At 43.2% G+C, this 278,063-nt stretch overlaps 9 protein-coding genes and 1 long non-coding RNA gene across 20 annotated transcripts; 6 read left to right on the top strand and 4 right to left on the bottom strand.

Annotated features, from left to right (window-relative positions):
* Window positions 1–1,990: 1,990 nt before the first annotated feature.
* Window positions 1,991–23,975, bottom strand: zranb1a (zinc finger, RAN-binding domain containing 1a). Its single transcript, XM_035405212.1, has 10 exons — window positions 23,640–23,975; window positions 19,966–20,828; window positions 13,484–13,671; window positions 11,628–11,781; window positions 10,397–10,468; window positions 9,720–9,918; window positions 8,777–8,897; window positions 8,081–8,210; window positions 5,983–6,212; window positions 1,991–4,224 (listed from the first exon to the last, which is right to left on the bottom strand). The coding sequence occupies exons 2-10, from the start codon at window positions 20,786–20,788 to the stop codon at window positions 4,006–4,008; spliced, it is 2,136 nt and encodes a 711-aa protein (XP_035261103.1). The 5' UTR covers window positions 20,789–20,828; window positions 23,640–23,975; the 3' UTR covers window positions 1,991–4,005.
* A 2,773-nt stretch (window positions 23,976–26,748) lies between these two features.
* On the top strand, window positions 26,749–30,994 carry LOC118221237 (4-hydroxyphenylpyruvate dioxygenase-like protein). The gene is made up of 5 exons (XM_035406114.1): window positions 26,749–27,588; window positions 27,758–27,921; window positions 28,196–28,347; window positions 29,502–29,638; window positions 30,103–30,994. The coding sequence occupies exons 1-5, from the start codon at window positions 26,876–26,878 to the stop codon at window positions 30,329–30,331; spliced, it is 1,395 nt and encodes a 464-aa protein (XP_035262005.1). The 5' UTR covers window positions 26,749–26,875; the 3' UTR covers window positions 30,332–30,994.
* Window positions 30,995–31,255: 261 nt separating this feature from the next.
* Window positions 31,256–41,192, bottom strand: LOC118221238 (BRISC complex subunit Abraxas 2-like). Of its 3 annotated transcripts, none has more exons than XM_035406116.1 (9): window positions 40,964–41,192; window positions 39,737–39,827; window positions 37,470–37,506; window positions 37,145–37,211; window positions 36,829–37,019; window positions 35,101–35,220; window positions 34,294–34,378; window positions 33,847–33,964; window positions 31,256–33,668 (listed from the first exon to the last, which is right to left on the bottom strand). In XM_035406116.1, the coding sequence occupies exons 1-9, from the start codon at window positions 41,036–41,038 to the stop codon at window positions 33,139–33,141; spliced, it is 1,314 nt and encodes a 437-aa protein (XP_035262007.1). In that variant the 5' UTR covers window positions 41,039–41,192; the 3' UTR covers window positions 31,256–33,138. The 3 variants fall into 3 exon arrangements, with proteins under 3 accessions (XP_035262007.1, XP_035262006.1, XP_035262009.1); XM_035406115.1 differs by having other exon boundaries at window positions 35,101–35,223; window positions 40,964–41,190; XM_035406118.1 differs by having other exon boundaries at window positions 35,101–35,223; window positions 37,145–37,194; window positions 40,964–41,014.
* A 7,117-nt stretch (window positions 41,193–48,309) lies between these two features.
* On the top strand, window positions 48,310–72,967 carry fam53b (family with sequence similarity 53 member B). Of its 2 annotated transcripts, none has more exons than XM_035406671.1 (5): window positions 48,310–48,576; window positions 60,120–60,363; window positions 61,763–61,820; window positions 64,060–64,814; window positions 71,929–72,967. In XM_035406671.1, the coding sequence occupies exons 2-5, from the start codon at window positions 60,283–60,285 to the stop codon at window positions 72,268–72,270; spliced, it is 1,236 nt and encodes a 411-aa protein (XP_035262562.1). In that variant the 5' UTR covers window positions 48,310–48,576; window positions 60,120–60,282; the 3' UTR covers window positions 72,271–72,967. The 2 variants fall into 2 exon arrangements, with proteins under 2 accessions (XP_035262562.1, XP_035262561.1); XM_035406670.1 differs by lacking the exon at window positions 48,310–48,576 and adding an exon at window positions 56,364–56,713.
* Window positions 72,968–81,517: 8,550 nt separating this feature from the next.
* On the bottom strand, window positions 81,518–111,743 carry lhpp (phospholysine phosphohistidine inorganic pyrophosphate phosphatase). 4 transcript variants are annotated; one of them, XM_035406857.1, is made up of 8 exons: window positions 111,579–111,743; window positions 108,080–108,267; window positions 107,163–107,316; window positions 104,845–104,908; window positions 104,361–104,453; window positions 101,305–101,396; window positions 93,149–93,323; window positions 81,518–82,449 (listed from the first exon to the last, which is right to left on the bottom strand). In XM_035406857.1, the coding sequence occupies exons 1-8, from the start codon at window positions 111,707–111,709 to the stop codon at window positions 82,345–82,347; spliced, it is 1,002 nt and encodes a 333-aa protein (XP_035262748.1). In that variant the 5' UTR covers window positions 111,710–111,743; the 3' UTR covers window positions 81,518–82,344. The 4 variants fall into 4 exon arrangements, with proteins under 4 accessions (XP_035262748.1, XP_035262750.1, XP_035262751.1 ...); XM_035406858.1 differs by lacking the exon at window positions 81,518–82,449 and adding an exon at window positions 90,087–91,606; XM_035406859.1 differs by lacking the exon at window positions 93,149–93,323.
* Window positions 111,744–112,825: 1,082 nt separating this feature from the next.
* LOC118221797 (NK1 transcription factor-related protein 2-like) lies at window positions 112,826–115,319 on the top strand. Its single transcript, XM_035407183.1, has 2 exons — window positions 112,826–113,194; window positions 114,584–115,319. The coding sequence occupies exons 1-2, from the start codon at window positions 112,954–112,956 to the stop codon at window positions 115,177–115,179; spliced, it is 837 nt and encodes a 278-aa protein (XP_035263074.1). The 5' UTR covers window positions 112,826–112,953; the 3' UTR covers window positions 115,180–115,319.
* Window positions 115,320–117,196: 1,877 nt separating this feature from the next.
* LOC118221776 (ornithine aminotransferase, mitochondrial-like) lies at window positions 117,197–126,919 on the top strand. Of its 3 annotated transcripts, XM_035407150.1 has the most exons (11): window positions 117,295–117,449; window positions 119,757–119,825; window positions 119,964–120,201; window positions 120,585–120,809; window positions 120,911–121,006; window positions 122,019–122,146; window positions 122,734–122,856; window positions 123,108–123,236; window positions 124,198–124,311; window positions 124,875–125,019; window positions 125,383–126,919. In XM_035407150.1, the coding sequence occupies exons 3-11, from the start codon at window positions 119,994–119,996 to the stop codon at window positions 125,541–125,543; spliced, it is 1,329 nt and encodes a 442-aa protein (XP_035263041.1). In that variant the 5' UTR covers window positions 117,295–117,449; window positions 119,757–119,825; window positions 119,964–119,993; the 3' UTR covers window positions 125,544–126,919. The 3 variants fall into 3 exon arrangements, with proteins under 3 accessions (XP_035263040.1, XP_035263039.1, XP_035263041.1); XM_035407149.1 differs by lacking the exon at window positions 119,757–119,825 and having other exon boundaries at window positions 117,197–117,352; XM_035407148.1 differs by lacking the exon at window positions 119,757–119,825 and having other exon boundaries at window positions 117,292–117,449.
* Window positions 126,920–150,079: 23,160 nt separating this feature from the next.
* On the top strand, window positions 150,080–216,067 carry LOC118221821 (carbohydrate sulfotransferase 15-like). Of its 3 annotated transcripts, none has more exons than XM_035407216.1 (8): window positions 150,080–150,884; window positions 200,162–200,745; window positions 201,542–201,881; window positions 207,324–207,467; window positions 211,575–211,731; window positions 212,530–212,686; window positions 214,710–214,857; window positions 215,596–216,067. In XM_035407216.1, the coding sequence occupies exons 2-8, from the start codon at window positions 200,329–200,331 to the stop codon at window positions 215,796–215,798; spliced, it is 1,566 nt and encodes a 521-aa protein (XP_035263107.1). In that variant the 5' UTR covers window positions 150,080–150,884; window positions 200,162–200,328; the 3' UTR covers window positions 215,799–216,067. The 3 variants fall into 3 exon arrangements, with proteins under 3 accessions (XP_035263107.1, XP_035263106.1, XP_035263108.1); XM_035407215.1 differs by lacking the exon at window positions 150,080–150,884 and adding an exon at window positions 174,003–174,309; XM_035407217.1 differs by lacking the exon at window positions 150,080–150,884 and adding an exon at window positions 199,772–199,841.
* Window positions 172,675–173,950, bottom strand: LOC118221822. The gene is made up of 3 exons (XR_004764184.1): window positions 173,868–173,950; window positions 173,661–173,733; window positions 172,675–172,732 (listed from the first exon to the last, which is right to left on the bottom strand). It is a non-coding gene; the product is annotated as an uncharacterized LOC118221822 (long non-coding RNA).
* Window positions 216,068–234,783: 18,716 nt separating the features above from the next.
* LOC118221540 (inactive carboxypeptidase-like protein X2) lies at window positions 234,784–277,260 on the top strand. Its single transcript, XM_035406694.1, has 14 exons — window positions 234,784–235,306; window positions 240,278–240,379; window positions 247,275–247,384; window positions 252,473–252,612; window positions 259,724–259,808; window positions 260,821–260,971; window positions 261,259–261,347; window positions 266,345–266,468; window positions 266,721–266,917; window positions 267,285–267,464; window positions 269,259–269,556; window positions 270,269–270,408; window positions 272,922–273,021; window positions 275,939–277,260. Exons 1-14 carry the CDS (start codon window positions 235,000–235,002, stop codon window positions 276,190–276,192), a joined length of 2,277 nt encoding a protein of 758 aa, XP_035262585.1. The 5' UTR covers window positions 234,784–234,999; the 3' UTR covers window positions 276,193–277,260.
* Window positions 277,261–278,063: the final 803 nt, after the last annotated feature.

Here is a 278,063-nt window from a genome sequence, read left to right as displayed (position 1 = left end):
AACTGTTGGAAAGGGGTGTTTCACAGTCCTCTACAGTGGTTTTATGTGGACTATATGGTTGTTTTCTATTGTTCAGCTCACCAGTGCGTTCTTGCTCTTTCAATGCACCAAACTTTAGATTTTTACACACCAAATGTTCTGGCTACATCTCTGAATGATTTATTCCATGATGGTTTGCTTTGCTGGCATTGTCACTTCTTTGGTCCTTGTGTTAAGAGACAGCTGCGACAGACTCCAAATGCAAATGCACAGCTTTCTTTTGCATGAACTAATAATGCAACTACACACAGTTGGCCAAGTCACAGCTGAGCAGCCAATTGTCCGATTTCTTTTTGGTCCCCCAAAATGGGGGGGGATGTGCATTAAAAGGGCTGGAATTCCTACATTACTCACCTGATATGGATGTAAATGCCCACAAATTAAAACTGACAGTCTGCACTTTAACCTCATATTCATTGTTTCAGTAATCCATGTGCTGAAGTAGAGCCAAAACAAAAAATGTGTCACTGTCCAAATACTTAGACTAAACAGCACACACACTCACACCCATATATACATACACACCCATATGTACAGATGTTTTGACACAGATTAGTGACAGTCAAATGTGCCCCAGGGTTATTTTGCATTTGTATCATGTTTGCTCATCCTCACATTTTCTGATGCTACATTATTACGCATGAACCTGGATGATATTCCCTTGCTTCAGTATTGCGACATTCCATGTCACCATTTTTTCATAGAAAACCCCTTTGGTGTCATGGCAAAAACAAATTTGTCGTTTAACGCAGATCTTACATGTAATGGCACACAGTAAGTCCTCCATCTTATACTTCAAAGCCAGGTGAAAGCAATGCTGGAGAATCAGATTTTCAGTGACTGGTTAAATGCAAAGGAAACTTCTATGGTCCAGTTCCTGCATCTCAACTAAGCAGCTGGCTAGTTATGTGATTTTGTGGATAGAGCTTTAAATGTACAGATTACCTTCTACATTAAAAGCTTTTATTAAAGTGTATTTTTATTCACGTTGGTTTCACCATATAGAAATAACAGCGCTGTTTATACATAGTCCCCCCCATAATGTTTTGGACAAATTGCTTCACTGGCATTCCTGATGGGTCAGGCGTTCAGTTGCATCCTTGGTGCAGGTATAAGACTGCTTTCATCATTATCTACTCTTGATTCTAGGCTTTTGCTTGCCTTTAGAATCTGTTACTGCAGTTTGTAAAAATAAGGACGAGAGTTCTGCCAATGAAAGTGAAGGAAGCTATTATGAGACAGAGAAGTAAGAAAAACAAGACCAGGTCGAAACCTAGTATATGGCTGGACCTAACACACGGCCGACCAATGGTGTAACTTCATCACTCAGTCACAGACAATCGCGTTTGCAGGGCTGGCCCCGCTGTTGCGGTCCAGCCAAAAAAAGTCAGAGGCATAGGCCAAGCCTTAGGCTTACCGAAATCAACTGATTGGAACATCATTAAAGAGAGCACTGGTGAACTTGGTAATTGCAAAGAGCCTGGTAGGCCATGGAAGATCACCGCAGCCCCTGAAACAAGCAGGAGCTGAAAATGGCCGCAGTACAGGCCTGGCAGAGCACAACCAGAGAACACACTCAGCATCTGGTGATGTCTATGGGTCACAGACTTGAAGCAGCCATTGCACGCAATGTGACACGTGACAAAATACTAAACAGGACTAATTTAATTTATATAACATTGATATGCCCCAAACATTATGGTGTCCTGAAATGGGTGACTACATATAAAAAGTGCTCAAATTCCTACATGGTGAAACTAAAGTGTATAAAAATATCCTTAAATAAAAGCAGAGAATATGCGATTAACCACATGAATTATTGATAACACATTTGATTACAAATTGTGGACTACACAGCCAATTCAAGAAAAACAAATGTTTATCCCAAGGGTTATGATCTCACTGTATACAGGGTTATACTACATTTCAATAAAAGGCAACAAAATATTCCTAATGTATAGCAGTTTTAATATTTTAATGTTAATTTAAAAATAACACTCCAAACGTAGTCATACTTAACTTTATTTCTCCTCACATAATCCATCCTGCACAAGCATTCACTCAAAACCCAAGTATTGATGTTACTTATGTGTCCCATTTTGTCAGATTTGCATCCACTTAATAAACACAGAGTGACAATTAGGTAGTGTTGAAACTATGTGTCCGTTTTAACTAAAGAATCCCATGGAAACAGTGCATGAACAGTACTTTCATCTATGGTATTAACACCAATGCACGCTATTCAAATCTCATTATATATATATATATATATATATATATATATATATATATATATATATATATATAATCCCACCCCACCATTGCTTTGGTTTTGGACTTTCCTCTTTAATAACTATGAATAAACATTGGTGAATGTTCAGACCTGTCAAACAGCAAAAACAAGATAAAACAACAGGTGTCCAAGAAAAGCTTGATAACCCACATAGATATTTTTTGTGAAAGAACAAGATGATCTGACTGGTCTGGTGTAGGTCTGTCACCCACACCTCAGTGATGGAATGGGAACCGGTGTAATGATTTCAAAACATTTGCTGATTAAACAACAAAAATAATAAGAGTCTTCTAGACTTTTCTAGAAGTATAGATCTCATGCTCATATCAGAAGATGGGTTAAATGGATTAATCTGACCACTAGAAAGAAATCAAAAGGACCAAAAAAAGAAACAGAAATATGAGAACAGGACAAGACGTGGGTGATTCTAATTTAATATTAATGCATTATTTTTGTCATGTCGACATGAATTGGTGACTTCTCTTTTGTCCCACAAAATAAGCACCTAAGTTGTAACATCAAAATGAGGTACTAAATCACACATGAATAAGTAAACTTTTACAGATTTTTTTTTTCCTCACAGCAAGAGTATGTATTTTTTGTGCAACATAAAATTCTTCAAGATTGAATTAACAATCAACAAAACCACAAAAAGAAAAAACAAAAGTCCAAAAACAGGAGAGAATAGAGATCAGAACCTCTGCCCGCTAGCCCTCCCAGACAAATAAATAATCTGAAATTCTTTTTCTCAAAAAAAAGTTCTTTTCAGAAGGCTTGCAAAAGGGTAAACAAGGGACAGAAAACTAATTCAGATGATCCCCCATCCCTAAAGAGAAAAACAAACTACCTTAAATCTGAAATGGGATATTCCTTTCCTTACCTTACCTTTGCACATTTGCTTTCAAAACTGGGCAGGTATACCTATATACAAATACATTTGCGTGTATATATGTATATATAATTTATATACATACACTAATTTGCTTTAATTTAACTAAGTGTGCAGTGTTTGCTCTCCAATATACAATTTCCTAAATATATTTTTCTCCTTTTAGGAAGAATGTGACCAGGGGCTATGACATTGGCTAGCGCCCACCCCCCCCGATAACAAGTGAGCCAATCAGAACTCTTCGACTCCAAAGGGGGGTGGGGGAAAAAAAAGAAAACAATCTCTTAAGGAAAACATCATTTGAAAATGTGCTTTTGTAAGTGCCCATAATAAATTGATATAAAGTTTCCTTTCTTTATGCTGGTATTTTTCCTATTACATAATTTCTTAAACAACCACATGCATTACATTTACGGTTGGAAATTTACACCTGGGGAGAAAAAAAAAAAGGAAAAAAGAAAGAAAATATTTCGGATAACATCTCCGTAAACTACAATCCTTTATTTCAATTCATCCCAGTTCTATTATGCAGCAAAGTAGAGGTCTGTCAGTCTTCCATTCGTCCGCTTGCGTGTTTTCGCTTGCGTTCGTGCTCCAAGGTTGTTTTTCGTCTGCGCGGTAACAGTAACAGCTGTCGTCTTGGGTGCTTCTGAAATGGCGGGCCGACCGTCCCTCTACGAGGGGGATTCCGAGTTTCGTGGCGGGCGGTTACGGGTGCGCGGGGGGGGGGGGGGGGGGGGGAGGGGTGGAGGGCGTCCCTCGGCCCTCGCTCCGCCCCCTGGCCTCACTCGTCCTCGTCGTCCTCGTCCTCCTCGCCGTCGGACAGCGAGGCGCAGGGCCGGATCTGCCGGTAGCCGTCCAGCCACTTCTCCACCATCTGGGTGACCAGGGGGTGGTTCCTCCGGCGGGAGCTCTTCTGCAGGGCCACCAGCATGCCGCCGTCCGTCACGCAGCAGTCCAGCCACTCCCGCAGCAGCTTCTCCTGCTGCTCCTCGTTCCCCATCTGAGGGCGGGGGACAGGGCCTCAGTTACCACGACTGCCAGGGACCCGCACACACACACCAGGACTGCGCCTCAAATGATCCACTGTTACCCTACAGAGAACTAGCTAGGGTGACAGTCATTTGCTGGACACTAGCTGACATCCTATTTGCTCTGCTATATAGGGTCGTGGTTATCAAACCTGGTATCACCCTGTCTATGTTGGTTTTTGTTCCAACCACAACTGCAATCCCAGAATTTGAACAAGCTGTTAATTTTTCTTAATTGGTTGTATTTCATGCTTTAGAGGGATTATTTACTCTCTTCAACCACATTATGCCAGAAATAGCCATGCGTGCCACGAAGAACAAAATTCTCATGCTCATACTGTGTTATATCGAGCTATACTGCAAACAATTAACAAAGGAAAAATTAACAGCTTGTTCAAATTCTGGGATTGCAATTGTGGTTGGAACTAAAACCGGCACACACAGGGGCTTCCAGGACCGAGTTTGAGAAACACTGATATAGGGAACTAGTGGAGAAAGCCTGGGTGTGCCGCAGGGTGCGAGCCAAGGGTACTCTGCATGCAGTCTCCATGCATGTCACTCAAACGCCAGCACGCGCATCCCCTGCTACTGGGAATCTTCACTCATATCCATCAAGGGCTAATGCAAGCACATCACTTCCGCTACAGCGGATCTTCAGTCCTGTCCATCAACGGGCTAACGAACGAACGCACGTGACCTACTGCTAAAGGGAGTCTTCACGCGCGTCTATCAAAGGCTAGCACACGCACATACAGTACCTTACCGACGCAAGGAATCTTTACTCAAATCACTCAAGTACACCCTTAGTGCTAAAGTTCTGAGCAAAGAACATCACACATGGAAATAATGGATACTGCCTGTGCATTCTTGGCTCTAATAAATCTGTGTTCACAGAAAGCTGATGACATACAGTAAATGGTAAATGATAAATGGTAAAGCGCTTTACAATTGATGCCTCTCATTCGCCAGAGCAGTTAGGGGTTAGGGGTTAGGTGTCTTGCTCAAGGACACTTCGACATGCCCAGGGCGGGGTTTGAACCGGCAACCCTCCGACTGCCAGACAATCGGTCTTACCTCCTGAGCTATGTCGCCCCTAAACACTGGTGTAAACACTGGTGTATATCACTTAACCCGTTTTATGTGCTGTGATAGATCTCTTATTGCATTTCTGCTGCATTACATTCTACCACTGCTTTACACCAGGACGGCCAGTGGAGGATGGGCTCCCCCTCTATAGCCAGGTTCCACCCGAGATTTCTTTCAATAGGGGAGTTTTTTTTCTCGCCACCGTTTGACGGTCTCGCCCCACTGGGAGTTTTTTTTTTTTGTGTGCGCTTGCTATTTGGGGGTTCAGGCCTGGCATTTGCTCCATTTCTTGCCCTTTATTTTTTTGCTACTCTGTAAAGCATCTTTTCTGCGACAGTTCTCTGTGATAAGTGCTATACAAATAAAACCGAACTGAATTTAATTGGATTGAATGGGCATGCATGCAAACGTTCTCACTTGTACGTGTGTACATAGTTCCTCTGAAGGACTCAGGACAAGTAATGCGCACAGGGAAACAGGAGCACGTTTCCATGGACACCACCATTCATGAATCCTACGGGGAGACGGCTACGGCCCTGCACGCCAGCAGGCGCGAACACGCGTGTGATGTCACACCTACGGGGCCCGCACGGGCGGGCGTGGCCTCGGCCCCTGGACGCTGGCGTTCCGGGGAGGGAACTGACCTCTTGTGCGGATAAAAAGTGTATGTGCAGCAGCTTCCGGTCGCTGTCCACTAGTGGCAGGAAGGTGACGGTGACGTCGTCGTCAGTGTTGAGGTTGGCGCCCGCGCCTCGATTGTCGTAGCCGTCGTTCTCCATGGCCACCAGTGCGGAGAAGTGGCCCCTGGTGTAGCCAAGGGCGATGGGGCTTTTCCAGCAAAAGCTCTGTTCCCACAGTAAAGGCAAATACACGCCTGGAGGGGACAGGACAAGCAGTCAAAGCCGAGCACACAGCTACGGTAACGAAAAGGTTTCATCAAAATGACTTATTATCCAATGCCTCTGCTAATTCCCAATACCTGTAAGTAGATGGATCTTTTTTTATGATCAAAAAAGTCACATAAAAAAAATTTAATAAAACATCCATAACCCCCCACCCCATAACCTGCCCCCAAATGTTAAACTGCAACACTTCAAAATATGAGAACTAAACTAATTATTTCCACAATAAATTGCCCTGTTGAAAAATATTTATTTCATATTATATGACTTCATTTTCCTTTTTCGTGAGGGTAATAGCAAGAGGTCTGCCACGGACCCTTCAAGGAAACAGGTGGCAAAAGAACAGCCATTTAATTACACCGGATCCTTCGGGGACTACAGTTTCATTGGGCTAAAGTGACCCCCAGTGCGTTGACTGAAGTGGAAATATCCACCTTGCGACCGGGTATAAACTGCATAGTGGTGGGTGGGTGGTTGGGACGTGGGGGGGTCAGATAATGGAGGACGCGATGCCGCTGAGCCATTAGGAACAGTCCCGCGTCGCGCCCTCCGGACTCCCCCCCTCCTTTAAACGAGCGCTCCCCCCGCGGAGCCCCGCCTCCCCGCCCCCTCCTCCGGCAGCGCTCGCTCGCGCGCCCCGCTAATCGCTCCTCCATTAGCCTGACATTAGCGACGGGCGGGATCGTTACGGCGAGCATTCATCAGGCCGCCGCCGCCGCCGCCGCCGCTCCCTGCCCCAAATGAAAAACAGCGGGTCGCCGTGGCGCCCGGCGGACTCGATGAAAAGCCCGGTTTTCGCCGGCGCGTTCCTGGGGACGGCGAGCCGGCCTTCGCCTGCTCAGCGGGGCTGTGTTTCATGGCCGCCGAACGAGAACACTTAAAACGGCTGAACCCCGCTTGGCTTCTTTGTAACATTTTTCAAATCTATTTAACCTCATTCATTTTTATTTATGCGTTACGGTTAACTGATAGCTGTGCGAGGACGCTTTGCTACAGGGATGAAAATGGCGGTGTTGAGGTCACAGGTGAGCTTCAACTTGCCTTCTTTGTCGATTGTTCTGGCGGAGTAGGTCTCCTTCAGATCAGACCTGGGTCAAATACGTATTTGTTTTGGATTCAAATACTTTTGTTCGCTTTACTGATCTTGTCTGGTCTACTGGAACCAATGAAATACTCTCAAAAAGTGCAAACCCCGCCTTCTGGTCATATTGGCAGGCTCAATTACACCGGGCAAGATCAACAGAGCACAGAAAAGAATCTGAATCCAAAACAAATGTGTATTTGACTCGGGTCTGCTTCAGACACGTTAAAAAAACTGGTCAGACCGCTCTGATGCGAGCCGAGCCACAATGGCGACAGTGTACGTGTGCGCCCTGCCTCGCTCACTGGCCTCCATCTTAGCTCAGGGACTGAGGCAGTAACTGTTTTCACACAGGCTATAATTTGTGGCCAGTGGGTTTCAAACCTCCGACTGCAGGCTCCAGTTAATAGGCTCCGCTCCTGCGACGGCCAGGTGCTTCTAGTTAAACCATCAAGGGAAACGCTAAAGCCGGGCTAAATCCGCCTCAGAGTCCACCAACTGATCGCTTATGCAGGTCTGAACCCACGCCGCATGTCGCAACTACTCGGGCCTGTTCGTTTTTTATTTTTATTTTAATTACACTTGGAAACAAGAAGGAGCATTATGATCTGAAAACCAAATTCGAATGATACTCCCAGGTCAAAATAAAACAGATACACATACAGCCAGTTTAGCACATATGGCAAATATGCAACACCACACCCTGGAGACTTGGGGGGTGGGGAGGGGGGGGGGGGGGGTGGGGTTAGGGCTGCTCACCTTGAAAACGAGTGAACCCTAATGTTTCACCACGGAAACTCTTGTAATACTTCACTCCGTAAACTATGATTGGTCTACGAAGAATGTGTGCAAGAACAAAAATGTGAGTCTGCTCCAAACTGGCACCAGGCTGCAAGAGGAAGAGAAGAGAAATTCACGTTACCATGCCGCTCACTCAAACTTCCATACAAGGCCGTCTCCAGACTCCACTCGGACAACTCGCCCTAAAAGCCAATGAAGACGCCCACACTACAAAGTACCCCACTTTAAAAGCTATGTCTGAATTTAATCTTAAAGTGGCCTCGCCTACATGTGAGAAACCATCAATAAAAATACAGACTGAAAAAAAGGCCCATTTAGTGCTAGTAATGGAGTGGGCCTCTACGGCTGTCCCAATATTTTAAATTCAACTGTCATTCAGCTTCTAAAAAGAATTTCCCCATGCACAAAACCGCATCTCTTTATACTTAGAAGTTTTTCCAATTTGTTCTTCATTTCTTTTCAAATCATCAGAGAGCTACTGACAGAAAATTTGTTTTCATCGAGGACGGCTGGATTCATCTAGACTCACAGGGCGTGGCTTAATGAGTATTTAAGGTATGTGGTAGAACACGGACAGCTGGCACACCTGACCGAGCAGGACGAGACAGCGCCTCCTTAAAAAGCACGGAGAGGCTCTTGATTGGCCGGTCGTACCTGACTGGCCAGGGAGAGGATGAAGGCCCAGTCCTCCTGCCACTGCTCCTCCCTCAGGGAGAAGTGCAGTCCGAAGCTCTGCGAGTACCACGACTCCCACTCCTTCCAGCGCGTGTAGAACCTGAAAACCGGGCCGCACACACACCCTTCAGAAACCGCACGCCCCGCCCGGCCGCGGCAGCCGGCGCCAAGCCTTTCATCGGAGCGGCACGCAAGGAGACGACGCAGCGTGCATGACCGGGCCTGCTCTCAAATCCTGCCCCTCAGCCGCCTATTCCTCCCCATGCCCAGTGAACACATCAAAACACACACTTAAAGAGCCCATTTAAAAACTCTCACATTCACAATCTTAAAATCCATTTTTTTGCATTTGAGGTGATCATTAATGCACACACTCATATAATAACACAGCATTGGTTTTCTTTCAATCTTTACATATAACTACTCAAAAATTAATCTAGTTCATTTCACTTTCACCTTGTCTTTAATCAGGACAGGTAACCCTTAAAAAGTTTCACATTATCCATCTTGTAAAACACAATTTACACATGACGCATCCTGTAACACACAAATACACAACACATCCTGTACTGCAGCGATACACCACACATATCGCAGTGCAAAGATCACACGTATCACAATGCACAGGCACGCATTACCAGAGGTGGGTAACCCGGCTTCAAAGAGTAAAAAGACTGACCATGTATTTGCTCCACCACCATGCACTAAACCAGCTGACTCTAATTAGCATAACTCTTCACCATGGTAGGAGAATTAATTATTGTAATCAGCTGGTTTAGTGCATGTTGGTGGCGCAAATACATGGTCAGTCTTTTTACTCTTTGAAGCCGGGTTACCCACCTCTGTGCATTGCACATCCTGTTTTGCTCTTGCGAAGGTGCGACAGCCTTTACGCCCAGCAGACGGCCGCCCACATGCTCACCAGTGTGAGCAGTCGTGCAGGCTGTCGTGCAGGGTCTTGCGCAGGACCGAGTCCTTGTCGTAGATGCCCCAGGTGGCCTGCAGCACCGAGTCCAGCAGGCAGTCCCCGGCGGTGCGGTTCCACAGCGCGTACAGCCTGCTGTCCAATCGCGTGCCCAGCTCCAGAGACCAGTTAATGATGGGGGACTCCTCCTCCAGCTCTGAAAGGGGGGGGAGAAAGGGGCGTTCCCCAATCACGAACCTCCGCCCTCCTGCCGACCTCTCCGTTTCACACTCACGGTTACATTTTCGGCTCTTTAAATGTTTTTATTCGCCGCGAAGCGCTTTGTAGCCTCTGTTCGGATAAGCGCTATATAAATAAAGATTTGTCATTTTTGTTAAGTCTCTCCGGGACCCAAACAAAGCAGCTAAACGGGACGCGGGACACCCAGCGAACCCGGCAGGGCCGTGGTGCGCCTCATTCAATCCTAAAACTCACACAGGGCCCTAAAGCCCAATGACAACATCAGCAGCGGGAGGTTGCACGGAAACAGAATGTACAGTGGAGCACATTTGCTCTGAAAAAATACTAAAATAAATCACATTTGGTTGCTGCTGAGGCACAGCTGCAGATAGCCTGTTCATTTTAATATAAAGGGTGTTGCTGAACAGAGAAAATTTAAGGAGATGATGCTTCACCTTTCTGCACGTCACGGTCCAGGACCTCATCGAACAGCTTCTCCTGAACAGTTGGAGGCAAGTCCTCAATATCTGAAACCATGAAAAGAGTTAATAAATGTGAAAATGCAAAAAACACATTAATAAAATACTGGTACTCATTTTCAAAAACAGCTTCAATGAATCTAACCAATGTCCCAATCTGTTCTTCAGAGTCAAGGAATTAACACCTATAGGGTGGTCTTTTGTTAAAGGGCACTGTCTTTCCAACAAAAGATTCATGGTTAGCACTGACATTTAAAAATGTGCACACTCACGCAAATGCACATAAGTGCACACATACACACAGCCACATACACACACACGCACACCCGCCCGCACACGCACGCACACACACGCACGCACCCGCAGACACGCACCCACACACACACACACATGCTCACACACACACAAAACCCAGGTGGCCGTTCTCTGGCACAAAAACAAAAGAACGAAAGCACTGCCTCTGTTCGACAGAGCGCTCAAAAAGCAGCCTTCAGCTACTTCCTACATGCAAAGAAATACTTGGCATAACAGAAAAAAGATTCAGATATTCCAAGGAAGCCCAGATAATCTTGTCTCTAATGGCGGCGCTGCCAAAAGAAACATACTCCTGCGAACTCTTAACCCGACTGCTTTTTAAAAGTAATTCGTTGTACAAACAAGCCAAGGGGCACCACGCAGCATTTTAAGGTCACGCGCTGCCAACTCCGCCGCCTTCCCGTCCCAAATGCCAACATAAAAAACGCAGAAGAACAGCCTGAGGAACACATTATGAATTCAGCATTAAACAATACGCCTTACAATCTCAATCATTCCACAGCAATCTTAAAGTATAAATGCAGGCACAGTTATTGAATGCATTCTAAAATATGCAATTTTACAATTTAAGCCACAATATATGCAGGCTAGCAAGCTATTAGCTATACATTAAAACGGCCCCTAAAATATTAAATATCTTCCATATATGGAGTTTCAAATGGTTACATATTACTTTGTGTAAGGGTGCACTACATACGTCAGTGAAATGTCTATTCCCTATATGTGGGCTAGCAGACAGTGCACTTCATAATAAAAATAAAAGCGGTTTGGGGAGGTAATCCCAGAGCAGTCGTGACGAGCGTGATGGAACCGAAATTCATTACGCACGCGGCGAGGGTGTCTTTCCGGGGGGGTTGGGGGCAATAAGGCGGGGCGCGGGCGGCGTGCGTACCCGCGGGCAGCGTGAACGTGACCAGGTCCGTGAGGAAGTAGCAGGCGAAGTCGCCCTTGCGCTGGTGCAGGGAGGCGGCGATCTCCCGCCGGATCTGCTCCGTCAGCTCGGGGCACACCATGGCCGGGATGCACTTGGTCGCCTGCTGGGACACCTGGAGGCCGCAGGGACGAGGGGGCGGTTAGTCGAAACGGGACTCTCTCTGACCCCATCACTGCACATGGAGCTCTGTGTCATCTCCCACACTGTTATTACAGATGGGATTCAACCTCATATGGAGTCTCTTGAAAATACTACTACTACCAATACATTAGTACTAATGGGATTCAACCTCATATGGTCTCTCTTGAAAATACTACTACCACTACCAATACTACTACTACTACAACTACTAATACTATTTCAACTACTATTACTAATACTACTGCTACTACTAATACTATTAATACTACTACTAGTGCTACTACTACAATAATACAATTATTAATATAATTATTATTTTAGTACGTATTATTATTAGTACTAAAATAATAATAATAATAATAATAACAATGCAAACATATGAAACATTATTGGAGAAATCATTCAACCCTAATAGTATTATTTAAATAATACATTACTGGTATTATGTTGGTTATATTTAAAGAGTCAGGCATGTACCCCTCCAGGGGCTCCAGTGCTCGGCTGGCAGGGCTGCAGATGGCCCACAGGCTGCAGACAGAGCCACAGCTCTAATACAAAGCCTGTAAGGTCATCCAGCTCACAGTGACCTCCAATCAAGGTCAGGCGGCAGCAGCGCAATCTGGCAGCGCTAATCTCATCCCATTAAAACTGACATCCGCGCCAGGATGAAATACATACAGCAGGAATCATTACCACGAGTGAGGAGAACAAAATTAGCATTTTCTGCATTTGAAATAAATAAAAAAGCAAAGAAAAAGTGAACGGATGTGTTGTCTTTCCTGCGCTTTCCTAACTCATTAGCTCTGTGACATCACCTCCAGCACAGACCAATGGCTGAGCTGCACTACGCGTAATCCTTTATTTAATCCCAAACCCGGAGCGAAGCCCATTCTGGCATAAAGGCCGGCGCCTCATTACCCAGCAGCGCCGGCAGTAAAACAGTCTCGCAAATCATCTGGACTGCACTTGCTTTTAAAGGACAGCCCTGCACGGCCGCCTCTCCACTTTACAATAGCGCCTTTCCCCTCCCGGGCGCCCCGAGACTTTACAGGGGAATAAAGACGAGATTTATCCCTTTGTAATCCTTAAAGCGTATGGGGTCCTTTGTTCTCTGCAGGAGAGCAGATTTAAAAGGTTGCTGCAGCGCTTGTCCTCGCATTTACTTCCTGCGTCGGGTTCAAGCTGGGAGCCTTTACTTCCCCTATACCCGATAAGGAGGAGAACTCGGCCCGAATCGATCCGCAGCCGTATACAAACGCAACGTTCCTGCAGTGACACTCCACGCCAGTGGGGGGCGCAGATTCAGATTCTGCCGTTGATAACCATGGGAAACGTAGAAGCGACAGCATTTGCCACGCCAAATGCAGAAAAGAACATGGGCTGCAGTAATGGAGCAGAACGGATGTCGATCGTTTCGTTTTAGCTTATTTAGCGCTGCAGAAAAAAGAAAAGAAGAAAGAGAAGACGGTATGCTCACCCGCTCAATCAGAAAAGGAGATGCAGCCACCCAAGTGGACCAATCGCAGGCAACCTCCGCATTGAGGTCGACAGGCGAACGTAGCGGCTAGTTCGGGCAGCAGTGATGAGCACACCGTGGTGGCCAAAGTCAAAGTGCGGTTTCCTTTTCTCAAACTAGCCAATTATGAACTACAGCCCCCACGCACCCCCATTACCTCAGTTAGCAGAATGGCCAGCATGTCCTGCCTCTGGAAGCGAATGGCCAGGTGCACCAGGGTGAAGCCGTCGTCGAAGGCCGAGGGGCGGTTCAAGAGGCGCACCTCGTCGGCCGTCATCTGTCGGGCGATGTCCCCCCCGGACGACTTGTACGCCTCCACCGCCGCCAGGTCCCCCTCCACCACACCTGCAACGAGAGCCGTTCGTCAGCTAGCCTGTCAGTCAGGGCGCCCGCCTCCATGCAAAGGCTCCAGTGATCTATATCCATTCACATTTAGGTATGCGACACACTTTCTTTTTTCTTCCTTAGGCCAAAAAAATAAAATTTCTGAACAGTAAGCACAGGAACAAATAAACGTACACAGAGCACTACAGTGCTCCCCTTTTAGGGGCATTTGCTGCCGAAATCTCATGCATCAACTGGAAAAAATTATTTAGGAGCAATAATCTACTAACTGAAAAATAATTAACTAATTGTGATGCATTAGTGTTCTCCTAAATTTTTCAACTTAGGAGCACATGTGCCCCTTAGAAAAAATGTTAGCATAGAGCCCCGCATACATATACACACAGGCATATAAAAGGGTACATATATTTTTATGAGTTTAGCATTTCTAACGGCTGTTTGCTTTATCTTCAGAGCAGGGAAAGCTCTGCTAAATTACTGGACTAATAGTCATGTTTCTCTTTAAATAAAAGCCTCATCTCCAGTGAGACCAGCAGCTTATCATCTTAAGCCTCCACGGTCACTAGACAACGCACTCATTATCCAGTAATTCAGAAACACCACCACCACCACTGCATCCCAGTCATTTGGAGGACTGCTCTAGCCTTCTGGCTAAGTTAAAGACTACAGTGAACGTTCTATCTATGGTATCAACAATATTACAACAGAGCATATTATATTAAGCAGCCGGGTTGTATTACAGGACTGTTGCACCATTATGTCTATTTCTGGAAGCTCAACACGCAGGTCTACCATTTTACTAATGAATTTTGCCAAGTCATAGCAGAAGCGTAATTATTTGCATTTGAACAGGCACCGGGCCTGGTTCCCAGGCTCAGTGAGAATCTGTTATGACGGAGACAGGAAGGACGGGACGGCAGAGAGCGGGTCCCGTACGATGGCCGCGTCCGCCTTGCCCCTGTTCCATTTGTATTACTGCAGCGGAATCGAATTACCGCCCACGGTATCCTGAAGATACTCGCTGCACACGCTCCTGGGGGCTCTGTCTAATGAACACAGGCGGTGTGAAGATGTGTTCCTCTGTGATACCGACCCTCGGCAAAGCAGCGTCCTGTAGCCAAGGGCAGCCATGCACTGGCAGTGAACGGCTGAGGTGGTGATGCAACGACGGCCATCTGTGAACGACGGTGTGTTCTCGCGCAGACGAAACGTTCGCGTTTCATTTAAAGAGCACGCTTGAGGCAAACTCGGCACGACTGCTCCGGACAGAAGCGCGGACGTCGAGGGGTCAGAATGCAGGAGGCGTCCGGCCACGTGCTCTGAGCGGGTTAGCGCTGGGAACGGCTCCAAGCAAACATCTCTGTTTTGAACCCGATACTCCAGGCAGCCCAGTACTTCATTTCAATTCTGGAACAGGCGTACAAGTACATGGTGAACCTCGAAATACAAAATACAGTAATTGAGACGCAGTACTTTATTTGCGTTTCAAAATAGTATTTTTCCCCTTCACCGTCATCAACTACATAATATGTAGTGGAAAGATTCAGAACATTGGGTACATACAATGCTCAGGCTTGAATGACCCTTACACTTGTGCCTACAGACCTTGGGATCCCCAGGGCAACACTGATTTACACTCACACCGTCAAAATATTATTCTAACTAGGCCTACATGGAAAGCTAGCACAAAAAAGAAAACAAAGCATACTGTGAAATAAGACAAGCCCCCTCAGACACTGTATAGCTTTGCCAAAGTCACAAATGTGAAAAGTTGAGAATGAAAAACATTTCTTTTTTTAAAACTTTGCACAGTTTGTATAAATGGGTTTTACCAAGTAGTGGGACCAAAAATGCAGTGACACTGTTCTCCTTTTCTGTCATACAAACTGTTGTGTTTTAGGTGGCTACTTTGCTACCAGCAAGGTCAGCTGAACAGATCTAGAATGGCAGGGCGGTGAGCTTCCTCGGTCAAACACAAATAAGACTGATGTCAGTCGCTGTGATGGCTGCGCATTAGCCGCAGCAGCGGCTAGCTTGCGACGGAAGAAAAAACCATGGATGACGAAGCCTTTCACTTAGGCTTCCTGTATCTTCCGCTAGTTAGTTAGCAAGATGTTTACCGTCATGTGGCCAAATATAGTCATACGGTTCCAAATACAGGGAAGTACAAAATGCAAATACCCTCAAAGCGGTCAGGCTAAAATGTGGTGAATCTGTTTAAGGAGAGACCAAAGTAACTAGCGCTCTCTGAACAACCTTGGTCCGATACAGCATAGCCTACATTTTTCATTATGGGCATTTTAAATATATTCAATATTTTACAGTGCAGCTTAATTTTAACATTTCATTTTCTGATTTAGCTTAGTCCAAAATATATTTTGGTGTTCAGTTCAATTCTATGTAGGCCTAGTCCACGTAAGGAAATTCTTACTAGAATTTCCGTAATAGAGTTCTTAATTTCTAATTTGTTGTAAGTTATGTAATTTAGGAATCTCTACAATCTCTATACATCTGGTATTTTATTTCTTAATGTAATTAATGTAAATTGTTTATTGAATTTCTTGTATGCTGGCTAATTCATCCGAAGTTCCCCCAGGGGAAAAAAAAGTTATTCAATTCCACTTTATTCGAGTTGTTCTAAAACACAGTAAATTACATTCACTTAGTAGACATTCGTATCCAGAGCGGCCTAAAGTGTAAGAGAACTAACACAGCGATCATGCATGTATAACATAGCCTATATGTATATGTATGAATGTCAATGCATATATTCTTTTCATATTTATCAGGAGCACAGCTTTTCCCAATGGCATCATCAGTAAAACTTTGACCAAGTAATTGGCACTTTATCAATAAGGGCATAACACTTTTGTTTTGGGTGAATTTCTTTTAATTAATTAGCGTGGTCACATTATTATAAAAGACCTGTGGCATTTCTGATATTACTATTACATTTCGTTCATTTTTCTGGGCTGGCAGAACAGCTAGATTTTGCGTCGAAAACCATGTAACTTCTGCGTTCTCTCAACTACCGTATGAAATCAAGAGCGATTTCTAAAATTTTACACCTGGAATGCTGTTGGGACACAGAACCCAATGTCACAGCGAATGTGTCAGTGGAGGAATTCAGCCGAAATAACCCGGTAACTGCACAGCCCCCAATCTGTTCTGCCAACCTAAACAGGGTCCCCCACCGGCCTGTCATACAGCTCATAGAACAAAAATCACATTTATCCAGACATTCTAAAGCTGGACTGTTACCAAGACTGGCCCCCCCACCCCCTTTTTACATGCTGACAGGTGATGCACGTAAACCGATCCAGGACCACCCCCACGCCCGTTTCCCTGGCAACCCCCCCCTCAGCCTCCCCATCTCATTTTCGCTTGCGTGACAGATGTTGAGGTCGCAGGACTCCTCCGGAAGCGCTGGCTAATTTTAACGGGCACCGAGTGTAAGCAAGTCCTGTTGCCAGAGAGTAACGGGTTACCCTGATACGTCCCAGCTCAGGATCTGTCAGAGGGTCCAAAACATGTCTTTCAGGCTAATGCGCCGCGACAGTTTATAAACAGGGGTTCAAGACACGGGGATCGCTTCAGTGTTCAGTTACTGTTACTCATGGCACCAACAACAGTACAGCACCAGTCAAATACTACACAACACAGGCTTCTGGCTTTATACGCTGGTTTCCAAAATAAAGCTTATTTAGTTTGAACAGAATTATGTTCAACAAACTGCAGACACCAGTCTTATTTCATGTGTCACACAGTGAATGCTTTGGAAGCAAGTGGACCGTAGCCACTGCCCTCCACACTTTTAACTTTTAGCCCGCAGAGATGGGAACAATTGTACACAAACATCGTCTTTCCTTCCACTGCAAAAAAAACGAAACAAAACAAAACTGGCAAGATCTCGTCAATTGCGTGGGAATGACCAAACTGGGTGTAAAAACAATCGACACAATTTATGGCTTCCTGCTGAAGAAAGCACACCACACCAATAACGTCAGAGTAAAGGAGTGTATGTGCGTGCATGTGTGTGTGTGCATGCATGTAGAATCTCTTATATGGTTTCCGAGTCAGCTTTTTGTAAGAGTCAAAAAAAAAAAATCGGAGGCATTCCCTACACACCAGATCAACCCTGTGGTACAATCCACCCACTGGATATTCAACACAATACAGCCTCTCACACACCCCTACTCTCTTTGTTTTTTATTTTAAAATTTCAGGAAATAGAACATTTTATATTATAGCTAATTATGTAAATATATAGTTTAACCTTTGCTATATGCACATTTTGATGAATCATGAACGGTAATTACTAACCTTTAGATTAATGGCACCGTCTCTGGCATTATAAAAGGACTACAGTATCCTGTCCAGTTGAAAGCATCCTATTTAATATCAATATCAACGCATCAGGTTCTTCCTGTGAATCAGGACTTTCCTTATTCAACCAGCCTCCCCATTGTACCATTTTCCCTCTAGGCAAACATATCCAATTATCCCAGGCATCATACGCATTTCCATAGCCACACATCCTGGTGTCACACCATTGTTGCTGGAAGCCCTTGAGGAAATCTCGCTCGGAGTGAAAATGAGAGAATTAATTGCTTCCTCCAATACAGGCACACGGCCGGGTCACATGATACCCTGCCCTCCCCTTCGGAGTTCAGAGGAGCCCCCCGATACATGAGCTTCGCAGGAAATGTATATTCCTGGCGCCTGGCGTTCGATGCGACCGACGGCCCAGCCACACGGCAGTTGTGAAATGTGCCTTAGCATAACAGAACACTAATAGAAACCCGGAGGTATGGACGCAGTTTGGATGGATTGATGCGCCTTGGAATGACTGACAGTTTGAAAGCGGGAGGGGGGAAGGGGGGGGGGGGGGTAACACACTGAGCGGTAACACACTGTCCCTCGCAGAGAGTGGGGCCAAGGTCGGGACAGTGTACACGGCTGTTTATTTTTGCTCGCCGCACAAGCTGGGGGTTATTTTGCTCCGCAGAATGCCTGTCTCAGCACACGAGCACCGCTGTTTACAAGCTCCCTTGACCGGGGAGTCAGCCTCCACGAGCGCCCCCCCTCCCCCACCCCCTGGCGACGCCCCCTGCCGACCTCTCGGGCCCGTCCGGGCGGCGGGGAGAGGGCGCCGGCCGGACCTTGGCCCCCGTCGTTCCGTCCCGCCCGGTCGCACGCTCGTAACGCGTTAGCGTTAGCACTAACGTTAGCCCGCGCGGTTCTCGCCGGGTTGATGCTCTCGGCCCCTCGAGGTGCTAGCGCAGCGCACGCGAGCGCCGACATCGAGCCGGTTCACCGTCTAGCACGTCGCCTAGTCACACGCACTCCTTCACTCGCTCAGTCCGTCCTTCGTCTCATTGGCCACAGTTTTGTGATGTAATCGGTTTCCACTCCACATTACAACTGCTCCAGTTGTGCTCTTGCACTCAAAATCAGATGTAAAAAAAAGGACTCAAGACACCATTATTCGTAAAGATTTTTAACAGTTATGAAGCAAAATTCCATCAAAAACTGGGTCCTCCTTTCCATTATATATAAAAAACTGTTTTTCCTCCTTAGTATTCCCTAATGAGTAACAGCACTGGGCAGGACATGCTGGGTTATGGGTTAAATCAACACAGTCTACTCCAAGACAAAGGTCAGCTTCTTACTAAACGTGGAATCGAAACTACCGTCTGGAAGCCGATTGGCTACGCTCTGTCTAAACACACGCGCGCACACAAATAAAAATCCATCTTCAGAACATCTCCATTTACAGACAGTGAGATCATCTGCACGGAAAGGAAACCGAATCCCCCCGTTTCGATGCAAACACAATAAAACGATTGCCTCTGGAGCATCACCGTAGGCCATTGCAGGGCATGACATCACAGAAGCAGCCTGAGGTCGCACAATGGCCGGTTTTGTCAGCAGGAGAAACAGTGGAGCAGGACAGAGTACTCTCTGAGCACTGTAAACCAATTGTCCTTCAGGCACAGGGGTTATGGAATACCAGCCCACAAACGGCCACTGAATTTGTCGTATTCTCTCTTTTTAAAACCCACCCTTAATTCAATCAATTAAATTTTATTTATATAGTGTATTTCACAGCTATTGTCACAATACGCTTCACAGACAACCCTGGCCTAAACCCCCACAGGAGCAAGCCTAAAGAAATTCAACTGGTTAAAAGGGCACATGTACACAAATTTTCAACCAATGGAAATTTGGCATTAACGACGGCAACTTCGACCGGACGTGAACTCGGACAGCATTTCCCACAACCCCACTCACCTGCGCACGCGTTCAGGAACAGCCAGTCCGTCTTCCTCATCCTGTTCTTGATCTGTTTGAGCTTTTTGAAGTCCACCTCCTGCTCCTCCTTGCTCCCGACCGCTCCGGCCGCCAGCTCGATCCTCTGGAAGTCCATCTTGACCTCGGACTCCCTCTTGGAGGTGGGGGGCGAGCGCCGCTGGCCCCCGCTGCAGCTGCTCCTCCAGCGGGCGCGGTCCTCCTCGTTGATGACGGCGGACGGGTCCCCCGGCTCGGCCAGCTCGATGGCCTCCGGGGCGTTGGGCCTGGGGTGGTCGCACACCACGCACTTCCTGGTCTTGGGCCAGTTCTCGTACGTGCAGGCGGCGCAAGTCCAGTGCTGGGCCCGCGTGTTGAGCCGGTTGCGGTCGTTGTACTCCTCGCAGGGGTCCTGAGGGGGCGGGCCGGGCCGGGACCCGGACCCGGAGGTCTGGGGGGAGGAGTCCGTGGGGCTGCGGGCGCGCTGGCGCTGGCACAGGCACTGGGTGCAGCGGATGGCCCGGGGCCAGTTCAGGTAGGTGCACATGTGGCAGGACCACTTGCTGCTGGGCTCGGAGGTGCCCGGCGGCCGGACGCGGGGCCGGGCGCTGGAGTCCGGGCAGATGAGCAGGGGGGCGCTCCCGCCCTCGGTGCACGGCGGGTCCCACTCGCGCCCGCCGTCCAGGCCGGGCCCGCTCTTGAAGGGCTCCTCGGTGATGATGGTGCCGCTGGGCCTCTGGGCGCGGCACATGGTGCACTTGATGGCCGACGGCCAGTTCTCGTACGTGCAGTACTCGCAGGCCCACTTCACCCCCAGCTCGGTCATCGTCCGGCGTTTGCTTGGTGGAGGTAGGGCAGGAGTCAGGCTGCAGGAAACACAGACGCACGCGTGTGCGCGTTCACTGAGCTGTGTCACACTCCGCTCAAAGCCAAACAACAAACAAAAAAATACAAACTGTCCACAACAAATACGCATCTATCCTAATGGAGAGGCCGAGCACTGGGCAGCACACCAATGGGACAAACTCCAGAACACCAAACCTGCAGCCGCAAAGAGATCATGAAAAACAATCCACTCTGAGATTTTTTAATTTTCCATATTCATAAAAGGCCTACAATGTATAGGGCACTATGTTGGTGAGATTTCCACGTATAAAATAAAATTTATACTGGCCAGCTGCTTGAAGTCCCATTTTGTTTTAACCAGACTAAATATTTTGTGCAAATTCTACCATGAAAGTTGAGAAAGCCAAAAGAGAATATTATAATGGTATGAACATGCAAACAAAATACATGCAAATGGCCTTCCATCCAGACCCTTGCATGGCATAAACCTATATGCAAATCTGCACAAAAAGGACAAGGTCAAGAGCAAATGAACCATAGACGGCTGCTTTGATTGTCAAATACTGCTTTAACCACCTGGACCTCTGGCGGCAATTTCTGTATCTGGCAAAGCACTAAATCCAGCACTTTCACGTTCACCCATTCACAATGGAAAAGCAAAATACTCACCTCTCCGTACAGAGAGGACTGCATTTCCAGTTAATATACAACCAAGCCCCGGTAAAAAACCGAATCAGCTCCACAAGCACAGCTGCTGCCTTTGCTTCTTTAATCTGGGGGTGGACTAAAAGTGTAATTCTGGCTAAAGCTGAGCTCTGTGTCAGAGAGCCAAGACTGAAACTCCATATTCCACCCGTGAGTGAGCATGACAGACACAATAAACACAGCCAGCTCTGTGCACAGAACCTATCCATAACAGAGCTGCATAGCCTAGTAGCTGGGGCCCACTGGAATCAAATTCCAGGGCTAAATCACTTGGGGTGGCCAAGATTTCATACATTGAAACTCAGCTATTGGTAAATGTACACACAACTCCAGTTAAACAAACTAAATAGCCCATACAAATCAGACCAATAGTTTTGAATTATTTCACGTAATACTGCAGCTGGAAAGTATCTAGGCCAATACTCCCAGATCAGTAGTTTACTTAGGCTTAAAGTCTAAAGATGGGAACAGAGGATATTTTTTAATATGTTAAGGCATTCTTCTTCTTATTATTATTATTATTATTATTATCATTTTTGTACTGTTACTATTTTAATTATTATTATTATTATCATTGTTATTATTATGCATACCTGTATATTATGTTTTCTAGCTTAGAACTGGTAGAGTTTTAAAAATACATTTCACGTGATTTTCAAAAGTTATTTCACTGGAATCAACAGAGAATGTAGGCCTATTTGCTGGTGTGACACGAGGTATTGTCCAATACAATATGAGAATGTGAGAGAAAGTGAGAGAATGGAGCACAGTGTGACAAATGCTCATTTTAACTGCCTGAAATGGCCAACCTTGAAAATGACAGGCAATAGTGTCACATTTTTCCCCCGAACGTGTTTCTTTCTTTAACTTTCACCATCCCGAAGCACCCACTGCACTTTAAGTAAAATACGCACTGCACGCATTACAAGAATAACCTTGATGAAACAAATTTAACAAGGTCACAGAAAATATTTTGTTATTGTTTTTCGTAAAATGTGCCAAGAATATTGCAAGACATTGAGTCCCGTGACATCAAACACCTGCTGAACACTTGCACAACCGCATAACAAGTACTCATTAAATATTCTATACATAAATTATTTTTAAAAGGCAAACGTGTAATTGGAATCACGTCCAGACTACAGTTTTTATCCGGAGTAACGATGGGTAAACAAAGGCTATCAGAGTATATAGCCAGGTAACGGCAAGCTTGTAAAAGGAGCCAGTTCAATACTCACGTTTGAAGTGTAATCCTAATTACAACAACACCGCAAGGTTCTATCTCGTAGCAAGCTAAGTCTATATGTGTCAAGCTACCGTATTCAGGCGTTGTTGATGTAGCTTACAACAACGAACAACGGAAATATTGTTCGCTACTTCCTCAAAGCTAAAGGCAAAGCTAACAATTGAAGTAACGTTGGCAAACTAACGTGTGCAACTTAACAAAAATTCCTTTTTAATTTCATTATTTCCAACGCATAATACAACACGGAATGCAATAAAAGTCTATGAATTATGATGTTCAGACGATCCATCTCATCTCTGCAATTCGTTCCATTGTGGGCTAGTTAGCTGGCTAGTTAAATGACTACTGTATAGCTAACGTTAGTGACCTTCTTCAATGGCCAATATTATCAGGTTCAAGTTTTGTAATTTTATGTAGCTAGCTACATAGCAACTTGTCTTAGATTCAATGCGTGCTTTGACCTGGATGTAAAGTTAATTTGATTCACCAGGAAATTATTTCGCCCGTCCTCCCGATTTTAGAAAATTGGTCCCTTGTCATCTAGTAGCAAGTTACTCGGGGCGAAATTCAATACGGTGCTACCATGAGACACAAACAGTGTTACTGAAGAAGCGTCCAGTTAGCTTGCTGTGTCTGGCTTGCTAGATAGTAAAATACCTGTAATCGAGCAGGACAAGAGCACCAGTTTAGCAAGATAGCTACTCACGTTATTGATAGAAGCTTTGGTAGCAACACTGACGTTGCCCCAACTACGTCAGTGGGGACACTGCAAGATCATTTTTAATCCCATTGATTCTAAATTTGCACGTAGTTGAATATAACGATTCAACCTTTAAATTGTGTAATACAATAATGTTTCGCAGCGGACGTCAGGCCATACCTTTTCCTGTGTTTACACTCCTCTCCCTGGTGCTCAACCACAACAAACCTTCCCCGAGCTGGCCAGTCCCAGTCCTCACGAGCTTTCCCAGATCCGTATTTACTCCGTTAATTCCGAAACCCTTCTTTAATTGCGTTTGCCATTCCACACCCTGACCTCATTATCGTGTGGAAACCCCTCAATAAAAACAAAAATTATCGGCTTTCCGCCCGCTCCTTTTCAGATTTTTAAACCATTTTAATCCCCATTATCCACTGTGCTACTCTTCCTGTGTCACTAATGGCGGAGACTGGGAAACAGGAGAAGCCAAAATAAACCTTCTTCACTAAAGGCAGGGGGCTACAACGTCACACACCACCGGGCTCCGTCCACAAAATAGATTGGCTATCTATGACTGCTCTTGTTATAGGCCTATCAGAGGCTACGTCTTTCGTTGCTATTAGAGAACGCTGTCCGCAGAGGAAAAGTGAAGCTGAAGCCGTTTATTCCCATTTTGGCTCTGACGGAGAATTCACACTTCCCATTGCCGTGTCCATTCCAGAGCCAGAATGGCGATAGTTTCATAACCCCCAGTACTGGCTCTTCTGAATGTTTTCAGTAGTGACAGGATGATGTCACCGCCAAAAACTGCTGCAGTAGTGAATCTGCGGTAAAACAATGTTATAAATTAGCTGTCATACTATTAGCATGTCATACTATTAGCTGATTTATTTATTTCTCAAAATCATCATCAAAATATAATTGGTTGCTATTTTTATATGCATAGTAGCTTGCTAGAAGTGTTCATTTGGAAAAATACTTAACTGGATATAAATTGTGATCTACTGGATTCAAGTCAAAATTGGATGTGTAGGCTAATTAAATGGCAGGCTAAGATCTCGATCGATCAAAATTTTGGCTTCAGCTCATACTGAGGAAAAGAATCCCTTTTTTATTCTATTCCATGACATGCAACTGATGGCTTCTTTACAGGCAATTTAGTGCGCAATGTGGTGGGCTAATGCTTTTGATGCACATATGTCAAAATGCTGTAAGGATGTGATGATGATGATAATGATAATAATATATTAAATACCTTGCATTCGATTAATGTCTTAATTATGAATGAAGTAGTCTTGAAGGTATTTGTCTGTGCACAACAGTGAACGGTTGTCTTTCTTGGCACAATATTTCCCTCAGGATTATTTTGTGTCTGCAAGGCGTGTTTGCAGCCTACTTGATGAGCTTTTGTGGCAACATCAATTTTTATCTGTAGAGCACATTTTATAGAGAACTGTTACAAAGACGCTTGACAGAATTGCAAGGCAAGAAGTAGAGCAAAAAAAAAAAAAAAAGTAAACAGCAAACACCAGGCCCGAACATCTAAATAGCAAGCACATGAGGTAAAAAAAATAAATAAATAAATAAATAAATAATAATAATAATAATAAACTCCCAGTGGGGAGAAATCCCTCAAACGGTTGCAAGAAACAACTCCCCGATGAGAAGAAATCTCGGGGAGAACCCAGCTATAGAGGAGGAGCCCATCCTCCACTGGCCGGCCTGGTGTAAAGTAGCGGTAGAATGGAATGTAGCAGAAATGCTATAAGAGATCTATTACAGCAAATAAAACAGGTTAAGCAGATATGAGCTGCACAAAATTTTAGACTGGATTTGACGTGTTATACATATACTGTCAAATATACATAACCAGCCAGATACACTTGTCAGGTATATACTATGATGTTCAGATAATAATTAGCCACAGTTGAGTTGTCAATACCCATGCAGAAAAAATATGGACAAAGTCACTGTGACGCAACCTGTTGGCTTTCCCTGGGCCTCAGAAGTCGTGTCATCATTCCCTTCAGATTTGTTTTTGAGACTTCCGGATCAAAAAAATTGAGCGAAACTCAGTTTTGCAGTCCGTGTGCACTATTTGGCACCCTTGGTGAAAAAAAATCTCAATGTGGAAATCCGTATTCTTGGTAATCTATACATTCGGTTTGGTATGGAAGCCCGTTTCTGCCACAGAAAAAAAAAAAAAAACTGGCTGAATTGCAACTTCATGTCTCAATTGTGCAACCATATTCTGCATTTGGTCAGTCTCATAAGGTCAGAAAAATAATGTGACCAAGTCGTATAAACTAGGTGTTTGCGTTCGGGTGGTCATTGGCAACTGGTAAGTTTATCACGTGAACAATAGCCTACATACAAACGGGTGACAAATCAAAGGAAAAACCAACATAAAGTGTCTTAGTAAGGTGTTGGGCCACCACGAGCCGCCAGAACAGCTTCAATGCGCCTGGGCATAGATTCTACATGTCTCTGGAACTCTACTTGAGGGATGGAATACCATTCTTCCAAAAGATATTCCATTTGGTGTTTTGATGGCGGGACTGGTGAGCGCTGTCTAACACGCTGGTCCAAAATCTCCTATCTCCCTTAAGTGTTCAACTGGGTTGAGATCTGGTGATTGCAAAGGTCATAGCATATGATTCACATAATTTTCATACTCAACCAGTTGTCATTTGGATGTATTGCCCCCTTTACTGGATACAAGGTTAAGCATGTGTAACTATGTGCTTATTCATGTAGGATCTGTGTTGGACATTATTAGGCCTACTCATCATTGGCCTGCTGGCTAAAGCACGGTAAGCTGAGTAGTTAGCTAAAGCAAGTGGACGGTAGAAAGGCCTGTAGCTTAGCGCAAAAAAAGAAGCTGGCAGTGCATCAATACAGTGGGGGTTATGACTAATGTTAGATAGGAAACTGCAATTACTGTGACAACAGATAATATCAATAGCCCAACATTTGAACAGCTACTCACCTAGCTTTAAAGCTATTTCGTGAGGAGAAATACATTTAGCAACAAAGTGTGGCTAGCTGCTAACTGTCTAGATGATGAAGAAAACCACAGAGCCTTCATAGCTAAGAAAGCTATATACGATACCAGTAAGTTACGTGGACATGTGCAAAACTGACAATTTGGTCACAATCATGTGATAGCAGTATCCAATAAGGGACGTCCAAAGGACATCTGCAATGAAACAAATTAATGCAGGTTTTGCAGATCCAACGTTTTTGCAATTACACGAGGAAGTGAGTGGTTTTGGCCATAGACATATATACATGGTTTTTGCCGCTTGAAATGACCTGAAGAAGTCTACTGGCTGCGCACTGGTCTTATGTAGCTCACGGCTGCTTGTACGTAAATTCCGCATTCATAGACCGCCTACACTTTTACGTCACAAAAAATGGCAGCTATATGCCGGTTACACCATATTGCCCTCCACGTTAGAAACGTGGATAAAATAGCGTATGACCTTGTCTCCAAGTTCAAATTTAATTTATTCGCTGCGAGGCTAAATGAGAAATCAAGCCAGTTCGCCTTCAGGAATGGATCAGCAGTTTTCATCGTGAATGAAAGATTAAGTAATCCTTTTCTCGGTTTTGAAGATGTGGTCGCGCGTAAGGGACATCACACTTCAAGTCAAGGATTGAATGAGATATGCTGTCCCCCTTTTAGATTTGGCGACCGGAAAAATACGAATACTGAATGCAATTTCCTTTACGATGTTCATCCTAATTACTCCGTGGATACTGTAAGTAACGTTTGTTTTGAAGTGGAGGATGTGGAGAAGACGTTTAATGCTCTCCGCAACCAAGGGTGCGATTTCCTGGTGCCCCCGACAACTGTGCGGGATGAGAAAGGAATTGTTTCATATTCGATATTGAAATCAATTGTGGGGAATGTATGTCACACGCTAATTGACAAGACTCAGTACCAGGGGACATTCTTGCCTGGGTTTGAAAATGTGACAAAGAACGGCGCACGTGTCGATGAATTGGCACCGAGTGAGATTACTCACTTTGATCACATAACATATGCCTGTCCCAGGAGAGGTACGCCTGATGTCATGGGGTGGTACGAGAAGTACTTTGGCTTTCAAAGGTTTTTCATTGACAGGTAAGAATTCCTTGTATTTATACTGTCATAGTGAAGTCTGCAACAGTGTATTAATAATGAAGTGGTTGAATGGTAAATGTATAATAATAATATCATATTTATCATTTACTCGGGTTATGCATAGATGAATGTGTGTTTTCAAGTTCTTAGTGTTCTGGTCTCTGAACAGGGACGAGGATGTAAATGAAGGGTTTGTTCTCAACGAGAATAGCATTGGTCTGCGACTGACAGCCATGGAATACTGGAAGTGCAGTGAATTGGGGGTGATGCTCCCCTTTAAAGGCAAGGAGCCAGACTGCAAGTTTGTTATTGCAGAATCACTGCCTGAGCAAGGTAATCCACACACAGGTGTTTTGTGTTATATTTTGATAAAGTACAGTTTGATAAAGTACTGTTGCATATCATTTCCTTTGGGTAAAGATTAGAGTATTAAGTCAGGAACAATGATTGCTTGAATATCACAATACCTTCTTTCAGTAAATCATAACAAAACATGCTGCTAAATCAACACAGACCAGTGTCTCCAGGTTTTTGTTTTTGGGATCACAGTTTTCCCTGAGATGATGCTCCATTGACATGATATGTGGCACCATGTGTGGTTATTTAGGAAGAAACCAGGTGGACAGCTTCTTGGAGAACCACAAGGGGGCTGGGATTCAGCACATTGGCCTGTACACCCAGGACATTATCTCCACAGCACACAGTCTGGCACAGGCTGGAGTGGAGTTCTTCAGTCCTCCTCCTGCCTACTACACTGAGGTCAGCTTTACACTCTTCTTTTTAAATTTTCATTATTAAATAAAGAAGAAAGGATGCATTGTCAAGAGTTAGCCTATAAATGGATAATATATAATTTTCCTATTAATTTCTGGCAAATATAAGTATGGGTGAAAATGCTGTCATCTGTGTAAGATTTCTGAGGACTAAAATATCTGAAATGTAATGTTGCTTATTGAAAACTAACAATCAGCTCATGAGTAGTCTGTATGAACAGTGACACCTACACAAACTGTACAATGAGCTCCATAATATTTTGGACAAAGACATATTTTTTTTTCTTGATTTTGCTCTGTACCCCACAATTTTTCATTTATAATCAAACAATTCACAAGCTCGCTAGTGCCCTCTTTCTTCTTAATGATATTCCAAACAGTTGATTTTGGCTAGCCTAAGGTTTGGCCTATGTATCTGATAGTTCTTTTCTTATTTCTCAGCCTCAGAATGGCTTCCTTGAAATTCATTGGCACAACTGTGGTCCTCATGTTGACACATGCCAACAACAGACTCCAAAGGCAATCAAAATGTTGAAATCGCAGCTAGATACTGAAGGCTCTCTTATACTTGCACTAAGGAAGCAATTGAACATACCTGACTTATCAAAAACACCTGTTACACCATTTCTCCCAAACGTTATGATGCCCTGAAATGGGGGCACTATTGATAAAAAGTGCTGTAATTTCTTCATGTTGAACCCGAAATGTATTAAAAAAAAATGTTTAAATAAAAGCAGAGAATGTGCACTTTAACCACATGTGTTTAATTACAAATTTTAAATTGCGGATTACAGAGCCAAACCAAAAACATATGTCTTTGCTCCAAACATTATGGAGCTTACTGTATATCTATGCAATTCTATAGATGTTGCTGTGCCCACCACAATACAATTGGATCTTTAGCATAACGAAACGGGTGTGTCCTATACTCTTGAGTGGAAACTGCTGATTGATTAATGTCTCTGTGTAATGTATGAGGTGTTGGTCAGAAGTTAAGGCCGTGAAAGGCTGAATATTTTCGCTGTCAGTATACGCATCCATCCAACCATCAGCTGTCTACAGTATCATTCCTACAACAGATATGAATAAGCAGATATCCATTTTGACTCCCTGTTGCCTTGTCCCATTTTATGGTTTCAGGTGGGAAAGCAGCAGGAGATAGTGGATGCTGGTCATGACCCTGAGGAGTTGTCTCAGTATGGGATCCTCCTGGATGCTGACCTACACCAGGACTCTTCAGGCCCCCCCTGTGGTCTTGCGTCTGCTAAAAAGAATAGGTGTGTCTTTCGCTGCTGTATACATTCTCTATTGAACATGACCACCCTCTACTTCATGCTTATTGGTTGCCAGGTTACAATACAAGAGCTATGATACTGTAATAATTTTGTGGACTCCACCCAAAATTTTAACCATTACTCCTGAATTTTAAGTGCCAATGCATATTTCATGCTATTGCCTTCGTACAAAATGGCCCCAAAAGCTACTTTGTGCAAATGAGTAGTCATGTTGCTATAAGCTCCTGTGATGTGCACTTTTACCATGTTTGATGACTCCGCAAACTGCTCTGTGTACTGTATCAAAAACTGATATTGCTGCACCGAGCAATAACAAGATCTGCAGTACCGTGGCTAGGCTACATGCATGTCCATATTCACAGAATCAGACATTTGTATTTTTGCCTGCCCTGAATACGGGATTTCGTTATGCGCCTCACACCTCTTATTCTCACTCCTTTTCACAGGCACCTGCTCCAGATATTCACCAAGCCCATCTTTGCGGAGGATACTTTTTTCTTGGAGCTCATCGAGCGAAGAGGGGCATCTGGGTTTGGGGAGGGGAACATCCGAGCTCTGTGGAGATCCGTGCAGGATTATATGAAGAGCCAGACAGAAAAATCGAGGGACACAACTCTGAGAGCGTTGCAACACAAACTCGGCAACACTGACTCTGAAGAAGAAAACTGTTTGTAGAATTTTATGTTTAAGACTGCTGCCATGTGAAGAAAGAGCAGATTGTGTGTGTATGTGCATCACAAACTTGAATTTTGAAGAGAAAAAATTTTACTTCAGAAATAACCTTAAAAACAACTTCCCTCAAAATAGTCTCTTTTGGCTTTAATTACAATTAAACAAATTATTGGAAGTCTATCCAATCAAAGTTGGAAATGGAGGGGTAATTAAATTGAGTAAAATATGAAAGAAATATGGCAAAGGAGTTAAGCTTCAATGTGTGGTAAAAATAATTGTGGCATGAAGGTTATTCCCAGTGATGAATTGCAAAAAAAGCTTAAGATTTCCAGGGGCAGTGTTCAGTACACACTACAGCTGATGGGCAACTGCCCATTTCACTTACACTACAGGCCGATGGTATTGGGCTACCTGTGCTTTTAAAAAGAAAACTTATGGTAGATAAGATTTTGGTCAGTTTAACTATCCCTCCACCTCCCTCCCATCCTGCCATGTCCCACTTCGCAAAATGATTGGATATACTTTCAATAATTTGTTTAATTGCCAGAGGAGGCTATTTTGAGAAGTCACATCTAAGATTGTTTTAAGTAAAACTCATCTCTTTGTTATTGCAGGGAGAACTGGAAATAGTTTTGTTATTCAATAAATACTCATAAATTAACTGAATTCTTCTCTACCAATTTTTTTTAAACAACAAGTGGCTAATACTTTTAGCTTGTACTGTATATATATAAATTATAGCTTATTCTTTAACTGGCTATACAGATGATTTCTAATTTAATTAATATTCAGCTTAAAGGCACACCAGTATATGCTTTTAACAAAATTGGGGTGTATCACAAAGAGACAATGATTCAAAAGCCTTCACAGATCATCAAATATTGTCAGGACATTTTATAAAAACAGTGGGAAATGAACACAGGTGACTGCAAACCAAATAAACATTTCCTTTATTACCTTTTATATACAAATCCGTCTTAAGTGAACGTCTATAAAGTATTCCCGCACCAATTCTTCCAGCATCTGACCCATCTCGAGCTGTTGTTGCGGATGTTCAGAGTAAATGGTTGACTGCATTTTCACTGGATTTGTGCTTGACAGTAAAGCAGGTTCTCTAACCACACTGAGTACCTGCTCACACCTCTTGTTGTGCCTTCTACTGCTGTTCTGAATTTTAAAAGGTTTTACCGAAACGATTATCACAGCCAAGATCAAGTTTATGCACGGCCTGTGTGAAAGTATTCACGATGCATTGTAGAATTAATATGCATTTAGGAGCAAAACTTGAACAGCATACTTTTTCCGAGTATCCAAACTCTTCAGTGCTGCAGTACCGAAAACCCCAAGGATTAGTCACATAATTGGGCCATAATACCCTGGCTTCATAATACTGGCCTTAACAGAACAGCATTAAGGGAGGCATTCTGCACTAAACAGGAAAAAATGAACCAAAGCTACTGTTTTTCACCTATGCTAGCACCCCTGCTGAATTCAGGCCCACAGCAGCAGGCACAACATTTCTCTCTTTGTGCATTGTGCATATAGCCTCTTCACTATGGCTGTATTCTGTGTGTCTGACCTCGTCCATGCTTAATGGTCCTGCTGCACACAGAAGGCACAGAATCGGGGGGTCAGTGCAAGTCTGAGCACTGACTGGAGTCTATGAGGTCTGTTGATTACAATACCATAGCACAGCAGCCTATCTGTAAAGAGTTTCTCTTCTGTGCTTACAAAGCAGAACTCCCCATCCTATGTAACCACTAATGCAGTATCAGTAGTTGCAGTTCACAGTTGAAGTGGCAATTATACAATCTGGGGAGATATGCATTTTCTATGTGCTCTCGCGTTTATCACACATTTAACGATTTAACTTCAGAAAGCATCTTCTTGCTAGTACAGTTCTTGTTTTGTAAGCCCTGAAGGTTGCACAAGAGTGAAAGCTGTGTTGGTCCAAAAGCCCGTGGCACAACTAACCTTGGGGGGAATTTCAGTTTAAGTGCACTGAAGGGTATACAATGTTAGTGGTATTAAAGCATAAGAAATTGACACTGTCATAATATTATGTTACACTGATCTGAGAGGAAAGAAAGCACCCCTTATTGTAGCATTATGTAGTTATGCTCAAAGTCACAGGCAACCTCTGGAGTAAGAAAACTTGACAATTAAAAGGTAAAAAGGTGTGGTAGACAAACGTGCAAGCTAAAGCAATTATAATCTTTGCTTACCACGGTCAGGTTGGAAACAAACACAAAGCTAACCACTAAATTGGCTCAAAGAAAACTCTGAAGGCCACATAAAACATAATTTACCCTTTCCTTTAGATGGATATGATAACAAGGCAAAACAGTGCAAGAGGTAATGGAACAAGTCGACTATCCAAACCATTTAGATATCTGACAGACTGAACCAGAAACGATGAGCGGGAGTCCAGGCGCTTCTCGTTGCTATGACCTGACCAAAGCAAATCGTGGCACCAAACGCCCCCACTTACTCATCCAGTAATCCATAACATATGTGCATTATAGATTATGGAAAGTATGTTCTCCTCTGAACAGGGAACAGAAATCTCCATTCCAAAGGGAAGCACCGAACAGGTTCCCCTGGGAAGAGTCCTCCGTATTTGAACCCCATCGTGTCTGGTTAAAATCAAGACCCAAAAAAAAAAAAAAAACCCCCAAGAAAACTGCAGAACCATCTGTGTAGGAGTTTTACTGTCAGGGCTTACACTGATAAAGAGCCACCCTTCCCTCCTTGCTTTTATGATGTTCAGATTTTTCAGGCTCAGTTTGAGGCAGACCCCTCAGCAGTGCTCAGCTCTGGGAGGCCTGGGAGCTGCGGGCGTCGGCCTCTGGTCTCAGGCCCTGGGGCAGCGATAGCGCCCTGCTGTCGGGCAGCTCCGAGGGCTCCACGACCAGGTTCTCGTACTCGCTGCTGTCCCCTTCTTCGTCGTCATCGTCCTCGTCGTCCTCCTCCTCTTCGTCGTCCTCCTGCCCGGCGGCCTGCCTGTCCAGGAAGTCGTTCCTGGACCCGTCTCCGTTCCCGGGGTGTCCCACGCCGCCGAAGGCGTGGCCGGGGGCGGGGTACCCGGAGGAACCCACCGCCTGGGGCCGAGGCAAGAGCGCCGCGCCGGGCTCGGGGGACGGCGCTACCAGGGGGTCCCGGGGGGCCAGGTCCGAGTACGGGGGAGGAGTGTCCGAGGTGCTGGGCCTCTGCGGGCCGGGCCGCTCCGGGGCGGGGCCGTGGAAGACCACCCTAGAGAGGAGGGCGGGGTCCGAGTCCTCTGACGAAATCGGGTTCGCCCCCGTGGCTGTGACTGCTGCTGCAACTGCTTCCTGTAGCCCTGAACAAGCAACGGCAAGAGGACAAGGTCAGCCCTGAGCACTGAGCAGGAAAAAAAAAAAAAAGGGTCGGGTGAAGAGGTTCAAGAGCCAGCGGACTCAACCGTTTCATCTTGATAACGTCACGCTGGTGAAAAAAACCTGTAGAGCGAGAAGGAACGGTGAGGTATGGACACTTACTCCTGTCCTCTTCCGCACTCTTGTGTTTCCTGAGAGAAATCTGCTGTTTCAGTCTGTTCACTTCTTCCTGGACTTTCTCCTTCACTCGTTCACTCTGTTCAACCTCTCCGCACACAGCCTGCAACGGGAGAGATTTACCGAAAGGTCATTCTCAAGATTGTGACAGTGTGGTTTTTGAACCATGTAGCAAACAGAACAGGGAAATGGCCAACATAAATGGAAAATTTACACGGTAACATGACAAGGTTACATTCCGCCACATCTTGACAAAACAGAATATCATGGAAATCAAGAAATCATTTTAAACAAATCCAATATTTGCTTCTTACTCATCTGTGTAAATGACACAGAATAACAAAAATGTATTTACTGCTATGCAAATTGTGGTCTGAGAAAGAATTCACATCATCATGTACTTGACAGTTATGCTAATAATGCATAACTTACTTGAACCTTCTCTTGTAGCGCATTGTAGACCTGGAAGATTGTCCTAATACTCTTAATCACTCCATCCCTGTCGAAGAACTCAGCCCTGCAACATTCACAGTCATTTCTGAATGAGGACACTTACTTCACTTAGTGACAGTGATGCAACACTGTAGAAGAGTCCCCATTGTCAGCTCTCCAATGGTATGAAACATAGCTAGATAACTGTGCAACCTACTACTATAAGCTCAGTTTTTAAATAAATCTACCCCTTGCGTCCTTCGCTTATATAGTAGTCATCATCAGTGTAACAGTCTAGGTAAGTGGGAGCAGACACAATAGGGAAATCAACAGTTAATTAACAGATAGACATCAAACACACAGATATACTGTTAATTAGAAGAAACAAAAGACTTTGTGCGACACGCTCTCCTTAAACTGAAATTGACCCAGGAGCAAGCTCATTCATTTCCTGTCCAAGCAGGAGCAAGTGATCTTCACTAAGCCTCTCGTGGGCATAAATCCCTCTGAGACATGGCTGCATATGGCACGAGGCCAGGCAGCTTGGCCGGGGTGGGGGGCTGCAGCACATGAGGTGGAGGGGGGGGGGGCACCTCCACAGCACTCGTGGACGCTGGCCACCTGCCTCTGCCAGACACGGACACATTTCTCCGCACTTCACCTCCTGCAGTGGCCATCTCTACCCTCCATTTTAAAAGCGGACGTCCTGTTGAGACTCCATGGAGAAGACACTGTTCTCCACAGGAACAACAGGCTGCTGTTTTTTGTTTTGTTGTTATGTTTTTATTCCTAATTATTTTGGCTCACCCTTGTTCCTTGATGACCGTGGCATAGTTCTGAGAGGTATTTGGGACAGACGACACCTTGTACTCCTGCTGGCTGGTGTTCCCCAGGTTAGGGATGGTAAGAGATATCCGCTGGTTATGCCTGCTGGTGAGGGACAATGATCAGGCACCACTAAAGATTCACATAGCGAGTGGCTTAACAAGATGTTCATGAAAATGAGCAATACTTCACCGATCTTTTAACAGTTATCGTATGAACTGTTTCCTTTGTCACTAATCCGGGTGTGCTATATATAACAGCACTAGGTATGTGTACATTATTCTGAAATGTTTTGTCTATTGTTTCTGCACAATAAATCCTTCTTTTACATTTTGCATTAATATTTTCAAACACCTTTTAAAGCCAATTTTTTCAGTGATATCTGTAGGCCTGTACCATCTCTCCAACAACCCTGTGTCCTGCTGACATTGGCAGTCTGCAAGCCCTCAATATTACACATTGAATCTATATTTAAACAATTGTCTGAAAAGACTGCAATTTCAAGACAGCAACAATCTCAGGCATAATAAAGGATCTTGTGCAAATCTGGTAAACGTGTACTAAACGTGCAGGCAACCAACAAATCACCGATTAACAAATCTACAAGCATCTGAACATTGTTAAAATGACCCTTCAAGCAGCTACTCTGGAAACTGGGTGCAAAAGAAAACACCTGCTGTGAGGACAAGTTTCACAGCCTGATACGGGCCATACGGCCTGCATATCCAAACTTAGCAGCACGGTCTCTTTTACAATCAGATGCTGCATAGAGTAGCAGGGGGCAGATCAGTTTCCAGTACCGCCGGCCTCTCGCACTTGCCTTGAGGTCCCGGGTCTGGTTAGCTCCTGCCCTAGCCTGTCTGTCACATCGTTCAGCCCCTCCCATCGCAAGCCGGATACTTGGGGACACTCGGTCAGCAGTGCAAGCAATGCACCCAAGCCTTTAATCCCTACAGTTAAACTTCCAACAGCTTCCCCCTGCTCTCCCTCTCTCGCACCCTTGCTCCCTCCCACCATGCTACCATTTCAGTTTCTGAGAGACAGAGTCAAAGGCAAAGGCCTCCCTGCTGGGCACCTGTTATTGACAGTCACAGTTGTGCCACGAGGAATGCAGGCAAACCGAAAGGTTTATTGGTAAAGCTACACTGCCAGAGAGGTGCGGGGAAGCGGTGACAAGTGGGAGGCTGCTTGTAAGTGGATCCAGGGCTTAACCATGGAAACGCTGGGCTCAACTAGCACGGACTAAGCCTGACCGGAGACACAGATAATGGAATGTCTGGTAGTGGTGGAGATGCTGACTTAGCAGGCCTGTGGTTGGGAGGGGACAGGGTGTTGATAGCTACTGACAGAGGATGCTAATCTGATCTGCCTACGGATCAGCTACCCCCCATAATACACTCCTAAAATACATCAGTACACTTCTTCGACAGACGAAATGGTGAGATTCCATGGCCTTTCACAGCCAATTTAAATTCAGCCTTTAGAAGCTGAATGAATATTCGCCTCAGTCTCTGACATGGAATACCAAGGACATTCAGCCCGGAAATCAGATGATGGTCAAACTGGCCCCACACAGCTTGTGTGACAGCTTGAATAAACACATAATTTAACTGACCGTGCGGGGGGGGAAAGAACACCCCCCCACCACGGTGAGCAGTGAATGGGGGGGGGGGGGGGGGGGGGGGGGGGGGTTTGGACGTCACGCCTAACCTCCTGTTTGGCCTGAAGAGCACGTACTCCAGCGCGTGCGTGGAGCTGTTGGCGGTGGAGATGAAGCCGAAGAGGAGGAAGACGAGGTCGGGCATGCCCAGGACGTGGCTCAGCTGCTTGTGGATAATCTGCTCCCTGAAGGACATCTGCTGCTGCGTGTTTCGTCTGCAGCGGTACCAGCCGATGACGTTCTGCGGCAACGAGCGCATTCACTCAGAACAGGCGCCGCGGGGCTAGCGACATGCTAGCAGGCTCCGACACCAAACAGGAGAAAAACGAGCCATCGACCTCTAGCCCGGGGGAAAAAGGGACTTACTTTTCTCCTTTCTTTGAGAATTCTGCTAAGGTTATCCTCGTTGACTTTGCCTGCGAAGTCGTAAAAACTGAAACAAAAGATTTCGAAAGGAAAGTGGGACTAGCATTTTCTTTCCCGTGACTACAGAAGTTTTAAGAGATTTTCAAGCACAAACTAAGCCAAATATAAAACGGACTAAAACGCAACAAAATTAATATAAACAGACTCCATACCTGAATTTGTGGTGAAACCCTTTTCAACCACCAATCCAATACTTGATTAATTGGTATGATAAAATGAACATGGCCAATGAATTAATGCCTCCACAGAAGAAAAGGATTCTTACCTAAACAGTTGTGCACAAGGTTCATGATTATGGACGTCTATAGGGAAAGAGTTACAAAAGTAAATTCATTACACATCCTACACTTCTGGTTCTATACACGTCACAACTTCCCTATATTAAAAGTTCTTGTCTAATGCTGTTTTAAACATGGGAAATTATATTCTTTTACAATACACTTCCTCTTTAAATTAATGCTAAATGTCACCCATCAGGGATGGAGGGAAATTTACTGGTATTAAAGGCACCGTTATGTAAAAAAGGTCTGGTTTATTCTCATTACGACTTTAACCTTTGCATTATCAGCTCAAATACTGAATATGTATTAGTGGAAGACTGCCAAGGGAAGCAGTATTTCTGCAGAGTTGCCAGGTACAAAAACCACCCAAACTGAACTTTCAACACCAATGGGGAATAAAATATGCCTCATTAACTCTGACTCAATGCATGCTGTTTAAATAGCTAATTAATTAATATTTTTCATTTGGGACACAAATCTGCTGTGCTCAAGAGTTTCTTTTTGGAACACCAAAACATTAAAATATCAACAGTGTCTTACAAAAACAAATTATAAGAGCTCCATATATTTGGATTCCCTTTTATGGAAGATACACTGCAGATTGTTGACATTTATCGCACTCTTCATTCAAGGAGAGTGACAGCTACAAGCGATTTCAGTGTAGTTAAGTGTCTGATGGGGACTGTAAGCCTATTTAAAAACAGGCATGCTGCCAGCATTCATGGCATGACAGGTTTTAAAAATACATCTTTCTGCACATCAGCAACAACAGGGCCTCTACGGGACAAAATATCCCATCAAATCAATCAACAGCCCAGAACATGCCTCTTTTCCAGATGTGGCTGAAATGAGAAACTAGCCTAAATCTACGGATACACAATAACATTGTGGCTATCCCAGTTTTGGCTGACAAATGCTTAAAGTCACTCAGTATCACTCAGTTAAAATGGACTGACAATGTCATGTCAATATTTCGCAGAGGTGGAAAATCCAGGTTCAGAAAGTAAAAGTCTTCCCCAGTATTTTGTTCCAATCACCTGGCTTTACCAATTAGAACTATTCTTGAGCCAGGAGGTAAAACTAATTAGTGAAACCAGTTGGCCGAGTTGATGGGTGGAAGAAAAACATGGCAGGACTTTTTACTTTCTGACCCCTGGACTTTCCACCTCTAACATTCAACAGTAATGTTGATAATACAAACACTGCCCCCAAAAAATTAGGCGTTTGATTATGCCAGGATTCTTATGGTTGCAAGCTTCTTTTGCAATTTGGTAAAATCAATAAGTATAACTGGGAGACAAATATTACACCACAAAAGAATGTTTGTCTTTCAGTGTTTTCAGAAAAACACAAAATGTGAAACACAACACTTTTGCAGAGAAGAAAAGCACATAAAGCACATACAAATCACCAACATATAAAATTCCATGCTAGCAAAATGACTTTGTGAATGCGCAAATCATCAGTTGTCTTTGCCCGACTAGCTTTAACTTCTAAGGCTACTTCACAAATCAAATAAGAGAAAATGAACACATGTTCAGACAGAAACATGACTGGAACACACCAGAAACAAAGACTATTCAATTTTCTAATACTGCATTTATGCAATTATGTAATTGTGCAACTGCAGTGCAGTTGTAAACTCACTTCAGTCTCAGCTGCACTTACCTGGAACTTGGCTCTGGACATAACATTCACAGACATCTTTCAGATTGCAGTATTAACCTACTGTCCCAAAACCGCAACGTAATATTCAGCAGAGCTGCTGTTCCTTCTAGCAAGCCAGCCAACATTTTCCCTCAAAAATTCTTTGCAACGCATAAATCATGAACCCTAGCCTCAGTCGGTTGTTGTACAACACGAAAAAAAAAAAAAGGTAATAATGAGCTCAGGTCTGTCAAAAATGACCATCTTCTGGATAACTGCCCACAAGTGAGTGCATTTTTACAGAATAAATTCAATGTAATTCTATCAAATTTACTTGACTGACATGGAAAAATCAAATCAGCAGCTTTTACTACGGACATTATCAAATTAGCGCTTATGTAACACATATCATTTTTCATTATGTATTAAAAATAACTCTGTACAATGTCTAGTGCATGTCTGAAAAGATAAAACACAACTGGACAGAAAAAAAGTAGACAATGCCTGGCCTGCTCCTCTTAGGCTTGGATAGTCTAATAGGATTTGCTATATCATCTGTGCAGATTTTTTTCACACAAATGGAGGTCTGAGTGCAAGATCTTACCTACTACGTGCAGAAACTCAGTACTGCTAATCTGAGAATCACTAATGCTGAAACTCTCCTCTTGCCTTACTTCTCCAAAAAGAAAACCTTCCTATAAAAAAGAAAAAGAAACATAATTTGGTTAATGACATCAGTCTGTGATTCAGATGCACCAATCTTGTATGAGACATCAATCTGGCGCAGTAACACGAGAGAAAATAAATAAATAAATAAATAAATAAATAAATAAATAAACAAATAATGCAAGTTTATCATAGCAAAATGTTTAATTATATTTATCATGTAACTATATTTGATTACATAAGAATTAGAATGAATGGATAAATAACAATCTGTATTTGTGTGTGCATTGATTTGAACATAACATAGAAAAAAGCATAAAACACACAGAACGCATCATTTATGTTAACAATCACAGGTTTAGGCAACATCTTGTTTTACAACACAAATACTAGCTCGCTAGTTAACGTTAACGTTAAATGGGTGCACTTAAAGTTACAAGCCAACTTTCAGCAACTAGTTACCTAAAAAAGTCCGAAACAGCAGGAAAATGATTACAGGTCATTGCATAGTAAAATCAACAAGCTAGCCTACCAGCTAATGGTAGTTAGCCGATTGTCAAAATGTCAACAGAACTATGCAAAGAATGCAGACCATACAAATCATGACAAGAACAACCAGATAAACACGATCGACAAATTTGAAGTTAGCCAACAATCTGTGTGCAATTTCAAACGCACATGCAAATACTTTTGCAGTAAATATAATGGTGTGTATCTGTAAACCAGCGAGATAGCAACAGCCATCATTAGCGAAGTATCTGGAAACCAGCTAACGTTAGCAGTAATAAGCATGAACTACTCAGTACACTAGACTTGGCTGTCTGAATTCAACCCAAGGTAGCAAGCCAGCTAGCGCTGAGGCTGGTCATTTTGTCACCCGACACAATACAATGGTTGCTTGATCTTGATGCCAAGCTAGAATCCTTCACCCCACTACCTATGCGTAACTAACAACCTGACCATGGACATCGTGGGTTTTATCCTAAAGTCTGAGAATAATAGAATGACTATGAACCCGATACAGGAAAATGACCCTAAGTAGCTAGCTAGCCTGAGGAAACTTGATACTCGTCGGACCATGACAGGCAATGACATGCTGAAACTAGAGAAAACCTATTGTGCTGATAGACTGCACTGTTTCTGCTGACCGTTTTAGCATACTTACGTGATCAGAATTGCTGTTGGCGCTGTGATAACACACAGAACTGAAAGTGTAACCCGAAATGGAAGCAGCCATCATTGATATATCTCCACTTGTCCCACAATACACAGCGGTCGCATAGCTGGGTTGCCAGTGTGCACGAAAATTCCAAGCCGAAGTGATGTATTCCCTGTACAACAGAACAGAAGCCAAAACCCTGTCTTTGCCAAAACCTCAGCAAAATGTATCCATAATAAAGGAAAACGATGTCAACAACACGAGTTTTGGGGGAAAACAGGCGTCTTGCTATAAAGTAATGTAAATAAGGCTATCAGGAAGAATTTTATTTCTTTAGAAGAAAACGTTTTTTTATTTAACTGTGGCTTATCAAACCATCAAATCGGTGTAATTTCAATGGAAAATGTTACAATTTAGCCAACAGACTCGTTAAAGCCACAGCTGGTAATGCTATCGCACAGACGCACAAACATCCAGCGCCTTTCTCAAATATTATGGGAAATGAAGGCACGTTGTTACGGACTGTTACTACATAAAACTATTGATCATCTGGGGCCAGTTTCACAGACACAGATTAAGCCTAGTCCTAAACTAAATTACGTTTTTAACGGATATTCTCCATACAAAACTCAAGTTTACTCCAGGACTAAGCTTAATTTGTGTTTGTGTAAAAGTGGCTCTTAGTGTAATAGTTTTCAAACATGGTCTTAGTTACTGCTGGCTTTCATTCCAACTATTGCAATGAGGAAATACAGGCCCCTTAAAGAGGTGAAGTGACACATGGAAGCTGTAGTCCTAAATCAATGACCTATGATGCAGCTTGTTACTGTGGTCAATTGTTGTCTCCTCTATAAACAGGTATAAGTTAAAATACATGATTATGAAGAAAAAGAGCTTTATCAAAGGGTGGCAAACCAAACCAAATGTGAAAGAGTCAAAAGCAGGGTCAGAATAGTCTGTTTCACAGGCAATAACATGACTTTTAGACCAGAATTTAATGTAAATCTATCATGTGTCCATAGGTGGCAGCATTGCATTTTATTGATAGTGCATTTGTGCCAGAATTCATTACACCAAGGGGTTCTGTAATTTTGCCATCCTGCCAGGCTTCTCAGATGTCTGACTTTGCATTTACCACTTATTTTTTGCTCCCAGTAGTCCCAAGCTTCTTCATCCCACAAATAAGGCAAATATGGCATGTTCTGATTGAAATAAACATTCATTTAAATTGTGTATTGCTTGTCCATGATTGTTCTGTTTAATGCATATATTTAGTATAAATCATCGGAACTGAGCATGTATAGTGATACAAATGTAGTACAGGGTAAATAATGTACATTTGCTGAAGCTGAAAGAAGACAAAGGTTTTGCTGATCACAGCTTCCTTTGAAATGTTTTGGGACCTAATGTACCAACCTTTGTTTTTACACACTTCTTAAACCCAGGTGATGTTAGCGTAGCCCTTTGTGGTCTTCTGCAAACAGGCTGTCACCGACTGTCTGGTTTGTGTGAAGAGCTCTGAGCCGGTGCCATGGGCCAGCTTTCAGCAGTCAACACACACTGGCTCCTGGTCAGAAGCCAGAAGGAAACTGAGTCTTATTTGCACTAAAGGGGGAAGTAGATAATAGACAGACACTTGTTGTAATGGAGGTCAGCCCTATGTGTATATATACTAAATATTTACATATGTACATACTGTGTGTATGCCTACGTACTGCAAAACCAAGTTTAAATTACTTGTACAATTGTATTATTTTTTGCTAACACTTTTTTTTAAAAACCAACACTGACCATTTGTTTGAGTGTGTAAAGGCTCCATATGTGAATTTGCTGAGGTAGATGCTCATGACAGTGGGAAGCACGGACTCTGCTAAATGGTTGGCATAGGAGCTACCCAGTGCAGATCTGCATACTGCTGCAATGTTTTCTGATGTCTTTAGGGGTAGAATGTAAACAGATTTGATCAGCACATGACAGCAAATTACTTCGCTGGAGTCCAGCAGTCTGCTTGACAGTTTCACGTCTCCGCACCTTTAAACAAATGTCCACATGAACCCAGCCTATCAAATTCAAGGGCGCAGAGCATTCTGTTCAGATACACAGTACATATGTTTCCCCCTCTTCATGGAATCAATACCAAACCTCCTAAAAAAATGCAAATATCTGTTTTTAGTGTTCTGAGTACATGTTTACTTTTGGTAATAGTCCCAAGTCCCTCTTAAACAGCTGTTGTTTCATGCTTTAGCAGAAAAAATAAGCTCATTCATTGAATATATGTTTTAGCTGCTACAACGTTTTGGTAGGATCAGAGAAGAACATGCACATCTACCATTCTGGTCACTGTTTGTGTTTCCCAATGTATTAACTGTCAGTGTCTATACCAACACTCCTTTTTGTTGGAACAGGTGTTTGTGAAAGGGTTGTTTGAAATTCAATCCATGCAAATCCAATACAATATGAAAAACGACTCAGACCACATTTTAATAATATTAGCACCTTAGAAAGGTCGACCAATAGAAACATGGAGGGATTATAACATAGTCATTATGATATCTTTACCCATCCTCTGTTTCCTCAGAATAGTATATTTATTCATCCTCTGAGGCTTTCTATGTTTTTTCAGTACATGATCTCCTTTAACAGCTTTGGGCCATATTATTCTAAGGATTTAATATCAAAGCCTGACTATATCAAGAAGCTCCTCCAGGGGGCGTTGTGAGAAGGCTCATTCTTTGTATCCTTGACATCAAACAGAACTAACACACCATACAACTGCTAAAAAATAATTATTTACTGTGAGCAGCTTCATAGAAAACTTTAAATATGACATTTTATCATCATAGAAAAGGTTAAATATAACATTTTATCAATTGATCTAGTTTTCTTGATCAATGATTGGGACTGTTTCCTTGTGGCCTAAGTTGTTTCTAATTATGACTTTTAGAGTTGCTGATCACTGGGTCCTGCTTTGCCAGTGAGCTGGGCCACAAAACTGGTGCTGCGTCTACCATAGGTGCTGCTGAGGCAATTGCGTCCCCCTAGCCGGAGACTGAGAACAACAAAGCTCAACAAAAGACCCTTTTCTCCTGCAGAGAAGCCTTGTGGGGGGCAAACTCACGGCTGCGGTCATCTTCAAAAAAATCTCCCAGGATTCCACCGGGAGTGGACCCATAACACAAGGCAAAAGATCATCCAGACACATCCTCCTGTCTGTGCATTGCGAGGTCGGGCCAGTAAAGACTCATGGCAGGGGCGAAAAAGTGTTTTCACTGAATCGCTGTTGGAATTGAGCTGTTTGTTCACACAAATAAAATAGTCCATTAATAATACTTGTTCGAGATATCAACAGTTGGATTGAACACCAGTAAAACTGTAGCATAACTGGACTCAATCAGGGACATGATGTGTTGTTAATCATTCCCAGACTGTTCCCAAACTCTTTGAGGGTGTTTAAAAAAAGAGATATACTCCAGTTTTAAAAAATATATGTTTCCGGCTTCATTTTGAGAGTGTGAATATACCAAAATGCATAGCACTGTAATAAATCAAGTCCTAAAATCAAATTTTTTTTCTGGGAGAGGACTTGGACCTTATATTCCCAAGGTTATGAAACACTTGATTGAAATTTATATTAAGTGAGCACAATATAAAGTTACGCTATATTTCGTTGTAATTTTGGGGGCTATTCCACTACATTCTGTATTCAAACTAAACTACTGACTTAGGGTATACTTTGATGTTCTCATTCACAGAAATGACATAAATTACCCTGTTACATTACACCTTCTCCCAACATAACGTTATTAAACAATTCATGTTGAAAGATTGATTTCAACTAGCTCCTAAAATACTCTATATTTTTTAAAATGTTTTTATTCCAAGCAATAGCCATGTGCTGTGTTGGGTAACAGCAATCTGTCACCCGAAAGAAGTAATCAAGACAGTTATTCCCAAAGTCAACCAAAAATCAGAACATGGTATCTGTCTGGACTTGAAATGGCCATTGCCCTCAAAGGCATTTCTCATTATGCAATTATGTAGGTGGGTGAAAGAGAACATCAGAGACTGTAACTGTATCTCTCCCAAGTATTGCTATGAACAACCTGAGCCATATCACTAGAAACATGAGAGCCACTCTATGGCAGGTAAAGAAGATCCCTACCCGTCAGCTCAGTTGTGTCACTCAGTCTACAGCACATCAGATTCAATGTCTTCACAATATACAGTATATGCATTTATGACTTATAGGCATATCAAGAAGTATTGGTAATGTGAGCTATTCTGTAACATGCTAAAATCTTACTCATGGTAGTACATATATCTATGTCAGTATCCCTTCTGTAAGCACATAGGCTCCAGAATGAATGAGTGGAAAAATGAAGGAGAAGGTGTCCCTGTGATTCCCTTGTGACTTTACTGTAAGCACAGTGTCACAGTATATCTTCAAAGAATCAATAACCCACAAGAAAGTATCCTATGTTCAGTTATTTATGGAGACAAAGTCAGCATTTAACAGCAGTGTGGGTCATGTAACTCATCATGTAATTGCCCATCCTTGCATAAGCATGGAAAGCTATGTGAAAGGAAAGCTGTGAAAACAAAAGGCCAGACAATTCACACTAATGTTTCTGCAGACATAACTGCCACAATCATCAAAGTATATGGAGGGAAAACCAGAATCTGATTTCTACCAAAATACCGCCCCCCCTCCCCATAAACATTATTTAGCATGAATAAGAGGTAATTGCATTATATGTATATTCTTTGCTTGTAATCCATAGTTCACAGCCTCTACCCTGAAGTGGAATGTGGGCTGATGGCCTAGTGGGTGTAGCCTTGGCTACAGCCTGAGAATGAAAATGTAGGGCACCACAGGTAAAGACATCCAGTATTTAACTGACTTACATTTGACTAAATGTATTCATGTTGCAAGAAGAGATTGACAGTATCCTCAGGCCTTCGCAATGAGTTCATGTCAGACTCCCTCGCCTGTACTGTTTCTACATATGCATACCGGGAGCTGCTTGGTTCTACCGTATGTCCAGTGGTTCGGCTTTATGCTGACACAAAGGTGCCATCCATGAAGAAACCTACACTGAAAACCATTCAGACAGCTGCTGTTGAGGAAGTTGCTAAGAAACGGTGCAACAAATATGGAACAAAAGACAGATACTGTAATCCTATCAGATACACCATGACGCATTAGTCTGGTCAAGTCAGTTTTTCCAGATAACACTCTTGCCAGGCTTTATTTTTCGAAAGCTAGTTTCATTCGAAAGTAACTTCTCAGTTATTCCACTTTGCTCATTTGACTTGAAATGTTCATTAAAAGTATAAGATATATATTAGAATTCCAGCTAGGCTGTTGATGATGTGAGCTACCATTGGACACACAGGGTTTTGTTTACCAAAATCCAATTTCAGTTTATGGATGGTGAATGGGCCAGATTTTTCCCAATGTGAATGAGCCGTTCGAGCCATTGTGTATCGCATGGCCCCAGAGTGTTTAATGTTACAAAAATACTTTCACATAGAAAGGGGAATTTCAGTGGTGGGTCAATGTGATGCTGATTCAGACCACAGGTACACCTGAAGCTTGGTGTCGCAGACATACAAGGCATCAACAGAAATACTGAGGCATCAGAGAAAGGACCCTGTCTGAGCTAGATCAACCATATGCATTTCTAAGACCCAGAGCATTCTCCCGTGCAACTGAAATAAACAACCATGTATATTTAACAAAGTCAAAAATATGGACAGGCGTGCCTGTTTTGTGTGAGGCTGCTAATGCTAGTGAGCTCTGGTGTTGAAAGCACATGTCAAAAAGCAGTGAAAATAGCTGTGAAATGTATAGATTTTCACTTTGTTTCAGGATGGATGTGATTTGTTTGAACAAATTCAGAGGCCGCTCTCTGTGCTGACACTTGGATGAAGACACTGCTCATAATGATAATTGAGATTTGACAGCTGCTTTTTCAGGTTCTGTGCTGTGAATGCAGCTCTCTCTCTCTCTCTTCAGTGTGATACAGCAAATATTTGTGCTTTCTTACTCTGTAACCAGGGAAACTGTTTGAAACGTCTTAATATGATTTTCAAGTGCTGATGAAATTAGTTGTGCAAGAAGCTGTGCTATTTTCCAGACCAGGGAAACCACACGTATGTGAAAATGATTCTTCCCGGCCCTATTGCAACCACTCATAATATGTTGAATGTAACTATCTCAGTGTTACTGTATATTTACATGGTTTAACATTATCATTGCAGCAGTGTAGTACAATGGACAGGCTACAGGCTACTATTCCAGAGAGGTGGCTGCTGCTGTACCCCTGTTCAAGACCATCATATTGAATTTGATGAGTTTACATCTGCTGTATAAATGGAGAGTAGTATGTTAAAACAGGTAACATCTGGATGTTATTCTGAATAATGTGTCTGCTAAGCAAATAAGTAACTGAAATTATGTTGTTAAATTACATATAATGTTATATTGCTGATTGTTTTGCCTTGCGAGTGTAACTTTTGTTTGTCTGATATAAATATAATACAGATTTTTGGAGGGATGGTCAATGTAAAAATGTGCATTTCTCTTTATGTTAAGGATGTGCTTGTTGTGTTTTTACTGCACAGATCTTCCATACATTTTTGCAGGGTTTTCAAAAGGAAAAAAATAAAGTAGCATTCCACCTACAGCCTATGCACAATGATACTGGATACACAATGTCATACACTGTCTATATGTACATAATTTACAAACACCCCTGACCCCTTTAACTTTAAGTTTGTTATTTTGGCATGTTTGATAAGTTTATTTTTTTTACACACATAAAGTGCAGTCGAAAAAAACACAGGACAGAGAATATCATTATCTCTCCAGAAATTTATCTGGCAAGGAAACTTTTGTGAACTGAAATACTATGCAGAGAGGACGCACAAAGACTCATCAGCTAATTCAGAGTACAATGCAGGGCTTCAGATGCATTTAATGAATACGAAGACCAAAATGCCAAGCAGATTTAATCATCAATATGTTTTCCTGCCAGCATTTCTACGCTCAACTCCTGAAACATCACACCGGCATTTCGCTTGCTAGTTACCTCCTTATACTATTGTTTTCGATAACTCCAGAGTAGACGATGCCAAGCACAAAAGGTAAAACTGTTTTAAAGAATTGTTTAATCTAAGGGAAATGTCACAGTTGGCGAAAGATAATTTGCTTGTTTAATTAAAATTTATATTAAAGTATTTTAAGAACAAAAGTTACTGAAGCAATGTATTATTTTTTCGGCTACTTGTACGACTACATACACGCTCCCCCCTCTAGTAAATGAATGGTTCGACTGTGTGCGGATACTGTTACAATGTGTACAGCGAAGGAACTGGCGTAATGTTTATAGAGTAGGTCAGTCTAGTGTTGCTGTAACGTGAAGTAGGGTGTATGCAAGTGCTTTCTGCAGAGCTAGTCTTTTGTTGCAGCAGATGAAGATGACTTAGTTTGCTTTCCAGCTATATAGTTAACTCCAACAGGTTTACAGCTACAGTTGGCGAGTTCAACATTGATCCCTTAGAGATTAGACTATTTCATCTCATTGAGAAATCTGACAGTATGCTGCCCGATTCTTGTAAGTATACAGTTTGCTGAAGTTAACTAATGTTGGTTAACTTAAATGACTAACAGCCGGCTCTTTGTTATTACGTTACACTAACTAGCTACACAGCTAGCGGTAGTAGCTAACAAGCTGAGTCAGGTCTGCTGTATTTTTGGCATGTTGCTAGATAGCGTCTAAGTTTTGTGTGTAACGCTAGCTAGCTAGCTATCTGGCTAGCTACTATTAAAGGAACAACTAGACTAGGTAACTATGTAGATGCATTGTTTTAGCCAGCCAGACAAGTCTGGCACATACAATATAGTTTACGGTATGACAGTTCAGCATCAACACCTTGAAGTGGAACAATGACATGTTTACCTTTGGTCCTGGAAATGTCATGCTTACCACGAGAACCTCTCTTCATTGTTTGCAGTTGGCTAATTGGTACTAGTGAAGTAAACGATGGACATGGGTAGGATGGCCTACAAATTGAATGACATTTTGGCAACATAAACGCGTCGAAATACGGAGCTGCATCTGACTTAAGACAGCCAACTAAGTTAACTAGATCGTACTTGGGGAACTCTGAGTCAACATGTGATTTGTTATTTTGATTGTGTAGTGAACTAGCTAACTTTATCCAGCCAGTTATGACAATATCGAAGTCTCAAGGGCGTTGAAACACAAATGTTTTCGTTGGTGTGGTTGTTTCTCGGTAATTGAGTTGTTGACTTCCTTCCTAGATTACAATGCTGCACTCAAGAACAATGCTCGTTAAAATGGAGCGAAAAGTATGGCTGAACTGCCATGTTCCAGGTTACTGCAGTATAGCGCGTGGTCACAGCTGTTGCATAAATCAGACTCCAAGTATGAAGTAGTGAAGAGTTGCTTGAGAGATCATTCGCTTTGTAGCGGGGCTGTGCAGGGCAGACGGGACAAAAGCTTTGCTGTGTGCAAGCTCCTGCCATGGGCCCCGCTCTGCTCTGTGAACAAGGCAATTCAGGCTGAAAACCTGACTCTGCTGCTTCATAGTTTTATGGTGCTACGCTGCAGACACGCACGCAATTGTATAGAATAAGCCATCACTGCATTAGAGTATTTTACAAGAGCTCTGTTTGTTTATTTCCTTGTAAAAGGTGTAGCTAGGTTTCTGTAGGGCTTGTATGTCAACTCAGTGTGGATTTATGTCTTGATATAGCCTATATGTAGCCTATTTTGAATGGAGATGCCGTAATCTTGCCTCTCCCAGAAGCACATTCCTGTTTTGCCTACTTCTGTGTTATCCACAAAACTGGCAGGTTGTAGTGCAGGTTGATTTAGATTTGTTCAGACTCATATCCTTCATTAAACATGTAATTATCAATGGTTTGCCTCTATTGTCTCTCTTTGTTGCCTCTGAAACACAAAAATGTCATAGTCTTTGCCAAATTAAATAGGCCTACTCATTGCAGTATTGTCTCATGAGATTGTTTGTGTTTTTTGCGCTAAAAGCATTTATTTGTCTTTTCCCAGAGCATGCATGTTCACCTTTTCCAGATGTCTGAGAAAGGCCCAGTGCTAATTCAGGGTTGTCAGATGGGGAATTTCCCTAAAAATGAAAGAAAAGAAAAAAACTGCAGGAGTAAATATGTGTGGGAGTCAATGATAGATGAGGGATTTTAAAAGAGGAAGTCGTATGAGATTCACTTGTGTGGGGGATTAGAGGAATATATTTGGGGATAAAAATCACAGGCATCTGGCAAAATATTGTAAGTATCTGCTCTCGGTGGAATTCAAATTCCCCCCACAAGAAGCTTGTGTTACGATGGCTGCTGACCTTGTTTGTGCTGAAACAAGAAGGCAAATGAGCTCATTGCACAAAGTGAAATGCACACGACATGATGCAAATGTTTTGAATGAAATGTCTTATGCTTTAGTCTTGCTGAGAGGATGTGACGGCCATCGTGGGTGGATCATCCTGTGGTCGCCAGTTGCGCCGGGGCAGATTTCCCTGCGGGCTCCCGGCTTATGTGTCTGTGGTCACATTTTCCTCCATTTTTTTGAACTACCTTTTCAGCTGAGAGCTCGAGGCGAAGCAGGGCCGGCTTCCAAGTTCCCAGCATTCAGAGCCTGCTTGTCGTCTGAAATTGTTTCCTATCGAGGGGTTGAGCCAGCGAAAGCTTTAACAGTGGGGTAGACGTGAAAGCAGCTGTTCGTAGAAATTATTGCGTGTTTCTCAGTTGTTTTATGAGAGCCATGTTGCTTAATGTTTTGTTGTCTATGGACCAGAAAACCCCAAAAAAACTTTCAAGCAACTTTGTTATCAGGCAATTCTCTGTAGCCTTCGTGTAATATTCTGTTTCGCTTGTGCAACCCTAATCTGCTTGCTAAACTCGTTTCCTTTTTGCTGAGTTTAGAGATATATATTTTTGAGAGGATGTTTGTGTTGGTAAGTTGGGCATACTGGGGCAAAGAGCTCTTCAGAAGAGAGAAATGAAAGTCCAGAGAGAACTGGTTTTGCACCGAGTAGGCCTGTCTGAAATGGCATGGAACTGGCATGGCAGCAGTGTGAACTCTTTGATTGTTATCTCACCGTGACAGACCGAAAGGCCCAGGCCATCTGCGTTTTCAATGAGGTCTGTTGTCCCTCTCATCCTGTCTAATGTTTTGCCCTGTCTTGAGGAGCCTTATAAAGTAAGGAAGGGGGTGTTTGTTTAGGCTTACTTCCTTCTTTAGCTGCTGTGTTCTCAATGTGTGTCGCTTAAATCATTTGATTCCATTTTCTACAAATAGGGCCTGTAGCTAGTTTCTTCTCAGCTAAATAGGATACACGATTATTGTCTGTTAAATGTATATCACTCACTTATGTGTAAGGTAGTGGTGTTGATGGTGTTTCACTTAGAAATAACATGCTTTTGACAGCAAAGGGAAGTTCATGCTTTTTCCCTCTTGGTTTCTAAAAATATTGCATTCCTTGATAGCCAGTGTTATCTTCTACACCACCCCTACTGTCTGATTACAGGCTTGGTGCAATATCTGTGTCACTTGGTAAAAATCCCCTTATGCAATTGGGAGTATATTGAACTGAAATATATTATCAAGATGTCGCAGCACTTTGCAAAATATATGGGAAATATGTTTATTGTTATATTTTCAAAAAAGTCCACAAGGTTCCTATTCTACCTTGGTAGGAATTGGCCTTTGTCCAACTAAAAGGAGCTTTCTGAAATTGTGTAGACTACCTAAATGTGGCATCTGGAAAAACACAGTACAGCAATTGAAGCTATTGTAATTAAATGGATGATTCTGAAGTTTGGTTCATGACAAAAACATGCGTGTGTAATTGCAATGTGCGGATGGGCTGAAGCTGATTTTAACCCGGTTCTTGGGCCTAGGGGATCATAATGCTAACAGCTCATTCCCTGCCCCACGCCCTCTTGTCAGGGAAATCTGCCGTTTATTGCAGTAGGTTCACCGTCAGCTGGTGTATTATGGTGTTGCGTTTTTCCTCATTGTTTAGAGTGAATGTCATAAATCAAACATGGCGGTACGTATTGTGTAATAATTGTGTACACATCACATCTCTATTTATTACTCACTGTGTTGTGGTCTCTGTGAGTGTAATTGGAACACTTGTGAAACACGATGTGCAAAAAATGATCCCCAGTAACGGACAGTTGAAAGAAATTCGGTTTTAAAACACTGTCTACAAGGAGGCGATGCATTCTTTTCCGCCGGCAGAGCACTGCCCCTCTTCCTTGAGAGGGTGGAAACATGGCGGGGGAAATTTTTACGAGCCCATCAAACGAGAACGACTGTGAAGAGTTGAAAGATTTGCTGTTGCGTTCACAGCAAGTCTCCCGGGAAGATTTAGGCTAATGAATTATCTCTGCCAGCGTTTTTATGAGTGAGCGGATTCAGATTGTGACAGGTTTTACAGTGTGCGGGCCTGTTGTTGTTGTTGTGGGGCGGGCGGCGTTATTACGAACCAGGTGTTTTCGGGTTCGGGCGAAGGCAGGTGCAGTCTTTGAGGGAGGATTGAGGCCACGCTAAGGATGTGTGAAACTGACACCGAATGAACAGGCCTAGACTTCTTTGTATCAGGTATTCAGAGCTCTGGTGTGGGGTGGTGGTGGGGGAGCGGGGGGTTGGGGTTTAAATGCAGCACTCTACATTGTGAAGGACCTTTCATGCCATTGCTTCGCCGGGTAACTACTTGACCATGCACAGTCCGGCGCAAGTTTAGACTTTAACTATTTACTGAAAATAGCACGGGCTACAAGAATAAAGCACACAAACCACGCGGCACTATAATTCTAATAAAGGGACTGAGTGGACAGCATTGATATGTAAATTTTTGTATTACCCTGACAAGTAGGCCTGTGGTTTTTTTTAGAGGCCTGTATCTACAGACCGCTACAGACCTCTTCTTCTTTTCTGAGCGCAGGTATACAAGGACTGCCTGAAGTAATTAAGCAGAGTTGTTTTTTAAAAAAAGCAGGCCCCGTTTGGCTCCTGCATGGTTAAGACACACAGATTTGCAGGGCCTTTGTGTTTATGGTAAATGGCTCTATTGGGTCCCGGTTTGTGTGGGCAGCTGTGGGCTTGTGAAATCGTGGTTGTGCCCCCCCAACCCCCCCCCCCCCCCCCGCCACCTACAGCTCAGGCCTTCAGCTCCTTACCGCTTTGCAAGGCTACAAAACTTGTTAGCCATGCTTGTCATTGCCTGTATACCCACACATTTCATTTTAACTACGCCCTCTTGCTCGCTCGCTCACCCTGTGTCCTAATTGTTTGTATTGAATTCTGGTTGAAAGTGAAAAAGCAGGGCAAAGAACTCTGAATTCTGGACAAAGGGTGAGAGTTGATCACTTTATGTGTGTGTGTGTGTGTGTGTGTGTGTGATTGCATGAATATTACATGCACACGCACACACACACACACAATGCACAATAATACGTAGGCTATACAGTTTATATATTTGCTTATATGCTTTTTTGTGTCTCCTTATTACCATTTAGCATTTTTTTTTAAACTGGCATCTGTAATGGCCACAAAGTTTATTGACTTATGCAAAGCCCGTGACACTGAATCTCCTCTGTTATTTGGTTTGGTTTGGCTTTAAACATTTGAGGGCCTGGAGCCAATGGAAGAGGCGTATGGTTTGCTAATTGATTGACTGCATTCTCAAGGGCACCGTAACCCTTGCCACAAAGCAGCCAGCTTTCCCAGAATGCCTCAGTGAGCCGGAGGCCTGCGGACCGGCGGGCTGTGCGTTCCGGAAGATTTATCGTCGCCCGTGAGTGACACCCATCGGGAGAGCGCCGGCGGACCGCTGGAGGCTGTTCTGTAATTACCCTCCCCCCCCCCTCTGTGCGGCGAACGGGTCCGTGCTGCCTGGGTGTGTACTGCTGGTTGGGGGAAAAAAAAAAAAGAGAGACCCTGTACTTGGTTTGTGGAAGAGTAATACAAACTGAAAGAATTACACTGTGTGGATTGAACCCAAGGAAAAATAAACTAGAAAAGGCACGAAATTGCTTCCTGGTTTCGCTCTGTTTTAATAGCCCGGGTGAGTCACACGCTTTTTAAGTAGCCGATTCTGTCCGATGATTGTGCCGTAAATTGTGGGTGGCTCCGCGATGGCGTGTGAGACTTGGGTGGGACCGCGGGTGAGGGTCAGAGAACAGGCCCCTCCTGGCACAGAGGACTGCACGGGGACTCCAGGGGCCCCTTTGGGGGGGGGGGGGGGGGGTCAACGCCCGCCTCACCTCATCCACCACCCTGGAAACGACCCTGGATGATGATTACAGAAGTCACGCCTCATTGCATTTTCCTTTCTCTCCGTCATGAAAACTTTGTTTGGAATTGGAAACCATTCTTCTGCTTATTTTCCATGGCTTCCATTCCACCCTCCAGTGCTCGTCAGTACCACAGAATGACTACACATACCACCTGCCCAAGTCATCGCAAGTCTTCCTCCGTTCCCGATTTCACTCAAGTTCAAAGAGCTGTTCCTTTCCTCTCTCTCCTCTGACGCACGTCCTGTGCTGCTGCCATTGAAAGTGAAACCGCTTTGCAGGGTCGGTCTGCACTCTGGACTCCGTCACATCCTCCCTGTCCTCCAACTGTCATTTTTTTCGTTGTACACTTTCAGTTCAGACAATCCTCCCTTCAGCGAGCAACGATTTGACCTGCACAAAGCCAGAGAGGGATCGTTTGTCCACAGAAAAAGGAAAGAAAGTCACAGCGAAATCTGCGATGGCTCCAGCAAGGCCAGTGAGTCGGTATGTGAGGCGTTTAATGGGAACCTTTGTGCGGCCGCAGATTTGTTTGCATCCTTTCCTTTCAGTCTGGAGGTCGGGTTTCGGCCCCGCGGCGGGTCTCGGGTGCCTGAACGAAGGGGCAGCGATCTGCAGGCCGTTGAGTAGAGGCGGAGGCCCTGCGCGGACCGCAGTTCTGACCCGGCTTGGGCGCACGCGCTCTCCGGCGCAGAGAAGGGGAAGGGACCGGGTAAGAATTCACTTTGCGCTTCACGGAGCTCCGCTCGGCGAGCTCGGGTGAGGACCCGCGGGTGCGGCCGCCCCGGGTGCGGAGTCTTAAGCGTCCGAGCGGCCCCGGGGCGCATACCTCCACGCGTCTCATACCTCCACGCGTCCCCCTCCGCGGGAACGGGGTCACGAGAGACCGGGCGACGGCGAGAATTTACACATCCCAGCGAGCCCTGGATCGAGCAAGACGGATTACCGCGGTTGTCGGACCGAGAGTCACTGGGCTCTGAGGTAATGCGTCCGTGCAGATTAGGACCCCGGCAGTGGCCGCGGAGCAGACGCCGCAGGTAAGGGGAGAGGCCGCTGCTGAGGCCGGGTGATTAGCCGGCCTGTCTGATGCGCGGAGAGGCCAGGGACGGGTCCCGACGGGGTCCGGAGCACCAGGCCGGGCCTCGTGCACCACCGAGACATCTCAAAATGGGTCGTGGTAGTAGTGGACAAATGAGACGGTGTTTGTCAAGGAGCAGTGAGATGTCTGCACTTAATCTTCCGTAGGCATATAAGGTCACGGTCCGCCCTCTTCTGTACCCCACAGCGGGGATTAGTCCAAAAAATTTGATTATTTGACTATGAGAACACAAATAAATCATGTAGATTAGGATTCTTAAGTAATTTGATGGGTGTAAACAAATCAGAGATTTATAAACTGTGTTTACATCATGTGGAGTGCAGTTCTGTTTGTCATTACATAAAAATGTCTACTGAAAGACCGAATAGTAAATTGTGAATTGTTTGAATGAAGCAGGATTTATGTTGTGATATTCATATCCATGTTATTAAGCATAAAACCCCCTGCTGATAGTAATTTAATGATTTATTTTCTGCATCCGAAGTAGGAGTAAACCTATATTTCTTTCTGGGAATAATTTGTATCAGTTATTAAATATATGCACCATTATCTCCTACAGCAGTGTCTTGATTAGTACCGCATACCTCTCTAACAGATGTTTGCTTGGCATCATATTCTCTGTTAACCCACTGTACTGAGGCATGGGGGGCGGGGGGGCTGTCATAAGGATTAGCTATATAGTGAATTGCATGTGGACCATAGCAAGTGTAGCCACCAAGTTCGATCACTCATGGAACTCATGCAGACAAAATGACACTCATTTTGTCCCTGTTCCTGCTGGCTTGCAGTGGAGCCAGAGTGAAGGAATCAAAAGAAAGTCATCAGTTTCATCCGGCCCAATGTGCCCCCTCTGGGTTTTTCATACAGTTTGGTTGTTTTGGTTTATTTTTACAACCCAAATTCGTTGGAAGTCGCGATGAGACCGTGGGAGAAAAGTGTAGGCTGAGAAGTCTCACCAAATGGAGGGGAGGCCATTGCCACTGCTGACCAACCACGGCCCGAGGGGAAGTTCCTCAGAAAAGGTGCAGCTTTTATCTTTGTGCCGCGCCCCGTGTCGTCACGGCGACAGCCGCTCTTCGGCAGATAAAGAAGCTGTCAGTCTCCGGAAGGTTTCTCGAGCGGGTTCACTGCGGGGAAACGGAGCTGGGGGTTTTTTTGCGCCCGGTGAGAAAGCAAAACCACGCGCGCGGAATCCAGTTGGCCCGCATTTTTCCTGCTGCGCTTACGGCGCGAAGCGCGAGGCGGGACGGGCGCAGGACTCGACGGAGCCGCAGCCGCGCTGGAGCGCGTCCGGGTATGCTTCGCTCGTCCTTTCTGCGGCCGGCGTCGCTACGCGCGACGGCGAGATTTTCCTTTCATGCTCCGTGTTGCCCTTGAAGATACATCCTTTAAAAACATTGCACTGAATCACCGGAGTTGACCTGAAATGCCGGCGCTTCCCTACCCTTTATTATTTGCTGGCATAGCAGTCCACCTCTAGATACTGTGTGTGCATAAATGCTTAGCAGCGGGAGCTGATACTTTGGACCTATCAAAGAGGAAATGGGCTTAAATTTGCTTGCTGCTGCGACTCTAAATATAATGATGATTAATTATATGTATTTGGTGCCAGTAAAGAATCTTGAATGGCAGAAACCTTGCAGCAGAATGCTCACCGCACATCAGGGAGAGCCAGGTTGAGAATGTGGGCCGCATGCGGGGAACACCCTGTGGGGAAAACGATAAGTGTGATAAGCGTAGCTGGGAGTCCCTCTGCAACTTGGCAGCTCTGTGGGGGAAATAAAAACCCAGTGAAAGCGTTTGGTTGGGCATACCATTTAAAAATCAACATGGATAGGAGAACTCACTTGGTGTATGCTTAGTTTCTTGGCTTGATTTTCAAATCAACTACCAATGGAAAACTACCATTTGACCATTTGACCTACCATTGACCACTGCCAACTACCATTTCAAAGTCTTGAAGAATAACATTATAATTTGCCTGAACGCAGACATGGCTGCAATTTGAACTAGAGCCCACAAAGTAAGACCAAGTTCTGAATTTAAAAGGCTGTTGGAGTGATATTGTGTTCCCATCGGTGCTGTTTCCATTCAAAGTTATTGGGCACAGCTTTGAGCTTTCAGGATCACAGCAGTGCGCATGGACTGGAAAAGGGCATCGCTGAACACCCGGTTTCCCCTGAATGCTCCCCTGAAGTCCCCTACTGAAGACACCTTAAACCTGAGCCTACCACACCACCTCAGACAAGCCAGGCCAACCGGGGCCTGCTCTTCCCTCCGGGGGTTAAAGAGCTGTGGTCGCGGCGGGGTGGGATCCTCAGATAATTTGTGAACGTTTGTGTTGACGGTGCCACTGGAGGCGGTCCAGGGCCTGGCGTGACGGACGGCTCGGTCTCCTGGCACCAGCGGGGTGCTGATCAAAGTTTAACTGTTCGCAAGTATGCGGCAACCCGACCCACGACGTTCGCGGGGGAAACCAGATACCGGGGCGAAATCCGAGAGGGTCCTGTTCATTTCACTGAAGTGATTTCACAGTGGGTGAGACGCTCCTGAAATGCATGCCCTGCGGAGCTATTGAGAATCGTGTAGCCTAATACGATGCCACAAAGCGATGAGTAGAACCTCATTAGCATTCTCTGCGGTGGCCTGGATGAAAAAGTTGACATAGTTTCTTAAATGAATAATATCTATCTATTAGAGTTGAGTGTCTGGTCAAATTCATCGACAGTGCAAACTTGAAACTGTTTAATGGTATCATTTTCAGGCAGGCTTAATATAGGATTTGTAATAACCTCTCATTCCTCTCAAAATATTCTGTTTTTTTATTACTCCATGGCTGTTTTTATAGGCTGCATTTCTAAAATCTAAACTGTAGTCATGTTAGATTTAAAGAGGTTCTTCTAACCCTTTGAAGTGCATCTTTCTTGGATAGATCGTGGCATTCGTACAGATCAAAAGTCCACAATCAGCTCGAGTAATCAGTTCTGTTAGCGTACTGAAGGGTAAAAATGTTCTACTCAGTACCACAGTGCTCCTGATGTTCCATAACTGGAGATGGGATTATCAGTGTCCTCATTGCCCCAATACATCCAGTGGCCCTGTCACTTGTGGAGTGCCTTCTCAAATATAGATGCTGCCTGGTTGCCCCCCCCTCCTCGCCCCCCACCCCCGGAGATAGATAGCCGTGTCTTGCTGCCTTTGATTCCATTAGTCATCTCCAGGCAGTGAAGCAACCTCAGTAACCGCGAACAAAAACTAGCCTCTGGAGCCCTGCCTCGTGTTGTTTACGTAGAGTGATAAATGTAAGTAATGGAAATCATATGCTGCTGGGAGTCAGCTGTGACAGGACGGAGATGAAACGCCAGCGAGCGGCGCGGCTCCGAGCGGCCCGACCCCGTCCCGTGACGACGGCCGCCGGGGGCTCGTGATCCGGCCGTGATGTCACCTCATTGTTTCCCACGGTATTTCATCATCGGCACAACGGCCTTTTGTCTCGCAGGCACCCGCAGAACCAGGGCTAGGTCAGCTCTCCTCTTCCTCCTCCTCCTCCTCCTCCTCCTCCCCCTCTCCCTCCTTCCCTCCCTCCCTGACCGATCTCTCTCCTTCTCCTGATCTCCTATTACTCCTTCCCTCCCTTTAGTCTCTTCTTCTCCTTCTGCCCTCGGCCTGGCTACTTCTTTATCTCTCTGCAGAACTCTTATCTCCCTCTTTTCTTACCCATCCGGTGTTTAGAAAGCCGTCGCCTTACCCGATCGCGGCTTTAATTAAAAGCGTCGATTTAAAAACGGCGAGCTTTACATCTGTCTCTAATAAGACAGTTTACAGCGTATGGACCGGCGCTAATGGAAGTCTGCTGTTTGGATAACCGCAAGGTCACAGCTATTCCAAGCTCGCCTCCGAGGATTCTGTTACACCACTTTGAGTTCCCTCCGTGTCGTGTGCTGAAAGTCGAATATCCCAAGCAAACATGCCCGCTCTTAGATATCCGATAGGCCTCTCTGGGTGAGAGAAATGTACGCTAGATTTGAAATGCTGCATTACAGGGTCCCTGCTGTAGGCACGGAATGGCACCGAATTGTGTAAGTTTGCTTATTTCCTTTTTTTTAGTGGACAAGCCAGGGCTGTTCCCTATTAGTAGTTTCTCACATCATTAAGCATTTACAGAATTTAGTTCTTTGAAAAGTGAAAATGCTTTGACATGAAGTTAATGGCTTAGGTTGGTGGGTGGCAGTCTAGAATAATGGTTAGGTAACAGGGTTTATAACACTGAGGTTTGTAGGGCTGAATTCCAAGTTGGGCTATTGCTGTTCCACACCCCACATTAAAAAGGCACAGTCCACTTCATGGTGGAAGACAGTCAGTCCACTTTAAGAGGGCTTTGATAGCTAAGTTCAGCTGCATTTCAATGCTCAAGCCACAGGAGAAACCAATCTGCCAGTCCCTACACTGTGTCTTGGCTGGCCTTTGCATACAAACCTGAAATAGTGAATGGGTCCAGTGTTTGAGCCCACCTGGCTGACAGACCACACCAGTAAAACCCAGTCCCCCCCCCCCCTACCCCTGTCACCCCGGGAGATGGCGCCGCCCCTCGGCCGCATCAAGGCCCTTGGTTACCGTGTCCACGCAACCCAGTTTGTGACGCGGGAAAATAGAGGTCCTGGACCTGCTTGTGATTGGTGCGTCTCTTTGTGTTTGTCCAGGGATCAGAGGAGGCCCGTGAGACGTTTGAGGAGGGCGCGAAAGCGTTCTGCCAATGGGAATCCGGACGCGCGTCCAGCCTGCTCACGCCGCGACACCAGCAAAGATGCCTTCCATTGGCCTTTGCCTGCACTGGAGTGGACTGGGGCAAAGACATGTGTTACCATGGTGATCATTCATACTAAAACACTGGAAAAGAAGAAGGGAGTCGATGATGTAACTTCCATAGAGTCAGACTTGGAGCTGGTAAGATGTGTTTGAAAAGTTCCAGTAACCAGTTGCATAATACCAATGTGTATGTTATGTATATGTTGCTTCAGAAAGTAAGTTGTGAGTGCAAGGTATAAGTCAGAATTTCTGAAATATCAGGAAAAAAGGCATTGGCTACATTTTGGGAAGATCAAAGTGTGTAGGTCGGTGGTTCCCAGGGCTCTCCCAACCCTGTTCCTGGAGATCTACCGTCCTGTAGGTTTTGTCTTCGCTCCAGCCGTAACAAAGCACACCTCATTCAACAGCTAGATATTTAGTAGACAATTAGTAGAATCGGGTGTGCCAAATTATGGTTGAAATGAACACCTACGAGGACGTAGATCTCCAGGAACAGGTTTGGGTGCCACTGGTGCTGGTTTTCATTTGTTGCGACCTCAAGATAATAATGTGCATAGAAATTACATTCTTCATTGAGTGAAAAGATTGTAATTAGTGACAGGCAAATCATGCACTTTGATCAAAAAGCATTTTCTTTCATAATGACAAGGTCTAGAATAGCCTGCAAGGTCATATCGTTAAGGTAGAGTTCATGTTCAGGTTTGATGCTTTGCTGGATACTCTCTAGAGACATGATGAAAACGATGAGCCTTGGTAGGCTAAATGTATATTCTTAACATTATTATTACTATGTTCTAATTTTCTAAATGCGTAAATATGAATGTTCAGGAAGGAGGCTGAGAGCATGCTCAAAAATATCTTTTCAGTCGACCCACACACGATTGACGTGACTTTCTATGAAAAGAATCGATGCAGAGAACCTGAAAATATCAAAGGGAAGGATGTTAAACTTTGCGCTAGTTATTATGCATTATGAGCTCAATGGAAGGATGTTATTACTTTTTTTACCATGGCTACCATCTCAACAGAACCAATTGTTGTGATAAGGGTGTGTCAGATGTGTTTGCTCAGCCCTTGGTTTCCATTCCCACGTGAAGCCGAGGTTTAGCAGTGCAGGGTGAGTCTTGCCTCCTTTGCCATTCAGAGGCTTATTGCGGCGAGGCGGAGCGAGGTCTCCCGGTAACGAATGGCGGACTTCGCCCCGCAAACGGTGCCGTCCCGTGAGGACCCCACGGGGCTCAGTTGGAGGCGCTCAAACGCGGTCCGAAATCAGAGTCCACCACCGACACGCCTCTCTGTTTTTAGCGCTTAATCATTTTTTTTTTTTGTGGTTTACGACATCTCGCTGACAGCCCCGTTGCCAGTAATGAAGGAGCGTTGCACTTCCTGTTTTTGCTCTGTGAATCATTTCTGCTAGTGCCCTTCACAGGACGCAGTCTGGCGTGAGAGGCACGAGGGTAGCAGAGAGTCCCCAATGTGGGGTGTCTGGCGCGGCGCCCTTCTCACCCCCTCTCGCCCCCCTCTGTCTCATTCACAGCGAGGGCGGCCGACCATGATGAGCCAGGGGACGGCCCTCTTCTCCTGCGGAGTTATGGGTAAGTCCCCTCTCCCCCCCAACACATACACATATCGCTCGCTCCACTCCCTGCTCCCTTGTTTTTGTCTTGAGTGAAGCTCTGGGGTATGAACTGTAATTAACCAAGTTAATTACTATAATTAAGCGCTCTTGTCAGTCGCTTTGATTGTGCTGAATGTCAGGTGTGGCTTACGCTGGTGGTGTGACAGTCGTTGTCACATAGCTGAAAGGTGATTGAGATTAGCAAAGATTCTTTTCTACCACCCTCCTCCATGTGGTCTCCACTCAGAGAGAAGACCACACATCACCGTCACAAAATTCTGGTAGTCAGACTCATCCAGCGCTTCCTGTGTAGACTCGTGCAAAGCTGGCTGAACGTGGAGACCTGTGTGAAGTTTGCCTACCTCTGCTCTCAAATGAACTCTGCCGCTTGTTCGTTGTATTCGCGCGACTGAACTAGCTTTTGAGGTTTTGAGGTTTTTCAAATGCATCTGCTGTGCACACAAACCCTTTTGTCAGGTCCTGCCTTGGCCTACTTTTTTTTTCCCCTAAGCCTAAAGACCGGCGAAATTAACTTTTTCAGAAAATCTTCAGCTGTTCACAGAAAAACGGAGTGAAGAAAGTACTGGTGAAAAAGAGGAAAGTCTTTTGAAAGGGCTGGATGGTAATGAAGATGTGCACATACAGGGTCCACAGGGAATCAGTAATACCAAGGCTAGCGAGAGGTCCTTGGTGGCTTTATTGGCTGGTTGCACCAGTTTCCCAGCGGTAGTTGTCGTTCTTGTTGCGTATGTAGAAGGCCTTGCCGGGACTTCGCCTCAGATTTCAGAAAGTCTTTCTCCGCACGGGTGCGCGTGGGGGCGGGGCCTCGCCGTCGCGGCGTGCCGCCTGCCGCGCGCTCTCGCGGGGGTCCTGGCCCGTAATTGAAGCCAGGCTCACCTCCGGGAACGCGCAAGCGTGGTTCAGTTCTCCCGGACAAGGCTCCATTCAGGGGAGGCGAACTCCGCTCCTCCCCGGAGGGGGGGCTCAGCGCTGCACAGACGGCGGGGTTGCCAGATTCGGGCCGGGCCCGGGGAACCCGTCTGGCGCTCCGCGCGGCGCTCACGGGACGCAGCGCGCCTCTTAGCCGGCCCGGGCTTCGGTTGCTCGAAGCGGAAGGAGGAAACGGTGTCAAAACAAACAGCGCGGAGACAATTTCAGGTCTTCAGCCAGAGGGAATTTGAACGGGGTCGGATCTTTCCAGAAGCTCGGGAATCCTGGACGGGCCCGTGACGTTTGTGCTGTTGAGCCAGACGCTGAATTGTTTGAGTAAATAATCAGTTGTGCTGGGTGAAGTGCAGTAACTCTGCTTAACCCACGCACGTTGCTGCGGGCAGGCGTGTCTGGTATGCAAAAAAAGTTGTTTGAAGCGCAGTCTGAAGACCGTAGCGTCGTTAGCTGAGCCACGCTCCTGGTGCTGTTAGCCTGCCGCTGAGCTTTTAGCCTGCGCTGCCGCTGGTGTTTTAGCCTGCGCTGCCGCTGAGGTTTTAGCCTGCGCTGCCGCTGGTGTTTTAGCCTGCGCTGCCGCTGAGGTTTTAGCCTGCGCTGCCGCTGGTGTTTTAGCCTGCGCTGCCGCTGGTGTTTTAGCCTGCGCTGCCGCTGGTGTTTTAGCCTGCGCTGCCGCTGAGCTTTTAGCCTGCGCTGCCCGTGGTGTTTTAGCCTGCGCTGCTGATGAGGTTTCAGCCTGCGCTGCCGCTGGTGTTTTAGCCTGCGCTGCCGCTGAGGTTTTAGCCTGCGCTGCCGCTGGTGTTTTAGCCTGCGCTGCCGCTGGTGTTTTAGCCCGCGCTGCCCGTGGTGTTTTAGCCTGCGCGGCGGGGGCTGTCCGGTCATGGCCGCCTGCCACTGACCAGGAGCTGCTATTTCTGGCTCCTTTTGTCCGTCTGGCCTCAGCTCCACTCTGCATTGTTATGAAGGAAAAGTGCCAGGCCCTCACAGCTCCGCCCCCTTTCCTCTCTCTCACTTGTTTTTCTTGGCTGTTATTTAAAAAAAGAGCTGAAGTGGATTCACTTCTATATAATTGCAGAGGTGTACGGGCTAGCAGGAAACAACAATCTAAATTTGCAGTGAACTGGGATTAAGGTTAATTTGTTTATGCACGTGGGTGAAAATGAATTGCGTCTGCTGGGGTTGGAAGGTCTGTGCGTAACAGGGCCTGGTTTGTGTGTGTTTGTGTGTGTGTGTATGTGTGTGTGTGTGTGTGTGCGTGCACGCTCACGCAGGGGCAGATCGATGGCGGGACCTGGGGAGGAGCTGTGCCATCCAGCGGGCACCGGTTGGCACCAGCCTGGAGAGCCTGTGGGACGGGGTGGCAGAGGCATGCCCAGGGGGCGGGGACTGGGCCAGGGAGACGACGGGCACTCCCGGCGCCGTCTCCATCACCAGCCTGATTCGGGACCTGAGCCTGAGCGAGGTCAAGGCCGGCCCCTCGGCCTCCACGGCCCCGCCCAGCAAGCGGCAGTGCCGCTCCCTCTCCTGCTCGGAAGAGCCGGGGGGCTGCCGGTCGTCGTGGCGACCGCAGAGCTCGCGCGTGTGGATGTCGGTGGAGAAGCGCCGCTGTCACAGCGGGGGCAGCGTGCAGCGTGGGGGCGGGGGCGGATCCGGGGGCGGGGCCGGCGGCACGGGGGCGTTCCCCGCCATGCAGCGCAGCTCCAGCTTCAGCCTGCCGGCCCGCTCCAACGCCCTCCCCCTGGGCTTCGAGCTGCCCTGCTTCACCTTCACCAGCCTCCAGCCCTCCCCGCCCCGCCCCCTCTACCTCTCCCACGAACAGATCTGCCTCCCCGAGGAGTGGGGCCCGTCCGGGGCCAGCTCGCCGGACTCCACCCCCGAGCTGGGCCGCCGCGCGGGCCCCGGGGGCCTGGCCCGGAGCCGCTCGCAGCCCTGCGTCCTCAACGACAAGAAGATCGGGATGAAGCGCAGGCGGCCCGACGACTCCCAGCAGGCCCGGCCCTCCCTGGACCTGGCCAAGATGACCCAGGTCAGCCGCTGCCACTGCTCCTGCCCGATAGCCGAAATGCTGTAGGACCCCATCGCTTCTGCCCGATAACCGAAATGCTGTAGGACCCCATCGCTTCTGCCCGATAACCGAAATGCTGTAGGACCCCATCGCTTCTGCCCGATAGCCGAAATGCTGTAGGACCCCACATAAACCCCGAAGGCGTATGGAAGGACGTTTGCACTTTGCACGTTATCGAGGATAACCCAATAAAGCCGTAAAACTTACTGCCACTGTGGCAGGCAGCCCTGAGACCTACCTAAACTGATTAGCTTAGCACGTCGCTAGGAGTCTTTAGCATTAGCCGCAGACCCACAGTCATTACTCAGGAGCCTGCATCTTCTTTTAACATTGTCATTTATATATGAGTGTATGAGAATTTATTTAAATCCAAGGTGTACAGGGGCCAGTCTGTTTCTGGATTTTGTGCAAGTTCTACTCCTGATTATTTAATTACCTCAGTTATATCTTGATCTAACTTTTGTATGAGCACTAGCTACAAGTACAACCGCTAACTGCAAGTTTGTCCTAAAGACGTTCCAGTACTCAAGTAGAGGAGTGAACCAATATAGTTTAGAGCTGTCAGAAAACTAAAACTACAGTAACTGGTTTGAACAAAAACCAATGCACCGACCAGCTCTCCAGGACCTGAGTTGTGCACCCCTGATTTATACCTCAAGCATACTATTTTATACTTCATAAAACTTTAAGTATATTAGAAGCTTATATGAAATATGCTTAGTATGAGTAACTGTGTGAGTGTAAAGTAAACAGCATTAGAGAGAAAGAGGCAAACTTCCTAACTGGCAAGTGCTGTGGAAATGCACTGCTTGGCGAAATGATTTTATTTATAGCTCCCCATGTAAACCATCAGAATTTAGGGACCATTTTACAGTTTTCCTAAACATTTAGATATTTTCCAGATAACACGGAATAATGACTTGACAGATCGAGTCCGACCGCGGCCAATTTTAAACGCACTCTCTCGACCCTTCCCGCTTTACTCCTTCCCCACTTTAAAGAGAGCGCAGTCTGCAGGAGCTAATGCAGCAGCGACCGAGGAGCCCGGGCTGAATTCGAACCAGCCCTGTTGGGACGTACTCCGCTATCTTGCAGTCACAGACACCTCATCGTTTTTGGATATGAGGACATATAAACCTTCGATGTCGAGGCAGCGGTGTCTGGCCTGTGCTCTTGGCGAGCTGCTTTACCGAGAAGCTCCTCGAATTTAGACCCGCACGAAGCTAGCTTCTCGCGCTAGCTACATGTAACAGTGCTTGCATGTCTGTGGCGGAGACTTAGACTTAGTTAGCGGCTGTAGCATGCGAAGCACAGCGCGAGAACTGGTATTGCACGTAGAATGTAAGAAAGTAATAAATAACGGTTGGTTTTTATAAGAACTGTACTTTCGCTAGCAGAATAATATTTATGTGGTTTTTTAAAAAAAACCCTACTTGCCGTTGGTGCAGAAGAAAGAGATGGTGCATATAAACCACAGACTGGCGGGGGTGGGGGCGGGTGGGGGCGACGGGGCTTTTCGGATCAGATGAGCCTCTCCCCCCGAGGGTCTGGCCCGGGCCCCCTCTCAGAGCCCCTTCTCCGGCTCTCCCTAAACCCCAGAGAATTCCTCCAGGGGCGTTGCTCAGCAGGCTGGCGTCGGCCTGCGCCCCCAGCTCATCACTCCTGATTAAGATCCGCGGGCTCGCGGGGTCAGATCACAAGAATCCGTCCCCGTCTCCCCCCCCCCCCCCCCCCCCCCCCCCCCCACCTTCTCCCCAGTCCCCGGCCCCTCAGCCTCCTGTTAATTGACTTTCAGAAAGTCTACAGGCGCAGATTCGTCCAATAGTAATCAAATAGAGAAGCGCTTTCGGCCTGTTAGCGTGCAGAGTTACCCCGGACCCTGGCAGCGCTCGCGCCGTCAGGAATGCTACTCTGCACCTCGGACTCCCGGTCGTCTGTGTGTGGGAGCTTTCAGAAACAGGAAGCGGGCGCTTTTCGTTCCCCTGCCTGGGGTCGGGTTGTGAGTGGCACGCGCGGGTTTTCGGTTCTGCAGAGAGACCTGGGGCGGTGCGTTCGGAGGCGCTGGGAAACGCGCCGTCGGCGCACGTGGCTGGGTGGGCCCGGGCTCAGACCGAGAAACCGCGCGCACGCACACGCACACGCATACCACGCGCAGTCATGCGTGAAGCCCGCCGCGGGGGTGGCCGTCATGTGCTGCGGATGAACCCGAGGCCGTTCGTCAGGAAGGCTGGCATGCGTGCTACGCGCTCCCTCGAGGGGAATTTCAGCCACCGTGGAACCTGCTCAGGGCTTGAGAGTTCCAGTCGGTAGGAAACCCTGTGTCATCAGAGCGAAGAACGCGGAGTCGGTTATCTTGCAGCATAGGGGATCTTTGTGGGGGAGCTGTGGGCGGGGTCCCAGGGCCAGGGGCGGGCGGGGAGGAGTGGGGAACCCGTGACGGGAGAGAAGCCACCGGTGAGGGGGGGGGGGGGGGGGGGGGTCTCTCGATTTTAAACGCGGAGCGTCCGAGTCACGGCGGGTTTCGAGCGTTAAACGTGAAATTATCCCCGAAACCGATGACGTTGAGGACAGCCTCGCTCAGCTGTCCCTCTGAGTTGTGGACTCGGCTGGACATTCGCAGCGAATTGTCAGCTGTGTGGCCCGCTCCACATTTTTTCTCTCTCTTTTTCTAAGAAACTGCATTCTTCCAAAGTGCTCAAGCCCGCTTGATGATCTTGAGCAGGCACTGTGAGTAATCTCACGGGCACTTATTAGGAAGCAGCGCGGTTAGATCAGATTACTCATTTTCCCCCTGCAGCTGGCTGTGGCTTTGGCCAGTGGCTGCAGTGTTCTCGTTTCTCCAAGACGCGAGAGATGCTCCACCTGCGCTGACTGGGGCAAAGGTCTCTGTGCTGCAACCTGTGCATTCGGGAGCCTTCTGGGCATGCTCCCCTTAGGCCAGAATGACAGGCATGTTCTCTGCAGCCTTTATCAGCTGTTTTTAAAGCATACAGACTGGAGACACGCACACACACGCACGCACACACACACACACACACTCACACACACATGCACCCTCTCGCACACAGTACATACTTACACACACACGCTGGACTGCGTGTGCACACATGGCTTCTAGTGAAATGCACACGTGCGCAAACACTCAGATATATGACACACTGTAAACACGTGCAAACATGCATACAGCTCACACAAAAAAAACCCATGCAAACTTGCACACACAGAGCTAATGTTAAAACACGTACGCACGCACACATGCATGCACACACACAAGCTCAGAGGCGCGCACACACTACTCACACACCTGCAGAGGCACGCACGCACGTGCACACACTCCTCACACACACGCGGGGGCACACACGCACACACACACCTGCGGAAGCACGCACGCACAGTCATAAACAGGCACGCCTCGGGCTACCCGAAGGGAAACGGCGGGAAGCGTGCAACTGCTGAGCGACATCAGCGACAGAGCACTGCGACCAGCCAATAACGCGCACCCCTGAGTGATTGGCGGTCTCGGCAGCCATACCGTACTCCGGGACTGCCGGAGGGGGTGTTCCGCAGCGAACTGACCACCGCCCACAGTTAACGAACCCCAGTCCGAGAGGCCCCGTGCTTGACCGCGCTAGAATGCGAATACCGCAGCCAGGAAGAGCCTTCCGCAGCGCTCGCCCCTAAACGCGCCGCGCGGTCGCGTCTCCGTATCTAACGATCGTTCGCCGGCGAAAACGAACGCCCTTTCTCCCATGCCGGGTGCCAGATCTGCGCATAATCAGCAGAGCCCGCCACACATCATTTAAGGCGGGAGGGTTTTTGTGAAAACATTCCAAGGGCAGGCAAAATATTTTTACTGAGGGCCTTATCACGTTCCAGCCTAAGATGGCTCGTTATTTCCTGCCTTTTGTCCTCTGCTTGCAATTTTTTTTTTCTTTTTTTTTTCACTTTTCATTCCTTTTAAGATAATGGCTACACCTGCACACGGGCTGGCAGGAATGGTGAGTCACAGGTTTCCACCGTGAAAGCGTAGTTCGGAGTACTTTGGGCGCATGAAGTGTGCTTTTGTGTTTTCTTTTTTCCTGGTACTGGGTGTGTTAGCATCGGTCTTTATTCTTTCCCACTGACCTTAAAAAAGCACTGAGTGTACCGTGGTGACAGCAACACGGACCCATTCGGTCTGTCCTGGACTGCGTGTCTGTGGAACGGCGAACGCAACGGACAGACTGCAGGCGCGTGGTCGTCTGCGTCCACGCGGCTGTTTGCCGGAAACTTCTCAAGCGGCAGCTAAGCACGAACCTTGTGTTTGTCGGCAGCCGTTTCACAAACGTCATTTGAATTTGATGAGGTCGCTTGTGACAGCCAAATGGAGAACTGTCCTCTGAAGTGGACAATGAAGTCTTTTGTGCGTCGCTCTAGATGAAAGCGCGGGCTAAAGCGTCAGGTTCTGCGCGCGTGTGTACTGGCGAGGGGTGGAGGGGCCGCACAGCCGGGCAGCGGCGGCAGCGGGTGAGGTCGGCGTGCGTGGCGTCTGGCCTGTGCGCGCCAGCGAATGTGGCGCGGTGGCGAGGGCAGCGAGGGGTAGACCGGGCGGCGCGGGGCACTCGCCCAGGCCACCGGACGCCAGCTTTTTACGCCTTCGGGATTCCTGGAATACCACCGCTCCGGCCAACACGGCCGCTCCCTCCGCCTCTGACGCTCTGCGAACGCCGTCGGCTGGACTGCGGGAGGAAGAGCTTCAGCGGGATCCTTCCTTCTCTGCGGTCCGACCCGCCGACCCGTCTCTGCTGCGCCGGACAGCGCTGAGCGCATGTGAGGGCGTGGTGTCAGGAAAGGGTGGGCGTGTCCAAACCTTGTAGGGTCCGCTGAGATGATGATGATGATGAGGATGATGTGGAGTTTTAAGGAACTTGGCTGGTAGATCGCTGGCGCTGCCACTTCCTCTGAGCTAATTATACCTCCTCGCTGGCTAGCGCTAAAAGTTGTAAAAGATGGACAGCTTCCCTGATCTCCACACTCGGGATGGCAGGAAGTTTGCGCATAGCGGGGTTAGGGATCCGCCGAGGATGCGTTGCGATATATACATCAAGCGGAGCGGGACTCAACCCTGCGCCACCCTGGTTAATATCAAGGGGACGGAACAGAATCTCCCATCCTCTCCTTCACTCGCTTTATTTTTTCAGCTTTCCAAGCAGCAGAGCAGCCGGCTTTAAAGGCTGTTATGCATCGTTTGTCTCATTACCCTTGAATGAGTGCCCTTGTAGTACTGCTCAAACTCAACTAATTTCAAGCTCACACTTCAATTAATAGCACAACTTAATGAGGAACCGAGATATTTTTTCTTCCCAGATGAGGTACTGGGGTTTTAGGTTATTAATATAGACTCCACCAGCATGCTAAATAGAGCTGCAGCTAGCGTGAGTGTGGGGAGAGTGTGAATAGAAGGAGAGTTAATGTTGGTGATGCAGCGTGCTTCCCTTCGCTGCCTGGTTGCAACAAACTCACAATTACACACAGAGAGGGGAGCAGGGGTGCGCAGACAAGAAGTCAGGCAAACAAGATGAAAAGCCTGGTAATCTACCGGGAATTAGGAGCAGAATTCCCCCCCTAATCCTGTTGCGTTTGGGCTGCAGAGCTGTAATCCCAGGGACGTTTTACAGGGCAGATCTGACAGACGGCTGGGAACTGAAGGCCTCTTGTGCAAGGGCTTGAGAGAGCCAACGTCCTCCTGTGTGGACAGAGGTTAAGGCCACGTACGCGCACTGCACATACAGAGTACTGCACGCGTGATCACGCACGCACTCGTACGCCGTCTCTCTCTCTCTGGGGGTACGTCACACGCGTGGCTTTCACTCCCGAAGTGAGTGTGCCTCACGCGCAAATAAAATGGCTGCTTCTGGGTCAGCACCACAGCACTGAGGGGTGTGTGTGTGTGCACGTGTGTTTGCGTCTGTGTGTGTCTGCGTGCGTGTGCGTCTGTGTGCGTGTGTCTGTGTGTGCACGTGTACATGTGCGTGTGTGCTTGTACATGCGTCTGTGTGTGTGTGTGTGCATGCAGGCTCAGTGCTGGCCCATTCATCAGGCCCCTGGTTTATGAATGGCCTTGTCACCCTTCCACAAGGGAGAGAGTGTGCAGAGTTTGGTCAGGAGAGGAGGAGCGCGGGGGGAGCGAGGTGGGGGGGCGAGCGGGAGGTGCAGGAGAGCGGGCTGGGGGACGGGTGCCAAGGAAAACGGTGGGGGATCCTGTGATCTCCCTCTTCACTCAGGCCGTCCCATTGCGGGAGGGGTGGGGCGGGGGGGCCGGGGGGTGGCGGGGGCAGGTGGGCGATCACATGCTCAAAGCTCCGCACCAGGGAGGATCGTCCTGGGCTACGCCCCCTCAGCCGGCCCCCCGGAGGGCCGACGCCGGGCGCCCCGCACACACACGCGTCCTCCAGGGCTGCGCTCTGAACGAGACCCTCCGTCAGACGCCGTCAGCGATCACATGACCGCGGCGCACGCGTTCGCGGGTCGGGCACGGCTGCGTAAATCGAACCCTACGTCCGCGTGGCGCGCGAACTAAAGCGGGGGAGGGTGTGGGGGGGGGGTGGGTTTGCGGGATCGGGATCCACGTGTTGGAAAAAGCCCGTCGATTTTACAACGCAAATACGCCCGTTGCCATGGAGAAGCAAGCACAGCAAACACGTGGCGTGCGTTGGAAGCCGGGAGGTGGTTTTGGTTAAAAGGCGCTCGGGGTAGCTCTGTGAGGGAGGGAACCGCGGCGGTAACGTCTGGCAGGAATGCGAGCGTGTTCGAATTCGCCTTTTAAGGGTTACTGACAAGGGCGTGTCCGGCTCAGCCGTTTCCCTGGTGGTCATTTTGTAATGCTTGTGCAAGGGATGCTTCTGCCTGCATGTGCCTTATTTTTAGAGGACAGGGTACAGAGAGCCACTGTAGGTGCTCTTTACGTTCACTGAGAATGTTCAGGCAAAATGTTGCTCTATGTTTTTGGCTTGCTGAAGTTGTATGATTGAGGAAGTGAATCCCAAACAGCCGTTTCACCGATCCCTCTGTTTTTTTCTCCTTTTTTTCTCTTTAGAAACTCCGGAATTTCCACAGCCTCAGCTGTCCCGGAATCACTGGGGGGGACTCCTGCCAATCAAGCCATACCCCTGCCTCTTTCAGTAGCACCGGCCAATGCCTGAGCGGCTTCGCTTCGGCGTGCGACCCGGAGCCGCCGCGGCGGTGCAGCGGAGCGGGCGGGGTCGGCGGGGAGGACCCGCCCGGCGAGGAGCTGGACAGCGACTCGGCGGCCAGCGGGGACTCGGCCCCGGGGAGCGCAGAGGAGACAGAGACTCACTGGGGAGGGACGCACAGGAACGGGAAGGACGTCTACCAGCTGGGGGGCGAACTGGACATTGAGCAGATCGAGAGGAACTGAGCGGGGGCGGGGGGAAAAATAAGGAAGAGAGACGAGCGCAGGGGAGGACGGCGGAAGCGCGGAGGAGGCGCCAGCGCGCGAAAGGAGGACCAAGCATGTGGAATTGTGGGAAAGCGGACGCGGGAGTCGGAGGAGCGGCTCGGGGGTGGGCGGGGGGGTGGTGCGCGGTGGGGCGGCGGACGCGTGTGGTCTTCCGTCCCGGGACGCGCGTGAACGGCGGGGGGGGGGGGTCAGGGGGGCGGGTCACTCGCTCTGAAGCTCTCTCTCTCTCACAACCTCTCTCCCTCTCTCGGCCTGAATACCTCGGCGCATCTGGAACAGAGAGGGGAGCCCGGGGGCTCGTGCAAATCCCCCCCCCCCCCCGCCCCGAGGCTCTTTGTGGCGTCTCTTCCGTGTGCGCGTGGGTATATGAAGACCTGGGAGAAAGGCTGCTGAGAACAGAGCTCAGAGATGTGCCCCCCCTCCCCCTCCCCCCCCCCACATCCAGCCCCGCCCCTTCTCCCGGGTACCCGTACAGACGTCTGCGCTCACACAAACTCTGCTAAATAAATAAAAAAAGCCTTTCACAAAAATAACAGGGAAGTTGGTCTGTTGAATTGTATTTCCCTCTCTCTCGCTCTGAAACAGATTTATGCTAATAGCGTTAATTTCTTCCTTTATTTCTTTTTTTTTTTAAACTATAAAGCAATGTAAAACAAAAAAAAAATCTATATGAATAAACACTGAATTTTAAATGTGCTGTGTCTGTAATTTAAATGTTGTGCGGATTATGTTTGGTCATTAAGGGTGTTACTGATGGATTTGACAGATTGAGCTTTATTGAAGGATTGTTCTCGAAGTCAGAGAAGCACTTAAACTCCCCCATCTTCAGCCACGTGTTTGCTGAAGTAGAGGAAACGAGAATTGTATTTTCAACAGTTGTTGGGGGGAAAAAAAAGGCACTTTAAACTGCTGACAGTATGACATTGGTTTACATTCCATGTGATGCTTTTAAAAGTTAAGACCGATGATGAGAGAGTGAAGTTTCATTAACCCCGTAACAGATGGAGCCACCGCACTGAGCACTCCCTCTCAGCCCTGCGTAGCAAAGAGCTAAGAATGTTCATACAACTGAGTCAGCAGCCGAACATTTCTCTGTGTGTTTTAGGCTCTCCGACACCTTGTAGGTCGGAGTACCTATGAGTAATGATCACATGGTGCAGCACATTAGAAAGAAGAGAAAGTAGATAGTAGTTTAAAGGGGAGGGAGGGCACAAAAGAGCTGGTGGGTGTTGGGGGGGGGGGGCATGGCCAGGAAATGGCGTCTGTGTTTTGTCGTTCAGGTTGAGGAAATACGCAGCCCTTCTGCACCTGGGAGATCCTGTTGTGGGGGCCCGAAGGTGGCAGCGTACGCCAGAGACCTCCAGTCTCAACGTAACAGAGTCCGGGGAGGGGGGGGAGGGGTGTGTCTCAGGCAGTGCTGAGCGTGTGGCACCAGCGGAAGAGGATTCCATCGCCGCGACCCCTGGCCTCTGACCGCAGTGAATGGGAGGCCACGAGCTTCAGTTTTATTTTACAGCGGCAGTGTCATAAGGGATTTTCACTGATCGGGGCTCTTTTGCATAAAGCATCACAGAGTGGGAGAGCTGGGGGGGTATTTCACAAAGTATCATTATAGAGTTTGCCGGATAAATGTGCCAAGTAAAACCTGGAACAGCTGTTTTTACTGCAGTCCATGTTCAAGGTTTTGGAGGATTCTGGGTTTTACTCAGTGCAGTTATCCGGCTAACTCTGTAATCCTATTTCGTGAAACAGGGTTCAGGTCTATGACTGTCCTGTCCATTTCCTAAACTCCATAATGAGGGAAAAAAAAAACGATCAAGATCAGCATTTTTACTCTAAGACACTTTATGAATATGGGCCCTGAACTGTGAATTCAGGGCCAGACTTAATTTGACTGCTTTGGAGCTTGGAACTCTTTTGACTAACAAGTTAATGTTTGTTAAAGTACTGAATACCACCGAAGTCTGAGGGTCATCAAAATAAATCTAAATTTCTGTATAGAACAAGAAAATGCTACACTTGTTAGATGTCATTACACAAAGGTCAGACAAAGGAATAAGGTAGAATCACGTGAAATGACTACGGTGCAGTGTGAAATCTCCTCAAGATTTACATTTAAGCATTATTTGACATGCTACACCCAAGCCTCAAAAGCTGAATAAAGTGCAGTCTTTATTGATATGTTCAGACTGATATGAGTTGTGTTTTTCTGGATTCAGTTGCACATCAGTACGGGACCATCTGTGTTGACTTAGCTGTGTTTAAACCCACACACTCGAGCTTGTAAGGCTTCTGTCGAACAAACGGCCAGGTCTGAGTCTTGCCATCCGTGCAACGGACCTCTCCTTGGCTAACTTGGTTTGTATAATGAGGGCCTTAGGAAACGTGCAAGCAGAGCGTGGCTCGTAAAAAGAGCGCTGTAAGGTGAGACCGCCCTCTCTGCCGCGTGCGTGGGCCCGGCCGGAGATGAGAAGCGGCTGTGTGGAGCACCGAGGAACGGGCAGGAAATGGGAAAGAGTTCGGCATATTTCTGCGCCGTACATGAGCAGGAATCCTGTCCCCTTTTTTTTTTGCCAGTGTTTATGCATTCCTTTCTCCGCATTCAGTGAAAATGGCCCCGTCTGTCTTGGGTTTGTCTCTGCGCTACGATCTGCCCCCACAAGTGCCCTCGACGTAACCCCCCCCCCCCCACCGCCCCCAGTCTGAGTGGGCAGCTGATTTATCTCTGATGCCTTTATCCGGCCAGTCGCGGGCCTTGCCAAGCTCAGTGGAGGCTTAAGTGGCGCACACTTGTAGCTAGACTACAATGCCACGGAGTTTAATGCCGTTGGGTGTATTCCATGAAATTTGACCTCCCCCCCCCCCCCCCCCCACCCCCACCCACCAAGGTCTTCTGTCTTTGTTAGCCGTTTCCCGGGCAACCGTACCACCTCAGGCGCAGCTGCGGGGCGAGCCGTGACCGCCGCTGACGGCAGCGACGCGTCCAGATGTGGTCGAACCGCCGAAATTCCCCCCCTGCTGCGGGAGGACCTGTCTTCCGCCTCCCCGGTGGTCCGCGGAGGAACGCTGCATGGCAGAGGGTGCCATCTTAGCACAGGCTCGTCCATTTCACCGCCCAGAGCAGGCCGTGGCGGGGGACTTTTGTTTAAGCCGCGCCGCGGCGAAACACGGCCGGTGGTGGAAGTGAGGCGACGTGGCATTTAGATGCATGAATGACATCCTTTCAGCCCCTGGGAAGTGACCAGGCTTTAGTGCAACCTCCTCCGCATGGGGAATGCACCACAAGACCCTCTCCGAACCTCAGGCAAGAAGCTGTACGAAGCCCAAATGAGGTACACGGTTTAGTTTTACCAACAAAAAAAAAAAGGAGTTTTGGTTCTTTCCTGGAGGTGTCTTCCCACGCGTCACGGTCACAGGACTGAGGGCGTGAACGCTGAACCTGAAAGGCTCTTCTTTTACCTTGGGAAACGGGATATTTCGTCCAAAGTAGCCGATCACTAAGTGCGTGGGCCAGCACTGTACTGTGAGCCCCTTGTTCTGCTCCACTGTACTGTAATACTTCCTCAGGAAAGGCGCTCTAACCCCGCCCCCTTTTGGGGTTGCCAGACAACACACAGAGGGATGATAATAGCATGGCGTGCAAGTGTCAAGCCCTGAGGGCCCATAACCTGCACTGACATCTCTGTGTTTCTTTTCCCACTGTGAGAGACCCCCACTGAAGTTCAAACAAGCCAAATGGGGAGTCCTCCTCTAATAACCATCTGAGCTGCCATTCCAGCCCAGGCACATAGCCTTCGGTGCCAGACAGCACAGACGTTTCGAGAAAGCCCTCCCACTCTATAGAGAGCAGTCCAAACACTGCTCCCACAACTGCCCACAGGGGAACGAATGCAGTGAATGGAAGAAAAAGCTGTTTAGCTGCTGAAAGGAAGAAAACTTCTCACAGACATTTCTCACAAAACACAAAGTGAAAAATAGATTGAGGTTATTTTTTGAAATAAAGCTTCAATGTTGCGGGTTGTGGAAGCAGAACTGGAATAAAGTGAGGCCCAGTCAGCTGACCCACCATTTCCTGCTCAGCAGGAAGTGAGGAGTGGGGCAGAGAAAGGACAAAAGGCCAAGGTAATGCATGGCTAGATAGGTCAGAAGATCCTGCTGTTCTTTAAGTAGAGGTCTGTGGCAGAGAGAGGTGAAAGTAGAGATGTGTGTTTTTAGCTGAAGTGTGATTGTACGAATGTCATTGTGAATGCACCTTGGATGGCCAAAAACAATCTGTTGTACTTGGGCGTAAAAATCACGAGACAGATTTTAATAATTACTTTCAGGAAACTTCTGAATTGAGTTTAGTTCAGGAATGACTGGTTCTGGGATATGTAGTTCCATCCAGTTCATAAGTGGCATGCCTGCTACCAGCTGCTTCTTTGCCAGTATTGCTTGGTCTCATGCCATCACACAGGGCTGTTTTATTGCATGCTATTATTCAGCCTTCCTTTCATTGGATCAGATGGTGGTGAATCTTGAAGCCTTGGAAAACCTGATAACATGGATCTCAAGGCTTATAACCCTCAGAATGTTAGAATGTAATAAATCATAATGACCAGAGCGGGGGAGCAAGCACACTGAAGTACCAGGCTGAATTTCAGGTGGACCAACACTTGGCCCCAGCGATGAAACACTACACTTGCTTACCAATCTCGCCACTCCCTGACATTCATTTTTCTTTTCTTTTTTTTTTACTGTGAACTCTAAGCTTATCTACAAGTGTCAAATCCAGCCAAATTGAAACAGACGTGGCGAACAGAATTGAATGTAATTACTGGACTGATCAATATCAACCAGCAATTGCACAGTTCACTGATTGGGCCCTTCACACTGTTCTTTGTAAGCATGAGAGACAGTATAGTGGGGCAGGGGATGGTGGTGTCTGTGGGGAGTTGTTATTGCAGAACCCTCTATACCCAAATAAGCTTTCATAATTGCTCCTTGATATGATGGCCTCATATGTGCACACCACCTCAACAGACAGAAAGTTAAACTGAAGTCATTTAAAAAGAACAATGAGGATTTCTGTTTGATTTGAATCAAGGCCTTTTCTAAAACGAATTAAATGTTGAAATAAATTATGAAAGTGAATAGGTAAAAATACACAGCAAAGTCCAACCTGATAAATAAGTATATAGTATATTGTACACAGATAATAAAGATTTGAATGTTGTATTTAATATTCTTTTACCACTAAAGTTAACATTTGCCGTGAGATTAAACTTTGGCGCTTGGCTGGTGGCCTACGAACATGGCAGACAGCGAACACATCTGCTCATATGCATGATCACCCTGAATCTCCTTTTGGCAGTTTTGCACAATTAAAGACGATGACCATGCACTTAAGCACCGCCCACAGCCAGCTGTTTCCTCACAGACAGCCACTGGCGAATGAGGAATCCAGGAACGAAGCGAAGAGATAGGGCTTAGGCCAAGCTGCAGGAAAAGGCCTGCGCTCCTTTGATTCTACACGGCCCATAAACAGGCCTGCCGTCTAACACGATTGGACGCATGTTTTTGAAATGGAAGCAAAAACCAATGAAAAGTAGACGTAAGGCCACCTGCAGCTAATATTTCACGTTTACAGCACAAATATACCACTGATGTCCAGCTACGGTTTCGGCCGGTCCCCTTGCAGTCTGGACATGCCCTCTCAAAAGGAGGTGGTTTGTATTTATTTTAACGGAAATCCAAACAGGCTGGTAAGGTCTGCTGGGTAAGTGATCTGTTATGATAACTGGGATACGAGGAAATGCCAGGACGGGTAAAGGCCTCCAGATACGCAGCTGCAAGCTGTCTTGACCTTTGCCCCTGGGGTCCTCGCCCGGGGCATTTGTGCTACTCTCCGTTTCAGAGAGCAGGATCACTGTGCAATTTACCATCATTACACCACAGGAACTGGCACTGGTAATTGATACAGATAGATCTGTTCTCATCTCTATTATCTCAAATTTGCATTGTGCAACAGGCATGTGTTTATACTCCTTATTTTCCTCAGACTGAGGTCTGACAATTAAGATATAATTTATGGAAATCCACATGAACTTTCACCGCTGTAATGCTTTGCACCGTGTTTTAAACCTGTGCTGTATGGCATTTAGATGACCCCCTTTATCCAGTGCTAGATGCTACCCCTCCAGAAATATTTCACAACAGATTTTGGGTTAGTACCCAGGTCAGTCGTTAATAATAGTCGGCTGTGCTTTTATTGCATCTAATTGCCCAATACAATTCACGGTGGAGTCAGCAAATGGTAACACGAAGTGAAGCAACCACCGGTTCATCATTTTCATAATGGCCTTTTGTTTTCTACAAACCCCACAGAGCAACGAAATCAGGGAACCAAGTCCGTTTATTTCGGTTGTGTTTCCTCCACCACTCTGAAAACACAATAGAATGAAAAGCCGGGGGTGTGTAGGAAGGGCATGAAAAACGGCTTTTTATAAGCAAGTGCTTTCCCCCGCAGATAAACACAGTAAATCGCGTATAAACCGAAGGCACAGAGCTTTGCTTTTTAACAAAGACGTGTGGAAAAGGGAAAGGGTCCCCTCCAAGCAGAAGTGAGCAGTCAGATGGAGTGAGAACTGAACTCTTGCGGTTTCCTTGCATGATCGTCGGTGTTCAAAAAGAGTTTGTCCCACTCTGAGTTTGTCAGCAGAAACAATGGGAATTAGAAATGCACATCCTCAGAGAAGACCGCATTTTAATTTTAAACGATCGCTATTTACCGCTCGTCGAAAAAAAAGTTCTGTTTGTCACAGCACAAGAGGTCAGAGGACCGTACCCTCTGCCATGGGAGGATAGAAAAAGAGGAAGAGGAAATGGACTCCCCCTGTGTGTTTCGCAGTGAAATAAAAACGACAGTCTCCGTTGGGTGTAAAGCAGTAATTGTGCGTTCGCGATATTTCGGGATGCAGTGCTCAGAACGTTTTGGGGAAGATGAAGGGCGGTCACGTCAGCCGCCTGATAGGGGGAAGGAAGCAGGTTTTCAGATGATGTCATTCAGAACCTGTGTGAGAACTGCGTTTGAGTCTGTTTTTGAGTCAATGGTCATATTAAAGGAGCTGAGCATTAATGTTCAACCTTGATTCACTCAGTCATGCACATTTTGGTTCAGATATGAACTGGATAGCTGTGCACATATTTTGTTGAGTGTCATAGATTCATGTTTATTCTCCTCTCTCTCAACACATACTGTCTCTTTGGTCTGATAGAATCCCTCAATTTTGTGTCCCTATGCTGATATTTTGATGCAAGGCAGTTTAGCTACCTTATATATTCAAAACTTGTGTGCATTGTAACTTATCTAATATAATTTACCTATCTATAAAAAAATTGAAAGATAAGAGAAAAAAATCAATTAAAAAATATTTTTTAATTAAATTTAAAAATGTTTTCTAGTCATAGGTAAATTGTTTCTTTTTTGGCAGTGAAATAATGGCTTTTATGAGAAGATTTTTCAAATACTGACCGAATCAAGTCATTTGGGTGAGTACTGTATATACTATGTATGCCCATGTGTCCAGTTGCACAATGCTTGACTGTGTTCCTGTTTAAAACAAAACACCAGAAAACATTTCCTTGATGTCGACTCCCTCCTACATTTGGGCTCAAGGCAATCTGTATAAATCACACATCAGCAGAGGCCTTGATAGCTCTTTCAAAAGTTTCCATTGCTCTGGCTCATTCAGAACGGCACAATACATTGACTTGACTGAACGGCTAAAAGAAGAAAAATGTTTTCAGCATTTCATGGCCTGTTAACAACACATTCTTCCATTGTATTGAGAACTCCTTGAAATTTCTAAAAAGGATTGATCAAAGGTCTGACAGGCTGTGTTTCTTTTTTTTTTTTTGTCCTTGTTTCAAGTAGATTCCTAGTCATAACTCGTCCTGCGGTTTGTGTCCGTGGGTGTGTTAGTGTGTGTAAACAAGATTAGCAGCGCTAGCGAACACTATTGACACACATCCCCGGTTTCCATGGCGCAGGACACAGCAGAGTCCTCGCAAGTGTCAGACCAGGGGTTTGTGTGTGTGTGTGTGTGTGTGTGTCTGTGTGTGTCTGTGTGCTGGGTGCGCCGTGAAAAACGAAGCGTGTCCGCGGTGAGTCAATTTACAGGCGTCTGGACCTGTGTGTGCTTGTGTGTGTATGTGTGGTTAGACAGGCAGGATTCTTTGTCATCTAGACAAAGGCACACTAGGACTTGCATGCCATGCTCCAACTAGAGCCCAGGGAGCGTCCCCATAAGAGTTAGCACTCAGTGTTACCCAGCGGGAGGGACAGAGGATCACGCACGCATCCCATCTTTACCTGCAGATACACCTCTGGTCTTTGTCCAAATGCTCCACATTTGCCTCCAACCATACAATCCGGAGCTCAGTCAGATGGTGAGAGACAGACATTAAACTTAACCTAGAAACTTTTTAATGCTCCCTTAAAAACTGTACATCCACCACCTCCCCCACCTCCCCAGACAAACCCCTTTACACACACCTACTGTACCCAGCTGCCAATAAGGGGCAGTCTTGTGAGGATTGTGTCCCTCGCTATATTTTGTATGCATCTCGTGTGTGTCTTGTGTGCAATGATGGTGAGTCTGTCTGGAGATGGGTGTACACAGGCACGTACACACTTGCGTCCATGCTTGCACAGACACACACACATACACACACACACACACAGAGGTCCATCTGGTCCTCATCTACAGTTCTCCCCAGTAGCGCTGAGAGCCTAGTAAAATCTCAGAAATACAGCTCTCTCCCCCCCCTACACATAGCAGTCTCTTTCAAAGAACTCTCCCACTGACAGTGACCCACACTAACCGAATGCACTTGAAAAAAAGCTATGTATGGCCTTGATTCAATCGTACTCAACTCTGACTTGCAATTTAAGTGTTTTTCTCCCTGTGGAGCGAGGTCATTCTAATGATAGCTTAACAGGCTAAACTTTTAGCAAAAAAAATTATACACATATTGCATTTAATCGTGGGTCAAAGTCAGGACAAATGTTGACAGAATCCTAGCCTACGTCCCGCAGTTAGGGCAGCATTAAGCCAAAGGTTAAAACATGCACGCACATTTAGGCTTCAGTGCTCTCCATCAAACCCATTGAAGAAATCCTTTCAGAACAGACAACGGAAAAAAAACCACACACACCCACGGCTGCACGAAGAAAACAATGAAACAGTTTTGCTACTTTTATTTCTCCAAAGGCGAAATGAGACAGAGGCGCTACATTGTTCGCAGCTGTCGTGAGCGTTTCAAGTTTCTCTGCGCAACGAAGCGGCGAAAGTTGCACAGACGACATTTTGACGCGCCAGGCGCGAAGAACAGAATGTTTCATTATGCCACCGATACACTTTCCTCAAAAGCCCTTGTGCATTCATGACAGTGACACAAAGACATCCCTTAATCTGGTTTGTATGACATTACTGAATCACACAGAACTAGCAGCTATACCTGTATGAACCTTCTCAGTAGTGCTATGTATGGCAGAACTGATACTTGTTCAAACTACAAAAAAATGGGTGTCCCCATGTAATTATCATGCTTTGCACATCAAAGGAATACACATAATCCGGTCAAACCTATCTGTACCTTTTTTTCATCACTAAAATTAAGGCAACATGCACCTTCCAGTTAAGACTGAGTAGATAGGCCCTGCACTGGAAATGACATCCATACGAAGCTCATTACTAAGACTTGATCCTCAGAGAATGACTCAATCAGTGTACGTTATGGCTTGCGCAACCTATTTCTTTGTTAAATTTATGGCTGACATCAACAAAAAATTTTTTTTAACAAGTATTGAGAAAAGTGACTTCCTTAAATTTGCTTTTAAAAATTATGAGCCAAATGGAACAGAGTGAGGGTGGAGACCTCTCCTAAATCCAACTGGCAAGACTGTATGAATTCAGCAGACATTTTGCATTCAATAACTGTGGCTATCGGGTGTTCTCTAAGATGGACGCCCAGGTCTGGTGTCAGTTTTCAGGGCCTCACTGGCCCCTGTACTTCAGGATGATGTCCACCGCCTCGGCCAGGTTGTCCACGTACCCGTCGGCCGTCACTGCAGGGTGCTTCTCGTCGCCGGGCCTGCGGGGGGGGGGGGGAATCAGGGGAGACAAACAGGAAGTGGCTGAACGCACGTCCCTCACGTGGAGTCAAACGTGAACGCTGACGCATGGAAGGGCCCGAAAACACGGTGGCCTACCTCCTCACAGCCAGGGAGGACTCCTTAAATCACACGGAGAGGAAACGGAGCCCAGCGTTTGGTTTCAATTCTCGGGTGTCAGAAAGAAACCTATTTGGGAACACCTGGGTGTGATTGGGTCTGCCCTAGCCCTGTTTGTGTATTCTGCAATCTCTTAAAAGGTACACGGCTGTTTTAGATTTTTGACATGTAAATCTTCTGAGGTATCAGTGCCAAAAAACAGTTTTCTCAGTGTGCCTCTTTTCTGTCTCGTTCGTGGTGGTTCCAGGCTCTGTTTTTGGGACAGTGTTTTTACCTGTGTGGGAGAGATGGTGCAGTTGACCCCTGTGGCAGACTGCTATAGAAACCCCCTGGGGCAGGTGCTTTTAATAGGAACAGAAATCAGCAGAAGAGTTCTCACTGCTCAAGATTCGCTCTTAAAAGGCTAAGCTTAGCCCAGTTTAATAAAAAAAAAAAAAAAAGAAAAAAAAAAACCTGTTACCTTCCACAAGTCTCAAAATAATTAATCAAAGTGTAAAAACACAGTTAGAAGTGATATCTTATCAGGGGTGAGAATTAAGTGCTGGTAGGATATTAACAAGTGTTATGGTTTTCTTGTCCTGATTTTTGGACCTGTATTGATGTACGGTAGCAGATACAGGTGACTGTTTAACTGTTAGGGCCTGGTCGTGAAAATGCTTCACACTGAGCAGAACTGAATAAGGGGCTTGAGTCACAAACCCCTTCCAGTCAAAACTGAGCATTCACAGACCCATCTATCCCTCCTTTGCTCATTAACATGTCTGTCCTGCTGAGCACTGATCCCCCATAATGCATGCACACACACACACGCACACCACACATGCACACACACAAACACACGCATAATGACACACACACACACATACACACACACATGCATGCACAGACAGACAGACATACACATACACACACACACACACACACACATACACACACACATGCATGCACAGACAGACAGACATACACATACACACACATACACACACACACACCAGCACACTTACTCCTCAGGTACCACCAGGCATCAGTCAGCGTTTCAGGACAGGCCCAGATGGCTGTTCCTTTTGTCCGATGGGCGGGGGCGGGGACTCCAGAGCCCCCCCCCCCGAATCGCGCCCTCGCCGCAGCTGCGCCATCTCAAATATTTGCGAGCGAAAGCGAAGAGAAAAGGGGCTCTTTGAGGCGCCGAACGCCGGCGGCGCACTGAGAGCCGGGCGGGGGGGGGGAGCCCGGCCGTGTTTACCCACGTCCGTCAGCTGCTCCGGCCCGCGGCAGCGTTAGCGCCCCGCTAACGAGCGGGGCGTCGCGCCTCCGCCACCGTAACCTCCCCCTCTCCCCCCTCTCCCGGGGTCGGGTCTATTGCTTTACCGAAGCGGCCGAGGGGGTCGGTCTGGCCTCCTATCCGCCGCCTCTTCCACCCCTCCGCTCCCGCTCTCCATCCGAGGCGCCCCCGCTCGTGGTTCGTTTTTTTCGCGGCTTCTCTCCCACGCCGGTGAATAATGCAGAGCGCGACCGGGTCAGTCCGCCCATGCAAAATTAACGGCGGCGCGGGCTTCGTTACCGCCGAGGCTACGCGTTAGCACGCGGAGGTCGCAGCAGCGCCGATACACATGAAACGGACAGGCCGAGACCCCGCTTAGCGCCCCTTAATCTACGGCGATACAGGACGGATAGCGTCATCACGGTAAAGGACAACGCGTTATTCAAACGCGACAGCGCGTGCGTCAGTGTGTATGACTACAGGAATCTGGAATCCTGTTTTTACAGCATTTGTTCATAGGAAGCCTAAAATGAGGTCTCGGGATAATAATAATAATAATAATAATGGGGAAAACACTCTCTAAACTGACTTTGTACAGCCATTTTTATAAATGAGTAAAATGTCTGTCAATGTCTATACCCGTATGTCTAATGTATGTCTGGATAAGGGTGCTTACTTAATGCAGAGGACTACATGGAATTATGGTGTTGTGATATGATGTATGTATGTCTCTTAAACTCCGGCCAGTGATAATGTGCGCTGATGTATCCGCTGTTTCCACTATTTATGTAACAGGCTCATAAATGTCAGAGACGGCCACCAGACTTAATCCCCCATAAACCCGGCCAATGGCGAGATACAGCGCTGTGTCTGAAACGCAGGTTAGGAGGATGTGGGTTTTGATGTATTCCCTGGACAGACCAAGGCCAGGTTAATGGCTGAGCTGTCTTTATAGGAGTGTGTGCTTACACGATGTGCGCTGTTCTGTCTGAGCGATTATGTGCCTGCGTGCTTGCCTGTGCACATGTGTGTGAGAGAGAAATGGAGGGAGGGGGAGAGAGGGCAGGGAGGGAGAGGTGAGGGAAGAGCGAGAGGACAGAGAGAGGTAGAGGGACAGAGAGGGGGGAAAGAGAGAGAGAGAGAGGGAGAGAGAGAGGCTTTTGCAGCCTGTTCTGTGGCAGATGCCCTCCCATTTGTTTTCAGAGGGTGTGATATATGCACTTAATCAGTGAGGTGACAGACAGTGGGGGTGAATGACACTGCGGCCTTCACCTCGCTTATCATCCGCGCTCTCATTTTCTGTTTCACACACACACACACACACACACACAAACACACACACTCACGCACACACACACGTGCACACACAAACACACACACACACACACACGTGCATACGTACAAACACACGGACACACACGCGCGCACGGATACGTACACACAGACACACACACACACGGACACACACACACCTTCCCAAGTCAAGAGCGTGCTCATCCCAGAAAGAAGGAAGTCCCACTGTCAGTGGGCACACATATATCACCCCCTCCTTTACCTTTTCACCTTGCACAAGAGGAATTTGCAGAGTGAGTTATTAACGCATGTACACAGTAACTAACGCCCGATAAGGCCTTCTTCAGGAAGGCCTCCTTTCCCTGCCCCGTCCCCCGTACCCGGGTAACGCAGGCCCAGCGACTCGCTCGCTGCGGCGCGCTGAACTCTCCCTGAAGCGGACGAGCGTGGAAACTTGGAAAGCCCCGCCCCACGCCGTTTCCATTCAAACGCACCCACCCCACCCACCTGTTTGGCTGGACCCTCCAGGGCGGGAGGCAGGGGAGAACCTACTCCCTCGCTCCGCTCCGTTCCTCCCCGAGTTAAAAAAAACACCTCTGTGTGAAATGAAGAGAGAGGGGTTGCCAAAAAGCTGCCTTCTCTAGCATGCGCCAGTGGATCTTGGCAGGAGGCGTGAGACCCACACCAGCAAGTTACCAAACTCTGGTGCACACTGCAGCCAATCCCCATGAAATACCGCAGATACAAATGTGAAATGACTTCTGACTTTGCCTGTTCAATGTCACTGTGACTGCTCAATGTTCAAAGCCATTGTATGAAGGAGGCTTAATTCCTTAATTTAGTCAAATTTTTTATGATTATGCAAAGAAAAAAATCTGCTGAGCAGTACTGGTACCAAACTGCACAACGAGAAAAAGTTCCTGAGGGTAAGTTGCTAGTGCTGGGCTCTGGATGAATATTTTCACCAGTCTTTGGTAATGAATCAAAGTAAATATACAGACATAGCAATTATACTGTGTGTATTCAATGCAGTAACCAGCGGCTGAATCCGTTTAAAAAGAATTAAAAAAGGACGCATTAAAATTAAAAAGTAGTAGTATCGTGCTGAAAACAAATCATCTTTGCATCTTTATGTTGTACATCGTGTTCCCTACCAAGAGCCTTCCCTGCTGTGAACGCCATGAAGAGAGCCAATGATAAGGTCACCCCAGACAGAATGCTACAATCAGATCACCTGGATTATCATGCAGGTTCATTCAATGCACCGGCTGACCTCGCTGTTGTAAACAGATCTGCGCACAGCCTGACGCAAGAAGGCCTTCAATTACGAGCGGGGAAAAAACAAGCCTGTAAAAGCCCAGTATTTATAGAACCTTAGGGCAACCATTCACCGTATCCTTACGTTACAGTGATACTGTAATTACAATAAATTGCTAACTTGTACTTTTCAACAGTCTTGCGCATTTCAGTCCGAACAGGCCACGCCCACGTTCTAGACCATGAGAGTGAATCGCTGAGGTAAAGTGAAAATTCTGTCTGGACTACCCGTACAAACATCACCCGATCTGCTGAATTACTTTGTCTCGGAAGTCCTAAAACCTATTGTGCTCCATTGAATCACTCTCCACTGAATCACTGTCCAGAGCCTGATGACTGATTGTCTGTTAGAAGCAAGAAAACATCAGGGTCTGACCGTCAACTTTAACACATGTAGCAGAGCCCCTTTCTCCTGTCACACGGGATGAGTCGTCCCCCTCCCCCCCCCCCCCCCCTCCCCCTCCCCCTCCCCCTCCCCCTCCCCCTCCCGATCCGGGTCTTCCATGCTGTCCCAGAAAGCCCAGCTGGGCCTCGGGAGCGGGAACAGAATCCGTCCGTCTGTCTGGCGGCTCTTCTGGGGTAAATGAAGCCTTTGTGAGGGTGACTGATGGCGTATCGCGGTCCTCGGGGGAAGGTGCGTGCGGAATCACAGAATCGCCACTTTAGCTGCCGTTCCTGCTCTCCTCATCATCCGCCCCTTCCCTCCCTCCCCGAGGGGAGAGGCCCTCGCCCAAACGAGGAAGCAATAAAGTCAAAAAAGGCCGCCACGAAATAAATAAAACGCTCAAGAAACACAGCAGCTGCGGCGAGACAATGACGGCCATTTTGAAAACCTCAGAGGAACTGGAGCGCTCGTTCCCACAGCCGACCGGCCCTCTCGGCTTGACATGATGTGACTGGGGGTTTCTGAGACGCAGGGCTGGCGTTTTGTGCTGACACTTTAAAAATGTAGCATCCTGCGTGAAGCACCGCGCGGCGCTGCGTCGCGGCCTCGTAACCCCGGGTTGACACAAAATGGACGCCGGGGTGGAAAGAGAGCCAGCCATTTGGATTTCAGAGGAGAAAGGGCGGCGCGGTCGTGACCCTCGTAGATACCGCCGTCAGGAGCGTGAAGCTGGAGGCGCGGAGACAGCGCCGCTATAAATCGCGGCGACCGGCCGGCGTGCCGAGCGGTCACGGGAGGGTCGTTTCCTCACAAGGAACGTCCGGTTCAAGATGGAGGACAGACTCATCCTCACCTGTTCCTGGGGCCTCTTTTAGTAACACGAATCCCATTAAAAAAAGTCACGGGATCACCGTACCACGTAGCGTGTGATGAATCGATTTGAAAACAAATAAAAATTTAAAAAACGCTCCATGAGAAAACGTTCTAGCTGAACACACGTTTCTGACCGAGCGTAGGTGCATTCCTCCGTCACCGAACCACAGGAGGACCAGGAGGAAAAACAACAGAGGCTATAAACAATACTTTTTATTTCTAATTGCTAACGAAACACCAGCAGTAACAAACTTGGTGGAAAGTAGGCAGAGCAGTACATGGATACTGTGTTAGGGTGTAAATCAACTTTACAGCCAAGCAGCTAGAATGGCACAGTAGGGACTAGAGAACCCGAAGGTTTCAGGTTCAAATCTTGGGCACAGCACATCTGTGATGCCCTCAAAACAACTTCACTTCACTACTTTCAGCGCATATCCTGCAATACAAATGGATACCACGCTACACTTTAGAAGTTACCCTGGTCAGCAGCGTATGCTAATGAAATAACCAGGTTAATAATGCTTGCACGCTTCTTCGCTGCTGCACATGACCCAGTGTCATGGGATAATCTCTGTGCACTGTACAGAGATGAAAGCCAGAGACCCACTCTGTACGAGTGAGGAAGGCTTAGAGCTGAACTTTCCTCTCGCAGAATGAAACGAGCTCAGTGTTTCTCAAGCTTTTTTTTTTCCCTCCCTGCATACCCTGTGAAAGCAAGCTGTGTCTCCATATGCCAACCCCCCCACACACCCCCCCGCGGCCCCCCAGCCCAGATTGCTCGAAGGCATCTCTCTTTTCATTACATCTCTTCCACAAATCCAGTCAGAGCGAAGAAAAAAAACTTTATTCATTTATCGTTTATTTATACAGGTGTGCCATTGACATAAATATCAATTTTTCAAGGAAGCCCTGGCCTCACATAAAATCCATACGGCACCACAGAACAGAACACAGACAACCATGAGACAGAAAAAGGATCTTGGAGGTCAATAGCACATCTGTCATGGCAAGACCATATGTCGGCTATCATCGCTGCAGCCAACTCTTAAAATCAATGGGGTGAAATGTATATAGATACGAAAGGCGGCGCAGGCACAACTGAGACGTCAGTCCGTTTTCGCTAGCAATGCTACGGTAAGTGGTCTCACGAAACTAGGTCCCTTCAGGGCCATGTAATTCTTTAACATAGCTGAAGTGGACCGCTGTCATGCGCTAGGTGGCCAGGCACGCACTGCAGCTAATGACCTCACGGTTCAGCGGCCATCTTGTTCAGGGCCTCCGCATGATCCTGCTGATTTTACACATCACATGAGGTGACCTCTCTGAATGTTACAGATGCACTAACCAATGGGACTGAAGTTCTATCGGACAGGCCTTTTTTACTTGCTTCTCTTATAGTGTGTGACCTGCGAAGGCATCCTCATATAGTCAATTTTGTTTACATTTCCACATTTAAAAAATCACATATTTAAACAAACAATGTGAAAATACAGAACAAAAAAAAACATAGTCTGGTTTGCGTTCTTGGCAATGTTGCAGCCATTGTAAATATTAAATATACCCTCCCCCGACACACACACATCTCTGTGGACTTCCTATGCAACACTGGAAAATCATTGGCCCTCTTTTCTTCTCTTTTGCCTCAGACGCTATATATAGCTCGTCTGCATTGAGGAAATGACCTGTCTTGCCAACAACAGATCAGTCCTTCCATGCTCCAGAACTTCCTCCAGTACACCCCTCTGCAACTGGGGAGAGAGCGCCTCTCGTTTTTCACCAGCTTGCTGTTACCCACCGCCCCTGGGAACTGCACCTACAGTGTTGTTTTGTTTAGAATTACCAGAGTGCTGCTTGACTTCATTTTGAGCATGTGTATGTATGTGTGTGTGTATAGGTGTGTGTGTGTGTATACATGTGTGTGTTGAGTGTGTGTGCATGTGTGTTGAGTGTGTGTGCATGTGTGTGTGTGTGTGAATGTGTGTGTGTGTATACATGTGTGTGTTGAGTGTGTGTGTATGTGTGTGTGTGTGTGTGTGTGTGTACATGTATATGTGTGTGTGTGTGTGTGTATACGTGTGTGTGTTGAGTGTGTGTGCATGTGTGTGTGTGTGTATGTGTGTGTATGTGTGTGTGTGTCTGTGTGTGCATGAGTGTGTGTGTGTGTGTGTGTGTGTATAGGAGTGTGTGTGTGAGTCCGCGTGTCTGTGTATACATGTGTGTGTTGAGTGTGTGTGTATGTGTGTGTGTGTGTGTGTGTGTGTACATGTATATGTGTGTGTGTGTGTGTGTATACGTGTGTGTGTTGAGTGTGTGTGCATGTGTGTGTGTATGTGTATGTGTGTCTGTGTGTGCATGAGTGTGTGTGTGTGTGTGTGTGTATAGGAGTGTGTGTGCGAGTCCGCGTGTCTGTGTGTGCATGAGTGTGTGCGTGTGTTTGCTTCTGATACAGACCATGTGGCCAGGGGGGGAGGCAGTCAGAGAAAAGGCCCTATTGTGAGCCGGGCTAATGCTTGTGTCTGCGCCTCTGTTTAAAAACCTGGCCCCTGCTTTCGGGAAAGAGGCTGGAGCCTGGCTCTGGGCTTTACGCATGTGTGTTTAAGGGTAAGAGGGACGTTACAGCCTGCCATCTGCGAACCAGGGCAAGTCACACACCCACACACACACACGCACACACACAGCTCCCTGGAGTGGAAAAGTACCATACCAGGGGCTTGGGTAAGGCAGGATAAAGCCGGCTCATTGTCACACTGTAAGGCTCTTTGTCCTCCCCGGCTAAAAGGACGCGTAAATAATTAACGTTATAAAGTTGATAAAGAGCAGCCTGCTTTCGGAGAAGGCCCTGTCGGGGCTCTGGGTACCCTGGGGTGGTGAGAGGTGCCAGTGTTCTGCCAAAAACGGAGCGGGCACACCTGCAAGAGCTCTGCACACCAGCAGGGCCTCGTCTACACCTTCTACAGATGTGCCTCCTCTGCTCCACAAACGACAGCAGCCTAACAGGTGCCAAAGTGGGTCAGTGAAAATAACAAAAGGAGCGTTCGGACGAATGTTCTAGAAAATGCCTCGTAAATAAAGGCTTGAAACTAGTGGTGCATTGAGCACGGCAATTCAACCCTTACAAATTCAGTTTGGCAGGTTTATTTTAGCGATCGTTGAACTCGCCAAACGATGCGAAGAAAAGCAAATACTTCTTGAATTTGATTGTTAGTCGAAGGGCAAAAGTCGATTGAATCCCAGCCAGGGTCGTCAGCTGACCTACCAAGTTAAACAAAGGTAAATTTAAAAACCAAAAAATAAAACCAAATGATTAGATATGGTTTTCATTTTTTAAAGCAGAGTCCTTTTTTTCCATGTGTCTTAGATAAAATGACACCACTGTAAACGCATATTTCTGACGGTCTCACAGATACAGGTCACAGTGTGATTCTTGGCCTTCTAAAGGGCTGACAACTGAGGTTTTGTTTTTTTAATATCAAAACGAAATGGCCCGAGTCATCTTTGGAAGGATGTCATCATTGTTCTCTCAGTCAGTGACTCACTTCACGGAACATTCCAGCGGAGAGCAGGCAGAGGTGAGAGACAGGCCTGGGCTTCCATCTGCCATTCTGCGACGGCTGTTCGGGAATGTCCGTGGCCTGTTTACCCGGGAATCCTTCCCGTGTCTTTAAAGCGGGAAGATCCAATCCCGTCGCGGCGGGCGACGCTAACCCAGCATGCCCGGAGCGAGCGCCACAATGCGCCGGGGCCGGGGGGGTCGATTCCTGACCTGATTAAATTGATTTTCGGGGGCAGGGACTGTCAATGCCAATTCCGCGAGACCGAAATAGGCCTTTTGGCAGCTGGATAAATCGATCTGACCGCGTAGCCAAAATGCCTACTCCCGCTCGACCCCCTGGGGTTCGCGACAATGGCGGCGGCAATGGGGAAACACAAAAGAGCATTGTTGTCAATTTTAATATGGATGTCGCATGCACCTCCATCCACCACCCTCTGTCAATGTCAGTTTAGTCTAGGAACAGGGCAAAAGTTAATGCGTGCATGATTTTCATTGTCTAAAGCAGTGATTCAGAAAAATTCGGCCAAAAACCCCCCCATGTAGCTGAGAATCCCTATCTCAGTAAAATGGTTTACCCCTTTTATATAACACTCACAACAGGCTGCTGTGCCACTACACTACATTTGTGTATGGAAGCATGTATAAATCACATATTATAGATCAATACTACCATACTACTAGTTGTTTAAAATGTAATATTGCATTACCGAGAATGTATAAACACTGGGAAAAGTGTCTTAAGTGTCAGTCTTGCAATGAGACTTCTTTCTCTGAAGTGGAAAATATTAACTTGTTTTCAGTTACTGTTTGCTTGACATTTTCTCACCCTATTGAGAAATGAGTCAAACTGTCTCATCTCACTGACGACATTTTGTCTTATTTAGCAAAAAAGCAATAGAAATACTTGCTGAGATTGGCACATTTTTGTGAACCAGACAAAGTAACAAATATGGGAACATAAACAGTGATATTAAAAGGGAAAGCTTTGTTCCCATTTTGCTTATGACACCATGTGCATAAGCCACCTATTAAATTTACTTTATCACACATTTTATTTTACGTGATATTTATATAAACAATACAGTATAAAAGTGTGACTTCCTAAGTGTGATGCCTTCAGGAGCTTCTCCTAATCAAATTCACACAAACATGCTGCAGGAAACAAGAGCAGTGTAACACCAACTGGAGGAACTAAACTGAGCGTTTCCTCGTCTATCCGTCATCAGGGGACTTAGTGAGGAGGGGCACAGAACAATGGTAAGACTGCATTACGCAAGTCGCAGGTCCCACGATGGTGCATGTTTAGTGCATGTGTCCTGTCTGCTCCAGTCTGGGGGGGGGGGGGGGTGAGACGGGATGGCATGAGCCCAAAATATACCCCCCCCCCCCCCCTTGGCAGACTGCCTGCCAAGCTACGCGAGCCACACATCCACCGCCACCTCCTCCTACGCAATCGCACCAGCATGTTTACGTTATCTGTCTGTTCGCCGCGGCCCAGACAAAAGATGACCTTACCGTACATTGTTCCCCGCTCTTATTTTTGGTCCTTTTGGATTTCGCGAGGGGGTGGGGGGTCGGGGGCGGGGAAGGGGTGTGCGGCGGCGGAGGAAAGCGAGCGGTTCCTGTCCCGGTTCAAAGGGAACCTGTTTTGAACAACACGCGCCGGGCCCTGGTCCACGCGCCATAGCGCTCGTGTGACTTTTAGGACTCATGACCCGCCCCACTGCCCGGTTACACGTCGACTCTCCTCGACAGCCCCCGTACCTTCCTCTTGTGACAAACAAAGCCGAGTTATCCAAGCCAGTTTTTTTTTTGTTAGCGTGAGACGTGACACGTTCCTGAATGCGCTCATTTCCTTCTCATTACGTCCAGTCCTACCTTGAACCCCCTGAACCCGGGCTCTGGGACAGGCCGGGGGGCCGCGGCACGTCTTCGACCTCGCCAGCAGAAACGCTCCTTTCGCCCGCGGCGGCAGAAGAGGGCGGGACCCAGTTCAGCTCGCCAGGACGACGCAGCCCTCAGGACGAGTGAGTTACGAGCGTTTGCTCGCCGTCTGCTTGTTAAAAAAAAAAGAAGAAAGAACATCTCCCCGACAGAACAGCAGGCGTTACAAAAAATCCAGTTCCACAACTGTCTGCTCCCAGGCGCTCGGGGTATAGTCTCCACAGGCACAAGTTTCATAATTGTCTGGAGATGACGGGGACAACAAAAAAAAGCCCACACTTAAAATGAGGTTTCCTCCTGAACAAAGGGAGAGGCCTGAAAACCCGAGTTCACCACAATAGCGAGGCCAAACGACAGCGACTGCAGTTAGCCTGGAACGCTAGCCGGACGTGAAACCCGGTACGCACAGTACGGCTCGCGAAGGGCTCCGGTCGCCACGGCGTCCCGCGGAATGTCGCCGCTCGGCGTTCCGTGAATCAGACGCGCGGATCTGCAGATCCACACCCCCGGCGGCGGGACGCGGGAAACGGGTCGGAGGAATAACGCGGCCTGAAATGCGAAATGGTGCGCCTGGCGGTTTGAAGGGGAAAAAAAAAGAAAAGAAAACGGCGTCGTTTCATCGCAGGTCTGTGCGCGGAACTGTGGGGAGAGGGGTTTTCCCCCCGTCTTTCCTCATCTTTCCCGTGATGAAAGGGGTTTAACGGCCTAAGACATCTGAGTGCTGCCAAAATACACGTTAAGTGCGGGGAGGCGGCGGGTGGGGTGGGGTGGGGGGCAGAGGGGGGGGAAGAGGACCGCTGCGCCCCAATCTCGTCCCGGCGGCGGGGTATGTTTACCTTCATGGCCTTTGAGATTTCTTTCCCTAATGACTTTCTTCCTTTCTAGCGCGCATTAGCGATAATCGCCGCGGTTAGCTCGACTCTGCCGCTCCAGCGGGCACGACGGCGCAGGAAATCCCCGTTAGCCGCGGCCGCGCCGCGAACAGGGCGCCGCCACCGGGCTGATCGCGGGGCTCTCATCATCCCTTCGCCTCATCGTTTCCCCAAAAGCTTTTCGCTTCTTTATTTTGTACGGTACAGGACTGCAGTGACGCACGGCCCAGTGCTTCTTACACGACAGTGAAACTTAATTCCATTGCTGCGCATTAATGGAACGTTCCAGCAACTTTCCTGATGGACAGGAAACCGGTATGTTACTCAGTGCCTAGTGGAGGGCTTGGGGTTGGTAACACTTTACCTTGTATTCCAGAGCAGATGACCCTGGGCAGTGTTACTGTGCGCTAGCAAAGGTGCTAACATTTGCTTTGCTTTGTAGCGTGGCAGACTTCACCAATCACTTCACAGCAAACGACACAGCACCTCGCAGCGTCACGGTACAGCGACAGTCACGCGAATGTTAACCTGACGCCGCAGTGTGAGTGCGACAAACTCGCATGACCCCTCCGGGGCGGTCAGAGGGCGGCTCAGAGGAGGGACGGCAATCTGGTCGCGGGATCGGCTGGCCGGTGACCCCGCGACTGGGGCGTTTCGATCGCCGCTTCCTGGGGAGTCCCCGGGCAGGCCGGCCTTGTGTTTGTCTCGCCGCGATGTTCCGCACAGAAGCGTTTACGCTGGAACGTTCCAGAATCCAAGTGTGACAGCTTCTGCCATTACCGATGGCTGCTGGGAGAACACGAGGGGAGAGCAGAATGGTAAACACTCTGGAGAAGCCCGGCGCTGGTTTGGCAGTGCTCTAGCGTACGGGGGGGAGACCGATTCCTCTCGCTGACACTGGCCAGCGCCGAGCCCGCTCTGACGACCCGGAGCGCGAGACTGTCAGCCTCAGCACAAACAGTCCCAGCGCCCGCGTTTCCCCAGAGTCTCTACGGTTACTGTTTAAAGCACAGCGTACGAGAGAACAATAACAAGAACAGCCTGCTGAGCTGGTCCGCTGTCTTCTGAGGCCTGGGCCCGTATTTATGAAACACCTCAGAGCAGGAGAGCCTCATGCATGTCAGCAGCCCAGGAGTGACAGATTCTATTTCATTTGGGGGGGGGGGGGGTATTCCATTTTTTTTGGTGGGTAATTTTTCTTCAGGATTCAGGGTCTATACACTGTAGCGTAAGCATATTCTGCATGGGACTGGGGGGTGGAGTCAGATGGGCACCATTCCTGAAACACTCTCTTGGTGAGAAATAAGAGCAATAAAACAGAACTAGCCTTCCGCAGAGAATGGGAGCTGGTGAGTGCAGTTAACATGGAGATCGAACTGGACACATACTCAAAGACACTTACAGTACAGCTGCCCCATAAAGAAGAAGAAATTACCTAACAATATCACTTAAATGTGGTTCTAATTGGAGCTAGGATTTCAAGCTTCAAGCTTTGAGAACAGAAGCCAACAAGTGCTTAATAATAAATTCTGGGGAGTGTGTCTCGTCGGACGCATTAAGCACACGGCAAGTCACCGAACCTCACACAGATAATTTGTAAACGTCTGGAACGTCCTACTAAAACCTTTCCCTCGAATTCACCTTCTCATAAATCTCCCAGAGGATGCCTTTTTACAGGACTTATATAAGGCAGGAAACCCAACACGCGCGATCCTGCGAAGATATAATCGACAGAGTGAGCACAAATGACACGCTGATGCGTACACCAGTCACACGCGCTGGAAACCCGGTTATTAGATCGCATTTGAAATTGCAGCTTGCAGTCGAAGCTCGCTCGGAAAAAACCTCGGCACAGCCGGTTCCCCCACGCGCGCTAACGACACCGGCGCTCAGAAGCACCTCGGCGTTCTTGCACCGCCGCGCGGCTCCGGGGGAAAAACCTGTTCCGCATTACGGAGTTCCCAAGCGCGGCTATTTCGGGCCCGTTCATTCATTTCGGCATGGGAAAAGGCAGGCACAATCAGCCGCTCGCCGCACGCAGACCCCCCCCCCCCCCCCCCCGAAACGCAATCTGAGGGGGCAATCAGCGGAGTCCGCGGGCAGCCACCGCGGCTAGGCCTCCCCTGTAATGATGGTAATCTCTGCGTGTCACATAAACACATAAGCGAGCGCACCCGGGCAATGCACAGCACGGTATATCAATCAGCATAATCCGCGGCTGGTATGCGCCAGATGACCTGTAGATACGGAGAGGACCGACATGACTAAAGTCTGAACGTGTCACGTTAAGAGTTTTTCCCTCAAGCAGAAACTAACTTTTTTTCTTAAAAGTTTCTTTTAAGTGCTAAGCTGAGCACATATGGCAATATTTAGTGAAAATTAAGCTCTTTGCATTAGGGATTTTAGGTAAACTACCGTGTAATAAATCAATAAGCTTGGTTTTTTTCTCTGCCATTAAGTTCTGCACGCACACAAAGCTTTTAAACTTTCAAATCATGGCCACGGTATTACATGTTCCACACTATTCAAATGACATGAAAAACACAGACATTAGGAGTAATACAAGTAATAAAAAAGCAAAAGAGGAGATTTCCAAGAGAAAACTCAACAGTGAATTGTACTGCAGATGAATAATGTTCATGGCAACAAAAAAAAAACATTTCCATAGATAGCCATGTGAACAAGTCACTTGTATTTATACGATGTGCTCCCAGCCCCCGAGCGAACAGGAAGCAGTCAGCGTCCGCACCAGGGCTGCACCTCTCACTTCACACAACAGCGCAACGGCAACAGCAACAGCAGCGAGAAACGAGTTCTGCGAAAACAAACTCGGAAGAACAGAGGGCTCGCATCCCGACCGCAACTGAAGTACATATCAAGCCGGCGAATCTCCGAGCGGCTATTTTAGCTCACTCGCGTGATGCCGCCGTTTGAAGCCGCGGCCGACGGGGGGGGGGGGGGGGGGGGGGGGTTTGAGGTAGGGGGGGGCCCCCGTGAGACGCGTGGGGCCTGCGCAACATCTGCTCCGCTTGGAAGCAGCTGCGTTTCCAAAAAAATGAAATAAATAAATAAATAAATAAATAAATAAATAGCCCGCGTGCTTTACCGCCGCGCCGGCGGGCTCCAGCCGAGGCCGGGTCTGAAGAGTTAAACAGTGTTAAATCTCCCCGGGTCTCGCGTGTTTATGGGCCCAGCGAGCGGAACCGCAAACAATTAACAGTGTTTGGGCAAACGCTTAGGGGTCCACCAAAAGGGCTGCAGTCAAACGCGCTTCTGCTGAATTACTCAGCGGGAACGAGGGAGCGGAGCAGCAGCGAATGAGAGGGGCTGGTGCTGAGGCCAGACCAGCGGGGGTGCGTGAGCGCACGCACACACACACACACACACATACATATGTACACACACACACACGCACACACACACACACATACATATGTACACACACACACACACACACATACATACATATGTACACACACACACACGCATACATACACATACACACACACACGCACACACACACACGCACACCCAAAACACACGTTTTTAAATCATTAAGCACCAAAGTATGTAACACAAAACTGCTCTGCTGAACATCTACGTGACATTCGGGAAAATCAAAGCCTTTCTTCAGTGTTCCTCCCTGAAGGAGACTGAACAGGAAGTTAAATCGGAATGAACATAAAACGACTTTTCCACGACACCAGAGACACACAAATTAAAGGAGTTAAGCACTGGGGCTGATAGTTCTCATGAAATAAAAACTGTACAGATTTCAAACCAAAACACAGCCATAAAAAGAGTATATGCACACGTTCATTCATGCCTTCTTAGACACACAGCCCTGACGGAATCAGTGCAGCCTGCATCCGCATGAGCGTGTCTATACGCGTGAGCGAGCATGTGTGTGTGCAATGTACGTGTGTGTGTGCAGTGCGGCCAAAGACGGGCGTTCACTGCCCATGTCCCCATCAAAGCAAGCCCAGCCAAATCTGACGTAACCCAAAGATGGCGGCCATTCCACATAGCGCTGTTCCCTCACTTGGACAAACCACCAAACGCTCATAAATTAAATATACCAACGCTGTTACAATTGAAGAAAACAATCCAAAATATATCTGTTAACACGTGACACTGCAGTATACTGCCCTGTTCACCGGTTCAGGAGAGCCCGATGAGAGAAGCAATTACATAACTTTTCTCAAATTTCCTTTCCCCCCATTTCTGCAGCTGTGTGTTTAATGAGGTGGTTCAGGTTAAGGTACTTCCTCATGGGTACCATAGCAGTGCCTCACAAAGGACTGAGAGCAGTAACTCCCCGGTTAGCACATACTGCGTTTCCTTTTTAGCATTAGCTCATTACCATGTGAAACGCACTGTTGTAGGTAGCCTGGGCTGAACGTGTTAGCCAAATGACTAACTTGTAAATGTAAATGACAGCCTGTGATGCAACAGCCATAAAGCTTCTGGCAGCTCCGCCAGGTGAGAAACAGCCCCGAGCAAAGACCAGCATCACGCATCACAATGGAACCCGACAAACACCAGAGAGAACTAAACAGGGACCTGCGCCAGGAACGCACACACACACATGCACACACACGCACGCACATTCACATACACACATACGCACCCACCCACGCACGCACACACACACATACACACCCAACCACGCACACCCATACATACACATGCACACACGCGCGCACACACACACACATACACACACCAGTTAATACACAACCTCCGCAAGCATGCATACACGCACAACAAAAACATACATGTGAATATACACACACACACACACATACCCCCACACACACACACACACACACACACACAGGCACACAAACAAGCTCTATCAGATGTAGGCCAAGTGTCCCACGGAGTAATGCGAATTGCAGCTGGGTGGCATTCAAAGTGATTGCTGAGCACTTGGTGTTCACATGATTGTGATTTATACCGGGAGGCAGCGGAACAAGCGGCTCGGGGGTCAAACTCACAATCTGTCGGCACAGCGCGGCCCACAATGCCGCACCTGCAGATATCCCCACCACGTCGCCCGGCCATCTCTCATTTATAATTTCTCGCTGTTGCACAACTCCTTTCTGTGGCTCCGTAGAACACAGAGTCCTGCCAACAGCCGCAGTGTACAGACTGCTGACATCCAGTACCCTTTATGCTCTCTCCACCTTACTGACAGCTTCTCTCTCTCTGTCTCTCTCACACACACACACAAATACATACACACACACACACACGCTCGTGTGCAAACATGCTCATTATATCGGTCCTTAAACGAGCGGCCATATGTTTCTGTAATCAGCTTCACGCTAAACTGGGGCCAATTCATCTCAATTAGACTGGGAAAGCTGAGGCCTCATATTATTCTAGGTGTATAACTACCTAGGATTACGGGCATGGGTAATAGGTCTGGATAATAATAAGTAATAATAATAAAAAAGAAAACAAAAAAGTTGTGAGCAGTGCAGCTGACATTCACGAAGGAAACCGTTTTTTCCATAATTGCAGGAGACTGCATTACGCTATCCGTTTCACAGGAAAACACACTTTTGACTTGACGCAGCTGGCATTTTTACATATTATTCAGATTGCGGGATGTTTCACAGAAGCAATTTAGGTGCACCACCTTGCTCATGGGTGTGACAGCAGCACCCCACCCACAGACCCAACCTGATCCAAGAGCAGTCCTGAATACTGTATCGCCTTGCTGCCCGAGCAAGTTCCCACTGGTGCCTTCACCTCCAAACTGACGGTATGGCGGGGGTGTCCATTCTTATCTGAGGAGTGCTGGTGTGGGTGCCGGCTTCTGTCCTAGCCCAGCACTATGATACCCACGGGCCCTGCCTATTTTCAACTTCTCTACCAATCATAGTCTTCAATCAAAACCTTTATAAGCTTTACAATCAGGAATTTTACTGCAGGGCTTGAACAAAATCCCACGCCCATACTAGATGCAGGCCTCTTGGATAAGACTGCAAGGGTGCTGCAGAGTGTTATGTGGCAAGGTGGACTCTCTCCATTTTGTATTTCTACTCAGGGCAGCAGTGCAGTGTTGGGCACAGGGAACTGGAGCCCAGAGGTTCCAGGTTCAAATGCCAGATGGGGCACTGCCAAGGCATCCTTTTAGCAGTTTGTCAGGTCAGTGGTGATCTCAATGCGATTGCTGGTACACAAACATTTCATTTTTTAACCATATCATTTCCTAGTTTATTACTCCAGTTAGTGGCTCTAGTTCTTTCTTTGACCACATCTGGTTTACTATAAAATGCATAAAAGAGTACAACTTTTTAAATGCAAAATAGAAAAGAAATGGTCCCGTAGAAAATGGAATGCCTGAAAACTTTACTTTCTCAGAACCAGGAAAAGCTCTGCTAGTGGTAATGCTGGAGTTGCAGCACACTCTAGTGGCAAAACCATTAATGTTCAGGTCACATGACAGGGTCTAAGATTGACTTTAAATCAAGAACATCAAACTGAATTCCCCTGGTGGACTCAGCACTCACAAGCGCTTATACTGCACTATTAATGCTAAAGTAAAATGAGGGGTATCTCATTTACCACAGTGAAATCTTCTTTGGTACTGGCAACCCCGGGTTCTGACTGGAGCAGAGCTATATATTGAATTAATCAGTGCTCCTGAGTGAATGCATTGACTTATAATCAAAGAGATATTTACCAGTCCTGAACCATTGCAGAGCACTGCATAAAACACTATTTATTTGGTTATATTTAGTACAATATGAAAATTTTGGGGCCAATATAAATAACCAATATTTGAGTGGAGATATTGGCTGATACCAATGCTGATACCTCCCTGCTTTACATTATTACACAAATGCAAACTGCAACCAACTTTCCACATTCATTGAAAAAGTGGATGAGCATGGACACTTACTCACAAAGGAAAAATATAACAGGTTTTAAATAAAATATTTCAACTTGCTTAGTAAATTAATAAAAAACATATTAAATGATAAATAAAATAGGCATAGACGACTGTGGTTAGACTCCTTTTTGAGCTTAACATCTTCACTTAAGTTACACCATCAGCAGATAACATCCCAATATAAAGAGAATTATAAGAGCAAATTATGTGTTCATAATCACAAACAGGCAGACATTGAGTTGAGTGGCTGGAGTAGTAGAGTATTAATTAGAGAAAAGCACAGAGACACAAACACACACACAGGCACTGACCTGTACTTCCCCGTCCTCACTTGAAGCCCTCTCATCCCGCAGTTCTGGGCCCCGCCCACATCATTGATCAGATCGTCTCCGATCATCAGCGCCTGCGAGCGGGGCGAGAGACGGTCGAGTGGACCGTCAAACAGAGCTGAAGCATGGCGACCGCTGTGGTCGTGCAATGAGAAACGTCCCTGCTTTAACACAAGTCAGCATCACCCATCCTCCCAATACTCCAGCTACCGTGGTGGAGAACAGCGCAGTTTAGGCAGCCGATACAGGTAAGTCACAGCTTGCGGGCGCCAATCAGAGACAGCCCCATGAATGAGTTAGAGCAATACCTGCTGACTGAGGCCCACCTTCGCTGACTTACACAACAGCTTATGATGCGACACTGCGACTCAGACACACAGCTGCCATTTAATCCAGTCAGTTTAATTCCAGGCTGTAAACTGCACTATGGACTAAGTGGCTAAACTGTAAAAACCAGAGTCACTTTTAAGTGACTCATCTGCATATACAGTAGATTCAGTAGTTAATTAAATCTACCAGGTATGCAAATCGGGGAGTTAATTCCCTGGGGAAATTAGTTTCTTGTTTCAATTGGATGACAAGATATTGAGAACAGATATGAGTGAAAAACTATTGTCCAAAAATATTCTCTATAGGAAGGGAAATGTTTCATTTTTTATTTTTTTGCATTATCGTATAGCACTACCCCATGAATTTAGGCCGTGACCGTTAGCCAATTGAGAGCCAGTGTTCGGTCAGGCCTATGCAGCGGAGAGGGAAGAAAATTGTTTTACAGGTAAGCTGGCAGGTCGCGTGCACAAAACGTCATAAATCTCTCTCCCCCAACTCACAGTGGAATTTAAGACCGGTTCAAGTACGCATTTCGAACCACTCACATAAAGCCCTAAATGTTTTAGTGCCAATATGTGTGACACGATAACCCTCTTCACCTTGGTGGAAATAATCCCCAGCAACGTCCTATGGCAGGCAGAGAAATATGGGACTATTACAGCATGCGATAGAGAGAATGACTGAGAGAGAAAGAGAGATAGTAAGAGAGAGAGAGACTGAGAAAGACAGAGAGAAAGAGAGACAGTAAGAGAGAGAGACTGAAAGAGACAGAGAGAGAAAGAGAGAGGTAAACTGAGAGACAGAGAGAGAGAGAGAGACAGAGAAAGAGACTGAGAGACTGAGAGAGAGTAAGAAAGAGAGAGACTGAGAGCGACAGAGAGAAAGACACAGAGAGAAAGAGAGAGAGATAAAAGAGTAAGAGAGTGTAAGAGAGAGCGAGAGAGAGAGACAGAGAGAGAGAGATATGAAAGAGTAAGAGTGTAAGAGAGAGCGAGAGAGAGAGAGAGAGAGAGAGAGAGAGCGATAGAGATGAAAGCGTAAGAGTGAGTGTGAGTGATGGAGAGAGAGAAGCCGCCCCTCCCCTCTGTAAAAGAAGTTGACCTTTGGGGATGTTCTGTGCAGCGGTGAGGATGAAGCGCCGGGGCGGGGGCCGTGTGTTCTGATTTGGCCAGACAGGCGAGCGGGGGCCCCGGGGCGCCGGGCTGCACATGGGTAGTGATGCCTGCAGAAGCCATCTTGCAGCCGAGGCATATGGAGGCGGCGGCGGGTCCCCGGGGACCGCCCTGATTTACTATCAGTGAAGGGCACTAATCACTGAAGGAGGGGCAATTATTCCCCAATCACTTCCCATTCAGGGGCGGGGTGAGGGGGGCGGTGGGGGGGGGGCTGTTTGGAAGATGAAGGTCAGGGGTTGACTTATCCACGGGAATAAGAATGTTAGCCAAATTGCTATCCCCCCCCACCCTAAAATAAAACAGCTCGAGGAGAGCAGAGACAGGGTTTGAATCTGCACTGACCACAGGCGTCAGAGAAGAGAAATATGAATTCATCGTAGTTTATCATAAAACTACTTCTGATAGGTGAAAGACACAAACAATCTTTCATTCAAAAATAAAATACAAAAAATACATGTCTCTGGAAGATTAAGTCTTCAAGTATTTAAAAAATAAATTAATAAAAAACTTGCGAAGCCCCCACCCCAAACTCCCATGGCAATTCCATAACCATAATCCCCATTACAAATCTGTACACCTGACGTTAAACCCCATCATAAACCTGCAACCCTAACCCCCATCACAAATACGTACACCTAGCCCTAATCCCTATCCCAAATCTGCGAACCTTGACCCTAGCCCCCCCATCTCAAATCGGTAACCCTGACCCTGACCCCAAAATCCATAACCGTAACCCGAACGCTAATCCTCGCACACGGGACTGCGACCAGAACGACGGCGGTTGTCGGGGGTCACCCTCGGCCGGGTCTGGGGAGGGCTCCTCCGGCAGCCGAGCGTGACGTCGGTGATCCGCCATTCGGGGGACCCGCCGAGGAATGGAGGCTGGAATGGAACGCGACGCGCGCGGGGGGCCCCTGGGAGTGGCCCCCTGCCCTGTGCTCGTAGCGGGGCTCTTGTTCAATGGAAGGGGGCAATTAGGGGGGGGGGGGGACGAGAGCCGCTGGGGGGGACGGGGGGACGGCTGATGAGGGCTTTATTGATTAGCGCTGGCTCGTCGCTCCGACGCCTGCTAAAGCGATTACGCCAGCGTCACCGGCGCTGCCTCCGCTCAGGGCCTCGGCGTGGAACGCTGCGGAAAACACTCCAGCGGCGGGATGACTGCAATTACCCCCACTTACATCAGTCGAATGCCTGCGCAGCATTTTAACATGCGACGCCAAACAGCACATTTCAATGTGAACACACATCGCTGCACCACACCGTGCATCCATAAAATCACACATGGAAGTGCTGTTAACAGACACGCATGAAAAGTGCACGTAGTATGACTATCAGTAAGTGTAATTATCAATATGTAAACAGTAGGCACAAAGAGTACATTTATTAAATATATTCGGACCTGTTTTCTGAGGTTTTCCAGAGTCAGGAAGAAGATCGATGTGTGAATGAACGGTGTACATGAGTCTTTAAGACCACATGCTGTCGTGTTTTCTCAGTGATACTCCTGCTCTGGTGTAATTCTGCAGACCTCACCTCCTGCGGCTGGATGCCCATGTCCGTCAGAACGCTCTGGAAAAACATTGGGGCTGGCTTCCCCACTACCTCCGCCTCCACGTCACAGGCATACTGAAAAACACACATACACACACGCACACACACGTATACAGTCAAACACATTAACACAAGTACATAGATAAAACAAAACATATACACAAATACACACATATAAAACATAAATACACGGCATGCAGTATATACATAAACACACACAAACACACAAACAAACAAGTGCGCACACACACAGACACACACAAGCATACATAAACACACATAAACAAGTAGAGGTCAAGTAGCTGCCAGACTCAATTCCGTGCTATGCATGTGCATTTGCGTATTCATGTTCCCAGGCTGGGCAGAAGCACACTAAAGAAATCTAAACAAAAGATCCCAAAAGGGCCTAATCCTGGCTGCAGCCCCAGTCCAGTGAAGCTGAAGCTGAAGAAGGGTCAGAATGTACCTCCAGGGCCTTCATGTACACCCCAACGTCCAGCTTCAGTCCATCCGTCTCTTTGTAGTAGCGCCTGTAGAAATGAGCCAAACGAAGACAGTCAGGCCCAGCAGGAGCTACAGTAAGGGGGCACAGAACCAGTAGCTGCCCTTAAGCACAATCAAATAAGATGCTTGAGGGCAACAACTCACTAACTTGCTGTGTAAGCCCTTATTTGTACAGACATTCCCAATAGATCACTGATAGATGACCGGGTCAGTATTCAAATTGAATTCCTCATGCATTATCGCTGCAATCAGATTAATTTTCCTGTCTGAAAGAGAGGGAATACTGATTTCTCTACAGTGAGTCTTTCTACAACAGGAAGAACTGAAATTTCACATCATATAAAAACTGATCAATTATTTATCGGCTTAATGAAAACAAATGTACCGCCATTTTTACAGATTTTTGAATCGCCAATTTTGCCTGTGCCAATAGCTACAACCCCCTCTGTAAACACATGAGAAGGCAGACAAGTAGGTGCTCTCCTCGAAAAACGCACAATGTCAAACCCGCTAATTCTATTCACCCTTCTGTCCACCAGTGAAGCTCGCACTGGAGCTCACACAGACATTGAGCTGGAGAAGGACACCTCACGGGCTGCTTCTGTAGTCAGGCAGAAGCTAGGCTACTGCAGTATACTGACACACGGATGTCCTACCAACTGAAACCCCCGGCCTCCCAGGTGCCGTTACAGCCACTTAAGCTCCATCCTACGGGGCTGCCGGCCACAGTAAGCACCGGCATAGTCAATACCTGATACCAGACCGTAGGCCCATCCACAGTCAAATAACAGTGCCATAACAGTATGACTTACCCTGCAACCTGATTTATTTGATCTGGGGAATCATTTAATATTTGAATATTAATTTATTTTGAAGTCCAGCCACCTAATCACTCTTAAGGTCTCTTCAAGACGGAATTCTGAAGAGAAAAATCTGTGAATTTTACAGTTCCTCTGAACTGAAGAAGCGGGAGATAAGCAAACTGAGAGCCATGATGTGGGGTCCACATGCATGAGCATGTCAATACACGCATGTGAGACAGTCGCTCCATTACCATTTTAAATACCCAATACGAACGTGACCCCCCCTGCCTGACATCTCAATGTCACAGACCCCTACGGCCCTGAGAGAGAGCAGCGGGTTCCCCCTGACATCCCCGCCGCGTCTTCCCGGATCAGACGTCTCCCTCCAGGCGAAGGCCGCCCGAGGCCGGTGTGGGGGGGGGTGGAGAGGGGAGGCGGTGTCTCTCTCGTTTAACGGTTTATCTTTCGCCGTCGTTCTCCATCGCCCGGTCGCGGGCCGCAGCCCGCTCCCCTACGCCTGACCTGACCTCCGCGGGAAGAGCCAATAACCCTCCTCCGCCAGAGGCAAACAGCCTCGCTCTCTCGCACGGCGACGTGACGGAGGACATTAAGCAGCGCGTTCCGCCACCCCGTCTCCGCCTCCCGTTGAATTTAAATCACGTCGCTGTCTGTACGCCGCTTCCCCATCAACGTGAAAGGAAGAGCGAAAGACCGAAAGGCTTAATGCCTGGCCTAAGGAGCTGCGGCAGTTCTTTTAGCCCAGAGGTATGCTGGACCTGATAAACCTCCCGACCGCAAGGTATTCAGCTTCCAGTAAGAGTCATTTGGCCCACTTTGCCAAAGAACCAGGGTCTCCAGGACTGGGGACTCAATGAATAGCTATAAACTCACCAGAAGGCTTCCTGAACTACCTGACTTGGTGACCCAGCCAAGACACAAAACAAATGCACTTCCAAGATATCTAAAATGGATACGTCGATATTATTTATTTTTTAAACAATATTTATTAATTTATTTATTCACAACATTATTGGACACATCCAGGAGGACACATGCAAGGTACAACTAGAGTTTCTTTTAAATCAGGAATACAAAATATAGCCTGAATGATCTCTCTCACTTATCTAAATGTTGGGTATTTTAAATGCAATGATTCTACAAGAAATTATAAAATTCCACCGAGTGAACATGATTTTGCAAAAAGATAATTTCACTCCCAGATACAGAAAAACTAATTTAAAAAAGAATTTTTGGCTTTGTCAATTAAAATTTTGCAAAATGTACACTGTCAAGCTTCCTCTAGTGTCACGCTGGAATGCTCTGTTGCATTTAAAAAACGTTGTGTCTGCTTTGTTAAATATTTCCCCAAGCTCCTCTGATGAAAAATGACTGTGTAAGAAATACAAGGCACAGGTAAGAGTATTTAATGCCAAACTGAATTAATCTTTGTACTGTACTTCCAGCAGCTCAAACCTACCCCCTGCCCAGAGAAAAGAGCACAGGCTTCTCCAGCTGAATGAGGACCCGGAAGGCATCGTTCAGGTTCTGATAGGAAAACTTGTCCGCTGCGTCTCCAATGACCACACAGTTCGGGTTCGTATTATCAATGTCCTTGAACTCTGGCAACAAATCTGCAGGGAAGACATTGAACATGATCACGGGCACCATCATCACTGGCCAGACCCATCACCCAATGTGAAAGAAAGAATGGATAAACCAGGAGCGTCCAGTCTTATCCGAAAAGGGCCGTTGTGGGTGCAGGTTTTTGTTCTATTTAATGATTTCTTGATTGAAGACCATGATTACTTTATCAGGTGTCATACTGCTGGGCTTGCAAAAACCTGCACCCCTGGAATAAACTAATGAATTTTAAATCATAATTAGTTCATCCAAATGAATTAATATCAATCAATAAAATCAGTAACAGAATGCCATGCAACACAGTAACACAAAGCAATTTAGAGAAATATAATGCATGAACACAAAAATAAAGTTGCAAAAGTAAAAAAAAAACGAATACAAAACATTTTCATAAGAAGAAACAAACATGCCAAACATTATCTAATATTAAGTACACCGCAGTACACTTCTTTATCTTTAGCTGAAACCTTGTTGCTTGGCTCCTTGGCCTTCTCCATGCCCTCAATTCTCTAAGAGCGAAGTTAAAAGATAAAGATAAAGGCCAAGATTCAGTTAACATTTGCCCTTAACTCTGGCCCACATATTAATGAAAATGCTATGTTTTCCATTGCCAACACAGATTGGACAGCCCACCAATAATCACCACTTGTAAAACTATGTTCATGAGGAAAACATAATGCTGGCAATCATTTTTAAGTTGAGGACAGCGATGATGGAAGCTGTGGAAAAGCAGCGGTTAAGCGACCGGCGTACCGTTGTGCACCAGCAGGTGAGGCCGAAGGTTCCTCTCCTTAAGCACGGCCAGGGCGGCGGGCGCAGGGGAGAACACCTCGCTGACCTGGATGTCGAAGCCCATCCTCTTCAGCTTGGCCACAAACTTCTCCCGCGTGGCCTGGGTCTCGTTGGTGCAGAACCGAAGCTGCAGGTCCGAAGCCTTGATCCTTGGGGAGAGCACATAGGGTGATAGAAAAATACTGAACTGACTAACATAAAAAAAAAACGGACAACCATGATGGTACCCGCCCTCAAGACCGGAATTGTATCTACTGAAGACCATTTGAAGTGATGATACAACTCCTCTCATAATTTCAGAGCATGGAAGTGTATTTTTAAATGGAGAATACTGTGTAGTGGCAAAAAATGCAGTGCCATAAAAAAGTATTTGCCCCCATTCTGATTTCCTTTATTATTATGGTGAAGACTTAAAGCACACTAATGCTTTCATTAAAGATTAGGAATCCACAGGATAAGTGCACAAATGCCTAATGCTCAGAAAAACAACGCCCAACAGAAATGCCGCAGGAAGCAAAGAATAGGTGTTTATGGACCGAAATTGAGATGGATCCCACACAACTGTTTCACACCCAGCCTCCTTTGCCCATTCCACCGACGACTCTCTCACTCAGCCACAGTCATGATGACTTCCTTTCCCACTATTTATATTTCCTAATTGTAATGAGTATGAATGATCAATTAGAGCCAGTGCTTAATTGCCCTTCATAAAGACAGCTCTCCTGGTTTAAATGAGACCATTTAAATAATGTAACGAATAGCTCTCGCCTTTACACTACAAATACATCTTCATTGTTTGGAGCGGTGGACGTGATAGTCCCTCGTAATTTAATGGGGCAATTGAGTGAAGAAGTGCAGGTGGTGTCGGGGGAGTAATTATTGTTAATGAATTATGATGTGACCTTCTCAGAACAATGAGCAATCAGTGCCGCGATTGAGTGACAGTGGGTCGCATCTGCCACGGCAAAACTGAAGACCTCGCCGCCGGTAAAGACTGCTGAACTTTGCACCGGCTCTCTGCAGCCACCCTCGCTTTTGCTACGGCTGCTGATGCCACAACGTTATCCTCTTTCAAGGACCCATGACTTTCCCTTCATTGCTTTTGCTTACTGTTAGAAGTAAAATACAGTGCTGCAGTACAAAAAGTTCAGAGGCCACTCTTCATCGTTGCCTTTGAAAACAACGAGCGTAGGCCTATTTGAAATAATGGTCTCTGAATATCTGGAATACTTCCAAGAGAAATCCTGAAAGAAACACTCTTTTAATGATGACGACCCATTTGAATATTCCTTCAAAACTGAAAGAACACATGACATGTAAATGTAGCTAACAGCTAGAACAGTTGTTTCAAGGCAGTAGTAACCAACCTTGTTCCAATCTGCCTGACAAAGCAGGCCCCATTCAACAGCTAGAGATCTTGTTGAGCCGCTAATTAATAGAGTCATGTGTGGGGATGAAATTAAACCGACAGGATGGCAGATCTCCAGAAGCAGGGTTGGTTACCACTGCTTTAAAGGTTGCTTACAATGGTTTTATAAAACTCCCAAGGAAAAATGGTTGGACAAAACATTAACCAAACACCCTGGTAAAGACCATCTACTAGTTTTGTTTGTAATCTTACCAACCAAGCCATCTTCCCTGGGTTACAGGGTTCACAGACCTTTTATGGAGACCTTAAATGGGCTATGCTACAATTAGATGTGTAAAATCAAGTATCGCTCATTTTTGGAGACACCCGCACCACCTCATAAAATTTTCGTCAAAGCAAAACCCCCCCAAATCAGAAATGTGAAAGTGCATTTTGCGTTCCTAGGGGAGATCACACAGGGCGATACTCCACTGCTGTTTAAGAGAGCCCATGTCCCTATCAAATGACTAGCTGAAGCTACACGAATATAGTGCAGTAGTCAGGCACACATCACAAAAAGCATGAGCGCTTCTTCTGCATGTTCCCAACAACCACGGAGACGAGGGTGGACGCAGACAGATCTACGGCAACGGAGTCCCTTCCTCCCTCTTCCAGGAGAGGACTTTGTCCCCGGGGCGCTTGGCGGACCAGGATCGGGCGGTTTTGAACCGACCTTTACCTCGCGGCGCCGGGACAGCCGCCTTGAGTGACAGTGTCCCTCGCCGTAATGACCCCGCGTCCGATGAGCCGGGCCCCTTAACAAATCACCCCGCAACTTCACACATCTGCTGCCCGTCAGCATCTGCCAGGCGCACTCACCCGCACATAATGGAAAACTCTCATTACTGCTCCGGAACAGGTAGGGTGTTACGTCAATTACATGGGCACCACCAACTGACCTTGCAGAGGCCTAAAAATCACCGTTAAAAAAAAAAAAAAAAAAAAAAAAAAAAAAAAACCAACAATGCTGGGAGGAGACTGGCGGAACATTCACAGCACAGTCAGCTCGGTACCGCAAATCACACGTGCGAGGAAGCAGCCATCGTGATGTGTGTCACTGAAACCATGCGGGGTCATTCTTTTCCTTGTATTGGAGAAAACGCAATCACGTAGCGATTAAATTGTAAACGTGTAGATGCTTTTGTTTAAAGAAGGTTCTGTGTAATTGTACCCCCACAAGTCATACTTGCCTTTAACAGACCTTAGGGAGAACAACAGAAGCATGATTGCACTGGATAGAAAAATGACCTTATAGCATGCTTCCTGTCATTAGATAGATGGGGTGATCTTTACAGGCTATGGGGTGTTATGATTACATTAGAGTACTTGAACTGGGTCAGGGAAAGCTCTTTCCCCAAAGGTTTTGATAGGTGACTCTCTGGAGAGGAATGCCACCAGACAACAGGGCTTCGTTCACTGTGACACAAGCACAGCCCAGCCACTCATTAGCACCCAGGAAGTTATAAACACTGCTTGAGAGCCTATGACAGCGCCTAGCTATTGGTCCTGCTAGCAAAATTGGATACAGATAACACACCTAATACTGTAAAAAGCGACCTACAGGTCTTCCGTTTTCTGCGCCGTGAAAAAAGGCTGAAAATCGCTTGATTTAATAATACTAGGCTAGACCCACTAAAATTTACGTACGCCCACTTCCCATTCGGTTAGATCGGGTATCATTTTCATTGGCTAAGTAGTATTGCTTTCTGGCACATTGCTACACAAACGTACAACATTTATGCAGGAACATGCAAAACAAGAAAATTAAGCAAATAAAAATTTGTTTTATAGGGGAGCTGACAAATTTTCCGTGAAAGCATATGGATAATGACGCAATGTTCTATCAAACGCCAGATATGCGTAGCGATTTCAGTAATATGCGTGGCGATGTAGAATAGATAGGCTAATTCTATTTATCTCATCAAAAACTTTCTTTGCAGGAATTAATATAAATAGTCGGTGAAATCAACACAACTATCGCAGAACTGCAGAAGAGCAAGCCTACATGTCGCTAGAGTAGGCTATTGGCTGTTACATCGAATAACATCTCACCTTTTAACTGCTTCTACCGAGCCAGGAATGGGAATACCACCTCCTTCTCCACTGTCATACAAAACACCGCACATATCTAACACAACCCCTTTCAGACTTTTGATACACTCTTTCCAATCTTTGTCGGCCATGATTACAGACACTAAACCGGAGCCCAGTGCGGCAAGGTGCATGATGGGACATGTAGTTTATGAACTGAAAAATGCGATTCATTACATTACATTACATTTTATTTGGGAGACGCTTTTATCCAATACGATTTTACTTATTACGACGTACAATACATAGCATGAAAAAAATCTCCTTTAGCATTGGAAAATGTTGTATTTCAATAACCTGTTTCGTTTAATTTCAATATAATAAATAGCCAACGTGATATTGAGGCTGTAGCCTAATAATTATCAGTGATCATCAAGCCATCACTAATCACTGAGGGGCGGGGAGATATGTCGAAATAGATCGACGGTCTACGTTTTTTATTTCAAATGACCAGCGATTCTGGTGTTTAAAATGGGCTAACTTTCAGCCTGGTTGTGTGACAGACAGCGGCCTGCTGTCCGGGGTATCTTAAAAGTATATATTTTCTAAGAGATTTCCCTTGTCACAAGCGACAGGTTGGCGTTAAGCGGTAGCCTAAATATAGGCCTATGCAATATGTGCCAGAAAAAACTCCAGACATTTGCATTTAACTTATAATGAAAATGCAGTAGTCAAGGAGAAATGCTGATAAATAGACTCAGTTTTGTGTTATTTTTGACAAGCCTGTTTGAATATATTGGTGGTAGAATATGAACTATGCCTGCAGACAAAGCAGTGGTTTTAGAACTTTTTTATTGTCTATTATCCTATACGGCACGTCAAAAAAGAAAGGTAACCACACACTATACCAAGACTCAACTATACTAAGGCCTTTATTTAAGTGTTTTACAGGAAAAAAAAATAATAGCCTTATTTTTTAATGTAAGCTACGTCGTCGTTAGGCTTCTAAAGACAATGGCACACATAGGCTATTTCAGCTTACTCATTGAAATATATATTTAGACTACATGTTGGCTCGAGTGGAAGATAAATTAGTGCAGTAAAAAGATATTCTGACTGACACGAATTGCTGGTTTCTGTGTACCACGTGAGCATTCGTAACCGCGTCTTTAAATGACCAGGCAGATGGGAGGAAAGAGCAGCTTCAATATCAGACTCCTTTTTCATTGAGTACCACTGAAGCCAGCTGTCAGTCTAGAGCGCGCCAACTCCGTGGAGAAACTGCGGCCAATATAACGTCAAACTAATCGGAACTCTTTAAAGGGGTTAAGGGTTTTGTCCTGTAGCAATATAATACATTAATACACAATTTGGAGATACTTGTATATTTTCACTGATGTTGGAGCACCGGGACACTGGGGTCAAAATGACTCACGGCCACAGGATTTCTTTTTCTATTATTGACATACTGGATCCAAATAAGTTCAACAGCAAAAATATGGACTCACTTTCAGGCGTAACGGGCACGAAGAAAGAGAGATTTCTTTCATCAAGTGATGCCGCTGGGGGAAGTTTAGCTGCAGGCGCGTCCGAGCCCGAAGGTCCTTTATTTGGTAAACCAATCCTCGGAGACTTAGGTAAGACATACATATTTTTGGTTCGAGAATGAATGAATATGAAACAACACCAAGCGAGATTTAAGTACTAAAATGTAGAGCCTAATAATTTAGCCTAATCGCGAAATTCAATCCAGGTTGGAGGGGAATAGGTTACAGCATAGGCTACAAATAACTTATTATCAAAATATCTACTAAAATAGGTAGATTTCAAATGTATTATTTGTCATATTGAAACTTGGACGGGTGTAGGCTTCATGACATGCACTTTCTGTTTAATTTCAACGAGTTATCTCAAAGGTTCCCGCAGGTTTTGCTCCAACAAATTCATCGCGTTTTATTTTTTGTTGACTAAAAAGGATAGAAAGGTGACCTTTCTCTTATTTCTACTGTTGAATTTTCTTTAAACCTCACATTCTGTCGCTTGTACCCCAGTTGAATGTATGTGATTGGCTTTGGGACAGCCAGCCTAGGTAATTGTTTAAATCGTCCCATTGAGGATGCCTCAGCTCACGTTGATCGATATCCCATTACTGCATCCTGCATATCTCCCTCCAGCAGCTTGCAGGTGCAAACTTCAAACCCCATCCATGTCTGATCCTAAATATTGTTCGATTAAAACTTACCTTTAATAGATGACATTTATCGATCCTCCAACAAATATGAAACTCCATTAGCACGTCAAGGCTAGATGGTGGAGCTGGATTTGGTCGGGATTGCTTCCCGCAACATGACATTTTAAGCGATTTGTGATTTATGAGTGATTTAAGGATTACATCCACCTTGCCTCTTCTTTCCGTTGCTCAAATCCATTCGAACACGGCTGATCAGTATCAACCATTAATCATTTCTTCTGTGTAGATAAATGTAACCCACAATCACATATAGGGTAACCAAAGAAGCAGCTTTATAAATGTTCATAGCTTTAATACGTAGACCTACATACATGACTCCCAATTAACTATTTGCTGGCATACTATTTTGGGCGCTACAATGAATGATAAAGAAAAAAAATATGTATGTTGATCATTATTAGTTATTAGATATGTTTTATCACGCGTCGCTATACATTGCGAATGTTGAGCCAATCGATAATAGTGCTGTCCATTCAGCACCATTGCACCCGGCTATCACACTTTTTCTCCGCCTGTCCCGTTATTATCTATAACGCCTAGGCTACATAATTTGTTTTAAATTACTCTAGAAACACAGATCTACAGAAATATCAGTTCGAGGTTAAACTGAATACTCAGGTATATGTCAAACGTTGAAAAGTAGCCTACATCATTATGTGAATATTTCTTTGTTCAATAAATCGGTTAACAGGTAATGCATTGTCGATGAACCTGCAAGCAAAAAAAGAACAGGTGTTTCTCCAAGTAACTTCTGATGCATCTTTTTGTTCAATAGATGAAGAGAGGAGAGGTGACCCTGAGACCGCATCGGCGCGGACTCAAAAACATCTGGGCTCTTCCCACGAGGAAACAGAGAAAGAACTAGATATAAACAGCGCCACCAATACCATGGAATCTGGTGACCAGGAATCTACGCGACAAAAGATCCGTAGTCGCTCTGACCATGGTTGCTCCAAATCCCGGCGTGCGAGAACGGCCTTCACTTATGAACAGCTGGTGGCGCTGGAGAACAAATTCCGCGTCACACGATACCTGTCCGTTTGTGAGCGCCTCAACCTCGCCTTGTCTCTCAGCCTGACTGAAACCCAGGTCAAGATCTGGTTTCAGAACAGAAGAACTAAATGGAAAAAGCAAAACCCGGGGGCTGACAGTGCATTACAGCCCGGATCGAACTCTTCGGTCACAGTCAGCACAAGCCCTGCGCCATCTGGACCAAGTGCACTAACCTACCAAACTTTCAACACGTTCAATTCTGGAAATATGGTCTGCCACACAGCTGGTGCAGTTCCACTGGCATCCACCGGAGGGCATTTGAATCCCTACGTGCATGGCAGCTTCATTCAGCCAATATACTACACTCCACATTTATGAAGGCTGTATTTTCATATAATTAATTCGGGACTTGTAAAAAATGTAAATACATTTCCAAGGCATTGTTTATTTGTTTGTGTACAAACGTTTTATGCATATATATGACGTTACGTTCAAATTAAGGACTTACTGCCAGCTGTTTGTTATAACACATTCTTCACTTATTGACCTGTGCTGAGCATGAAAGATAAATGTTCCACTCACAACGTTTCTCCCCTCCCTCGTTCCTTAACACACCTTTTCTGTTTATTCTGTATTGGGTCATTGCCTAAATTAAAATTTTGTCACATGTATCTAATCCATTATGCTCACATTCAATACATCAACACGAACAAGCATGTCTGCCATTTTGGATACTTATATTCTTTTTTGTAAATAATACCTATAAACCTTCCTGTTTAAAACCTATCTGTTCGTGAGCGTAAGACATATTCTCGATTGGACCAAAGTGTGGATGGCATGAAAATTAAAAACCAATTTAAAGTAAAATGTATTACTGTTTTATGTCAGAACACAATAGCAATGTTAGTATTGCTTCAAAATGGAACCTAAAGTTTAATAAAATCAGCCAATATGACCAAACAATAAATCTTGAGGCATATCTTTATTTTATGACTGACAGAACATGAATTTTCTGAAATGAATTTGTTGATAATCCATGAAACTAATAGTTGATCATTCATGCTGTTCTGCAGTTTGGTAGCAAAGGAAACTTACAAGGAAAACAAGGATGTGCTGCAAACATATCTATTCTTTTACTTGTTTTTTTCTGGTCAAAGGGATTGTCTTAAAAAGATATGGAGCAGAATGCATAGATGGATATGGTCAGTGAGTAGATTGGGAATTTGAATAAATGAAGCCCCCTCATAGTATCCTCCGATTCTTTCCTTGCACTTTGAGCTTCTTTGGGGTTAATATGTGATGTGTTATCTTGGTTAAAATAATCAGAATTGTATGAGGAAATCTAAAAGAAAACCCCCTGGTTGTAGTCAACCATTGGAGTATTCAATAATTTTGATGGACAAATGTAATTCTTGAGGTGTCTTTCAGAATATAAAACCATAAGGTCTGGAATTACTTCAATAAATTACTAAAATAAACAAGAAAACTATTCAGGGTTATATAAAAACCATAGATATTTAAAATCATATAAAGCCAAGTTCATACACTCATCTGGTTGGTTATACAGTACAAGGGCTTGTAAATCAGTCTTTATCCAATTGGGCATGGATTACTATGTTGGAAATCAGTCCTGAGGCCATTTGATTTGTGCATTTTACACCCCATCAAACAGATTTTTTGGCGTATTTAAAAGTTTTAAAGGTTTTTTTTCTAGGCAACACTCATGTTATGCTCTGATTGGACATTAGATGTAGTTAGGTAGTTAACATATTAGACAAATAAACATACATTGCTACAGTATATATGTTTTGCCCTTTCCCTCTTGTTTGGGTTCAGTTCTTGGTATGTAGGCCTAGTGCAAAAACATTCATACAAGCCGACAACAATTTATGGACGTGTGAAGGCAATCCTTCACTGTATGATTCCCCATGCAACGGACCCTGACATGAAGGCAAGTATATCACGAAAACAAGGCTTTAATGATGCGTGTGTGTGGGCGCGCGCGCGTAATGTAATGTAGTGTGGGAGTTGCAAGCCAAAAAGAAAAGAGCAAAATAATGCTACATGTAGCTAATCAGAGATTGTAACAAGAAATGGAACTATCAAACAGATCGTGAAAATCTTCATGCATACCGCATATTACATGAATATAGTGTTAGCATATTTTGAGAAACATTGCAATAGCCTAAATCAACAAATACATCTGACATTTCTTTCTGAACAGTGAACGGCACCGTCATTATTGTGTATTTTGCTTTGACAGCCGATTAAACACAGTAAACTATTTTTAAAAACATGGTAAAACAATAAACGTTAATACGCACACACAAAATAATATTACGATATGGGATTTTCATATGGCTGTCTCAAAACGACGCTGTATAATAGCCTACAATTTGCGTCATGCGACCCCGCCACATTGACGTAGGAATCCGGTTACAGGAGCTTGGTTGGCTGCTTCTAGCTCGCTCAAGAGTGGCTGTGGCAGTGGGTGTGTGACATCGTGGATCACAGAGGATTGAAATTTTAAGAGGAGTCCACAGTTGCCAAGGTATTTCACGGCATACCACCCCGATATAATGTGCGTTATTAGATAGCCACGCGTTGCGACGGATTCATAAAAAATAAGAAGTCAACGTTACAGAAACGTAAGTAGCTAACGTCAACGATAGTCAGACAATTTGAGAACTAGCCTAGGTAGTTATGTTCGATAATTGGTGGTGTCTGATCGAATCTAAGCAGTTCCTGTCACTTATCAAGCGATTTATCAAACTCACGTTACAGATTAGCTATAATTTGTGTTTTTTTGTTTGTTTTTTTTTTGGAATGAAAAGAAAGGGAAAGTCCAACGCAGTCGCAGACGTACATTTTGGTCAATTGGGGCAACGGACTTGCAACTTTAGTTCGTTGGCTAGCCAGTCGAGTCGGCCTACGACGAAGATTGTGATTTGCGACATCCAGTAATTTACGAAGGGTAGCATACGTTGCACTACATCACACATCACTAGATTTCTAGCCAGCAGTACACACATCACCATTTGGTGTTATATCACCTTTAGGTTAACATGGAAAATGACACCAACTGGACAAGCTAACTAACCTGCGGTTCCCTTGGGCTGGGGTGGTGTCTTAGCCAGCTGACTTACTTATGGCTCTGCAATAATATCGTTTTACCTGAATGTCCTGTGTGTTTCAAGCACGTCATAATTATAGCCTATTGTATTCCATTTTAGCTTGGAATGGAGGAAAATCTGGGGGTAATTACGAGGAATCCTTTTTTGGCTCCTTACACGCATTGAGAGTGACACATAGGCTACGCAACGGGTTTAGCGGGTTCGACAGTTTCTCTACCTAACCACTCTCAGTCGGATTCATGCATGCAATATTAAGGAATTTTAATCCGGTAGTAATTTGTCTGTGCAAAGCATTGATGTAGGCAACAGTTTTGCGCTGGGGTATGTATCAAATAAGCAAACAGAATTTACGTTTGCTCAATTTTATAAATGATATTAATTATTGTCGTAATTGTGAACAATGCAATGGCACAGTTTGAACATAATACATCTTAACAGCTTGTTTCTCAACAAAACAAACAAAACGTTGCTTCCAAAGTGTGCAAGTGCGCACACTCTTTCTTTATGTCGTATATTATCTGTTCATAACCTAAACTGATATGCGGACATGCTTTACTAAGCTAAGACACTTCAGGCGTACTCAGAGTGTCCATATCCTAGCAGCTAAACTTCTGTAGTCATTCTCCCCCAGCATTACTGAATGCTGACAAGTCACAATTGGATGGTGATGAAGTTTGTGGAGGCGCTGCAGGCCACTGCTTTATTTGGCTGTGACGTGTAGGGGTATGCTGGGGGCAGGCCCCGGAGAGCCAATCAACAGTCCAATTTAAATTTAAAGGCCGCAGCAAATCAAATATTTACATGGGCTCTACCAGGGGTGGAATGACCTTGGTGCTGTTATCAGAGTTGAATTCACTGTGGTTCCGTCACTGCTCTTCATAAATGACTGCAAGGATGAGGCTGTGTAGCTTTCCTCATGCTATGACTAGCCACCTCTAACATATTTATAAGATTTTGAATATGATGTACTTTACAGTACTGTATGATATGATAACATCTGCTTGTGAAGCAAAATATAAACCATTTCCTGAATAGGACATGGAACTGGAGTTTGAATTATCCTCAGCAGTAATATATCTAGTGCTTGTAATTCCGTAGTTATGATTATGGCCAGTAATCCTTCAGCATTGACTCAAACCCTTTCTAGTACAGACAGAGACAGTAAGGTTAACGACTACACACGTCAACCAAGACAGTAATTGGAATAAAAAGCTATATATTCAAGTGGATTTGTCACACTTTTATGTTGGAACAGAAATGTATTCTGGGGAAGTTGCTAACATGAATATAAAAGTGTCATCTGTGTTTTAGAGCAGTGTGCAATAGAATGAATTACTCCCTCTATAAATATGTCAGAATTTTTACTTGTTTTTCAGTATGAACAAATCTTTGGATTGAACATGGCAGCTACTTATGACAAGCTGGCCTGTCCATGAAAAGCTAAGAGGCTGTTGAGGCTGCTGTGATCCACCTTCTTGTCTTCTTGTGTCATGTTTCATTTGCACAGTTTTGACAGCCACATTAAACTTGTAGCTGCCGGTGGGTAAAATGCTTTTCATAGAGTATTAAAAGTCATTTGAATCACGGTATTAATGCTGATTGGATTATGTCATACTATACAAGCAGGTGCGTTTGCTGTTAATGTGGCTGCTACAAGCTGTTACACTGAACAGATCGATTTCAAAGTAACAGTGATACTGTCTGCTTCTATCTTGTTTGCATGCCACCAAGCGTTAACTCAGCTGTGCTGGGTTCAGTTTCAGGTGGCACAGCTCTTTTTAAGAGGAGTGCCGGGAGGGGTCCTAATTGTATTTTCTTCAGGCAGGCACCAGGACAGTCACTGCACAGACTACGTCCCTGCTCCTCCTTCAGGTTGTTATTGTGACAAATGTAGGCGAGAGTGTTTTGACCAGTTGCGCCATTTTGGAGCTTAGACCTTATAGCTTAGTGTTTGGCGTTCACGCCATTTTGTGTCGGTTGCACCGACGCGTGTGCTATTGCTGATTAGCTATCTCTCTTCTACTGCAGAATTCCCGCACCTAAAAACAATCAAAAGAGATGTTCTTCAAGGTGAGCTTCGGCCTCGTCCGGGCGGGACCGGCGCTGACCCGAAACGTGCACTCGGGAGTCCGGACTGCCTCCGCAACTGCCTCAAACCTCAGGAGGGTAGAGCGCCCCCTGTCTTCCGAAGAGGTGTTTGCCCGGGAGGAAAAGTATGGCGCCCACAACTACCACCCACTTCCCGTGGCGCTGGAGCGAGCAGAAGGTGTTGTGCTCTCTATCCTGTCAGCGGGTTTCTACAAAAGGCACCTTGCTTGTATAGGAAAAACAAACCCACAGAAAGGGGTTGGACATACTGAGCTTTTATACATTTGCTCCTTTGAGGATATTGACATTGTGCTTGTTAGCTTGTATGTTCAACTTAAGAGATTGCTTGCAGTAAATTTTAAAATTGTTTATCAAAATTCAAGTTGAAATATCCATGAAGATGGATATAATGATTGGTAACTGCAAGGTTTTGCTACTGGATATCCCTCAAGCCAAACGCCTTGGTGTCCCTTTGAAGATGGGCCTGTCAAGCACTACCCCTTTGTCACACAAACAGCCATTATGCTATGCTAATAATTGGGTCTCTCCGGTTTGGGGCAGGCCTGCATGTGTGGGACGTGGAAGGCAACAGGTACTATGACTTCCTGAGCGCGTACAGCGCGGTCAACCAGGGCCACTGCCATCCCAAGATCATTGCCGCTCTCAAAGACCAGGCCTCCAAGCTCACCCTCACCTCGCGGGCCTTCTACAACAACGTGCTGGGCGAGTACGAGGAGTTAATCACCAACCTGTTTGGGTACCACAAGGTCCTGCCCATGAACACAGGTCAGCCCCCCCCCCCGCCGTGCTGTGGTTCTTTGAACGTGGAACCAGAAACACGTTCCTGGTTTGGTTTGGGTAATGTTCCACTCCCTCTCTTTTTTCAGGCGTGGAAGCTGGTGAGACGGCCTGCAAGCTGGCCCGTAAATGGGCGTACAGCGTGAAGGGAATACCCAAGTACAAAGCCAAGATTGTTTTCGCAAGTAAGTCGAGGACCTTCGCAGTGAAAGGGAAGCAGTGTCTGCATTTGCTGGCTTTGCAAACCAATGTTTTGCGTCGGTCCGAGTTTTCAGACATTAAGGTGCAGTTATGACAAGCGTGAGGCTATCGCTAAAGGGCCTCAACCTCTCCCTGCCCTTCGGTCAGTCTGTCTGTTAGACTGGAATGCATTTTGTGGTCATGAAGTACAGCTGATCTGCCTAACCAATGGGAGAAAGCGAACCTGACACCAGACGTGCTGTTGAGCCATATTTGTTACAACATGAAGGATTGCACAAAGGTTAGGCCAGGTTCATAATTCCTAAAACTGGAGTAATGGCTGACAGTAGGTTCATCTGATTTAAAATCATAATAATTTCATGGTACCCTGGATAGACAAGACTGAAGGTAATTATTTTAAAATTTTTAATTTTTAATTTTATTTTTAAACTCTATGGAAAGCTTGAAAACTGGTCAAGCAAAATGACTCCAGAACAATCTTCCTATTATACAGGCTTGTCCAGTTTTCAGTTCAGACCAAAGTATTTTGTGAAACTTAATTTCGCAGTGGCGGACTTGAGTATTGGAAATGGCACAATCAACATTGTGTCATTTATAACTTGAGAACGCTACAGAACAAGTGGCAATTCAGGGTATACTGCAGGGACTAATCACAACGGAAGGCCATGAAGCACAAGCATTTGACCAAGCACTCGTCACCAGTGACTTTCCTGGCACACATTACTTTGTCATTAAACCTGCCAAGTCACATTTTTTTTCTGCCTTTGAGAAATTCACCCCAGGTAATGTATCTAATGACCACCATTGTTGTAAAAAAACAAGCCCAGGAGCATGATTGATGGGAAGCTGTTGGCGAAAAATGAATAGGTAAGAAAAAAATTGGGACGAGAATGACAGCATTTTGGTGAAGTTGATACGGTGCTCATGCGACAGTGACTTGTACCACTTGTAGGAGGTGCTGGTCTTATGGGTCCGTCCCCCTTCTCTCGCACACAGACGGAAATTTCTGGGGACGCACCATGGCGGCCATCTCCAGCTCCACTGACCCCAGCAGCTATGATGGCTTCGGCCCCTTCATGCCTGGCTTTGAGCTCATTCCCTACAACGACCTGCCTGCACTGGAGGTAGGCCCACTGCATCTCCACACCCATGAGCAATGAATCAGTCAACTGACCGAGCAATCCATCCTCCTGTCAGTTCAAGCTGTCCTGTCAATATTCATTTTTTTAAAAAGTATTTTTTTAAATGCTTTATGGTTTTGGGTAAATTCTTGTGAGGCACAGCAAGCACTTTCAGTACATACAGACACTCAGTAAGGATATTATAACAAAAGCAGTACACACAAAGGATAACCAGACCACAAGATGTGCAACCATCCAAACCCGCAGATCCTGCAGTCTTGCGAATTGCACAACCGGCTGAAACTGGTTGATACATTTTCGCTGAACTTTTTAAACTCACATTTCTTTGACTGGCTTGATACAGTGTGCTGTCACACAGTTTGTCTGTCACAATTGAACAACTGGCAACCCTGAAAGGGTCTGTCAATAAATGCTTGAAAACGGAACGGCCGACTAGACATTCCTGGGCTTCTCCTTTTATCGTAGAACCACCTTGAGTGCCTTTGATAAATGCAAGCAGCACTTGGTGCTATCACAGTGTAGTTGGTTGGTTGTCTTGGTTCTTGACCGTGTGCGGTTGCGTTTGACAGCGGGCGCTGCAGGACCAGAACGTGGCCGCCTTCATGGTGGAGCCCATCCAGGGCGAGGCTGGGGTGGTGGTTCCAGACCCGGGGTACCTCACCAAAGTGAGAGAGCTCTGCACCCAGCACAACGTGAGTATGAGGCCTGGTACAGCGACCCTGCGACACATCCTTTTTTTCCTTCCATTTTTACACAAAATTAATAAACAAAACTTGACTACCCCTTAAACTGTGCTGCAGTGCAATTGGTCGTTAGCTGATCATAGCTAGCGGCCTGCGTCGGCCTCAGGAGAAGGCTAAAGCAGCCTTATTGGGAAGTGTGCCCCAGTGCTTGTACCGTACGTTGTCATCGCTCACGTTCCTGTTCTTTGGCCCCCGCGCAGGTGCTGTTCATCGCCGACGAGGTGCAGACGGGGCTGGCCAGGACGGGGCGGAGGCTGGCTGTGGATCACGAAGCCGTGCGTCCAGACCTGGTGCTCCTGGGCAAGGCGCTGTCTGGGGGAGTCTACCCTGTGAGAGTCCCCCCTGTCAACAAATCACCCCTATACACAAAATGTCCAGACTCTTTTATCACAATATTACTTTTGATTTGATGGTTTTGAAAAATTACATTTACTATGGAACTCGAATAGCAATAAAGACAATAATATAATTGCTTTCTATCTCTGAAAATCAAGTGTAGGCTTCTTGTCTTTGATTTGATGATTTTGAAAAATCGGAGTTACTATAGAACTAGAATAACAACAAAGGCAATAATACAACTGCTTTCTATCTCACTGAATCAAGTACCTTTTTATGCCTTCATGGTGATATCACACTTTGTATTCTGGAGACTAACATCCATGTTCTCCTCTTCTGCGTGTTGTTGTGGTCAGGAGTGCCTGCTGAGTGATTGTAATGGAATGTCTGCTAAATTTAGCTGTCTGGTTTCATAAAAGGAAAGTCATATAAGGGAAAAGTATGCATTAGAGGAAAATCAGATAGGACAAAGTGGTACATTCTCGTACAGAATGCTGCTAGACAAGTGTCTTGTCTGTAATCAGGTACTCGTACGCGTTGTCGTACACATTCCCAGTCACATCTGTTTTCTTCTGTGGCCCCCTAGTGGTGGAAAGAGCTCCCCACAACAGCCTGGACAGCGGAGTCACTCCGCCATCTGCGGCAGCCTGAAAACAGGCCTGTTCAAACTTGGTTCAACAAACCCTGAACATTTCTTACAGGTTGCATGACACTATTTATGCGACACTTAACACCATACCCTCACATTAATTTGCTATTAAAAGCACTGTAGGGCCAATTTATTAAGGACAATGCTAGTTAATTTTAGAACAGTGATGCAAAAAAAGATGTGAACATACTAGTCTTTCAGCTCCAGAGCTGATGTTGGATAAACTGACGGTGGTGCGACCAGGGTTTGGAATTATGGGATTGTAGGAGTGTTCTGGTCACGTGACCCTGGTTTTTCCCGCTCAGGTGTCCGTGGTGCTGTGCGACGACGAGGTGATGCTGACCATCAAGCCCGGGGAGCACGGCTCCACGTACGGAGGAAACCCTCTCGGCTGCCGGGTCGCTATCGCCGCCCTGGAGGTGCGTGCGACGCATGCGCTTGTGTACCCAAACCCAATACCGCCCATCAACCTCTAATTACCAATGGTCTTCCTATTCCACCTGCCTGTCTAACTGTCCAGCGACCCTATTGGTCACCTATCTGCTGACCCTGCCCATCCACCCCACCCATCTCCCTATCCACTGACTGTTTGTCCTCCTCTTAAGGTCCGCCCTCCCAATCCACCGCAGCGCTCTAATCCGCTAATCCATCTGACATTTATGCAGACATCCACTCACCAGACCTGGGTCAAGTACGTATTTGTTTTGGATTCAAGTACTTTTCTACGCTTTACTGATCTTGTCAGGTGTATTGGAACCAATGAAATACTCTCATCAAGTGCAAACCCCGCCTTCTGGTCATATTGACAGGCTCAATTACACCAGCAAGACCAACAGAGCACAGAAAAGTATTTGAATCCAAAACAAATATGTATTTGACCCAGGTCTGCCAATCACAAATAAATACACCCATCTACGTGGTATCCAGGGTAAACAGTGGACAGGGCAACACAGTATCCATCCGCGTGTGCTTGTGTCTACAGGTCCTGGAGGAGGAGAAACTGGCAGAGAACGCTGAGAAGATGGGCCAGCTGCTACGGGCGGAGCTAAGGAAGCTGCCCAGCGACGTCGTCACCATGGTGAGGGGCAAGGGCCTCCTCAACGCCATCGTCATCAAGGAAACTAAAGGTAGGGCCCACGCCTCGCTGTTGTGTGTTGTACAGTACTGTAGTGCAGAAATTCGGAGATGTCACAAGCTTCACAAACTGTGGGGGCTTTGCTGTTGGTCATTAATAGGAAATGGAAATTTATAGCACCTGTGAAGAGCCATTCTGCAGTTCAGACAGGGCCTTTATTCCTTTAAGGTGTAAGATCAATATGTGATTAGAATGTTCTTAGAATTATGATGTGGTGATTGTTGCATCAGCATTAGAATGTTCTTTGCTGAACATTCTTATGCTGATGTAACAGTGACTACTGATAACTGAAAGGAATGGAGTTCTAGAACACTAGCTTAGTATTTTGAAAAACATTCCAAAAATCTGCTTTCAGAATATGACGCCTGGAAGGTGTGCTTGCGCCTGAGAGACAACGGTCTACTGGCCAAGCCCACGCACGGTGACATCATCAGGCTGGCCCCTCCCCTCATAATCAAGGAGGACGAGATCAGAGAATGTGTGAGAATCATTCAAAAGGCAATCTTGTCCTTCTAAAGCCGCTGACCCCAGGGCAGTACCATGTAGTTCCTCCATGGACGACACCCTCCTTTGGTGATTTCCGATTTAACCTTTTGCTGTGGACTAAATTTACATAGAAAATAAAAAAAATAGAAAATAATTGCACAGTTAAATGTTTCTGTTTCAATACGCCTTTAATAAATATACAGAATTAATGTATACAGAAAGGACTCTTTTCCACATGTCAGGGGTGCACAATGCCAGTTTTGGAGGGCGGGTGAGTGTGCTGGTTTCCAACCAATTATCTTGCAGTCAGTGGCTGCAGCTGGTGCTTATGCAAATGTCAGATCACGATATGATTACGTTAATTATATAATAAAGAGCAGAATTTGGCACAAATTCCTGAAATTGACCAGCCCTTGATGTGCACCCCTTTCATGTGCCTTGAGCCGTCTGAAGAGAATGTGTAACAGACTCTAAACTTCAAAGATGTAAAGTATGTGCATAATTATGGGCTCTGTGGTATCAAATCTTTGTTTGAGTCCTGAGTATGGGATTTAAGAAAATGTTACATGTTAAAATGTTGTTAACTTGTTAAAATTGCTTAGAAAATTGTACAATTGTTACTTTTCAATTAATATATCATAAAAATCCTTTTGAGGACCAAAGCACTGTTTGGTCAAACCAGAATTGTTTCCTTTTGTTTTGAAAGCGTTCAGAGGAAAAAGCATGTTTTGTCAAATTATTGAAATGCTTCTGTTCAGCCCTTATTAATTTAAGTCATATTTTCAACCTCGGTTGCCTTTTGCAGGTTTTGTGTTCACAACACAGCTTCTGTGTTACTGGGCACACCTGTTTGCCTGTGGTGTTACATGTGAGTACTCTTGAGTTTCTTAGCTTTGGGCTGCTGAGAGAACCAACTGAAAACAAGGGTGAAATGGAGGTGGGAGAAGAGGCCAGTCCTCCCACCAAGACAGCTGAAGTTCAGACCTTCCAGCGTTAGTTTCACTGACACCCGGCAATTTCACAATTCGATCAGTTAGGCGTTATGGCAGTATTATGCTCAGGGTGATCAGTAATGCTCTGATGGAGATTTCCCATCAGCACATGCTGTAGGCTGACTGGAATTCATAGACTGAACTTGGCTGTTGCACTTTAAAAAAATTTTTTTTACCATTTTTTACAACTGCCCAGATTTACACTTGTATAATTTGGAATATACTGTTTGTGCGTCGTGTTTCCTCTGGTGATGTTATTTCTTTGGAGTTTATTTGTAAAGAGTGCTTTGGTTTCAGTTCTGGAGAAGTGGTTTAAACATCGGTATTCTGTTGCACGTTGAATATGTCTTAATCATCAATAATTTGTTGTAAGTTGTTCCAGAATATTCTTATAATAAATTTATGGAGGATCCAGTTGTTTCCAATCGTTTGAGACGGGCAGGGGGTAACTGGCTGGGTTAATCATATTTTGATATAACTGCACACAAGGACATTGGAGTGGGAATGTTCCAAAAACGTACACAGATTTTGCTGAAACTAAATATATCAATGTAGTTTTTTTTGTTTTTTTTTCAACACAAATGACTTGTATATATACATAAAAAATACTAAATTGTTTAATTTGGCTTTCTGGAACTGCAACATGTGTGCATGTACATCTTGTTGCTGAAGATATTTGATTGTATGTAATTTGCTGTGTTACAGCATGTTACAGCATTTACTAAAGCCTAAAACATTACACACTACACTTCATAGCCCACATCTGCCACTAGGTGGTGCCACATTCTTTTTTTCAAAGTGTTTTCCAGTCATTGAAATGGCAGCTGCTTACAAAGCCTAGGCAGCATTCCTGTGGCTAATGTGCATTTATGTATCTTATAATCTCATTGTTTTCGATTGTGTATGCGTGATTTCTGTATGTTTTATGTTAGATACACTAATGTTTCTCCAGTCAAATGCCAGGTATAGGAAAGTATCCCCCAGGATTTAATAATGTGCCACAGGCATGTGTATTTTGCAAAAGCTTAAAATAAGGTGCATTCTCTTAATGCCCTTATTACAACATTGACCACAGAGTTTCTTTATGTTTGTTTTGTTCCGGTTATGACTGACCTGTGATTATAAAAGTAAATTAAGGTTTTACACTTGTACACACATTCCTACTGCCTGTATGGTTAGATAACAGCCGAACAGTTAGTCCACTGCGAGAGCTAGCAGGCCTGCGGAAATCCCCGGAAAGGACTTCAAGTAATGACTTCTTTGGAGATGGAGATCAAGGTCAACCTCAGTGATGCAGTACAAAAACATCTTTGGAGTTGAGCATTGCAAACATAAGTCAGACTGGAAGAAGGACGACGAAAATACTGGTGGAAATGGACATTTTATGATCTGTAGCACCCAGGCAAAAACAAAGAGTTTGTAGCTCCTGCTTGTTTGAAGAGGGGTTAAGGGTTGGGGCTAAATGGAGTAAAACGCTATTATTCAACCTTTTTTCTTACAATATCCTCATATATGAAGATAATGTAATATATGCCAGGAGTATGAAAATATTATGTATTGTAGCTTTAAGTCTGGAGAAAACATATTCAAAGGAACGGCTACAGTTCATCTCATGTATGTCAGGAGGATGAGAATATTACACAGTGTAGCTATGCAAGTCAATATTGGTCCTGATAAAGACCGTATTCATTGGAAAAGCTAGCCATCCATGAAGAAGAACCCTGAGCTGCTCTGATTTACCAGCATATCACAGTCAGACCAGTCCCCCCTGTGACTCACCATCCCTGACACATGACGTGAGTCGGTGCAAAGCTTCCCTGACACCGGTAACCTCCGTGCCAGCCGGGGCACCCAAGTGTCACCTTACAGCACGGAGCCTGTTTTACACCTGAGAGGAGAAGGCAATGATCAATCTCTCTCTCTCTCTCTGTCTCCCGCCCCGTGTAGTCTCAGAGCTGCGTGAGTGAGCTAATTAGAGACCGCCAGAGAGATGGTAAGAAAGAGTGACGGCGAGAGGCAGAGATGTGCACCGTCGCGGCTCTGCTTGGAGTAAAACTAGGGCTTTGTGTCCGCTAGTCTACTCGTGTTTCGTTTTTAAGTTGGATTACTCTGAGCTCCCAGCAAGCCCCAGAGAATGTGCTCTCATTGGTCATGTCGTAGTGACGTGATCAACACAACATGGCCACCCAGAGAAACACACACACACACGCACGCACACACACACACTCAGAGGGTGTCTCATGAAGAATAATCTGCCAATAATAGGGCTGCCAGACGGAGTGCTCCTTGAATTCCTCGGGTAGAGGTTCCCCGCTCCTGAAAGGCCCTTTTGTCATATGATTACCACAGCCTTCAAACGCTCATTTCGAAATCAGGGTAAACCTCTCAAACAAAGTAAGCAGTTGGGGAATTCTTTGGCCGAATCCCATGTGGCCTTGGAGGCGGTGGGGGGTGGGGGGGGGGCGGAGCGCTGGCTCAGGCTGGGGCGATTGGCTCCTGACGCACAGACGCTCCGAACAGGGAGAAGGGACAAAAACTCCAGATGAGCTTGACAGCTGTACCCACCTGTCGCCATAAATCTGTTCACGGTCGCCACAGAGTGCCCCTTCCCCTCCCCTCTCTGTGCCTATCGGCTGAACTTTTCTGAATGACCCTGATCTCAACCCTTTTTTCTCCCATTGTGATTTTAGTTGAGCTCCCATGTCGCCGCTATGCTAGCAAAACCTACGTAGTAGGCGCTTCTGCTGAATCACGTGCACTACTGAGGTACACTCCCTTACACCCAGGGACTGTTTCCCGCTCTGTTAAACCTTCGTATACCATAGTATAGTACATTAGAACTGTCCTTTAGAGTAGAGGTGAATCTCTCACTGAAACCACCTAGCACCTAGGGGTTACTGAGGAAGATCGACTTTTTACTACTAAGCCCTGAATAATAATATTTAGAAACATAAGCATATGTGATGTTAATGAAGAAGAGATTCTTTATTTTGACACGGTAGTTACAGTGTTATCACTAGTGTGAGTATGAGGATTTATTTTGTTAAGTTATGTTTTTTTTCTTGTTTGTACAATGTACATATTTGTACAGCTGTTGAATAAAGAGCTTTTAACCCACCCCTTCCCCAATAAGGTAAAACAAAAATTCTACATGAAGTGAGAGGAAACATGCTGGAAGATGACACACTAGGGAGAAAGTTGCCTGGCAACAGCAGGAAAACAGTGGCAAGCCACACTGATGGAATCCAACTTTTTTAAACCTAAGTGAGAATCACCTGTTAATTATGGCACAAAAATGGTATTTATAAATATATTTTTCATTGGATCATGTTCTTCTTGCCCATCTATACTTGTTGTGTAGGCTTTGCTGCAGCATCCTTCACAAATATGGAGGTGCAAGCTATATGTTTCCCAAAATACTCCACACAGGAAGCCATTCTATGTATATTTATATTTACATTCCAGCTGTTATTTCAGTTTGGAGACAAACTTACTCAATAGAAGTTCACATACTACATTGCAAGGGCTATAGCCATGCTTATTATAAATTATTTAACATTAATTTCAGCTTCTTGTGGTTTGTAGCATCAGGAAAAAGTGACTTATTGCACTAATATATCCAAAATGCACAACCAGTGCAACTCTGGCTTCTTTTTATTCTGCTTGTTTAAGTGCTGCTAGCCCACCTGCTATGAACACAATGTGAAATCAATAACTTATTATAATTGTAACAGCTTGTTATCGACAGACCTGTTTTGTAATACAGATGTCGCCGCCTCTGAAGAAGAGGATAAATAGAGCAGGACACAATATCACCTCTGTCCTCTGCTTCTTTTTTCTTACTTTGAAAGAAGTGAAGCTAGATCACAAAATTAATGAATTCCTTTTGAGAGAGAGAGGGAGAGAGAGAGAGAGAGAGAGTTTGGTGTGTGTGAGAGAGAGAGAGCAAGGTGTCCCCAGACCAGGCTGTTTACTTCATAGAGGATCTTTGTTTGATTAACATGCCTGTCCTGGCCTGGCTGCAGCCTTCCTTGCTTTACTGCAGAGGAAAGCTTTATTTTATCGATAATATCTTCCCATTGCTCATTTTCATTGATCTCTTGGAATAGTCCGAAGCGCCCAGATAAGAGGTGTATCATAAGAGATATGGGCCCGGAGAAGTGCGGTGGGTGGAAGGCAGACTGGCAGACAAACAGAGGAATGCGGAGCGCTTGGGTCAGCCCGTCTGCGCGCAGAAATGATTTTCGGAGAAAGAGTGGCCTAGCGTTTGCCCGCGAAACATCCCAGGAATTCTGTCCACATCCAGAACGGGGTGCTTTCGGGGTGACGTCCCGCTTTGATCGGACCAGCCACGTCCCGAGCTAGGGAGACCCCTCCGTATGCAAGACGGGTCAGCAAATGAGCCGTGATTGCATTTTGCACGGCGCTGAAAATTCCACGTTGCCAGGGCAACGGGAGAAAACCAGGGCCTGTGACTGGCTGGGGTGGGAAGGGGGGGGGGGGCATTCGGCCTTCTCCGCTCACACTCCCTGCCCGCCTCCAATTCCCTGGTCACCAGCAGTGTTGCAGCCTACCTAAAGCCCTCATGCGTAACTCCCCCGTGCTCAGGGTGGTTCCTATTGGAGGATCAATTCGGGCGGAAGTTCTATTGTTGGACCTCAGTCAGCTGGAGAGATGGGCTGGGAGTCCATTCTGGCTGTCCTGTTTGGAGCAGCCATTTCAACATGGCCAGATCATGCTCTGCAGAACCAGAATCTGTTCCATCTCCATATGCTGTTTTTCCATTTGTCCCTGATTGGCCCTGGAGCATCGTTTTTAATGAATCCCCTACTAGAGATAGCCTGTTCAATAAGTAAAATGCCTGCAGTTCAACAGTTAACACTAGGACAGTAACAGGTTTTGAATTGATTTAATATGCATTTTAACATGTATTTAATTTGTTTTGTTGGAACATACCTGGAATTCCATTCACGGACACGTATCACTTCATGCAAATGTTAAAAAAGGCCTGGCCTTAACCTCCAGACCTATTGATTGGCAGATTATACTGAGCCGCTAGTCGCTACTGTTTGTCGAGAAGCGTCTGACCTAGACGCCTCATGTTACCGCGGCACCCAGATTGGGGCCCATCCGTTCCATTAGGCCCCCCCGACACACTGGTGCGAAGAGCGGACCGCACAGCTGGAGCTGAGATTAATGAGGATGTGAATAGGAAGAGGCAGAGAACTGTCCACACAGACCGCCTCAGACTCTTCGTCACCTACCCACCACTATGGTTCACAACGAGGGGAATGCCTGTGAAATATTCATGGAAAAATAATGTGGCCTGGTAGATAAAATACAGTTTGGAGAATTGTGTTTTGAGTTCATTGTTCGCTGAAATGGTCAGGTTGTCAAAAAATAAAACCTGAGAAAAAAGTGACCTTTGAAATCTTATGAATATCCAGTCTATTCAAGTGGTCAGGGTGTGAATTGTAACTAATCCATTTTTTTGTTTTATGTAAGTCAGAACAGCAGCAATAGCCATGAAATTAGAATTTCTAAAAGGTCTATCATGCATACGGATTACAGAGAAATAAGAAATTCTGTATATTCTGTATCTGCTGAGTATATTTCAGACCCCATCCCTCTAGACCCTTCTCACTAAACTGATATATTTAATGACTGTATAAGAAAGGTCTTCAGAAGGATGAATAGCACTGATATCTGCACATCTTTGGATTACTACATTGGGGTTTGACTGAGCAATCACCTTACCTGCCAGCCTCCGCATGATTTATATTCTCCTGCCACATAGATATAAGTACAATGCGCAGGCATTGGTGCCCGAGGGAGGGGGGGGGGGGTGGGTGTAGCGTCCTCATATCTGTAGAACGACCAGAGGACACTCTGAATATTCGCATCCGAGCTTCCCCCGAAAGGATGCACCCTCAGGAATGCACAGCATCGTCCGGCCGTATGCTGTACATTAGTCATTCCACTCAAGAGAATTTGTGTCTTAGCCGCAGCCAGAACAGCATATATCAGATCAGATTAGCCCCTGTCTGGTCCGTCAGGACACCAGTCAGGACATTGGTCTGGACGTGTCTGAATGGTGATAATCTCGTTGCCCAGCAGTACACTGGCTCTGCCCTAATACCGGGAAGCTCTTCCTTTCAACGTTTAAATTCTGATGAACACACAACCAACAAGGAAACAGAGAAAAACAATTGAGAAAAGTATGTAGTATGTATGAAATTAATTCTAATCAAATCAAATCCATAAACAAAAAAGTGCTCTCGGACACCTGTGATCACACCCATGGCAGCCAAAGCTCCCTCTCACCCCTGAAAATGGCACACACGGCCAATGCACGGTCTGCCGGTGGGTATTTGCCCGTGAAGGAGAGGGCATCTGACAGGCGTGGCGGACGGCACGCCAGGCGGGCACGGGCGCTCCGGGGCGCATTCCTCCCTGACGGGTCGGCGTCCGGACGGAGGTCGGCGCTTTCCTGGCGGGGGCGGCGGTGCGGATCGAAGGCTCGATGGGAGGGGAGGAGAGGGCTGAGGGAGGGGAGGGGAGGCGGGGAGCACGGGGGGGGGGGGGGGGGGGGGGGGTGGAGGGAGGGGAGGTGGGACTGGGGGGAGGCGCCTAACCGGGTCTCCTGAGCCCGCGTACCGCCCGACGCAGACGCCAGCGGCTCTTCCCACGCCCCTGTCTGGCTGGAATCTCCTTTCATCCGGAGCAGGCTGCGCAGGCTAGCCCCGCAGACCTGCGCAGGAGCAGGACCGCGCTCAAAGCTCCCTTGTAGCCGGTCCTGGAAATAAAAGAACCCTATTTCCCCCCTTCCCGGAGTGAGTCTCCACTTCCCCGTCTCCTGGAAACCTGGTGTAATTAAACCCCGGGGAATGTAAACCCCAGGTCTGTGCAATAAAACAGCACTGACCCTCCTGAGAGGAGGTGGCGGACATTATGCGGGAGCTGGTATTTAGCCTTGGGGGGGCCCAGTCACCACCTTGCAGTGTGAAATGTCACGCCATCCATTACTGTGCTAGACCCGGGTCAGCCATTGTGGCTCAATGTCAGTGTGAATAAACGCAACAAACTGACCAGCAAAAAGAAATGTAGTAAGCTCTGGAATCATGGGCCTGAATATTTCAGAGGTAATTGCAGGGTGATAGTTTACATAAAGAAACATGCCTCTCAAAGTTACATGGAATTAATCACACTGATGAGTGCCTTATTCCTTTTATTATTTTCCACTTAACATGAAGGGAAGTTTATAAATAGCTAAAACAAATGACACATTTTCTCCATAAACTAAATGTCATTTTTACACCCTATATAAACTACAACTGTCAAAAAGAAACATGCAATAATATGTTTAATACACGATCATTACCATCATCTCAATCAGACAAGTATGTTTTGAAATATAAATACCCTCCATTCTATGCTAAACGTCTAGCCCATTTCATAGACAGTGCTTACACCAATGTCCAAGGGCAAAAAGAATTTGCTTTCATTATGGGAGGTTGCTAAATGAATCAGTTACATTATTCTTGGTTGTCTTCAGGCAAATTAATTACTAACGAGGTATGTCGACATTAATTTAGCACAGTCGCTGACCTTAGCGTAGAAAATCAATGCCAATATCAAGGCAGTCTTGGTCGGAGACAGTAATTACAACAGGACAAGCAATAGGCCTCCCCGTGAGTCACACCACATGAATAAACTCATCCTGCCTCCAGGCAGCCGAACAATTGAACTGGAAAGCATTTATATTCCGGCCCAACTGCCCAAAATGAAACCCTCGTTTTTATTTTCCATGTAAGAGTAGAGGTTAAGATAAATTATTTGCAAAGCCATTTATCTGTGTCTCCATTTTTGCCTTCATCTGTATCTGCAAGGGCCTTTATTCCCAAAGAACACATTTGCATTGCACGTTCAAGAAGTCGTTAAAAGAAACAAAGACGAACAAAAGATAAACTCTGATCCCATCCAGTCCAATTCTTCTCGGTGGATTCTGATTTCAAAGCAATTTTAACATGACAGCAACTGGGAAGGAACCGCTCGCTACAAACAATGTCTCAATCAAAGCTGCCCGTCATCCATTCGGCGCGGAAAATGTTTTTCCCTCAAGTCACCCTTTGAAGGGAATTGCAGAGGTATGCGATGCGCCAATGATTACCATGCCATTTAACAAGCGGGTGACAATCAAGGCGTGACCCCAATCTGTCAAAAAATTTGTGGAGTGACAATCTCTGTTCTGAGAGCGTGTGAGTGAGTGAGTGAGTGACATGTGGAGCCAGGGCTCGAGTCTTGTGGAAAATGCAGGCTGGGGAAAAGCTGTTCTTTTCTAAGAGGGGCGCACTTTATATTCAAGGTTCTTCCATAGCTCTTTTCAAAGCAGCACATCACTCACTGTCTCTCAGGTCGTCAAAACGCAGGCGACTCCATTTGTAACCCGTGAACACACACCCACGCATGCCTGTGTACACACACGTGTACACACACACGCATGCTCAACACAGACTAACAGACACACACGTATGCATGTATATCCATGTGCAAACACGCACACGCACACGCACACACACACACACATACACATACAGTAACATGTACAAACAGCAAAGCTGCAGCAGCTACAGCTACCTCTTCAAGATATATTGGCAACGTTTCTTAAGATCCCTCCTGCACAAAAACAAATCCAGTAATGTATTTGAAATGAAAAAGACACTACCACAGTTTCCTGGGTGCACTTGTGTCCTTTCAAATGACAGAAACAGCCACTACAGTGATTGGCAATGAAATGTTTCGGCAGTTCCCTCAGACTGCGGAGAACTAGACGTCCCTGTCCCTCAGACAACCATCAACCCATACAGCAGACTCATAAAACCGCCTCATCCACAAGCATCCGGGGGAAAACAAAGATAATCAATGGGCTCAGGGGTTGGACCAGACCGTCTGGGCCAAGAAAGCGGGCCCTTAAATCAAAGATACAGTGCCATTATGCAATAAAGGGGCTACTTCCTGTGTCGCGTGGCCTTGGAGCGTCAGGGTGGGGAGGCACTCTTTATCAGGCTGGCTTTATTAGGGTTCTGGATGGCCTTCAGCATCAACAAACATGTCACACACCTGTCGCTCGCTCCCTTGCATGGCTGTGTGCTGTGTGCGAGGTTTGTGCCGTGATTATGCAGGTGATCATGGGATGATTAAAAGGAAGTCTCTCCATTCAATAGCCGTGGAATTAAATTTGCCACTACTGTCATAGTGCACATTGTAGCGTTAAAATGACAAGTGAATCCGCTGAAATCTTGCTGCTTGTGCAAAGGAGGGCAGAGAAATTCATTTTGAATACTAAAATATTGCCATTTCTTGCAGTTTCTTTCATGCCATTTTTTTTCTGAAAATGGAAACATCCAGAATTCCGAGATACCAAATAGTGAAAGCAATACTTATTGAATGTACTTTTTTGTGTTATCCAAATGAGTAAAATGTACAAACAATAATAATTTGAACAGCTTTAGCATTGTAACTTCATAAAAACAGAAAATAAAAGATCATTTTTGTACTTTATAGGAAGCCTTCTTTGAGCTGTTATATGCTTGTAAGAATTCAGAATTAATTAAAAATGCTCCTGGCTGAACAGATGGCTCTTAAGCTCAGATTTTAAAGTGCTATTGGAGATCTGTTTCGGGTGAAGAATCACAAATTTTAGGGGCAGAAGCACTAAAGGCTCTATCCCATATAGAGAGAAGATTAGCTTTAGGCATAGTCACTTGGCCAGTACTGGTGAAATGAAATGTCAGGGTAGGCTTCAGTAGCAAGTCACTTCAGTGACTTATAGAAGGGCCAGTGGGCACATTAAAAGTCAATAAAAGTGCTGTGTAGTTAATGTGGGACTTTACAAGGAGATAAATCAGTTAACGCAGGACAGAGCTACTGTATTCCTGTGGCCAAGTATGGGTCAGTATCCCAGTAGCTTAAGAAAGTGCTGAACCCTAATATATATGAGATGCCAGCTAAGACACTACAGGCTATTTTCCAGCTTGTTAAGGCAGCGTGAGCTGTTCCCGTCCATCTGCTCAGTAATTCTTGTCATGTGATCAGCAGGACAGCGGTGTTCAATCATTCAATTAAACAAACAATTCATAGTTTGTTAACCTGGCCAACCGATATTCCATAACCTACATGAGCCAAACTAGGCTATGATGCAGCCAACAGGACAGCCCCCATCTACTTGCAGGACATGATTCGATCCGATACGCCTGCTCGACCACTCTACTCTGCAGCAGCAGGGCGCCTTGTAACCCCTCCCACCCGACCAAAGGGATCACAGAGCTTCTCCACCCTAGCTCCCCAGTGGTGGAACAAACTCCCTGTCCCTCTTCGAACCTCTCCCTCACTACCCATCTTCCGCCATGGCCTGAAGACTCATCTCTTCAGACTATACCTGGACTAACTACCACCACTCTGCATATTTCCCTCTAAATCCACCCACCCCCCCTTTTTATGACACTTGTTACATGTTCCCCCATCCCAGCACTTTTTGGTAATTTGTATTTGTCCTAATATTGTAGCTTATTCTTCTGCCTAGTTGGCTTTGCAGAGGTTAGGTAAGAATAATGTTCACTGTGTGAACTAAACTGTGTTCTTGGCTAGAAATAGTTGTACAACATAAGTATTGTATCTTATTGAACCTGTGTTTTGTAGTTGTCTATGACCATGAAATGCACTTTATGTATGTTGCTTTGGATAAAAGCCTCTGCCAAATAAATGTAATGTAATGTAATGTTGAGAGTGATAGGGTGGGAACAAAGGTTTTGGGCTGATATTTGGCTGCTATTGCATGTTCTGGTGTCTCACAAAGCAGGTGAGGTCTTCAGGACCTTGGAGAGCAGCTGCCTTGTCTACAGGTGTGCACACCTGGACGTGATTGATAATCAACCCGCAGTAGGTCTTGCTCTTTGTTTTTGTCAGGCTGGGTTTAAAAGCCCAATCAGCTGTGCCTTTTGGGAGAGGCCTACAGCTTCAGCAAAGATACCAATCTTGTGTCAGGTTGCTAGGCCTTAATTACTCCTTGAGAAAATATCACACAATCTCAAAGGAGCATTTAACGAAGACATTAAGTGCTATAAAGTAGTTCTCCATACAGCAGGCTACTGATTAATGTCAGAGTGCTAAAGATTGGTTACATTTTCACTCTGTTCAAACTATTACCTTTAATTTTTCAAATGAAGAGGGCTGACAAGACTTGGAGCTGAAATTAGGTACTGTGATGTTTATTTATTCATTTACTTTACTTATGTATTCATTTATTTCTTTATTTTTACCTCAACACCACAGTAGGACACAATAAGGTTGTGCAGTGGGGGTCTTATTTATGAGAGCCATATTTTTGATCATTATGATCATTTAGATGATACCACGTCGGTTTCTGATGAAGTGGTGTGACCACAGGTACTCGCATGTGGGGAGGCATGGAAACCATTTTACACAAGAAAGCTCACCAAAACTCAGCTAAGGTGCAGAGGGTGGACATTTATGTACCCAATTATAGTGGGGGCTAATTTATCTTCAAACTGAGAATTTAACTCGGGAATTTAACCCGGTCACAAAGGAGCTTCCCTCTCTCTTTCAGCTAAGGGATCTTTAATATCCAGATTGAGTCAGAATCCTGGTTTGCCCAATCAGAAAACTGTAAATATGAATACATTCAGTCACTAAAACTTAATTAAAAAAAGTAAAATAATAACCACACAATTATTTCATTGCTGGATCAGTAACAACCGTTATATTTATGGTTTTAATTGGTAGACTATGGACCATCAATATATTCAGCATATTACACTGTACTGGCCACAGTATGGATAGCGCTGTAAAAGACATTCAGAGAGGTAATGAATGCAACACATTTGCTCCCAGATGTGCACATCAATCTTCTGAAAATGATCCCTGGGTAGCAGAACTGCCTCTCGGTATGTCTGCCTACCATTAAAACAGAGGGCTGAAAACAGAAATAGGGGAACAAGTGGACCCCAGACATTTTCACAATACTGTGTTATGAGATTAATAAATGATATGTGTTTATGCTGGAAAGGTTAGGCTGTCGTGGAGGGAGTCTTGAACATGGCAAAGCTGTCTCCTGGCAACGGTTTGGCCTGCAGCCGGAGAGAAAATGGGAGTATTGTACTGTCAGGAAGTAATGTCATTCAATAACAGGGGAAACTTGTCATCGAGCTCATGGTGATATTATTCTGCCATTTTCCACAGCATTGACTTGATGGCTAATGAAGTGTGATTGAATTTTGAAACAAGACACTTTTTTGCATTACGCCTTTACTCTCAAACCAATAACTGGCAGACTGACTGGACTGCGTATATGGGCCATAGAATAGAATGCATATATAGCAGGGATGCACGACTCCGGTCCTGGAGGGCTGGTCTACATGCTGGTTTTTGCTCCGAACATTTACCTTAGTTTTAGTTTTATGTCAGCTCTATAAACTATGCTGGTTCACTGCTGTACTTGAGCACAGTGTCAAATCAAGATATGATTGAGCTAATTAAATGATTATGAGCTGAAGCAGGCGCAGAATTCTGAAACAGATATATACGGTACATTGTCTGTGCATAAGATATAAAACTGTTCCAGAATTAACACAATGTAACATAACATTACGTAACGACAAGAACAGGCCATTCAGCCCAACATGCTCGCCATTTTCATACCGCTAAAGTATATCTAGTGCTCAGTTTACCTACAATTATGAGCTTAGGATCAGAGGCGGATATTTCAGCCGATCTTTACAAAATGGAAATAAAACACCACCGTAAGGTATAATTCATTTTCTGCTGTCGGCAGTTAAACATCTATCGAATAATACATCAAATTGGACAGAGCCTCTGAGATGAAAAGAAAATGGAAATACGAAGTCGGAAAAAAAAAAGGCGGCGTCGCTCAGAAGATCCATCACAGCCGCCGTAAAGCCAGCCGGCGGAACGAGCGGGCCGCCGAGCGATAAGCAGCGAATGAGCGCGCATCTGTGTCGCGGGCGCAATGAGTCATTACAGGGAGGAGCAGATTGCTTCGCGCGAGTCAGATTTCTGCCAGGGTTTATCACTGCATGATGGCCCGCTGTTCATCATGATGGACAGCTATCCGCTTCACCGTGTCCGGTCCTCGTGGTCACATTTGTTGCTGCAATCGAGAATGTAAATCTGTAAATGTGAGATTCATAACCGCCATTACTGTAATACCAGTTCTGGGGGCGACATTTTAATACTGAAAATGCAATTTTGAGGCAACCATTGCAACGTGCTCCACGTCATGATGCCGGTTTACCGTGGACTGGAGCTGATCAGCCGTGTATTACGTCTGCAAGCAGATTCTGCCTCCATGCATTTCTTTTTTTAACCATGACACTGCCATGCAATGACTGGTATTTAAATAAATGGAGCTAGACATCCACGTGGTGCAGAGAAATTGGATGCGATTTGCAATGCACTAATAGGTGCAAAGGAGTAGTATCTCATTATTGTGTAATGAACAGAGCCTACTGCAGGCACAACCCGGTTGTATATTTGCATTATTGAAACAAATGTGTCATCTCGCTAGTCAGACTTTGCCCCAACCCCCCCAGCATGATCCAAAACAAGCCACTAAGAACGTGTCAGATGGGACCGAATGCTAATACAGAGAGTTATATGCCTGAATAATTTCAACCAATTAAGCAGTAAACGCTAGAGCTGGGTTGTCTATCATTAGTGCCATTTCACACATATTAGCTTGTTTTTTTTTTTTTTGCTGTATAAATTAACTTGCTGTCATTGAGGCCAGTAATTAAATCTCCTGTGGAAAAGATCGAATAAGTTTATTTGCCACTGAAGGGCATTGAGCACTGTACGCATTTTTTGACTACGCCTTTGTGTCCGCATCTTTTCGTAACGTGACTCTTTTGCAGTTATTGTGACTGCGTGACAGAAGAGAAGATAGATTTCATTTCCTTCAGTTTACTATATACTTTGTGTTTGGATTTCATATTTGTATCCATGCGCATATGAATGCCGTACATTAGATTCTAATAATGCAAAAAATTATTTGAATATAATGATAAAAAACAAATCAAGTTTTTCCCTTTCCAAAAAAAAAAAAACCCCACAATAACATAATATATCAAAATTAAAAACATATTTAAACTGACTGTAGGAGAGAGGATTGCTTTGCTGGGTATTACTGCAGGTTATTAAACCAGGATGGTGGCAAAGCCAATGCATTGTCTGCCCTCTAGCAGGCTGTCATTCCTGACACAGAGGACACGGCCTTGGGAATGGGTTATTTTACCTTTATTAACAGAAAAAATGAGGCGGTAATCATGTTTGTCCTTACCCCTGCTGCCCGGGCCAGGCGCAATGAGAGACTGGAAATGTCCCTCGCACATTTGATTATCCACAGAAAACAGGCTCTGTTAACCACTGGGGCCGATGCATTACAATAAATTTGAAGCTTTAAACCAGGAATAATGGAGTTTGTACACTGTGAAAACCTCTGACAGTTTCCCAGCCTCTGAGCATTGCATTTTCAGAGCGTTCGCAATCCTGAGCCCTTTACACGGGAAGGATGACCAGCGCTGTTTCAGAACTGATATTCTTTTCATAAATACGTGTTTTACTGGGATTTCATTTCTAAGGTTCATTCTTAATAGCCAGAAGAAAAGGAAAACATGTTTTTAGCTGTTAAGCTACAGAGTCCCCGGTTGGCGTTTTTGGAAATTTTAACATTCACCTACATTTTGAGGCACTGATGCTAATTGTAACCAGTTTCACTTTAAAAAACGTGAAACAGTCAATTTTTTTTTCAGTAAATGAGATTATGTCTTTGAATCTCTGGTGAATCTTCTGTGATGATTCCAATAGTGGTAGCTGCCAGGGGCCAGACTACCAAAGGTATTTCAATTATCAGAACTGCATAGACTGTTTCAGTTAAATCAGTGATTATTTGATTCAAGGGCTGAATCCAGATCTGGGCCCTTCAGAAAAAGGATTAGGAGCCCCTGATCAGAGGCTTATATCTGCACCTCTGTGTCTGTAGGCCTGAAGACAGATGGCAAGACCTGCTGTAGGCCTGAAGACACATGGCAAGACCTGCTGTAGGCCTGAAGACACATGGCAAGACCTGCTGTAGGCCTGAAGACACATGGCCAGACCTGTCCGGTGGGCCAGGCCAACCGGATGGGAGGGTTTGGGGGGTACACAAGGATTATGGGAGGTGGGATAGTTAGCACATTATTGTCTGATGAGTTCATTTGTATTTCAAGCAGGGGACTTCTGATTTCTTCACAAGCAAGTTTGGCATATTTTACACAAACAAATTGCTTTGAACGGGTAGATGTCAATAGACAAAAACACCCAAACCTTTTTCCATCCTGTGAATAGCCAAGCTGCAGATGCTGTTATTGTACCCATGATATTCCAACCGGGATAGCACGCTAACCTTTTAAAAAACATTAATTTTATTTTGTTTTTTACAGCTGCCAGTGAGGTTTAGTATGTCAGAGGGCATTAGGTGAGATGAAATTGAGGGGCAAAATAGCCCCACAGTTACATCTGAGAGTCCCTCTCTGGGGATAAACTTAAGAACATCCTGTCCACAGATTAAAGCCAAGAGACAGATAAAAAAAACAGCAGAATACAAAACATTGACCTTGGAAAATGCTCAAAGCTGTCTGCAAAAGAAATGAGAATCTAGAAGGTGCTTATTTCCTGGGTTCATATCTGCTGTAAATATCAGGGCAGATAAAACTCCTGCTGTGCAATGGAAAATCCAATCAAAATGCCACAGACAGGGTAGCTGCTTTGGAGTGTATTTGCGTGGTCTGTCTTGAGTGTTAATTACAAACAGAGGCAGAGGGACTGGGTATGAATTACTTGTATATAGGGGATTAAGGGTTGCTTTGCTTTGGTGAACTGTCAGCTATTCGAGAAAAAAGAACGGTGGACACAACAAAGGGACCTTACAGAAAACCGGTACCACGGACGTCACTTATGTACTCTATGCACAGGAAAGCATTTTTGCTGGAGGTGATTCAGTCATTTTTGAACTACCTAGTTTTATTTTTTCTTTTTGGAAACTTGTTGTTCATCCATGAAAAACCTTTTTATTTCAAAGGGATGATTTTTTTTTGTTGGTTTTTCTTTTAGCAGATAGCTGTTTCTAGAGTGACTAAAAGGTTCTTAAAACCCGTTTACACAGCTGCCAGTTTTTCTATTTTTATAATGACAATCAATGTACTTTTCAGAAATGCATCAAACTCTGGTCCAGCGGTGCTGGGAATGCAATCTAATTATATAAATTGATCACTTATGACACAAAATAAACACAGCGGGCTGTGTCCTCAGGTTAACACAAAGGCTTATGCAAAGAGCCGAGCTCTTTTCTGCTGCTTTTCTCAATTGCTATAACAGCAATAATGCTAGAATTCAAACCCGCAACCTCTGAGTCAGATGCTTTAGTCTCCTTACCACAAACATCATAAGTCTTGTATCACAACAGAGTCAGTACAGATTTGTTGTGGTTTCAGAATGCCTTTGATTTACTTTGTTTTTCTTGATTGCGTTTGCTGTATTGGAATGATCTTGGTTGAGTGAGTCATTTTTCCCGTAAATTCGGCATCAGACCTGGGGCAGGACGTGTGCGAAGGAGGGGAGCGTGGGGGTGGGTGATGGTCAAGCTGTCTGTGGTCGACGTATCACAGCTGTGGATGCTGGCGAACCAGCACAAACCCCTTTTATTACTGTTTTTAGCTCAGACCTGAAAAGAACATATTTGCCCCCCAGCTGGAGTGTCAGAAAGAGTGTCAAACACACTGCCCTGTCAAAGAGGCAGACACCAGACAGAGGTCAAACAAGTGAATGCTATTGCTACTGAGCTGCTGTTTATTTCCCCATGAATACCTGTTTTATTTCAGCAAATAGCAATATTAGTATACCCCAGTCCTAAATTGCATGCTACATCCCGAAAGTGGCTTCTCAGTGGCAGAAGGCTACAATGGTCCCATCGAACTAAAACAGCGTTGCTACCAATTCACAATGGGAGAAATCTGCAGTTCTGTATACTGTAACATTCAGCCCCCCCATCTGAGAATTCTGTAGAATCGCCCAGTCATATCAAAACAACAAATGTGAAAAAAAGAAGGCAAAGAAGAACAAGAATAAGAACAAGAATTTCTTCACTGAACATTCTAATGCTGATGTAACAAGAACAGCTGGTGAATAAAAACAATGGGGTTCTAGAACTCTGACTTAGAATTTTGAAGAAAAAAAACATAACAAAAAAAAACCCTCGTCTTCAAAGGCTTAACAAGTTCAAAAAATAATATTTTAATATTTTCCCTCTAATCTATATCATCATATATCAAGTCTGGTCAGTCACCCCCTACAGTACCTTCAAGCTGGAACCTCAGGGGACTGCTCATCATCCCTGTTTGATTTGTACTACAGTGATCTCATGGTGAACAGACTCAACTAAAAAATTACATGGGAATTATGATCCACAAAATCCATGAAATATTTGTGAAAAGCAACTTGGCATCAAGTAGTTAGGGTCTGAGGTGAGATAAGATCAGTCCTGGCATTTGGAATGACTTCTTGACCGCTGGGACAGCTGCTGCAATTCGTGAGAGAGAATGCCAACCAATCACACCACATAAATTGTTCCCATTGGTTTATTTATTTATTTATATTCATTTTGCCCTTGCCAGGGTGTTTGCATATTGGATTTCGATATCACCATCAAAACACAGCTCGCAAGATTACAAAGAGCTGAGAAGTTGCAGATAATGAAATTACAAACCTTGTTACCATGGAGCCTTCTCCTCCCCTCCAGGAGAGTGGGGTATGGTGTAGAATGAAGTGGTCAGAGCTGGTGTGTGATGAGAAAAAAAAACTGAATTAAACCCCCCTAGACTGAACAACTGGACAATTAGCTGTTTTTATTGAGTTGATCCCTAGGATGCATTTTCCTTGTTTGGTAAGAAAATACTTTTTTAAAAAGTGCTTTAATGCAATAATATGTTTGGTTCATGCCCCAAGGTAGTACATTGCTTTTTCTAAGGTGTGATGGAAGCACTTAGCAATTGATTCGGTAAAAATAGATGCATTAATGACAAAATAAATAATGAGTGTGATGGAGGATGGTGCAGCAGCTTAAAGCACTTTATACAATGCAACCCCTGTAATTTATATGGCTCTCACCCTTCTGAGAAATTGAGGTCAGTAGTCCAGTGATTAATGAATTCATTTTGGTGCAAAGTAATTTGGCTAATCCAGCATATAAATCCGTCGGTGAAGGTGGATTGCACAATGGAGTTTGCATGGCTTCAGGAACAGACAGGCCATTGTCCTCCACAAAGGCTGCTTTCAGGGAAGGGGAATGTTGGGCCTGAACGGTGTCCAAGAGTGCACTGAAAGCCATTATCTGCGAGTATCGGACTTAAAAAAAGGATTCATCTCAGGCAGATCCCATTTACTCTCTACTCCTGTCCCCATTCATTGCAATTTGCTACTGCCAACACACAAGGTCTTAGCCTGCACAGATAACAGGGTAACATGGCCGTCTTCCCAGACGCTTTCCTTTTCAAGTAAAATCTTTTGATGAATAAATAAAATTCCTTCTTTAGAACAACCAGGCTTTCCTTCTGTTCATGTTTAACACCAGGGGATATTTTTTTAGATATGCACTGTACCCAGGCTGCCAAAATATACCAGTAGATATATGTGAACAAAATAATCAATAAAAAAGGTTCATGACCTGAACTGTGGAGAAGGTTTGGGTGGAAAGATATTTTTTTTAGTCCTGTGTGTAGACCTGTTGAGGATGTGACCGGTAGCTGCTGCTTGTCTGTGGAAACGATGCTCACTTCAACCGTTTGTAGGACATTCATGAGCACAGCACTCACAATTATGTAGCCCATTTGTATATTGTTTACACAAGCTATCATATGCATTTAATGAGTTTACCACAATAGAATAAAATGTCAGTTCTATAGCAAAAAAAATAAAATAAATATAAATAATAATAATTCCCATGATATAAAAAATCCCATATGCATTTATGATATGCTAATAAATCAGTTATGCACTATGAAATTACGACTGAAAATAGAATTATCATCACTTAGCTTGGGGGAGTGGGATTGAAGTTAGGGCCAGGTTTACAGTTGGAGGAAAGCCTCATCTTTTGATGGTGGCAGGTAGATTTTTCCACGCTTAGGTGCTAAAATTATAAAACCAAAAATAAAAAAAATCTGACCTGGGACACTCAGATGCCCATCTAGCAGTACTATACCAATCGCAGAGGTGAAAACAACTGCAATCCTTCCGGGCAACTGCAATCCATTTTGGATCAATCCATCTGTGGTCCTCTCAACCCTGGACAGACAGTGTTTTAAAAGCGCATACACTGAGACCGCACTGAGGAATAATGACTTGCTTGATCCTATCGCTTTGCGTTTTGCATTCAGAAAAATGACACATCTGGAGACAGGAGGTGTCCACATCTCCATATCTGCAAGCCAGCATCTGCACCGGAGCGAAGAATACAATGTAAATGGGAAATGATACGAGGGTTTTAACAGAACCACAAATGATGACCGCATTTCCTCTGTATTAATATCCCCATCTATATTTATGAGTGTACCGCTTAGATATCTCTTTTCTATTTATTTGTATCTTGCGTTTTGCAACGCGGTCTGAGTCGCTCCTCAGCTGTTCATTTTTTTTTCCAGCGGTGAGCAACGGCTAAGAAGCATAACATGCAATTCCAGAAAGCACAACAGACATATCTAACTCCTCGGGGGAGGGGAAAAATGGCGTTCGTAAAAAAAAAGGCGTTCACGCTTGTGCAGGCAGCGTCAAAGCGCTGCTTACCGCCGGCGTGGGAGTGGAACGGAGTAGCAGGCGACTGCTTTGAGGGCAGTGACAGGGACAGACAACCCCAGGACTGTGCGCGGAAAAGCCCAGGTGCCATGGTGTTAACGGGTAGGCTTTCCCTCCGGAATTAGTAAAAAAAAAGGGGGGTTCTGGTTGGTCAGCCTCTGTGGCTATCTCTGGTTCCTAGTAGTAGCGATTACGGTTCTCGGGGGGCATATATCTGATGTTCATCTCTAATGTTCTCATCACAATATATGGCACTAACTTCTTAATAACAGTGCCCCCCCCCTCCCCTCTCCAAACAACAGGAGTGGACGAGGCAGTGGGGCTCTGAAATTGGACCAAATCCTCGCATTAATTCTGGATGGAATTATGCCGCTCCTGAAGGAGTGCAATTATCTCTCTGTAATTGGCAATATCGGTTTTTATGTTCAAAAACCAAGTTACGCTGAGCCATCCTGGGGGTTTATGTTCGTATAATAAAATAGAATTGAAAATGGGGTAAGGAGAGAGAGAGAGAGAGATGTTTGACTTCATTTGAATGGGTCACCTGCTGAGAAGGTGCCAATTTCTTTTGAACCGTTTCAGTGCTTTTGCAAAATGATATTAAATTAGCGGTGATGTGTAGCCGTAGCAACCTCCAGGGACGTGAGACAGCCAAGCTCCTTTGTGGATTACATCAGCCTACCAGCCAGATCACTGTGGGAGGACAGCTTTGGAAAACTTCAGGCAATGATGCTGATAGTAAACGATTCTTAATTGAGATATATGTAGTCCTTTGAGTGGTGATAGCTGGGAAAGTTGGACCTATGCAGAAAAGAGAGGATGAGAGAGAAAGAGAGAGACAACTAGAATACAGGTAGCAGCCCAATACTCCTCTACCTGGTATAGTTTAAGAGAGGGAGTTGAGCTAAGCAATTCATTGTAGTAATATCCTTTGTGCTCTTCATGAATTCTGAAACAGGTGTCATATTTAATTTAAAAAGTCTGTTCTTGATATTCTTTGTGATGGTGTGAGGTTTTGTACAGGAGTGGGGAGAGATGATTACCCTTATTTCGAATGATTCTCCGGTGTCTGATTTTGAATCTGAGAAGCAGTCAGCACTCCGAAGCCACGCTCTCAAGTCACTGATACGATACTTCTACATTCACTCTGGTCTTTTGGCAGATTTTGCTGCAGGGGAAAACCCAGAATGCACTGCGTTCATATGAGCGCATGCCAGGTCTCTGTAGATGGAATGCAGAAGGCACAAACCTGCAAGAGAATGAAACCTCTGTCATCTGGTCAGCGGTACCAGACAAAAATCCCTCACTTTTGACACTGTAAGGAAATTGGGGATTTTAGGACTGTTTGCTGTTTGGGGGGGGAACAAGAAATGTAATGCCCGCGTCAAAGGGAATTTCTTACTACAACGACTGCCATGCAACTCCACTAAAATAATTTCTATTTGTTCCTTTACACCTACACATGGGCTCTAAGTGGTACGTGAATTCAGATCTCTGTTACTGCGAGATGTCACCTGTGCTTTACCAGCCACATAGACATGCACAGCGGCACTCAGTATATTCATTATCATATAACAGCTGTGTGCTGTGTGTTCATTTTACAACCCCCTAGACTATGTGAAACCTTTATCATATTGTTGACTGCATGTTGTGCTTGTGGATATATGGAAGGCTCGCTGCTTATCGTGCTCTAAGTCTCTGGCTGTAATTACAGCTGAACAACGGCATTTGTGATAGGGTCCCTGCGTCAGCAACTGACCTGCTCTTCATCACAGGGGCTAGAACAATGCCTGAAGGGACTGGCTTTGAGCTGAATCACTTCCTTTCCCAGCTTCCCAAATTGAGGAGATGGGAAACGTGAGAGAGAGAGAGAGAAAGGGAGAGAGAGAGAGAGAGAGAGAGAGAGAGAGGGAGATAGAGAGAGAGAGAGAGAGAGAGAGAGAGAGAGCAGAAACCAATTTTTTCTTTTCGCCACAGCACCGTCACATCTTGAAGGAAAAACAAATTGGTGTAGGAACTAGCAGCACATGAAGACCACAAAACCATTATGAAGCCGCAGCCATTTAATGCACTGTCCTGGACGACGGTAAGGCCAAAAGAAAAGGATGATAACGTTGAGCTACAGCGAAAGCCTGCGACTCCGAAGCACTCCAAGGGCCTGGCAAGGGTTCAGCCGAAGAATGGGGCCTTTACATTACTCCGGATACCAGCTGAAAGTGTGTTTTTCTTTTGTGCCTCAGATTTCCACACACTGCCATGGGTGAGAGATCAGTTGAAAGAGATTCGGTCTATTCAAAAGAGGGATTGTACCCATGTTGTTATTTTACTTTGGGGCTCTGTTAGATGAAAGAACCTGTACGGTTCTATTCATGCTTCATTTGGGGGAGATCCTTGAGGAATGCATGCTCTCAAAACCTCAACATTTGAAATTCTTTACAAGGTTAATCGCTGCTATTTAAAAAAAAATCAAGTAATGTGCCACAGTTGGCTTTAAAAGTATAGTAGATGCAATTAGAAAAAAAAGACTTTAAAAGGAGACTCTCATTAGCTACGTGTGCTTTCATTGAACTGCAAATTTGCATGCATATCCAGCAGCCTGCCTCTCTCTGGTAGGCAGCAGTATTGTGAAATAAGCCCCGCTCCATGTTTCCTTGGTTGCATCCTCCCCCCTTTTCCGTATGCCTGATTAAGCTGTTTCCCGCCCCACAGCCCAGGGCCCGACATCTGCCTCTCTATCACACCGCTGATGATGTTGTCTTAGAGACAAAGTGGCGGAGTAATGAACTGAGCTCGGGGTGGTATCTCTGTCTGTCTCCACACCTGTGACAGCTGGGAGTGTTAACAGGAAGCCTGTGTTTCAAGCTTACGGGAGGAGGTGGGGCAGTTGCATCATTCTGTCAGTTTGTGAAAGACCCCATGCAAGTGGGGATTTGTGCGTTTGTGCCTGTGCATGTGGTAATTTTCTAGTTTAGGCTATGATAAAATATCATTGGTAATAAAGTAAATTGTAGCTGAACAGAATGTGAATTTTGGGCAGGGACAATAGTCAAGAGGTCTTCATGGCCTCTTGTGTCAATCATGAAAAAATGCAGATGATACAGGAGATAACCAAAGGAACAACCTCAGTGGAAACTTTATCAAATGCCCTGTCAATCTCTGTCTGAGAGCCATGCCATCTTTAAACGTGGTCATAATGATTGAACCTGTCTGGAATTTTGAGGAAATCAATACATGAGGCATGGCAGACATGCAGGACACTACCAGTTGTGATGTTCCTATCACCAGCATGCAGTTGCAATGCCAGAAGACCACGGAAAAAAGAAAACCAAGTCAGGTCATGGGTTTTATTCAAAATGATGTATGATGACAACATCCCATGCTGTGCCTTTTCTAGCAACACCAGATGAAAAAAACAGGAATCGGACTGTCCTGGCCATGCCACAAGAATTTTGTTGTTGGAAATGAAAACACAGAAGCCAAATGATTCATGAAAACAGCAGCATTCATCATTAGACCATCAACCCCCACAAAAAAAATCAGCCAATTCAGAGAAGAGAAATTGTCACGCTTGCAGAGAATGCTCAAAATGAAATCCCAAGAATACGTATGCACATTTCAAGATTGTGTGTTTAATATTAGAATACTGATGTCAGCAGTGGACGGGTCAAAAGGTCAGCCATCGTGGGAAGTTATCCGGAGGGAAAACAATTTCAGGAAAAGAAATGCACTGCAGATCCATCGTTGCCTCATCCTGCTTTTGACAGTGCGCAGTTCCGAATCTCAACGCACAAACCCGTTTCATTCACATCATTCACATCTGGTGACCTCAACAAACCCTCTGTAGTTCAGTCAAGGCCATTTGACCTCCGTCTGCAACAGACTGCAACAGGAAATCACCCTTCTTCTTCCGCTTCTATCTACACTGTCTGCACCAAACTCCAAAAACAGCTAAGCGAGCAAGTCATTTTTATCCCTACAGCCTTCTACTGCATGGCATGAAAGAGCATTCCATCTTCTTTCAGATGCAGATCAGCCGTCTTGCTGTCTGGATGGGAAGCAATTATGCAAACAGTTCATTAGACCTTCAGAGATAGCAGCACTTTAAGCACTTGAAAGATCCATCTCCGTCAAGCGGCTGCGTTGTTGATAGCCTGGAATAAGGAACGTATGCTTTTAATGGCTGCGTATGCAGTGAAGGGAAACGCACTCAGGTCGGGTTTGAAATCTAATGAGCTTCTGCGCTGCGTTCAGGAGTAGGGATGGGCCACAAGGCACAGGAGATACAGCAGTAGCCTCATCGTGTGGATTCATCAGGGAAATGAATCACAGGTCTGTGGTCGGCAACCATTCTGCATTTCTGACTGATTCGACTTGAGGGAAAAAACCGAAACCGAAAAGCAAGACTTTCAATTGAACTGCCACCAATTGAAGATGTTCCGAGTCCTCGACGGAACCAGAGGTATGTTGGCATATCTAAAGGAGAGTACATGTGTACAGAGCTTTATGAACTAACTACCTACTATCTGTGTGTAAACGGGGTTCACGTAAGTGAGGTTTCATGCAAGGCGTATAAATCTTGGTCATTGTTGACATTATTCAGCAAAAATATATCTGGAGTGCCTCCATGTACTCAAATGCATTATTCAATGTGTCACAGTTTATTTTTGAATGTATGGGATTAATATTTTTGTTGCATAAGGGCCCTTTGGGTGTTTCACTGCTACCAACTCACAGTATCTGTGGGAAGTTGATTTTTCCACTTCTTCTATCAGCACCCCTGTGCTAGGACCCCAGAGTTAGCGTCCATATAACGGGCCCTGGTTCTCATGCTACAGCATCAGAAATTCCTGCGGTGCTGTTGTACAATACTTCGACTGTTCACCAGGGTTGCCAAGTCCACGCAGACAGACAAGCCTATATTTAGAATTTTTTTATGCCTTGAGGAAAATCCCCGAAATAGTTTTTAGGGGACAGAGAGATCATTCTGCTAGACTGCCCTGCAGGAGACCCGAAGTTCCGATTGTGTCAGGAAATTAAAACATTCAGAGAGTTGCAAGAACCATTTGGCACTTGCATGTACTCACTCACAAGACTACTGTAAGTTCATGGACTTGTAAGTTAATGTGAATTATAGACTGAAACAGGCAAACATTTCGCCGTGGTGACGTTCTTCAGGACAGTTTAGGTATTTGAGCTATTTTTCCTGTATACAGAAATTTCCTGTCTATTTCGTGAACACTGTGGCTCCTCAACACGTATATTTGCTTGGTGGAGCTCCTTATCCAGAGGAAACTGTACAGAATCAGAGGAAATGGTCACCAAATACAAAAATACAATCAACAGCATAAGCCACAAGTGTCAACATCCAGTATACAGAAAGAGTATGATGCTTGATAAGCCTCAACAACAAAGCTCCCACCTCCAACCCTCTACTAGTTTGGGGCAGGGCAACCTGCAGTCTCTGCAACTCAAACTCTAGAACTTCAAATGAGTCATAAGAGACAAAGACAGATTTCTCAAAATGAGCAGGTGTGGGTGCAGTGGGGTGCCTTCTACATTTTAAATGAGATTTTGAGTGGTCAGGACAGGATCATAGGCTCAAAGAGAATTTGGAAACCAAAATAAGATATATGGTAATTTTTAGACTGTAGTCTAGAGTTAGTTAGTCACTCACTTTGTAGTTTAGTAGAGCTTTTCTCCTGCATCAACCTCATATTGTTTCATGATCACCACCTTGAGTGATGTCACTCTGACATGTTGTGATAAGAGAATGAGGGAAACAAAAACAGGGTGTGGTGACATGGCCATTTCCTGTATCCTTTCTAAAAGCATTCCCTACTGAGCTAAATTTATTTGTTTTTGATAAGTGATGAAACTTGTGAAATAACTTCAAAACAACCTAACAGCCTTGGGCTTGGACTAATCAATGAACATTCAGGTTGTGGGGAATTATGTTAAAACCATACAGTGTTACATTTCTATTTAGTTCACTAAGAATAGTGGCTGCACAAATTAATTTCTTACATTAGGAGTAAATAGCTAGGGATTTCTACTGTAGGGGCAGCTAATGTAATGATGAGAAATATTTATTAAGATGAGACAATTCTTCAGATATGCCAGATTAAAAACAAAGAAAGATAATGAAACAGAAAGATTAATAATGTAGTCAGTGGCCAAATTTCCAAGTTGTATACTCGTACAACAGCTTTCTAAATCTAAAAACAGAAATAGATTTCAACCACATATTTATGTTCATGTCAAAGCTCAGTTTAGGCTGTGCCAGCATACTCTTAATACTTAATAGAACAGCAGGCCTGCCAAAGAGCAGAACACTGGCAGCAATAGCCTAAATAAATCCTTCTAGCTGCCACGTTCATAATTTTGCACAGACGTCCACAAAACCACATCTAAACAGAATGCCCATTTCCTTCCCAGGCATCAACATAAAAAGTGCAGCCATTCTTGAGAGAATGGGTGTAGCACAACACCTGCTTTAGCACAATAAAAGGAGTTATTATGGGAAAGAAAAATACCACAAAAAGCCCAATATTGTTTGCAGCTGTTTAGAGCCCATCTGTTTATGCACAGATTCACTTGGAGATGTTTTTTTTTTTTTTTTTTCAAAATAAGCAAATTGAGTTGGTGGTGATATCTGGAATGTGTTGGTCGGAGATGTGTGATTATGAGGTAAAAAGTTGCATTTGGAAATTTTATACATCTGTGGGCAGGGTTGAAGGATTCAGCAATGAAGTAAACCCTTACCATCACACTCCCAGTGTGTCCCAGCATGCAACGCTGTGCAAATTCTCATTCTACAAATGGTCCTACCATGAACGTGGCGCAACACCACACCAATTCAATGGTACTCTCGTGAAATCCAAAACCTGCCCATCTTCAGCTGCCCTCAACCATCTGAAAATTGTTTTCTGAACTTATCGTCACAAAATAGACAAGGAAATGAGTTCTCCCACTGCAACCCTGTTCTGGAGTAGCTCCCACCATTTTAAATGCAGTGCAGTCCAAGACACACCGAATGTTGCACATTATTCTGACTGATCTCTAATACTCCCACGCCATTTCATGCTGTTGTCAGTTGTGCTCCTGGCTGGTGGGGAAAAAAAGACCCCATGTAGGTGATAAAAGCTTATCTCCTCAAAAGGAAAGGTGATGGTTTCTGAATATCAGGGAAACAGAAACACAGCTGTGAAATTGAGACAGGTGGAAGCACTTTTTTTAGAGCTAAAATGCACCCTGTTGTTGTTGCTAGCAATGTTCAATGACATAGGCTGTCACACAGGCAAGAAGTTAGGCTGAGGAGCTTGTAGTATTTCTGCAAACCTGGTTACATTTCTGCACATAAAATGGCGCTACAGTAGCAGGGGCTACAGCAACAGCCAGCTGAGGCCATCGATTCTCTGCCTCTTCCTAGTCTGTCCCAAGACTGATGGGGGAGATGCAGGCATCAGCTGCAAGGAGTGGATCCAGGACTTGTCTGTGGGGGTGGAGGTGGGGTTGGGCTGGTGTGGCAGTCTCTTGGTTTTTATTTTTAGATGGATGTCATCTGATCACTCTAGTGCAGACGATACCCCCATTCCACCTGTCTGTGTATACGCTCCCTAGTTATTGTGCCTCTCCAGTGAAGTGGAGTTAGAGGGGGATAACAATGCAGTGTAGAAGACCTGGTTATTGCCTTAGGAGTGTATAGTGTGTAGAGTAACCCTTACTTGGGTCGAGTACAGCGCAGGGATAAGATGTAGCTTCCAGTAGCAGCCAAGCATTCAGCAGCATGTGTCTGAGGATCTAGGGGGTGGGTAGAGTTGGAAGGGGGGTGGTTCCATAAGTTGTGTCAGTAATGTTCATCATTGCAATTGAACGGTGAAATAATAGAACATTGACGTTTACTTACAATTGTGGTTGAGATGGGGTACACAGTGCTCTGGAGGATATGTTATATTTCTGAGAAAATTATGTCCCGCTCTTTTAGGTTTACAGTTTGTGTCACCCACTAGCCTCCCCCCCCCATGCCTGTATAATTATGACTGTATAATTATCTCCTAACAAACTACTGGGAAACACAAAACTTGATAAACTTGCTAATTTAGGGGCCACGTCAGCTGCAAACAGACACAGACAGAAACCAGCAGACTTTTTCAAAAAGTAAATGGTATGGCACCGTTGCCTCAACACTTTGATACCAGACATTACACCAGATTATATGTATAATGTAAACCACGGCAATGTTTGAACTCAAAGGCAGAGCGTGAACAAGGTCTGTGCTGCGAAGATCTTAGCAGTTCCTGGCTGTTTCACACGCACACGCATACACGCACGCACGCACACACACGTACAGCATATGCATACATATACTAACATGTGTTGCAATACATTTAACTTCAGATTAACTATGTACGTGAGCTCCATAATGTTTGGGATGCAGTCTTTGACCCAAACATTACAGAGCTCACAGAATATTAATAAATAAATTAATAAATAATGTATATTTTATAGATTTGGATCTATATGTATATAATCAGCGTCCATTTTAGTATTTGTTTTATACAATGTACCACCCACTACTAATACATACATTTTCCATTTCACCCATGCCTACACGTGGACATTTTAAAGAAATGACTATAATTAACTGTTTCTGCATGGATTATATCCATCTCAATTGATGGATTAGAAGTCCTTACCTGTTGAGATTACTGCTGCCATTACATATGATTGCCAGTGAGTGATTTGACTGACTGTTGCTTAATGATCTTAGACACAGATAATTTCCCTGTGAACTACGGACATCCAAACAAATTCAAGTATATTTCATGTACTCTAAAATGTCTCATGTCCAGTCTTGCCAAAAAAAAAACACCTTACAGAGAAAACAATAAATTATCAGTTCTCAAAATCAAATGCCATGTCATTTTTAATAAGAGGAAAAGCAGCAGTAACCAAAAACCCTTGTTTTCATTCGGTCTTACAAAGATAAGGGTGTATTTATTGCAGGTTTCCACTGTTGAGCTGACCTAGACTTTATCAAAACTGAATAAAAACAATCCATCTGTTTTCCTCCAGAGGGTCCCCAGCCTCGGGTAATGGTGCATGTGAAATGAACACAGCTAAAGGAAATGTGTGAACAGAAATATGTCCCCTGGCTTCGTAGGAGCAGCAGCGTTTTGGTCATGAAAGAAATATCAAACCGGTGGCTTGAAATTATGCCCTTCAGAGGGATAACGGAAGGACTGATGAAGGTTTATTTCTGCAGGGTTTCCAAAACTTATTAAGTTTTCAAAGTCTGAACCCCTTGAGAACCTGTGAGGTCACTCTAAATACTGCAGTTCTAAAGGAATTTATGTGAAATATTCTTCACATTCTCTTCTTCGGCCAGTAAAATGTATAAATGCTTGAAAGGAAATTTAAAATACACTGATGCCTTATTACCACTGTATTGCGCATAATTACCATTTATGCATTTTGGTATGGGCAATGAATTGCATTACACATAAGTGTGCCCTGCATACCTCACAGAGCATTATAGCCTTTAAGTGCAGTTGGCAATGTACTTGTTTGTGCTCTATTTGGTTTTTAGAACAGAAACACATCACAGTACATCACATCACTGAGGTACTCGCCTCTTAAATTAGGCAACAGGGGCCACGGTAATTGACATAATTCAATTAGACACAAACAATGCTTCCAGCTGCCAAAAATGCGCATTGATTGGGCAATCGAGTGTTTGCCAGGACGCCCTCTCTGCTGTGCACAGGCTGGTGCAGCCTGGTGGGTTGTACCAGTCCGCACGTGACCCGATTGGGTGCCCGGGTGTCCGCTTCATGCCCTCTGCCCACCACTGCGAACATCCAGAACCCTTTCTGTCACAAGCTGGCATGCCAGCAATCAATTATACCACTGCTCATCAGCATTCTTTCTCTACCTTTATTGTACATGCATGGCGGTATATAATTAATTAGCATATAAGTATAGCAGTGAGCAAGCCAAAATGGAGCATGTCTCATTATTGAAATATGGTTGACTCCAAATGTAGCATCTAGACATATGATCTGGAGACCTGTTAACCTGACATGAATTATTATGAATATATTGCACACTGACATTTATCCAAAAACCTTTTGAATAGACCATGGATATCAAATGTGATTACATGGAGGAGCAGACAAATCAAAAATACTTTGAGGTAATTTGGAGTAATTTTCTTAATTATTGAATTGTCCATTCACATGACATTTCACAGAATCAATGTCAGTAAAATACTTCTTGAGTGCAGGGTTTAAATACTATCTTCCATAGTGATTACTCATTAGGAAAAGAAGTGAAAATGTCAAATGGAATAACATTCGATCTTTTATTAAGAGTGGGGGTTGGAGAAAAATCCAGCCTCCAGAAATTGAATATCTCTTCTCTGAAATAGATATTTAGAAGCCAGTATACACTGAATATTCCCCAGTAACATCTGCATAATGGAAAGGCTCATTTGAGAAATTAATGAAAAGATCTTCTTCATCTTCATCTGAAGATTTAATTCTGCGCAATTTCTCAATTGTGCTCTTGATTATTTATTTTTCTTTTTAGGATTAAAAAAGCCATTTAAAGACATTCACCAAACAGATTGGACTGATTAAGGAAGCGGGGCAGGAATGCGGACCTGACAGATGATGTTGCTTCATCTGTATTCAGTACACCTCCCATGTGTGATGTTTATAAATGGAGAGCACTCATGCATGGGAGATTATCTGCAATTAGACATGCAGCATCATGAATATGCATTAGCTGAGGTGGAACCTATTAAAATCACTCTTTATCTCTGTGTACACCAGATTGCTTCCTGAGGCTGCTTTTTTTAAAATATCAAAAATGACTTCATAATTTAATATCAATTTTGTGTGTGTGTGTGTGTGTGTGTGTGTGTGCATGTGCGTGTGTTTGTATGTGTGCACGTGTGTGTGTGTGTGTGTGTGCTGGCATCCATCTTTTAACTGAAAATCTTCAGCACACATCACCTGACCTATTTGAGACGTTTATCAGAGACTTAGCACATGGCCATTTACCTCAGAGGCGCTTTTTAGTTGATTTGCATCTGATTCAATGCAATATTTAACCCTTACAAATGCTAGATGCAGATGCGAAATGCAAAGAGGCAACTCAGTGATACAATATTTATCCTCTGCGCCCCACCTAGGGTGTGTGCCACCAAGATGTTGGGGTAGAGTCAGTGGAAGCATGGACGGGTTAGGACTCATGCATCTGTACAGACCTAAGCCTCTTTATGTTGGAAAAATGCCACCAATGCTTTTTATCATTTTTGTAGAGCTTGAGGTTCATAAAATGATCAGGCACCATATGCGGAAAGAAATAACACAAAAGTTAACCAGTCAGAACAGTACTGCATGCATTATTTAGGTACCCAGCACAGCACAGTGACTCACTTAATTCTACTGCACTATTTAAACAGCAAACAGAGGAAAATGTGCTCTCCGCAACTACACAACCTGGAAAATATCTCTAGGAAAAATATCATGGCAACAGAACAGCATGTGCAGCTCAACACTGCACTCACTGCAGAAAGCAGGTCATCTGGACAGATGCCTACTGCTTTCCATTACACCACACGCATGAATAACATGTTCATATCACCCCATGTACCAAAGAAGCAGTGTTCATATCATGATATTCATGGGGGAGCATGTTCTTTTCATACGCCCAATGGATGCATGCTTGTACGTTAATATTACTCAATGTTAATTCATGCTTATATGTTAATATCACTCAATGTTATTATCAGTCTATATTAATTCATGCTTATTTGTTAATACCACTTTATATTTTTATCAGTCTATGTTACTACAGTATCACTCCAACAGAGTGGTGTATGTCCTCACTCTATGTTATTATCAGACTAAGTTTATAATTTGCGGTGGATTTTCTGTACAGTGTGTTATTCTCAACAGCAACAACCATCCTGCATCCTGCTACCTCTGAAATTAGTCTAAAATATGGTGTTAAATGACACGATTCGAGGAAGAGATAGACATCTTGCAAACTGTGGGGTCAACTGGTTTTCACTGTTACTCAGCACTTAAAGGTGCAGTAAGTGAGTTCGGAGAAACAAGCGATTGAGAACTAGATTTTGAAAAGAGTTCCACCCCTTCCTCCACATGCATATTCGCTGCACGTCATCTGAGTGCTGTAGAGAGGACAAGAGCATTGAACAGTGAAGTACGGGGAGTGAAGCACATTATGCCTAATTCACAGGTAGAAAATAAAAAAATGATATCATCATCATAATCATCATCATCAGTTTTTATTTACAGCTATGGGCTAACAACTGTCAATAAATGCAGACACTGGCATTTTTCCTGGTGAGACCCAGATGATGTTTTGGGCAAATTGCTGGTCAAATAAACATTACTAAATGCATCTGGAACTGGAGTGCACTAATATTTTTTGATAGGTAACTATAAACATAGCTAGCTAGCTAGCTACAGATAAGCTACAAGATAACACCTAACATGCAGAATATTTATAACAGAGGGCTAAAACCCTTGAAACCCTTCAAGTCCCTGAGCTCCTGCTGAAAAACCGCACTGATGTTCACTCTTCGTTCAATTCCTTTTTGGACATAATCTTTTCTTCGACAGTCTTTCTTTTCTTGCTTTTTTAAAAATCAGTATATACCATTGTATTCAAAGGTGGACTAGGATTTTGGGCAGATTTTTTCTCTGCCATGTTTTGTTTTCTATAGGTAACCAGCCAGCTATAGCACTATCTCTGTGGTATCTCTGCTCTGACAGCGCTGTGAATGCACAGCATGATTGACAGGCAGAGAGCTGTCCTGATTGGCCTCCTTGCAGAGAGCTGTTCTAATTGGTCGTTAAGATTCAGGCGTGGTAAAATTTAGAGTGGCTGAGAGCCTGAGGCAGTCAGAGAGACCTGATGTTCTTCTTAGAGCTTTTCATTTATGGATATCTGTCAGGATGTGAAGGAAATTTTACAAAATATGAACAAAAGTAATCTAAAAAAAACATACTGCATCTTTAATTGATCAATTAAATCAGCATTGGATTGTTGGCTGATTTAGAATCATTTTAACTGCCGGCAGTTGAGTTGTGGAATCTGGCAAATCTGAGGGAGTTTCATAGCAATAAGCTATGGGAATGATGAAGTTTGCATGCAATACTGGACATACACACCAGATTCAACACTTATTTGTAATATTGTTGCAATATCCAGCCAATTTCATAGCTTATACACAGCCCTATGCTAGTCTAATGTGTCCTGGGTATGTAGTTTAAGCTCTGTGGCTACAGCCTTCAGTGAAACAGTGACAAGAACGTATTGGAAAAGTAGGAGTGCGAGTTAGCCCTCAATTTAAAAAAAATATTTTGAGGAAAATTTGACACTGAAAGCACAGCACGGTCTTTTTTCCATTCCAGCGTTTTTATTCTCATCATCGCCATTATCGTCCTGCCAGGTTTTTGGAAGCAGGGAGTCACCCAGGTACTTTGTGTCCCAGTGAACACAAGCATTTCCACTGCTTGCTGTTTCATTTCATCTCATGAGTCCAAATTAAACCACCCTGTCACCCTACATTTCCATCAGCATGTCAGTACAGAACCTCCTGTTCCCACCGGTGTGTTCATGTGCACTTACTACCAGTCTAACACTCTCGATTTGCATCTCAAACAGTACTGCTGGTCTACAACATAGTGGAAATTAAAATCGAGCTCCTGAACCTTTAATGGAGAGAGGGAGTTTAGGTAAAGGGGTCACAATGAAAGGAAGGAGTGAATTATCATCCCGGAAACAAATGTGTGGTTTCTCAGTTTAACATTAGGACTAACCACCCCTTACATCTTGAAGCCTATACCTCTGTTTCCGGAATTGAACTACTGCTCATTTTTTCCTTTAAAATCAGAAACACACAGCACGTGTGAATAGTGTAAGATTGCGGAGACAATATTTCTGAGGATAGTGTTTTACCAGCTGAGATAGGGAAAGGTTTAAAAATCATCCCTTTGTACAGGCTGCCCACTCTCCTGTGTCCCTCTCCTGACCCCCTCCGCCACCCTGCCACCACCATTTTTTTAAATAAGCCTCAATAAAGAGTGAATAGCCAAAGTGTTCGACCGTGAAGCCTACTTTCTGTGCGTTGGGTGTTGGGTTGCTGAGAAAACCACCCCGATGTTCCACTGACATTCTGTGACAGAGGAGCATTGTGCGGGGGGAAAATAGCGGGCCCAGGGCAGACGGGACGGGTTCCTACCGCGAGCCAGCTGCTCAGCGCTCTCCAGAAACACGGGAGCCAGACGGGAGCAAGGAGACCGGGCCCGTGAACCGCGTCCTACTTTCCGCGCTCCGTACGCGGGCGCCGCTCACTCCGCGCTGGCTGGGTCCAGGGTGGCCCTGCACCCCGTCTCGGTTACCGTAGATGGGGGCGTCCAAATCTTGGCTTGGCAAAGCTGGTCCTCGGAGGACGACGCGGGGCGTGACGGAAGCTCCGTGTAACAAAACCGGGTGCTGTTAGAAGCAAGAAAAAAAACCATGCACATCCAAAATCTCAGACTGGTGTCTCCTGAGCAGTAGCCTGGAGAAGAAGGATGAGTCCATACACGCTGTGTTAACCCCCCCCCCCCCCACCCCGAGTGCAATTAATTTATCAGCACATCATATCAGTAGTGTAATTTCTGACTTCTCTGGCTCTTGAGAATAATGAGCCATAATGAGTTAAAATGTAATACTATTTCATTTTCATACATATACAGTAAATGGATGACGCCCAAACAAGGACAAGATAAATTATCCACAATTTCAAGAATATTACAAACTGAAATGGTTCAAATTAACGTGCAACATAATAGTAGGTCCCATAAATTTGGATGAGATGTTGGATGTCAGGTGTCCACATACTTTTGGCCATGTAGTGTAGCAGGAAACTGCAGTAGGAAATCCCCCATTGTAGAAAAGACCTCATGGCTGAAAGACAAAGGGAGAAACAGACTAGCACAGCGGGTCTGTGTGGACAGCTGTCTGAGCCAGCTGATATCCTGGGGGGAAAGAGAGAGACGCTTCTCAGATGCCCCAGGTGTGCGTGATGTGATGTCACACACACTTTTTCCACATAGATAAGAGTGGCAGCCCTTCCATTGGGTCTGATTCGAAAAAGAAAAAAAAAACGAAGCAAAAAAAGGTGCTGATTTATGCTTGCGGACTGTGCTAATCTCGGTCCCTGAGGGCATCACACCTGGAAAGTGAGGATGGAAAAGGCTATTGTACTAGAATATAATGAACGCAGTGGATGCTAATTGCTCCATGACTTTGACAGAAACAAATCCTGGTTTTCTAGATTAAAATTAGAAATAATTTTATTTCAGAATATATATTAAAATAATAAAAGTAAAGAAAAAATATAAATACCATTATTTATTTATTTATTTATTTATTTCTCTTTAGCTTGAAATTATTCTTGTTTTGGAACATTTCTGTTTCAAATTTATTAGAAAAATAGATATAAAAACGTATGGTTATGTGTAGTGTTCCATCTGTTTATTTTTTTTTCTTTGGTATCTGCCCATTTTCCACTTGCTTTTCAGTTCCTGCCTCCTTTGTCAGCTCCTCCCTCTTTCCTTTCATTTTCTGTTTGTCCTCACTCTGGGAAACGGACCACTGTTTGTCGAGGAGGTGAAGTCAATATTTTGGCAAAGGAACACAGAATAGCACCTGGGAGGGAATGGTCAGACATTGCTGTGTGAAAGCAACAGACTCAGTCAGTCTATTGGTGTCCAGGCTGGGCCCAGTCATCTCTTCAAAACCAGTGTGAAATCTGAAAATGTACAGTATATCCATCAGAGAGCATATACAATTGACTAGCACATGTATGCAAATCATTGGCACCACAAGCGAATGCAACTAAAAATGGTGCAACGTGAAATTGGCTGGAATGCATTAAAGGTCAAAGCCAGTAGGTCATATTTCTGAAGTAATTCCATCGACTCATGAACAACCATGGAATACCCCTCCCCTCCCCACTCAAATAAAACCATATGAATAATAATGCATTCATTCCACCAGGAATCATTTCCTTCATAAGAAAGCCCTTTCTTTTACATTCTAGATATTTGCCATCGAAAGGTTTGGTCAAGGGCTAGGATTACATGACTCTGGCTAAGCGTGGCAGCTTGTAAATTATCGGGTGAAATTTTTTCATGCGTCGAATTAAAACGTGTCCCTGCAGATTCATCGATTCGAGAGGCTGACCTGATAATCAGTGCATTTAAGTGCCATCCCGCCGCAACCATAACTCTTGCCCACAGTGTCGCTATACATAAATGTGTCAGTGCTTTGGGCTGCACTTCTGCACAAGAAGCACTTTGCATTCTTTATGCTGGCCTTGTGAATAAAAAGCCGCTCAGCAAAATCTTCCTGCAATTCTTTTCCCCCACAATGGTTTGATCCGACTCAGCAAATAGTGCATCCGGGTCAAAATATACATGTCCCACATCTGTTTTTGGCTTGTTTACATCCCGTCCCATTGAGCATATTGTGTCCTTAATTAGCTTGCCTGGTGCCTCTGACTTAAAAAGCATGAAGGTAAAGGACAATCCAGAGCTCAGTGCTGCATGCCACATGAGTGTAGTGCCTATACCCAAATAACAACAACTCTCTCCCTTTCAATTCAATTCCTGCAGTCCAAAATTCTAGTATAGACAATGAAAATGTTAGGAATTATAACTGAACTATTACAGGAAATGTTTGGCCTTAGAGTCATGTACAGTAAGTTAGTAAGGCTGCTTAGACCTGCCTGGGCTATAAAGCTTGTGTATATAGGCCTGACAGCAATGGATCACTACCCTGAGACTGATTACTCCTGGTTTCTCAGAGACAGTGGCATGTGCATTTACACTGCTACATGGTTTTCTAATACCTAATGCATCATCAACAGCAGGATAAACACTTCACTGCTGAAATTAGGTAAGCTACCCACTTCTTACCTTTGCACTTTTCCTGAGTTTTCTGCTAAAACTCATCTACACCACAGTAGCGAAGAGCGCCAAACAATCCAGCATTAATGATTAATTGCCTGTGAGCTCTTATTTGAAAAGACTGACTGACATCCCACTACGCTTTAGTTCTGTTTTTGTGTTCAGCGAGCAATCCCCCACACATTTATACCACACAAGGTACTGATTTTGCATTACATAATGGCAATTATTTCCATTTGATCTCTGACGGAACATCCATTGAGTGGGCATGTGTGTGAAATTGACTCTAATTATTCTTATTTGCATGGAAATGGGAATTGATTGCAACCAATCCTGGTGAAGTATGGAGCTGAATGCGTTCAGGCAAGTTCACAGCAATGTATTCTCTGTTTTTAGAATGTCAGCTCTCTTGAGGGAACAATCCATCCAAATTATCAATGGAAAACCTCACATATACACTTAATGTGAATGCCATGAAATATGCTCACCTTGTTTCAACCTCATGTAATTGAGTGCTTTTTGAAAACTATCTGCAAGGCGAGTCAAATCTACATTTTGCAAATGTTTGCAGTCAGCAGGGTCCCAGAGTGCTTTTTGAATAGACAATAAAAGACCCCATTATACATGAAACTCAGTCCTGAAGCTGGATGTGCCATTACTGAACAAACAGCATAAGGGAGTTTTCACTCCATTTGGGTTAGCAAGCAAACAGTGAAGCAGAAGTGGAAAAGAAAGTGAGATCCAATATAAGCTGAAAATTGCACAGCAATAAATAACTTTGCGCTGAACCTGCACAAATAATTAAAATGGTTGTCTCAATGTGTTCAATCTGTAAATTCATATGCATTATTGAATCTATTTTTAGAAAGACACAAAAATAATGAATGTAAAAAAACTGCAGCATTGCTTCATTTGGCGCAAATACCACTGTTGCTACCAAATGATTTGAAATTAACTATATACAGTAACAGTACATTCTGTATTAATGGAAGATTGTCTTAACTCATATTTTGCTCCTTGGCATTATAATGATAACAGACTGACTTTGGCTAATTTCCTCAACAAGTTCTGATCCAGATATGAAAAAGCACTCATCAGCAGCTTTGATTCATTTTGGAGTTAACATGCGTTAACATCCATTTTTCCATTGGGTAAAATAAATAAAAATAACTCCTGAGAGTCCCCAATCTAATTTATGTTGATATCTTCACCAGGTTTAAATGAACTGCATACACTGCTGTGTGCTTTTTTATATCATCAGTATTTTTTGTGTACAGCCTTTTGAAGTTCTTCATAAATGTTTTTTTTTGTCCCATTTCTTTTTGTGCCACATTTTATTCATTGACTTATCCTATCAATACAAGAAAGGTAACACCAAATTCTTTCATTAATTCTTTTTTGACATGATTCTTTCTCTTTACAAGGCAAGTATTATATACATGAACAAAACAAAGAAATAAATAAATAACATTGGCAGTCAGCTTTTAGCCATGCCAATCAGAATCATGAGGTGTAAGCTTTCACCTTTTTATTGGATCCTAATTATTCCATACTTCTAGTAAGGGGAATCGATAAAGCTTTCTGCAATGGCTGCATTGGGAAAAGACAAAAATATATTAATAGGTAGCACAGTCAGCCATCATTGTGAGAGATTCTATGCATAACATACAACTTTCCTAATAATCAAGTTAACTGACTTTGAGCACAAGGTCTTGTTTTCTATCAAGGCAATGTTTAGTTTACTCTTTCCACCACTAAGAACAAAGTATTGTATGTGGTCATCTATAAAAAAGCATCCAGTGGTTTACGCAGTCATGTTCTCTGTTCAGAAATATTCACTGCCACAGAAACTCAAGCACAAACTCATGTCTTTTCCATTCATTAAGCCACATGTGAAAAAAAAAACGCTAAACAACAAACCCAAGGACGTTGGACGCACTAAACTGTGTATCAGTCAGTCTTTCAACAATATGTGTTGGTACCAATGTGAGAAAGTCCTTCTGTTTCCAAGGAAACCACTCAGGGGCACCGACTCTACGCATGCGTGTGGAAAGCTTTCATTGTGAAGGTAACTCTATACACATTATCTGCCCATGAAAACTAGCCAGATAGCTGATTGAATGCCAAGATCCACTCGTTCTCTCTTGCACATTACAAGACAGCCTGACTAGCACCATGAAACTGAAAACAGATGTAAAGTGGGAGTCATATGCTATCAAACTGACCAACCAAGCCATGGAAATACCCTTTGTGGAGAATAGCTAGCACATTCAATCATGTACTTTCCCAGGATTTCTATTGAAAATTTGATTATCGACTTTCTCAAGAAATGAAATGAATCTCAGCACCCTAGTTTGGCAAATGATAATAACAAGGTCATGCACTGTATTTACCAGCACTCCGAGAAAACCCAGAGGCAACCTTGAAAAAGCTCATTTCTGCATCTACACTGCTCCTGTAGAAAGCGCGGAACAGATTCACACGTGCAGTGATATTTTTGTAATTGCACAAGCGGATAAACTTCTGCTTGACTGAAAATAAACTCTGTGAGTGGTAATGATGGCAGGGCCTATACAGAGCAGATGAAAGGCCAAACAGAGAAGAATCCATCCTTGAGGTGACTGTCACTTAAAGTACAATACGATGAGCAGCATGGTTCACATACATGCACTCACTCTCTTCTTATATTAAACATTCAGCCCCCATTCTAGGATAAGCATCAGCCCTTCTGTGAAGTTCCCATAATAGTGGAATTATCTGATTGGATGCTTAGATCACGTGACTACACAGGGAAATGTTTCCTTTGTTTAACCTTCACTGGAGCTGTTTTTGGTTGGAGATGGAAAAAGCATTGTGTGTGATGCTGCCAAAGGGGGGAGGGGATGGGAGAGAGAGAGAGTGAGAGAGAGAGAGAGAGATAGATACTGCATAAAAGCTTGATGTGCCATGATAGACTACAGAGAGCGCCTGTTCTTAGCTTTCCCAGGAGGCTGCTCTGACACCAATTCCTTGATAATGGGGCAGATCCTGTCTGGTTCCCTCCTCTGTTCCATTGGTGTTCCAATGGGACCATCTACCTCCTCTCTGACACATCACAAACAGCCATTATAGCCGTAACTGTGTCCAATACTGAAAGCAAGACCAGGGAAGATTACATTCTCCATATTTTATTTTTCTGTGTCTGGTCGCACATGTTCCATCTCGTCATTTTTTAAAATACAACACCGCAGTGACCCCAGGCCTATCTATTCACAAATGTTATTTATGCATATTGATTATCCCTGTAGAGGACATGGGATAACTGATCTTTGTTAATCACAGTGAAGATACTGGTCTACAAGAAATAGTTTCTCACCCATTACTTATTTTGATATAGGGATTATATTAATGCAGTGAAAGCAATAATAGTGTGTGTGTGTGTGTGTGTGTGTGTGTGTGTGTGTGTGTGCGTGTACGTGTGTGTTTACGACCTCTGTTGGTCCATCGCAACGTGATGGAGAGAAAGGTTAGTTTCTCAGGGATCTGTTAAATGCCTGTACAATATTAACCTCTGTGCATCTATTGACAAAAGTGAATATTTTTGCATTTATTATTCCTTTCAACATGACTAGAATCATTAAGGGATATATTTGGTCCTTTTTTATGTGGTTCAGTGGCAAATAACTGATGTTTATATTTAAAATTTACTTAATCCAGCTGTGGGTGGATGATAATTTAGATTTTTAAAAAAGAAAGGAAATGTTGGGTAAACTAATGGAAGGAAGGAAAAACTGGCGGAAAATTCCAGAAATAGGACGAGGACCTGGCAGGATTTTCCACCTTTAGGGCCAATATTGACTCTCCACCTTGGCAGAATCCCTGTCGGGATGAGAAGAAATTCACTCCTCAATGGAGCTTTGGGATCCCAAAGTCCTTGTCTGAGCATCTCAAATTTTCTTTCTTTTTTTGTAGGTGACAGTTCCCAGGGAAAACTGTCCCTGCTGGGGAAAAAGATGGTAGATTAGATCACTGGGGACGATTTAGTTCACAAACGGGAAGGCTCGAGGAACTAGAGATGTGTTGTGATCTGTATTATTAGTTGTAGCACTCAAACTTGTCTGATTTCAAGATTAAACCCTTATAGCCACAAGCGGAACAGAAATGTATGGTACGGATTATAAGAGTGAATGTGACATGACTGAATTACATTCCAAGCGGCAGTTTGACAAATTACATCCAGCTACTCTTTGATTTTGGCATTATGGGTTAGAGCCATAAAATATCCTTATCCAGATTAGAACTGACTGATACAATCAAATACCACTAAGAAAAAAAAAACAATCACATGATCTTTGTCTGGCTGCCAAGCCAACAGAGCACACTGAACACTGCTGCATTTTAAAAAGGGTTTAATACTCATACATCCTGCTGATAGAGAAAATAAATCTGCATAGAGAGACACAGAGAGAGAAATAGAGAGTGAGACAGAGAGAGAGAGAGAGCAAGAAAGAGAGAGAGAGAGAGATTTATTTGCCATGATACACTTTTAAACTATGTTGTGAGAGAAGGACCAATAATAATTCAATTGCAGCGATGAAACAATTACTTAAATTCTCAGTTTATATAAAGTTAAAATAGTATGTAATTGAAGTAATATAAAGTACTCCACTATAAAGATCAGACAAGTCATGTCAAATCTAATTCACATCAGTTGAATCACGGTAGCTACGAGAAAAGAAAACTATGATGTCACTTTGGGAAACAATGCAAAATGCTATACTATAAATAGCTGAATCATGTAACCCAGTATTTTTGGTGGGGTAATGTTTCCATGGATATTGCAACTGTGAAGGGGAAAGACCAAACCAGACCCCCTGTATCAGGCTGACTGTCTGTGAGCCATCTGGCTCATAAACCAGATACATGAGTCATAGAGCAAAAGACTCACATATCTGAACCATTTCTCAACAGTTATTAAATCCCATTCATCCCAAATGCAAGTCAAATAAGTAAATACTTTATTTGGCACTAGTGATATTTTAACATACTAATATAAAATGGATTTGAAGTCCTTAAGCATAATAAATATGACCATAAGTATCACAATCGTCAGAAATATTCAAATGCAACAGTCCTAGTTTAAATATGAGAACCATATAATAATATGGCTGGCACAAAATAAAACTATGAGGAACCCTGTAATACTGAATGGTTAAGTCAGTGAAATTTGTTGTATTTTTTAACCGTTTCACATTTACAAAATTGTAAAAATGTTAAGAAATTTTTATTTAAGAAATAAAGTGCTCTTTCTGTTGCATTTCAGTCACAGTGAATGCAGATAAAGTCTGTTCCATACTTAAATTGATTTATTACTCACATAATCGGGGCTGTATGTAAATTTGCGAGCGAGAAAAGGTTGAAAGAGATACACGCACGCGTGGGCAGACATATTTTACGATAACCTGAAATGGATCGCTCGCTGCTGAATGTCACAAAGGCAGGTTTACTGAGGCCGATCATTGATTTATTTTTTACTGGACTGCCTGTTTGCTGTCTGGATTAATTACCGCGCTTGTTCCTGCGGGTCCCTTATCAAGATGTGCTAGATTTCCTTTCCAGATAGAGGCCTTCCAGACAGCTTGGTGTTCCATGTGGCGGGAGGCATGCGGGCGCTCGGTAGCGCCAGTCGGCTCACGGTGGCAGGGACGCCAGCTTGCCAGTGAGCTTGTTATTTCGCCGATGACAGATCTGACAGATGTTAGGACAACCGGTCCGGCAAATTTTCTCCCTGACATCTTTGTATCATGAAAGGATGTGTCACACAACTCGTGGTTGTGTACTGCAGACTCATTGTTGCAAATTACATTTATTTATTCAGCAGAGGCTTTTATCCAAAGTGACGTACAAAAGTGCATTTCATGGTCATGGACAACTACAAAACACAGGTTCAATAAGGTACAATACTCATTTCGTACAGCTATTTCTAGCCAAGAACACAGTTCAGTTCACACAGTGAACACTATTCTGACCTAATGCCAAATGCCGTACAGCTTAAAATAAAACCATCTTTCCAATGTTTTGAAAACCAATCTTTGTTCATTCACAGATTTGGACATTGCATTCAGCAACAAGACACCATTCATCATGTGCTTCTCTACCAGCACTTTGCTAAATAGCCCTGTAAACAACAAGCATACCTCATACATGCTGTGCCACTCTTAGGAAAGCGATAACTGAAATAACACCTTTCAACACCTGTGACTTCTCTAGACTTTCTCCCTCATGCAGCATCAGTCATTACTGCTATCCCACCACTGACGGATGTAAACATTTCAAGTATGTGCTAAATGTGAAAACAGAAACTGTCTATAACCCAAACATGTTACAGTACAGACACTCAGTGAGGTTTTAATGTACCCGTAGCTGCTGAAAGCTGTTTCATACATTGCAGTCTCACTCCTTGTCACCCGGGGCAACAATTCTACAGCATTTTTAGAATTCCTTGATTGCCAGTTCTTTATTTGCCCAGAGAAGATGAGAAGGATAGTGAAGAAGTTAAAGAAAGAGATGAAGAAGGTCACAATGAAGATGAATTATTTCTCACCCTGCGTGGGTCTTGACTTGATTCTCTTATGTGACTGTATAGAAAAAATCCTTTGTTGGAGACACATATTAATAGAGTCATTTCAAGGCTGAAATACCAGCTTTTCTTTTGCCTATGTACAGAGCACTTTGCTTTAATTCATGCATATGCACACAGGGGTTGGACAATGTTCCAAAGGCTCTGTGCTCTGGTTTTTGCATTTTAATCCTCTGTTGACATTATCTCTCTTGGGTGTAATACATTTTGCAACTGGAAATAAATATAGCTACCTCCCAACTACAAAGAGAATCACTGACACACACACACGCAAACACACGCACATACACACATATCCATCTATTATCTATACCCGCTTATCCTGAGCAGGGTCACGGGGGGTGCTGGAGCCTATCCCAACCTGCATTGGGCGAGAGGCAGGAATACACCCTGGACAGGCTGCCAATCTTTGCAGGGCACATTCACTCACACACTCATACCTACGGGCAATTTAGAGTCTCCAATTAGCCTACCTGCATGTCTTTGGACTGTGGGAGGAAACTGCAGTACCTGGAGGAAACCCATGCGGACACGGGGAGAACATGCAAACTCGCGCACACACACACACACACACACACACACACACACACACACACACATATATATATATATATATACTGTTTCTCATCTTATATTTCCAGAAACACATCCTCCACAAAAAAATTCTGCCTTGTAATGCCTATGTGATTTTTTATAATGCCTATGTGCTTATTCATAATTTAACTTCATAAAATACATAAATAGGTTAATCAGTCCCCACCACTACCATAATGTAAATAACCAACTATCAAACAATCAATAGTAGTTGAGGTAAATCTTCTCCATTCTCTGTGAAGTGTTTTGAATTTGTGATATTAGAGACAATAGGCATGCAATCCTTTAAATGAATCAACTAAATTTAAATTGGATCAAATTAAATTTAACATATTACTTAACTAAGGATTTGTGACAGAGCATGTAACAGTGCTCACTGAAGATCAGTGGTGCGTTATGAGAAAACTTGAATGTGTAATATGATATATTATAGTGAGCTGTGTTCAAACTATGGAAACTTCTGGTCTGGTTCAGGTAAGAATACTAAAGCCCTTTATAATTTTGTTCAGCGAAATGAAATATGTACAGCATGTTTGTGTACAATTTAGCTTCAGAGGATGACAAGCAACAACAAAAACTCATTACTGAGGGCAAAAAGCAGAGAATTCACTAGAATCTACTAATCACAACCAAAATTAAACTTCAAGTTAAACTTTCACTGTCTTTAATAAAATGTGTTCATTAAGTTTAAAATCAACTGCTGAAAAAAAAAAGTATATATCCTTGATACCGGGGGTAGAACACAGCTTAAACACTGACCAGTAGTTGAACTGCCTTGTGTAACCCAAGGACAAGAGTAGGTGTGGGAGCTGACCTGAGATCAAGATAACTTTGATAACAGGGCTTGTGTGATAGAAGAACGTCACAGGATGGATACTTCAGGCCCAAACTGTTTACAGTAAGTATTTGACTTTTAGTGGTTATTTGATGAAGTGGTGTTATACTGTAGCACTACATTATCACATTCCGTCCATACCAAGGTGAAATGCAGCTCACATATAAATGTGGGGGATGAACAGACAGACACAAAACTATAACTGGAAGGACCAGAAGGATAATGTGGGATAATAAGCTTGCTCGGCATGACGGACTGAAACCTTTCACACCTTTGTAAGTAAGAGGCCAAATCTTGTACACTTGGTGTTTAATAGGGGACCAGTGACAAAGGACTCGAACTGGCTGTAAGTGATAATGATATCTTGATTCTTGGTGGAACATTTTTTACTAATTGGAGAAAGGAAGAAGTATAATCTCTCCCGCCAGGCAATGAGACAAAGCAAAGATTTCACATTCTTAGTACATTATTGAGCCTATTGCTAATATTATACTGGAATAGTAAACATTTATGTTCCTACTTATATGGTAATATTACCTATATAACATTTCAAAGGAGTAGCATGTTTAGAAAGAGAAGCAGATACCCAAGGACAGAACTTTATTGGACTCCATGTTTTAGCCCTGATAGATCATGTGTCTTCACAAGTAAATATTCCTTTGTTTTAATTTCATTAAGTGCAATGAGATGGAGATAAAAGGTTGATAAACTTGAAAACTATAGATGCTGAGGGTGATACCATTTTTCTTTAATGAAAGAAAGGCATAATTATTTGTATGTGTGGGTGGCATGAATAAGAAAAAATCCAAATAAATTGTCCATAGGGATGAGTGTGTGAGTGAATGGTGTGTGTGCTAGATTGGTGACCTGTCAAGGGTGTATTCCTGCCTCTTGCCCAATGCATGCTGGGATAGGCTCCAGGACCACCCATGACCCTGACCATGAATAAGCGGGTGTAGATAATGAATAGATAGATGTTCATTTGTGCATATAATAAACCCTCTAACCTGCCAGGGAAAAAAGGTTTTGGCTACAGTCACAGTTATAGCACAGCTTAGCTAAGAGAACCTAATTTTCACCTGAGACCATGATGTCACAGTTGATGTGACTGCTCATTGTTCCAAACTATGAGTCAGCAATAATTAACTTTTTTCTTCTTTTTGTTAGACAACTTCATCAAGACTATTTTGATGTAAAATATTACCTTAGCCTTTTGAACCAGAAACAAGTGTGAATCCATGGTTGTTTGATCTATTGTAGTCCTAAAATCAAAAAGGGATTCGATATAAACAGATTATGATGCAGTTGTGAAACCTCAGCCATCTAGGTTCATTTATTTATGGATCAGTAGCCACAGTTACTTTTATGAAATAACTGAACACAGTGCAGGTTGAAAACTAAATACATTTTCTTTACAGGAATGTTTATCCAAATAGCCATTTTTAATCTATCCAAATAGCAATTCTATCTGCATCACCAGCTTTAAACATCTCAAAAATCTAATAGAAGGAGTAAGAGAAGCCCTGGGGGCACATAGACACTCAGAAGTTTAAACCAATCCAAGATTTATCAGAACAAATAAAAAAATAAAAAAATCTACAGAATGTGTGCTAAATTGACGGCTAATCCAAAAAAGTAGGTTTTCTATCTGACATTTTTAACAGCATTCTAGATTTGACGTACAATCTTATTTCACACCTAGAAATTACAATACATGTAATCCTCACACCATGTCTTCTAATCAGGATGTCTGTATGAAAGGCCAACTCGTAAAGAATAAAACCTGCTATTATTAGCACTGTGATCAGGAGAGTCTCAATGGCAAACATAGTTGGCTGAGCTACACCAGATCAGTATGTCACAGAAGCTGGCATGTAGCTGTGTACTGAATTCTGAATTCTTCTTCACATTTGATTTTATCTACCAGTCTGAAAAATGACAATAGCATTGACATTGACAGTCAAATCCATCTGAGATGAGCACATAAACACTATCTTGCGGAAGCACATGCATAGCGTATGCTACTGCTACTACAACTACAATAATAATAATAATAATAATAATAATAAGTAATCTGTTTATTATTATTATTATTCTTGTTATTAGTGGTAGTAGTACTAGTACTACTAGTAGTAGTTGTATTAGTTGTAGTAGTAATAGGAGTACATTACATGTATTTGGCAGACGTACCAGTAGTAGTAGTATTACCACCACCTGCCACGCATGTTATCCGGTCCAATGATTTTTGTGATATGTCGCCTACCTAATGACAAAATTAAACATACTGTAGTACGAATAATCACAATTCGAATACTAGGATGATGGCAAAGTTGCAATCGTTCAAAGGCAAGTTTTTAAATTTTTTTTATTTTTACAAAGCCGGCATATATTCATTACCCATTGCTGTAGACACTCGGGTTTGAGATTGTAAGGGAGGACGTGGGCAAAGAGTGGGGTCCGGGGCGTGCAGCTGTCCAGTCGTTTTACCCCTCTTTATCCCCGCCCCCTCCCCCACAAGCTACCCCCCTTCGACTATGTGACTGCAGCTCTGAAAATCACTCTGTGGGAGAGAAAGCAGTATACATTCAGAAACACCTACTCAGAAGGATGGAAACGGTGCGATCTGCAAAGACATTCAGACGGACTCACACCTACACATTAAATGTATAACTCAGAACCCACTGCAAGTAAGCGAAAGGACAAGGATCTTCAAGCGCTATTATTTATTTCTTTTGTTTAAGCGGTATGGGGATTAAACATGTTCATGAAGGAACTTGTTAAAGCGTTGCCGAACTGAAAAAAAGCTTGGAACTCACAGAGTAAACTGTCCACACTCATGGTAGGCTACGTTTTTGAAATCTTTTTAAAATTAAAATGTTTATCTGCACGGTACATATGAGCTCATTTCGAGATCTACTTGAGACAATGTAATTCAAAGCGATTGAAGAGCCGGTTACCTCCTGCTGTCATTGTTTTAAGTTCAGTTTTTGTCCGCGGTTTAGTGCAGCATTTTGTTGGACAATAGCTTACACTCGTTCTAATCTTTATGTATCGCAACATGGATAGTTGCGTGATCCCCGTTGCATCCTGGTGTCCTATAACACTTCCATTCGCTTTTCATTCATGTTAAGCAGACGGGGTAGTACATAACGGCTCTTTCACTGCGAGCGTCTGGTGCCGGATGAAAGACTTCCTATGTATTCAGATATCTTTATACTCGAACGCTAAACTCTAAATCTATGCAGTTTCTCAGGAATTCTCTAAATGAAGTGAACGAGCTAGTAGGCTACACGTGCGCTTTATTTGTAACCAAGGTAGGCTACATTGTCAAATTACTTCCGTACCAAGAACACATTTAAAACAGCAGAAAACATTATTTTATATATCATCTAATGAAGACGCAAGTTACCAGTAGCACTGGCAGTACAAAAAATGGTCTCAACGAACCATGTGTGCTCGCTGAAAACGATTCTATTGTCTACTCGCAATTTCACAAGTGGTTGCCTTGAAAACAAAAGATACCACGTAGTAATCATGGAATTGCCATTAATTTTCTGTGGCTTTGCCAAGCTTAACTGGTTTAGGGAACATTTATAAAACAGAGTCCGTGTACGCTGACAATACTGTATTAATGTGATAAACTATGATAACTTCCCACCTACTTCTGAACGCGTGAGGGTTTCGCCCACTTGCTGTTGTGTGGAGGGATCCACTGTGGCATTACTGTACAGCCATGCGCAGCTGTGAGTCGTGCGCATGGTTTTCAAATGCATTTAAAACAGTATAACATAATTTATTGGCAGAAATGTTCTCAATTTTCAGATTAAATGGGAACATTTATAAAACAGCGCACCTCATTTTTCTTATTCAAATATTTAGTTTGCTTTTTGCGGCATATTTCCTTTTTGCCGATCATCCTTGCACCTTGGATGATGAATGGACTGTATGTGAAGGAGTGCTTGTTACACCCTGGAGTACAAATGCCTTTGTCTGAGTTTTTGACGCCAGATTACAATTTTCTCTGTGCTCCAGATCTTTATTTAGTTTACTGCTGCAGATGATGAGAATGAGTGTGGAGAAGAACACAGTGCATGTGTTAGAGCCACAATATTGGTTCTTCTCTTATGTCAATATTGAGTCTCTTTTCAGTTGTATAACTAATTCAGAACAAATTCCAAATATGTAGTTTACAAGGATATTGCTATTCTTCTAAAGTAGCTAGTACATCCACTATTTACTGTTGCTGATTTTTACATTTTGGATTTGTCCTACATTGAGGTGATGTGTTGTTGTCCTTGGAGTTTCCTCTACCTGACCTCCTGTGGAGACATTGCATTTCATTAAATTATTTTTCATCACAACAGCAATGTAAGACTACACACTTACATGGATTTATCAGTAAAAGCACACACACACTCACACACATAGACACACACAGACACACACACGCACACACGCACACACACGCACAAAATCCATCTGCTACACAGCATGACACTTCTTTTCAGATATAAATGACAGCTTGATTAAAGAAACAAAAAAGAAAAAAAACTGCATAGAGAGTACTGCCCCCATTGAATATTCAGAATTGTATATCTACCATGTGGCTGAATACATTATATTAATAATAAGCACTGGCTGTTTTGTGTTTCCTGTTTAGCTTCAGTATCTTGCATTTTGTATATTATCAGGTTTTCATAGCTGAACATGGATGTAAGTGGCTCTCATGTGCTTCACATAATGTGGTAGTTTTCCCTGGGATTAAAACCTGCAATCTCCTGGATTCTTATCTTTGGCAGTACACTACCAGCTAATTATCCAAAAACTGGAAATTAATTCACTACTTAATTCACCAGAATAAATTCTTATAATTTCAAAGCATGTTTAAATCAATCAACATACAGCACTTATTTATTTAATTATTTATTTATTCATTTTTTGCTTAATTGATTGGTCCCTTCAAATTACAGTGGCTTTATGTAGGGCCAAAAGTCATAACTCCTCTGACATTGAAACAGCAGGGCACGACCTGCATATGAAATGGATTGTTTATTATCATCACACTTCTGTATTCAGATAGAACAGTTTTTTCCAGAACTCTCCAGATTGATCCTGGAGAAGCTTAGTCAAATGATTCCACAGAAAATCATGAACGGTGATGCACAAATGTTCCTACAAGACACTTGCTTTTTTCAGTTTTCCTTATGCAAGAACTTACTTTGGTGTTGTCAATGACAGAGACATTTGTCTGCATTGAAATGTGATTGCTTTGCTTTTTGAATGGGGGGGGGGGGGGGGGGGGGGGCATTATATTATAAAATGGGTGGTAAATGATTAACCTTTGTCTTTGAAAAAGTCAAGGAAAGAAGGCCAATCAGCGCATGTGATCGCAGAGGAGCATTTGCTGTCTAGACATGGGTTTTCAGAAAGGAGAAATGGTGGTACAATTCACAAAGTAGGTGAGCTTTTTTGGCAGAAGGATCTCTCACACATATTCTGGATTAGAAGTGTCTGCATCCTCAACTAAATGTGCAGATTTCAACATTTTACAGATTCCATTCAAGACACATATTGAAAGGTTCAGCAAGTGATACACATTGTAAGGTGCAGAAACCTGCTCTGTTTTTTCTCTCCTTCCCACGTGTTCTTATTCTGTGCCTGTTAATTAAAATGTTAAAAAAAAAAAAAAATCTGAGAACAATGTTGTGTGGGCGAGGTGATAAAATAGTGTTATTTTCTCCTGTACAGCGCAAGCAGTGTAGTTAAGTGCATTATTCTGCAGTGAGTGGGATGGACATTAAGACTAAGACTTAAAGAACACGCTCCTATTTCTTCGACCAGGCATGTAGTTTTGATTTTTGAACAGGGCTTCAAAAAGGGTTTCTACATTTACAAATAAATTCATAAACAGTTAGCTGTGTTTCACTAGCACACATTTTTTCACTGGCATAGTGTCTGTGCCTATTTCAGTAGATCTAAGGGTGCTTTGAAGAGTTTATCCTCTCTCTTGCTCCGTCTCTCTTTCTGTGTGTGCGTGCGTATGTGTGTGTGTACTCGTGTGTGTGTGTGTGTGTGTACGTGCATGTTTACGTGTTAGATAAGGTCAGTAAGCACCAAGAACAATGGAAACGTCCATTGATAGCTTCAGTATGCTATTAAGTGAACGAGTCTGGAAGGAAAAGGGGTGAAGTCCCTATGGATGCTACATGTACCTTTGACAAAGGGAAAAGGTCACTGCTTTCCTTTGTGTATAAACATCCTTAAAATGTGGTCTAGTATATCTCCTCAAATGGGGTAAAATGATTCTTTGCATTCTTTTATCACAATTTAATGGCCTTCCTTAATGTCATGTAAGTCCATAGTACACATACTAATGAAGGGAAAGGCTTGATGACAAATAAGCATGATGTTTCTCAAATTCAATGATCTGTTTATTAAAGACATCTTTCTGCACACATTGAATTCATAATATATGCATTTGCCGATGCCATTAATAACAGTTTCACCTCACCACAGTCTTGTGACTGGCTATACTTTTGGTAGAATATTAACATCCTGTTGCTAAGCTGTTTTTATGCATACAATGCATGTTAAACCAAAATAGTTTATTCATGCTATAATCGGTCATTAAAGTGGAACATGCAATCATTCACTTTCTTTAATCACAAGTTGCTGTTCACAACAAATTAAGAATTCTCTGATGAATAAATGAAGCGAATAAATATGAAGCGACTGAACATGTTAATTTTCTTGTTTGATAGAAACTGGCTAAGACAACTGAAAAGACACCACAGTAAAATACTGCTGTATTTTATTTTTACAAAACAAGGTTTGTATTTTCCATTACTCTTAGATTCCTCTTTTTAAATAGGTGTTTTTTTATTGCCATCCCATAATGAAAAGTGGAAAGAATGTAGCCTCATACAAATTAGCACATGTGATACATATTAGCAGAGGCTCAGTTAATTACTTGGTCGCTGCTCATTAAAAATCACAATCTTTCATATGGCTTTACAAGTTTGTGTCATGAGGTCAAGTAAAATTTAATGGGATGCTCTTTGGTCAAAGTTCCTCTTGTATTTCCATTTCATACTCTTAAGTGCTATTTTATAATGGTAAATTAAGGGACTCCAGTTTTGTTAATTGCAAGTTTTGAAATGACACTGTTCAGATGGCTTTGTGCAGCCATTTTGAATGTGAGTTAGTTTTGATAAGGCTAATTTAAGGCTACTTTTGTCCATTCTTCTCACTTGCCATTGCAGTTGTGAGTTAGCATGAATTTCAGCCTAAATTTGGTCTGATGACGACTTGTTTTCAGATTGTGTTAATCCCTAGAGATCTCAGGAATAAACAAGGAAACTAAAGATTGATCTCGGAGAGGCTGATAGACCTCTGGAGGAAGGCATCAGCTGGTCGGCAAGCTCAGTGTCACAAATCCTGCGTTTTTGTTGAGGAAACATTTTTTAATTTGGAACTGGCTGAGCTCACATGCGTGGCATTCTCTTGCAGCCTACGTTAAGGCCATATTTGAAACGCAGGGGGAATAGTTCATGAGAACTTGTGCTTTGTTCAGAGCACCAAGATCTTTCCAAACCTAAATATTAACATTATGTAGAAATAAATGCTCCTTCCATGGCATAGTTGTGAAAGTATTGCCCAGTCTGCTTTGGTTTGAAATATAAACCACTTAAAGCCATTGTGTTGCACCACGTTATCCTGGTTCCTGGCTGCCAAACTCCCTCTCTGCATTTCCCCCATTTGGCTTTCCAGTAAATACATGGAGACCTAGTCGCAGACAAAGGAGGGGGTAGAGGGGCAGAGGGCTATTCACTTGTCGTGTCTCTCCTGGGACAAACTTGCTTTTCTCAGAGCAGCTGTAGAATCCCAGACCCGTTCTTCAGATTTATGTCCGTTCCCGGTACCAGAGACATAACGTGTCCCACTCCCCCTGCTCTCCTATTGCAGCTTGGACAAATATGCCTGCTCACTTTTAATTTCGACCCTAATCTTTTTTATTTTCCCAAGGCTCCATATTTTATAAGGGAGGAAAATGCAGAGCAATATTGAGGCCCTTAGAGGATTTTCAATGGCTTCTGCTCGGTATTAGTTTTGCCTGGAGCGCAAACCATTCTGAGTTCCATCTTCTGGCTTTTAATCTCTGTGGAGACCAGACTGCCCAAGATGATGATACCACACAGGGGGGAAACTCCAGACATGTGGTATTTGCAAATTAAGTGAAAACTTGTTTTGATCTCAGGCAGAGTAGATAGATCTCTTCATAATTCTGTTCTTGTTGAACTTTCTAGGTACATTCCCTGTCAGTGAGATGCAAACACCTCAGAATTGTGATAAGAATAGGTGTATGATGTATTGTCAAAATGCATTGGGGAAACAAATGCAGATCATCCGATGAAACAGTGGATTTGTGACAGTTTGTCATTCTGTATAAATATGAAGCTTTCTGTTTGGCTCTTTGTAATGTTCAAAAGGAATTGTACAAGAATGACGTGAACATATTTACTGGATGGAAAAAAGGACAAGAAATGTTTGAGTGAATCATTAGAAGGCAGATGATTTTGTATAGCAGCAGTATTTCATAATGTTGACGGACTATAGCCTGTAAACAAGCTATTTGCAACAGTCTAACAGGTGTGTATGATATATGATATTTACTGTATATATAGAGGATCAAATGACAACTTCTTGCTTCCAAGTTGGCTGAAAACATCACTGGGTTATTCAAGAAAAAGCAGGGACCTTTGAAAATACTAAACTCAGCTGCTTAAGGCATTATAAATGAGACAGTCACGGGAGAAAGGTTAGCCCACTATTCCCCAAGCTGTAATGAATCTTACCTCTGTTCACATTGCAAGGCAGGTTTGTGATTATAGCCTAAAAAACCCATGATGTTCCTAGCACAACACCTGTTATGTGACTGATTCTGTCAGTCTGGCTGTAAACTCAGACCAAACTCTAAGTGGATATTTACATTCTTTTCTCTTCACGGTAACCGATGCGTGGTGGCCTGTGCAAAATGTCTGCAGTCTATTACTTGAGGGGGTATTTCTGCGTGTATTACAGCGAGGGGGACTGCATCCTAACTGTAAAGCGCCTTGAGACTTCTGCATTTTAGGCACTATGCCAAAACAAGCCATAATTTGGATTTACTATGTGTACCTTACTGTATGTGTATTATTGAATGTGCCAGAACTAGATACATGCATATTATAGTACACATATATTTTCACGGACTGCGCCATGAAAATAGAAACTGCTTTCTATGGTATCCATGCATGGCTGGTCGTGAACCTACCGTCGTGAGCTTCTTCACGGATACTGTCCCAGGTGCCGAGATTTTGCACCAGGGTCTACTTGACCTTTCGGCGGACTGTTGCCGATTGTGATATGGAAGTGTTCCGTCCCGGTGACCGTGTGGTCCCTGCATCCCTGCATTTACAGAGGGATTCGTCTCAGCGGAATGTTACATCTTCCTGAAGCGACAGCTCGTTAGCGAGAGCGTGACGTGATCCATTTCCTGTATGAACGATGGTGCCGCTCACAGCACAGAATGGAGTCGAGCACCGTGACACTTCACCGTTTTTACTGAAGGGAGTGTAACTTCAGGTCAGTGTCCGACAGAGGCTGGTGAAGGCCGGTAAAGAGGAGAAGCCAGAACAATGTGATGGCAAAAGTAATTTATTGTAACAACAAAAAAAGAGAGATTTATTTCAAATTCAAATTGAAAAAAAAAAAACATGCATGGTTTTTAGCTTTGGGGTCTATTGTGTGGAGTGTCTATCACCAGTGTAATTTCAGTGAAAGCAGCGTAAAAGCGGGTGACTGAAGGGCTTTGTGCGTGTGACAGCGAGCCCGGGCTTCTGGAGTAACGCTTAGCGGCAGAATGAACGCCTTGACAGCGGCGTACGGCGTTAGAACGCGATCGCAAGCCAAATGACGGGTGGGGGGGAGACGGGCGAGATTGATTGGGTCTCTGATGAGGAGCATTTGTCATGTGTTTATCCCTAATGTTCGCCACGTATCTCCCTTCTGAAGCGCTCAGGGCTGCCGCCGGCTCCTCCTCTTCCTACAAGACGGTGCTCGGCCCCCCCACGCTCGCTGCTCGTGGCAATTTGCCTCCAGCCCACCAGAGCCATTTGTCCCGTTGATTGATGAGCCGCAAGTGATCAAGCACAGAGGTTCCCTGCAGTCAATAACGGCCGACTCACAAATAATATCAGCGCTCCATAACTCATTCCTTCACGGATAATTCTGAACGCAATACAATACGTGTGCAACTGTGCATAAGGCAGTGTAGTAAATTCTACAAGAGTTCACTACTAAACTTTAAGTTCCTTGTAAATCTGTTATATGCGGTATATATAAACCTCGTCAGATATGAAACAAGTTGAACAGGAGTTCCTGATACAAACCTATGGCAGAATTCAGTTAAAATGTTTTATGGATGGTGTTTCACTGTAACCACGTCAGAGCACTGTGTGCATGTCTAAGGCATTTTCAGGATTCAGCATTATTGAGATTGAGGCTTTGTTGTAAGTTAACTGTGAGTCAACAAAGATTGTGCGACAAAGGTTGAATCCCAAGAAACTGCGTTCTTTGCATGAAAAGGTGAGGCTTGTGAATTTGCTTGAAACAAACAGTCAGCCCAATGTGTGTTCTGGTTGCTTGATACAGTGCATGATGCTGAAGCGTTGATCCAAAACCTAATTTATAGTAACAGAGAAAATCAAATCAAACTTGACAACAGGATTAAGAGACGACATCATAGCCAGGAGGTGTTATACACTTGTCTCCCCAAGTGATTCATTATAGGTCTCTCCTCTTAAACATGCAGGGAAATTTGTGTCACTGCTGAATCTACCTGTACAGTGCGACGATGAATAAATCATTTTCACCGGGTACACGTCCACTCATTGGAATGCAGAGTTACAGCAATATGGGACAGACGATTCATTTCCAGATGGAGAAAGAGATTTGAAAAATGGAGAAGCCCCTTTTACCCCTTTAACATATATCTCTGCATTCCTCGGGGGGTGAGGATGGAGAGATCTGCCAGGCGTTGACCTGTATCTGATGATTTATCTCTGGGGGGCTAGCAGAAAATACACAGCCTGGCTCCCTGGGAGCGACTATGGGAGAGAGGGGGTGGTCTGGTGGAGCCTCTGGAGTGAAGATAAACTTGTGGGCTGCTGGAGAGACTCAGGGATACTGTGCTGCACCCGACCCCATGTAGCATTAGCCGCCCAAGCCAAACATCCTGTTCGCTCCATCAGAGCAAGCATGATGGAGGCTAAAAAGGTGGATTTTCGAGGAAGTACTTTGGGCAAGGTTTTTCTGCCAAGATTCGGGTTGGTACACTTGTAATAAGGCTTATGAAATGAACCCCCCCCCCCCCCCCAAATCTGGATGCCACCACTGGGAAAACACATCTGGGGTGAGTTGTTTTGGGGGGGCGGGGAATTAAAAAAAAAATTATGGCTGACCTTTAAAATTTGGGGAAGACATCCAACAGTTGATAGTGGAGTTCTGGACTGTGATGGGCAGAATTGAGAATAATGAGAAATGGCATATGGCTTAATTAGTTTCCTTGCCAATGCTGAAGCTTTGAAGTTGAATTATAATCAGGTTTTATATTTACAATCCAGCTGCATAGATTTCATGGGGGTAAGGGATGGAATTCAATGCCAAATTGAATAGAATGGAAAAGTATATTGCCAAAGGGGGAATTAACCTTTTTGCCATTCACAATGATATGCACTGTTTGGCAGTTATAATATAAGTTATACATCTTACAGTGTAACATATTCATTTGTGTGCTGTCCATTAATATTATTTTGTTATATGCATCATTACTTGGGGGCTTGCCACCATTAGTGCATTGTGATACCTACAGTATGCTATTTTTTGGCAGTGGAATTTATGAAAATCAAATTCTTATATGATACTGTCAAAACAATTTCCAATACAGAATGCATTTGATTGTTTTAATTACAGATTCTTGTAGTAACAGGCTGTTTTCCTTTGAGGATGTGGGATAGTTTAATTGTAACAGTTTTTTTTGCCAGTTTATTGGAAATAGCCATGGTGGAGCCCTGAAGTGTGATTTATACTGAGTTGTGTGCTGTTAATTCTACGTGATTCCATGCCATTTCATTGCATATCACAACTGGTGGTGCCCTGTAACACAGCTTCTGTCTAGCAGTGCACTTTATTCTGTACCTCAGAATAGATGGTGTGCCAATATTGGCAGCAGCATAGTTTATCATTGTGGAGACAGAGGGAAGTCCCTACTTAAAGGAAATATATAGAACAGGATATATACTGTAAAGATGTCAGTCAGTCTGAAAGCTATACTGCAATAGCTTCTGTGTGTGTCTCTTTGGGACAGGATCTGTCTTCCAGATGTGGGTTTTATGTATGTCCATGACCTAAACCTGTTGGGAGCCTGGTCTTTGCACATCTGAAATGATGTGTTAATTTTCCCGTTACAGTACCTCTGGGCTTTTTGTGGAAATGAGTAAATGAAAACCTGTCGACTGGGAATTTTTCATGTTTCTGCTCTGCGATAGAAATTGCTTGACAGATTGTTGCAATTGGCTAGCTGCTCATTGCCCTTTCATAAAACCTGAATCTGTGCTATTTGGATAGCTCTGGGGACTCTGCCCATCGATAGCTCAACACTTAAGGTCTAATCTAATCAGCTTACATTTGATCAATGTGCACGGTGTGCTGGTTGTTCAGCACACTGCTTGATGCCCGCATTAGGGAGGCTGGTTCATTTTCCAGTTGAACTCCTTGGATCTTTTTCTCGGCAAATATGTACTAAATTTCTCCGCACCTTCCTGTTACCTCTGAATCGCGCAGAGAGAAAAACTCCCCGCTGTTTGCGCACCAGCAAGCGCCTTTATGACTGTGTGTCAGACGGAGGTGAAAGGTCGTCGTCTAGCTCCGTTTGCCGGGCTTGCTCAAAATTTCCAGAGTACATCATCCCCACAGGTGCCTTTCCCTGCTCCATCCCAATTTTCCCTCTTATGCAGGCTTTTGGGAAATAAGTCAAGACAATCTATCCATGGCTAGCGATCAGTCTCGCAGGGCATCAATTATTCTGGGCTTAAGACAAAAGCAATCTATCCACAGCTATATTTCACTGTTGCAAGCACTAAATGGATCTAGGCCTACAAATGCACTATTCCTAGATACTTTTCACTTTTCTACAAGTCCCCAAATGACTGTATACCTAGACATGAGCAACCAATCTCTTGCTAGTTCACTCTTGCAGTAGGCCCTAAAAGCCCTTTTTTGTTTTTGCCGTGCTTGCGATATTTGACATATTGTGGTTTAGAACCCGTTTAGAACCCGCCCACCTGGTGGGGCGTGTTATTTTTTTGTGTGGCGATCGTAAACCTCGGCAGCCTTGGTGAAGGCCGGCATTATAGGGAGTTTAAGCAGGGAAGATGAATGTGCTGCCGCTGTCATAACTTCTGTTTGCTGCTCCATTTGTCACAAGCTGGCCCAGCAGATACAGTTGTGATTAAATTGCCTGCGCTACAATCTACTTGCAGTCTGCACACCGAGGGAATGGATATATTATTGAGATTTATTCTCGCAAGAGCACCTTACTCTTTTTTTTGCGGCAGGAATTCTGCATGTAGGGAATACTTTTTACGTGGCGCACGAAAGTGGATCAATGGCAAGTGAATAGTAATTATTTGTAATTAAGATCGGAGGCACTTCGCTTGACCAATTCATTCCCTTTGATTTAATATTGTACTTTAAACTCACTCACTTTGCCTGAATATTAATTCCTCATTCCTTCTCCAGCTTAGGAAATAATTTTCTTCCCCACCCCTCATTGAAGCAAAACAGAAGCATGGTTTGACCGGTTTGCCAGGTTTCTTCTCGGGCGCTTCAAGGTCGACTTGTGCTAGCCGCCCGGCGACTCGCTAACCTCAGACGGAGAGAGGGCGGCCGCTGGCTTGGCCAGTAATAAGTTTCATTAATCCACACGCATTCTTGGAGGGTCGTGGGTCACTGGCTGCTCACTCATGTGTACATCCCCAGTCTGAGATCACTGGGCTGTCTAAGTAAACATAAAGGGAGGGCCTGTTGTTACTCCTGCTGCTAAGGCAAACTGAGAGGGGCCTGTGGTGGGATCCCGAGGACGATCCCCTTTGCGGTAAACACTTTTTCTTTGTGTGTGGTTGTTTGCACTGTGCTGTCTGTCCTGTTTGTGATAAACCCCTTGGCTCACAGGCTGTACTGTACACACTTCATGGACTTTGGGTCTCCTGCTAAGAGGCCTTGGGTTACTTTTTTATTCAGTTAGCACAGGGCCATGTTAAACTTTCTTGTTTTCTTCCGATGCATTGCTGGTGACAGTTATTGCATTATTGGTTAAAATCTTAAAATGAAAGATGGAGGAGCCAAGACTTCGATGCAATGCAAGGATGGTAATTTTGTTAGGATGCGTGGGATTTGGGGAAAAGAAAGTTCTTTTGATGTGCGGAGAAAAATGATGCATATCTAACGGAGGTAGGCCGGCCGATTGCTCTGAACCATGATCCTCGCTGTCTGGATGGCGTGCCAGGGAGTACGATAAGCTCATTGACCCGAAAACCTGGGTACCTTGCCAAAAGCTCTGATAACACTTTTTTTCTGGATTCCCAAGCCAATCAGGTCACTTAAGCTTCTCCCACCCTCCCCCCTCCCCACCTTCAAAATCCTGCAGCCAACTGATAGGCATCAGTTTGCATTATCCAGGTCATGACACTGTTGTAATGGAGGCGCATCATGCTGTATGTTTCAATCCACATTCCCCATCATCCACACTGCACAGCAAGAGATACCATTATCTCACTGTGATGAAGGCCCAAGCGACTAGTATGAACAAGTAATTGCTCTTGGAGAATGGTATGCCACACAGTGGATTCTCACATACTCGGCCCTGCTTCTCAGCTGTGCTACACCCGTATGTTTTGGTGCTGAGAATCTCTTTTTAATCAGGTTCATATTAATTTACTGACTGTAAATGTATTCAAATCCTTCCGCATAAATGCATAATTATGAACCTGGAGCTGTAAAGTTTTTAGTACTACTGACTATACAAAATTTTCCATATGCTGAATGAGCCAATGCATTGAATCAACTTGGCCTTGGCCGTCAGAAATAAACAAATGCCCTGAATATTGCACCGTTTAGCACATTGTATAGTGCTGTGTGTTATTTTTTCACTTTTAAATGATTTTCTTTATTATATTTTTTTATATAGGCCTGGACTTAATCAACATTTATCCACAGTTCTCTATAATGAATGGGAAAATAAGTTTTTTGGTGGTTGCTGAATTGGCTAAACTGTTTGGCCAAGAAAAAAATTTAATTGTCTGTCAAGTCACAGTAAAGGGCAATTACAAATCCAAGTCATAGTTTCTTTTAACATTTTTACAAGTGAACTGTTCATGTGGGTTTAAAGCACACAAGGATGAATTTAGTTAATTGTGCTTGTTTTAAATTCCATGACCTCTGCTCCTGGACAAATTTACTGAAGTAGCTGCGTTCAAATAGCTAGTGCCCATTGCATGTCCGTGGTTAGCATCTGTTAAATGAGTTTGGTGCTTGTGGTTACAGACACGTGTGGAGAGGTTACATTACAGTGGAATAAACAGCCCTACCTTTGGCCTGCTCCAGGCTTCAAGAGGAGGACAAATGGAATGTGGGGAGGCTGGCTTTCAACTTGTACAAGGAGTAGTTTGGCCTGCATGTGATGGTTCCTGTCAACAGCAACACATTTTGGTGTGGATGCTTTTCAGGGCCTTGTCCTCAACTCAGCCTTTAATACTGATCCAAAGGCCTCTGACTTGGTTTTATTGTCTCACTGAAACGATATATGAGAGAGTCTGTTTCGCATTTGCAGTGACAGAGAATATGAGAGAATTCTAAGTTGAATCCAGGAACATCCTATACTTTGCCCTGAAAAACCAAACTTTCAAAACAAATCCGTGATTCCTATCCCAGTCTGCTGATTTTTTGTTGTTAAAAAGACATCCTTCCTATTTGTTATATTTATTCATTTGTATTTACGTTTGTGAGAAACTTTACAAATGTGTGGGCTTTGTGATTATTATTATTATTATTATTACGAGTATTATTATGATTATGATTATGATTATAATGATGATGATGATGATTATTATTATTAACTGAGCCTCTTCCCTCAAATAATAATAATAATAATAATAATAATAATAAGCACCATTATTTTTTATAATAAACATAATAAAAAGAATTTCCAGAAAATAGCAGGCAACAATGAAAATAAAGACAGTAATAACCAAGTCCACACACAGACATTTGTACAGAGAATCGGATGAAAGGTGATTTGATCTGTGAAATGTGTGGCGTTCTTTTTATACTAAGCATTATCAGGTCTACAACTTAATTAGAGAGGGCCTTGTTATGAGCGACTGTAAGACTCTAATGAGGTCCGTATGCGTGGCATTCAGTCTAAAAAGAACTATTCATTTTCAACAGAAGTGAAGTGTGATTTTGCTTAATCCCATCGGATAAAAATAGGCATGTAGGATCTTAGTAGTCACATCCACAAAAGATGTTTTCTTTTAATGAGGTAGGAAAGAAAGTGTAACATAGCCAGCATTGCCAACTGTCCCAGCCGAGGAATTGTGTACCTGATTAAAAAAGCTAATCACTGCCTTTGTCGAAACAAGTGTGGATGTTATAAAGCCATGTTTAAAACAACTTGTTTTACTGCATCCCTACATAAACAGCTATTTGTTGCCCTGCCTTCTTGTGGTAATTAAATTTTGGTTGCTAGTTAATATTTGTGCAATTCTAAGTGGAGATTCAGCTCTAAAAGGGAATCACCTCCGTGACTGGCCATAAGCGAATGGTTTTTTTTTGTTTGATTTTAAGAAAGGCTTAGTTTCCATGAGTATTGCTCTTTTCATATAAACCAGTGTTTTGTCACCACTGCATAGGATAATGTCTGTATTTATTTATTTTGTGATTGGTTGATTCAGGCTACGCCATTTCAAGTAAGCAAAGAGTAGAATTTCCAGGATGGTTTGTTTTTGTGGTGGCTTTTATTGATTTAATAACATTATTGCATCTGTCAGTGCAAGTTATTGCACTCAACTAAACTATGTTTTCATTACAAAAATAAATGAATTTAATGAAACACACCTACAAGCTTAAAATAGCTTTCCCATGAATAAATAGCTTGCTCCTAACAAAACACAAAAACCCACCCTGCCCTATCCCTCATTCTGTTGCCCCCCCGGACCCCCCCAACCTTCCCCTCCATCCTGACACACACGGACACACACACACACACACCACACACACACACTTTCCTTTTACATAAAAATCCTTGAATTTTATATAAGCTCTTTTGGACTATAGCCAACTGTCATGCACAGTGTACACAGTACTGTAAACATCCAGAGTGGGATAATTAGGCCCCCATGTTCTTCAGTCTCTGCATTTGTCAAGCCGAAGCAGAGCAGGAGTTGCAGAGAGGAATGAACTTACACTACAAACATAAGGGGGCCAGTTTGTGGCACCTTGAAGACAGGAAAACACACAGAAGAAGAGCAGATGGAGGGGAAGAGAGCTAACGCCTTTTCTTTTTAAAATATAGGTGGGAACAGGCTAGAGCTCTTCTGTCATCGTCAAAGTAATTTGACGGTAACTCACATAAGCAACACCTCTGGTTTTCCTCAGAACTGAGTAGCAATTTGACTGCTGTTTGCTTTTGGTGGATAATTGCTCTGGTTTACAGGAGATGGGAGAGTATTGGCAGTAGCCTGTCAAAGAGGTTTAGACAAGAGGATAGTGGAGTCAAACCACAGCATGTCTGCTCATTTTCTAACACAGTGAACAAATCCCTCCTACCTTGGTTAGCTGCTTTACCCCTGTCCATCTCTGCTTCATACAGTTCTGGATCTGTACTCAGCCTCATCTTTTATGGAGGTGTATGTGAGGAGCCACCATAGTTTTGTAGGAAGAGGAAAGCTAGCAAGATTACGAGCACATTGTCAGGATGTGGCTGTAAGACACTGGGATGATGTGCTTCAGAAGTTTTATTCACTGTTGCTTGCCTCATGCCTGCAATAACAAACATCACATCAAAGAAAGAGCAACTTAAAAATATAGGCATTTCTTTTTTATTATTTTAAATATTACTTGTGCGTATGTGTGTATCTGAAAATATAAGTTTTGTTTTATTTTGATTTGTAAAAACATAAAAATTGTACTTAAAAAGTGTATTTCCAATACTATGATTTTGAAATGTGTGTGCAAGATCAAAAGACCAAGCACTGGTTTGCAACCTATTAAACAGGGTAAAACAAAAGCAAAATGTGATGGATAAAAATGGTACATGGCATGCTTTCACCTTTAAAACCACAGGATGCTTTCAATCCAAGCATATTGCTACACCCTGGATGTTCCATTGTCTGAAAATGATAAAAGATCATAGTCTGGTAGGGGCAGATATACTTTCCTGAAGACAGACATTATTTCTTCATTCGAAGATTTACTCACAGGTGGAAATCACCAGGGGCTCTCTTGTTTTAGTGAGGGTATGGGGGTGGGTAGGCTGTGGAACCTGTATCACCCTGCATCCATTTAAACAGCCAGATCTGTCTCCATACATTATCTATGAGCAGCCAAATCCACCGTCTTTGAAATTCACATTTCATATTGATTGCAGTCAACAATTAATGGCCTCTGACACTTTCATTCATGTCAGCAGGTAGTATGGCCTTGTTGCCCATGGCGACAGGCATTTGTGCAATTGATTGACAGGAGGCTTTGGAATGAATATAAAACAGCTAGTTACAACATTCACAAGTTCCCCTTAATGCCGGTAATTCACTCTAAATAACTGTAGGTGGGACTATCGGAACATGAGTAGGTGTTTTGTCAGCGACTGAATTCTTGTCACAAATGGCTCCAAAGATTCACTGACGTTCTGAATGTTCACTGTGGACCAAAGAACATCTGTGTCAGATGAAAAATTAATGGCATAAATTGGATGTCTGCTTCCCAAGGGAATTATAGGTTTTGTTTGGCTATCAGTAAGGAAGACATTACCCTTTTTCAGGGGGTGGCACATTCATGGTAAGGAGCCTTACAGCCACATTGCTGTCTGTCCTGTAAATTTGCTGGGCAGACTTATGCTCCCAGAAAACACTGCACCCTTGGTAAGCTGTGTGCCCCAGCTTTTCCTGTGCATATAACTCAGTTCACATGCCTTTCATGTGCACTCTATAAGTAGCAGGGTATGTTGACTGCCTGGCTTGGGAACAACACAAACAAGGTCACAACAAGCAGGCTTATTGCTGGTGTTCTCAGGAAAAAAAATCACATCACTGTCAGCTGTGCTTCTAATTTTCAATGCTTCACACTTCAGGCTCTCAAAGTTGCCACACAAAAATAAAAAATGAAAGAGGTTTCATTGAGTGAGGAGGAGAGACAGACAACATGAGAAAAATAATTATGCATGAGATGAAAAGGATGAAAAGGCACTGCAGAAGAGGTGAACAGCAAAGAGAGGAATTACCTGAGAAGTAACAAGACATCTGTGGGGAGCGTGTTGTCGGGAAAAGAACGTCTATGTAACAGTTGTGTCTGAGTCTAGATAACTGATGTGAGACAGTACTTCAAGAAATAGGCCAGTGGAAGGAGAGGGAGGAACGTGAGTCCAGAATGTCCAATGCCTGTCTCAAAAAATCCCTCCACCTCATATTGGTGTAGTAAGTGGAGTAGCAGAGAGATGGACATGACAACAATTAGATGCGAAGGCTCAGAGAGTGAGGCTCTGTTATAAATTGGAAAGAAGTTATGTACAGAGATATTTTGGAGAAAATTGTGATGCTAACCTGGGAAGAAAATGAAATGAAAAAGTATGCAAATGTTTAAATGCAGAGAAAGGAATTTCCATATATTAGTCATGGTATGAATAACTTGTGCACAATAACTAAGAAATATAGGCTTCATTACTTATGTTTTTCTTTTTTTAATCTGGTGAATTATTCATTGAGGGCCTGCTGCAAAAAAAAAAACTGCTGTTAAGCAGTGGACGTATAAAAGGCCTATTATTGATTTTATGCAATGCTATATGAAGTTGTCTCTCTGGGGTGTAAAGACCTATGAACTGTAGCTCCTAATTAAAACTTCAAACAAATGAACTTCACCTTGAGTTTGTTATTTTGATTTTTTTTTTGTCAAATTGGTTGACCTGGAAGGTATTGTCCTGTATTATGTCATCCAAGCCTCAGCCTGTATAATATCGGCCACTATTCTTTTCTTAAATTAAATTATTATAATTATTATTATGCTCTGTCAACATTTCTGTGAAGAACTGCAGTGCCTCTGGCCATACAGTATGCACCCATTACAGTCATTAATAATTCAATATTTAGTCTTTTGTTTATACATAATATTTATGACACCATTATGAGCGCTAATCCACCTCATAGAAGTCCTGGTTTAGGGAGTCTTCCAAGGAAATTATGATAATGAATAAAAGATTAGGTGAGAAAGTGCTGAAGTGGCCTTCCTCCTCTGATCCTCGTTCAAAACATCATCATAATCTTAGGGGACAGGTTCCTAGCCTGATGAAAGAGCACTGTGACAAGGGAGTACTTCATGAGTCATTGGCCTGCTTTAGGTTCAAGGTCAGTTTGAGCTTACGCCCCCCCCACAACCCTCCTCACCTACCCCCCTCACACCTCTCCAGTGGTTGTAGCCCAGCAGTTGCTGTGCCAAGAATAATGGATGCGATATATGAATGAGAAACGAGTATATTCTGCATTATCATTGATTGCAATTGACAAGTTTTCAGTGTGCGTGATGCATGATGTGAAGCAAGTAAACAATTTACTTGGAAGCAGTACATTGAGCTTATAAATAAAGTCCTTTACACGGGACCACATTCAGTGGCCTTAGCAATGGCACTCAGTTGGTATGAATGACCCGTGTACACAAATCTGAATTTACAATAAAACTGAACTTTTTACATATTAGGCCTTCCACTCAATATGTAATAGCTTCCATTTTTAGGGTAATGTTCTATGATGGATATTTAGGGTAAATCTGAATCATTCTTCTTGCACATATGTGGAAAAAAACGAGACATTAGGCCACAGCATTCCTTTTGTAGGACCAGAAGTGGAATACAACAGAATTGTCCATTTACATTATCCCCTAGCTTTATTTTAAGCTCATGCATGCACACTTCTATAGAGCATTTTTATTCAAGCGCTGACAGAGATGCATGTTCTAATAAGCATAATATAGTCTATATTTTATTTACGTGATATATTTTCAGGGCATGTATTGTGCATTCGATGTACAGTTCTCCAAGTACTCACTGGTGATTAACGGATCTGTCATCTCATAACGTTGACTACAGCAATGGTTTCGTCAGTCCTTGACAGCTTAGTGTTAAAATCACGGTCCAAGGGTAATGCTCAGTAATGAATCGAGAAAAGGTTTACGTCCTTGCGCTTTGAATAGATCGTGGGGGAAGCCGATAAGCAAACCTTCAGGTTTCGTGCTCATTTGCACCCCTGACTGCAATCACAAATACAAGGGTAGTATTTTTATTTGCTTGGCCTTTTTTTGTGGGAGTACTCAGTTGGCCTATTAGCCTTCCTTTGTCTCATCATATTCGGACTGTGTTTGTTGCCTACTGTTTGTGACATGATGAAAGCAACAACGTTATTTATTTATTTATTTTTGCCATATTTGCTTTGTATATTAAGTATACAATATTTAGTATTCAATATTTCTCTATTTCCATACATATTCAATGGATTGTGGTTTGCTTAGGTGGTAGCATACCTTAATACCTCCTGGAGGTAATGGATGGAGTTCATTCAGAATTAATTAATTACTTGGACTGTGGCCATGTCACATTATAGGAATTATAATGGTCATAAATAGCAGACGGGATGAACATTGGCACCCTGTGGAGTGCAGGGAGCAAATTGTGGGCTGAGTCAGTATTTAATTGGTCCATTCTGCAGCCGGACTTTTGATTTCAACCAGCTGCATTGTTGAAAAAAAAAAAATATATAAAAATTCAGTTCAACTTGGTGTAATGAACTGTGAGGGATGTCAGGGGCCAATAACTGTTCAAACGTTGCTTGGAGCTACCTTTTATGGCAGAAACTAATCACAAAGTTACACTAAACTGTTTGTCCTTTCCCTGTGGATACATTATCAAAACAAGTGATGCATTGGGTTAATGTGATTGGCCAAAACACACATACCACACAAATCATTAGAGTTGTGTTAAGCACAATAAAATCTAATGTAGTGCCTCTAGCCAAAATGTATACAGTCTTGTTGTTAATATTATTTGTCTGCAGAACTCTAAGATTTTGACATGGGATATATTGCCGTACTTGTTTCTTTCTTGTTTGTTTCATGGGAGCACTCTAAAAAAGTGACTTGCGCAATTATGTAACCTTTATTTTTCTTGTTATGAAACAAACTTTTGCAAAGTTTTTCCATCTAGGCTGACGCAAAGGATTACTGTGGATGCCGTATATGAGAGGTGGACAGAAATAGACTTGTTTTTGAATTCTACTTTACTCCGAAAATTCAGAACAGCTATTATGGCTGAACAGGGCCACTATTATGGTGTGTTGTTCCTACGTTTTGAGAGAAGGACTTCTGGGAGCTACCTCAGGTCCACTCTTTCACACATTCTGTCGCGCGCTCTTCGTAATCTGTTCTCAGCAGTGCATCACTTCACACGACAGGAACAAACAAACAATCAAACAATCAAAGAGGAGCATTCCTGAGGTGGCTGCCTTTGTGTTCTTTGGGGGGTCCACAGTCCTCAGCGGATTCTTGTGAGAGTGTGATATTCTCAATGTTTTTGGCTGAACTCTTTCTATATTCGAGGATGGCTGTTGGTTGCCAGAGTTCCCCTGAACTCCACAGCCTGTCTCTCATCTTTGCCTCACTGCTCACAATCAAGCCTGGTATAAACACAGCCCCTCTGTGCACTGCTAAAAAATATACCACTGAGAGGGGACAGTGCTGGCTCACAGTCCCTAGACAGAGGAGGGATTCCTCGATGCCTGGTTGAGACAATCCAGCTCGGTTCTGAACACTGGAATATTGATTCCCTGGTGTGAGAGTTGAGTGCATCTGTAACGAGTCAAGTGTCACGACCCACTGGATGTAACCAGTTAGCTTTCCCCACAGCTTTCCTCTGTTGAGGTAGGCTAATTGAGTTGTTGTGCTTTGTGACGGTGTTGTGCCATGGTTTCCAGCAGTCGAGGCAACGTCTCTTATTTCCGACCACAAATTCCCAAGACCTCTGAGGCTGACCGCTGGGCACTCTTGCCTACTACACCAGAAAAATATCATCTGGAAGGATCTTTGTTTTCCTTGAGTGATTTCAGGGCCGTGGATTGTGCTTTCTTGAGCCTTTTGACTCAACTTCAAAATCCTGCGTTACATTCCATTCTGTTTTCAAGTTACCAAAACCAGCTTTCCTTCTCAGCAGCACAGTGTGGTGGAGGGGGTGCGGTAAGGGGGTGGGGGGGCAGTTAGGATGATTCCAAGGGCCCTAACTGACAGGGGCCCTCAAAAATATGGTGCGCTTACAATAACTACAGGGATGGTGTGGCCTGGGGTGGTGGGGTCCAATGTGAAATCTTTTCATGGGGCCCAAAATCCCTGGTGGCGCCCCTGCTCCTTCTCATAAAGTTTAATCGGTCATGTAAACAAACGAAACGAGTAATACGTAGTGGGTCTCGTGACATTTTTCCAGCATTGTAGTGGTGAGATGTAGAAAGAACTAAAAAAACTCTCTTCCAGAACTGGGACAGAGTAGTCACTGTTCTCTGATAATGAATATGGATCGCAGCTCCCCATTTCACACTCAAGTCACAACAACTTTTAGGCCACCAAGGATCTGGACTCATTCATTTTAAATAGTTAAAATACATTTTTGGAACAAAATGTCCACATTATATTTTTTTGGTCTGAAAATGTAAAAGCACACAGGGAAAAATATTTTCTTTGCGCACAAGTTGAAATTAGTTCCCGGCTCTGTAATTGTAAAACTGCCTTTTATACAATTTTTTGAACAACTGGACCGGCTGGGTTTCACCACAGTCAACAATGCTTAGGTATAATTGCCATATTCTGAGCAGCGACCTGGGTCATGTGACAGTTCAGCAACAATGTCAGATTTAATCTTCCAACAGAGTGAGCTCAGTAAGCTCTTTTGGCACTAATATTATTTCTATTTTGAGCACGTTTCTGAAATGTCTAAAAGCTCCAGTTGCTACCGTTTTTTCTGAAAGCTTAGTTTGTTATTGGAACTTCCCAAGAAAAACATAGATCTGCATCTATAATTGAAATTAAATGGCTGTCATGATAATACATTATGAAGGATCTGATGCCACTGGCTCATGGTTCAACAGCATCACATGATGCAACGAGACTGATGGTGGCTAGAGATTGGTAAGGGGGAATGTATTGACTGAGCTTGTGTGAACAGAAAGTATGTTTCTTTGAAATACACTAGACACTAATAAACACTAATAAACATAACTCTCTTCTGATGTGAACGAGGTTTAGGTTTTGCAGGGGATAAAGCCTACCCAAAACACACATAACATTGACTGCCTCAGCTTGATGTTCAAGGACAGGCAGACAGTGAGAGTTCTGTCTTATGAAACATTAAGGACCTAGCAGTGTAAGAAAAATGACAAAAGGAAAAACCATTTACAATAACAGTTTCTTGACCATTGACCTCTTTACTGTGCTTCAGTAGGGCGGAGAACTGGGTGAATTGTTGCGTGGATGTACAAATTAGCCTGGTCTTTCCTGTTTCCCACATGAGTTCCTGTACAGATATATTTTTGGCATGAGACTTAGGCTGTGTTCATTCCTGACATTAAAATGCATCTTGGGTGATCCTATCACAAGTGGACAGCTCTCTCTCTCTCTCTCTCTCTCTCCCTCTCCCTATCCTTCCTCCACAGCCTAAGGCACAGCCATTAAATTGACTTCAGCCTTGATTGAATCAATAAACATTGATGGCACAGAGATTATGAAGACACAGTCTTCATGCCATCACAGTGCCTGTTCATTGTCATGATTAGAAGGAGCCTTGCTGGGGATGTTGAATTATGAAAATTAACTGGCCGAGACCCTTTTTGAGGAATAATTTTTGGCATTTAGATTGGTGAATTGAAATGAGAGTACAGGTTTCATTAAAGCTTTCATTTTAACTGGTAATGCCTTGGAGAATCAGTGGTGCTGATAAATGCCATTTATTTAGTGTGAACTGAAAATTCTCTACATTACTTGCCTAGAAAGGCTTTACAGCTAATTTTACTTTTGTCTTTGAAATAAAGCTATTCTTGTACTGTATGACCGACTTGCCTGATCCAGTAGGATAAAAAAAAAAGCTCTACAGTAAAACACAATGATTGTGTCAAATCAGTGTGTCTCTAATGTTTATTCATTTATTTATAATGCTACAGTAATTGAATATGTTAGCTTCTCCTCCATGAATGCTCCTATTTTAGCTTTAGGAGGCCTGACTGAGGCCTACGGACCTTCCTGGGTTTTGTGCCGGTTTGGGCCAAGATTGCATTCTGCTAGAAGTTTACTGTGAGAGTCTGACTGCTCCACTCCATTCCTGCTGCCTTGGTCCCAGCTGGAGGTAAATTGCATTACGTGGACTCTGTGGCCCTGCTGTAATCTCCACTTCTCTTGGGGGTAAGATGGCGAGGAAGCAATATCAAGAGCCGCAAGTAGTGGTGACTCATTTTCGACTCATTTCATAATGAGAAACGACACTTCATGAGAAGACCATGTGCTGGATTCAGAGCCAGAATGATGCCTGCTTTGTGTCTGGTGCCAGCCATTGTTTAACGGCAATGCCGTATATCCAATTTTTTTTTTTTGAAATGCGGCAGCTTGAAAAACACACTTCGCGTTGTGCTACACTTATTTCTCAATCCCAGACAGGACTGAGTGGAAGTCAGGCATTACGTGCCAAAGATATACTAAGCAATCCAGCTAGAGAAGGTATGAGAATCCTAATTTGTGTTGGCATGGGAGGCTTCGGTATTTTCACGGAGATGGAAGGCTCTTGCTTTATCAGTAAAGCTCTGCCGATCGGTACGGTGGGTCACAGGGGAATGGCATTCTCTGATAATATAATCCTTTTGACTCCCCAACACCTGAAAACTCACACATCCCGCTCACCGTCCCTGTGAAATGGGAACAGGAATGCAATACCACACCTTACAGCCTTAAAACAGGCTGCCTTATCAGACCCTCCACATTGCGATTCGGGAGTGCGGTGGTAGAAAAAAATCAAACAAATGTGATGCTGTTTAATCAGGATTTTTGTAACTTGGGCATAGCGACTGGGAATCAATTGCAGGAAAAAATAGATTAACTCTATGCCACTACCTGAACTTTAAGTTAACATCTGTCAGAATCATGTAATCAATTTCTTTCTGAAATATGTGCCCATGCAATTTCCCAGTCAAACACAAAATGTTCTCACAGTGTTGCTGTCATGTATTGGCAATGTTATAACATTGACAAAACATTCCGTTAACATTACGAGAACATTTTTTTGTTAGCTGGGTTGTCACTGTATCTGAATCACAAATCACCAGTTAATCTGATGATGACTGTGTTGCATTCAAAAAGAAATAGATAAATAAATAAAAAGGTCAATACAAATTAAAGAAGATGCTTGAAAGCATTAAATATTGCACAGAATTTTTGAGCCCCAACGCCCAAATTCTAAAAGGTGCTGGGATACAATGAGCCTGTTCTAATGCTTGGCTGACAAGTTAAAGATGATGAAGACCTTTGCGTAAACAGAGTACGGTGTTTTTTTAAAAGCTGTTTGTTGTTGATAGATGCCAGAGTGGAATCTATTCTGGCCATTCTGCCTCATGTATCATAGAGAGCAGCTGGCTTCTGCCTGCTCTTAACGGCCCTTGCATTGCAGCTGTCAAAAGGTAATGGATTACATTTTAAACACCATCCCACAATACACTGGGTGGTTTCATCGGTTGAGGTTGGTGACACAAATCTGTTGAACATCTTTGTAGCATGTTGATGTTAACCACCTGGCTTGCTCTTTTAATGTAGTTGCCAATTATGTTTCATCTGAATCCTTTATTCAGTGTTGCATTTCACAATACCCGATTCCATTGTTCACACATTGCGATATCTTTTCGGTCACATATTTCTCTTTTCACATTTGGGAATGGGAGGGGGGTATTCTGCTTGTCAAAGCATCTTTGCAATCTCATGAGGGTTATTTTCCATAGGACAGGGGTTGCATTGTACTATCTGACTCATTTTAGTAGTTTGACATACATGTTGCAACAGAGAGAAACGGAATCCTACGTGGTCTTTATAGGGTATTCATCATTAGCATTTCGGCTGAACTGGAGCAGTGAAATGCGGGCACCTCGACGTTACTGCGCTATTTGTCCTCGGCAGGCTAACCCATGGCCCTCCTGTTGTTGGAGAAGAGATGCCCAGAGTCACTCTGAAGGATTATTGAGAAATGCAGGTTTATGGGGTTGACCAGTTATAGTACACTTGGAATTTCCATTATCTTCTATTGCATTCTCTGTGCTTCACTATGAACAAGCCATATCAGATGTGGCTGAACTTAGCATTGCTAGTTTTTCAGACAATTGTATTTTATGCAATGTCTTGATTACATATTTGCTCTGAACATTGCTGTGGTGACTTGGATCATTACTTTTTTTGAGCTTCTGTGTGAAGTATGAGGGGCTTAAGCTGTATATCATCAGTTATGTTTCATCTGAATCCTTTATTCAGTGTTGCATTTCACAATACCCGATTCCATTGTTCACACATTGCGATATCTTTTCGGTCACATATTTCTCTTTTCACATTTGGGAATGGGGGGGGGGTATTCTGCTTGTCAAAGCATCTTTGCAATCTCATGAGGATTATTTTCCATAGGGGTTGCATTGTACTATCTGACTCATTTTAGTAGTTTGACATACATGTTGCAACAGAGAGAAACGGAATCCTACGTGGTCGAAGCGTGGCCGCCTCAGTCTTCCAGTGTTTCGGCTAATCTGCGAAGGCAGCACTTTTGCAGGATGCGGCCGACATCCGTAAAACAACTCATCTTTCGTCACGATCTTAACCACAGTTGAGTTCACTCTCGGGCACCCCACTCGGGTTCTCAGTAAGAAGGGGCGGATTGCGTAAGCAGGGTTGTACATCCTTAAATCCGTACTTTTAAATCAGCTGGCGTGGTCTACGACCACGTTATTTTGTGGGGTGAGTATATGCGGTACTGCACATCTTCATCAGTTTCTCCTGACGTACCTTAGCCTCCTTTCTTTTTCAATGCCTGAAATGTTATTTCACCAGGGTGTAGCCTGTTTCCTGTAGAATTCTTGTGAAAATGGTTTTGGGCTCTGGATTCTAGTTAAGCACGAGTGGCCCCATTGGCTAGAAAAGCAAGCATATCAAAGCTGGAACGATGCACCTTCCTGTTGGTGGTATGCGCAGGTAGAGGGGCCGCTTTTAGTTTGACGCAAAACCGTACGCTCCACTGAGAGGTGGCACATTTCACTGAATGTTTCTCTTCTTCACAGGGAGACCAAGGATTTTAGGTCAAAGTTTTGGACGCTCATCCCCCTGGCTCCTGTCTGAAGACCCGTAATGGACCAGGGCCTCGGACCGCTTCCATGCGCCTCCCGTCCCACCGACGCTCTGGCCGAAATCCCGCGCCGGCGCTGAGAGCCCGTCCACCCCCGGGACTATGACCCAAACGGACTACAAGTTCAGCCTGCTCAGGGAAAGGCCGCTCCTGCTGCAGGTGGAGGACAGCCCCATGAACCTGTTCGCCGTGCTGGAGGTGAAGAGGGACCCCCAGCGCAGATGGAGCGCCCCGGCCTGCTTCAGGAAGGCCCGGCTGTACGGCTTTTTTTTCGGGCTGACGGTCATGTTTCTGATCATGGCCTCATACATCCTGACCGGAGACAAGAAGAGACTGCTGCTGACCCCGTCTCCTTACCACTTCTCTGCGTTAGTCAACCCGGGGCCCTTTCCCTTCAACCTCTCTTCAGCCAAGGACTACGCCAACATTAAAATGGTGGTGAAAACCATCGCCTCTAAGGTGGTGTTCGGCCCCCGGCCGGTTCCTGACAGGAAGGACCTGGTCCACAGCGAGCCACATGTGAGTACCAGGTTTTGGATGTCTGGAATATTCAGTATTCACAGAACTGGTTTCCTAAAGCATTGCTAAAGTCTTTTTTGATATAAAAGAATATACACAATTCAAATTGATCTCCTGTTCAACCTATTGTGTGACTGGCATTCACCATTGTGTAAATTATTTTCCCTTGGACACAGATACATGTGGAAATTATATACTGATTACTGTCTTGTCCAGGGCCATGTCTACATTAGCGAGGATTAAATTACATGTTGACAAGTAATGTGAAATATAAACAAAAATCATTTGGAGAATGTTCCTTCATTTAAAACATGAATTCATTCCTTTATTGTTTATTTAAGCAGCTAACAAAACAGCAGCACATTTTAGGCAAAGAACTTCAGTTCGCTATAGAGAATACTTACTGTGACAATGTCAGATTCTGTAAATCTTTGTCTCTTTTAATTCCATGATCTGGATAAACTAGTTTAAATACTTAATTCTTGTGGTAATAAAGTAATATATGGTGAGATGCAAGTTGACATTCCTAATTTGTTATTGAACTGGATATAAATAATGAATTTGTGGGCGCAACTGATATTACTCTACATCATAAATGTATGAATAATAGCCTATTTACTCGAGGGCTGACATGAAACCATGGGCCAATCAGTATTAACCGAACATGAGAGCTGCACTAAATTTATGCTTGGAAACCTATCTTCTCTGTGTAACTGTTACATCGTGAGTGAGGCTATGAATGACGCTGTGACTTCCTTTCTCGTGGCTTGTGACACACTATGCGTTCCCTCTGCAGATGTTTTCTATTATCCCCCGTAAATTCCTGCCCGATGTGAAGAACCCGTGCTGGTACGAGGAGCGCTCTGGGAATATCACCGGCGACCCTTACGGCGCGAACCTGTACGCCCGCTACTCCAAGCGTTTCCGAACCGCATTTGACAACCTGAGGAACACTTTCAGGGAACATTTGTATCGCCGCGGGAACAAGTACTACCGCCTGCGGTGCCTGCCCTACTTTTATATCATAGGCCAGCCAAAGTGCGGCACGACTGACCTTTATGACAGACTGAAGCTGCACCCTGATGTGAGGTTCACCACTTTCAAAGAGCCCCACTGGTGGACCAGGAAAAGGTTTGGTAAGTGAAAGTCTCTTTTTTCAAACTAATGGCTTAAAATTTATAGTTTATCTGTGATGTCTGAGAAAAACTCTGGAGTGGTGAGTAATGCATTAATTCCAGCCTAAGGTTGTCATTGAGTTTAAAAAAAAAAAAAAAAAGTCTGCAAATCAAGGTCTAGTATGCTGTGGACATGGACCTCAGTTATCCATGACCCAATGTGTCCGGAATTAATTTAACCATAATTTGGAATTCTGTGGTACAATGCAATCTGTCCATGCTTACAGAAGACAGAAAATCACTGACAGGCCTGGAGAAATGTGAGAGTGTGTCTGCTTCCTACCACTTTCAACACTGCAGCATAAAGTACATAATGTTTTTGAAAATAAAATTACATTGGAGTTTGAGCCTTTGTCCAACATATTCAAACCTTCCATGTCAAGGGAAAGAATGGCTCAAAACTAAATAGTACTGCACATTAATGGTTTGGGTATAAATGCATGGAAAGCTGCCTGGTCTCTGAACCATTGCCCATAGGAAGAACTAAGCTCAGTGATTTCGCAAACAACTATCAACACTAATGTACCTTCATTTTGAATTGCGCTGTCAGTGTGTGTTCCAGTTTTATGTTTAATGCCGCCTGAAGGTAATGAGATGTGCATATAAGCCTGAATGTGGCCTGGCATAGACGGGGGGTGGAGGGAACATGGGCCTGGATTCATTCGTGTCCTACTGTACTGTGCCTAGTGTAGCACGTATAATGTGTTCTCTACTATGTGCCATGTGTTGGGGGCTGGGCTCCACTGTGAATACAGTCCCTCTCGCTACCCAAACCCTTTTTCAGGAGTTTTGTTTGGCTGTCTAATCAGATAAAGGCTTACCCGCATGGGGTCCAAATTTCCCAGGCGTGCGGGTTGGCATCATCAATCACACGTGCTATCCCTGATCTCCCATTGCTTCCTGTCCAATGATCATGAAGCTGTGTTGTTGGGCTACTCTCTATTGCTTAGAGCAAGTAAAGCCTATCAGAGGTGGAAACACCCTTTAAATCAATGCCCCTCTTCTTCACCAGCAAGATAATGGAAAGAAGGAAGAAAGAAAGAACCAAAAAGGCAGCAGCCACAGTAATTATAAATATGCTGTAGTAGGTTTAATTTCTGTATGTTGAGTGTTTATTTCGAAGTAGCTACTCCATAACATATGGTTTTTGTCATGATCCATACATATTATGCTCCTAGACACTTATTTCCAAATTGCTGTGTAATGTTCATTCGTGAAACTTGGGTTGTTGTGTGACGCTTGCATGTCCATTGTGTGTTGTCTCATCAAAATTAATAGACATTTTTCATCCACTACCAGCCTGCTGGAATGGTAAGCACCCAGAAAATGTGCTGCGTGAGGTCCATTCTCCCACTCACTACTGAATGGGTGACACTGCCTATGCTGTGCTATTGCATAAAGGCCATTTAGGACTGTTTCCTAAAATACCGTGCAGTGTTTGCCTTAAGAGGTTAAGTGAGCATATATAATATAAACCAGGAATTTATTGCAAGTATATGACAATCAAACCCAGAGAAAACATATCAAGTGCTCTTAAATGTCCGATCATGCTGATTTCATTGGTTTTTGCAAAAGCACTTGCGTTCTTGACTCACTCTTTAGGATTGGTGAGCTAATACCGACATATCATCAATTTGTTCATTTATTTTCCAAGCTAGTGCATGGCAAACATTAATTCCATTCACAGCATGTCGGAAATTAAACTGCTTTACTAGCACTGGAGGAAGAATGTAGTAGAACAAAGACTGTCTATGAGTAACAACAAGGAGGGCTTTATAGGGTATTCATCATTAGCATTTCGGCTGAACTGGAGCAGTGAAATGCGGGCACCTCGATGTTACTGCGCTATTTGTCCTCGGCAAGCTAACCCATAGCCCTCCTGTTGTTGGAGAAGAGATGCCCAGAGTCACTCTGAAGGATTATTGAGAAATGCAGGTTTATGGGGTTGACCAGTTATAGTACACTTGGAATTTCCATTATCTTCTATTGCATTCTCTGTGCTTCACTATGAACAAGCCATATCAGATGTGGCAGAACTTAGCATTGCTAGTTTTTCAGACAATTGTATTGATTACATATTTGCTCTGAACATTGCTGTGGTGACTTGGATAATTACTTTTTTTGAGCTTCTGTGTGAAGTATGAGGGGCTTAAGCTGTATATCATCAGTACTGACATTTTAATTAGTTTGTAGCAGAAACAGGCACCCTGGTTCTTTGCAGGTTTTGAAATCTTATCAGAGATCAACAAAAAGTGTTGACAGTGGAGTATGCATGTGACTAATATTATCAGAGATCAACAAAAAGTGTTGACAGTGGAACATGGATGTGACTAGCATTTCCTGTTCTCTCTCTCTCTCTCTTTCTCTCTCTATGTATGTATATATATATTACTATGACAGATATATTTTATAAATGGCTTTATAATGGTAAATATCAACATGATTAAACAGTTGTCTACATTTCTTGTTTTTGTTTTCCATACATTTAAGTTTTTTTTGTTTTAAAAGCAGTGCTTTTGCAATTTTTTATTAAATAAAACTGGTTCACAATGGAACCAGATCGTCATTTACAGGCGAAGAAAGGTTGATTCAAAATGCAATGCATCAACTTTGAACGGGTTCAATTAAAAGGCTAGCACTCACATGACATTCCATGATGGGATTTTTGTCATGAGCTTCAATAGTAAGCACAATAATCTCTTCCCCAAGGGGAAACACACTATGTTTTTGTTTCAGTCTGAGGCAAAGCTTTTGTTCCTTTGAAGTCTTAACAGCTGCTGGTGAATGAATAATAAAAAAAAGAAACTAATAGTGTTTTGTCCAGTAGCATAATATTAACTTAACTTTAATAATGTACTGCCATGTAGTGTATGCATAACATAATATTACGTGCATGGCAGGAAATGATTTTCCCAGAAGAAAAGCATTCTCAGCACGAGAGTCTTTGTCTTAAAGTAGTATGTGAAGGGTGGATAATACTGAGCTAATTAAGATATTTCTAATTATTGAATTTTCATGGCACAAATGGTCTCGCTGATCTCTCAACCAAGTGTTTGCCTGTCATGGTAGCTTATGTTTTTTTTCGATTATCATTGAAAAATTGTTGTGACATGATTTTTAGGCGACTGTAAAGATTAGACTTCTCGACTACTAATGAATTGCTACAGTTGTAAGGTAACAACCTCCATGTTGCATGATGTAAATGCCCTGGGTTATTATGTGGAAGGAGGAAAATGGCTTTTCAGATGACACTGTTGACAGTAATGGAGTGTGACTGCATTTCTTGAAACCCTGCGGGAATCTATTGTTGGAGAGTAATATATTTATTTTCAATCGAATAAACACATTGGAGAAAAATTAATATTTCCTACTAGGGGAAAACTTTCTTACAAACATTTCAAAACTCGAATATTGTATATTATTGTAAGGAAAATTAATTTACAGTGGGGAAACATCGACTTCTGTAGTGTAAATAGTAAACAGTATGTTGCTATGACACAAACAATGTTTGGCCTGGATTTGGAAACGAGTGCAATCACTCACACAAAAAAACTATTTTCCATGTAAAGTAACGTGGGAATTTTGCCAGAAATAATTTACATTTTTAATTGCTAAGTCAACCTTACTGCAAGCAAAGCTGGGAACACGAGCATGTGTATCTGGCAGTGCTATTTTTTATTAATAGAAGTAGTGTCTCACTTCTTCTGGGAAAGAAAAAAGTCTTAAATTCGTAAATAATTGGGCTGGCAATGCACTTGCAAGGAGGGTATGTTTTGTAGTTGGGCCCCCTGTGAAAAGTGTGTGGGAGGCGTCTTGGTGCCTGACTCAGATGTGAACGCAATCTGGCTGTGCAGTGATGGCTTAATGTTCTCATTGCTGCCAGCTTCAGATCTTCAGGCTGTTTCTTTTAACCTCACACTCTGACCCTTGCTGCTGACCGTGTAAAGCAGTTTATATCCGCAGTCTGAATACAGCTGTGAGGGATTTTCATGTTGTGTTAGGAGGCCTCTGGCTTTTGGTTCCCACCAAAAAAAATGCAAAGAAACCCATTCAGAGCACTGTTCACATGAAACAGTTGTCTTTTATTTACAGTCAAAAATCAAAGGCTGTGTATCAGGATAGCAACTGCTGCTCACGCTCATGAAAACATTAGTCTAATCAGAACTCATAAAGCCACAGAGTGAAATGTGTTAAATCAACTCTTAGAGAGTGCATATGGTCCCTATTGGACTCATATGTACTCTGTTAGAGTTAAATTAACACCAGACATTTTACTGCGCATATAAAGTTTAGGTATACTCTCCATGTTAATTCAAAAGGCTTTTTTTAAAACAAAGTTTCTCTTCAACCTTGATAAAAACAATTAAATGAAAAAGCATGCAAAATGTACGAAATATATGAAGTAAATGTCACAACAGTACAAGCTGAAATAAGCTTTGATTCTAATGTATATGCATTGTTGCTAATTGTTTCTTTGTTCCTCCTACGCTAGCTATAGATCTCAGGAGAGGGTTAGCTGTGGCGTCCAAAGAGATGAATTCCTACACGGGACACCACGATCCTCTGTAGCTCAGTGAAACCCATACTTTCATCTGCTGTTTCTCAGGGACAGAACAAGCGCTTCACACACATAATCAGCTCTTTCATTTCATACCGCACCCCCTTGAGATTACCCTTATTACTCAGAATTTAAATTTGAATGCTGTGGTTTCATAGTTATTTATTTAATTTTCCACGATTCAGCCCTTTTTGTCAGTTTTAAGAATAGTTTTTGTTTGGGTCAGTGCTTACCCGCTCTTACCACCTCTTACCACCAATTACAGTACCACATTTTACCATGTGTAGGCCCCTTTTGTACATAATAAAATGCTTCCATAAGCTTGCAACACCAGTCATGTTTTGCACCCCAAATTTACACAAAACCAACAAGAGGCTTGTGCCACATGTTTGTAATCCATATGTGATTACAGTATCAAGTATTGCGAGTTATAATGATTTTACAGACACTGAATTTCAAACTCTGCAGACTTACCTGGGGAAAATGCAAAATAATGGAGTCTTCCTATGTAATATTTTATCTCAGATACTAATCTCAAGGGAAAATGCACATCTGTAATTACTGCCATATGATCATGTAATCCCATCAAAAGCTGCCCCTGCATCATAGGCAGACCGATGTCTCCTTGTTTCCTCGCAGTAATTAAGAAGAGTAGCTTGTGTAACAGGTTCCAAGCTTTCGTCTCTGCATCTTGGCAGGCCTGTAACCAATCATCGTAAATATGTATCCGAGGGATGGTCATCAGAGTGTTTTCTCTCCGTGTGAAATGAAGGAAGGATTCTACGGACCCATCCGGCTCTGTTTATTGGTGCGCGACGTCGGATGACGCCCCTTCCTCTCCGCAGGTATCATCAGGCTCAGCGAGGGCTTCCATGACCGCTACCCAGTGGAAGATTACCTGGATCTCTTTGATCCGGCTGCGTACCAGATCCAAGATCACCTGCAGGGAAATTCGTCCAGGGGCTCGAGCAAGCGAAACATCATTATCGGTAAGCATCACTTTTTTGCTTTGTTTGTTCTTTTTTTTTGTTCTTTACAGCCTGTCAGAAAAATCAGGGCAGTTCACCGATGAATGAACTCACTACATGCCGCCTTCTTTTGGGAGTGGTTTCCTGACCTCATGGGCTTATTAATGACAACTGAACTGAAGAGCCATACTAATGTAGTGCACAGTGCCCTCATAAGTAATAAGTATTCACACCCTTGAATATGAAACATCTTTAACATCTTTAGTCTAGTCTGGAGCACCAGATCTAAGCATTTTAAGCTTTCCATCTGTCTCATTCTCAGTAGGAGTCAGGATCAGTAACACACACAAGATGCTGACGTCACAGGACAATTCTGATGGCATTGTGGTAGAGCAGTCCGCAGTTCACAGGCACGTCACTGACGTGATGTCACAGAATTGGAGAAAAGCGAGTAGCGTGTCCTGCGCAGTGGAGTCATCTACCTGCTGCCAGGCCCTCTCTGAAAGTGACCTCAAGCTCTGTCCCTCCTGAGGGACAAGTGAAGTAGCTGTTCTTATTAGAGAGGCAGGTGGAGTGGCGGGCAGTGGGCGTGGTGTACTGTAGCAGTGCTTGGGGGATTGCAGTGGGCACAGTCAGGTCTTCCACTCCATCATGAAAGAGCTGGGAGAATTCAAAGTGAACTTTTGGATTCATTAGTGTGTCGCAGCACCTGCTTTGTGGGTTATGCTGAAATTGGCTAAAGCAGGTTTTTTTTTTTTTGTCTGACTCACCATTTCTGCCCTGTCTCTATTACTGTACACCTGCTGCCATTATTAGAACAAAAATGTACTTTGGGTTTGTCATCATATTCTGCATTCTGGTTGTGTTGTTGTACACATTAGTAAAATGTACTTTTTAAGACTGTAATGGAAGCCAGCCAACGAGTACTTCATCCATTCAAGTAGAAAAAAAACAATCAATTTTAGAAGCTTAAATCCAAATTTTGTTTTATGTTCTGTTATTTTATGATGTGTTCTTTTGATGTTCTTTTGATTTTAAAGCGTTCCCTTAAACTGAATAAACTGCAAACTGATGAATTCACCTAATTAAATGGGCCTATATGCTGAAGCATGCGAAGGATGTGAGCATGTGTTACTGTATGATTCCTGCTAATTAGGAGTAGACACGAAGCTAGTGTGACCTCCACTCCAGACATCTTTAAAAACCCGTAAGCATGAGGTCTTGGTGGGGTGTGATGTACATGCAGGGGGGTGAGAGCACGGATACTGCATTACAGGTCCGTATAAATGAAGAGCTTTTCTCAGTACCATGCTGTGTGAAATATTATTCCATCGTGGTGGATTCAACCCCCTGCCAGTCCGACCACAAAGATACACCATTATAAAAGCATATTTGCATTAGGTAGAGCGATGTAATCAGCATGTGCACGTGAAATGTTTAGGAACAGGAAATGTGTCAGTATGACATATACTGTACTTTCCTAGCGTGGTATTTAAAGGAAGCACTAATGAAAAACCGATAGGCATCCAACAATGCCATTTTCGTGCATCAGGAGAGGTTTGCACCAAAGGTAGTTAGTGTGCTGACAGGTTTGCCTCCCTCTCGAAATGAATAAGCCTTCTGATAAGGAGCATGCCAGAGTCCAATTTAATATCCACAGCGGACTCTGCCAGGACTGTAAGGCAAAGGCCAGGCTGAGCAGCAGGGGAGAAGAATGGAGGACAGTCTCTGCTTTTTAAAAACTACCCCCTAACCATCCAATACAACTATATGATCTCCAAACCCCCCAACAATAAACAACAGCAACCCTGGGTGCACCTCGGCAATCCCATAATATTCCATTCATTCTACATCTCCTATTGGAGTGACTTGACAAAGGTATTTGCTCTGGTTGCTCTGTATTTAAACCAACATCTAGATTAGATACGACGTCTCCTGACCATAACAGTTCTTGAAATGTTCATGTTCTGCACGGTTACTCAGCGGTTAAAACTTAAAAGGTTTTGGTTGTTGTTTCATATGTTTTATTTGGCCAAACCCTGTGGTAGAGAGAAAATTGAGGAAATGAAGCTGAGGTCTTTGAACGCGCAGCAATGGGTCTTAAAGGAGCCGCGGTGGCATTAGCATGAACTTTGGTACTGATAGATGGTAATTAGAAGCAGTGTTTTGTGTATTGCATTATTTTTGTCTATTGAAGAGAATGAACACATGGTCAGCATGCCTGTCACAGCGAGGCTGGATGCTCGTATATTACTGTAGGAAGGAGGCGCTGCTGGAAGAACACAATGTATGATTACACACCCCAAGAAGCTCATTGGCTATTCACGAGGGCTCCTCTTGGAAATGGCCTGCCATCTCAATGAAGTGGCGCTTCTCTGGAAATGGAAAACAGGGTCTTTCTCAATCCCCCCTGTTCTCTATTTAAACTCACTGTTTGACTCTGTGTCTGTGGGCCCTCGGGGATTTGAGCGAGTGTATCTTTTGTATCCACTTTCTCCCATGTTTAATCCCACTTAACCAGGGACATTCCGGGATAAATTCCAAAAAGAGCATAGTGCGCCATTGAGCTAAATAAAGGTCATTGAGAAAACCCAGTGTAAAAAAGCACATTTCCTGCATTCTGAAAGTTAAAAAAATGGAAATGAGGGGATTGAAATAAAATTAAAACAAAAATATTTTTGGCGATTGTTGCAACCATTCAAATTTTCAAATTAATTCCATGTGGTATGTGGGCTCTAAACTGTGATTTTGGCATCTGTCCATACCAAACACCTCATTGGTGTAGATACACCCACTTCAGATGCACAACAAACAGTACTAGTTCTTATTAGTTGCATTATTAATATACATTGGATATACTGTTAAAATGCTTTCTATAGTATGGAGCATCGCGTAGTTCTGGCAGGTCACGAGAGTCAAGCGCTCCGGCTGAATCAGCTGATGCCTCAGCTGAGTGATGTTCGCCTATCACAGTACATTCACATAACAGGGCGGTCTACTTAAACAGCCTCCCTCTACTCATTTGGCTGCTCCTCCTGCATGCAAGCTGCTGCACGTTGCTTTGTAAATCCCCTCCACCACCCCAGCTCCATCCCTATGTGCCAAGAATTTGTATTGCTCCATCCCTTTGTGGTAGGAAATTGCATTGCTCCATCCCTGTGTGTTAAGAACTTGCTTTGCTGCTGGATCTGTTCTGTGTGTACCCCTCTAGGGGGGTTTGGCTGCTGGCCTCCCGGCCTTATCCACGCGGGCTGCGTGGTTGGCGGGAGAGCTCCAGAACAGAGCCATACCGCCAAACATAACTGTATTGCCTTTATTGTAAATAAAGATCTACTTTGATGACAGTGGTCCTGACAGAAATGTCTATTATTGAATATTGACTCGACTGGGGGATCTCAACCTTCTTTTCCCATGGAAAAAATAAATAAAACATGAAGATCTCACCAGATCACCTAAAGATATTAGTCTAACTCAGCAAGATTATCAAATCTCAAATGCATGAAATGGACAAATTTACTTTCAGGCATCAATCGAATGAAAATACTTGTTTGTCTGAGAAAGCTTTTTTGTATCAATGCAGAGACAGTGCGGTGTAATTGTTAGAGAACTGGGCTTTTAACAAAAGCTTGTGGGTTTTATTTCCAGCTGGGCACTACCTTTGTACCCTCGAGTAAGGTACTTAACCTAAATTGCATCAGTAAATATCCAGCTGTTTGAATAGATTTTAAAAATCTCATTTGTGTAAGTCACTCTGCTAAATGCCAACAGGAAAGGTAATGTAAGAAGCTACCTATCACTGATACATTAATCATGAGGTTCTAACTTTGCCTATGGACCACCAGGGAGGCTTTAGTGGACCAATTAGAATCTAAGGACCAGAGCTTGGAAACCACTGCGTTGGATTTACATGTACCTTTTAGCCGTTTAGCAGATGCGCTTATCCAGAGCGAATTGCGTTCTTCACATACAGTCCATTTATACAGCTGGATATTTGCTGAAACAATTCAGGGTAAGTACTATGCTGAGGGCTACATCAGTACCCCGCCTGGAAATAAAACCGCCGATAAAGATACGAGGCCTACCCGTTAGATTAGACAGCGATGAGTAAAACCGCTACGTTCACGACAGGCGAGGCCAGCGCGTCCACGATGTGGGACAACAACGCCTGGGTGTACTTCTACGACAACGCCACCGAGGGGGAGCCCCCGTTCCTGATCCAGGACTTCGTCCACGCCGTCCAGCCGGACGCCAGGTTCATAGTGATGCTGAGGGACCCCGTGGAGAGGTAGAACAGCAGGACTTTGGGCCCCCCGTCTTTTGCGCTGCTTCACCGCTCGCGTGGGGGACATGCCAGCTGCGCTTCCGTCAGCAGTTACGCGTTAAAAATCCCGCGGTCTCGCGTGTGAATGATTAATGAGGCGGCGGCGCGCTAAAAGTCACGCAGTAGCACTTTTTTTTTGTCCGCCATAAAGCAATCTGGAAGGCCGTTTTTTCGCGCACGAATAATGGAAACAAAGCTACCGAGAGAGTGCTTGGCCTATGGCAAAGTGCCAGTTAGCGCCGTTCATTTTAACCTGCTCTGTCAGGACAGGACAGGCTCCAGACATGGTCAACACAACGCCTGTAATTTGTGATATGCTCTTAACGTAGCCTGCTTTTGAAGCAATGAAAAATGACTCAAATACTCAAAACAGATTGCTTCCACTCAACAAAAAAAAAGCATTTTGATTTTTTTTTTGTCCTTCAAAATTCGATTGCTACTGTGTTGCTAATTATTATTTCCTTAAAAAATAGACTTAAAGCAAAAAACATTTCTTTACCTGTGGGCGCATGATACTATGTTCCAGTTAACACCACCTGCTAAATCAAATGCTTATGTTTGCCAATGATAATGGTTAAATGTATTTGCCAGCTAAGCCCATGCACGTTCTGAATTCATACTGAGCAAAACGGGCAAAGTGTCAGGTATGAGCAGCAGTCCGTTATCCCAAGAGATTCAGACCAAAGCTGCATTTATAATTCAGTCCTGTGCAAACAGGCCGAGGGAATGGTAATGTTTTGTCTGCGCTTCGATTCCCCGCAGGTTGTACTCTGACTACCTCTACTTCGGCATCGCCAACAAGTCAGCGGAGGACTTCCACGAGAAGGTGTCCGATTCCCTGCAGCTGTTTGAAGGGTGTCTGGCTGAATTCTCCATGCGCTCCTGCGTGTACAACACCACCCTCAACAACGCCATGCCTGTGAGTAGACCTCTCTTATCAGCTCGATCTGTTCATAGAAAATGTGACACTCGCAAGCGTAGAAACAAAACGAGATTGATGCACGAGAGACAGCGACATAAAAAGAGAGACAGAGCAAAGGAGAGACATGCTTAGAGCGAAAGAATGAGAGTACATACATACAGAAGAAAAGTGACTGAGAAAGAAAGATAGAATAAGACAAAAAAGAAAACAGGAACAGAGGAAGAAGAGAGATTCCACTTGTTTCTTCACTCTGTAGAGCAGAGTGCATCCTGAAGACAAAAACAACTGAGGCTGCTCAGTGTAGAATCTGGCAGCACATACTAGCCACAAAACCATTATGAGGCTGGAGCCATTTAACACAGTGTTCCGGAAGGAAGGTGAGAAGTGCAGTGCTCGGCTGGCCGATGACTGAGATGGTAAGCAGAGCGCTCTCTGTGGTCAGTTCTCCTCGGAGAGAGAAGCTAAATGCCTGTGGCGAGTCCTGGCGAGTCCAAACTCCCACAGTGCATTGGGGCTGGAGGAGCGAGAGGGCGGACCTAAACCGTGCCCCCCCTGCCCCCCCCCCGTTTACCACCAGACTCTTGCAACATGAGACGCCCCGAGGCCCAGGATTTTCAGAGATTAAGTTTCTCTGTGGGAATTCTTGTTTTCTCCCTAGCTCCTGGTCAGCAGTTCATTTCCTCAGACAGACCATAGATGTATTCTGCAGTAGACGTTTAATATGTGTTGCGCTGCACAAAATTGCCCTCACCACGTGATCTGTTATGTGATGGAGGTGCATGGTATGCAAATAGAATAAATGTGGATTTATGGGAATTGTCCATTCCACAGTTGAGCCCACAAGACAAGAAAGCTCTTCAATTCATAATTATAATGTAATAATACAGTATACTTGTGTAATACAAATAATGTAATATGAAAATATGACAACTACAGGGAATTTTTATGTCAATATTTAATTATAAGCATCTAAAAAAGGGTCCACTATTTCTAACATTGCTGGCATTTAGTAGATACTCTTATCCAGGGTGACATACTCAGCTGTTATATTTTTACACAGTATCCATTTAAAGAACTGAATATTTACCTAAGATATTCAGGTTAAGTACCTTGCTCACAGATACAACACAAGTGTCTCACCAAGGAATCAAACCTGCAACCTTTAGGTTACGTGCCCAGCTCCCTAATCATTATACAGTACCACACTCCTGGTTTGTTTACAAAGAAGGCAGACACATATAAAATCTGAGTTTCTGCTTATTTTATACAGTTTCTGCACATGCCTTGAAATCAACTTGAGGCTTTGCCTACAGGCATGAGAAAATTGCATATTTGTTCCATATCACGTACACATACCATTGCTACACATCTTATTTTTTACACATACCATTGCTACACATATTATTTTTTACACATACTATTCCTACACATGTTCTGTTCAAATACATATTTGTACAATATTTACAGAATTCACAATGACTGCATGGCTCAGTTCTTACAGTTCTTAGTGACGTGTCTGCTGCAAGAACTGTAGTTTTAACATTTCTGCATGGTGAGCATGTCGTTTTTATTCATGCACTTCTAACATGAACAGATACCCCAGTAATTGCAGGGTATGGTGCTGGATTATATGCTCAGGGCTGACTGAGTCCAGACATTCCTTGCATGCGGTCGGGTTGCGGTCAGACAGCTGGAGGGTTCACGGTCACAGAGTCAGTGTGGGGAGGGGACCCGTGGGCCGAGGTGGCCTTCCTCAGCGACTGGCCTGAACCGCATTCCTGCTGCTGGACTGCAGTGTGCGGCTCAGCCAATCAGCAGTCACGCTCCACACGGCGCCAGCGCCCTATTCCCCACCAAACCTTGTAGATTTAGGCCAAGGAGCAAGAGGTAAACACAGGGCTGGCGCTGAGGACTGCATTCCCTTAGATCCACGTTGCTGCTTTGGTCAAAAGCGCTGTGCTTTGTGAGCTGGTGGAGAACGCCCTTGTAATAGGGTGGATCTTTGTCTTTCTATCTCCAGGTGCGGTTACAGGTGGGGTTGTACATCGTGTACTTGCTGGACTGGCTGACGGTCTTCCGCAGGGATCAGATCTTAGTCCTGCGGCTGGAAGACCACGCCTCAAATCGGAAGTACACCATGCACCGAGTCTTCGACTTCCTCAGCTTGGGTAAGTGTGTAGGCTGCAACCAGTATGTCACCAGCTTCTTCCATTGCACATCAGGTTAGATTGATCGAACAGTGTGGGCATGCCTATCTTGCTGTGAGTGCCTCTACGTTCAGCTCTTGTTCAAAAGGTTCCATACAATCCTACTTATCTTATCCATCCCACAATGCACCGCTGGCAGATCTCCTCTTGTGTGAAAATTAGGTGATTTCCCTCACTTAGCGTGAAGTGGCCCTGGCACATCTGGCTCTCAGTCTGCATTAAAAATATTTGGAGGCTAATTGGGGGAGACTGGTCATCGCAGGGGGCTGAAAGTGGGGGCGGAGGTACGCGGGGCCAGGCTGAAGCCTGCTATAAGGAGTCCCGCTGGTTCACGGGCCTCTTTTAAACCTGCGTAACAGGAGCTCTGGCTGCGCAAGGCTCTGCTTCGCTTCTTCAAAGGGATGCCGTCTCAAGCAGGTGTGAAATGACCACCTCGCAGCCCGGCTTTTCGTTCACTGCCACACGCGGAACTAATTTAGGAGGTTTCCGGCAAGTTCAGTTTTATTGCGCAGCGTAGCTTGGCTCATTGTACCTGAAGTGTGCTTTAACGATGGAGGCAATTTTTCCCTTGAAGGCTAGCGCTGGCACAAATGTGATTCCTGTTCACACCTTTCAAAAACCACACAATATGAGTGATAATCAACTGTGAAAGGATGGAATTTGTGATCTTTTAAAAACGTAAGTGCCTTTTGAATGCAGGGCCTTTGACAGAACAGAAGGAGGCGGAGATCACCAAAAGTCCTGCGTCCAACACCAGGAGACCAGCTGACAAGAACCTGGGACCCATGCTCCCTGTCACCAAGGAGATCCTCCGGGATTTTTATTCTCCGTTCAATGAGAAGCTGGCCAAAGTGCTCCGAAATGAGTCATTCCTGTGGGAGGGCCATTCCAAGCACACGTGAATCAGTCCCAATGAAAAGAAATCATAATATAAATGATTTTGTTCAGGAAGGAAAATGCATTCGTGGTTGCATTAAAACAATGACATTGGGAAGCTTTGTTTATATTTAAATTATTTTAAGTTATGAAGGAGAGAAGAATCACTGATGCAAAACGGCACAGAACATTTTTTCTGACCTTGATTTTACATTACAGAAAAGGGGAAACATTTTCCCTTTGGTACAATAATACTTTGTTATTTGCATTAAATAAAATACTACATAATGACCAATGAGCCTGCTTTTATTTATTTATTTTTTACATTATTGGAGGCACGTGTGCTTTTTCAGAATGATCGTATCAATTATAATGATAATGATAATAAAAGTTTAAATGTGCTTTTGAAATGTGTATATAAGTACAATTCTGAATATATAAATTCAATTTTTGAATATATAAATTAAATTCTGGACATATAAGTACAATTCTTGAATATATAAATTCAATTCCCGAATATATAAGTACAATTCTGAATATATAAATTCAATTTCTGAATATATAAATTCAATTCTGGATATATAAGTACAATTCCCGAATATATAAATTCAATTTCCGAATATATAACTTCAATTCCGAATATATATATAACTCGGTTTATAATCAGGCATATCACAAGACAGCCGTTTTTACTTTTTGAATAATTTCTTTTTTTTTCTTCATGGGCTACTGAGTGAGAAAAACAAGTTTAACATTAGCATCAGGGAAATTTGACAGTACAATCAAGGATAAGCAAACAAAAACGTTAAATAATTAAAATTTGAATGAGGCAATAATTCGGACTTCATTAAGGGGTCCTTATTTTCTTGGTATTAGGACCTTTCAAGTAGGGGCACCAAATTTCACAGGGAATGGCCCAAAGAGCTAGAGAAATAGAAAATCATCTCTTAACCAGCGAGAGTTTCATAGAAACCCTTGCTGCAGCATGCGACAGAATACCGCACACCAAACTACGGAGGAAGAGATCTGCACGCTATTTCGCCGAGGCTCTCAACCAGGCGAACGTTTCCCTGCTCCTGTTTACAACCTGAGGCAATTCTCCAAACCGCGCAAAGAGTACAGGTGAGCTGCTTAAACTATTTGAATAACTTGCGATGTTGGTGTTTGGGGTGCTTGGCTAAGTTAGCTGCATTGCCTACTGTTAAAGATATAAAATAATAAAAATATTAAATATACAAAAATATATAATTCACTGTCAAATCAAAATCAAACAGGCCTAGTGATTGTAACAGTTCTAGTTTCTTCCATTTTCGTACCGCACTCTAGTCTGAGTTGGCCTGCTTGAGAACGGCTAAAAACACGAAAACAATTCATAACAGGTAAAGATGGCTAGCGGCAGTGCGCCTGCCATGACAGTTCCACCAAACATAGGCCCTACCACTCTTTGAGAAACAAAAAAACAATAATTCATGTGTATGAATACTTTGCCCTTGGTTATATAATCAAGACAACATTGTCAAAAACACGTTTGGAAACACTGTCATTGCTCATTTTAAACTGAAAGAGGAAACGCATCTAGCTAGCTAACTTAGCCAAGCACCTCAAACACCGACTTCGCGAGTTATTCAGAGTTTAAGCAGCTCATCTGTACTCTTTGCGCGGTTTGGAGAAGTGTCTCAGGTTGTAAACTTACCATATTACAATGTCATGCAAACTTTGTGTCAAATATTTCGTATTGCCTCATGGAACACATTGAAATTCATGTACGGACGGAGGGGACGGAGTGTAGCACAGTATGTAAAGAACTGGGCTGGTAACCGAAAGGTAGGTTCGATTCCCGGGTAGGACACTGCCGTTGTACCCTTGAGCAAGGTACTTAACCGAAATTGCTTCAGTGTATATCCAGCTGTATAAATGGATACAATGTAAAATGCTATGTTAAAGAAATGCTAACTCGCTCTGGATAAGAGCGTCTGCTAAATGCCTGTAATGTAATGTAGAAAACTGCTGGTCAGTCACAACAGGAAGCATATTTCTCCAGAAAACATATGTTTATACTTGCTTCTGAACTGAATTTTAGTAAATGTACAAGTGATTGTATATTTGCAACGTACAATAAATACATGTAAAATACATATTGTAGCCTACATACATACATAGAGAACTTCTTTATCCCCATGGGGATATTTCCCTCGCAGCATGTTACATTCACATTTACGAACAGACATTTATACCAAGAAACATACAATCATTCACGCAACAGAAAGGCTGGGCATCAAAATACATACATACCAATACAAATTGTACATATAGATGTCTATTCAATCAATCTTGACTGTGAGAAAGCCATCCACACATATGTTTGGCCTGTCCATGTACTGCACGCTTATATACACACAGGGCCAAGTGACTTGAAAGAATTGAGGAAATATTGGGTAGGATTGCTTTGGAATACATGTTACTAAATTTCGGTGAGGCAAGATAGCCTATATTGTTAGTAGTACTGTAACTTGGCGTTATTTTGATATCAATACTTTTAATGGCAGGCCTGGATTTTGGCAGTCTGAATGAATGAGTTATTGACGGTGTATGTCTTGTATGTGTAACTTGGCATTTTTGTACGTTGAAAACGTGTTTTTTATGAGATACATTTTACAACACTCCCACCTACTGGCTAAAATGTAGAAATAATTCATTTCCTTCATGATTCGCAGAAGCTAAGAGCGGTGGCACCCCAAGTCACCATTAATTAGGATTCCTGACTACCAACCATAAGCAGGCTGCACACAACACAAATAATTTGCTGGGAGATACCATTAACATACAAACAATCTGGTTCCTAATGTAATGTTATTCCTTTTACTCTATAACCCGGACTGACTACAGAGAGGGGTGAAGAATTCTGTGTACAGTATAAATGACCATCTTACTGCATAGTGAATTGATAATATTACATTGATATTTGCTTTTTTTTAAGTACTGCACAATACTCACATTTTCTGCAGATCATGTTTTAATATGTGCTGTATCAAGCAAAAGTTTACACAGAAAACAAGAGTCAGGCAGGCCTCCCAGATAGCATCTGAAATTGCTTTCGTTTCATTGTTTTTCATTTTCCTTAATACGCAGGAAATATTAACACTGGAAATGACTAAAAATTAGCACTGAATCCCCTTCAATATTAAATTGCTGGTGTACATCTATTTGGACGCAGTAAACATTTTTATTCCAAGTTTGAATGTGGAACGCTCACAATCTGGTTAATAATGTAGTACTGTATCTCTGGCGTCTCTGCTAGCCAGTGTGGCTCTTCATTTACATTTCCTTTCCAGTGGAGGCTGCTCTGCTTGAAATAGGCATGCCAAAGGCCAGCCAAAAACAGCATCCCTGGTCTCCAGTTCACAAGCCTTTTTGCTATGACTCAGTGAGCAGAGGGACAGCACTAGAGAGAGGGTTATGCAGTTTGCTCAATCCTGCCAGGTCACTGTCATAAATATAACATGTCAGGGATCTAGTATGAATCTGAAATGTCCAATTAATACAATGATTTCAAAACAGGAAATTGTTCATTTGATAGTTTGGCTGCCCTACTTTGGTGATGTGATCAAATGGACAATTTTGGCAAAAATGATCATAGATCAAAGTAAGAGAATATTCTGGAGAATATTATGCACCAAAGCATTACATTTAAATATATATATATTTACATATATTAATGCTTTGGAGCAAGACACAAGTAATACAATATTGATGGTTTGGTTATATTTTAGATAATTGATAGTTTTAGAGGAAAAAAACCTGCTGGCTATCCTCTGACACAGACTGAAGACTTACTTCCTCAGATTGAGTCTTTGTTTCCTTCCTCTCCCCACTCCTTTACACTACCACATTTTGTACATATTCAGGTAAAATAGATGTGGTGTCTTACATTCCTGTGGCTTGTTACGGATGTAGTCTGCATGTATCTATACATTTCACTTTGGTTAGCAGAGCTAATATACACTAGTGCTTTGGTTTTGTTGCATCTTTACTGGCTGGTCTTGTAATTTTGTTAGCCAGGATTGGCACTATTTCTCATATTAATCCGATAAGTGGACTCATATTCCTCCTACATCATAGTTACTCTGTATAATACTTTGTGTTAATTTAATTTAATGTAATGTAAATGCTTAATCTGTCACAATGGAGGTGTTCTACCAAAAAAACTGTCTGAAACATGATTTTACATCCAGTCAATATGATAATGGCATTTGGGCAAGCTGGAAATGAGAGAGCTGCAGTGGGGGCTCAATTAGAAATTAACTCTGCAATTTGATTAATTCATCCAACATAGGCCTAATTAATGTCCTTATTCAGGTGGTTTTCAATTCCCCTTATGTTCATTCGAGGCAAGACAATTAAAATCGGACTAAATAAAATGTTGAGAATTGGAATTAGGATTTTGTGTTAGTGGAATAATTTTTAAAAAAGAAAGAGACTACACTCTGAAAATCAGACACAGACATGAAATAGCACAATATTTACCGGTGACAACAGCCTGCAAGCCACAGTTTTGGGTACACAAGCTTTCTGTTAAAAAGAATGCTGCTCACTTTTTTGAGATGCATAATTCTTTTCAATAAATATGAAAAGCCCAAAGTTGCATCTGTAGGCCGATGGAGGACCGATCATTTTATTTTTCTGACACCAGGGGGCAGAAAAGGACTAAATAACACTGTCATGAATGAATTAGTGCCCAAGCTTCTCTTCAGTTCTTCTTTACATCAGATTCATGTACAAAGTTATGAGTTCTAACTGATTGGTTAGGAAACAGAACTGATGAGTTGGTGTATATGTTTTAGATTAATGTACCAGTCACCCAGAAGATATATTACAGCAGTCAACAGCAGGGCTGCCCAACCCTGTTCCTAGGGACCTACCGTCCTGTAGGTTTTAATTCTTACCCTAACAAAGAGCACCTCATTCAACAGCTAGAGAGCTTGTTGAGCTGCTAATTAGTATAATCAAGTGTGACAAATTAGGGTTAAAATGAAACATACAGGAGAGTAGATCTCTAGGAAAAGGGTTTTGGCAGCCCTGGTCTACAGAGCTGAACTTCACATCTGAGAGTAGTTGTCCGCAGGACAAGTATTCACTGGCCTCATTTTACTTAGACATCCCACTGTGTATCACCAAATAATAATAAAAATCAAAATACGTTATGGAGAAAATACAATCATCTCTGAACACTGACTGAACTGAGACAATCTTTCAGTATTCATGATTAATTTTGCTTCCCAGTCTGAAATTTGCAGGGAGTTGTTTCACAGGTTACCTCCAGCCACCTTGTAATTTCCAATGGATGATTTATTGTATTCAGGAGTTTACTTGCAAGCCAAGCCTATGGTTGGCACGGGAAAACTAGCACTTAGCTAGCGTAGCGCTAGCCACAATGTTATTTCCTGCCTGCTGCTTAGCTATGAAGCCAACCATAAAAGAGGCAGGGTCAACAGGCTGCATGATATGTGCAAAATTATTGGGAAAAAGGTTAGTTGATAAACATGTCAGTATAGCCCAACTTCACCTAAGTAGCAAACCATTTTGGCCCTACCCTTCCGATAATGACAAGCATGGGTCTAAATTAGGTAAGGTGTATGCATACAGATCAAGAATGCATTTTCCTAAAAGCAGTGAATCAACACATTTATTTATTTATCTGTTTATTTTGCTCTAATGATTTTAAGGTGCACTAATAAGAGCCAGTCGGCTGAGGAAGTTTCTTTCCAATGTGCATGGTCTGGGGGTGAAGATTTTGACAGAAATATTCTCTTGCATCTTAATGTGCAGTGAGAAAATTCCCCTTCTGCTGCCTTTCGGAAGAGGTAGAAGAGATTAATGAGGGACTACAGGTAAAAACACAAGGTTACCTTTGAGGCTTGTCTTTGAGGTGGCTCTCCTCCCCATGCCAAAGAAAAAAGTACACCCCGAACGTAAACCTTTGTCGGTACATTAATCATTTTTGGCAGTTTGGCAAGTACAACTGTGAGGAGAGAGAGACTGCTATCAGCCTAATTGGATTTTCACTATGAAACCGACGATACAAAGAGGAAATACATGAAATCTCCCCGAGACCAAGATGTGAATCCATCGGGGCTGGAGGCATTGTCCCGATACCCGCATTACCCACTTCATAGAAACGCCAAGGTAACCGATATCAAATTCAAGCAATTATGATGCAAGCTTGAGTTCAAATCTGGCCACACGGTCACATGACCCTCAGGGGCCTGGCTAGTTCAAGGTCTGCTTGTTTTTTCAGACAGAGACAACGGGCCGCCTGGAAGCCCTGTATCCAGGAGCTGAACGCCGGGTCAGCCTCGGCGTTAATTCGCGGGGTGGGACAGGTCACCGGATCTTGCGGAGTGGAGAGGAGCTCCACGGCACGTCGCGCCCTCCCGTTTCGTTTCGTCCTGTCAGTTCTGATCAGCTGCAGTCCTAAGCCGTGCGTCCCCATGCAGGCCACGCAGGGCTGGCGCCCTCCCAGGCCACTTCCAGTTTCCAGAGCTGTCAAATTGAAACGGTAATGCAATTCCACACCCGCTTATCCCGTCCCCCTTTGCGAGAGGGTGACAGCTTTCTTCTACTGTAGGTCCGCTTTGACCTCACGTTCTATTCTACACGGTTGGCTCATTTAAAAAAACACCTCATATCCATATCCAAATGTCTTATTCGTGATGCATTGCCAGGGGGGACTGTTGTTTGTAAAAGAAAAAAAAAACCGAACCCCCCCTCATGATTGGCGCAGAAGAGGATTTGGCTGAATGTGCAGACAGCTGAAACAAATATGGCATACTGCATATTATTTATATAGAAAGGGTTGTAATGCAGGCCAGAAAAAAAAATGTTTTGAAAAAATCCGATGACGTTTCATTGAGTCGTCATTGATTTTGCATGCAAAATCTTCTGTGTGAATCTCACTCTGCAATGCATGTTGATGTTGGAGTGAGCTGAGCGTGCCAGCGTGTTGAGTACAAGGTGGATATATGAAACAGCTGCTAGGAAAGCTTCAACACGGTCACGCATATGCCAAAGAGTTACGTGGCACTGCTGTTGTTGCCATGGCTATGGTTTGATGTTCATATATGTCAAAGGACTGAGGCGCAAGAGTAGTAATTGCTCTTGTTGAATTATGGGTGTGAATTTTTAAACACTCAAACCAACACAGTTGCCACACTTGCAGATGCGGTATTCCAAAGACATGAAATTAGATGTTCTCTGTGGATAACTTTAATGAGGAATTATCAATTAATTTACATTTTTAAGGGTGCCAAGTATAGGACTATTAATACAAGGTGTTAAAGCAAAGGCTTTCAGCTCCTGTCTGAAAGCACAGTAACTCCCCAGGTCAGCCTTCAGTTGGCTGAGAAAGCACTGTATTTGTTTCAGGTATTTTTTTTAACTAAGACTGATTCTGTTGGTGAGGTTACAAGTATTTTATCAAATTGATACAGCTAAGGGATAAAAAGCACTAAACTTTTCTAAAATTCATATAAAGACAATTTAAATGACATTTGCTTCTTGATAAAAAAGACTATACAGTAGGACACTAAACAGTAGGCCATATGTTTGGTAGACGGTAGATATTTTGAGGAAACAGTAGTTAGGAGGTTGTTTCGGACATGGCCATTCTCTCTTCTTCAGGTGTGGAGCATTGCATTGTGGGATTCCCTTCTTGCTGAAAGCTTGCAAGTGATACCCTTGATGGGAGGGCGAAAAAATGAGGGAGAAAAGAAATATAATTGTTCCCTTTCTTTTCATAAATTGGAACCAAATGCCACGTGGTGTAGCTCCCATATTTCACCTGGGAGTTTTGAGGATTTCCCTCTTAAAGCAAAGTAAGGGAACATAAGGAAGAAAGCATAAAATTCGGACCCAAAGCCAGCCCTGGAAAAACCCAGTTGCTGCTGGAAGAGGTGAGCCAGTAGAGGGCAGTCTTCTCTCTGGACCTAGTAGGAAATCCAAAGCCTCAGCAAAATGATGTAGAAAATTTTAAAGTGTGACTTTAGATGAGACATTAAAGCAGGGCTGCCCAACCATGTTCCAGAAGATATACTGCTCTCTAGGTTTTAATTTTAACCTTAATTTGGCACACCTGATTATACTAATTAGCTGCTCAACAAGCGGTTGGATGTATGCACTGAGAGGTGGGGTTAGAGTGAAAACCTACAAGACGATAGATCTCCAGGAATAGAGTTTGGGCAGGGCTGCATTAAAGCAAGGTCCTAACTCCGTCTGGTCGTTAAAGATCCCATGGCACATTTAGAAAGAGTACACAGTGTCCTAGTACAATTCCCAATTAAACAAACCACCTAATCATCCATCTACGTCTTTGTAATTGGCCACAGAATCTCTAGCCTTCTATACCCACCATAATGTCCTCACTGAAAAGACAATGGTTTTCACTTTACCTACTTGTTTAAATAAAGGTGAAGTACCGAAAAAAAGAAAAGAATCTCCTCTGGGCTATTTCACTGCTGAATTCCTGACAAGGAGGTAAGTTTTCATGGGTGGGGAATTAAAATTCCCCAGATCTCCTCATTACTTCTACATGTCTTCACCCTAGAGCAGACACAAAATGAGTGTGTGTACTTTTGATGGGGCCAGTTTGTTAGCTTGGAGAAAGCATAGCCATTTGGTAGACTTTATGGGATTTATGGGACCTACAGACACAGATCAGTGCATGGTGTTGCAGTAATATTGTTTTGACTTTCTTGTTTGAAGAGGTCTGTTTCATGCTGGGCAATACTTATTTACTTGTTACACTAGAGAGCACCTCTTCCAGTACACTGTGAGATACACTGTATGTCTAGCCATTGCATGAAGGTTCATTTGTTTCAAAGCTAACCTTTGTCAGGCAATAGTGGAAAATGTTATGAATGGATGCTCAGAAATAATAATACACTCTGTGTACAGACTGTTCTGAAGGTTGCTGGAAGTATCCTTTGAGATGCTAGTGTCAAACTTTATGTACTGGAGGGTGAAGTTTAGTGGTCTCCATTTAATCAGTGGCCTCTTTAACCGTTGGGAACATGGTGTACAGCCTCTTTTGCCAATCAATGACTCAAATTGATCACTTAAGTGCTGAAACACGCCAAAAACCGAGTGTAGATGCTGTGGCCTTTCTGGTCTGGAGCCTGATACCCCTGATTTACATCTGATAAGAATCCATATGCACAAAGGCCTAGATTTAGTCAACATCCACCCTCAACCTCAGAAACAAATGCAAGAAAAGTGTTTGATGTTCAGCCTCAAACGCATTTAGACGAGATAAATCTCCCAAACTGAGATTGTGAAAGAAGCAATTGTACAGCACACGCTGATTGAATCCAGTTTCATAATCAACAAAACACGACAAACAAACATAGAACATAGCAAAACTGAACTGAACAAGCTCATTTTATTTTCTGTATCACATGGTAGGCTGCACACATATCGGCAATCGGAAAAAAAACCATCAAATAATCTATTTACAAAAGACTTCCACTTCGAATTTAATGTCAACTTGACTTCCCCACATATTGGAAATGAAAGATTTGGAAGCATGATCTAGGTTCATCTGTATTGATCAATATAGATCCACCAGGAATGTTCTACCTCACCTGTCACTAGGAAAGTGCGGATCCCAGACACTGGATGAGGTGGACATACTGGGAAAAGCGGAGACCTGGAAAAAAAGACATAATCTATAATCTGAAACTCATTTCCCTCAATCAATTTTGTTTCCGTAATTTTTGAATTTCCTCAAGAGGATATTGATTGTGCAGATGTGCATCCATATTAGCTGTCCCTTGACCTTCTTCTCTGGCTGCAGTGTGAATTTTAATTCTCAATGAATGTACCGTTAATGCTCCACTGTGCCTTGTACTGTTCAATAATATTATGCACATTACCTTTTGGCTGCGTTCCAAAGAAAAACCATCACCCATCAGGCCAAGACTCTGTGTATACTGACCATTATCAGCAATCATTGACAGGTGTTAGCTGCTAAAAGAGCGCACATTTTATTTCATTTGGGATTCCCTATTGAGTCAGTTAGCCACCTGTGCTTAACCAGGAAATAAAGACTGTATTACGGCAGCTACTGAAAGCATTTTTAGTTTCGAATTTGAGACCACTATCTAGATGATTTTTTAAATTATTTTTATAGGCACTTGTTTTCTAATTTGCATCAATTTTCCTTGTCAATTGTGAATCAAAAATTCAATAATTACCGATTTGGTATCTAAAAGTGACTCTCAGAAAGATATGTATATACCCCTTTTTACTTATATTTAAAAGCTCCAGGGCTTGAAACCAATGTAAATAGGAAAGTTGTTGAGTCGTTAATGGGCTAATAAGCCTGGTTTGGCAAAGCTTTTTTAAGCTAGTAGGCCAACACATTTTTTATTCTGGTGCATTATTATTGTTTTCTGTAATTGAAAATAAATAAATAAGTAGAAACCAAAGTATGGTTAATGTAGAGTAATGCTACTGTTTGTGCTGTGGTGATAACAGCTAATTATAGGGTTACTGGATGGTCTTTTATGTTTTTGGCATGGAAATGCTGAAAAGGGTCAGTATTGGAAAATGTGTCATATTTTCCTGCTTGTGAAAGAGTCTCTGTAAAAAGCACTGTACAAAAAATAAATTTAATTAAAATACATTCCCAGGACAGGCCATGTTTATTATTTTTATTTTTTAACATAATTTCTATTGGGTTACATTTCACATAATATGTGACAATCATTTTTACTTTTTACATCACTGTACACCATATTGCCTTTTTTCTTTTATTTTGAATGGTGCTTTGTGCACATTTTATGCAAAAAGTGTGTTATTATTTTTTATAGTTGCATTACATTTAAGGCATTTAGCACTTAGTGTACCAAGAAGGACTAACACTCTTCTACAAGCAATCTATTTATATCGCTGAATATTTGTTGAAGTAAAACAGCTTAAGCACCTTGCTCAGAAACAATACCCCATCAGGGAATCAAACCTGGAACCTGTGAGACACAAGGCCAGTTGCCTAAACTGACTTGCCCATTAGACTACACTGCTAGGCAAACAGCAGTATTTGGTCCAGTTAAAAACCTTACGATGGAACTGTCACCAAAGTACTCTGAGGAACAAAAGTTATGCAGTGCCAAACCTCAGACAGATGGAGTACATCTCTTTGAATAATGGCCGTATTTCAAGTGGCCTCTCTCTTGCTCTTTCCAGAGTACACAAAACAACTTTGCACTGTAACTCAGACCACCCCGGTCCCCGGTTGACGAGGTTTGGAGTCATGGCGCCTTGATTTGGTGTGAGACGAGCCTGCTTGTTCTCTCATGTCCAAATTAATTTTCCAGCGCCCATTAACAGGAAAAATAACACCTACCAGGTTATATGGAATTCGGTGACATCACAGAATCTTACTTATTTGTTTGGCAAACCATGCAAGACTCATCCTGTTAGTCTAGCACTGGGCCTTGCCAATCCCAGCTGGCACCGCATGAAGCATTCTCTCAGTATCTGGCACAGTGGCTTTGCGGGAAAAGCAAGAAGTCAGCCATACTTTAAGCCGTTTCCATGATCACTCAAAGGAATGGATTCATTTTGTTTTCTTGTTTCCCTTCTCCATTTAGTCCTTAGTATACTCAGGTGTTAAAATGTTAAAGTGTAGACTTCATACATCTTGAGTATGTGTTTGCTGTCTTTAACAGACTAAATGTGACTACTCAGAGACTGAAATCTGTACCATTTTCCAATAGCAGTCCATGCCTCCAGTGATCATATTTAAAGTCAATCATTTAAAATATAGGCCCTAAATGTTGCTGCCAGATTTAAAATCTTAAAACTCATAAATTACTATTCAAAAACAATCTCACTTGGAACTTGGGACCCTGTCACATATTGGAAGTCATCAGTTGTCATAATTCTGGTATTTAAATGAGAATTATTAAAATTATATAAATCAAAGCCTAGTTAATATTTTCCTGGATGAATAGAAAATTCATGGCTTTGTACTTGCCTGTGATAAGTTCATACTGTAACTCAGACTGTCAACCACATCGCCCTGTTGATCTCTTGCAGTTCAGACTGAACAAATTGAACTCAACTTCAAATCCATTGACACCACATTTATTGACGTCACTAAGCTCAAGTTTGCTCTTTGCTTTTACACCGCTAAGAAATCAGTATTCAGGTCAAGTTCAGGCTAACTAGATAGTAGCCATGTAAATCAGTAAAAGACGCCATTCAATTATATGCGGCTCTCCAAAGAATACATATAAGTTGCAATTTATTAACAATACAAGTCAGAAAATGCAAGTACATCCTTTATTCACCATTGAAAAAAAAAAACCTTTTTCTGTACCGGACTCATGTTTTGTTGACACGTTTTTGTTGTTCTCTCTCACTCTCTCTCTATCTCTCTCTCACTCTTTCTCTCTCTCTCTTATGCAAACACACACACACACGCACGCACACACGCACACACACACACACACGCACACACACACACACACACACACACACACACAGTAGGATATTTTGTCTTTCACATTTGCAGCTCACTGTCATAACTTTGGTTTTTATGGTGTATGCAGTCTGTTTATGCTGGGAGAAGTAGGTCATGAATAATGTAATGCTGAAGACTGCACCAAGCAGGGTACATTCCTGTTTTATGAAACTGGGTTATATTTCCAGTCATAGATACAAAAATGTGTCACTTATTCACTATTATTATTAAAGTATCTTTCACATTTAATACGATCAGTAATATGATAATAATAAAGCAAATTGCACTCTTTCCTTGCAAAAAAATGTGTGAACATTTGTTCTGACGAACTTCTGTTTTTCACCGTGGACTTTGTTGTGTCTGGTCACACCAATTACAGCATCAAGGGCTTTTTCATTCCTGAGGTTAATAAATATGCGAGCGAGAAAGCCGCCATGCCCTTCTGATGATACGCTACATCACTTGAAGCCAATCAACACCAAGCCCAACAAGGCTATTGCCTCAACAGCATTGTGCCATCTGCTGCAGAATGTCTCATGCAGCACTGTTACTGAGAGACCCAAGCCAAGGCCATGAAACAAGCTTGTCATGTTCATTTGAATAAAACTGGCTATCAACTTCCAGACATTGGGCTTTTTAAATGTATTTATTTTTTGTTTTTGCATGCATATGTCTTAACATAGAGAACATTTAAAAGTTGAAACCATGCCAAGCTACGCTGTATAATGGACATTTCAATGGACTGCAGCAAATGTGCTTGAATACGATCAAATGACACCGTACAGTGCCATCTCATTATAAGCTAACCCTCTGTAAAGTCAGATTGCTTTAAGACAGGGATTTCTGGGTTTACATTTTAAACTACTAGAGTCTCCCAATTAGGGAGCCCGTACAACACCGTTTTAATGACAGAGCCTTGCATGGTTTCACATTCAGTGCAATGATGTATATTCATGAACACAAATTAAAACTTTGAAAATGGCCATGCCCAGAAAAGTTAGAATTTAAACTTAGTCTTCCTGACCTTTTAAAGATTTAACTGGAGGTTACTGTTATGAATCATACTAGCTTAACTTTAATCAGATGTATAATCTAAAATGAGGGAAGATGAAACAGAGGGCTACAAGTAAAAGGTATATTATGACTATGTGTATGTGTGTTAGTAAAGGTAGGCACACTTTAATAGCATGCATCTAGCACAGCAGGTCAAATGTTCTGATCTTAAGTAGAATACAGTAGAATACCACAGCAAGTCCATGGTTCTGATCTTCAGTAGAGTAATATAGCATAGGGTGTTCACATGCAGTTTTTAAACATGTGATTTCTTTGTAATGCAATTTTGATTTAAAGCGAGAAACATAGCTGAAAATAAATATTTTTTTAAAGGAGTCGACGGTCTGTCCTTCCATATTTTTTGTTTTGTTCTGTTACTGTATGTAGAAAGCTGAGAGGGTAACAGGTAGAGAAAATCACAGCTCATTAAACAGAAAAGAAACCCACATTCACACTTGCATCTCTTATGGTTCACTTAATAAATAAATAAATAAAATAAAATAATATAATAATAAAATATAATAACTAAACATAAATTATAAAATAATCTTTGATAATAGGGTGGCTTGGCTACAGTATATGACGTCATAAGTATAGCTAATGTGTTGAATCAGAGATGCAGAGGCTTTGGAGTCTGAAGTTTCTAATTATACAGAGTTGTGCCAGTGCCACTGAATGAGAAACTTATTGCAACTGTTCTCTTGAGGCTGTCACTGATAACAGGAGCATAAATTCTTCAAAGGCGAGGGGGTGCATGTTTTACCATATTCAAAATGCACTATTTTCTCCCTCCACTTTTGATCATTGTTACTATAGTGAGAAAAGGTGAATGTTTTCTCCTTTATGTAAACGACGCCATCTCATAGTTCCTTCCGACAAACTGTGGAGCTTATTCTCAGGTTAATTGCAGAGCCACCAAAGCAGTGTGAGGATTGTGACAGAGCTTGGTGCTCATTCTGTAACCTGTCACTTTGCTCTTTGGCACCCAATTAATGTGGCATTAAAGGAAAGCTACAGGGTTTAGTTCTCAATTAGGTAAGTACATGCTGTCATTGGACTGACCTATCTCCACGCCAATCAGTGCCATTCAGTACGTGAGCAAGCTAGCACTGGGAAGCGTGCCAATGTCAAATCATCATTCTGTCCGGAATAAAGAAGAACACTGGGTTACCAGAATGCTGTATTTACAACAGGACAGATACTTGCAGGAGAAAATGTGCACGCATACACACACACACACACACACACACACACAAACACACACACACACACTCACACACACGCACAGGGCAGCCTGTAAGTATATGCACAATGACACAGTTTTTGTTGTTTTGGCTCTGTACTCCAAAACATTGGATTAGAAATGAAACATTGAATATAATGTTTGTGCAGACTATAGTGCAGACTGTCAGCTTTAATTTTAGGGTATTTGGATCCGTATCAGGTGAGCCTTGCTGCCTCAGCTGTTTCTTGGCCAGCTGTGTGTTCTTGCATTATTAGTACACACAAAGCATGCTAACAAAAGGAGCTAATTATAGGTGTAGCATTTTCATTTTCATACTGTTGTCTCTCAACATAAAGACCAAAGAAGGGTCAATGCTAATAAAGCCAGCCATCATGAGGCTGAAAACATTGGTGGTGTCAAAATCAAAAGTTAGATACGTTGTTAAGAAGCAAGAACACACTGGTGAGCTAAATAATAGAAAGCAACCAGGTAGACCAAGAAAAACCACTCTAAAGGATGACCATAGAATGCTTTCAATTGTGAAGGGAAATCACTTTTCAACTGGCAATCAGATCAAGAATACTCTCCAGGATGTAAGCATATACTATATGTGTCAAAGACTACCATAAAGAGAAGAGTAGAAGATGCAAACTACTGGTAAGCCTCAAGACAGAACAGCCAGGTTAGTTTGCTAAAAACTAACTCCAGAAAGCCTTACAAAGTCCTAACAAAGTCTTATGAACAGATGAGTATTAACCCTTACCAAAGGAAAGAGGAAAGTGTGGAGAAAGAAGGGAACTGCTCATGATCCAAAGCCCCCATCTGTGAATGATTGTGAAGGTGGTAAATGGCTTTGGCATGTATGGTTGCCACTGGAACCGGCTCGCTTGTCGTCATTGATGATGTGACTGCTGACAGCAGCAGCAGAATGAATTCTGAAGTGTACAGAAACATAATATGTGCTCATATCCAACCAAGTGCCTCAATACTCATTGGATGGAGCTTCATCATGCAGCAGGACAATGACCTCAAACATTCTGCTGAAGCAATCAAGGAGTTTTTCAGAGCAAAAAAGTGGAATTTTCTGGACTGCCCAAGGCAATCACCCTAACTGAATCCAATTGAACATGCGTTTCATTTGCTGGAGATAAGACTGAAGGCAAAAAGCCCCCAAAACAAGCAGGAACTGAAAATGGCTACAATGCAGGTCTGGAAAAGCATCACCAAGGAAGGTACCCAATGTGTGGTGATGTCCATGGGTTGCAGATTTCAGGCAATCATCAAGTGCAAAGTATTTGCAACCAAGCACTATGAACACTTTATTTAAAATTATGTTCATTTGTCCAATTACTTTTGGTCCCCCTTGAATGGGGGAATTACGTATAATAAAGGGCTGCTATTCCTACACAGTTACCCCAATATGGATGCAAATAGCCACATTAAAGCTGACAGACTACATTTTAACCTAATAATCATTGTTTCGTTTCACATCCAATGTGCTGGAATACAGACCCAAAACAACAAGAATAGTGTCACTGTCCAAACACTGTGCAAATACTACACTGCAGAAATCCAAAAATTTAGTTTGAGTGTGCTTACAATTGGGACTAAGAGGCAGCTGTGAGTAACTGTGAAGTAAGAAGCATAAAGGACTGGTTATCATAAAGTTTCCATAACAATCTCTACTCTCAGGCTCAAGGTATCTGGCACGATGTTTCCTGTGGTTTTGGTTTGAACCTCTGGTTCTGATTAGCCTCAGGCAAGCCAACGTATATTTTAAATGCATTATTCGTATATATATATCTTGGCATTATTTCCTTTTTCTGCTTTGACAACCTCTCTTCATTCTCTGTAGTTGAAAGCAGGGAGACAATTAATTGGACCGGGACCTACCTATATGAGGAGTGGTGTCTTTCCTGTCGGATGCTCGGTTGTGATTCAGTAATGATCTTTTAACAGAATAAGATAGTTTAGTTCTTTTTTTATCATTCATTCCTGGTGCTCAGTGGTAATTTACATTTGGAAACTCCGGATCCTTTGTCTGTGGATTCAGCAGGTGGCACAGTCGAGCAGATTGATAGGGCTAGCATAAATGCCAATTCCGGCGTACTGTAGTTCCCAGCAGGCCTTTGGAAGCAGTATCTGCCCTAATTAAAGAGCAGGATTGGAATCTTACAGGAGTGGATGTGCGAGGCACAGCTCCCTTTGTTTGAGCAGCGGAACTATAAAGCGCTCTCGGCTCTCCCCGTTCCGGAGAAACCCAGTTCGTTTGCTGAGCAGGGGGAACCCCACGGAGAGCCCCCTAAATCAGACACCTAACGAGAGGGATCCCTGGCTGGCTTATTACCCCCCCCCTCCCCCCACCCCTCCGCACATCCCTTTGAAAAGATGGCAGCCGTCCTCCCACCCCCTGTCCCCTGTCCGCCCACGCTGCCTCCTGGCGCCCGCTTCCATTCAACGCCGCTTTCAGCGGATGGCTGCAAGCGTGTGGGCGGAAGACCAATTTCCACCCGACCTTTGCCGAGTGCTCTGCATACGATGCCACCCCCTCACCCCACCCCTCCCCACCCCAAAAAGTGTAATGAAGCAGTAAGTTTAAATTGTATTCAAAGCATGCCATCTAATCTGCTATGTGGAGCAAAGGGTGGGGGTTGTAAAGGAAAGGCGTGGAGGATTCTGCGTACTCTGGCAACCTTATGCTCAGTTTTTTTTTCTTTTCTTTTTCCTGTTCTAAAGTGATTAAATGTCAGAGGCTACTGCTATTTGTGCATTGTAATCTCTTTGGACTCGCTCTCTTTTCTCTATGCAGCAACAGACTGCAGCCTTTTCTCTTCCTCTCTCTCTCTCTCTCTCCTTTCAGACACTTACCGTGGCCCACAGCATCTGTGCCTGTCACTCTGTGACATGCGGAGAGCTGCTTAACATCTTTACATCTTCATTCTGTTTTCAAATACAAATCCTGACCCTAGGTAATCAATTTGTGTACTCACAGTCATATTCTCTCATCCCCAGTCACCATCCTTTTTAAGATTCTGAACAGATTACGCTCTGGAAAGAAAGCAGCATTGCCTGGTTAGACATATGCATAACCTAGTTAGACTCTGGCCGGGGCCTACCCTCAGTATAAATGAAGAACCTTCTCAGCATGAGCAATTTGACCTTGGTAAGAAAGTCGTAGAGGAGAGGCGTACTCTAGTGAGTGGGGAGTGCACATCTTGTGATTGGCGGAATGACATTGGAGTGGCGGAGGGCAGTTTGTGCGTCGCTGGCCTTGTGTTGAGTGGCAGCCAGCCACAGACCCCAGTGATGTGATGGGTTCTGACACCGGAGGCAGAGCTCCCTCTGTTCAAACATGTCCAGATATTGCACAGGAGAAAATTTCACATTACCTCAGTTGTTTGCCTTCATGGAAGCGGGGCCGCGTCCAAGACGGTTTTTTCTTTTTTTCGCTAAATCAGAGCTAAATCAAGAATCTTACGAAGGAAAGTCAGCAGGGATTTCTAGAGAATGAAGGCCCTCTTTTGTATCAAATCAGCTTCAAATCAGGCTCAGAAACAGCTGAACATGAGCGCCACAGATTCATTTGGTGTGACATTTACAACCGGTTTGCACCTGCTCTTTGACAAAGCAACATTTGTTTCAAATAAAAAGACTTTTTTCTAGTAAAACATTTCTAAGCACAGCATAGATCCTCGTGGATACCTTGTGGTAACAGACAGACATGTGTGCATGGGTTTTTCCACAAGGTTCTTTAATGTTTTTCATTAAAGGAATTGTTATTATAGCTATCGCTGCTAGATTGATGTGTTTAGTAGATATGAATGAGTATTTGTTTCTGTAAACTTGGGTTATAAATAACCCGTATTGTTCTAGTCACCAGTGCTGAGTGACAAGTGGGTATGGTATCCATTAGCTCCTTTTCACTGAAAATAAAACTTTCCAGCACTGCTCTGAGTGGGAGATGATGATGAAAGAAAAACTTATCAAGCTGTTTTTTTTCACAGCTGGAGAGCAAAAGTGGCAATGTGTGTGATCTTTAAGAGATTTAAGTTCAGTTAGTCAGTCTTTAAAACAATTGCGCCCATTGTTTTCATTTGCTGAAAAAAATAAAGAAATAAAGTTGTGGAAAAAAAATCATGTGTGCTCTCTGAGAATTTTTAATACTCAAACCACCTGCCAAAATCCAAAGCAGAAAATGCTGCTCCTTCTGGTTCTCAGTCTCCCTTTCTTCCTCTGTCTGTCTTTTCCTCTGGCTCTCTCGCTCACTCCCCTTGTATTTTTTTTTTTACAAACCAAGAATTCACATTGACCCCCTCCCAGCTCTTCAGTGCTAGTCGGTAGCTTGGAGCTTTTGGGGGAAGTTTTGTGAAGTCCCGAGCCGGAGGAAGCAGCCTGCAGTGGGCTCCGCGGAGACGGGACGGGGCCGATCATGTTCTCCACGACGCGAACAGGACGCTGTCGCTCGCTCCTAACTCTCTCCCTGCTGGGGTTGCTGGGGTCGTTCGTGGACGTTACCCGCGGGCACCCTGCTCAGGACGAGGATTACTACATGCAGGAGCTCCTCTCCAGAGAGCTGTACGCTCGTGTCCCAGGACCCGAGGACCCCGCGCTCTTCTCCTCTGAGGCTCCAGTGCCCCGGAGCGGGGAACGACCCAGCCCCAAAACTAAGAAAGACCTCAAGGACCAGAGGGAGAAAGCCAGTCAGACAGACAAAATGACCAGTGATGCTAAAACAGGTAACTTTTTCTGTGCTTTGAACTGATGTTCTTATTTTGTCTTTACTAGAGGTTCATTTTGCTGCAAAAATATATATATTTTTTTCATAAGTATGAACACACACACACACACACACACACACACACAGTCAGGCAAAATGTTTGCCTATATTCTGTATCTTTCAGAAACAGAACTTTAAAGATGAATGGTTCCTTAAATGTGAGTAAGTGTTCATGTCATATTTATAAAAATTGGCATTACAAAGAAATAATTGAAAAAATATGCCATGCTGCTTTAATAATATTCATAGCTGCTGCTTTTCAGTGCATTGTTGTACCCATGGAGAATTCTCTCCAGTCTGTGGTGCTGGAGCCCCTTGTGTTTACTACAAATTAATAATACTGAGGTCATAATTAAAATGCTCTTTGGTTAATCCCAGCCAAAGCCAGAGATCATAAATAATATGCAAATAGTAGTTGCCATTTTAGGAAATAAATGTTTGTGAATGTGAATCTAAGCTGAAAGATGAAATTGGAGCAATCGACACTTCCTGTTTTGAGAATATAATAATAGCTTTGATGTATGATCCTTTAAAAGTTACAGCTTTTTAAGGCATGTAGTCCATAAATTTCAGCGGATTGTTTAGTTTGGGGTGGTTAATGACTACACATCAGTATCAGATAGCTCTTCATGGTTGTCGTGGAGGGTTATGAATTCTTCTCATAGAGAAGAAATGCACCACTGGATAAGTCCTTTGAACAAATATTTGCAGTGAAAAATTGCAATTGAGCTCCCCAAGTTTTTGATAAAAAGGCTAGGTTGAAGGGGAGTTCAGACTTTTCTGGGTCTGATTAAACAACACCAAGGAAGGATTAGAAAAAGTAACTTTCGAATCAGTGTTTAAAGAGCTTAAAAAATTAAGCCTCATTAAGAGTTAGAACAAGTCAGCATATGCCTACACACATACCCACTCACACACAGAAGAGGTACAATATACTGATCGGTAGATTTTTTAAATATCAGGTAACAAAAAAATATATTTTTAACTTAAATTAAGAACAGATATGTCAGGTTTAGATGTGAAATAATTAGATATTCTTTCTAAAACATAATTTCTCTTTTGGTGACCTCTTTCTGTGCAGACACATGCAATGAAGCTCAGAGAGGAGCATGTAGTATTGCCAACAGCAAGGTGGTCCCCAAAGAAGAATCAAATTTAACACCTTGGGGTAAACCAGGAACACATTAAAATGCTGATGCGAAACACATATGTGAAGCACTCGGCTTGCAAGAGGAAAATAATCCGAACCATGCAGTCTCCGGGTCTGATTATGACAGTGCACTTTCTGCTGCGGTGCTCTCGCACAGCAGGTTAACCTTTTGTACAGTTTGGAAGGAACCCTTGAGTCTGAAAGAATTAAGTCTAGAGCGGACAGGAGGGTAATTAGGGGCAGCTGTGTTTGATGCGAGAAACGTGTTCAGGCATCGTTGCGCGCATGCCTCGACGGCGATACCTGCTGCAGGTGTACATTTTAAAGCGAAAACAGCTCTGCCCTAAGCTTGGTTTGTTTCTGAACCTTGTCCTTGACAGTCAATGCTATGGCGGCGAAACTCTGCGGTGCATAGCCAGGTTCAGCAATGCCTTGTCTACACTACACGACTTTCGATATCCTAACAATGGACAGCCTCTCGCATTTAATGACCATCCCTCATAAAAATCGCCTGCGTTTCCATCCTAGGGACACTCATGCTACACGAGCGGGCACAGGGGTCAAGCATTATATGATACCTAAAGGCTTGTGGTAAAATCAAATCAGTTTGATGTTCTCACGATTCGCGGACTCACTTAAGACACAAATGGGAGAGCATTAAACATCAAACGACCATTGGAGGCGGGTGCGCACAGCGATCAGGCAAAGACTTGAGGTTTTCTTAGGATTTTCTTTGTGTTTTAAAAACTCCAAAATCGTGACTTACGTAACATCCTGTAATGTATGTTAGGTGTAATTGGTTATCATGCCCATTTGAACTCATTGTTCAATGTGGGAAGCTATAAATTGCTTGAGGTGAGGTGATGGCATAATGCTTCCATTTTTATGACAGGCGGTTCTTTACTTTGCCATTAAGAGCAATTAAAAAGCACATCAGAGATATGGGGTATTAGAAAAATACGTATCTATTAAAAAACAAAACAATGGGGAAATACCAGCTTTATACTAGGCAACACGACCTTCCTGCTTCTCCCACACCTGCTTTTAACCCTGCTTTTAATGTTAACTGTAGTCAGCAACAGGCGTGCAATTGGCTTTAATCAATCACAGACCTGTCGGTAGACCTGCCTACAAAACATACAGAATAGCTTTAAAACTGAAGAACAGTTCCCTTAGCAGATTTAATCATGAAAATTAAAGTTCATAATGAAGATGTGGCCTTCATATATATTTTTCTTCAACTTGATTTGAAGTTTTTTTTTTTGCAGTGAACTGCAGTACAGTACTGTACAGTATTAAATGTACTTAATATTTCACTCCTTTCCCCCGAATGACATTGTGCACATGCTATAGTTAAGGCTACAAGATGTTTGGCAAATGTAGCTATGGAAACACATCAAAGCCAAACAGTAGATATAAGATCTAGGGGCTGCTGAAATGGTAGATTGGCATGCACATCAAATATTTTTGTCATTTAAGATGTTTGAGACCACATACAGGATGTTACAGATAAAACATATCCTCAATAAATTATCTCCTTGTGGAATTTTATTTTATTTTTTTAGTTTTCATGGAAGCAAATGTGAATATATTTTTATCCAGTAAATCAAGCAGCCTGGTGATCCCATGCTTCTCTTGTGTCACTTTGTCCGCTGGGTCCTTCTCACTGGTTCCTATGCTGTTCCCAGAGCTATTGCTATATACTGTCCTGTTCACCATTTTGATTCCTTTTGTTCATCATCTCGAACAGGGGTGTCAAACTGAATCCCAAGGGGGCTGTAGTGTCTGCAGGGTTTTGCAGTCTCCCTTCAATCTGCTGCCAATTAAGGCCTTGAGAATAAGGCGTGTGGATTCCATAGCCAATCAGTGACTTAAATGAAACACTTGTACACACATCTCATTCCACATTTGATGTTTGTACATTTTGTTAGGTGTAAGTCTTGTTTGGTAACTTTGTGTTTCATGTCAGGTCCCCCTTGCAAAAGAGATTTCAATCTCAATGGGGTTTTCCTGGTTAAATAGGTTGAATGGTTAAATAAAAAAAATAAAATTAAATAAACTTTAGACGAGAACACCCCAAAGTCCAGCGAACACTGCGGCCATCCAGGACTGGAGTTTGACAGCTGTGATCTAGATCACCTTCCTCCTCTCATTCTTATCAGATCATTCTCAAGTGGCAGAAGTATAATTATAAACCACTGTAGCTTGTGGCAACAATTATCCTGTGCATGCATCTTAGCGTTACTCTTTTCTGGCTCCCCCGAAATGGCACCATCTCTCATTACTTAAAAAAAAAAATTGTTCCTGGCTGCAATCAAAGAAAGGAGAGCAAACACGCATATGCAATCACACGTTTAACAGGAGTTAATAAGTGTGTACCCACTGAGTTTAGATAAACGATTGAGTGCTACTCAAATTAAATTATCCAGAGGGGTAAGAGATGTGGCTGTATCTGCGCAAACAAATGCTGCCTGGAAGTTATGATGATCTGTGCACTTGTTTGCACAAATATCGTCTTCTTTATTGGTTTCATTCCCATCCATTTCCTTTGACTGGTAGCGTCATCCCTTATCTATACTCCGCGGTTGCACACTGACGAAATCCAATAGATGATTGATTGCTTTTTCTAAGCCAGTTCTCTCTACTTTGATTGCATTTTGTGCTGCTCCTTTGAAGTCCCTTTTCTCCTTGTTTTTATCGAACGTGCCTGTCCTCATCATAATGTGGGTGTATTAATTTGCATAGCATTATGAACATATAATTAGGCCTGAGTGGACAGCATACTCATTATATCTTTATGTTCACAAGACATACTCATTATATCTTTATATTCATAAAGAAGGAATACAATTCATTCTTTATAATGCTCTGAATAGGTAGGGTTGGTAAGACTTTTCATGTGTCTACGAGTGAATCCAGATGGAAAAATTACTACCGAAGATCTGTACTGAGTTGATGTACATAGAAATGCATGCTAATTGCTTCTGAATGTATGTATTCTTAGCAAATTCAATAAGTTTTCAAGGGAGGTTTGATTAAGACTGAGTGGCTAGGTTGGTACATGGGCTAGCCAGGAGTGCAGGCTGAAACCTATAGCCTTGGCATTACCAGTTAAAGCTTGGCACTGGGAGCCTAGCGAACAAGGTTATCTCGCTCCTGACAGATTTAGTGGAGCTTCCATGGATATTAGCCACGCTAGCCACACTCTTGGAATCATATTGATTTAGCTCCTTCCAATGTCATCACAGTACCCACTGTCTTACAGCTGCCATCAGTGAGAGATACTATGCTCTGGTCAGTATTAGTGTACCAGTAGTACTGTAAGGCATGTAATGTGAAAAATAGTCCCTTTCTCGCAGGAAAGTCTATAAATGGATTGAATTCCTTTCACTTGCTCTTCACACAGATGTGGGCGGTTTAGCATTGCCTGAGAGGCACAATTGGTGAAGCCAAATTAAGTGCCAAATCATTACACAAGGACCCATGGGGTCTCAAAGAGAGCAGGTGTAAGCAATATAAAATCACATGCTAGATTAATTCAATATAATTCATATGAGAGTGAGTGGGAGCTCCTTGTCTTCTAGTCTCAAACCAATACAATGTTGGCCACTTCTGTTCTGAGACATTGCAAATAAACCTTGCTTGCATTTATGTTCCTATTCAGCAGTACTAAGACATTGGACATAGATTGGGTCACATGGCCTACAGAAATATCTATTTGTGTTTCATCTGTTACAACTGACTGTGCTAATGAAATTGTGGTGTTTTCCCCAAACCCAGCAAAATCTGGAAATAAGAAAGTTGAGAAAAACAAGAAGGGCAATTTGAAGACACCAAACAGCATCAGCGAAGGAGACGCCCATTACAAGCCTACCAGGGAGGGTGAGTATATGAGAAGAACAATACTTCAGCACTGTGGTGTGTGGTTATGGAAATCCATGGGCTTAAAACTGCTTTGCAAGTAGAGATGCATCTTGATCAACTCAGCCTTTCACATAGGAGCCTGAAGCTCCCCGTGGAGGGACAGGCAGGGTAGAAAAACATAAGAAGTGACAAATGTGTCTGATTTTTCTCAGAGAGATGGAGCCTTTGAAACAGAAAAACCTGGCAGGGAATCGTGCGCTTAAAATTAAATTAAGTCACAGGCACATCCCCCTCTTTTTGAAAAAAAGATTTTCTCTTCTTTGCCACTTTGCCCTGGATCATGTTACAATTGTTCAACAGAAGCCAGAATCAGTGCAAATTTATTGTAATTTAGAAAGACCTGATTGCACGGTACAGTTTTCAAAGTAGATACCTAATTCCATCAAGGCATCGATGTCTTCCAGGACAGTAGAATCTTGAAAATTGGTCAGCAACTGGGCAAGGCTGCTGCTGTAGAGCCGTTGCCATGGGGACAGTGACACAGTGAAAAACCAGCATCAGCTCATCACAATCTGAAAAGGATAAGCTGGAAAGGAATGCAAAATTGTTCCTGAGAAATGTTTGAGAGGCAAATTAGCACAGAAGAGGGAGGCATGCCATGTGGCCAAAGTCACTTTTTGAATATCCTGTAGCTAGAATCTCTGAATGGAAAAACAGATAGAGAGTAATAGTTGAGTTGCAATGTTTGCCAGTTTCAGATCACTCAAAGATGAAAAAGTTGCCAAGAGGAATTGCTCTAAATTGATGCTCTTGCGCAGTGGGAAGAGACATGCAGTCTGTGTAGACCAGGATATTGTAAACAATTTCCATGGGAGTAAAAGTGGTCTTAAATATCCAAGTGCAACTGTTGACAGCTGTACAGTATATTGTCTGCCTAAAATAACCTTATTATCTGAAGGAACATACATGTACATTTTCTCTCTTGCAGCAGTCACAAACATATCCAATATGGCAGCCTATATGGATAGTATAGAGAATGAGAATGAGAATGAGGTTGAAACAGTCATGTTCCTTTGTGTAAAAAAGTCATGTTTTTGTTAGTTTAACACAGCACTGGATGTGATGTAGGTATTGGACAAAACAATAAACCTGCATGGGCAGAATTACCTGTTCTTTTGATAAAGCAATCATACAAAAGGTTTTTAAGCGCAGCTGTCTGACAATGTTTTTTTGAACATTTATTTCAGGAACTGATTCAGAATAGAGTAAGTGTAATACATTTTTATGACTAATGTAGTTTTTTTTAACTCATTTTCCTGAATTCAAAGATGATTTGATTGAAGACATACAAATTGCATTGACTCATCACAACAGCTGTTATTCTATAAAGAGCTTATGTAGCTGTTTTGGGCAAATGATACTCTACCATAGTTAAGCAGCATTCCATTTTTATTATAATACTTGAAGGCGGTGGGGAATGCAGTTATAAATGATTCATAAAGTTAGACTCACAAAGGTGAGTGGGCGTTTGTAAATGGAAGGCATCATCTGATATTTATTTCATTGCAAATATACAGTTAACGGCTTTGGTGTGTAGCTTCTAAAGAACATGCAGGGCTGTTGTGAATCTCACTGCATTTTATTTACTCAATAAATAATATTCAAGGATAGACAAAAGTAATAAAATGACAATGTTTACATTTCAGTAAAAACTTTATGTTATTTCTTCCTATATTTTGTCTAATTAATTAACAGAATTCTTTACTTACTTCCCCTTTCATGCATTTAGATTCTGAAAACTATGTTTCATATTGTGTAAGGTGAATGTTCAGGTACGCAGGGTCACTGTTTACATAGCGTTAAATATAGCACAGTATGAACATGGGAATTTCATTCTTCATGACATGCATCACTATTTCTGGCATAATGTGGCTGAAGAGGGCAAGTACTCCCTTCAAAACATGAAAAGCACCTAATTAAGACAAATTAACTGCTTGTTAAAATTCTGGGATTGTAATTGTGATTGGACCAAAAAACCAGCATACACAGTGGTAGCCCGAGACCAATTTTGAGAACCACTGATTTAGAGCAGCGGGACAGTAACAGTAAAAGCTGGAACATTGCTAATTTATTTTTGTGTCTAATTTGGTAAACTGATGGAAATGAATCATGGATTGCATGTAGTTCAGCAATCAGAGCAACAATTGTAACTTTGTTTAGACTTTAGAAAAAATAATACTTATAGATGAATAACTTTCAAAATAATGTATAAGAACTTCATAAGCCTGGAGTAAATATTTTATAACCTAGACAAAACAGCAATGCTTTTGGAAATTTGAAAATGTGGTAAATTCCATTGTTTCAGTTGTCATACAGTCTTTGCTCGCAAACCCATACTAATGTGGTTATGCCATTCTCATGAAGGTGTTATATATGCTATATAAAATCCTTATTAAGTTCCACACAGATAATATGACAGTGAAAAATAACTCCCCCTGCTCTGTTGGGTGGTAAGGCTTTTATCGGGGAAGCAGACACACCATTTAGTTTGGCTCTGAAGCGTATCGTTAGCACTCTCAGGTAGCAGTCTAGTGTCTCTCTCCAGAGACGCGCGAGTCACAGTTTTTCAGTCTGTTCAGTCTGCTGCTGTCTGGAAATAGCTACATACATTCGAACATAGATTTTGTGTCAGCCTTCATATGTATTCATAAAACATTTTTCATATCAACAGAAGGTCTTTGTTTTATTTTGTGTGTGTGTGTGTGTGTGTATGTACGTGCATGCCTGTTGGCTTATGTATGCATACAAATTTGCTCTAATGACAGAGACCGAGAGACCGCAAGCAGCCACATTGGTTATGAAAGTTAACGCAAGATTCCAACCCTGGAACTAACGCGCTGCAAATTCAGGCAATCAGAACTGAGTCGCTCGGCATTTCCGAAAAGTATCGCTTCGGAGAAGAGGAGAAAAACATAGGTATCCGTCCCGGAGAATTCATCGCGGGCTCGTTTGCTTCGCCATGCCGTGGCTCCGCTGTTCATGTGAGGACAGACTTGGCCATGTGACAGCGGGGTAATGGGAACCATGTGCGGCGGACGCCGTACGCACAAACGGACATGTGCTGAGACGGAAATACCTGCTTTGAAATCCCATAGCTGCGGTTTGGAGAAACCTCCGAGCGGAGGATTCCAGAGAAATGGCCGATAGCTGTCAGGGCTACACACAATAAAAGAAGAATTGCACATTAGTTTGGAGATGGAGACGATGGGACCTCTCAAATAAACTGATTACAATATGGACCCTATACGGAGAGAGAGTCCCTGCACCGATTATTCATCAAAAGTGGGATTCTGCTCTCTGACAGGGAAAACAGTCATTAAAAAGAGTAATTGCATTTTATTTCTGCAATATTATTACAACTCACCATACAATTAAGTTTTGGGCTTTTCTCAATATGTGCTATGTAAATACATGGTATTGTCTAAATTGAAGACTCATTATGATATATACAATGCATTTGTATCCTTATGGTTTTACTGTACAAAAATCAGGCTTCTACCCGTGATTCCACTGGTTTAAGACAAAAAAATAAAAATTATACAGGATACTGTACAGTAACTAACAATTGATGTGGAATAATTACACAGTGTATCAATTAATCTCGAGTTAAATTGTTTGGAAGTGATGATCATGCAGCATTTCCACCTTGAATAGCAGGTCATTTAATTTTGGGCCGAATTAATGACTTTAATTGAGTAATTAAGACCTGCAGTAAAATGGGAAGCAGCCTCAAACAAAATGCTTTCTACTATTAATTTATTTATTTGCTATTTACAGTAGCAGATGCTTTTCAAGCAACTTACACTGATTATTTATTTGCATACAATCCATTTATATAAAAAATGATTAAGTTAAGACAATGGCAATCAACTCACAATGTCTGTATTAAAAATCCAGTTCCCTAACCACTATACTACCCTGCAGACCCTGTTCTAGCCCTGAGAGTCAGTGTGAGGACTAGTTTGAAAGTCACCTTCACAGTAAAAGCAGCATGCTTTAATGGGTTACAGCAAGAGTGAGATGTAGTAATGTTGGAACTCTTGGTGTCCCTAGAGGGGAGCCAACCCCATGAATATGACCCTCTGCATCAAGTACTTCCAATAAAAACAGCCTTCCGAATGCCCAGAGCAATCAGAAGCTTTGTTATCCTACTGCTGAAGCCAGAGAGCTCCTAATGTGTTTTTGGGTGTGTGTGTACATTTTAAGCAAACACTCTGTCTTCCGAAACACATAACTTAAGTGTTTATTTGTATGATTTCTCAGAGATAAGACCGTTAACTGTGCATGCATAACCTTGCCAACAAAAATATTCTGTAACAGTTTAACCCATTTTTATTTCTGGAGACTGCCTGATAAAATACTTCATTTTATATCAGACAAAATGCAACAATTTGAATATAATATGCACAGTGGCAATTATGTGATGATTGCACTATTGTAGCAGTAGCACAATATGTGAATCAAAGCTGAAATGCACAAATGCAATGTTTTCTGCCATGCTAAAAGCACATTCAGTTAATCCAATACAGTACAAAATACGATTTTACTCTTCAAGTGGTAACACACACACATACATACACACAGTAGGAGTAAAATGATGAAGTGTCTATGGACTGATCCAAAAATAATAATAAAAAAAAAACAAAATAAAGTTACAGAGTGGAAAGTACATCAAGAGCCTGGCGGCCATTTTTTGGTCGTATTTTTTTCTGAACCGACTTGACACATGGCCTTTTGTTTCAGTCGCTAAATGCCATCCGTTTTCATTTAATACTCTTCTTTCCAACTTAGGGCTGTTTCATTTATGCTGTTTGCATTTCTTTTGCTTCCTTTGTGTTTATCAGCCTGTAAAAAAACATTTGTGTGCGCCTTGGGCAGATGCAGTAGGCTTTCTTGATTCCAGCTTGCAGAAAGAAGCCTTCATGCCAAGCCGAGAGAAGCATTCTGGCTCCAATCGAGCTCCAGCTCCGCAACTGGCAGGATGCTTTTGTGATTGGATGAAAATATCAATCACCATTACAGCCAGTGAATCTGGTGCCTGGCGTATTTTTGTCGTGCATTTGATAAGTGATTATTAGAAAACTATGTAGCATTTACTGTGTGACTTTATTAGCTTGGTATGCAGTCTGGTGGAAGTTTGCATTGTTCATTCGTTCATTAAAAGTTGAGGTTTGGATTTAAACCGCATCCGTTGCGAATGAGCTGGAGTTTAATTCAATAAAACAGACAATTTAATGACATTGGGAATCTGCCTAATAAGTATAATGACGCTCAGTTGCAGGTGAGCTTGTAATGTGTTGCAGACAATCTCAATGTTTTTATAATGATAAGCAGGCCACATATGACACTACAGTAACAAGAATGCTTTGAGAATTTACCAAATATTGAACATATGCCATGGATTTTTAAAAATTTAAGCCTGACCAAGGTTTTTAAAGAATGGGATATAGAATGTGTCAGTTATAGATTATAGGAAGGGGAGGTTATTCAAGTTAAGTTTATTTAACTCTTAAAATAACACAACTAATGATTAATATCCAATGATTTCAAAATATTCCTTATATGTTTCTGTGCTCACAAAATCTAAACATCCTGTTTGTGCAGGCTGTAAAGAAGACCATGGTGTAAGGGTCAAACAGTATGACTTTTCACTGTGCACCTCAACTGTCAAAATATGAAAATGTGCTATCAAGTATAATAAGAAAGAAACCATCACGTGATAGCAAGACATCTATGACTCAAATACCTTGTATCAAGTTATGTGACAACAGAAAGAGTGTCTTGGAAGACATTTTTATGTATAATAAGTAAAAAAGCTTCATTTTGGTGCAGGCCTTTTCATCATTGTATTTTCAGTTTTTCTTCTTTTTTTGTATTAGCACACTTTCATGCTACCCCTTGCAAAATAATCAGTCGAAATCTAAATGTAACATATTTTAATATGCCAGAATATTCAGCAAATAGGAAATTGTCAAACATCATGAAAAGGAAATTCCTTTTAACACCAATGGGACCAATACTTTAAGCCAGATAATGAAAGTCAAACAAAGTCAGGAAATAAACATCTTTAGAAATGTTTTCCTTTTCAGCGAGTCTGGGGTAGAATTGTAGATGTCACTGTCGATTCTTCATTAGCATTAGTTAGCATTCATTAGCCCCGCTCCCAAGCCGAACCATTGCGCCACATTGCACCACAAAATGTCGGTGTTCATGCGAGCGCCGGGTGCATGGTGTTATCATAATGACAGATGTAGCAATTAATGGTGCACGGTGCATGTGCATGTGAGGCGCGTTCGCGGTGGCCTTCGCACGCCGCACGCAGATGGCGTTTTCCTTCGGCATTAACCGCCTCGCTGGCTCGGTTCCCTCACACGCCCCCCCCCCCCCCCGCCCCCGCCCCAACACACACATCTAATTTTACACTCACAGAGACAGAGAGGTAAATCAGCCGATACTACTGGGTGTGATCTGTCATTGTTGCACGGTTGTCCAGCTCCCCCTTCATCTCCAGCAGGGCCTGCTGCGAAATTAATGGCGGCTCAAAATACGCGGGCCTGCATCGTCAAGCTGCGCAAATTTGAAGGAGAACAACCCACATCTGAATCCGTAGCTTCGATCGATACTCAGACATGCATTAAGAAACATTTTTAAATGTTTATCCTTTTAGGAGCTGGTGCAGGTGTGATTGGTTTCTTGTCTGTGGTCTTGCTGGTTCATTTTATTCAATATCCCTGAAAAATGCCATAAAAGTCAAGCAGAGCTGGTTAGGAACAATCAAATGTACAACAGGGGTAAAAAAAGATATCTGTTTTCTAGGAGAAGTAACTTTATGTTTCTATTTTGTTTTTGCTAGAATGTCCTCCTATGGGACTTGAGAACTTGAAAATTGATGATTTCCAACTCCATGCCTCCACAATGAGAAGATATGGCCTGGGAGCACACCGTGGACGCCTCAATATCCAAGTAAGAGCAGAACTGAAACTACACAAATCACAAAAATGTCTGTTCATCTCTTGTGTTTCATCTCTTCCTTTATTGACATGACCTTTCCCATGTGTGTATGCATATGGGAAATGTGTATGCATATGGGCAAAAGTCTAAACAAACATAAGTGGCTGAGACATAAACCATCAAATTTTTTATCTGAGTTGAGGACACTTCTCACATGATTGTAGATTGGATTACATGCTTTACATTCTTCATATGTTAATTGATAAAGTATGAATCCTAGAAAGCAAACATGCAAAAAAAAACAGTAAGACAGTCTTTTGACTGTAAACCTTGATAAGGAAACCTGCCATGGAGGCCATTAGAACATTGCATATAACAAGAAGATGTAACTTCAATTTAATTAATTGATATAGAATACATTTGGACCGATTCTTTAAATTCAAATTACATAAGCAAAGGAGCATTTTAACGCAGAGATTATTTTTTGTCTATTCAGATTGGTCTATAGGCTGTCAGCCATATTGTAAGATGGAGTCATGGCTGAAGTGTGACATTGCATCTGGGGTGCGACACAATCTAGCAAATAGAATACGGCCAGAAGCCAGAAGCCAGGCACAGCTCCTGTGCCCTTGAAGACGACACTCATAATTAAGCTGTTTCCATGGTGTTAACAGCTAGTTGCATTGGGTGAAAAAATGTAAGCTAATAATCTGACAAGTAAATAAATAATGTAAATGGGTCAATTTATACGTTGGAAAAAAAGATTGTTTATTCCCATGTGAGTATAGATAATTTGTAAATTTTAAAAAGATCAAGCAAATTACAATATTTTATTTGTAATCACATGCTCAAAGTAGAGCCTAGAACTATAATTATTATTATTTTACCTCTTCAGAGATATAGGAATGCAATAGAACACACTCAACTACTTCCTCAATTAGATTAGCAGTAGAGAAGATTCAGTTAGAGTCGTGACCTTAACTAGAAAAAATAAATGCTGTCTTGAATTTCTCTCAACAGTCACACGGATGGTTCCAATATAAACAACTTTGCTGTTGCCTCCATGTCAGTGATGTCAGACTGGATTCATCACTTTGGCTGTCTTTGATGTGAACAACAGAGTTATTAGGGTTTGGACAGTTTATCAAAATCATTGCACTCAACTTTTTTCTGGCACATTGGAGAAAGGCTAATGATTTTTTTTATTTTTTAAATGAAGAACCTAGTGGAAGAAAACAATATCCAGATGATAATGAGATTTGTCATTGTGTATATGCTTTATTTTGACTTTAAGTAAAGAGTCAAGACTAAAAAAAAAAAAAAGAAAAACATAGGTGCTAAGTTTTTGTCAGCCAAAAGCTCAAAATAAAAATAAAAATACATTTTTTTTACCAAGCTGTAAATATGATGGATTTGATTATATTGCATCTGAACGTGAATTCTTTGGCCAGAAACATACCCTTAAGTACAGTATGTACGCAAACACAAACGCTTTGAGCTACGAAAAGGCAGTTCATTGCATTGTTGCATACTAAAATGTGTCACATGAAATTCTTAATATAATGCAAGCACGAGCTGCAGTGTCAAGCATCACAGTGAGGGGGCGCTATAGCAGGCAACAACAAGATGAGGCTGCCGTCTTCGATTTGTGCACTTTTCCGCTCTGTCTGTCACAGCTGTCCTGCATCGCCCCCTTGAGGCCTCGGGTTCATTATCTGCACAGGGACATAAGAGCGCTCGTCCAGTATGTCCAACCGTGCCGTGTGTCTGTAGTGTGGCGGCTGGGTGTCGCCATTTGCGTTTGGGTACTTATGTAAGGTATGTTTTCAGCGCTAGGCCCGAAACATACCCTACCTAAGTACACGAACGTAGATGACCTGAGCTATGCAAAGTTATTTGCATGCGTTGTTGCATTCTAAAATTTGTCGCCTGAAATTCTTAACACAACACGAGCATGAGCCGCAGTGTCAAGTGTCACAGCTAGGGGCACTATAGCAGGATATAGCAGGATGAAGCCATCCACTTCGATTTGAGCTTTCTTCCACTCAGTCTTCCCACAACTGTCCTGGCTTACCTTGAGGAATCAGGTTTATTACCTCCACGGGGACGTAAGAACGCACGTTGAATATGTACAACTGGGCTGTGCGTTTGCAGTGCGTCAGCCTGGCGTTGTCATTTGCGTTCACATTCTTACGTAGGGTGTGCTTCAGGCCTTACTCCTGGTTCTTAACCCAAGATAAAATAATAAACCTACCATATTATAAGGGCAAAATCCTGAAGCCTAATAAAACTTTATTTGCATTGGGAGACAGAAGTGTTCCCACTGAGAAAGAGGAACTGACTGAGGATATGAAACAGAATGCAGTGCGATTGTCTCATCATTTTGGATTGTGCAATCCAAAATGGATCCTGGAACAGATTAAATCCTGGAACAGATTAAAATAATGCAATCCTGGAACAGATTAAAATAATGACTTCCACACACTGTTCAGCACGGTATCCACGGACGACCGAAAAAAACCCAAACCTTTTGTGTCTGGTGTTTACATCTCTCCTCGATCGTAATGCATGTGATAGGCTAGGGACATACAGGCTGTGAGATAAAGCACGGATTTGAGAAATAAGACACCCGAAAGTAGAGCGGTGGATGTACTAAGCAGATGCAAACTGTTGAAACAAGCCAAGCCCAGGCTCAGATGGTCCTCCCTCCCTTTTTGCATATGTTTGCAATTTACGGCACTGAAGGTGCCAATGCTAATATGGTTACAACTCATTCATGAATGATTTGTTGTCTCCTATCTATACATTTGAGCATGCCCTTTTCCTGTAGTCATATTGTTACAATTTAGATCAAGTATGAAGCATCGGATGTCCAAAAACAGTTCAGCTGAAACCTAATTTACATTATATTTATGAAATAATTTAATAAGATAATCTTATGTATCCCCCACATGAAACAAACGTCAGCTGTCTCTGATAAACCCATCTGTGAGTCAGTGACTGTTTTGAACATCACAACTATAATGCTGACAGCAGGAGAGATAAGAAAACAGGGGGAAAAGGCCTATGTCTTGCTGAGGATAGCATAACCAATGTGTTGAAACTGTAACTATAGTTAACCATACAATTAACATCAGTCTTGCAAGTTAAACTTCTAGCAAAGGTTATCTTAAAAGTTAATACAGAATGTTGATTGGATGTGTAATTGCTTTACATAGAGAAATTTTAAGGGAAATTTGTTCCTGTTCTTTCATATTTATTGACTCTTTACAATAGGAAAATATTAATTGAATTCATGCTGATAGCCTCCCTATCACATTTATTTCTGTTGGAATTTAATTGCAGAAAGAGTCTAACAACCAGTGGAAATGACTGAAAAGGAGTAATTAACAGTAAATTGCCGATGGTTATCTTTCTCCTTAATCTTTGCCATCAAATTTGTTAAATAGAAATAAATTTAGGCATGGTTATTTGCTCTAAGTAGAAGAAATGGGTATATTGGAATGCTATCCTGTTCTGAGCACAACAGATGAAACACATTTCTCTTGACATTCATGTGCTGTGCATTGCCTAGCACAAATTTGAAGAGCAAAACATAATGTGGAATCTCAGCTAATGGGAAAACATACTATATAAATAACTATAATTGAAGTAACTCATAATGAGTGGACGCATCATTGTCAGGGAGTCACTACAGGTATTAAAATACATTTGAATGATTTCCATTGCTGGCTGTAGCATGAGACTACAGGGAAAAACAATGTCCTCAGCATTGAAGGGGATCTTATTAAGTGACATTCCTCATGTCATTTGGCTCAAGACCCTGCGCAGTCCCCACAGACAAGCAATCCACCGGGTCCACGCCTTTGATGGAGCCTTTTCTAGTAACAGCCCATAGCAAGATTGAGCCAATCATAATAAAACCCGTTTTGTCAGAAAGGGTTATTTGAACGGCACGCAGAGTGGGCCGATCCCTGTGCTGAAGGAAGCCAGCATCGTGGGTTTTAAAAGCAGACACCGGAAACCTGCAGCTTGAATTGACTGGGCTTTTCCCCCCCTTGTTTATCATAAATGGGAAAGAAAGGATTTTAGATAAAACCGTGGCAATATTAAGAGGGCTTATCTGTTCATTCCATTGCTGTGGGCTGCAGTTGACTTATTTTGCAGAATAATGAAGAGGTTGTAGGTGACCTTGGAGAGGGACATATGGAGCCTGAGCAGCTTCGCTGCCCAGTTCACCATTCAGAGTCTGGTACAGTAAATCCTCTGGACCAAAAAAACATGCTCAAAACCTCAGTGGATAATCAAAAAACTTTTATATTTACTATGAATCATTTATTTATTTTAAAATTCTTTCACATTCTGGATAGTTTAACTGATTGTATCCTCTCTTCATAAGCAGAGGGAAAGAAAAAATGGAAAACTATGCATTATGCAAACAAAACAAGGGACGTTAGTGTAGCTGTCTTACACAGACAGACATTTACAAGGCAACCAGTCACACACACATAGATGTGGCTACGCATTCCATCAATTAACTGCTTGCAGGTGTTGTGCCAGCTGGGAACTGCAAGGTGTAGCAACAGGTATTTAGCTGTTCGAGAAAATGAATTAATACAATGATCAGCAGGAACGCTTCTAGATATTTCTTTACCATACTGCTTCAAATGAACACCGTGTGACATAACAGCTGTTATAACCAGTCATGGAAGCCTATTACAACAGATAACAAATGTGGGCTGACAGTGTAGCATAACGGCTAGTGATGTGGGCCTTTAAATCAAGGATATATGATTCCCAGGTGGGGCACTGCTGTTGTACCTCTAAGCTATATGCTTACATGAACTGATTCAGCACATATCCAGTAGTGTAAATGGATTGTCTGTTTAAAAGAAAGAATGAAAAAAAAAATTGGGGTAAATTGCTCTGGATTAGGGTGTCTGCAAAATGCCTAAGTAACATGCACTATACAGAAAATAGTAAACAATAATACTACTACATATTGTAGACAGAGAGTCAATATAACAGTTTCAAAATGACTATTTACTCTGTGATTTGCGTTGGTTTTCTGTTTAGTCTCACTTCACTTTGTTTTGACAGGCTGGTTTGTACGAGGATGAATTCTACGACGGAGGGTGGTGCGCTGGGCGGACCGATCCTCTGCAGTGGTTTGAGGTGGACGCCAGGAGGTTAACCAAGTTCACCGGGGTAATCACGCAAGGCAGGAGCTCCCTCTGGTCGTGAGTACCGTGCTAATGCATCTCCTGGCGTGGACAAGCGCCTGTCCATCAATTCACCACTTCAGTTCCAGTTCCTATGCAGTAGCATTAGCACTTATCTGAATAGATTTTTCCAGTATGAAACTAATCAGATCCAATGAATGGAGGAACTTTACTAACTTCAGTTTGTTGGAGGAACAAGGTACTTAAGTTTGCTAATGTGCTTGTCTTGAATTGTGGTCTTGGTTAGCAGAAGCATTTGATAACAAGGGGCTGTGGCATGTATACTGTCACCATGTCTGCTTGTTTCTCTTACATATCCACTGCACATACATGTAAAGAGCATTCCACTTATATATCCCCTCTAAACAAGACTGTAACACCAAGGGCAGGGTTTCAGAAGGGCACTCACTGTTGGAACTGCTGGCTTCAGAAAATAAGCCAGCAGCAAATAAATGAATCCTTGCTCATCCGACATTTGATATTTTGTGATACAGCCATACCAAACTAATGAGTAACATGTTATTTCATGTTGAGTTAAACCTGAGAATTTGGCCAGAAGTGTAGAAAATGTCCTTGAAAGCACATGGATGATCTCATCAAGACACAAAGAAAATGAAATTGCGGCCAACCCATCCTCAGCAAGACAAGAAAACTTGCATCGAGGAGCAGTGGATATTAATGTACGATGTGAATTTATCTGAGTGTGGCGAAAGCTACTGTGAATTGAGCCGGGTGGATGGAGAAGGTTAATTGATTTGGAGGCTGTAATGTGATTCATACAACTCCATCAGAATATCTTCAGCTCTTTGAAAGGAAAAAGGTCATGAAATTGCGAGAACCCTGATACAGATAGATTGCATTCCCAATTCTTTAATCTGGGTTAATTTAGCTGATGGTTGGTGTGCCTTGCCTATCGGATATGATAAGTTGTTCTTACATTTTCATAATGGTACAAAATTACATTATTTTTTAATAATATCACCAAGGGTAGAGGAGGCCAAGCAATGCATGTGACCTTTTCGAAATCTGAAGTTTCATCTTTCAGAATAGACCAATCATGTGTTGTGTTTTAATATATTTCTGCCACCCAAGAAGCTGTTGAAAAGCTTTTAACGATAGTCCACAACACAGCTTCATGACTTTCCTCCTCTCGCAGAAAGCTGAAGACACAACTATCCCATGATCCCATACTGCTTGTTTTGCCCCTGCTCCAGTGTCCACCCAGGCAAGCTAGGAATAGTTAGTCTTGCCTTTGGGGTAGACTTCCTGTCTCTTCAGTATTTCAACTGAAGTGCAGTGAATCTGGGCAGACCCAAACAGAGCTGTGCTTTTATGCCAAACTGGTATTCGGATGATTCCAGTGCCCACTGTTGCTCTTTTGTACCCCTGCTGGTGTAGTTGGCAAATCAGGATAGGAATTCAACCGCCCTTTTTTATTGAACATTATAGTGATTTATTCACATAGAATATGCACTACTTTTTTGCCTCCCACTGTGTCATTGGGATTCAACCTGAGATAGTGTAGCAATCCCCTCAGATACGAAAATCAATGGAACTATCTGAGTGGTGAAGGAACGTGTGTAGTCTTACCCGGTGCTACTGGAACAGAATTAATTTAGTGGTATCTTGGTTTTCTAACTCCAAAATGATGTTTTAATCTTTCCTTTGTGATAACAGTTATAGACAGAAGGAGACGGAAAATTATCTGCAGTAGTGTGGATCTATAAGAAATATCTTGTATATGTCTTGGAAGATGCAGACATGCCTTTGATGTGTGTAGCCTGCAAAGATACAATTGTGTATCTTGCAATGGCACTAGTGCACGTATATGTGAGTGATTACAGGGCGCAGATATCCTGAGCTCAATATGCATGTCAGGATCTTAAAACTGCTAGGTGTGCAGTGGTAAGAGTCAAAGAGAAATGCCAGTTTGAGGTGAATGCAATTTATTGAGTGTTCAATAATAGCAATATACAATGTGCACTGGTGAATGTGAATGGCTAAATGGCTATATGCGTATGTTGTGCAGGAGGTCGTATTGACAAGCCTCCTTGAACTATTCCACATTTCCCCTTATATCCCCAAGAATCAAAGAAAAACCCCAAGTCATCAAAGAAAGACACAATCACAACAAAACCATTGTGAAAGTAAATTTGTTTTGGAAATCCACGGACAAGACTAATTGTGGTAAAGTTGTTGTCTATCACGACATTGATAAAACCTCCATTGTATACTTAGCAATTCTTCATTGGAATCGTATTATCTCCAGTTTGTGTAGAATCTCTGGAACAAGATGATCCCACCTACAAGGTTCTCTGGCCAGTACTTGCCAAGCAGTCCCTCAGTATAGCCTCCAATTGGAAGCCTGCCCAGACAAAGCTTAGCTACAACAATGCACAATGCTCATTTTTGATGGCACTGTATACAAATTTGAACCAGGATTTGTCCAGTGTTGTGGCTGTGGCTCTATTTTGTTTTCACAAGCATCTATATCCACTCAAAAAATCTTTTAGGTAAAAAATTAATTCCCCTTAGCTTGTGTTTGAGCTTCTGTTTCTTTGTTTCAGTAATTCTGACTCATGGAAAACAAACGTCCAAGGTTTACCATTCAGGAGAGACCTGGATTATGCCTGTAGTCAAAAGGGTTCAATAATTGTAACTGTTTTATTCTGGGTTTGTCATTTTCAGGCTTGTGTTAAAAAGGGTGCACTACAGAAGGGGATAAAATCCATTTTGGCCTGACATTTTATCAACACTTCCCCAAATTACCATGCATCCACTTTAAATAGATCTGAACCTGTTACATTGATAAATCTGAAATTTATATTATTGTGGTGACAATCAAATTAAAATAGTACTGTATAGTACTATATCATCCCACTTACAGTAATAGACAATTCGTGAATTTGTCTCTCTTGCATTAGAAATACTTTCTTTTTTTATTTTTTTAAATTTGAGCGCTCTAGAAATGTGATCATTATTCCTGTATTGTTTGTTTTGTGAGTTACTCTTGTATTCATTGGCTAGTCGTGTGACTGCTAAATTGCCTCAGACATTCTGTGGTTACCTTACTAGCCATTAGATTCAGTCTGAATAGCCTCATCCATTCAATCAGAAGTCTGACATCAAACATTCTGCCTCCCTTTGTCACCGATTTCAAACAGTAATTCTCCAATGTCTCTGCCTCTCACCGTTGCTGATGCCTGTTTAAGATTTCCTTATTGCTCTTTTCACGATTCATCATGAAATAAGATGGCTCCACTTCGGCTGCAATTTCACCTCACAGATTTTTGCCACCTTGCCTTCAGTATCTTAAAGCTCTTTTATCTTATTTTCTCATCCGCTCCCCCTCTTATTTTACTCCCCTCATCTTTTCATCCGTGTTCTTAGTCATCAGAGCCTTTATGCCAGTCCTCACTCTAACCCATCCCTGGGCTCCCTTAGAGAAATTATTTTCTCTTCTCAGCTTGCTTGATTCCACTTGACTTCACTGTGAAATTCTTTGAGACCTCTCTGGTGATTCTGTGCTTCAGTCCTATTTGTCTATGACACATTCACACAGACATAGTACAGTCTAAGCACTATGAAGCTCTGCTGGCTCAGGTTTTTCCATTGTTCTGTTGTATTTCCAGGTGAATTCATCCACATCTGAAACCTACAAATGGACGAAACAATTGCTATCACTACGTTTGAATTCACTCCACTTTCAGTCTGAAGACGGTACCTCGGTATCAGTGCTTCTTTTCACTTTGGTCTAAAAATATCTGAGATCAGAGACAGACCCCCTTCCGTGTCTGAAATATGCAAATGACTGAAGTTGTGCTTTTAACCTTCCTTTCTCTTACTATTTCTCATAACGCATTTTCGAGACTCGTGCGGCTTATTTGCCTTGCTACGAAACTCTGAGAAGTCAGAAAACCATGGCAACGCAGGGAGTGGTTTTCAGGAAAACCGTTTCGTTCTCCGTCGGCATGTATAATCCCTCCTGGCGGTGGCATTTTCTGGGCACCGGTACGAAGGTTTGCCTGAGCCCCTGTGAATCCCCCCCCCCCCCCCCCCCGCCCCCCTTGCCCTCATAAGCTCCTTCACAGTCACACACGTGCGTTTCCTCAGGCCCAGTGCAATCCACTCCCCGAGCACTTTGCAAAGGATTTCGACGAAGCTTTGCACTGTGGCGAGGGGGATTAGTCATAGCTGTTCACCTTGAATTATTTACGAGCTGTATGCCACGTTTCTGAGCTGAGCCGCTCTCTGGCAATTAAAAAGTGCTCGTCCTTTTCTGAGTCATCTCTTTTATTTATGGGTCAAATATCAGCAAATATGCATAAAAGTGTGTCCTATAGTGTAGTATAGGACAGCTGTAAGTGCAGTTTTCACATCTCGATGGTTTAGATTATGTGCTGGGCTTAACGGTTGAAGTGATCAAAGGACTGGTAAAATGTGACCCAGCCATGATGACCCTTTTATATCCTCCTGAGTCCTGGAAATTCATGTTTGTCCACTGTAGAGGACATGAGTGTCTGGTCTTAATCTCATGAACCATGCATTCTGCTGTACTAGGGATTTCAAACTCCAGTTCTGGCCACAGTGTCTACAGGTATTTGCGGTTTCCTTTCAATCAGTTTCCACTTAAGGCCTTGAGAACAAAGTCTGTGGATAGTTAAGCCAATAAATGATTCACTTGTGCTGAAGACACCAGGCCTCTGGCCCTCCTAGATTGGAGTTTGATACCCCTGAGCTATACTGAAACCCACACTACCAGGGACAGTCAAGAAAAAAAATTATAGTAATTTGAAACTATTTTTGCTGCAACATGTATTTGTCATCCAAGACACTTGTATTATGTCCAAAAATTTAAATTCTTACATTTTTTTCCCACTGAGTCTCAAAAGGATGTGGTGTTAAGTCAAACCTCCTTTATTTTTAAATGACCACATTCCACAACATCTCAGCACGGATCTCACCCTATTTCGAGCTTGTCCTGTTCTCTTCTATTTTCCCTCTAATTGGGAGTGCAGATGTGGAGTGTGGATTTGAGATGTTCAACAACTCTTTGCAGCTTCTCAGCCATATACGGTGGTGCTTCCTGTCAAGGCAGAAAGTGTGAATTCCCCACACCCCTACAGCCTCCCCCCACCCTTGCCTAGACGCCCCCCCGCCCCCCCCACCACCACCACACAGCACAGACCGTGCAGCGAGGAGTGCAGGTGTCAGACTCAGCAATTATTTATAATAGCATTGAAGCTGCCTGTTTGGCTACAGACTGCGGGTCATTACAGCCAGTTAATTAGTCGGATTGGGGAGCCTCTGCGGGTTCGCGGTGGCACCGCAGAGCCCAGTGGAAGCTGAGGGAAGCATGTTTCTGAGAAGGGGTACTCCTCAAGTACAGCAGCTCCGTGTGTGTGAAACCACGGTAACAACACGGCGAATGAGCTGTGTTTTATAATGGGGTTTTTCAGCTGAGACACACAAAACCGTGCATACGTTACATGCAAATATGCACTTACCGGCAGATACAAGTGTAAACTCAAATTTCAGACAAGAAGCAATCACAGGAGTTCTGTTGATAAAGGTTCCCACCCAAAGTGCTGGCTGTTCTTTCTGTGCTAATGTCCCTGTTATACCGTGTGGCCTGAGCTGTGTACTGTATAACAGCCCCTAGCCTGAGGGGGAGTGCCTCTGTTGAGTGCACTCTCAATCTTGAATGCTCTTCCACTGCAATGATCTTTCTCCAGATGTGGATGGCACTGCAGTGACTCAAAAGAGACAATGGGTGATTTCAAATTGTGGGGGCAAATAAATTGTCAAAAGTTTCTGCTCAATTACTTTTTCTGTGAATTTGAAGTGACATGAGAGGGGCTCTAGTTTTCCCAAAGACAAATGACAGACAAACTAAATGTAATGAAATGAAACTTAATTGGCATGAAATCTTGTGTTTGTGAAGTCCTCTTCACTGACACGTCACCTGGGGAGTTGTGGGCTCAATGAACAAATTAGGCTGCTTTTATTTCCCTCTCGCCACAGTTGCAATGCAGATGTTACTCTGATTGATAATGTGGTAACAGTTATGACATTTCTCATTTTGCTTTCCCTCAACATGGACAAAGACTCGCTTGTGCTTCTAATCTATTTTCCAGGAAAGTGGAATTCCCCTCTGATACATCTCCCACTGAAGTAAGAGCAGGTGGCTCACACATTTCAGTACTCATTCAGCAAGTGAGGCAGAAAAAGTTAAGCTGGAGTTTATGATGACGCTATAAAACACTGAATTAACCTTAAGCTCAGGCATTACATTTTTGACAGGATTATGTTTCCTTTTGGAGGTTCTTTAAAATCAACAACATTCTACTTTGAGAAGTCAAAGCCAGTCACAACAAAGAGAGTTTGATAGTAATAGCGTTAGAAAAAGTATTAGACCATTCATTATTACAGTATTAATAGTATTAGATCATTTTTCTCAGTTTCTATTCATGTATATAATGTGTGCTCATCTTCTGCTCATGAACCACCCTCTTGTGACCACAAATCTTATATCCTGTTACATTTTGCAAACTAAGATGGTCGTTGTAATTTACCATAGGTATGACATCCTTTTCAGCTAAAACATTGTTCTTCTGAGACCAAACCTACCGGTGGCGTGTGATGCCAAAAAGCATCAGCATGGGTGGGTTTGTTGTTGAAAGAAGGATGAAGGCAGAAGGATGCAGAGGATTTGGAAAAATCCTGTCTTGGAGGAATCGTCAGAGATCTTATAAGATGCAACAGAATATGTACAGTATATCTGGGAGTATTATCCTTGCACAGGGAAGGTGAAAAACAATTTAAAACAGGAATGAAAATAATTGTGGGACACATTTTTTGGAAAGAATTATCTCTTTCTGAGCAATTGCTTGCAGAATCTTGGATGCATTATTTGCTTGCTCAATTTCTTGCTTGCTCAAGCTTGCATGCATTGTTTATTTTATAAAACCTTCATTGCTCATCTTGATCAGTGGCGTGAATAATTTTGGAGGACCGTATTCACATAGAGCAAGATGTGCTTGCATTTCTTAAATGGCTGTTCAAATTCAATAACAGATGTACGTTAACAGGAAACAGATTACATGGCTGTCATTTCATGTGTTTTCAGAAGCGACTGGGTGACATCATACAAAGTCCTGGTGAGCAATGACAGCCACACATGGGTTACCATTAAAAATGGAACAGAGGACATGGTGAGTGACCAATCAGCAAAATTACAGTTCTGCACATGTGCAATACACATGCATGCAATCCAACGATCCAGTTCCACAACCATGTTTTGTTTGTGTATGTAGTGGCTAAACCTCATCTGTCCGTATTTCCTTCAAACTGTATCAAAAAGCCTGAAGGGATACCTTTGAAAATAATAAATGCTTTACTGTTATCATTGTTGACTTGGCTGTACAGTTAAATGGAACACTGCCAGTAGAGCCAGAGAAGGTGTACTCTCTGAAGTAGACAGGCATTCGGGCAGCATTGCTGTGTGAGGAACTTTCTAGAACAAACTCATGTCACAATGACAGAACTGATTAAGTGTTGGGGCAAGTTCGAAGCTCAGAACATTGACATGAATGGAAATGAATGTGAGCATGTATTGTAGAAAAGCAAATTATATTATTGCTTTTTTTATTCTCTGCAAAGGGATGTTTGATCGCATTGTGTTCTAAAAATGCTTGTAGCCATGATTATTTTCATATTTGACTTTAATCAGATTTTTACAACAAATATAAGTCTGAAACTGCAGGCAATACTTTATTGCACATTATGCATGCTTTATGCACTCAGCTAGGTTTTTAATAACCTGAAAGGTGTTGCTCTGTCACTAGAAAATCTTGTTCAGAGGCAGTATACATCTAATTATTAGAACAGCTTTGATTCAGAACCGAATCCACAAGTCTCTCCAAATCTAAATTCTTTTTTTTAATGGTCAAGTACCTATGCATACATATTCTATAATATACTGTATATCCATATATGTGGTGTGGAACACTGTATATGAATATTTTTTGTAGAAGAGGATAGTGGGCAGAAATTTCCAGAAAAAGGGATCACACCTTTATATGACAGAAGTGTGTCTTCACGTCTTTTTGCCGCAATGATTACGAATTCCCAGACGACAATAGATAGAGATTATTTTACACTCAAAAAAATTAACTAATAATTAAATAAACCATAGCATTATTTCCCATGTATCTGGGCATGTAGATTTTCATGGGGAACAAGGAGAAGGAGATTCCAGTGCGGAACAAGTTGCCTGTGCCAGTCATCGCCCGCTACATCCGCATAAACCCGTGGACCTGGCACAGCACCGGCAGCATCTGCATGCGGGTGGAGATCCTGGGCTGCCCCATGCCAGGTAAGGATCCAGGAGGGCGGCGGCTCATGGAGGAATAAGATGATCGATATTTGTCCATGGGCAAATCTGCGTACTTCTGCATAACCTTTGCAAATGTTTTTATTTTTTTGTCTGATACCGTAAGAAAGGCCTAATGGTTTTCTTGGTATCATGTTTAAGCATATAGTGTGTTCAAATCAGTCAGACTCAAAATAAATAAATACATACATAAATAAATAAAAATACAGTGCTAAGCAATTACTTTAATACTTGTTTTTGTTTTTAATTATTTCTATATTTCTTGTCAGACCCCAATAATTACTACCACCGACGCAATGAGGTCACAACCACAGACAATTTGGACTTCAGGCACCACAACTACAAAGAGATGAGGCAGGTAAGCTGGATCCTCTGAATTCCGATACCGCTTTCCGATCTAAACAATTATTTTGCTAGCAGAAAGCTAACACTGCTGCAGATGCCATTTGCATCACAGCTAGCGGGTTTATCTGGCAAGGCTTTGCACACTAGTCAAAGCTACGATTAGCCAGCGAAGAAATTTAAAGAAAGGACTCAAATAACTAAAAATTACAGAAGAGAGCAGCAACAATAACAGATATTTACAGCAATATGTACGAAATGTAAATAAAACATATAATTTATCACACTAACAGGTAGCAGCACACGACTTACACATGTGAACGGTAGCTGAAAATACAGCCCTGTGTGACGTAATTGTGTGAAGAGTCGCTAACCACATAGCCGATAGCAATTTGTTTTTCAAAATGACACTAAATTTTTTTAGATTAAAATAGGTGAAGAGCTTTTTTTTCATTTGCAAACAAATGCCCAATGTCATAAATTATTTTGAAGGAATTGGGAAAACGCCAATCATTTCCATGTTTTTGATCCAGAAGTCTCGAAAATGCTAACGAACCTGAAGGGAATGCCGACATGACTTCTGAGGCCCATGCTGTGTGCCTGGGCAATGGACCAATAGCAAAAGCCAGAAATCTGCTCTGCAGAACTGGAATAATTGGACTCGAACCAGCAAAGTCTTGTATATAGATCTGGAAAATTTGTGGACCACACTGGGGTGGATTAAAAAAAAAAAAAAAATTGTCTGTACAGTATTGGGCACAATTGCAATTCTGAATACGCAGACCACATTAATCTTCACAACTTTTAATATTGCACAATAAGTTCCATGGTTGTTGTTTTCTGTAAGTATGCTATGGTTTATCCATATTGAAAAACAACTATTTTAATAATTTACTTCATATTGAGTGCCTGTTATGGACAGAACTATGTCTATTACACATGGACAGTACTATGAAAAGAAAAAGTATGTTCTCATCAGTTTATGTTTCTATATGGTATAGGTAGTTTGTGTAACATGGTATTGGTTGCACCTTTACATTTCAGACTTGTCTCACAGGTTTAAAGAACCATTCTGCAAAGCAGTCTGCATCTGTTCTTTACTGTAACAATATTTGACAAACATTAGCTTGCATATTGCCTGTTACCTCACACCAGGTATTAATTGTACAATAAAACATTAATCTTGTTGTTACAGACAGATGATTATTGGCAAGTATAAGAATGAGACTATACTTTACTACACAGTGTGACTATACAATTCACTATACCTGTAATGTACTCATATAAAATGCACTACAGTGAACATCTTTGAATCCAAGGGTCTGAGTTTAGAATCTTGGTGTGCAAACTTATCTGCTTGACTTCCATCAAAAAGTCCTGAAAAGGGTACTCTATGTAGAAGGTACATCAGTGACATAACATCCCCCATTTCAAAACTCTGATTGGGACAGAGCTGACCTGACCCTATTTACCTCCGCGATCTCAGCTTCCTGTGTAAGTGAATCTTCTGTGTACATTCACCGCAGTTACAATACCACACACAGTATACTACTGAGCCAACTATAGGAAAAAAATGAAAAGAAAATTGTGAAAAGAAAAAATAAAATATATCTTTGGCACCCACCCTAAACAAATCATCCTGTCAGTGTTTTGATTTGTAGGAGATGTGAAAATCCTTCCTGTTCAGTGAAGGGTCTGCTGTTTTTAATGTCAGGCTAGAACTGTGCTGTTTCTGGCAGTGATCGCGAAAGTTGGATGGACTCAAGGAAAGAGGCCAATGATTTATTTGCTCTGTAGGTTGCACTTGTGGATAATGATGATGCTGTTAAACACAGCATATCAGCTTCTGTCCTCGCTGCTCTTGAATGTTTGACCCTAATAGTGGGGGTTTGTAGGCTCATCCAAGCTTATGAAACTTAGTTATCCAGGCGGTCTCCCATCCAACTACTAACCAAGCCCATTTGCTTTGCATCAGCCAATGGGCAGGAGCAACTGTAGCGGCTGTTAAGTGTTTGAATTTTCAAAAAGTGGCTGTTGCCACGAGTAGGCAACTTTTGCCAATCAAAGTCTGAATATTCTCTGATGAAAGATGCCACATAGGGATACAGGGGTACTGCTTGATTTTGGACTTTCTGTCTGGTCCACCAGTTGTTTTGAACCTTTGAGGAACACTTATTCTGCCCTATAAGCTTTTGTTTTTCTTCATTGCTCAATTTTTCAGTTGAAACATTTTTTGTGAATGGCTTCACAATACAACCAATAGTACTGTATCCCATGCCATGTATATGAAATGGTTACCCATGATGCATTGCCAGCAGTAAAAAAATTTCACAGCATCATATTGCCCAGTATACTGTAAAATAGAGTGCCATTTCCAAAAATGACTTACAGTGTAGAATACATCGCATGGTTTGAGTCTGCAATATAGTTACATTGGGCCTCATTCACTAAATCTTTCTGAAATTATTCTTACTTTTGTTCTTAAAAATGTTCTGACAAAAACAATATGAGATTCATTACACATGTGCAGACCTTTTTTGTGCATATCCTAGGTGTATGAGATGATGAATGCTGGCTGTTTGTAAATTTTATGTGCAATCCTGTTCATGTGATTTTCATATGGAAACAGCCATGAACAAATACAGATTAGAAAAAAGATGAATGCTGAAATGTTCCTGGAAATGTTCTTACACCCAGTTAATGATCAGTATGATTGTTCTCATGTTTTGTGTATGAGGCCCATTGTGACATTTGAGACTGTCTTGTAATTACTATCCAAAACTGCAGAAAAATTATGGAAAGCACTATAAACAGGGAAAGACAAATTGCCAAAAAAAAGAGAAAGCATGGAATCAGTAACATCTGCAACTTCTGTGTCAAAGAATTCAGCCATAGAAATAATTAATCTTCTGGGAGAAATAAAAGATGACCTAGAACCTCCCACACAACATTCCCACTCCATCCCACCAATAGTCTAGCCTTGCACAATTACACTATCTTACATCTGGATCATTTCAATCAACAATTGCAGCCACTGCTGGAATATGACAATTCGCATTTCGATACGCTCTTACATCACACTAGAAGATACATCGATTTCCCCACATCTGCATGTTTTAAACTCTACTTCATATGCAAAATGCCATTAGTAGGCAGATCCATTCGCTGATTGTGTAATTAAATGTAGCCTTGGTAAATAAGACAATTTACTAAGTAAATAAGTCAATCTCAACAAACACATTGCCAATTCACTCACATATACAAAGCACTGCCTATAAGTCACTAATTAACACTTGCTAAATCTAGGCATGCTGTTAAAAGCATTGATATCAAAATGAGGCCAAGTTACAACAAACAATATTGGCTGTATTACCTCAAACAAATTAATCAAGCTCAATTCCAATGCAATGCTACCCAATGTTTCCTAAATTTATTTAATGTACAGTGACGTGGCCCTGTTATTTTTCATCTTACCATCTGAAGAGAATTTTATGTGTTGTCTTATGTGTAGGTTTGTCGTGTATACAATAACCCATTAAAAACACTCACCGTAATCCAGTTTAACATATGACAAACACTTCGTGGTAATTTCTGTCAGAAACTCTACAGAAGAGCAAAACTTTCAATATTGTATATGTGGCATGCCCAGTCAAGCTGTGGACTGCATATGCACCAACATATCTTTGTCAGGCCACATTTTGCACTGCACATTTTATGTATGTAAATCTGGCCCTTATAGTTTTGGTCTGCAAGAATCCCTGGCTGATATACTTGACAGATGACAGATGTCAGTGAGTGACAGGCAGCTCCTTTTTTCTCTTTGCTTTTTAGTCGAAACAGATCATTGTTTGCTAAATTAAATTTAGGTTCCAAAGGAATTAATTAAAATAAAATCTTTATTTAGTGATTGTTTCTGAGGCAGCAAACATATCATGAAAAGCATTGATTTTTTTTATAAATAGCATTGTTTGACAGAACAGATTATAGTGAGTTACTCTAATCCTTTTTTTATTTCTTCTCATTCACACAGGATTCATTATTTGGTTTGATTGTCAAATGTATTAAAGATGTATTTCAGCAATAAGTTACCATCCTGTACCAATTTATCAAACATCCCTGCTTGTAATAAAATGCTCTAAAATAGAGCTTCCTTACTCACTGATTCAATGCAGAGTCAGTCAAGTTGTAACTTCTGTTGTTTTTATTACTCAGCATCCCCACAGCATTGCGTAACATTATTACACTTAGGTGAAATTATGACTTTTACAGAAGGCTGGTAGCTTTCAACTGGAATTTGAAGTTTTTTTGTATGATGTGTAATCAATAATTAATATTTTGAAATAATGTTAAATACCCAAGTCATGTTGAGGCCTTGTTTTATCACAATCATTAACATTAAACAAATCATTTTTTCTTGTCCTGCTTTTGACTCAGTGATTATAATGGGGGTTGTAGTGGAGGCTTAAATCTGATAAATTCTGTCATACACTCAGTATGAGTGCAGTACCCTGGACCATGTCAGGAGCCCAGTGGGGCATTGCATAATTGGCCTCAGAGACACCCAGTGAGAAAGGGTTTCAGTTGACAGGGTTTCCCTTACCTCATTTAGCATTAGCGAGTCCTCTAACTGATTGGGTGCCTGTGATCTGCCTGTGCCAGCTACATCAGCTGTGCAGTGTGGAGGAGAAGCAGAAACAAATGAAAATGAAAAATGAACAGGAACGGTGCCAGTACAATAGTTATAATTAATGAAGATTAGGGCATTGAATTGAATTCAAGCAGCACATTCTGTACAGAAATAAGTAATGTGGAGGAACGCCATCTCTCAGTAAAGAACCAGTCCCAGTTACAATGTGTGATTTCACACAGTGAAATAACACATTGTATTTCACATAAAAGTTAGTTAATGCCATGTCTTACGCAACATTTTTACTGCTGTTGGCAATGGAGAAACTTAGTATTCTACGTGCTTGACTGACAACGGTGGGACTATCCTATTTCCATCTCTTACAGCTGATGAAGGTGGTGAATGAAATGTGTCCGAACATCACGAGGATCTACAACATTGGAAAAAGCCACAATGGTCTGAAACTCTACGCGATTGAGATCTCTGACAATCCTGGAGAGCATGAATTGGGTAAGGGACACCCAGGAGGCTGATTACTGATTAACTGTTAAGCACAGCCATTTTGTCAAAAAAAGGACGGTAATTGGATTAATTACACTGCATCTTCATTAAAATAGAATATATTACTATTTTGCTGGTAAGTGTTGACGTTGTTGGGAAGGGTATGAAGCAGATTTATTTCACAGTTGTTATTGTGATCATGATTGGAGAAGAGGCGTGTTCGCGTGCTGTTCTGGAAGGATCTGAATTTCTTCCGCCCAGGTGAGCCGGAGTTCCGCTACACCGCCGGTTCCCATGGCAACGAGGTTCTGGGGCGAGAGCTGCTACTGCTGCTGACGCAGTTCATGTGTCAAGAGTACCTGTCCGGCAACCCACGGATACGGCACCTGGTAGAGGAGACCCGGATACACCTGGTGCCCTCCATCAACCCTGATGGCTATGAGAAGGCCTTTGAAGTGGTAGGTCTGCAGGACCCCAGTGACCCTTACTTACTGTCCCTTTAACAAACAGTCCTGCTCTAATTAGATTTTTTCATTCTTCTCTGCTGTTGCTTCTTTTATGCTGGAAAGTCTAGTTTTGTTATGCTGGATATATATTTTTGTGATCTAAGATTCATTGTTTCTTCCCATAGTATCTTATGTAATTGAAACGTTGCAAATACTAATGAACATTTTATGTAATTTCCAATTATTCTAAATTGCACATACATATGAAGCCATGGCTTTTAGAGTTTACGTTTTGATGATTTTAAAGCTTATTAGGTGGTACTGTAATTTGTGTAGTTTCATACGTAGAACCTGTCTGAAATCATGACATGACCTCCAGGGCTCTGAGCTGGCAGGGTGGTCTCTGGGTCGTTGGAGCGAGGACGGCCTTGACATCCACCACAACTTCCCTGACCTCAACTCCATCCTCTGGGAGGCCGAGGCCAAGAAGTGGGTCCCTCGGAAAGTCCTCAACCATCACGTGCCCATCCCAGAATGGTACCAGATGAAAAATGCCACGGTCAGTCTGAATATCTGGTTGATTTCATGCTTCTGGATATTTATTAATCTTTGCACGACACCAGGATTATTACATAAAGGCAGACTGTAACATATCAACATCCTGGGTGTATTTTTTCCATGAATGCAGAAGCCTTTTCACTTATACATAAGTTGGCATGTCACAGTTGGCCATAACACATTTTTAATTACTCTGCATTGTACATGTGAACTCTTCTACATAATAGTAGCTAGGTGTGCGACAGACTTATTCTACAGTAATTCTACATATACAGTGCCTTCCAAAAGTATTCACATCTTTACAATGTCAGTTATCAGGGCATTTGTGGCCTAAAGCCATTAAAATAAAATAAAATAAAAAAAAAAAAACACTTCAAGCAACTACAAAGCAACTTGTACAGAGAGTTATGCCTCCAGAGGTTTTATGTCTTACCCAATTATTCTTCAATAAAAACTTTTTATTTCATTTTCAGTTGGAGTTATTTCCAACTGGGCCTCTAAAACCGAAATAATACTTTTATAAAACTCCAGAAAGTGTCACTTAAAAGTCATTGCAAAGCCAAAGCTGTTGCTAATATAAGTCTGTTGGTCTCTCTAATTGTTTGTATTTAGACAAAAATATGTTGGGAAGAACCCAGTCTCAAAGTGTTCAGAATGGTGCAATAAGCTATTCGGCTAAAAAACAATTAGTCCTTAAGCAGTGATGTGCCTCGTGGTCTGAAACTGAGCCCGGACATTGCCAGTACTGACTCTGGCCAGGAATTCCATGGGGCGATGCACAATTGGCCACAGTATCTTCCAGAAAGGTAGTTTCAGGGAACAGGTTGGCACCTTCTCTCATCATGAAATAGGACTTCTCTGGTCAATCAAACGCTTGCAGTCCAGCTCAGGAGCTGTGAAGTCCTCCAGCTCAAAAGATTGTAGAGCTCAGCTTCGGGACAGCAGAATGGAATGAGGCAGTAGCGAGTATTGAGTGCTAGGATATTTAAAATTTACAATAAATACATTAGGCTTTCTTAAGTAAATTGGCATGTTTCGTATAACTTCAAGTTGGTCTTGAGGCATCCTTGTAATCAGCAAACAATTCATGTAAATTGCTAGTAAAAAAGAATGAACACAGCTGGTTTTGTAAATGTTGGATTGATGGCCATAACAGTCGTACATTCTACTGGAAAATTTTGTTTTCTAAATCTGTGTGTCTATAGAAAAATAGTCCCCAAGAGCTGGGTTTCCTCGGTTACTCCACACTGACAGTGACTCACACACTCACATAAATAGCAGCACAGCTGCATAAAACACAGCTTTGTTTTGTGCCAGGCAGAACCACCAATCGTCAACACTATTGCAGGAAGATGTGAAAATTGCATTCATTTCCCCCAGTGTGTAGGATAGCATTTAAACAATGAATGGGTTTTTAGGAAATGTCACCCGTAAGGCGAAATGGGCTAACATGCTCCAATTTTCCAATTATTGGGAGCACACGTATCAATGAAAGCAAAAAGAACTGGTCGATTCTGAACATCTGCTGTTTGGCTAAAGCACATTTTTTTCAAAGGAAGCCAAACACCTGTTTTTTTTTTTAAATGAATGATGGAACTGTTATGGTCATTGAAACATTTATAGCTCACTAAACGGCCTTTCTGTGTTTGGAAAAAAGGTTTGGCCCCAATGCCAACTTGTTTAAAAATAAATAAATAAATCTAACTTCAACAGCATTTTCAATGTTGTAAATTTGCTTTGGGGTGGGGTGGCACAAGTCCGACCATGAAGCTGCTGGTTTCGCTTGCCCGGGCAGGTTGCTATGGAAACGCGGGCTCTAATAGCCTGGATGGAGAAGAACCCGTTTGTGCTGGGAGGGAACCTGCAGGGCGGGGAGCTGGTGGTGACCTTTCCCTACGACATGACGCGCGTCCCGGGGAGGACCCGAGAGCAGAGCCCCACCCCCGACGACCACGTCTTCCGCTGGCTGGCCTTCTCCTACGCCTCCACGCACCGGCTGATGACCGCTGCCGGCCGCCGCGTCTGCCACACCGAGGACTTCGCCAAGGAGGACGGCACCATCAATGGGGCATCCTGGCACACGGCCCCTGGCAGTCAGTCTCCTCCTCAGTGCTCTCTCTCTCTCTCTCTCTCTCGCTATCTCTCTCTCTCTTTCTCTGTTTACTTTCTTCTCTTATGCTTACTCTCTCAGTTCAGTTCAGTTCAGTTCAATTCAATCGTGCTTTATTGGCATGCCTGTCATTTTCTCCCTGACGTGCTTTCACTCTCTTTCCATCTGTCTCTCTCTCTCACTCTCACTCTGTTGCGTCACCCTTGGTTTCTTTCTTTCTCTCTCCTAGCGTGATGCTCTATGATGCTTTCTATGATATTCTCTGTCATACGCCGCATTTACATTTTTTGTTTGATTCTTGCATACTTCCACCTACCGTGACCTCTCATTGCACTTTATACAAGGCCTGCCTTCTCAGATGTCACAGTGTCCTCAGTTTAACTTCAGGTCTTGTTCAACCACGTGTTTCTTTTCATGAATTATTCATCGGTCAGCACAGTACTTTCTGCACTGCAAAATGAATACAAATGGCAGGCAAACAATTTTAAGCCAAATGACTGTATCTCAGAAGTTAAAATGTCTCAAGGTGATGTGGTGTATAGGAACCACTGGGTTGGGGGAGGGAAGCAAATTACCTTTTGTTCTCTAGACATACATTCTTTTTATAGCAACTTAAAGAAAGAGGAGTCCATTTGGGATCTCAGCGTGATGTCTTAATAAGGCCGGCCATCGCATAAATTGCTTTGCTTTGACAGGTATGAATGACTTCAGCTACTTGCACACCAACTGCTTTGAGCTGTCCATGTATGTAGGCTGTGACAAATTCCCTCATGAGAGCGAGCTCCCGGAAGAGTGGGAGAACAACCGCGAGTCCCTTCTCGTCTTCATGGAGCAGGTAGAGAGGAGCTCTCTCTGCCAAACACAAATGCACAGGGGCACTCAGTCACACACGTACACACACGTGTGTTCAGTGCATTGAGTAAACAATCGAGTCTGTGAATTTAATTTTATTCCCTCAGAATATGCATGTTACACTCAGTCTAATGTATACACGTAGTCAAATTCTCACAAAACTGATTCGCTACAACAATCGACTTATTCAGATTCCTTTTATCCCATTGGCTACTCAATCCCTTGCATTCTCTAACCACTTTGACTCATCAGATTGTTACTGCAACAGTCTGACTGAGACCTTTGACCTACTATGGTTAAATAAAGGGAAATAAACAGCACCTGAATAACACTGAATAACATGCACCATTGTGGAGTTTTTTTGGAGAGGGAAAATCAGGATTCTGAACTGGTATTCTTACCTTTGTCTTCATCATGCCTTTACTTCTGTGGGGTATTACAGTACAGACACCCAGGTCTCTTCTGTGATAAGATAAATCCCAGTGTTTGGTTGGGCACACCATTTTATATCTCAGCCGTACATCTAGACATATTAATCTAGGGTACAAAAAGAGCATTTTGTTTTGTGGTGTTATTTTTCTGCTGGAAAAGTTTCAGTGCGGTTGCATTTAATAGGAAATGTTTTTGACATTGTTTCAGAACAGTAGTTGAAACAAACTTTGTTTTCAGCAAAGAGAAAGCAAAGTATAAAACAAATACTTTGCTTTCTAACCGGAATAAATTTTATTGTTGAGTTTTTCAACATTACTGTTTCTTTAGATATTCTTGACAATCATTTCGCACAAAGAATGGTCAGAATAATTACAGACGGCACGGATATAAAAAGGACAATGCGTGCGGGAGAATTTTGGCCGGCGCCAGGCGTTTTAGTGACAAAATGAAAGAAAACAGCCCTGTTCAGATCGGCATTCACTGCGTGGTTGGTACAAAGCAGACATCCTGGCACTGAAAGGTGTGATAGAGATTGTGCTGCATATGGGATGCAGATTTACTGAGCGATTATTCACTCGTACGTATGTTTGGAGTTTGACGAGCCACAGAAGCAGTGTAAGACGCAAGGCTTACGGTGATAGCATTTCATGACATGTCATAGTAAAAATCAATGTCAATATTTTATCATTTTTGAATGGTTTGATTCATTTTATCTTTATCTTTCATCTTATCTAAATTTTATGGTTGTCTGTAGCAGTCCAGGTGGTCTGCCAGCTGAGATTCTTTTGGATGAACACCTTCACTAACATGTGTGAGCAGGTCAATTCCACAGCTTCATGACCTTGCAGGGAAAAGACTGACAAGATACTTTTCTCTGCGTTGTTTACTCACCTACTGATAGCTTTGGCAAGTTAATGGTCTATTTATTCATTTATAAATTATACTCAATCCATTACCTTTATTTCAGTCTCCAGATGATAATAAACACAGTTGCTTAATTCTAATTGATGCAAGAAGGGGGGAGACATGGCCCCAAGATGACTGAATACACAAGACTCACCAATGATTTTTGTGAGATCATGGACATTTGTAGGTGTAGCCAAAGGGCACCAGACTAAGTGGCATTCTCTGTTTCACATTCTTGCTTGAAGAAATATCTCGGATCTCGATTAGGTTAGCCATGTAACTGTCATGTCTGCAGGCAAAGAAGCTGTGTTCAATGGATAACCGAGTCCAGTGGAAATGAGGATCACGATTCTGAATTCTGAGTGGAGTGCTAAGATTAGCCGCTCATAGTTCTTAAGGGCCGCTCCGCCGCTCGACTGGTCACAGTCTGTTGTTCATATTGCTGTCACTGCTGCCTTCTTATTTTGAATGAGGACAGCCCTCATTTGCCTAATGCTGAATACTGTAAGTACTGTAAGAATACTTACATCACCACGCCCCCCAGTTCTATCATGTTTCCCCCTGTAGCTTTCAGCTGTCAGCCATTTTTTTCCTTTTAAAAATAAGGCCTGCTGAAATTGCTGCTAGTGTTATGCTTTTGATACCAGCCATAATCAGAGACCCTTGATTTCAAGTCCAATTGTATTATAATGTTTCCCCTTTCATTCACCATACACTTCAGTGCCATTATAAAATTTACCGTGGAAAGTGCATTTCTGAATTTAAAGCTGAGAGCAGGCAATTTTAAACTCTGTGCCTCCATCAAATTACTGTGATTGGTTTAATGGAGGCACAAGACACCAACCCCAGATGGACCACTATGTTTATCACAATGTATTTATCTGAAAGTGTTATAAGAAAATAAACTTTTTCTAATCATACAGCAAAGAGTGATGTATACATCTGTAGACATACAGTTCATGTAATAGACATGGTCAGATTACATGTGTGGTTATCCAATGAGATGGGGAATTTGGCTACAGTGAGCTGAAAGGGTTGAGACACAGAAGCTGAAAGATTCATTTGAATGATTAAACAATCATAATCATGCAGTGTTGTTTAGCAGCACTGCGTGTGTGCTAAGATCCCAGGGTGCTGATTACTGTTTCTTATGTCCAGGTACACCGTGGAATCAAAGGTGTAGTAAGAGATGTGCACGGGCGGGGCATCGCCAATGCTACCATCTCTGTGGAGGGCATCAGCCATGACATCCGTACTGGTGAGTGACTGGACATAACCACCAACGTGTGTACATTTGTAATTGCGGCTCAGTTCCCTCTTACTGTCAGACCCAGGCAAAATGAATGTATAACCTAAAAGCAAACGTCCATTGTTACTCTGATTTGAAATTCTCCTGCAGTGTCTATTGTGTTGTATTGATCGTTCTATGTCTGCACACCAGGATAAAGTTTGTGGGGCCTTGTCTCGGCAGGGGATTAAGGTGCTCATTTTTTTTTTGTCCGTGGTACAAAATTACAATTTCAGCTAAAGTCCTGTGTTTGTGCTTTACAGACCATGTCCAATAAATGTGCCCAGTACAGACAGGAAGCTAATGGAAGTGTGTTCTTCGGGTTTATTTTTAAATGAGCGACAAAGAAGAGCTCCACTTCAGAACAGAAAATGGGACAAAACCTTGTTTATGAGGTGGAGGGATTTTTGCGCTTCAAAAAAACATTTAAGGGGCTTGAAACTGTGTATTTGTGTGTTTTTTGTGTGACAGGATAATCTAATGGGTTATTACTCACTACATTCCCCTCTTCACTGTACATAGATGAACTCCTTTTTTAATAAAAAATGCTTTTCCATATAACTTTATCCCATTAAGAGACACTCTGTGTGTGATGCTGAGCCATTTAAAGTGGGAACATTTTGGACTCCTTCTTCCATAACTGCCCTGTCTTATTTATGACTGTCTGCCTTCTTGCGGATATTCACTCAGGAACACAGAGTCCCCTTAAAAGGGCCTGTAAGGGACAAAAACCACTCATATTATAAATCATCTACAGTTGCGAATCTTTTTTATTTTTTTATTTTTTGCTGGCAGGGTCTCCACCGATAGGTGGGGCGGCAAAGTGAGACAATAATGATGTGAAATAGTACACAGCGACCGCGTTGTGCCGCCTACCCCAGTCCAACTCAGACACATTTTTCGCTGCCTCTTTACGCGCGAGGTATATCTAATGAGGAGATGTGACTCACATGACCGCTTTGAAAAGTGAATTTAAACTTTAATTAAACTTCAGAGCAAATGATTAATTAATGGTTAATTACTTTGCTGAATGGCTGTCAAAAAAGCTACATTTAATCAGTTGCTTTTGAGATATATATGCAAATACAATATTTGTTTATTTATTGTCCTAAAAGATGGGTCAAATGAATTTTGGTGTTTTAGTAGTGCCCAGTTTGAGATGTAACTGTGTTTTCAGACCACTGGCAACTAATTGACAATACCTAGACATAGCTATTCAAAACTATGAAGACCTCATGTAAAGCTACAACTAAATCATCTTCCAGGTCTTTTGCACTAGGGATAAAGGTGAAGTCAGTTAACAGTCTGGTTTATGATATGTGTTTTTTTTTTTCTAATATATAAGCACTTTTGATTAAATGGCTTCATGAATTGTTTATGAGCCATATTGGTACAGTAATAATAATAATAATTATAATAATAATGACCTGATAATAATGAACAGAATACATACAACTTGTCTCCTGTCTGCTTTTGGTAGCAAAACAAATTTCTCCTCTGGATATTAGATTTCTATTCTATTGTGTTATATTCCAGAAGTATCTATCAATGGAATAATGTTATTAATTGTTTTTGAAGTCTAAACAGTATGTCTGCCCAACCAACACAATTAAAAGTATATTCGGAGGTCTTGGCTGTGATTGCTGACTGAGAAATTGATTGGCAGTTGTGTTGAACAAAAAATTAATCTCGTCTGTTGCTGAGAAAATTATTCAGGGTCAGGGTGTTAAGGTTTATAGATATTTTCCTGCGTGTGGCTGGGCTTATAGTCACAAAGAAATGAAACTGCGCTAGACCCACACTTATGGAAGCCCCACCCACTAAATGCCTTGCCTGCGGGAGATGAAACAGGTGCATTCGACATGGCAATGCGCATTGCTATTTTTAATGCCTTTGAGGAAAAACATTCTGCTAAATGGAATGTCGAAAAGCAGACTACCGCAGTTCCTCCCAGCGTTTCCACTTTCCTGTTCGTTAGTAAAGGCTTCTCAGTGGGCTAAACAGTTAAGGCACTTTTCTAAAGCACTGCTCAAGTACAATAAGTGTTACCCTTACCAATGGTAATTTAATTTTTGAGTAAAAGATCCAGGTATAGAGGTTAGGTGTATGGGGTTGGTTCATGACACTTTGTCTTTTAACTTTACAATTTGTGCAGGATCTGGCTCGTCATATGTAACATTGAATGCACGGTGTGCTACATTTTGGCATAGTGAAAATGACAATATTCTGCAGCTGTCATGTTAGTGCATACGAAGAGCGGAGGGGATTGGTTTTTCAAGGACACATACAGATAGCTGCAATTAGATACTGCTGTTCAGAAGTTCAGCAGTTACCATGATGCTGCACTTGTCTACTAAAATATCTTATCAGCCAATATGGTGACTGATAACACCCCAAATGTGACATATGCCAACATATGGTGGCAGGTGTTAATTTTCAACTGCAATCTATGATCTGTGGCCTATCTTGTGGAGTGACAGTTAAGTCATAGGTGTCAGAAGAGTTGCCCCTTGTAGTGTTTCTACAACTGACTTGGTATAATCCATATGCCTGACATTTATCAAATGTCCGAGATGTGCCACGTAATTAAAATCTTACATCAGCATATCACTCAAAAATCTACTTTTTGAAGCATTCTATTCAGTTGTGCACGAAAAGGCTTCAGGCAAACCAGAACATTTAAAATCACTCACTGTGGCATGTCTTTATTGAGAATTCCACTCTTGAAGATAACAGGTCTGCTTGCCCTCAAGAAAAAAACTGAAGAGAATACATTTAATTAACATTTTAATTATTCTGAGTTTTATCTCTCTCTCTCTCTCTCTCTCTCTCTCCCTCCCTCCCTCCCTCCCTCCTTCCCTCTCTCTCTCTCTCTCTCCTCTTTCAGCGGCTGATGGAGACTACTGGCGCCTGCTGAACCCTGGGGAGTACAAGATCTTGGCTAAAGCCCCGGGTTACAGCCCAGCCAGCAAGGTGTGCGAGGTGGGCTACGACATGGGGGCCACCCGGTGCGACTTCATCATCGGCCGCACCAACCTGTCCCGCATCAAGGAGATCATGGAGAAGTTCGGCAAGCAGCCCATCAAGCTGCCCGTCAGGCAGCTTCAACATCGCCTTCGACGGAGACGGCTCGGGACATAGGGACGAGGGGAAATACGGACAGGCTCGCAGTGTGCTTCATTTTTTAAGACTGTCCAATGGACTCAAAAAGACTCATGTTGCCTTGAGTGTTATTTCCACTGATTGGCAGCTCTGAGTGGCATCTGATTCTCTTTGAAACGGGCTGCTTGTCTCTGGTAGATTAATATAGCTTAATTAGAGGCTATTGTGGGTATTGGTAAGAAGTGTTAAACCATAAAAATTAAGCACAAATTGAACCACAGCATCTCTGCTTCAGCTGTAATTGTATTTATTACATTCAAGAGGAATGGCAGCTCTAGCATATTCCAGTGCAACTGTAATTATTTGCAATGCTCACTATTACAGATTTCCAATAGTTGTCCATTAGTTTGTGGTACTTGACTGTTTTTCCATCTTCAAAACAATCACTTTATACAGTGTACAGCCTGAGCATTCAAAACATGGAAATGTCGCTTCTGTGTGTCTTGTGCGTTTCCATGGGGCGTGCTAAGTGATTTTAACTTAGCATGTATGGATGTATGGAATTACAAAGCAGTACATTCTAAGCAGTTAATCACACAAAATGTGTGGTTTATTGCTTTTAAGCTTCAATTTGAAAAAAAAGAAGCAAATGCATAAAGTGCAATAACAATAATAATAATAATAATAATAATAATAATAATAATAATACATTTTAATGTGGGCTCTAAGAGCAATAATGTTTTATATTCATTCTGGAAATGGTTCTCTTTATTTATACGAGACTATGGGACCTTACCCTGTGATTTGTATAGCTTTTAACGTTAATGTATCCATATTAAAGCAAACTGAAATATTATTTAAAAGCAAGATATCCAACTTCAATGTATTTAAAGTTCATTTTGATTAATGCACCATATGTATCAAGCTTTTCAACTACCTGTATGCAAGGTTAATGCTAACATATCATATACTGTCTTTCTTACTAGTGTTTTGTAAATTAATAATATATTAAAAAACCTTAGAGAACACATAAAAGTTAAAACGAACATTTAGTCCATGTGATCTGTTGTCACCCAGAAATAAAACAGTTTTCCCATTTGATACTAATTTGTGGTGACTCATATTGACTCTCATTTAACAAATAGCCTAAAATTATGTTGCTACTGTAAAGTTTCATTAACAACTGTGCCTGAGAAGATTCTCATGAACTGGGGTGGTAAAAGTGTACGCACGAGCTTGTGATTTGAACGAGTGATTTTGTGTGTAGTTTCGGCTTCCAAATACTGTGTATTTAACCTGCAGAATGCACGTAAACCTCTGACTCCTGGCAGCCTCCCGATTTAATACTGAGCATTACAACCACATCTTGTTTTATCCTTTGGCACATCTGCAAAACAGCTGACGTTTGGAGACAGAGCTAGAGACAGAGCTCAGAAGAATTTACAGGCACGCTTAAGGTGTGTGACCACAGCTTTAATATCTTCAAGCAAGATGTTCCCACACTCCCCCGCACTACCCCCAGTGTGTGCCAAGCAACAAAGCCAATTTAAACGAGCCTGAATAAGCCTGATAACATGCAAACAAGAGCAATTATATGTCATCCCAGAACAACTTGTCTGCAACAGAACATTATATCTGTACAGCTCCTTCTTGGCTTTTCTCCTGCCCAGTATCCCCCACAATATGTATTTAGCAAGGACAGAAATGGAAGGGATGGAGAAAAGGTGTCATCACATGAAATATGTGCAATATAGTCAATGTGGGGCTGTATACTGGAATCTTCCTAAGATGGCTACTTAATGGTATATTGATAAAGTATATTGATATGTTGCTTGAAGCTGATATGTCAAATGTACTGGCAACGAGACATGATATCAATTCTGCTTAGAAACAAAGCTAAAAAGAATATT

The sequence above is a fragment of the Anguilla anguilla genome, chromosome 2, assembly GCF_013347855.1.
Source record: "Anguilla anguilla isolate fAngAng1 chromosome 2, fAngAng1.pri, whole genome shotgun sequence".
Lineage (NCBI taxonomy): Eukaryota > Metazoa > Chordata > Actinopteri > Anguilliformes > Anguillidae > Anguilla > Anguilla anguilla.
The sequence above is the reverse complement of the archived record's forward strand: the minus strand, read 5'-3'. Positions and strand labels throughout refer to the sequence as shown.

What these genes read in the sequence shown, in the direction of transcription:
- zranb1a (XM_035405212.1), bottom strand. Translation starts at nt 20,788, where the DNA reads ATGACCGAGCTGGGGGTGAAGTGGGCCTGCGAGTACTGCACGTACGAG. An exon ending in TGGCCATTCTGCTAACTGAG is followed by an intron (nt 11,782 to 13,483) that starts GTAATGGGGGTG and finishes TGCGGCCTCCAG; the next exon opens with GTGTCCCAGCAGGCGACCAA. An exon ending in TCCTCTCCCTGGCCAGTCAG is followed by an intron (nt 8,211 to 8,776) that starts GTACGACCGGCC and finishes TTCCTCTTGCAG; the next exon opens with CCTGGTGCCAGTTTGGAGCA.
- LOC118221237 (XM_035406114.1), top strand. Translation starts at nt 26,876, where the DNA reads ATGGCAGCTATATGCCGGTTACACCATATTGCCCTCCACGTTAGAAAC. An exon ending in AGAATCACTGCCTGAGCAAG is followed by an intron (nt 27,922 to 28,195) that starts GTAATCCACACA and finishes GTGGTTATTTAG; the next exon opens with GAAGAAACCAGGTGGACAGC. An exon ending in CTCCTGCCTACTACACTGAG is followed by an intron (nt 28,348 to 29,501) that starts GTCAGCTTTACA and finishes TTATGGTTTCAG; the next exon opens with GTGGGAAAGCAGCAGGAGAT.
- LOC118221238 (XM_035406115.1), bottom strand. Translation starts at nt 41,038, where the DNA reads ATGATGGCTGCTTCCATTTCGGGTTACACTTTCAGTTCTGTGTGTTAT. An exon ending in TGAGTTTCTGCACGTAGTAG is followed by an intron (nt 37,507 to 39,736) that starts GTAAGATCTTGC and finishes CTTTCCCTATAG; the next exon opens with ACGTCCATAATCATGAACCT. An exon ending in GAGTGCGGAAGAGGACAGGA is followed by an intron (nt 33,669 to 33,846) that starts GTAAGTGTCCAT and finishes TTGCTTGTTCAG; the next exon opens with GGCTACAGGAAGCAGTTGCA.
- fam53b (XM_035406670.1), top strand. Translation starts at nt 56,379, where the DNA reads ATGGAGGGGAGGCCATTGCCACTGCTGACCAACCACGGCCCGAGGGGA. An exon ending in TAGAGTCAGACTTGGAGCTG is followed by an intron (nt 60,364 to 61,762) that starts GTAAGATGTGTT and finishes TCTCATTCACAG; the next exon opens with CGAGGGCGGCCGACCATGAT. An exon ending in ACCTGGCCAAGATGACCCAG is followed by an intron (nt 64,815 to 71,928) that starts GTCAGCCGCTGC and finishes TTTTCTCTTTAG; the next exon opens with AAACTCCGGAATTTCCACAG.
- lhpp (XM_035406857.1), bottom strand. Translation starts at nt 111,709, where the DNA reads ATGGCCGACAAAGATTGGAAAGAGTGTATCAAAAGTCTGAAAGGGGTT. An exon ending in TCGGTAGAAGCAGTTAAAAG is followed by an intron (nt 108,268 to 111,578) that starts GTGAGATGTTAT and finishes GCTCTCCCCAAG; the next exon opens with GATCAAGGCTTCGGACCTGC. An exon ending in GTGAGGACGGGGAAGTACAG is followed by an intron (nt 93,324 to 101,304) that starts GTCAGTGCCTGT and finishes TTTAACAAGCAG; the next exon opens with ACGGCGAGCAAACGCTCGTA.
- LOC118221797 (XM_035407183.1), top strand. Translation starts at nt 112,954, where the DNA reads ATGTTGGAGCACCGGGACACTGGGGTCAAAATGACTCACGGCCACAGG. An exon ending in ACCAATCCTCGGAGACTTAG is followed by an intron (nt 113,195 to 114,583) that starts GTAAGACATACA and finishes TTTGTTCAATAG; the next exon opens with ATGAAGAGAGGAGAGGTGAC.
- LOC118221776 (XM_035407149.1), top strand. Translation starts at nt 119,994, where the DNA reads ATGTTCTTCAAGGTGAGCTTCGGCCTCGTCCGGGCGGGACCGGCGCTG. An exon ending in AGCCAAGATTGTTTTCGCAA is followed by an intron (nt 121,007 to 122,018) that starts GTAAGTCGAGGA and finishes TCTCGCACACAG; the next exon opens with ACGGAAATTTCTGGGGACGC. An exon ending in CGTCATCAAGGAAACTAAAG is followed by an intron (nt 125,020 to 125,382) that starts GTAGGGCCCACG and finishes ATCTGCTTTCAG; the next exon opens with AATATGACGCCTGGAAGGTG.
- LOC118221821 (XM_035407216.1), top strand. Translation starts at nt 200,329, where the DNA reads ATGACCCAAACGGACTACAAGTTCAGCCTGCTCAGGGAAAGGCCGCTC. An exon ending in TGGTCCACAGCGAGCCACAT is followed by an intron (nt 200,746 to 201,541) that starts GTGAGTACCAGG and finishes TTCCCTCTGCAG; the next exon opens with ATGTTTTCTATTATCCCCCG. An exon ending in CTTCGACTTCCTCAGCTTGG is followed by an intron (nt 214,858 to 215,595) that starts GTAAGTGTGTAG and finishes TTTTGAATGCAG; the next exon opens with GGCCTTTGACAGAACAGAAG.
- LOC118221540 (XM_035406694.1), top strand. Translation starts at nt 235,000, where the DNA reads ATGTTCTCCACGACGCGAACAGGACGCTGTCGCTCGCTCCTAACTCTC. An exon ending in TTACAAGCCTACCAGGGAGG is followed by an intron (nt 240,380 to 247,274) that starts GTGAGTATATGA and finishes TGTTTTTGCTAG; the next exon opens with AATGTCCTCCTATGGGACTT. An exon ending in ATGAGAAGGCCTTTGAAGTG is followed by an intron (nt 266,918 to 267,284) that starts GTAGGTCTGCAG and finishes CATGACCTCCAG; the next exon opens with GGCTCTGAGCTGGCAGGGTG.